This window comes from Lissotriton vulgaris, chromosome 11, assembly GCF_964263255.1.
Source record: "Lissotriton vulgaris chromosome 11, aLisVul1.2, whole genome shotgun sequence".
NCBI lineage: Eukaryota > Metazoa > Chordata > Amphibia > Caudata > Salamandridae > Lissotriton > Lissotriton vulgaris.
In genome coordinates, this window is record NC_141699.1 from 1,015,830,662 (window position 1) to 1,016,119,019 (window position 288,358).

A 288,358-nucleotide genomic window follows, 5' to 3' on the forward strand; every position below is an offset into this window, starting at 1 on the left:
CCCTGGAAGAAAAGGTGAAATGCTAAAGTTTGGGACAATCCTGTCTGTGAATAGGCCCCTTCACACTGAAACTCTACAGTTCACAACGACTGCCAACGTGAAGCTCCGGTGAAGAGCTGCTCTTTGTGCTATAGCGACCAACAGCGATGCCTGTCAATGGGAGAACTGAACTCTGCACTACAGGAATGACAGCCGCCTACTCTTCCTGCTACAGCGACAACCATCCGCAACACTCTCCCAACTCCTTTTGGCCTCCTCCACCACAAACAGATTCCTCATGCCGGACTTTGAGAATTTACCTCTTTCAGTGGGACTAGCCTAGTCCCTGTACCTAAACCATGCTCCATCGCAGCTGGCCTGAACTTGTTACTTTCTCCCAGTCTAGCACAACCAGATGACCTTCAGTGGTGCTTGGTGCTTTTCGGTACTATTTCTAATTCAAACTTTAAAAATTGATAACTCTGGTTTCACGAATTGATTTTTATTATTTTTATGTATTTTTATATATTAAAATAATATCTATTGTTCTAAATTGGTTTTGGATTCTCTCGTGGCGTCTATCCTTTCTTTTACTTTTCAGCACTTCATAACCACTTTTCACTTTGCCTCTAACTTGAGTCTCACTACTCTGTGCCCAGCTACGAGAGAGTTAAGCACAAGTTATTTAGTGCCTTAGATGATTCACCCTGACTAGGATGGTTGATCATTATTTGAGTTAGGTTCCAACCCCTTTGAACTAATACTCACATTTCTTACAATTACCCTCTTTCTGTTAATTTATAAAGGGGTCAGCACATGATAGTGGAGGACAATAATTCCAAACAAAATTGATTAATACATTAAAGGTTGAGATGGAGAAATAAACAAAAGTGAAATAGAATGGTTAGCTTACCAGGAGTCGGTCTGTCTACAGGACAATCTAGCAGTGGTAAAAGGACTGGAACTATAGGTCAATGTGTAGGCAGGTTTTGTAGCTGTTTGTGGTCCTGTTTTATTGTGTGGAGGGCCTGTTTTTAATATTGAGTTTCTTGATATTACGAAGCCTGAGCGCAGTTCCCAGAGTTTCAATCTGTGGCACTCTGCGAAGTGTCAGAAAAACTGACCTGCGCTCTGTGGTGTTACACCAGTGGCGGAGTCTATTAAGTTATGTTACTCCAACTGATTTTTTGTGAGAGGAGTTTGTCCCACGCTCTAAAATCAGTGCGAACGGCACTACGCATCGAGCTAGAGGGCGGTGCTGCTCTCTGCCACTCGAGTAGACATTCTATTCGAGCAGCAGCTTCCTCAACGCAAGTGGCAGACTTCTCAACACGAGTGGTTGCGACCTACCACCACTGCCCTCAATGAGACATCTCACCAGGAGGAGATTTAGAGTGTTATTGTTTCTCACAAGTGCTCACCAATTTACCGTTAGTGAGCTGCTCAAGAGAAAAAACTCTGCTCCATGTCACTTCGCTGAGTTTTCCGGAACTCCGCACAGAGCACGGAGCGCGGAGTGGGCAAAACTAAGCAAAATCCGCTGGTGGAGTGGAACTCTGTCCCCCCCTTAGCACAAGGATTGCATTCAACAAGCACAAATGCATGCAATATCCTGTACCTTGTAAAACGCCTACACAGTGTGCAGTGCTTGATTTGTAAAAGAGCAAGTGCCAGTACCCAAATCTCTTCTTAGAAGCCGTGGCCAGAGCAAGTAAATGTCAGGATGCCGAACACCAGTGCTTTGCAGTCTTGAATCCGCCTCAGGTCTCTTTAATCCACTATCAGACAACCCCTGCCGCTTTATCTTACAGGCTCATGCTTTCTCCCTTTGCTGTAGGTTTCCATCTTTCTTTTTTTCCTCCTTTCCTCTTTGTGTGTTTTTACCTACCTTGATCTCTATGAATGTCCAATGATTAATAATATGTGCCAGTCTACAAATATGAGTTCTAGTGGTCCTCACCAGCAACCACAAACTCAATTATACACTCACAACATGTCTTCACCAGTTCAAAACTGCTCCCCTTTGCAAATACAGGCTAGATTTTTAGCTTCTGATTCGCTGATGAAGCTACTATTATTTTTGGTGGTATGCCTATGTTCTGTCTCAGTTTCAACCTGCCAGGAGCTTCTCATAAAATGGGGGCTCTGAGCAATTGCCCACATTCACCAAGTCTACAAATGTTCAGTATGGGAAACAAACTTTACAACGTAACTTTTACAATGTACTACCATTACAACTAAACTTTTACAACGCAACATCCATTACAATGCATGCCATTACAACGCAACCATTACAAGGCATGACACTACAACGCATACCACTACAACACATGTCATTACACCGCAGTCATTACAACACATACCATTACAATGCATACCATCACAACGCATAGTACCCTTACACTATCCAACACTTACCCTACTGTTGCACTCCCTAGAGTTAGAGTAGTAATTGTAACTCCTACACTATCCAACACTTACCCTACTGTTGCACCCCCCCCTGGAGTTAGAATAGTAATTTTTAACCCTACACTATCCAACACTTACCCTACTGTTGCACCCCCCCTGTAGTTAGAATAGTAATGTTTACCCCTACACTATCCAATACTTACCATACATGCAATGTAATGGTATGCGTTGTAATGGTATGCATTGTAAAGGTAGTATGCGTTGTAATGGAATGCGTTGTACAGGTAGTTTTTAAAAATTCGTTGTAATGGCATGCGTTGTAATGGAATGTGTTGTAATGGATGTTGCGTTGTTAAAAATGCCTTGTAAAGGTATGTGTTGTAAAAGTATGCGTTGTAACGTCATACATTAGTTCAGTATCAGATACTTCTCCTTTGCATGTAAAAGAATGTGTCTGAGCTGGGTCTTTAACTCACTCCTGCTTATCCATAACATGGTGTGGCACATAACAGTGGTGCTTCACATCCACGTAGTCACAAGGCCTATGCGTGCTTTGATCGATAAAAACTCAAAAATATTTTTTACTCAATTTCACAAATATGGCCCATGGCAAAGTACATATAGTTAGGATTTTGCACATTGGATTTTTTTTCTGAAAAGAAAAGCTATCTGTGAAGACCCTATAAGTGACTTGACTCAAAATGATGAGCCTCACTTGCAGAATGTGATGGGGAGCCCCTGTCTTTTCCAATATCTCACTGATAATAATTGATCTTGGGCTGGTGGGGGCTGTAGAGTGCCCCATGGCCTCTACGTTACAATATATTGCGCATCACAGTCCAAGGCCTGGGCACGGCCAGAGAGTATAAATAGAAGATGAAGTGATGGCTTGTGGTCACTCCGCAATACCCCTTTGCAGTACAGTGTGTATGTCTCCTGTTATTTGCTGTCCCCTGATTTATGCAGTGGCCTTGCAAGCTCCTGGGCCAATCCTCACACTGTTGGCGAGGACAGGGAAAACCACGTGTTGTGAGGACTTCTGTGGCTGAAGCAGCACTCAGCTCAGCAACACAAGGGTGCGTACAGCTGCTGTACAGCCCAGCGGCAGGCAGGTGAACAACGAGGTGCACTGGTGGCCTGACAGAAAACAGAGTGGCTTATTATCAAGACAGGAGATAAATTTATCTCCGCTTTATCGGCAGAAAACTGCTGATAAAGCGGCGAAAATGGACTTGATAATATGCCCTATGGAATTCCAATCGAAGCTCATGTTAGATGTCTTCACATCTAACATGGGCTTCGATTGGAATTCCATAGAGCATATTATTAAGCCCATTATCGCCGCTTTATCGGCAGTTTTCTGCCGATAAAGCTGCGATAATTTTATCTCCTGTCTTGTTAATATGCCCCAGAGTGCGTCACCCACAGGCGAGCTCCAAGCCGCGAGAACACACCAGAGCCTACTTGGCGCAGTGTGCCCCTCTCTCCCCGCGATTATCTGAGCAGCAACAGAAAAAAAAGAGGAAAGGGACAGTGAAGACACCTGGGCAGCGCAGCTCTTGATATAGTGAACAGACGTGGCTGGAGACAACAGCAGCACAGTCACCTGGGGACAGCTAAACACACCGCACCCAGAGAGAAGACCGCCTACGCCACAAGGGTGTTCACCCAGCGCCAAGGTCTGTGAAGGCACCTGGCGAAGAAAATAAAAAAACTTCATAATAAAAAAAACACCATTTGGTCAGTCGGAACAGATTTGGGCTCTCTTGGGGGCACGTACACATCAGTGAATAGGCATTGTCCAGTCTATCACCAAGCATAGGCAAGTGCAAACCAAAGGAAAGAAAGTGCTAGACCCAAAAAACTCACTGAAAAGAAGAAGACCTGCACTGGTGACTGCTGGCATGTGAGTGGGTGCCCCAGAAAAGAAAAGGTATGACACAGCAGGACTCCCAGAGCACATTTGGGTCACAGAAAAAAGCATACCTTCCAGCCAGTGAAAGGAAGAACCACACCTAATGCCTATCACATGCAGACCACACACCTATGAGAAGGGCCCTTCCCCAAAGCGATGAGTGTCACATAGGAAGGCATGCTCACACAAACAATGTCTGACCAACCACAGAATACCGCACCACCCACCACTACACGTTGCTTGCGTTATTCTGTCACAGCAATGCCACCATTCAGCCAATTAGTAGATCTCACCACAGCCGCACATGCTGGCGCCAATGTTTTGGGCACCTGCAAAGCTACTTTCGGGCCAGGCATGAAACGGATGGAGCAGTCTAGAGACCCATGATACTCCACGTTGGCGGTGCAGAACTATGGGCCATATGTATCAAGCACATTTGCATTCGTAAACACCAAAATTCGCAGAATTTTGGCGTTTGCGAGTGCGAATTTGCTAAATGGAATGTATCAAAGAAAAGCTGGTGCAAAACAAGGAATCGCAAAATTTGCGATTCCTTATTTTGAAATTGCATTTCAGGAATCGCAATTTTTGCGATTCCTTAAATGCAATGTATGAAGCCAAAAAGAAATGCAAATTGTCCTTAAGGAATCCCAAATTACCACCAAATTCAAGTTGGTGGTAATTTGCGAATTCCTTGAAAAATGCAAATTTTTGCATTTTTCAAAGTGCCATGTGACGCACATACATGCCCTTAGGGCATGTATGTGCGCCACATGTGCAACCATGCTTATTTCAGGGGTGCAACAGGGTGTCCTTTGGACACCCCGGCACCCTTGAAATTATTCTCGATTTGCGATTCTCAAATTGCGAATCGCAAATTGAGAATAACTTCATATTCATTCCTATGGGCCTCCTGGCCCATAGAAATTAATGGGAAATGATTCCTAATTGCGATTCGCAATTTGCTAATCGCAATTAAGGAATACTAAGGATTCCCCAAAAAATTGCGATTTTCTACATACATCCCAATTTGCGATTCTGAAATAGCGATTTCTAAAAAATCGTTATTTCAGAATTGCAAATCTGGATGATGATACATATGGCCCTATATGACCTATTCGATCACCTCCACTGGAGGAGACAACAACTTTGATGCCCCAGTGGCTGCTTTGAACTGCAACTTTGATCACCAGATCAACCCTGACTACAAGAGATTAAAACTGAGGCAGGCCTTGCAAACTGATGACGAATCTGAAGATGTCTTCTATGCATGGCTGGGTATATTGGCAAGCACATGCACAGACGTCAACCAACCGGATGAAATTAGGGCCCAGTCGACCAAGGCTGCCAGTAATCAGTCCTTAGGAACTAATACTGGACAGACAGGCATCTCCCTAGACAACATGCTGATACTGGCAAGATCCCACGAGGCAGCAGACAGAAGGGCTGAGGACATGGAAGCGGCGTTGGCGAGAGGAGTGGCCCTGGGTGGGTGTAACCCGAGATATAAAATTAAAAAAGAGCAAGTCAACACCATCAAGAGATGCGCCACTCGTTCCTGCAGTACACAACACACAAGCAACCAGAAAAACAACGCAGCAGCTGCGGTCTGACACACCAGATGCCAAATGTGTGCCTTCTACAAGGGAAAGTCTGCTTGTAGTGTGAACTCATGAACCATTTCATCAAGGTATGCTGGAGCAGTGGGCAAAGCACAGGTGCTTGACACAGAGGGTGAGGGCATTCAACCCTAAGCCAGCTTTCCCTTGAACTCTTGTACTCTATGCATCGACAAGAACCACAATACGCCCAATGATGATAACAATTACGAAGTATTCCCCATCTTGTTTGCGGAGAGGGAGAGACATTCAAAGCTGCCCCCTCCGATGTGCAGAGTAGACGTCGAAGACACCCTTATGACAGCATTCATAGTCACTGGTGCCTCCATAAACGTAATGAATTCAACCCAATTCTGCAAAATCAAGCCATAACTGAAACTGACACCTATAAATGCCCAGAAATACATGTATGGAGGCACCGAACTGCTACTGCTGAGAGGCGTTGTAGCTGTGATGGTGAGAAATGACAGGATAACAACTCGTCCCCGATTCTATGTGACCAGAAGTGGCATGGCCACTCTTGTTGGTTGGGGCTAGTCTTCTTCGCTCAGCAGGTGCATGAATCACATTCCACAAACATCATCCAAGAATTCCCACAGCAATCTGTAGAGTTGGGGCATCAGAAAGACCTGAAGGTAAAGCTTCATATTGATAAGACTGTGAGAACGGTAGCCCTCAGTCACAGGAGAGTGCTGTTCCACCTGTCCCTCCTAGTGGAGAAGAAGTTAGATCAATGCAAACAGCTGGGAGTGATTGAGAAAGTCACTGGGCCCACCCAGAAGGTCTTGCCTCTACTGACAATCTCCAAGCAACCTGGAGCCATAAGACTAGCAATTGACATCTGGCTCCTGAACAAAGCCATACGCAGGGAACAGCATATCACCCCCACAGCTGATGACATAGCCGCAGACCTCAGTGGGAGCAGCTGGCTTTTTAAGCTAGACCTCAATGCAGGATATCACCAGCTCGAGCTTGACGATCAATCAATCAATCACATTTTTTTAAAGCGCACTACTTACCCGTGGGGATCTCAAGGCGCTGGGGGAAAAAAAGGGGGGGCGCTACTGGTCGAACAGCCAGGTCTTGAGTAGCCTCCGAAAGGTCAACAGATCTTGGGTCTGTCGTAGGCTCAGTGGGAGGGAGTTCTAGGTCTTGGCGGCGAGGTGGGAGAACGATCTGCCGCCGATGGTTGTTCTTTGGATGTGAGGGATGGAGGCGAGGGCGAGGTTGGCGAAACAGAGCTGGTGGTTGGGGATGTAGAATTAGAGTCGTCTGTTGAGTTAGGCTGGGCCGGTCTTGTGGAGTGCCTTGTGTGCGTGGATGAGCAGCATGAAGGAAATCCTCTTGTTGACAGGGAGTCAGTGCAGGTTTCTCAGGTGAGGAGTGATGTGGCTGTGGCGTGGTACATCGAGGATCAGGCGTGCAGAGGCGTTTTTAATGCGTTGCAGTCGTTTGATGAGCTTGGCCAGGGCTCCCGTGTAGAGGGCATTTCCATAGTCGAATCTGCTACTGACGAGGGCCTGGGTGACTGTTCTTCTTGTATCTGTTGGGATCCACATGTAGATCTTGCGGAGCATGGGGAGGGTGTTGAAGCAGGAGGAGGAGACTGCATTGACTTGCTTGGTCATGGAGAGTGTTGAGTCGAGGATGACTCCAAGGTTGCGTGCTTGGTCGGTGGGTGTCGAGCTGCTCCCAGTGCCGTAGGTCACCAGGAGTCGTCCCAGGCTGAAGGGTTGGAGCTGAGGATGAGGACCTCCGTCTTGTCCGTGTTCAGCTTCAGTCGGCTGATCTTCATCCAGTTGGCGACGGACTTCATTCCTTCGTGGAAGTTGGATTTGGCGGTGAGGGGGTCCTTAGTGAGGGAGAGGATCAGTTGAGTGTCGTCATCGTAGGAGATTATGTTGAGGTCGTGCTGTCGGGCGGCTTGAGCGAGCGGGGCCATGTAGATGTTGAACAGTGTCGGGCTGATGGATGATCCCTGGGGTATGCCGCAGATGATGCTATCCAGTATATAACCACCTTCTCAACACATTTGGGTCTTTGCAAATACAGACAGCTAAACTTCAGAATATCGGCAGCTGCAGAGGTGTTTCACAATATCATCCAGGAAACGCTTCTGGGGTGGTCAGAGTGCTAAATATTAGCAATGACATTTTGATATATTTGACACACTAGAAGACCATGATGTGTGGCTGGGGGCGACCCTCAAGAGGTTAGCGGACTGTGGGCTAACCCTCCACAAGCAAAAGTTCTCGTTCTACACCAACTCAATTAAGTTCTCTGGATACAGCTTCTGAAGTGAAGGGCTACAGGTCGACCCGAAGAAAGTTGAAGCCAACAGGAACGCAGCCGTCCCACGAAATGCATTAGAGGTGAGAAGCCTCCTCGGCATGGCCAACTTCTGCGGTCGCTTCATTCCAGGTTTAGCCTCTCTGCCAGAGCCGATGCTGACCTTAACAAAACATGACATTCTATGGAACTGGGATGCCCGAGCTAACCTGGTATATCTGATGAAATAAAGACAGACAAATAACACCCATTCCAGGGGTGGGGGGTTCAATCATACGTACGCAGCCTGAATGTCAAACACCGAAAAGTGACCCCACATGGACCCAGGCCAATGGAAAAGTGGAGCGCTTTGTCCACACTCTGAATAGGGTACTCTGGATCGGAGTGGAACAAGGGGAAGATGCAGAATGCTGCCTACACTGCTTTAAAAGGGCCTACCGGCACACAACACATCTACAAAGATGCGGTCCAAGTACACTCCTGATGCAGAGACACACTTAAGACACATTGCGGCACTTAGCCCTCCACAAAACACGACACAAGTGGAGCCACGCCAGACAGCACCAGCACCTAGAGAGACCGGCCCTCGTATGTCCACGAGTCCAAGGGGCAAGAGTGATATTACATCAATGAGCCAGTAGTCAACTGACTGGAGCAAGAGGTAAGAACTCTGGCCCAAGGATGTATGATAGTATGATAGTACAACGCGATCATTTTGATTGCAGTACTTTACATCGCGGATTTTACAACGCAAGTCGTTGCAACGACTTGCGTTGGAGGGCGCGGATTGAGGATTATTATAATTTTCTATTCTAACACCAGTCCACGTAACTGTGGGGAAGATGTTGGAATAGAAAATGACAATATTCTTTATCCAACAATGCCATCCAGCGCAAGTCGTAGTAACGACTGGCGTTGTAATGGCAGCGTGGTAAAGGTAGTGCTGTGTAAACACTGCGTTGTGACCGACGTTTCCCCTGGAAGGGGCAAAAGGGGGCACATCTTGCGATAACCAACGTGAGGCCTGGCGAAGAGAGAAGGACTTGTGATAAAGACGGAAGTTTGGAAAATTAATCCCCCCATTTGACTTAGATTTGCGAAGAGCTGAGAGAGATATACGAGCTTTCTTCTGCTTCCAAAGGAATTTGGATAAAAGAGAGTCAATGCGACGGAAGTAGAGGGCTGGAATATGTACAGGGAGCATGGAGAGTAAATAGATCAAAATCGGAGCAATCATCATTTTAATCGAATCAAGACGACCCCACCAGGAAAGGTATAGAGGATTCCAGGAAGAGAGAAGCGAATCAATTCTAGAAATGACTGCAGTCATGTTAAGTCGGATAGAAGAGAGGATAGAATTAGAGAAGAGGACGCCAAGATATTTTATTTTCGTACTGTTCCAAGCAAAACCGGTGGAAGCAAAGAAATGCGGAAGGCAGAATTTAGTTATAGGAAGAATCTCTGTCTTATCCGAGTTAATTTTATACCCTGAAGCCTGGGAAAATTTCTCAAATTCATGCAGTAGGGCTGGGACAGAAGTATGTGGATCTGAAATGAATAAAAGGATATCATCCGCATAAGCCGATAATTGAAGTTGATGCTCACCATATGGGAAACCAGAAATGGATGGGTTGTTACGAATAGAAGAAATGAAGGGTTCAAGTGCTAAAATAAAAAGAAGAGGGGAAAGAGGACAGCCCTGACGTACGCCTCGTTTAAGGGTAAAGGGGGAGGTAAGTTGACCATTAACAAGGACCGATGCTTTGGGCATAGAATATATCAAAGAAACGTAGGAAATAAATTTCGGACCAAAGCCATGCCATTTCAGTGAAGCCATCAGAAAGGACCAATCAACTCGATCGAAGGCTTTTTCGGCATCAACCGAGATAGCCGCGAGGGGGATAGAAAGAGAGGAAGCCTTGTTGAGAACATTGAGGAGGAGTCTGGAGTTGTCTGAGGTGAGGCGGCCCTTAACAAAACCACATTGTTCCTTCCCAATAAGATGAGACATAAAAAGATCAAGACGAAGGGTTAATAATTTTGCATAGATTTTATAGTCCACATTGACTAGGGATATTGGTCGATAATTCTTACAGAATTTTGGGTCACGCCCTTCCTTAGGTATGAGGCATATGGTAGCATCCTGAAAGGAGCCTTGAGCCAAACCTGCGGAGCAGAAAGATTGAAAAAGAAAAAGAAGTTTAGGTAAGAGGAGATCAGAGAAGTGTAAGTAAAATTCAACGGGAAAGCCATCAGGCCCCGGGGTCTTGCCCTTTGTTAGAGAAGATAGCGCTGTGGATAATTCAGAGAGGGTAAAATCCGCCTCAATGTCTGAGAAATTAAGTGTAGGAGCGTCTGGTTTAGGCAAGCCCTCAAAATATGATTGTAGGAGATCTGGGGTAGGGGGATTCTCAGGAGAATATAAAGACTCATAGAAGGACTGAAACTGTTGTAAAATGTCTTTATCTGTGTGCAAGAGGACGTTGGAAGGGGAATAGATAGAGTCTATGAGAGTTCTTTCTTTACGTGATTTCAGATAATTAGCAAGCAATTTGCCCGATTTGTTGCGCCCCCCGTAATACCGTGCACTACCTCGAAGGAGAAAGGAGGAAGCCAAATCTGTAGTAAGTTTGTTAAATGCAATTTTAGCTTGAAGAAGTTCAGAAGGTATTTGAGTTGGAGATGAGGTATAAAATTGGTGTTCAAGTGATTTGATATGAGCAAGAGCAACCTTACGCTTTTGGAGAAACTTTTTCTTTTTTTTGGATACAAAATCAATAATAAATCCACGGGCTGTGGCCTTGAAGGAGTCCCAAAGAACATGAGGAGAGATATCAGGGTCAGAGTTAAGTTGGAAGAATTCAGACGTGAAAGAGCGAAAAGAGGAGGAAAAAAGAGGATCTGTAAGTAGAGAAGAGTTAAAACGCCAACGAGAAGATTTAGGAGGTGGAGGAGAAAGATCAAAATCAGTGATAATAGGGGAATGGTTAGAAATGACAATAGGTTGAATAGACGAGGATATAAGATTTTGAGATAAGGAAGAAGAAAGAAAAATATAATCTAAACGTGAAAAAGAGGCATGTGGTGGGGAAAAATCTATAGTGTCTGGGTGGGTGAGCCTCCATGAGTCTACAAGGTGAACCTGTGTGATAGTATCGAGAAACTGTTTATGGGGTTTGTGGGGGGTGAAGCGTACAGAGGATTTGCGGTCTAAAAAGGGGTCAATAATTTGATTACAATCCCCACCTAAAAGGAAGGAATCATCTTTATGTTGGATACATTTTGCAGTAATTACGGGCCAAAAAGAGGAATCAAAACCCGTAGGACCATAAACATTGAACAAAGTAAGTGGGATATTATTAATAAGCAACTTGACTAGAATCCAACGCCCCTCATCATCTTTGTCTTCAAGAAGTACTTTACATTTGTGACGTTTGTGGATTAAAATAGCAACACCATTCTTTTTATGTGAGGCCGGAGAAAACAAAACATTGCCAACCCACAGTCTTTTAAGTTTCAAGGATTCAACATCTGAAAGATGGGTTTCTTGAATGAGAACAATATCAGGATTACAAGAGATGTGGGAGAGTACTTTCTGCCGTTTAATAGGATGATTAAATCCTTTCACATTCCATGAGATAACTTTGAAAATCACAACATAATAAACTGTTCAAAATTGAAAGGTGCAAGAACATACTGTACAAGTAATAAAGCAATCAATAGCATAGTAAAAAATAAGGTAACCGGGGCGTGGCCGACAGCCGAGCATGGCGGCTGCTTGAAACGGGAGCTCCCTGAGGTGTAACGGCCAGTAACACAATCCGCACACATATCCGTCACAGCGCCCGCTTGAAGGAGCGACATCGGCTCCAGAACTCAAGCGGAGTTCATTGATCCGCCCCCGGTGATAATCGAGCGCTGGGAAGTGCTCCGTTCATCGGCGGACTTCTGGGACCTCTACCACCGCGGCAGCACCGTCCTGGCGTGAGTGAGGAATCCGGGCGGAAGTCCGACCTGACCGGCGGTGAGGCGGCGACATCACCCGGCCCCTTCTATACTCCGGTGAAAAAAAAAGTGCTCCGTGGCTCCACGTGGCAAGTGTGAGCCCCTGCAGAAGGGAAGAAGACTACCGCTTGAGGAGCAGGCTGCATGCTCGTTCGAGTGCGGAGTGAACAGCATTGGAGGCGGGGACGTCCCTCTACATCGGTGACGCCATGCTGGTTTGAGCGGAGGGTCAGACGCGCTACTCCCGCTGCGGGGTAAGATAGAGTGCGCTGGGGATCCTGCTGCCCACCCATAGCGCAGTAACTCGGACTCGCTCCCAAAACACCCATAAAGGTGTTCATAAACCCCTGATTTGCAGCGCGCTGAAGCTATCCTGCTGAGACGTCCGTGGTGGGGGCTGCCCTGCTGGGGGAAAAACAACCACAAACGAACAAAAAAAAAAAAAAAAAAAGAGCCGTGACTGTCCGAGTGATTTCTACGCGGGACGCTGCCTGCAGGGTCTTTCCTATCCGGGGACCGCTAGAGACACGATATAGCGGCGCAGCGAGGCATATTCCAATTATAACGAGGGGGCACAAGCTTGACACTGAGACTGGTCTCCTGACAGTTGCAGCCCCCGAGTGTTACTGGGGCCATATGCGTGCCAGATTCAGCCCCTGAAGTCAGTGGGGCTCCTACCGGATCACGTGCGGCCTGGGGACGAGGAGATCACGCGGTCCACCGCCGAATAGCGCCAGAAACACCACGGAAGGAGAGCTGTGCAATCACAAGCGCATCATCATGGCTGGCAAAGGCGCTAAAAACACGGCGACGCAATCGAAGCTTGAAAAATTCGTTTATAATCAACGTGGACAATCTCAGGGGAACGGACGCCAATCCACTGGCGCAGCTCCGGATGTAGAGGGGACCGGAAAGGTAACCCTGGAGGACATAATGAAAACCCTCACTGAGGTTCAAGCGACAGTTGGTACTATTTCCTCCGAAGTTAATCTGCTAAGAGCGGACTTTAAAAAGATGTCAGAGAGGGTGTCGCAAGTGGAGGTGGTCACAAAATCACTCATCGAAGACACGTCGGACTTACAGGTGGCGATGGAACGAGTGGAAAAAATCACGAAGCAACTGCAAGAAAATCTGGATGACCAGGAAGGGCACTCCCGGAGGAACAACGTCCGCATCCTAGGTATTCCGGAGACGGAGGGGAAAGGTGCCATGGATCTATACATTGAGGACCTCATCAAGACCAAGTTACAACCTAAGGGCCTGTCCAACTTTTTCTCTGTTGAAAGGGCACACCGGGTCCCTGGAGGGGCAGCCAAGCCGGGTGCTACACCGCGGCCTGTGCTGGCTAGGCTGTTTAACTTTAGAGATCGTGACGCCATTTTGCAAGCAGCAAGGGTTGCACCGCCTGTAAAAATTCTGAACTCGACACTGGCATTCTTTCCGGACTACACAGCAGAGGTGGCCAGGCGCCGGAAATCCTTCACTGAAGTAAAAAAGTCACTACGTGACAAGGGCCTGCCTTACTCGATGCTGTTCCCCGCAAAATTACGGATTGTAGCCGAGGGAAAAACGTGGTTTTTTGATTCGCCGGAAGTGGCACGAGAATGGCTTGATGGATGGCGACAGGTGGGCCAACCCCAACGCCAACACAGGGACCGCAGGAACCAACGCGACGGAGGGCCGACGGAACATCGGTCTACTAGCCCCACAATCGAAGAAGGAGCTGCAGGACTGGACTCTGATCTCGAAAGGGATCCACTCGATTCAGGTCAGCCTGTGAGGGTCTGATTAATCTTGCTGCATATGAGCAGCCGCTGGGACTCCGAAGCTGGTGGAGCTGAGTAGGGCGGGCATTGGCCGGTGCCTGTAGGGGACTTACCAACCCCACGAGCAAGTAAGATAGATAGGGATGGGTATAAGCACTCTGCCAAGTTGAGGATGCGGGCGGGAATTCGTCCGTGGAGCAGGGGAGCAGGGAGGGGGTGGGGGGGACGAGTTGAAATGTTACAGTTAATTTTGTTAGTCATCACTACTACATTGCGATACACAGCCACGCTGATAACCATCCACTCACGATACACCGGCGCACGCCATTGCCTAAAGGGTACACCACACTGCCGCACCTCAGCCTCATTGAGCATGACTACTGATGGCACAGCAAGAGCGAACTGCACCCACTGAGGGCGCCACTGCGATGGCACCGGTGCCCCCATTAAAACTGCTTACATGGAACGTCAGAGGATTGGGGGATAAAATTAAAAGGGGTTTAGTACTGCAGACCATCAAACGTCATAAGCCTGAGCTGGTCCTGCTTCAGGAAACTCACCTAGTAGGGGCTACGTGCAAGGCTCTAGATAGACGCGGGTATTCCATGGCAGTGCACGCTGAATTCAATACGGGGTCAAGAGGCACTGGGATTCTCCTTAAAAAACACTCCTCCTTTCTAGTGAACAAAAAAAAAGTAGACGACCAGGGCCGCTTCGCGGCGCTATCTGGCCAATGGGAGGGAAAAACCCTCAATGTGGTATCTGTGTACATCCCCCGGGCATTGCACAATACCGCATTGCCGGCACTTGGACAATTTCTCATTGACCTCCCGGAGGGTGATGTGATCATTGGGGGGGACTTCAACGCCATAACGGACCCCTTGCTGGACACCTTTCCCGTGCGAGGCGGCCCGAGGGGGGCGGTTGTGCTTCCTGGCTTCCTGAACGCTCTGGGCCTCACAGATGTCTGGCGCCAGCTGAACCCCGAGGCATCTCAGTACACGCACTACTCCTCCACTCATAACAGCCTCTCACGTATTGATTTCTTCTTCTTTATAGGGGTGGGACTGGGCTCTGTAGATAAGCTGGAAATTTTACCCCGTGGCATATCTGACCACTCCTCCCCTATATCCCTCCATCTTACCACCAGGGAGAAGAAGCGCGCCAGAATATACCCAATATACCCCAACTACCTGCAGATCCCGGGAGTCCGAAAGAAACTCAAACTGGCCACAACACACTACTTTAATGAGAATGTGGGAACGGTCTCTTCGCCGTCGATGCTTTGGGAGGCATACAAGACAGTCCTACGTGGCGCAGCAATAGCGGCGATCACGGGGCACAAAAGAGACTCCAGGAAAGAACTCGCAGACTTAGAATTGGCACTTCATACTGCACACACCGCCCACATGTCAGACCCCACCCCGGAAATCACACATGCACTACATCTCTGACAGCAGCAACACCAGGCCCATCTCACAACGATTACTAAGGGACACTTAGCGAGCACCGCACATAGAATATACGACATGGGAGATAAGGCAGGGAGAATGCTGGCCTGGTTGGACAAGCGGGGCGGTAGTAGCAAAGGGATACAGAGATTGTACGATCATGAGGGCCGACTACAGACACACCCTGACCGCATAGTGCGCACCCTAGCACGCCACTATCAGGAGATATATACCCCAGTGCGAACGGTCACGGAACAGGAAGCACTGGCTTCTCTGGAGCACATTACTATCCCCGTACTTTCACAAGAATCACAGCAGGAACTGGAAAAAGACTTAACAGGGGAGGAAATCCAGTTGGCGATACAGGCGTTACAATCCGGCAAAGCGTTGGGGCCCAATGGGATTCCGGTAGAATGGTACAAGGCAACAGCCACTGTGCTATCCAAACCTCTGTTGGATATGTACACAGAGAGTGTGGAGAAAGCAATGCTCCCGCTCGACCAGCGCACTGCCACGATCGTGGCCATCCCTAAACCAGCCAAGCCACCGACTGAATGCACCTCCTACCGACCCATTTCCTTGCTCAACATAGAGGCGAAGATTTTGGCGAAACTCCTGGCCAGTCGCCTGACCCAGCACCTACACACCCTAATACACCCCGATCAGTCGGGTTTCATGCACACCTACTTTCGACCCCAGCTGTGATTCTATCCCTAGACGCCAAAATGGCGTTCGATCTGGTGGAGTGGGAATACCTGTTCGCTGTACTAACCCGGATGGGCTTCGGCCCAAAATATCTTGCATGGGTGAGATTGCTTTACACATCACCGGTAGCCCAGGTAGTTGCAAATGGTCACATTTCGCCGACTTTCCCACTGGGACGCGGCACTAGACAAGGGTGCCCACTATCGCCCCTTCTCTTTGCGCTGGTGCTTGAACCATTAGCAATCCTGCTCAGAGCAACACCACTGTTTCGAGGCATCACCTGGGAGGAGGGTTGGGAGGATAAGGTCTCCTTATATGCAGACGACATGCTGATATACATGGTCGACCCGGACGAGGGGATCCCTGCCTTATTAGCTCTGTGTGACGGGCATGGCAAGGCGTCAGGGTACACCCTGAACTGGTCCAAGTCAATAATATACGTACTCAAGGGCCCGGACCCGCTGTTACAGGGCGACTGTCCCCTACAGATAGTGACCACCTCCTTTAAATATCTGGGAATTTACATTGCTACTGATGCCACGGAGTTTCATACCAAAAACGTACTGCCGCCCCTGGCGCGCCTACGCGCAGACGTCAAATACTGGGCTACGCTGCCGCTAACCCTGCTTGGACGGGCAGCGCTGTTTAAAATGATGGCTCTCCCGAGGTTTCTGTATGTACTTGAGAATTCCCCGTATTTGGTAAGTCCGCGATACTTTAAACAGATCGCTGCACTACTGTCCAGCCTGTTGTGGAGCAACGGCCCAGCCCGAATAGCACACGATAAATTAGTAAAAAGCTGGTATGAAGGGGGGATTGCATTACCCAATCTCAAATTATATTACTGGGCGTCCCAACTTAAAATAATTAATCACTGGATTCACATCCCACGGGAGGACCCCGCTTACAAGGCGGACTGGTCACAGCTGGGGACAGATGGAATGCTCTCAGTGCTGTATAACTACCCACAAGTTAAGACCCTACTTGGTCCGACGTTCCACACGGCGTCGTTATGGCACACCGCACAGTCTCGGATGGGCTGGAAGGGAAAAATCACCAGGCTAACGCCATTATGGGACACTAGAGCACTAGGCAACTTACGGTCCTGCAAGGGATTCGCACAATGGGATGCAATAGGAATTTCGGTGGTAGGGGACCTTTGGGACAAAGACACAGTAGTTGCATTTACACAACTCCAGCAACAATATGGTATGGGCCCCACTGAAACATTCAGATATGTGCAAATCCGACATGCCCTGTTGAAGGCAATTCCACCTGACTCCACACTCCCGTAATCGTCCCCACTGGAGGACAGATTACTGACAGACTTTATGGAGCAGAAGGCAACCTCTCTCACATAAAAAAAATTGGTAAACAACTTGCCAGACCCCACACAGAAACTGAAAGGGAAATGGGTTGAAGAACTAGGCGACATGGATGATACAGAATGGAATGAGGCGCTGGCATCCCCAATAGAGGTGGGCATATCGGCCAGGTTCAGATTAGTGCAGCTCAAGATTTTACACCGCACTTATTACACAAGGACACTGCTTCATAAAATACAGAGGGCACCACATCCATACTGCCTCAGGGGATGCGGGGAGGAAGGGACTCTGCTGCACACGCTGTGGGATTGCCCCCGAATCCAGGACGTTTGGAAGCAAATTATGCGCACAGTCTCCCAGGCCCTTGAAATGTCGGTCCTGCCTGAACCCCGTAAATGCCTATTGAACATTTGGGACCCTACTGACCTGGACAGGTACGGCCAGCTATGGGTAACGTTGGCTGTGACAGTGGCCAAGCGAGACATTGCACAGAAGTGGGGTGCACCGGACCTACCTACGGTGGCTGGGTGGATCAGAAATATGGATCTCCTAATGATTAAAGAAAGGGCGGTGTACGTGCTACGGGCATGCCCCCGTAAATGGAATAAAGTGTGGGCACCCTGGAACAAGTATAGGGGGGAACCGTGTGATCCCTTACCAGAAGGCGAGGGCTCGGACTCGGAGGAGGACGAGGACTACTAAATGTGGGGTTGCTTGTCGAAATCTGGCGTGTACCAAAGGGGTGTAGGAATGCAAAACTTCTTTAATGTGGTGCTGAAGGTATGCATTGGCTGGCAAATGACTGTACAATGGGCATAATCCGATGATGCGTGATGACACTAGTTGGTTTTATGTTTACATGTTACTGAGACTTGAGTTTATCCAGAAGTACAAGGTATACCATTAAGGAGCTGCTCACGAGGTAACGAATGGGACTGTAATGAGAAGGCGACTTAAACTGTATAAGATATCTGCTCCTAATTGTTACATGTCTAAATTAAGGAAACGAGTGCCATAAGCGAAAACGCAAAGTGTTCTATCCATCTATATCACTGTCCAAAACTAATGGTACACGAATGTGACATAATACAACAATAAATACTCCAAAGGAGACCCACTCTGAAATCCACTGGATCAATGTGGGTAATGATATTGAGGATAGACCCTACGGGTTGGGTGAGATTATACAACTAAACACTTAGGGTGTGTGTGATATGCTAATCATACCTATGTGGTGATGAGGGGGCAACACTAGTTGTTTTTAGTTACCCTCACACACCCTAGTGGTGTCATGCTTCATCATCGGGTCACCTGGACTCCTATAGGTCCAGGTGGGCTCAACCACAGTATTGGGAAGCTCTTATGATATTGAAGGCAGATGGATATAAATAAAATACCTCAGACAGTACCCAGGTATCCCTTTATTCGTGGGTCTGTATGGGTAATTAAAATTAAAGATAAAAAGGGTTTCGTCAGGATTTTTATGGTCCTATGACCCTAGTGAGATGCCAACATGTTTCAGTCCTAAATTGGCCATAAAGGTCCTGGACTTTCTTCAGGGCAAAAGAGGAACCCACTATGTGTGTGGATATTAAAGAGGCGGAATTCCCTACTCTTTACAATGTAGCAAGGGAAGATAGCTTCTCCTCGTATTAACCCCATGGCTGCTAAGGCAATTTCCCTCCTGTGCTGGGAATTGCTATTTTTCATTGTTTTATGACGAGCTGGGCTCGTCATCAGTGTACGAGGAGGCTACACCATGACGAGCCCAGCTCGTCATGAGTGTGGAAGGGGTTAATGTGTAATGCCAGGCCCCATCCAATAAATGTTGGGCGAGGGCTTCTCAGTCAGCGAGAAAATGGGGCTTGTACACTTTAAATGAAGAAGCTCCCTACCGTGAACCGACTCTCTCGCGTCCCGGCTCGTGGCTGCTGGTGCACCACGAGCAGCCACGAGCCGGGACGCGAGAGAGTCGGTACACGGTAGGGAGCTTCTTCATTTAAAGTGTACAAGCCCCATTTTCTCGCTGACTGAGAAGCCCTCGCCCAACATTTATTGGATGGAGCCTGGCATTACACATTAATACGAGGAGAAGCTATCTTCCCTTGCTACATTGTAAAGAGTAGGGAATTCCGCCTCTTTAATATCCACACACATAGTGGGTTCCTCTTTTGCCCTGAAGAAAGTCCAGGACCTTTATGGCCAATTTAGGACTGAAACATGTTGGCATCTCACTAGGGTCATAGGACCATAAAAATCCTGACGAAACCCTTTTTATCTTTAATTTTAATTACCCATACAGACCCACGAATAAAGGGATACCTGGGTACTGTCTGAGGTATTTTATTTATATCCATCTGCCTTCAATATCATAAGAGCTTCCCAATACTGTGGTTGAGCCCACCTGGACCTATAGGAGTCCAGGTGACCCGATGATGAAGCATGACACCACTAGGGTGTGTGAGGGTAACTAAAAACAACTAGTGTTGCCCCCTCATCACCACATAGGTATGATTAGCATATCACACACACCCTAAGTGTTTAGTTGTATAATCTCACCCAACCCGTAGGGTCTATCCTCAATATCATTACCCACATTGATCCAGTGGATTTCAGAGTGGGTCTCCTTTGGAGTATTTATTGTTGTATTATAATTATAAGGGAGGACGTACTCCACATCCCCTCTCATATCCCCCCGGACCTCTGAATTAACTCACAGAGGCCCGTTTTTTGTCTTACACGAATGTGACATACATGTGTATATGTACTTCTTTGTCTTGTTAGCCTGACAATAAAGATTTTTCAAAAATAAGGTAACCAGTAGAATAGTAGAAGGAAGAATAAGGAAAAGTAGGAGAAAAGGGGGAGAAAGGAAAAGGAATAGGAAAAGAGGAAAGGGAAATAGTGGAGAAAAAGGAATAGGCACTGAGAAAGGTAGAAAGGAAAGAAGAGAGAGAACGCATAGAAGACAGTACAAATCCATACGGATGACTGTAGGAAACATACCTGAAGGGAAGGGTACACGAAGGGAAGTGGGGAAGTGGTGATGCGGAACAAGACGGGGAAACTAGGATCAGGAACACAGCCGCGCCGAAACCTCACAGGAGTACAAAGGATAATACATGGTGAAGGGGAAACTGAGACACATCTGTATGGGGAAGGAAAGAGAAAAACAATGAGATCAGGAACGTATTACATATAATCTAAGCAATATGAGAAAGACCTAAGTAAAGCAGAGATCCAATATAATAGAGGTCAATTGAAAAACTGGTCAATGAAGTCAGAGAGCAAAATAACAGCAAATAACAGCAAATACACAAGGAATATAAGAGTGTCTATCAGCCACTAGTAGGAGGTGAGGATTCCATTCCATCGTTGTTATGTAGAAGAAGGAAATTACGGAGTTTGCCAGGTTCTTGAAAAGACCAAGACTTATTCTGATGAGTGACTCTGAAGGTACATGGGTGGAACAAGCCATATCGGGCCCCTAGAGAATGCAGAGATGGTCGTAGAGCCAGGAATTCCTTGCGTCTAGATGCGGTGGCATTAGAAACATCCTGAGATATGTAGATACGTTGACCTTGCCAGGCTAACTGTCTTTTGGCTCTAGCAGCAGAGAGGATGGACAATAGATCTGTGAATTTAAAAAATAGGATGATAACACCACGAGGCTTAGTAGAGGTGGACGAGCGTGCTCCAAGTCTGTGGGCCCTTTGAATGCTGATGGATGTGGACGGAGGCATGTCCAATAACTTCGGAAGGAAGGAGGTAAAAAAGGTGACTGGATCATCCCCCTCAAGAGTTTCCGGTAAACCATAAAGGCGTAGGTTGTTCCTCTTATTACGATTTTCCAAATCCTCTGTGTGTCTTTGCAAAGAGAGGACAGTCTTCTCCAGAGACACAATACGTTGCGTGTTGGAGTGGACCTCGGGAAGTTGATGTTCTATGGAGGAGATTCGAGTGTCCATTACTTCCCACTTGTCCTTCAAAAGTTGCATATCCCTGCTCGTGTCCTCAATGAATGGACGCAACGCACGGATCTCTTCCAGAATCAAGTCCATAGAAGGTGGAGGAGAAGAGTCAGGTGTAGGAGAGTTCTGCTTCAACCTTTTGATAGACGATGCGGAGGGTGAAGACTTATTTGATGATGGATTGCCTGAAGAAGAGCGCTGAGTGGCGGAAGTCGACATCTTGACAGATTGTGAGGAGGCACCCAAGGTGGAAGAACTCACAGGAATCCTCTCAGAGGGATTAAACACAAACTTGGGTTTGCGCAACCGCACCATAGATGAGATTGAGTCAAGGGGAACACACCTGGCAAAGGAATGTATATAGAAACTCCGTAAAGTGAACAATAGGGACTTCACTCCACCTGAGTATCAATAACAAAGGCGCTGATACATCGAAAGCAGTGAAATGTTCATCTAGAGTGAGCCATACAGAGCCTCAAGTGGGTTAGCATACAGCAAGTCAATTGAAGATAATGTTTACTATAACAGCATCAAAGGCGCGGGTACCTCCATTTGGTGTGAGTGACTGGTATCAAATGACAAGAAACACAGGATGATATACTGCATAGGATCAGGCCGAATGCCTAGCCAGCTGTATTTGTAGACAATCTAGGCCAAAGTTCAAGTATAAAATCCAAGAAAGTATCGAGCAAAAGGCATGAATCCCTCAGAGAAAAGAACGTGCGCCTGCCACAGCAACCAATAACGCATGGATAGTCATATAACACTGACCTCAGGACATGTCGCAGCTAAGTATCTGTGTGAAGCAGGAGGTCACAGCCACATTAGTAAGGAGGCGTGTGGCAGGTGGAGATAATTCGCCAAAAAGAGGAACCGCGACTTTTAAATCAGCCACGGTAATCCTAAAATGGCGGCTGCAACACCTCGAGGTGAAAGACGCGCCTGAACACAACGAGGGCGGCGAGAGCCATGAAATAACCCCCAACGCTCACCTCCAAGAGCTGTCGGTGTAATGCAGGCACCGAAATGAGGAAAGTCGTCTCAGAAAGCGGAAGGGCAGAAGTTCGTCAGAGGAGCCGCTGACGCTGAGGCATTGCACAAAATCTCGGATCTCGGCATCTCATTCCCGGTCTCCGACTTCAAAACCTCAGGGAAGGTCCGAAAAAGGCACCAAAAGGTACAAACTGCTCACAACATGTTCCGGTTGAGAAATCCGGTGAGTTGCGACAGAAATAGCCCACTTCACCGCCGGGAAGACAGAAGGAGGTGATACGGCACGGAGGAGCTCTTCACCTAGCCTTCCATCTTGCGCGGCACCCAAGCCACGCCTGCTCTCCCCCGATTTAAGCGGCATTGTTGTCACATTCTGTGCTGGACCTCACAGGGGCTCCCTGACGACTGCCCCTCCCACCCCCAATCCGCAGGTGCTCCAGAGGCCTAATTTACACCCCTGCGTCACATTGTAGTCAACCGACAGAGAACAAAAAGTAAGCCACAGATAGTAAGAGCGGCCTTTGTGATTGATACCACTAATTCCATACTTTCTTACAAGAGGCGCATTCTGAACTTGAAAAGGGTTGTTTATTGGTCATATTTAATGTATATTGTTGGATTGGTGGTGACATGAAAACTGCGCGTGTCGCCGTGCCTGCGCAAACATCGGCAGATTTGTCTGTCAAAGTGTCTTACGTGACAAAAAAAACAGGTATTACCATTTATGCACGTTTCGTGAGATTGCAGTGTCGCAGCAAATAACTGGCCGTGCCCAGTTTTAAATCGCTAAAGAAAATATGTTGCAATCTGTTTACAAGATAGAAATGGTAGGAAGCATGACACTTCTGAAACCCGTAACTCGCAGGCAGCGTCTTCGTAAAACCACTACCCTTCGAACAGATGTCAGATACTAAGGATGTCCGCCTCCAGATCATATTCCTGCTGCCAAGTCTCGCGAGCCTCTCGTCAGAAACTGTTGCTATTAATGTCCGTACGCTCCAATTTACACGCGGAAAGAGCCGGGTACGCGCCCCATCTGCAGAAATAAAGCAAGTTGACAGTTTAAAAGTGCACATTACTATACTGGGTAAGTGCGAATCTTTTTTTTCCCTTCGTTTCCCCTCTGTAGATTATACGTGTAAATTACGTGGCCGAGAATGCTTGTTTGTTTCATCAGGACTCGGTAATAGTGGTTTTCGGACACTTGCCGCTCGTCACAAATGACCCACAGAGAAAAGAAGAGAAACGTGTTTTCTGAAAGAGGTTATTTCCAGGGAGCACGGGAACACGAGCTGTTTTTATTAGAATGTGGACAAGGAAAAATATTGTAATTAGTAATGATCATAATAATACGTTCTTTTACATAGCGCTTGGCACCGCACGTCTGACACTAAACGCTGTAATGAGGGGATCTGTTCTGTAAAAAAAGACTCTGATGCAACTGTTTTGAGGGTTTCTGCCGTTTAATTCATCGATGCACCCTTAGTAAAAAAAAAAAAAAAACGTTATTGTAGTGTGACCCTTCCACAAACACAGATTTGATTATCTGGGAACTGAATTAACGGCATATTCAATCGTTTACTCTCTTATTATTGTAATTAGCACATGGTCTGCTATAGATCTAAATATCCACAAGGAAATTGTTCTCCAGTATTTTGATAGTCACGTGAAATATGGATTTTAACTGTGCACTCGCCTCTGCACGTGCACCCGGCTGTCATATATAGGTCAGGAGAAAGTGTAATGAAAATACGTGGTGCCTTTTTAAACCTGCTATAAAAGCGAAACACTAGACGTGTGACAGGTATTCAAATATTTAAATAATGTATGACACGCATAGAGGCATTGATAAAAAGCACCTGCAAACGCACAAAAAAATGTCTACGAATATAAGACTGTTTATAATTAATACAGTTTTGCCTTTTAATAGTAGCGCTTCATTATGATAATTCCATGCACGTCAGACTGCACCTACTGCATAGCCGGAGAAAAGATGTCATCTTTAGAGATAGCGGTGGTCCCCAAGGGGGTAACTGTGACACGCTGTGGCGTACACCGGCTCGCGCCTTACCCTGCGAATTCACTCTGCTCTCTGGGTTTTCCCTCTCAGGGAACTTGGAGAATTAGGTACTGTGGCGCAGTCACTCAGCTGTACCAACAGAGACATCGGCGCTGCTTCTGGGGAGAGCGAAACGCTGCTTGTTAACAAAGAATTGTCTGTGCTCAGTGACAGAATATTGTTTACTACTGAGCAGCACCAGCACAACCCTTGATAAATATATTTAGCAGCAACAAGCTAGAAGCTACGAGAAAAAAACACTGCTTTTGTTGAACTGCATTTGGAATGAGCCCCACCATGCAGCTGTGCACGTTCGTGGATATGCCAAGATGCCTTAAATACGGAATAGAGATCACAATTACATCTGCTGACTATTACAGTCAAGACGCCATTTTATTGTGGAGAAATCGGGATGTTCGCCATAAGCCTGTACATATTTTTATTGACAAATTTAAAATGACGTCATCATGGGCATTTCAATGAGTGTTCTGGCTAGACTTAGACCACTCGGATGGCCCGGGTAGACCCCTTAAAGTGGCACACGGCGGTTAATTATGTAACAATATCCCAAAATCCCTAGCCAACAAAATAAAAAATATTCTAGAAATCGGATTGTAGGATTTAATAGTAAAACAGGACTGGTAATACCCTTGTTTTCACTAAATAGCCACTTTAAAGGTTCATCAAGACTACAAAAACCACATTTGGGATTTCACAATGTGTCGCAATTAATAATCACCAAATACTGAAAACTTATGAAAACTACTTTTTATTGCTATCGGGCTTTATATAGAAAAAGGCTCATTAGTCAAGGAAGATAAAGTAACCTAAAATATACTTCAAAGATGGACAATATTTTTGAGACAGTGAAGACATACCTTAAATACAAATACAAAATAAATAGAACTAAAAGAGCCACTCTTTATGGTATGTTTGTGTAAACATATAGTGACAATGATACACAACAGGTATTGGCAATGCCAGTAGGTCTGACTTTAAAGGAATATTATATGGTAATTGAAGCTTTTCAAGTATATATGATGGGAATGGATATGCATTTTTGTGGAAGCAAAGAACTGTAGAATAATATTGGTGTAGGTTAAAAGGTCAGGTCACATTTGCACTGCCAACCCAGACCTAAAGATCCATGTAGGTTATTGACTGCCCCCGCATCTGTGCTGCTGCCAGAGAACCCCTCCCCCCATCATAAATCATATAGTTATTAAGACACTTTAATAGCATTACAATGTAAGGTGTGCGCCCCTGAAAGTTCAAGCCCAATCAGCTTGATTAATAAACAAAATGATTACAGCTGTGTGGAGGGAAAACACTTTTTTTAGTGAAAGCGCACAACTTTTGCCCGGTCAAGGCACATAGTCCTGGCTCCCAACATATGGCAGATTTAAAGTCCCGCTCATATAAAGCATCAATACATAATCATATAAAAAACAGCTAAAACATTGAAAATCATTCCCATGGTCCTTAGCATGTGACAATTAATTCACAATCCATTATCAGATAGAGAATGCAAACAACCTTACAGAGCATACATATTTATCATCATTAAATTTTCAAGGCTGCAATCTTTGTTCAATCCCTGGGCAACGATACAGCCTGCAATCTTATATTCTGGTCTTTTTCCTTTTATTCATATAAAGTGCAACTGTGCATCCATCTTAGATCACAAGCCTTTCTACCTGTATGCTACCCTGGCCAAATCAATGGCTTCCCATATCAGTTCTGAGATACATTTACTACCTTTGATCAGTGCTTTAAATGGGACGGTACTGTCCAGTACGGAGTACCTGCACTTTTTAATTTTGAGAAGGAGAGTACTGGCACTTCTAAAAACAAAATGCTATACTTTTAATTGGAGAGTACCAGCACTTCTCAGAAACAAGCAGGTACTTAGGTGCAGAATACACGCACTTCTATATTTCCATTTCAGGCACTGCCTTTGATATTAATGGCATTTCTAGTTAATTCTACAGTAGTTTAAATAATCTGCAAAAGGATTAGAAGAAAAAGCAACTCTTTCAACTAATCATTACAAACGTAGTGTGCCTTGAAAGTTCATGCCTTTCTTTTTCTGAGCAAACCGAACTGCAAGGAAAAACATCTTAGACTGGAAACTATAATGGGGTGAGCAAAAGAAGGATGGATTTAACCCAGGTCTCTTGACTGGGGGTGAATGTTTGATTTGCTCTGAATTCCGTCCATCATCTGTGTGGCTTTTGCTTTATTTTTTTAAGCAAACCCAACTGCAAGCAAAAACATCTTACACTGAAAACTATGCACAGGAAAATGTCAGTTTTGAGGTTCCTTAGTGTTTCTTGGTATTTCCCAAATCCTAAAATTGATCCATTTCCTTCTAGGGTTTGTGTAGGTAGGGCAAAAGACTAAGTGAGCCTGATTTTCTTTGGAATGTAAATTAAACAAATTACAGTTTATATCCATCAAGTCACTATTGTCAATTATCCACCTCGATGTATACTCCTAATTTGAAGAGTGTCATAGCGCAACTTCAAATTTAGTGCTACAAGAGTGTACAAGGAGTCCTAGTAGCGAGACACAGTAACAATCATATTAACTTATTTTCACCCCAAATAAGCTTATGCACATTATTAAATCCCCATAACTCGGCTTCATATAGAACAGCCAGCTGCTTGGACCATACTCCTATAAACCTCAATTGCTGGAGAAATTGCCCTTGATATAGTGGCTTTGTGCTTTTTCAGTATAGCCATGGAGCTATGTGCTCCGGAAGTTGCACTTTTATGTATATGTGGTGCCCAAGAGAGTTTAGAATCAAGCTTTATACCTAAATATTCCAATCTGGGTATCACTCAAGCTTTTGTTGATGTGGTTTGATTGCCATATATTTTGCTTTAGTAATGTTTATTTTGAGGCCCTTCTGTTGCAATGGATTTTGACTTTGTTGTGCAAGGACTGCAAACCCTACACGGTCTGTGACATCAAAAACATGTCACCTGCAATAAGTAATGCAGGGACAAAGACCCCATTGAGCTTCGATGAATTGTGCCTACACTTTTTTAGGTAGCCAAAATCATCATTAATATAGAGGGAGAATATGGTGAGTGCCAGCACACACCCCTGTCTCACTCCTCTGTTGATGGGTATAGGATCAGTAAGCTTGCTCTGAGGGACTCACCGGACTGTTGGATAATTATCTTATCATAGTTTCATTATATATAAAAAAAGAGATGCTCTGGGCCTCCTAGATTCCCTAGGACCACCCACAAGGAGCTCCTTTGGACCAGATCAAAGGCTGCCCTAAGATCTGCAAATATGATGTATAATTGACCCCCTTTCAACTTTACATAATTTCATAATATACATTAGAACCTGAACACGTGGTCTATTGTACAGACCCGAGATCTAATTCCAGCTTTAAAAGGTGATAAGATCTTATTATCTTCTATCCAACCACTGAGTTTGTTTAAAACCTCCAGTGTTTATACTTTTTGCAAAGTATCTTTCAAACGAATAGATCTGTAATTGACTGGATCTTACCTATTCCTTTTTTTAAAGATGGATACTATTTCCGCACATTTTTAGGTTTCTGGAACAGGACTTCCAGAAGCAACTGAATTGCATAATGGATTGCCATCCGGACCCATACAGATTGATCATGCCTCAAAAGATCATCTGGGATCCTATCTGAAACCAGGACTTTGCCAAATTTCAAAGAAGTATAGCGGTTACTGTCTTTTTAACGAAAAATAATGAGACTGATATCATACAACACTGTTTAGTTGACTATTCAGTAGTGTCTGTGTTACCAATAAGGAAAGTTGTTCATAAGCAGAGCCCAAAGAGTAGAGATTAGTAAAAGGGCACACCCAAATTTTAGGATCTAGAAGACAGTAGGGGACACATGTACAATGGAAGTGGTGGAGTGAGGCGTTAGCCTTCCTTCCTTAATGCCTCACTTCGCCACTTCAGAAACGCAGGACTGCACCAAATTTACAAGAATATGGTGAAGCCCTGTGCTTCCCCCTGCACTAGCACTACACTTTAAAGCCTAGCGGCAACACAGGTATTCTTGCACCATAGTGCAAGAGTGTCTACGTGCAGGGGAAGATTGTTTATATGCAGGAAGGTACCCCATTCTGCACATAAACAATCTTTAAATGACGCTTTGTAACTTCTATGGGTCCTTCTTAATGCAGCACAGACAGAAGTTGCAAAACAGCATTTAAAAAAAGGGGGGACTTTCCTGTACATAAACAATCATTGACCTTTGCTGTTTTCATGTGTGCTACACAATACAGTACACTTCTACCCTACTGGTCTATGTAAAAATTATGATGTACATTCTGCCACCCTATTCTAACATACTAGGAAAAAATAGGGGTTATGCCCAAATTAACCTCATATACATGAGCATGTTACATCAAAAGATGTGTATAGGGATCACTGACATAATATCGACAGACAAAATTTCGACCTACAAAAATATCAAGTTAAAAATATAGAATGTCAGAATATCGACTGCCTATCTACAAACAGGTAAGTCAAAAATATCGACTCCAAAATATCGATTGTAAAAAATATAGACTGTCAAAATATCGAATTTTTTAAATGTCTTAAAATTAATTAAAAATTAATATAATAATAACTATAATTAATTTAAACATACTTAAAACAATTAAATTAATCTAACATTAATAAATAATTATTGTAACTTTAAAATACCCTAAAAAATACTTTTATACATATATATATATATATATATATACATATATATATATATATATATATACACATATTATTAACAAAACATATACAATATTTTTACCGTAGGACAGCGTGAGGTTTAAATTTAATATAACCACTCCAGTGAGCGCAACAGTAGGAAAAACATTGGATAGCGTAGAGATAAAAATTACTATTCCAACTCCAAAGAGCGCAATAGTAGGGAAAACATTGGATAGCGTAGGGGTAAAAATTACTATTCCCACTCCAAAGAGTGCAACAGTAGGGAAAGGGTTGGATAGCATAAGGGTAAAAATTACTATTCCCACTCCAGTGAGTGCAACAGTAGGGAAAGCGTTACACACCGTAGGCGTAAAAATTACTATTCCCACTCCAGTGAGTGCAACAGAAGGGAAAACGTTGGATAGCGTAGGGGTTAAAATTACTATTCCAACTCCAGAGAGTGCAACAGTAGGGAAAGCGTTGGATAGTGGGAGAGTAAAAATTACTATTCCCACTCCAGAGAGCGCAACAGTAGAGAAAGCGTTGGATAGCGTAGGGGTAAACATTTCTATTCCCACTCCAGAGAGTGCAACAGTAGGGAAAGCGTTGGATAGTGGGAGGGTAAAAATTACTATTCCCACTCCAGTGAGTGCAACAGTAGAGAAAACGTTGGATAGCGTAAGGGTAAAAATTACTATTCCCACTCCAGTGAGTGCAACAGTAGGGAAAGCGTTGGATAGCGTAGGGGTAAAAATTACTATTCCCCCTCCAGTGAGCGCAACAGTAGGGAAAACGTTGGATAGCGTGGGGGTTGGGAGAGTAAAAATTAATATTCCCACTCCAGAGAGCACAACAGTAGGGAAAGCGTTGGATAGCATAGAGGAAAAAAATACTATTCCCACTCCAGAGAGTGCAACAGTAAGGAAAGCGTTGGATAGTGGGAGGGTAAACATTACTATTCCCACTCCAGTGAGTGCAACAGTAGGGAAAGCGTTGGATAGCGTAGGGGTAAAAATTACTATTCAAACTCTAGTGAGTGCAACTGTAGGGAAAACGTTGGATAGCGTAGGGGTAAAAATGACTATTCCCACTCCAGTGAGTGCAACAGTAGGGAAAACGTTTGATAGCGTAGGGGTAAAAATTATTATTCCAACTCCAGAGAGTGCAACAGTAGGGAAAGCGTTAGATAGTGGGAGGTTAAAAATTACTATTCCCACTCCAGAGAGTGCAACAGTAGGGAAATCGTTGGATAGTGGGAGGGTAAAAACTCACTATTCCCACTCCAGAGAGTGCAACAGTAGGGAAAGCGTTGGATAGTGTAGGGGAAAAAATTACTATTCCCACTTTAGTGAGTGCAACAGTAGGGAAAGTAAATACTTCATATATATTTGAAAATAAATTAAATATTAATACCAACAATTACCTAAAATTAATTCCCAATTCAAGATATTATAATATTTATTCAAATTAAAACAATAAAATTAATTTAATTCCTAAAAAATAATTACCTATTGTTACAACATATTTACAAATAACAATAAATTATTAACACATTTAAACATGATTAACTATTAATTCAAATTAAAAACCAATTTATATATTAGCACATTTAATTAATTATAATTAAATGACTTCCTACCAAATTCCCCTATAAACCCACAACCCACTACAAAAATTAAATACATAAAATTAACACAATTATCAATTAATCAATTAATATAAATTACTTACCAATTAAAACTAAATAATTACCAATTACAAATCAAATTGGAATTAAATCTAAATAAATACCAATAAAAAAAATATATTAAAATATTTATAATTAAATTACTTCCCACCCTATTACCCTATAAACCCACAACCCACTCCAGAAAATAAATGAATACAATTAACATAATTATCAATTATTAAAAATGAATTACCAATTATGCTTTAATTAATTTCCAATCACTAACTAATTAACAATTAATTGTACATAAATACCAATAAATTAAAATATTACATTAATTATAATTAAATTACTTCCCACCCTATTCCCCTATAAACCCACAACCCGCTCCAGAAAATAAATAAATAGAATTCACATAATTATCAATTAATCATTTAATAAAAAATGTATTACCAATTATATTTTAATTAATTGCCAATTATTAATTAATTAACAATTAATTGTACATAAACACCAATAATTTAAAATATTTATTAATTATAATTAAATTACTTCCCACCCTATTTCCCTATAAACCCTCAACCCGCTCCAGAAAATAAATAAATAAAATTCACATAATTATCAATTAATCAATTAATAAAAAATTAATTACCAATTATATTTTAATTAATTGCCAATTAATAATTCATTAACACTTAATTGTACAAAAATACCAATAATTTGAAATATGTAATTATAATTAAATTACTTCCCACCCTATTCCCCTATAAACCCACAACCCGCTCCAGAAAATAAATAAAATTCACATATTTATCAATTAATCAATATTAAAAATTATATGCCAATTATATTTTAATTAATTGCCAATTAATAATTAATTAACAATTAATTGTACATAAATTCCAATACATTAAAATATTTAATTAATTATATTTAAATTACTTCCTACCCTATTCCCCTATAAACCCACAACCCGCTCCAGAATTATATTACGCAAAAATTAAATACCATAAATTGACTTAGCTACTTACCTAAAATTCGATATTTTTGTTGTCTATATTCTGTCCCTCGATATTTTTGCTGTCTATATTCTGGCCCTCGATATTTTTGCTGTCTATATTCTGTCCCTCGATATTTCTGTTGTCTATATTCTGTCCATTCGATATTCGGTCCATTCTTTATTTTTGATTCGATTTTATTGTAGTCTTTAATTTTTGTCTTATCGATATTCCGTCTACTCGATATTTACAACTCGATATTTCACTACCTCGATATTTATGTACTCGATATTATGTCTGTATACCAAAATAATATCAACAAAAGATTCTACAACAATGAAATACCCTAATTTGCATTCATCTCTACATATAATACAATATACAATATATACATCACATATACAATATCTACAAAAGCGAATACACAACATATATGCCCTACAAAAACAAAAACAAAGATACAACAATATAACCGTGTGCACTCTTAAATCAAAGTGCTTCACTTCTAGGTAGTCCTAAATAGCGCCAGAGGTGAATCACCTCACAAAAGTTAATTAAGAGGCGCTTATGTTGGAGTATGAACCAATTTGAAGTTTTGAACGGACTCCTTCACAGAATGTTGACGCAGTCGCAGTGGCGTTTAAGCCACTCGTTTCTATGGGCTTCCTCGGGACATAGGGCAAGAATACAGGGTGCAGTTTCACGTACAGATACCCCGCAAATCAGGGACTGCAGACTCATATGGATTCCCCAACTGAGGGTGCCTCCGGCGACTAAAACCCATCTGTTGTGCCCACTTCGTGTTTCCTTCATATTACACGAGGTCGCTTCTGGCTCCAATTAAATCGTGTGTCACTCTTCTCTATCTTACGCTGGGAATCCAGAGTTTTTCTATGGTCTTCTCTTCACACGGGGAGAAAGAGTGCCGCCCTATTCTAACATGGCTGTTATAGTTGAGCACTCTTTTGCGTGCTGGCTGAGATACCAACATTTGTTAGGTGGTATTTCAACCTCTGCCCCACCCTGTAATTGGCAACTTGAACCAGCAACTTGGACCAGCAAAGTGGAACATTATTGAAGAGAGAAATATTTTCTCTTCTGAAAAGAAATTCATAATTGTTTTGGGGACAGAGTTAGGAACAGACTGGTTGTAAAAAGTGGTTGCAACACTCACACTGACTATTTGGGACCAGTCTGTAATGTTGAGATGTGAACCACGTGTGAATAGGTCACACCTCCAAAATCACCAGTCACAGGGGATTGCAGAACAACCCGTCTAATGTATATTATTTAGGCAGGTCACTATTTACAACTCCCCTATGAGTTGCTGGAAACACAGGGATGGCGGCCTACAAGGAGTAGTTGGCCACTGTTCCTGAGTTTACAGTCCAAAGTGGGATTTTGTTTTCCTTAAAAGTAATGGATGGAGCTTAGAAATATAAAGTTTCCTATTAGGGGGAGCTTAGAAATCAGTGCTGGGCTATCACACAATAGTCATACATTTGTATTTAGAAGTAAATTACCCCTTTATGCCCATTTCTATTTTTAATTCAGAACATGTCTATTAACCCATTCTGTAATTTAGAAAAGGCTTTACAGAATTGCAAAGTGGATTTAGTAGACAGCAAAAAGTCTACATTTGCAAACCATGTCATTTTGAAAATTGTTGGGTTTGCAAATGCAAAATGGCTCTCTACATCAGACACCAAGGCCCAGATTCACTTGGTTTAGTGTCGGGTTAGAGCTACTTTTGGTTGGCTAAACCGATGCTAAACCTTTATGAGGATAAACAAACCAACGCTAATTGGTATTAGCATTGGTTAGCACAAAAATGCTTCTTTGCATTACTTTGCGTCAAGGGGTTATTACATGATGGGGGCACATGGGCACTCCATTCAACCACCCATGTTTTTGATGCTAAACCGTATCCAATAACATGAAGAGACTTAACTTAGCACAAAAATGAATGCCGCTGGAAAGCAGGCATTAAAAGGAGAAATGTTTTCAGTTGTCCTTTTATTCCAACTTTGCATGCGTGCTGCACTGAGGAGCATACATACAATGTAGAAAAGCTTTAACATGTCTCAAGCCATAGTATTTTGCACAGGAAGGGTGCCCTTCCTGTACAAAACCTATGGTAGACTCAGGCATGCACCCTGGTATTATGGAGCTAAGGTATGTGCCTGGCGCCTGGCAGCTGAAATCAGCACCCTCCTGCTCTTCCCTTGTCACGCAATGCAGCGCTGATTTTTTGCATGCTGTGCTGAGTTCCGTGACACCTTTCAGAATCTGAGCCTAAGTGATTTATACCCTCCATAAATAAATATTACACTTTAGGATAATATTCAGTTTGATGACAGATGGAATAAGTCATTTTGAAATTCCAATGCTTTCAGAGAAATCTTAAAAACGGTTATTTGCTGATGGCTATTCTCTTTTGCAGGGGTAAAAATGTTCTTTCTGAAGACCCTCCTAACAGGGTAATGGATTGTTAGAAATGGCGTTTCTGGTTGGCTACAGTATGCACCTACTCAGGGAGAACCCAGCACTCTAGTCAGGGTAAGAGAGTTACACATGAGATAACCCCTGCTCATCCCTTTGGCAGTTGGGCAGAGGAGTCAGGCTTATCCCAGAGGCAATGTGTGAAGCGTTTGCCCAACACTCACACACCAATGACACACTAGGCACACAACACAATGAGACTCCACACAAGGTTATATAAAATATCCTTTGTATTAAACAAAACAACAAGGCAATTGTCAGGAAATCACATAAATCATAGATTTACCAGTAGTGCACTAAAGTAAATACTTATAAGTTGCACAAGTCATCAAACATTATGAAAGCACCCCATTACATTCTGCCTGTACATAACATGCAGTCTCTGAACACACTACTTATTATAGTGTTACGGTCAGGCATAAACCTTGCACATAAATTGCTCTGTAAATATGAGCGTTGTCAATCAGGCAAACATAACATCACCTCCAGTGTACTGAACCAGTACGCGTACCTTGCAGATAAATGACTTTGTACAATGCTTATAGCACATAAATTATAACCTGAGGACATAAAACAGCTATAGTTTCTTTACACATACATCACCAGATATCACTATTATTACTGTGACTCTATAGTGTGCAGCTCTCCTGCCCCTCTACAGCGCTTTATGGGGTAATACCACCTGGACCTCTAGGGCACCAGAACTCATGTGTGCATTCTTGGGGGATTACAGCATTATTCCTTGTGCTCCTACCAAAGGCAGAAAATTCCTGATTGGAGTCCCCGTCCCAGGCTCACTCCGTATCAGAGACAATGCTTCCCAAGTGAGTTGCAGCTGCCCACTCTGTGGCGCAGCGGGTGACACAAATGCGACAGGGGGGCGGACACTCTGCTCAGGCTTATAGGGCCAGCCGTGCCCCTGTAATGCCAGTAACACCAGGACAATATTTTACTCATAAACAAAAATGCCCCCCTCAGCCGGGATACCTCACGGGGTCCTCCGCAAACAGAACTCATCAAACATGCAGTGCAGCTACCATCACCTGGTGCTTGTCAGCTCTCAACATCTGAGGATATCGGTGGTGAAAATCTCCTCTGGCCTCAAGCAGTCGTTCCAGCAGCCCGCAGGGTACAGGTCGCATACCTGGTGCAGCTGCCAGATTCAGGCTCCACTTTCCTCAGGGAGCATCCAGCTGTAGTCGGCCTTCACAGATTAGGCAGGGCTGTGATGTGCACTCATCCTCCGGACGCTTCTTTAGCTGGGCCGCATGGTTGTTAGGCAATGCCTGGACTTCTGTGGCATGCGCTTCCCTGGTAACCGTCCGCCCTAGCCTTTCCCAGATCTCTTGTAATACAGCACAGAGGGACTGAGCCTCAAATTCAGGCCCATGGCGGTGCAGCAGGCCGTGCCCATGGTGTTTAGGTTTCCAGGTAGCACACATAGGGTCACAGACTGAGGCGTTTTGCAGCAACACTAAGCCCAAAGAATTTTTTTTTCCTCACCCGGAACTTCCAGTATGCTCAGGAAGTTTCAGTAATCATAAAACAGCACAAACACTTTGTAAAACAAAGTGGAAGCACCAGGGATCTTGAGAAATAGAGCGCACACACCATAACTTTCCCAAATCAAAGGTAAAGCATGCAGAAGGAAGACTTTGAAGTCCTTGAGTCTTCCACAACAGGAGGCCAGTACACACAATCCCTTGGAGATTTACCTACACAAGCAGGATACCACAGCAGGGCAAAAAAAGTCACTATAGACAGAAGAAGCAACAGCAGGCCAACCCACCTTTCACTCAGAAAAGGCAACGCTCCTCACACGGTCAATCGCTCTTCTTCTTGGCAGAATCCTCTTGTTTCTTGAAGTAATCTAATGTCCTGGGGTTTTAGGTCCCATACTTATACCACATTCTGTTATTGTTCTTTTTGCTGTAAGGGTCTCTGAACCCAGTCCAAATCAGCCCTGTCCTCCCTGGTGCAGCATGACCACAGGGGGCGGAAACATCATTGTGAAAAAAGAGACGCAGCCTAATCAGGTCCAAGTGAAACTCCTCCCACCACTCTAAATGCAGACTAGGTCTACTCAGCCATGCGATGAGTCACCCAGGCTATGCAGAGCACACCTAAAGCCCCCTAGTGACTTTCTAGAGTGAATGCACATCCCCGGCTCCTGTAACTCAAACACCAGAAGCTGAAAACACAAACAGCCAGAGGCACACAGAATGGTAGAGCAAGAAAATGCCCACTTTCTAAACGTGGCGTTTTCAAACAGAGAATTTAAGAACTACCTTTACCAAAAGATGACGTAATACATTCTTAGTTCAGAGAGCCTAAATACCATGTTTGCATCTTGTCCCTATGGACAGCTACACATGTAAAATGTTACAGTGCAGCCCCAGCCTTTCAATAGTGAAAAACGAAATACACAATATTTCACTATCAGGACTTGTCACACATAAACCAGTGCATGTCCTACCTTCCACATACACTGCAACCTGCCCATGGGGGTACCTTGGGCGTACCTTAGGGATGCCTTACATGTCATGAAAGGGAAGGTTTGAGCCTGGCATGTGGGTGCACTTCCCATGACAACATGGTAGTCTACAACTGTGTGCGCGGACGCTACAGTGATAGGTCTGAGACACATTTACAGGGCTACTCATGTGGGTGGCACAACCAGAGCAGCATGCCCACTGGTAGCATTTGATTTACAGACCCTGGCACACACTGTATACTTTATTAGGGACTTATCAGTAAACCACATATGCCAATCATGGATAATGAATCATACCAGAATTTATACAAAGTGCTTATGCACTTTTTTCACAGATCAGCAGTGTTAAAGTGCCCAGAACCCTATAGCCAACTAAAACAGGGTCCGAAAAAAAGGAGGCGAAAGGCAAAATGTTTGGGGATAAAGCTATCAAATGGGCCAGCTATAACATGGATACAATTTGAATTTTGTAATATTTTAAATGATTGCAAATAGGACTAAGAAAGTGAAATGTGCGAAAGCATATGCAAGAAACTTGTGACATGGTGATTTGTGGTTTCATTAGCATCAACTTTAATGCAGGTTTTGTTTGAGGGACACTGACAAAAGATTCAATCAATGCATGACGGGTGTTACTTGTTGGATGAGCCACCATTGATTCGAATCAAAACAACAAGACTGAGATATTGATCGTGGATGCCAGTGTCAATCTCTGCCACCTATCACTTTGGCCACAAGAGGTGGGCAAGTACCTGACTCCAGCTACATGTCAAAAACCTTTGGCTTTACATATCACAAGTATTTCTTTCCTTTCACTGTTATCCTTTCTAACCAATGATTGATTTGAGGCAGTTTTCTATAGTCACTGTTTATTGAAAGTGTCTTTCGTGTTATAGAACAGTTAAAAATAGTATTACTCTGCACAGTCATGCTGCTAAAGCACTGCTGCATTTGACATTTAAGTGCAAAGTAGGTAAATTAGATGAATTAGCCAAAATCTTGCCCTCATTGTGAAAAGTCAACCATGCTTCATGGAACCTCATCCTTAGTTGAGTTTTTGAGAAGAGGCATAGAGCACTTTTGAGGGGCTGAACTGACCCTGCACTAATCCTAAACTGATTGCATTCTCCCAATCTCCACTCTGCAACCATTGCTATTTTTTTGCCACAGTCAGTATACCATGCCTTAAGAGCACAACTTCTGCTGTTCGAGTATCTCTACATTTCTCTTTCACCTTGACGCCTCCTGCTCAATAATTCCAGTCCTGTTTCTTTCACTTTAACCAATGCCGGGAGTATTCAGCAATTCTTCAGTCTAATGAAAGCTTAATCATATAATCATTCATTTGATGACCCTTTACTGGGTGGTGTTTCATATCCTGCCAGCACTGCTCAATTACATGGGTGCATTACAACAGGCCTTTAGTTGATGCTTTTTGTAGTTTCACTAGATAACAAAGATGCAGTTCTATAGGACGTTACTATTCAGTGTCCTGGCTAGCAACATCACTGAATTTCAAGTGTGCAGTACAACAATGCTACTATTAGGTGATGTGTTTCAGCTTTTATTCGATCATTCAGTAAGTGAGGTAAGTACTAGAGATTTGTAACTAGAATTATTTTATTATATATTTTATATTTCGGATAAGTATGTGTTAACAAAGAATCTAGGAGGAGGTGTACTAAGACATTTAGTGGGCACAGACCCTGTACTTCACAAAATCACTGGGATTAGGACCGCTGAATTGCTTTTTAATATGTACTACACCCAGTTCGCATTAATGTTAGTGGTAACCAAATTGCAAAATGGGTTTAGAAATTCTTAATGAAGTGCAATTTGAAAAGATGTAGTTAGGGCGCTCCTTATGGATTGTGATTTGAAGTTCAATGTATCAATGGTTTGGTTTGTGCCCACAATTTTGATAAAAACCATAAAAAAGTTAACAATTCCTCAAAAGAAGTATTAACCTATTTTCAAAGTGGAAGGAGTTTCCATTGGCCCTCTTCTTGTGAAACACATTTGTGCTGGAGCTGCACGTGTGCCAAATCTATCTCAAGGGGCATTCCCTCATTTGTGACCATGAAAATGAGGACAAATTTGTGTGTGTGCCCACACCATATTATAAATGTAGGCTCTGATGCAAGGAGACCATGAGTAAGTGCACTGATTGTGTACCACAACGAGGTGGCAGAAAGTCAGTGGCAGCCCCTCACACCAAGGGCTACCCTTGAAGGGAAAAGGTTGTCCCATGGACCTACCAGATGAAAATGTTCTCCACCAGGTTTGACACAAATTTGCTGATGTCCTAGAGGTAGCACTTTAACTGTAAAAGGGCACACTGACCAAGTTTGCTTCTGGTACATCCATTTAAAGTTGGTGCAGACCAGAGTAGTGCACCCTATCCAAAAAAACAGTGAAACCGTTAAACCACTTTAAAAAAAACAGATCTTGGAGCCTCCATTCTCTCCAACCTTTGCCCGATATCGTTATTACCCATCCTTATTAGAATCACAGAAAGACTGGTCAAAAGACAGCTTACTGATTTTCTTGAGAACTCCAGGATATTAAACCCCTACCAATCCGGCTTTCGCCCTAAGCACTCAACTGAATATGCACTACTGGAAACAGTGGATACATTGAAATTAACTCTTGATAAAGGAAAAAATGTGATCCTGATCTTATTAGATTTGTCAGCAACATTTGACACTATTTCACATGACATTCCTTAATACCAAATGAAAAATTGCGGTATATCCTACACGCCTTGGCCTGGTTAAAATCTTTTCTCACCAACCGCAGACAAGCAGTGACTTTAGGATCATTTCTTTCAACTGAACGCCCTATCACTTCAGGTGTTCCACAGGGCTCTTCTCTCAGCCCTCTCTTATTTAATATTTACATGGTCCCACTAAATTCATTAATATCTTCCTTCAGCATTGAAATAACATCATACGCAGGCGACACGTAACTGATCCTTGCTTTAGAAAAAGACTTGAACGAAGCAGAGCTTAACTTTAAGCAATGTCTAACAGATGTCATCCATTGGATGAGACTCAACCATCTCAAATGCAACACTGACAAAACAATATGATAATGCCAATAGGGAAGAATAATTATTTTAAGCCGATCCAATGGTGGCCAAAAGACGCGCCTCCTCCACCCAACACAGTAGAAGTGGCTAAGAACCTGGTGTAAAATGTGATGCCTTTCTTTCATTTCTGCCACAGCACTTGCAGTGGCTGAGATGTGCTTTAACCTCATCAAAACTCTCAAAAAGATTTTTGATTACATTCCCTAATCTACAAAGAGGACAATTGCAGTGTCATTTATGCTGTCTAGATTAGACTACTGCAAATGCCTATTTGCAGAAGTCAATAAAAAAGTACTAAAAAAGCTGCAGGTTATGCAACATACAGCAGCCCGTTTGGTGCTAAAACTGCCCTGTCGGTTATCTGCTTCGCGGGCCCTTAAAGCCCTTACTTTGGCTGCTTAGCCATAAATAATCCTATTTAATGTCATTTTAATAATAATAATAATCCACATTTGTAAAGCGGGAACAATCACCCGTAAGGGTCTCCTGGCACTGGGGGCTGTTGTGAAGATTAAGCAAGCTATTGCCCAGAGTCACATGGTGCTGGGCTAATCTGCCGCCAGCGCTGGGGATCGAACCGTGGTCCCCAGATTTCAGCGTCAGTCGCCCTGGCCGCGGCGCCACACCTCTACCCCTCAGTTATAGAGCCTTTAGAGACTTGGGACCCACATTTCTAAGGACTAGATTTACTCCTTACACCACTGCTAGGACACTTAGATTCTGCGCAGCAAACATTCTTAAACCTTCTGCCTTTAGGTTCAAAAGCAAAGGAGGAAAATTCTTTGCAGCTTTAGGAACCAGAGCATGGAACCTCATGCCTACACAACTATGGCTGATGGAATCAGGAACTCAATTCAGGAAAACCTTGAAGACTTGGATCTTTGGGTCCACTGATGCATTCTGTCTTCCACGCTGCACCAGGATGCTCAATTGGGAGTGTAGGTTGCGCTCTACAAAGATTCAAATCAAATCAAAAGGCCCAAGATTTTGTCTACATTGTTTGACTACCTCTTGGGTTTCTCATAAGCGTAACTATGCTACCTATAGAAAAGTAAATAAGCTGATCCAGAAATTCATTATTTTAGAATAATAGAAAATGTAGGATCATATGGATATAGGCATAGATCCTGAGGCACTGATTCATGAAGGTGTTAATGTGACGCGAGGTAGTATTACAGAGGTAAAACTTTACGGCCTCGTATTTACACAAAACTAAGATTAATGACTCAAAAATCATCGTTTTACATGATTAGGAACGTGCACTTGCATTGACATAGGCATACATTTAGGGGCAAATTGAAAAAGCCTTAATGAAAGGTGAAGTAGAACTATAAAGGCATTACTTCAGATGCTCATAAATACACATAGAAATCGCAAATATTGAAGCATTTATAATTTTGCATGATATAAAATGTTTACTAACATGGATATAGGCATACTCTTGGTAGCCTATTCAAAATGGTATTAATGATACATGAAGTACTACAGGGGTACTGCTTCACATACCTATAAACACGTTTGTAAAAATACAAAGTGAGCACACTACTTTCTGTTTGAACTAATCGTATCTGACAAGTGACTGGGTGCTCCAATTCCATTGCCCTTTCAGGGTTTTGGGGCCAATTCACATAGACATTTAAAAGTACCTGAAGGAATGCTACAAGAGTACTATTTTGCATACTCAAAAATTAGTTTGTGAATAAGCTCCATGAATCTATTTTATTTCAACAAAGCCAGAAACAAATTACCATTTTAGTCTGAGTCCAATAATTTATGACTGCACATTTTCTTTCTTTGTGCTGGGTGTAATATTTTATTATGCTTCAAATTTGCTTTGAGCTACGTTTAGGACATAAACCATGCATTTTCACTTTATGACCACAACACAGAAACACAGGCAAGCAAATATATTCACAGGAGAAGATATTAAATCTAAATATTGTTTAAAACAAATTAAAACAATATACTAAAAGAGAAGTATCACCTTGCATTAGTGATTAATTATTTATTCTGCATATGCAAAGTATCACAATTCGTCTGAATCTCTTCTTGATCATGAGGAAGGGGTGTATTGCTTATACTTTTCAATGCACATGTATTTGGCGAATTGGGAAAATGTAAGTTCCATATAGTAAGTAGAGTATCTTCTTTTTTGCTAAAAATCATGCATTACACAGTGGTGCTGGTTCCTAGTTTCTTCCAGGTTAAGGTTAGGGGTAGGATAAGGGTTATTGTTAGAGGTGGTGTCTAATGTCATCCCTCTAAGACTCCATGGAGAAAGACAATGTCTGCTTATTGCGTATGCATTTATTACACATTCCTTTGCTAAATATAGACACAGGGGCATATTTACAAGTGAATGACGTAGAGGGGCGTTTAGCACAAAATGCTAACTCCACGCTCCCCATTCTGAAAACGCGGAGATGAGCCGTATGTAATGCCTTTTTTTCCTCTAGCGCTGCCACTAAAGTAAGCTGCCTAGCGCCAACGCAGGCACCCTGGTACCATGTGAGAAAGATTGTTTATGTGCAGGAAGGTGTCCCTTCCTGAACATAAACAATCACAAATGGTGATTTGAAACTTCTATGTGTGCTGCATAAAAGTTGCAAATTGTAATTTTTTTTATGATTGTTTATGTGCAGGAAGAGACACCGTCCTGCTCATAAACAATAATTCATGGCGTTTTGCTCTTTCTACGTTTGCTGCACAATGCAGCACACATAGAAACAGCAAAAACGAGGAGCAATAAAGCATTTCTCCTCGTTTCGCCATGTTAAGACCAGGTTTTCCCTGTTCCTAATTTTGGCACTGCTTCCTATTTGCCCACCCTTGTAAATAGGGGCAGCATCAAAATCAATGGGTGTTGTGGTAAAACGCCCACTGCAACACCCATTGACCACCTCTTTCACGCTAAGTATAGCTTTAAAGAGTGACTTATTTAGAAGACGGCTTTAAGCCTTGTTAAGAGGCTTAACGCTGCCTTGTAAATACGTTGCCAGAGGAACATCGTTAAAAGGGATGTTCCTGTGGCGTAGGAGCTTGTAAATATGCCACAAAGTTTGGAAGCTAAAATGTATTTTCCATTCCTCTGTGGTTGTGCCAGCCCTCCATGTGGGTGTCAAAACCTCCCTGCTCCTTCTCCAAAGGAAAAACATTTCACATGTTGTCCATGGATTTTCAGGGATGTCAGAGGTTTTCAAGTGACAACACATAATGAAAGACAGAGCAACATTTTCTGCTCACACCCCCAAGGAAAGGTCCGTGACCATTCACATGCTGTCTCTCCCATCAATAGTTTGCAATTGTAATGATTCAAAATATAAATAAGGCCATCAAGCACATTTTGTGCAATTCATGTTCTTAAAAAACTACTGACCACAATGATATATGCAGAGTAAGGTTCCTCCACTGAGGGAAACTTTCTTTGAATCTTTTTAGTGGTTTGCTGTAGAACACAGCAGATAAATCCCATGGGTCCCATGTGCAAAACTGCATTGCATTGGGCTCCCTATATAGCCCTGGACCAATGTGAGCAAAACTTTTCCGGGTAGGTCTCTAATAAAGTGATACTCAAATTATGGCCCCCCCTGACCTTAACATGCAGGCCCCGGAAGAACAGCAGGTTTGCAAAACACTAATATTCACAAATGTATCAAATAAAGGGCAAGCATGTATTTACAGGCGAACTGAAATGAAAAAAAGAAGCACAGAAGGTGTCCTGCACCACTTAACTTTAGAAACACTTTAATTTTTAAAGACATCTTGCAACAAATGGTAAAAATCCTTTCAAAATTGAAAACAAAACAGCATTTCATTAACATGCATAAACGTTTCACCTTATTACCCCAGATTATAAATTACTGTGATTTTGTTTTTTTAAAGAGACAGTTTTCAAACAGGAATTTAGAAACATTCATGCCTCCGGTCACCCTGCCATGAATGCCAATAGTAAACTAAGAGGCATGCCAATTGTTATGAGCTCCCTCGGTCTATCCTGGATACTATTATAGCTGGGCAACATTATAGTTTATTGAATGAAACCCAAGAAAGCGTTGTTTGCCACACATCCTGAAGTCATGTATCTCGATGTCTTCTTATAAGTGAAAATGAAGAAAAAGGGAGGCAAAGTAAAATTAAAACAAATTCCTAGGATCACACAATTTGGTCAAGTGGGAAAGCCAGGATTGAACCCAGGTGCAATTCAACCACTAGATGTACATGCATCACTTCCCCTTTGTCCTTCTACACCTCCCATGCCCTGACCACCACACTGCTGGCATCAATGCGATCGTCGGTCACACAACAGACTGAACTTTTTGGCTCCTGGGAAAATGTTTGCGAGTACTCATGCTCTAACACAATTCTTGTAGATTTGTTAAATCGGGCTACGTTATTAGCAATGCCAAACATATCCTTTAGAATCCATCATATCAAATCCCCTATGACTACTTCACCAGGTGTTTTAAACACACACTCATACATAAAAATACACACACCTAAACTTGTGCTTGTGTCCGTAGAGAATACATAATACATAACTGTGTGACATGGTCCAATATTGCCATCAAGGGAATCTGGTGACAACATAAATGACAAGGCAGAAGGCCAAAGGGTTTGTAAGTGCCACCACTACTCCAGATGAAAATATAGGACCAAATTACAAATGGGACCCAATGTGTGTTTTTGTGTCACATGTTTCCTGACATTCATTTGTGGAGAAGTGTGGCTCACTGGTTAGAGCAGGCAGACCCTGAAGCAGAGGTCAGACCTGGGACCAGGGTTCAATTCCCGATGTGGCAGGGTCTTGAGCTCAAATGTCCACGGACTTGATAATTCTCGCTTTGGTGCCTGACCTAATCATGGGTTCACACTCTGCAACTCTGGGCATTAAGCTTGCTTAATCTCCACAACAGCCCCCCGTGGCGGGATGCCTGGCTTTCACCTTGGGGATGCCCAGTAGGGGCTATCTCACAGGGAAAAGCCAAGACGGGTTCCCAAGGCAAGCGCTTAGAGACCCCTGGGTGATAAGTGCTATATAAATCCAATATACAATACAATCCAAAACTAATTTCATCTAAGAGCAGACACCAACAGGTACTGATTGGAATGAGAATAGATAGGTTTTGTTCACATTTCTTTAATACATTATCAATAAAATAAGGGGTAACAGTTAAAGTTAGTAGATTTATGTGATTCAGTGGCTGCAGCATATAGTACATATTTATGGATTTACCATACTCGCTGGATAATTTGCACATGATTTGCGTAATTTTAAGATTTTGCCAAAAGTGTTGTCTTGAGCTGAAAATGACACTTCAGGAGAATGTGCTGCATAATTTAAATTTTTGCCACATAATTTTGCTAAACTTTACAAATAGTTTGGCCCTCAATGCCAGATACTACAAACCACTCTGACAATGATAACAATCTGGAGAGTTGTGTGGGGGCTGACATTAAAATGATGTAATCCATGTTTCACAGGAAACCGTTAAATATGTTTTGTATTTCATGGTTCCCTGTCGGCACTGGTTTTCATACTAACGCAATTTATAAGGCACACACACACACACAGACACATACACATGCATATTTATGGCTTTAATACCAATAGTGATCCTTTATTTCACAGCGTTCATGTGCAATACCAAAGGTACTCTAAATCTGATCGTCTGTTTTTCTAGCAGCATACTTACTCATAGGATTATCTTAAATGCCATCCATGCGCAGCTAGGAAAGTGACAAAGCCTTCTGCAATTTTCAACCAAAGTCTTTAAGCACAGCATTAGCGAGGGTGTTATCCATGCTGGGCTGAAAAATGACAAAGGCATTTTACCAGCACAGGGAACAGGATTATGGGTTTAGATTGGTATGGTAGTACCCAAACAAACCTGGAATAAGTAAAAGGAACACCCCTGATACAAGTATTTCAATCTCATTAGAGCTTGTCAGAGAAAGATTCCAATCAAAAGGGGGGAACTATGTAAGTCAAAACAAAAGGCTGACAACAAAATGCCACTTAAATTAAGCAAACCCAGATTAGACAAACCCTGGGCAGTCGTGTATTTTGGTAGCGAGTTACTTCGTCTTACAGAGGGCATTCAAAAGACTAGTTAATAACATAGTAAATTTACACTATTTAAATTATTGTTTATTCATCAGCTTTTGAAGCATAGGATTAGATAAACTTCCATCTAGAACAGTGACACAGCCTTTTGCCATTGTCCAGGCTTTAGGCAGATTATTAGCTACAATGCAATGTATAACAGGCTAAAAAATGACAAAAGTAGTTCCAAATTTTAAGCTCAATATTAGAGCTTTAGAATGATACAGCATTATCCAATTAAACATGAAAACATAAAAACAAATACGGAGACATTGCTTGGCTGTCATTACAGCCTTTGAGAGGAGTTTACCTTTGTCTCAACAAAACAAGGGCTGTATGTGTCAAGAACACATGCTCATGAACTTAGAGTGTTGAATTCATTATGCAGAATCCAGGTTGGTATAGGTACCATTCTCTAGGTGAAAAAGTACTCCTTTTTATAGATCACATTTATAAAAGCAAAAACACTCTAAATTGGCCCATATCTTATTTCTATTTTTCAAACAGTGTTTATGATCATAGGATTAGTTCAGATGCCATCTATGTGGAGCTAAGAAGTGACAAGGATTTTTGTAATTTTTTTGAATATCCTTGAAGCGTATGATTCAGGCGGTGCTGCCCATGCAAAGCCAAAGCATTATAAAGGGTTGAAAAAACAACCGCAAAGGTGCACCACAGAGTAAAAGATAACAAAATGATCAGTGCAGATGATATATAAGCACAATGAATAAATATTTCTCAGAGAGATGTTGTTGATCTTCTTTTAATCTTTATTTTTCAGTTAGCAGTAAAACATATACAGCCTATAATATTATAAAGGGTTGTTACCATTCCAGGCGCAAGATTTTCAATAAACAAATAGCTCAAAGTAAGTCAAAATTACTAAATTACTATTGAAAAACAGAGAAACTAGAAACTATCCCACCAAAACGTTTTCATCAAAGTACCCTTTTGTATTGCTTCTCCCCTTTATGTTGTCTACAGAATTGTCCCTCCAAGGACATACTGACATCCTTATCTGAAGGGTTCTGATTGACTAATGCTCCTGAATCTATAAATATGTTGAGGTACAGATACATTATCCACTGATAATCCAGTATATCAGACTCCACAGCATAAGCAGCTTGACCATCAGTATATGCCCCGTAAGGGTGAAATGCGTGATAGGGTTGTAAAAAACTCCTTTGTGTCTTGGTTGATGGTGATTTGTTCTTTTTCTCCAAGGCTGGGGTCACTTTGAGAAACAATATGTTAACATTTGTTCAGGAGGAGAAATATGGTTAGCACCTCCATGTGTTCTCTGAAGCTTGTTGAATAGTGTGCTGCTGGTTTTTTACTGTTCGCGTAAAACTCTTATGATTCCCAGGAGAACTTGCTCAAACATTTTGAGTGACTTATAGCTTTCCTCTTTCCTTATGGTTAGTTTTGGGTAAGTGTTGATTAATATGATGGATTTTAGGTTTTAATTTATCCTTTAGAGGTCACTGTTTTATGCAATCCCTAAAATATGAATAAACACATGTTTTAAAAAAACATTTATGAATCAAGTGTAAGATATCTATTCTAATAGGTGACAAGAGTATCCTATGCCAGATAGGTAATTAGGTTGTCTTAGAGAAAGTTACCTACTGGGTTTGGTGTTACTAGCCAGAAGTCCATACAATCCACAATTTCCTTGCCAAACACAGTTCCAATGTTCAGTGTTAATACTTTCAGAAATATTTAAGTACTTCTTATTCTCACAAATGTTCTATGCACTACAAAGTTAAATCATGTACAACTGGGCAGTGAACTTGGTCACCATTCTCTCTTGTGGCACTTCACCTGCTGATCCCAGTAATCTTATTTCCACCAAGTGGACTGTTGTTGAGCTTGTTCCCCAGCAATTAATAAGTAAGAGTTAACCAGGCTCCGGTGCAGATACTCGTGCTCCACATGTCGAATGCACGATCAGTGGGCGCATTTTAATGCGTTTTTACCCCTTCTGTGATAGCAGGTAAGAGGTTAGTTTCTGAGTCTCTCATGCGTGATAGGCAAAAATACAGCATCAGTCCGCAGAAGCAAGCAAGAGGCCAGGGCCAGCCCATGTGCCTTCTCACATTTCCACCTAGATTGAGTCCAGTTTTAATCAGCCATCAAGACTCTTCCATGCAGGTTCATGTCTGGCTAATGCAGCCCTGCCTGGCTGGAGAGGTAGACGTAGATTGATGCCAAAGCAGGGATGGGTCCCAAGTAGGCTGATCCAAACAACAGGGCTGTTACAGCACATACACAGCTATGCATGCTATTGTTTAATATGTATTGTACAAAGCAATATTGACCCAAAATATTCCAAAATCGATTTAGTATTACATATTTTGAATATAGAGAAGGACAGTGCATTCACAAATATTTCATAGGTTTTTCTTTGAATATACGTAAGCTACAGAATATTATGTATATAGGTATATATTTATATATTTAGTTGATATTATTTTTAATGCACTTGCATAGGAAACATGTGCTTAACACCTTGGTTGCTTACTCAAGGTTATTCACAATTCATTCTCCTTGGTGAAGGGAGATGGTGAAATGTTGCTATCCCGTTGAGGTGTGGAGAAGAAAGAGAAATGATTCACAAATTCGTTTAAAATAAGTTAAGAGATTCACCAATGCAGGGTTAACAAAAATATTTATGTCACATATGTTTCTAGAGATTACTCTTTTTGTAGTCATATGAATGCCCTCTACAAAAATTTCACCTAACTCTATCTCTGTCAAATGGATAGTGTGGCACTGTAGCAGTGCAGAAGGCAATGTGTGGTTAACACTCCGAGGGAAGTTATTAAATGTATATTTTGTGCCAAGCATTAGCCACTCTTATTTGAGAGTTCATAAAGAGAGACTGCAGATGTTCAATATGTGATCCTTTACCATCCACAGGGAAATGATATTTCATTTTTTTCTGGCTGCTGTGTAATGTCTAGGGGTGTAAATGTGAGAGAGCACTGATCTTGCACTTAATATAATAATGATGATGTAGAGCCGAATAAATGTGTTACTGTAGATTGAATACATTATCAATGTACTAGCCTGGTTATTTTTACAGTCACACAGTGACATACCTAATTTATGATTAAAAGTTGAAAATAATAATTTGAAATAAATGAATGAGTGTGGAAGTAACATTGGTGGGCCTGAGTCACAAAACTGTACAACAAAATGTTGCCATTTGTAGCCAAGTAATAACATTTAGGGCTCGATTCCGATCCGGTAAAAAAATCCACCGTACGATTCGTATTCGTAGCCCTTTCCGTACGAATCGTACCCGTCCGTCCGAGTCGCGTAGTACGATCCGCATTCCGTGAATCCGTCCGAATCGTCGCGATCCGTACGTATTGCAAGGCTGAGACTGTGAACCGTACGACTCGTACACACGCCGTACGACCCAACGAGTACGATCCGGACCGGGGAATCAGGACGCGATTCGTACGGTCCACGTCAGGTAAGGGCGATTCGTACGGAAAAGCGCACGATTACATACACCCCGTACAGCGCGTACCCCCCATGATTGCAGGGGTACGGCACGTACCCCTGCGATCATGGGGTGTACGAGCCGTACCCCCATTGTACGATCGGTTTACGATCGGTGTACGAGCCGTACCCCCATTGTACGATCGGTGTACGAGCCGTACCCCCATTGTACGATCGGTGTACGAGCCGTACCCCATGTACGATTGGTGTACGAGCCGTACCCCCATCGTACATGGGGTACGGCTCGTACACTGATCGTACATGGGGTACGGCTCGTACACCGATCGTACATGGGGTACGGCTCGTACACCGATCGTACACCGATCGTACAATGGGGGTACGGCTCGTACACCGATCGTACAATGGGGGTACGGCTCGTACACCCCATGATCGCAGGGGTACGGTGCGTACCCCTGCGATCATGGGGGATACGCACCGTACTGGGGGGGGGCGTTCCGTACCTGTTTCGGCACAAACTCTGCTTTTACGGCTGTTTTCAGCTCCCGTAGAAAAAGGGTCGTACGGTGCGTACCCAACACGTATCGTACTTGCTGGGTCGTAAAAACCAGCCGCGAACCGTACAGATGTCGCGTACAGCAGGTTCCGAGGGAGAATCGTACGGAGATTAGAGTCGTACGGTGTCTTGTACGACTCGTACGGAGTACGGCTCCTGGTACGAATCGTACTTCGTCGTACGTACGGGGGACGTTGCAGGGTACGATTCGTACGGGAAAAACACTCCGAGCGGCTATTCGGAGCGGTTTTTCCCGAATCGGAATTGACCCCTTAGTTGGAAGCAAATACCCAACTTTTTGGAGTTCTGAAAAGATCCAGTAGCTGTCGTATTCAACCATGACAGTTGTAGTTTTCTAGAAGTAAATACTTTACATTTATATGCGCAGAAACATCACCAGACAAAACAATTCTACATAAGGAATTGAAACCAAAATAACTTCATTTGGTGTGCCACAGGATAAATATTTATTTCAGTATAGAAAAATCTTCTTATATCTACATTACTATAGGAAGGTGTCTCCCCTTCCCAAATTGGAAATACTCTCCTTGACAGGTGTATGTTGGTGTGTTTTCATGGAGCAAAACCCCTGTACATTGGTGCTGAATGCCCGCAAGTTTACTAGTTTGTGAGCGTGTCCCAGTTTATACATGGGGACCAACCCTTCCCTGGTGCATGCACCAGTACACCTTCATTTGTGAATGCAGTAATCACAATATACTGGCACTATTTTAATATACAGGCAGGCACTTTGTGCAAGGAATAGTCTGCCAATCCCCATTTACCTAATCAGGATTGAGAATATTTGTATGGAAAATGAAACTTTTACTCAGCTAATTTCAATTTAGGGGTACAAAAGCATGTATAAATTGTGCCCTATGTATTGGCATTTTATTTCACTGCAATTCTGTTTTAGAATGTTTAAACAGAAGCAGCATTTCAGCCATAATAACCGCTATAAAATGTAAATCTTTATTCCAAATTAGTAGCATGGAAAAAACACCTGAACAGCTTTTGGGAGGACGGGGAGACTTTTTCGAGGTGATACAATGTGGAATGTGCAGGTTGTTAAAAGGTCAGATATGCTCTACTTGGTAAGTGCAAGAGCAGAAATATGAACGAGCTGGTACCAGGGGCGTTATTTGCACTGGTCTGGCCCTACTGTCGTCTACACCAACATGTGTTTTAAGTATTTCTTTACCAACTGCATCCCCACTTTGTTTCTTTGCCTGCTTTCCCTTAGGCGGGTTCAAAATGTGATTAATGGCTGAAGGAGACAAATACACCAAAGAGAAAAATGCAGAATTATGCACAACTATATAGGCTATTGACTGTTTTTCTGTTCTCTGAGACGTCTTTATATATTCTAGTTAAACAAATGATTTCCAGATTATAACCACTAGTCACAAAATCATGACAAGTATTGAATTCAGGAATATTTTACAGCCTAAATGAAGGTTTAAGATTGGACGCAAAGTTCGCAGCACTGGTTACTGAAAGGAGGCAGCAGCTGCCTGAGATTTAACAGTGTTTTCCAAGTGTTTAATGCATTGATTTTGAGGTCCTCGTTACAAGTTAATCGAAACAGTTGAGGTATTTACCTCATGTAATTACCCCAGAGTGAGTATTTACCATGTGTGGTAAAGACCTCTCATTGCGACTGTCTAACTTGCAAATGAGGCATAACACACGGAATCCGAATTTAACACACCTAATTATACATCTTTTGCCTTTTTTCCAGGCCTTTTTTCCCGGATACAAATTGACAGGTTTGGCATGCCAGTGCTGAACAGGGTAGAACTGCCAGGGCGTATTAAATATTACAGAACTTGTAAGATCCCTGTGCAAACGTGTTTTCTTATTGATCGGAATTTAGTCTGCACTTATGATCAGGGAATTAATGGTTGTAATTGTGGTATGTTTTTTGGTACTTGAATTCAATCGTACACATCCTAGCCAAAGGCTTGGGTAAATGTATGTGTAGTAATTCAGTTTATTTACAAATAAATTAATTAAGTTGACTTGCAACATTTTATTTCCCACAAATTACTAATGATCATTATTAGGACAGTGGCTTACACCGTTTTGATCCTCTACAATACATTACTGTTTGAGTATGGTTTGCCTCCCTTTAGCACCATACACATTTAACTTTATTCCATCATAGGAAAAGCAAGTGTCTAAGCTTTATGGGAGGTTGGCAAAAGGCATACATGTATAACAGTATTATATAATCTTGTCATTGAATAAATAATTTCTAACTTGTTTCTAATTTTCATACTGTAAAACAGTACAACAAATAAGTACTTTAAAGAGAGTAAAAAGTACGTTTTTAATTTTGTATTCTTTATATTTTAGTGAAAGCAATGGACTGCGGTGAGAAAAGTCGGTGCATTCGCTGCACTATTTTCATGGCTTTAATATACATTGTTTCTGTAAGTGCCCTGGCTCAGCCCGAAGATGATGAATTGATAGTATCCACCAAGAATGGAAAAATCAAAGGAATGTATATTTCTGTTTTGTCGAAGCCAATAACCGCCTTCTTAGGGATTCCATACGGAGAGCCACCAATGGGTAACCTAAGATTCCGTAAACCCGAGTCCCGGAAGCCGTGGTCTCACATTTGGAATGCTACAGCATATGGCTACTCCTGCTATCAGTACGTTGATCAAACTTTTCCAGGATTTCCCGGATCCGAGATGTGGAATCCAAACACTCTTATAAGTGAAGACTGCCTGTACCTAAATATATGGATACCTTCACCCAAACCTAAAAATGCTAGTGTCATGGTATGGATTTATGGTGGTGGTTTTGAGACTGGGACCGCCTCTTTAGAACTCTATGATGGAAGGTACATGGCACGTATTGAACGCGTTATTGTAGTGTCTGTGAACTATAGACTAGGTGCCCTTGGTTTTCTGTCTTTTCCAGGAAATGCAGAAGCACCTGGAAATGTAGGGTTATTTGACCAAAGATTAGCTCTTCAATGGATACAGGAGAACATAGCAGCATTTGGTGGAAACCCTAAAAGTGTTACTCTCTTTGGAGAAAGTGCGGGTGCAGGTTCTGTCAGCTTTCATGTTCTTTCTCTAAAAAGTCATCACTTTTTCACAAGGGCTATAATGCAAAGCGGCGCTGCAACCGCACCTTGGGCCGCCATTTCCAATGTTGAGGCCCTAAATAGGACATTGACCTTAGCTAATTTACTTGGCTGTGCTCACAGCAATGAGCCAGAGACAATTGCTTGCCTCAGAAATAAAGAAGCACATGAAATAGTTGAAAAGACATTTTCTGTTTTAACCTATACCTCAATCATTGAAATCACATTCCCTCCAACAGTCGATGGAGATTTTCTCACGGACATGCCCGCCATACTGTTAGAAACAGGACAGGGAAAAAAGACACAGATCTTGACTGGCGTCAACAAGGATGAAGGGACATATTTTCTTGTGTACCGGGCCCCCAGCTTCAGCAAAGACAACACAAGTCTGATCAACAAAAAAGAATTCCATGAAATTGTCAACTTCTCGCTTCCCAAAGCAAGTGAACTTGGCGTTGAGTCTGTCATTTTTCAGTACACAGACTATGAGGATGAACACAACCCTGTGAAGAATCGGGATGCCCTCAATGACATTGTGGGGGACTATAATTTTATATGTCCAGTTTTGGACTTCACTAAAAAGTATGCAGAATCCGGGAGCACTGCATTCTTGTATTTTTTTGACCACCAATCCTCCAAACTTGCCTGGCCAAAATGGATGGGTGTAATGCACGGATATGAAATTGAATTTGTGTTTGGACTGCCTACTGTTCGAAGACTCAATTACACAAGGGATGAGGAACTTCTCACCAGAACAATAATGACCTACTGGGCAAACTTCGCAAAGTATGGGTAAGTCTCTGTTGTTGTAGAAAGTGAAATATGTTTCGCAGTTTGAAAAAGCTTCAAGAAAACATTTGATTCATTGCACAACTTACTTGTTCCTTTTATAAGTCTGATAAGCATTTAATAAGAACATTGCCAACCCATAGCTGATAGATTACATGAATGTTGACTGCGATCCTTTGAAACTGAGAATAGAAATACTATTACACCCTTTTTACAAAAAGATAAGAAATACCGCGATATGGCTCAAACACTTCTCGTAATCCTAGAAATCAGAGGGGCAGATTTTCAAGCCCCTTGCGCCTCCTTGCGCCAACATTGTGTCACTTTTTTTGACGCAACGGCCAAATTTATAACGTGACGCATCTAGGGAGATAAGTATCGTTGTAAAGCCCTGTGTCACATTATACCTGCGTCAGGTATAATGTATGCAGGGTGGGCGTTCCCATGCAAAAAGCCATGTAGAACTGACGCAGTGAAATTTACAACTTTTCACTGCGTCACTCTACAATTTTACTGCGTTAAAATCCCTACGTCTGTTCAGACCAGGGATTTTTGTATGGGATACACCTATCTGTTGTAGCACATTGTGGGAGTTGCATCACTTTCATGAGCAACTCCAGCAATGCGTTGCTTTTGTTCCAACAGATGCGTCAGTATTTCTGACGCATCTGTTAATCCTTGCACGATGGAGCACTGTATTGTAAATACAGCGCATCGATGGTGGCTTAAGGACATTTGGCACTGGCGTAAGGAAACCGACACATCTATGCAGATGCGTCTGTTTCTTGTAAATCTGCCCCAGAGTTTTGTGGTAATAACACACATCAGAAAAAATTCCCATGCACATCTCACCAGCAATTGCTGAATACATCTGCAAACAGAAGACTAGTCAAATTTTAAAAAAATATGCAGAATTCGGAGCAGTTAATCTGATTCCAAACAATATCCCTCATTTCAATCAGGAAATGTCAGAACCATACAGTAAGTAGATTTACACTGAGTGAAAAATCGCAAGGTGAAGTAACGCATATTCTATGGCATAAAATGTTGGCATGATATTTGTTGCCAACTCGCCTTTTAGTTATCTTTCATAACTGTGCTTCAACCCAAAAGAGCTCCGGTGCTTGAGACCGAGACAGGGGTGTAGCCCCTTCTCCTTGTGGCACACTCTGGGTGGGAGGAAGGCGCTAAATTCTTTCAAGCAGCCCTGTGAGAGATGCAGCCACAGTTCACTGCGGGCACATTGTGCCCTTTAAAGATGTTAGTGTTCCTCAGCCCTTTGTAAGAACAACATATATAATAGCTGGAACAGCTGTTCTGAGCAAAGTTAACTTACTGTAGTTTCATGTTGCAGGAATGTGGCCCGGGCACGTGTGTGCATGTGTATTTACTTTCCATGAGATATTTGTTTCCATTTCCTTCCTTTGGGGACCCTTCCTTTTATAACTGCGTCTTATAATAGAATGACTGCGCTTTTCTAGGTCTTCCTGTCATCCATAGTTTCCACTAGTTTCCCAGGCGCTGCTGAGATCAGGTTCCAAGTATGTGTACACTACATCCCCAATGCATATTGTGACGTGTGACTGAGCGGCACCGGCTGGGCTCTCGCTGGGTACAGGCATTGCTAGCCACATTTTTTTAAAAACGGTTTTGTTGAAAGTTGTGTAGTTCGGACAAATACACAAGCAACAGACTTTGCTCTTATCAGCTAGAAGGGTGTCAGGAAAAGCACAAAAACACAGGTGACTATCGAGGTGTAGAAAGGCGGTCAAAAGGCAATATGAAAAGGCAATAATTGTGGCAATATGAAAAGGCAATAATTGTTTGCTTTCCCTTAATATACAACTGTTAGAGTGATTATGTCTTTCTTGTATACAAACTGATGGCTATTTAAGAAAAAAGTGCCAGTAAGCAGATGTGCGTATATATATTTGGAAGGCATTGAGCACTGCTGCTATCTCTGCTGCCGCTGACATCAGTGTGTACTGAACCCCCGTGTGTGGTGTCTTCTCTGGGGCAACCTTGGTGATATATATATATATATATATTTTTTTTTTTTGCTGGAGCAAGAAATTCTTCACTAAAGAAGACGCCGCACACCACTTTGAGTTACGCTGGTTTCTTTATTTTCCTGTAGGTTTTCCCAACCTACGCGTTTCGGACTGTTACAAGTCCCTGATCACGGTTTACAAACATTAGTCCTTTGTTTGTGTTGCATATTTATACTGTTTGTTCCACTGAGCAAATTATGATGCATTGTGGGAACAGTGGGCAAACTCATTACTTGCTATTGTTGCTAGCATAATCACTGTGTTGGATTGCCGTTGTTTGGCGCTTTGCACTATTTTAGGATATTGACCCAGGGACCTTGCCTTTGTATAAGCATGTAATTGGCGTTCAGTACGTCAATATCCAAATAACATATAGCGTTATACATTGGATTCATGCTTAGACATTAAAAGTTTCATGTCATGATGTCAATTACGGCTGAGTGCCAGAATTTATTAAATCCTATATATGCATGCGTCAAACTGTACAGCTCCCCTACACTGTGACAATATATATATATCATTTAATCTTTCCATCACATGTCTCATGTTAGTTCACTTCAACATGTCAAAAATTACTATTCTTACATACATCTTTCGTCACTAATTATCATCAGTTGACACAGCAATTGATTTCTGTTTTTATCTCACTATCCAGTAAAGTCAGAGTGGTACGGTTGTTTATAAATGTACATGCATCTCCTCATCCCCGTTCAAACCCATCGGGGTTCTGGTTTTAAACCTAATTATTAATTTGGATTCAAGACGTCTTAGTTTAGTGAGTTGATCACCTCCTCTTTCATTTTCCTTTATCATTGCTATGCCTGCATATTTCACGTCCATCCAAGTTTTACCAGGATGAGTTTTTAAATGTTTGGCAATAGCATAGCTATAATCACAGTTTTGAATAGATCTTATATGTTCCAAAATCCTTTTTTTGACACGACAAGATGTTGAGCCGATATATTTCATTCTGCAGGAACATTGAAGTTGATAAACCACAAATTGTGACTCACATGTTATTTTTTCCTTTATCTCAAATATTCGTCCTTTGGTGTCTTTTAAAGTTTTCAAGTTTTGGCCAATCTTGCAGGCCTTGCAGGATTGGCATTTGGCAAAACCATACTGTCTTTTTTCCAGCCAAGTCACTGGTTTAATTGTTCTGAAGTGACTATTGACCAAGGTGTCCTGTATTGACGGTGCTTTGCGAAAGGTTATCAATGGTCTTTCTCCAATTAAGGTGCCAATTTCAGTGTCTTTTTTCAGCACACTCCAGTATTTGGTCAAGATTTGCCGAATCTTAAAACTTTTCTTGGAGTACGTAAGAATCATTCTTGGTTTATCATCATCTGTTTTTGATTTCATGTTTTTGGGTATGAGGGTTTCAGCTCTCGTTCTCAATCTGGCTCTTTGTTCACCTCTCACAATATCAGAATGTTTGTATCCACGGGCGGTGAAGCGATCTTTGGTTTCTTTGAATTTGTTTTCCATTTCTTCTTCTTCTGAACAGGTGCGTCTCATTTGCAAGAATTCACCATATGGTATACTTTGCTTGAGTGAGGTAGGGTGAAAGCTAGTACCATATAAAACACTGTTTATTGACGTCTTTTTTCTAAAGACTGTTGTCTCAAGTTTATTGTTTTTTATATAGACCTTTTTTTTGGATGTTATATGTAAATATATATATATATATATATATATATAAATATATGTGTATATATATATATATTTATATATATATCTATATATCTATGTCTATATATCTATTATATATATATATATATATATATATATATATATATATATATATATATATATATATATATATATATATATATATAATCACAAAGCAACTCCTCCTTTCTTGAGAAGCAGAGGCCACACGGGGAAATGCGGCAGGAAGTTCTTTATTGGACTGAAGATTGGCATGATTCATTTCGGCCTACTCAGCCTTCGTCGGATGCCTTTGTGTCCAGGTTGCTCTCCCACCCGCATTTTCAAACAGCCTGCACCTTTCCTATTGGCGTTAACATGCTCCACCCAGTTTGCTTACTTGTACACCAATTGCAGCAGATGTGGACTGCAACTCCCAGAGTTCACAATACCAGGTAGGTATTACACCGGTTTTGATTGTAGTGCCTCATTAGACTGGCGAAGTGCAGGAAAAAAAGTCCCGGTTGATGTACAGTCCTGTGGCTTCCTCAAGTCCCCTCGAGTACACTATATATATATATATTCCTCCGTTGATGTTCTATTGCCTGAACATCCAATCCGGCGGCGCGTTCAAACAAACACAGGTCCACTCTTCAGGTCAGTTTCTCTTTTTTATTTTTTGGCATAGATAGTTTGACATTTCACAGTCCTTCTAAATCACTATCAAGACCTACGTGTTTATATATATAAATATATTCCTCAATAACCTGTTCCACAATAGAAAACAAGACCCACACAGCGTGGACATCCCAATGTGTGTCTTTATTTAAATGCAGGTTGCCATACTGAACGCGTTTCGGCCGCAAAACTGGCCTTTTTCAACATGAGGGACATCGTATTCACTGTACTACTTATACCACATTGCTCTCATGTGATTATTGGACATAGAAGATTGCTTCAGATCTTTCTGCCCTTTACCTTCCATTTGATTTGTCAGGGGGCCCCATTACTAAATTTAAATACTATAACATTTAGCATATACATTAAATTCAGTACGAAGCCTGATGGCAATAATAAAGATCGGGGACCTCCGGTAAAATACTTTACACAAGTGTTGGATCCCTTCATTAGACCACAAGGTGCAAAATAACAGAACAGAACGATGCTGATGCATAATGTCAAAAGTGCAACCCCCATTAGATAGTGCACAGTTCCTATGTATATCCACCCTAAAGGAACAACCCCAGTGGAAGGGCAAGTATTTCATCAACAACATGCAGTGCAATGGCAATTAAAATCCATATGCTGGTCACAGTATTTATGTCCTCGATGGTAAACAACAGTTGCAGACATGGGAAGCGGGAACTGAACCGTTGAAAAATCTCATACCCGTAATTTGTTAAAACAATTGTTGATCTGGGGTCTTGTTTAGATCTCACTGTAAAATAGCACTCAGTGCAAAGTCATTTGGGTGCGCCAGATAAATCATATTAACCACGCACTTCCCATGAGCCAAGTCAATGTTCCCTCACATTCACCAATTGTGCATCAGTGTCCAGCGAGTGCCACAGTCAGTTTTCCCTGCTGCATCCCATTCTGCGGCTGTACTTCATCCAGTTCATTTAAACACACGTGTATCTTGGGTTCCCTAAAGCAGTATGAATACTGCCACCCCTCTCCCAAATGTCTGAACTTCTGCTCACCTATGATCTTGGGCGTACTTTGACACTCCGTCTACAGGTCGATCCAAAGGCTAGGGGAGAGCTGTGTTTTATAACTGTATACGGTGTTGAGATAGAATAGTGAGTTGGAAATATCGACTTACAAAAATATTGTGATACAGAAATATTGACAAAAAATACAGTTTATGGACAGAATGCAGAACAATGTCTTACATTCACCCCAGTACAAAGATCTGGGCCTAAATCCATCGTTTTTTTGCACTCCACACCACCCTAGGTCAGACAATGGCTATATGCAAATCAGCCTTGACCCTGTGCCTCATGGGAACAGTCCAGCCCGAACTACCAAGCCATGTCTTTCCTAGACCGGAATCAAGCATCCAAGGACCGGTTTCTGGCTATCAGCCTTCTTCAGCCTGGATAGCTTGACTCCAGTGATGTGGAGAGCCTTGGACTCAAGTCTGAGCATACCCAGCCCACTCGCGGTGAAAATTGCAAAAAACACAGCTGATGGACAGAATGCCGAACAATGTCTTACATTCACCCCAGTACACAGATCTGGGCCTAAATCCATCGTTTTTTTGCACTCCACACCACCCTAGGTCAGACAATGGCTATATGCAAATCAGCCTTGACCCTGTGCCTCATGGGAACAGTCCAGCCCGAACTACCAAGCCATGTCTTTCCTAGACCGGAATCAAGCATCCAAGGACCAGTTTCTAGCTATCAGCCTTCTTCAGCCTGGATGGCTTGACTCCAGTGATGTGGAGAGCCTGGGACTCACGGCTGAGCATACCCAGCCCACTCGGGGTGAAAATTGCAAAAAACACAGTTGATGGACAGAATGCAGAACAATGTCTTACATTCACCCCAGTACAAAGATCTGGGCCTAAATCCATCGTTTTTTTGCACTCCACACCACCCTAGGTCAGACAATGGCTATATGCAAAATATTGACAGCAAGAATATCGTGGCCAAGAATATCAAATTTAAGGTAAGAAACATTGTTTGTAAAAATATAGAAGTCATTAATATTGTTTGAAAAATGTTCTTTTTTAAAAAAAATTATTGAGCAGAAGAAAAAAAGGATAACATCAACACAATTCATCCTATAGTGTCCTTTACATTAAATATAATCATTCTAAATATCAATATACTAGAAACCAGATCATAGCATTTCAAGTAAAGTGCAAGTGCTAAAGTCTCTGAAAAATAACTAAAGTGCAGTAACCCTAATTCATGCTATACAATAGCTCTAAGGAGATATAGTCTGCCCAATAAAACAAAACACAATATCACTAAAGGCACCATAATCAATGAATCCAACATATAATTCATATAGACGTAACTTTCAGTTAGTAAAAGTGATATATAAACATTCCAAATATAGAGTTAGGAAAAAAAAACAATTCCATAGAAGCTAACATACAGATGTTCAAAAGGCATTAAAATCAACCAATATATAACTCCTTGACCTCCAAAAATATTTTACCCTTGGAGATTGCTTTCTATCTGATCTAAATATTTCCAGACTAGACTAAATTTCCTGATAGCTCCCACCCTTTTCGCGTATACTTCTTCAAAGGATCTTAATCGTTTCATTTTATTATACCATATTGAAAAAGGTCAGGACCTTATCTGTTTTCCAGTTCTGGAGGATCAATTAGCGTGCCACCAAAAAAGAAATTAATAAGAACATTCCCTCCCTCTTGATGGAGCCTGGTTTAAGCTCTGTTTTAATATACCAAAGAGAACAACCTCCGGCTCCGGTTGCACATTACTCCTGAGGGCACGAATGAGTTCAGCACACATTTTTATCCAGAACTGACTCAACCTTGAGCATGTGCAGGAAATATGCAGCCAGCCACCCTCCCCATCTGTTGGCAATGAAAACACTTATTTTCAACTTCTGGATAGATTTTATTTAAAACGTATGGGGTATAATAAGCCGCCCATCAGGATAGAAACGCCATCCTTTTAAAGTTAGCTGCTCTTAAGGCCTTACTGCTGTTCAAACAAATAGTTTTCCACTCACTAACTGAAAAACTGGAAGACAGTTCATGCTTTATTTTCTCGGGAAAATTGGAAACAAGAGGGGAATCCCCTTGATTTCGAAAAAAGCTCGGTACCAATTCCCTATGCCTCGCAATTTTGTTTTAAACACTGTAGCAAGGACCGATGATGTACCTATATTTCCTAAAGGTATATATTTATTTATCAATATTCTAACCTGGAGGAAGCTAAAAGAGAGCAATCTGCTCTGCGCATCACATCTAACCTGGACCTCCTCCCAGTTAATGTACCTACCTCCTATTATAAAATGATTCATCTCTTTAAAGCCTTTTGATTCCCAAAATTTAATTTGACTATTCCGAATGTAGAGGCCCAAACCACTGGCCTCCATTAAACTCAGATATGCAAATCCAGAAGAGTGGGCCTTTTGAGAGTACCATTTCTGAAGTCTGTTGGAGAAAGCTTGAAGTATCTTATATCGTATTTTTTTGGAGATTTTGATGTTTTTCAAAAGACCAGCAGCTGAGTTCCAGGCTCATGAACCATTTTTTTAACAAAAAAACTATCAAAAGATCCCCTATTATCAAGCAGCCCGACCACTATTTCCATAAATGCTGCTTCGTAATAGGTACGAATATGGGGGAGTGCCAACCCACCCCAGCTAGTATCCAGTTGAAATATTGATAATTTTAACCTTGGCGCTTTTTTATTCCAAATAAATTGGCGAAATATTTTTTTGCAATTCACTAAAGAAAACTCTGTTTATTTTATTCGGGATATTTGAGAACAAAAAAATTAATAAGGGTAGTATTGACATCTATATTAAAGCAACGTGTCCAACCAAAGTGAGAGGGAGAAGTATCCACTTTTCCAATAGATATTTAATTTTCCTCAATGTTACTTGATAGTTTAACCTGAATAAATCCACATATTGGTTGGAGAAATATATTTCCAAATACAGAATAGGCTGGGTAGAATATGCTTGTAACCTTAACTTGTCCGGGTGAGAATTACAGCAGGCATTGGTCACCAATATATCCGTTTTTTAATGATTTATCTTATATCCTCCAATTGCCTCGAACTCAGCAAACGCCTCCAAAATCCTATCAATATTTTGTTTTTCCGGTTTAAGATAAAGTATAACGTCGTCGGCAAATAGTTTTATTTTAGACATCCCCTCTATTGGAGATTTTATATCTAAATTGTCTCGAATTTTTACTGCCAGAGGTACTATAAAGAAAGTAAATAACACTGGCGACAGGGGGCACCCTTGCTGAGTCCCGCGTTTAATATCTATCATCCCTGGGGATTTTGAATTTATCCTGATCTGAGCTTGGGCTCCTTGATATAAATTCTGGAGCATAGAAATTATTTGCATCAGGAAACCAAATCTTTCAAGGCCCTAAAATAATGCATCCCAATTCACAAGGTCGAATGCCTTCTCAGCATCAACCATCATCACTATTGAGGAGGTTTGGTGGATATTAAAGTAATCAATTTCTTGAGCTAAATAGGTGGTAAATAACACTGGCGACAGGGGGCACCCTTGCTGAGTCCCGCGTTTAATATCTATCATCCCTGGGGATTTTGAATTTATCCTGATCTGCGCTTGGGCTCCTTGATATAAATTCTGGAGCATAGAAATTATTTGCATCGGGAAACCAAATCTTTCAAGGCCCTAAAATAATGCATCCCAATTCACAAGGTCGAATGCCTTCTCGGCATCAACCATCATCACTATTGAGGAGGTTTGGTGGATATTAAAGTAATCAATTGCTTGAGTTAAATAGGTGGTATTTGATGACATTGACCGGCCTGCTATAAAACCAGAGTGGTCTGTGTGGATCGCATATTGTGCTGCAGGGGTGAATCGGTTGGCCCATATTTTCATCAGTTATTTATAATCTGAATTTAAAAGGCTGATTGGCCTATAGGAGTCAACCTCCCTAGGATCCTTGCCTTTTTTAACAAAATTGACTATAGAGGACTCTTTAAAGGTCACTGGAACGTCCCCACCTGCTTTAACATAATTGAATAGCTCGAGCAAAAATGGTAGTAATTCTTCTAAGAAAACCTTATAAAATTCAGTCGGGAGGCCATTGTTTCCACAGGCCTTTCCTCCAGGCATTGAGATCAAAGCCCTAGACAATTCTTCTGCAGAAATAGCGGCCATTAAAGCCTCTTTTTGTCCAACAGAAAGCTAGACCATCAAAATAGCCCCGAATCGCTTGTTTAGCTACCTGATAGTTATTAGCATAAAGATCCTTATAATGATCGACAAAAATCTTTGGAATATAATTTTTTTCAGAGACTATTATCTGCGTCCCTGCCTTCACACTTCATCTGTTATCGCCGCTTCTTGCTTCACTCTAGTAGACTATGCCAAAAGTCTTCCCACCATTTGGCTTTCTTCATAAACTTTCTGCTGGTATGCCTTGAACTACTGATTTCTTCCATTATGAAAAAATCTCTCAATTCCAGCTTAGCCTGGGCTAAATCCTCTCTGGTACAATGCCCCCCCCCACCCCCCCAGAAGAATCGCTCTTCACCAAGACCACATTGACGGCTTCTTGAAGTTCTTTAACTCGATTTTTACAATGTGGCCGTATTGTTTGCAAAACTAGAGATGTTTAAAATATCGATTTTCAAATTAGTGTTCTGTATGTTAGTTTATATTTTAAATGTGTGTGAAGTATGTTTTTTGTGTAGGTGTTTATGTTTTTTAATATATGTGTTACATTTTTCGCAGTTATGAATTTTATTCATAACTACTACAAATGCACTAGAGATGTTTAACATATCGATTTTCAAATTAGTGTTCTGTATGTTAGTTTATATTTTAAATGTGTGTGAAGTATGTTTTTTTGTGTAGGTGTTTATGTTTTTTAATATATGTGTTACATTTTTAGTAGTTATGAATTTTATTTTATTAACATTTTGCATTTTTTAGTTCCATAGCGGGTTGTGGGTTTATAGGGGAATAGGGTGGGAAGTAATTTAATTATAAGAAACTAATGATTATTTTCTATTTAGTTCATTCAGATTTTATAGGGTCAATTGTGGGAAGTAATTAAATTGCAATCAATTATTAGTTGGTTGGTAATTATTATTAAATAATTGATTGAAAATTAAGTATGGTAATAGTCTGTTTGTTTGCATGTGCATGGTGGGGTTTATGGGGTAAATGGTGGGAAGTAATTTATGTTTAATTAACTAATAAAGAGTTGGTAATTAATATTAATTAATTAATTGAAAATTAAATACATAATTTGTGTAATTAATGTTAGTGTGGGTTGCGGGGTTTATAGGGGTAAAGGATGGGAATTAATTTATGTTTAATTAATAAAAAATAGTTGATCATTAATATTAATCAATTACTTTATATTTAATTAGGGTATTTGTTTGTATGTGTTGTGTGTGGGTTTCATTGTTGTAGGGGTAAAGTGTGGGGAGTAAATTAAATTTACTTACTTTATATTTAGTTGTTAAATACTATTAGTTTTTTAATTGAAAATACGTTTTAAGTGTGTAATTTATTTTTTTACAGTTTAATTTTAGCAGTGGGTTGTGGGGATTATAGGGATAATGTGTGGGAAGTTAAATCATTTTTATGAGTATTAATTAATATTATTTCTTTAATTAGTAATTAATTATGATATTTAATGAAGTACATTAAAAAAATTAGATGTGGGTTGTGAATTGTGTTGTGTTATAGGGTAGGAAATAAAAAAGTTAATTTATGTGATAATGTTTTTGTTTCTAAATAATTTCTAATTAAAAATATTAATTTGTTGGGAAATAATTTTTTATTTTATTTAATATATTATTTGTAGGTATTTGTCATATGTATTTAACATTATATTATGTTTTACATTTTTTAATATTACATATATTTGTATTTTAATTCTTAATATAATAATATATATTTTAATTTATTTATTTTTTTTGTTTATTTTTAATATTGATCTGACTTGAATGAGAATTTTAATTGTTAATCCTCTGTAATCCAACACTTTCCCTACTGTTGCACTCACTGGCATGGGATAAGTAATTTTTCCTCCTCAGCTTTCCACATCTTTCCCTACTTTTACAATTATTGGAGTGTAAATAGTACACTTTATCCTGCTACTATCCAACACTTCCCCTACTGTTGCGCTCGCTGGAGTGGGAATAGACATTTTTATCCCTCGGCTATCCAACACCTTCCCTACTGTTGCACTGACTGGTGTGGGAATTGTTATGTTTACCCCTCTTCTATCCAACACATTCCCTACTGTTGCACTCACTGGAGTGGGAATTTACATTTTTACTCCTCCACTATTGAACACTTTCCTTACTGTTGGACTCACTGGAGTGGGAATTGTAATTTTTACCCCTCCTCTATCCAACACTTTGTCTACTGTTGCACACACTGGAGTGGGAATAGTAATTTTTACCCCTCCGCTATCTAACACTTTCCCTACTGTTGCACTCACTGGAGTGGGAATAGTAATTTTTACCCCTCCGCTATACAACACTTTCCCTACTGTTGCACTCACTGGAGTAGGAATAGTAATTTTTACCCCTCTGCTATCTAACACTTTCCTTACTTTTACACTCACTGGAGTGGGAATAGTAATTGTTACCCCTCTGCTATCTAACACTTTCCCTACTGTTGCACTCACTGGAGTGGGAAGACTAATTTTTACCCCTCCGCTATACAACACTTTCCCTACTGTTGCACTCACTGGAGTGGGAATAGTAATTTTTACCCCTCAGCTATCCAACACTTTCCTTACTGTTACACTGCCTTGAGTGGGAATAGTAATTGTTACCCCTCCACTATCCCACACTTTCCCTACTGTTGCACTCACAGGAGTGGGAAATTTAAGTTTGAAGATTTTTAAATGGTTTAATATTTTAATTTATAATAGAATGCTTATTTATTAGAATGTTTTTATTAGATTTTATGTTATTGGTACACACACACCTACATATATATATATATTTATACATTTGAAATTTACAATTATAAAATAAATTAAAATGAATAGTTTATTAAGTATTTTAAAGTAAATATGTATGAATTGTTATGTAGGTGTGTTTAATTTTTTTAAATTATTTTTATTTATTATATTAAATCTACTTTCTTTTTTATATTAATTTTAATATTTATTTTACATACGGATATACGGATATATATTTTGATATTTTGAACAACTATATTTTTACATTCTATATTTTTTTATCAATATTTTTAAGTCTATATTTTTACATTGATATTTTGTCAGTGAACTATATATATATATATATATATATATATATATATATATATATATATATATATATATATATATATATATATATATATAAATATATATATATATATATATATATATAAATATATATATATATATATATATATATATATATATATATATATATATCCCAGCAACTCCCACTCCAAACGGATGAGAGTACGCACAGGAGGCAAAAAGTTTTAAGGCTTTTTATTCCATCAGGCCATCCTCGACCCGGGAAACCAAGAGAGACACGTTTCTGCTGTAGCTGCAGCCTTTGTCAATCTAGTTCACGCCATTTTTAATCAATACATTTATAGTGTCTAAACCATAGACATAGACAAAGTACAACATGATTTAAAAAGACAGTTGTAAAAAGTGAAATACAGATTGCACATTGCGTGTCACAGCATAATGGTGGACTGACTACAATTAACAAATGAATTGAAATAGAAGGCATAATACACTGAAACATTCAACTTGATTATATAAAAGAAGCCCACCAAACTAATATATATAAAATAATAAATAACAAATTAGTTTTTTGTTATGCATATAATTGTAAAATCTGTCATTGCATATTCTTTTAAAAACATGTTATTACTTTATTAGAAAAACAGCAAGAACTATCTCACACTAAACATAAAGTTGTAGTGGCACTGTACCATTTGGAGCATTAAAAAGACTGCATTGGGCAAATGCAGTAGCAGCTGGATGTTCAAGATGCATTAAAACATATTAATATTTCCTTTTGGATTATCAACGACCACACCACCAACATGATTACGATCAATTGATCATGTGTCGGTCAACTTAGATTGGAATTTACTGTGATCGAAGCACAGCACAAGAGGATTTGTTCATCATATACAAAATGAGCTCAAAGTGTGAAAACCTCATTAGGAGACAACATATACACTGACAAACGTGTACATAATATTGTGAATATCATGATTGCATAGCAGGATATCAAAAAAATTACCCAACTCGAGTTTGTTGCACAAATGCCAGCATGAAAAATTGAACGGTCTCCTAGGTTTTCGCCCGATTCGCAGTAAAACGAACCCAATTCAAAACATTTCCTGTGCACGCACTGTTTTGAGACTTGCACTTGAAGAAACAGTCAAATCCAAAGAGTTGATTGAAAGTGGCTTGCTGTCCGAGCTCTTCCCAGATGGCCGAAGCACATCATCACGTCTTGCACAAACTCTCCAGCAACTCCTTAAACAGCACCCAATAAACAAAATTCCCAGGTCGCGGAAGGGCTTATCATTACACTTTCCCTACTGTTGCACTCACTGGAGTGGAAATAGTATTTTTACCCCTTCACTTTCCAACACTTTCCCTACTTTTGCACTCACTGGAGTGGGAATAGTAATTTTTACCCCTCCGCTATCCAACACTTTCCCTACTCTTGCACTTACTGGAGTGGGAATAGTAATTGTTACCCCTCTGTTAACCAATACTATCCCTACTGTTGACACACAGGAGTAGGAAATTTAGGTTTGAAGATTTTTAAATGGTTTAATGTTTTAATTTATAATAGAATATTTTTTTATTAGATTGTATGTTATTGATACATATATATATTTGTACATTTTTATACAGTTTTACAATTATAAAATAAATTAAAATGATTAGTTTAATAATTGGTTTAATGTAAATATATATGAATTATTATGTATGTGTGTTTAACTTTTTTTAATTACGTTTATTTATTATATTAAATCTACTTTCTTTTTTATAAATCATATTATTATTTATTTTATATTAGATATAAAATTTGATATTTTGTACAACTATATTTTTTACATCAATATTTTTTTCTCGATATTTGTACTTACCTGTTTAAGTATGGGGAGTTAATATTTTTGCATTCTATATTTTTTCATCAATATTTTTTACTTCTATATTTTTCACATATATATATATATATATATATATATATATATATATATATATATATATATATATATATATATATATATATATATATATATATATATATATATATATATATATATACGCTCCAACTCGCTTGCAAAGTGCTTCGTGCACACAGCGGGTACGCAGACAGCAGAGAAGAAAACGCCAGAGCCGGTCTTTGAATCGTAGTGCATTTATTATGTGCAAATTCGGTGCATGTCGTCAGACACGTTTCGGGCACGTCCGTGCCCTTGCTCACTGATGCTGAGTTGTTACAAACACTGAATATTTAAGGTTACGGGTGCTCTGCTAATTTCGCACCACCTCGTAATTAGTGCATGGCAATAGACATATATATATACATATATATATATCTGCTGTTCAGCATGGTTAATAGTAGTGCAATGGAGAGTAGAGTGGCATAGAGTGGAGTAGCTTTCAGTGGTGTGGCATAGATTAGCGTAGAGTGGAATGGAGTGGCGTAGTGTGGAGTGACAGAGTGGAGTGGCATAGAGTGGAGTGACGTTGGGTAAAGTGACATGGAGTAGAGTGGAGTAGCGTAGAGTGGAGGGGCATCTGATAATGACAAAAAGACCAAGGGCAGAAAAAATATTTGAATTGAAACAGGAATAAAACTTCACTTATGACTAGTGTTGTCCTACTACATTGTGACATTAGCTAAAAAATCTAAAGTAAAAGATAACTGGACAAAACAATTAGGCTTAGTATAGCCAATTAGGTATATTACAGTGTGGGGGAAGAGGGTTAACACCTAATTTGGCAGATGTGACATTCATTTGCAATATGGCCTCCACTGCTCACATCAGGTTTCCCAACCTTATTGACCACTGCCCCACAGATGCAATAATATTAAAACCTTTAAATAACCCTCTCCTTTTAACAGATCATTTGTAAAACCTGCAATGTATAGGCCGTAAAGTAACCACGCATATAAGGGCTTGAACTTTAAACAACTCAGCCATCATTGTTTAATCAAAGTGTATTATAAAATAGGGTCTTATCATATTGTACATTTAGATATATTGTTTTAAAGTAGCAATGGTTTTTAGTAACTACGCAATAAAGGTTATCTACCTATCTATGTCTCAATTGATGTGACAGAGGTATCCTATAGTATCCATATCTTAACCTGAAGTGCTATTCCTCTGTTGATTGTTGTCACAGTAATCTCAAAAAGTACTGTGCACATATCCCATCAATGAGACATCCACCTATCTCTCATATAGCACTCTATATAGGGGGATATTCTCAAGAACTGGCGATAATTATCGGCAACCTAGGTTAACGCAATTTTACATAACGCTGTCTATCGCGGGAAACTACCGCAGTTTTAACAGTGTATTCTCAACACGCCGGCAACAGGCGATAGTTTCCCGATAACACGTCAAATGTCCGTGTTAAAATTACCTGGACGCCGATGGAAAAGTAAACCCGAAAGTGAAAAAAGTTGCGAAGGGCACAACAGCGATAAAACCATCAGTGATTAGCAGCGCAAGTCTTGCTATTCCCACGTGGGGCGGGAAAAACCACCATGAAAGCTTGCAAAAAAAAACTACTGAGAAGCACTATGAAGGAAGCTGGAACAGCTACAGAGACCAACCAGAACCCCACAAACCCCCCTGGAGGACCAGCCAGGGACCTCGGGGAAGGAGAAGGGCAAGGAGAAGAAAAAGTGGAACCCGTGATTCAGTCTGCAGGAAAACAAGATCCTGATTACAGAGGTGATAGAACACCACCAACAACTGTTCATCACCTCCATTGTGTCATTGGCAACAAAAAATGCAATATGGCAGTCCATCTTGGCCAAGGTGAATGCAGTCGGAGTGAAGAGAAGGGCAGTGGACAACTGCAAGAAGCGGAATGATGTGAAGCTCAAAACCAAGCTGAAACTCGCTAACAACCGGAAAGCTGCAATGCAACCTGGAGGTGGGAGTCTAGCGCCACAGCAGGAGCTGGATGAGATGGAGAAAATGGTGTCCACAGTCATCAGCGGGGAGACGGTGGCAGGAGTTGGGGGACCGGACGCTGCTCAACATGACCTGACCCAACAGCAACAGGGTGAGAAACGATCAGGGACTGGGGGGATGGGGGGAAATGGACACAATGGCACACATGCACAATTAAGTATAGCGCAGTGCACACCCACAATGACTCTGGATCATGTCCCTGATCTCCTTAGCATACTGCAGCACACATAGAAACAGCAAGTAGGCCTCCGTCGACAATGTGACCAGAGGGGGCCCTCCCCACACATCACTAATCTCACAACAAACCCATGCACATGTGCTGAACCCAGCAAAGCTGAGGATCCATGAGCCACACTAAGAATGCAAGTGACACTGCATGACGATTAGCATTGCTGTAGTCTAATTATCAGCGACATGGTGCACGCCACAACACTGAGATGGCAGAGTGTGGACCACATCTGTAAAGCAGCAGCTCACTCCCTGAATCAACCCCTGACGTCAACAAGACATCTGCGGACAAACCATGCCCAAGAGTCCCAACTCTCACCAAGAGCCCAATTTATCCAAGTCTGCAACATCTCAGCACTGTATGAGCATAGAAGTGAAAGGTACACCGCCTGAAAGGGATAAGGGCTAGCAAAATCAGACCTGCAGGTGCGACTCTCCCACAATGCAGCACACACACGCATAAGATTCAGAGCACATCAACATTGCCAACAATGTGGTACGAACTGCAACACTTTCACAACAGAACAGAGGACACAACTGCTGCCGCTTGTGTGTAGAAACTAGCCAATCACATTTGGCAAAGCAGGAAAGTGTGAGATGATAATGTACAAGTTCAACCTCACATCCCTGATGGTGTAAAAATTTCCACTGTCCCGCATCAAATAGACATCTCCTCCCAAACTGTCACAATGTACATTGTCATGCAGTCTGTTTGTAAATTAGTCAATTGCGTGAACATACATAGAACACACTGTTAAACTGCATCTCCTATTTACGTTGCAGAGGGAGAACCAACACCTCTTGCAGCGCAGACCGTACATCTCTTCAACGATGATGAAAAGGACCTCCTTGCCATCAACACCAACGCCCTCCAACAGCTCATGGACACCCTCAGCACCCCACCCCCAGGAGCATGGCAGCCCAGCTGCATCGAGGAGACCCAACCTCCTGCACAAACTACACAGCAGGAAGCACCCACCACCACGGCTGTCTCCCAGGACCCCCACGACCAACACATGGCGTTCCAACGCTGTGTGTTAGAGGGCCAGAAGGAGATGGCTGATCAGGTGTAGCCCTGCTCCCTGATATGTCAGTGCCACACAGTGCGGCAGACATTCCACCTGCGGCCCCTGATGTGTCAGTGCCACACAGTGCTGCAGACAAAACACCACCACCCACATGTGAGGCACATCACACAACAGAGGACGATGATGTGGATGATTCTGTCTTTGTGGTAAGAAAGAAGCAGTAGCATTCCTCCACACCATATGCCCTGTTTCAGCTTGGTTCTGACCTCTGCATCATGCCCTGGAATAACACCTTCCACTGTTCCCGGATACACTCTGCGACGCTCACCTTGGCCCTCGACATGGACTACCATATTTGGTTTGGTTACCAATGACACAGCAATCAGACTGTGGACTGAACTCTTCCTCTTCCGATGAACTTGTCAATCCCTAAAGGAGTCAGGCTGGCCCTCCACGGGGCAACAATGTAAAGTGGGGTTTGCATGGCCATTTACTGTTCCAGCTTCAACACTCCACCAAATGTGATTAGTTACCAAATTCTAATTCACACAGATGTGTCATGTCTATGATCTTGCAAGTATGCAATGGAGGCTAGGCCTTTGGCTTAAGCAGCAGCAATGAAGATATACACACAACAGTTGGCATGTATCAGCCAAGACCCTGAGTGGTCTTGCACTCCTTTATTTATCCATTCGGCCCTCCAGGTGCATGCTACATTGCAACAATGCCGATTAAGGTCCGGGTGGCGCCAACACTACAACAGAGACACATGCCATAGTTATTTTTGTGGCCAGTCCAGAACTGAACCACACCCACTGCTCCGGGCCATTTCTTCACATGCCTACGCGAGGGCCCTGGTGGCACTGGGATGTTGTGTGCTTCGGAGTATGTCTCCAGACATTCCATCCAGGCTTTCCAGCAGCCAGCCTGGGACAGGGGTGGCCTCATGACTGTGAAGGGCTCCAGTGGCGTTACCGTGGCTGCTGGAGGTGGACTTATGGGGCAGCCCCACGGGATGACCCTTGTGGTGCACAGAGGTAGTGGCACCTGATACACTGCATCCGAGATGGGCCAACCGCCACGTGGCGATGACTTGCGGTGCACTGAGGTAGGCTCACCTGAACAGCTGAGTGGGTGTGCATCCTGGGCTGATGCAGGAGGCCTTGAGGGCCAGACTGGATTTGATTTGTGTGAGACCTACTGGACCCAGTGTAGGCCAAAGGGAGCAGTCTGCAAACACAGTACTCCGCGGTGCGGCGCGCTGCACTGTGGGCCTGTTGCACGGAAGCCAGCGATCAGCTGAGAGAGCTGCCAAGCGGGCCTTGGGCTTGAAGATTGCACCGTTACGTGGTGGGCCCTCTTGGAGACAGACCCGTGGCGGCATGTGGGCAATGAAGCTTGGGTGCGCTGGGGTGGCCAATCACTGGGCTGGGGTGCTGGCGCATAGGATCACACAGGCACTACCGGTCACAGTGGCGGCATTGTGGCACGGTGAGTAGCGCCGCCTTGGCAGACACACCCCTGGAGGCGATGACAAGATGTGCGCCGGATGGCGTGTGATGTAGCCACCTCTTCGCTGGTGTGGATTTGTCCATTGAAGGTGGTCAGCAACGTGTGTGTAGGCCCATTGTCAGGATATGGCGGACACAGAGACACACGCAGTAGTTACTTTGGTGGCCATCCTGGAAGTGAACCATGCCCAGAGCCCTGGGCTATTTATTCACACTCCTACGCTGAACTGGCGTACGCCAGCCCAGCCCACTACGCTTACGCTTACAGGGGGGGCGACATAGCTACATGTCCAAGATGTTCTCCACTGCCTGAGGAAACATGGTTGCGTCCACTGTCCACAACACTACAAACACCAGCAGTATATGTCCACATGGACATGTCTGTGCTCTGCATACTCAAGACTGTCCAGCACATCACCGTCACACTTGGCATTCTGTACATTCTTATTCATGGGTCACTTGCCTCCTTCACACATTCTTGTTTCCCACCTCTCCCCACATTCTGAAACTGTGTGGCAGAGGGGCTATGCCTTTGTGGATGGTTTGTCTACATGTCTGGCCCCTGTTACCATAGTTACTTGTGTTGTCATGTCTGGTAGGTGAGCATGTTGTTTGGCATGTTGTATGTGATTTTGTTACATGTGTATTCTCACTGTTGTGAGTTGTATGATGTGGAATTGAGTTGTGTGGTGTGTTCCATTGGTACTTGCCAACAAGCAGTCCATTTCCATAGGTGCCATCCTGAAAAGCGCTGGTTGATGATGGACTGTCGGAAAATGTAGGAATCATGCACACTCCCTGGGAAGTTGGTGACGACATTGGTGAACAGTCCCCGGTGGTCCTCTATTGCCTGCACATTGATGAAATGTGTGTGCTTTGTGTGCAGTGTTGGCAGGGGACACAAGTAGGACATGTGTGCAGCCATTAGGCCCCAACACGTTCGGGAAGCCAGCTATGGCGTAGAAGCCTTGCTTGGTCTCCAGCTGTTCCTGCGCAGTGTGGGGGAAGTGAAGGTGCTGGGGTATCAAGCTGATGATGGCATCCAAGACCGGTATGAGGAACTTTGATAGGGCTGTCTGTGAGACTCGTTGATTTGAAGGTACCAGAGGCCAACAAGTGGAGCACAGCCAGCAGCTTTGTCTGCGGAGGGATGTTGGTTGTCTGCTGTGTTGGTACCGTTAGCCTATGGGCAATGTCGGATGCAGAGGATGGTGTCCTTTTGAGCCAGTGGTTGGCAATTACATCCTCTGGCATTAAGTCTCTGAGGCTGGTGCGTTTTCAGAAGGTCTGCTGTCTTGTTCTGCCTCTGTTGTAGTCTGGTAGGGGTGGTCCTGGGGGTGGGGGTGGGCCTGTGGGTGGTGGCAGTGCGTGTTGTGGCCCTCTTGGGTCTCCAAGCTGCATGATTACTCGCTCCATATGGCATCTGTTGGTCTTCAGATGTGGCTCTGGGCTGGGCTCCCTTTATACTGCAGGTTTTCATCTGACTTTAGACCAGAAAAGCAGGTCTTAAGTCCCGGTTGCTAATGTTCCTTATCGCCGATCTGGCTGGTCGATGAAAATATTGCGAAGTGGTGTTAACGTGAGTTTTTGGACGGGAACGCCTACTCTGCATATGATTAGCGTTCGTTGTCACTGTCAGTCTTGGCGAAGGTTTCAGCGACCGCTATCACAGGTAAACTGACAATGTCGGCTGTTAGCGCAGGCTTGCGAATAGGGCGATAAATTTATTGCCACTTCAGTGGCAGAAAAATGCAGCTAAATCGGCGATGAGTCCTTGAGAATTTGCCCCTATATTGTTTTCTAACATGCATAAACCCCAGTACTGAGCCATCTACAAAGTTCTCACAATGCAACAAGATCCTGACTTACATCTTGCACTAATATTGCAGCACTAATGCATCCCTAAAGCTCTTACAATAGGCACTTCAATCTTTGCAACATGCACTAGTATATCACAGGATGCAAAATGCTACTAGATAAAATCCCAAGACTGGCTAAAGGAGTCATAGATGACCCAGGGCAACAACACTTAATCCCTTCAGCCCGGCGCGAATTTTCGTGCTGTGCTGAAGGTTCAAAAAAATGGCGTGGCCGTGACGGAACGGTTCCGTCATAAGCACAGCCCAACCGGCGATCATGACGGATCCGCTCCGTCATGAGCGTCGAAGAGGTTTATTAACTTGGTTCATCACCTTATAGTAGGGAGTTGAATAGAGTAAATGTTTCTTGTAAGATAGTTCAGGATATTAAAACGTATCTTTCAGTGATTTGCTTACTGCACAGATTGACAGTGTAAATTAAATGAGGCTGCAGATTTCCCATTTCCCTTTTGTTGGAGGGAAAATGAATACCTTTCAGTTAGGTAGTAACTTGCATTAATTATTAAGCCCTAAGAAAAAATGTATTTATGTTATGTGCCACATACACAAACTAATTGCACAAAATAGGACAAATTGTGTTGGTCAAATACAATGAGAATAATGTGACTGAGTTGAAGGAACTGCAGTGTGGTCTAATTTACTCCACCCCTTTTTCTGTAGTTACAAAAATAGTCCACAGGGACATTCAGAGATTCTAAATACTACAACTGCATTAGCCTCCATTATAAACCCCTATTCATTTAAAAACCTTTGAACACTTTATTTGAATATATACCTCTCCAACGTGAGATGCCTTGTGGACAGATGTTAGTGCAACAGCAGCATTGTAAATGCAATTAACGTAATCATTATTATGCTCACTTAAAGCTGTCACAATTTCAAAGCTGCTGACGACTCACGGTAAGAGTTTGACAGAAAGTGCGTAACTACCAGAGGAATCAGAACTACCAATTCTCCAGGTTATTTTGTATTCCTTAGTGTGCCCTCAAAATCCAACTCCTAATGCTCCAGATTTTTCACCTCCAGCAGCTATTGGTCGCCTGGTATTGGTAAGTTCAAGGGTGGAAAAACCCAGTCTTATTTCTGGGCTGTATGCAATGAAGGCCCAGAAAAAAGACTGGGTTTGCGACCCGTTTGCGCATGCAAAATGTGAAAGGGCTATGTACAATTCCTAAATAGCGAGTTGCAATTTATTTGCAACTGGCTACTTAGGAATTGTGAGGCGCTATTTTGCACACCGTACATCTGGCCCTTCTCCATGAGTGAGTCTCATTAATTGAGTTTTCACTTACTGTAGCCTTTTGTAAAATGGTTTTGAGGGTTAAAAAGTTGTTCTCGCCTTTTAAAATAAGGTCAGCTTCTACACAGCTGGGGTAAGATTCTCTGTGCTGGCCACTTGGGTTCACACATACACAAGTGTGGGCACTGATGCGCATGCTGAACAAGTTGGACTGCTATCTATTTTATCTATTTCATCCTAGTATCTGCATAGGGAGCTTGTCACTGATGGAGCCTTAATACATTGATTATAGATGTAATTGTGCATTCAAAAATAAATATCCTCATTTATTTTTCACAATAGTGTGCCTGTAGTGCTTTACTACAATCACACTGTAGGTGATATCTGCACCAATACAGTTTGCATTGGTTCATGCGAGAGAAATGTTTATCATGTGCTTCTCCAGGATCACTATGATCCTGAGTGCTCTCAGAGCATGGATAGGCCCCAGGGACCCCATGCCTCAGGCCACAACTTTACAAAAGGTGAGGGGGCCGTGTAGCTCTCCTACCAGAGCCATTTTATGTCCCTATGGATCAGCTATGGTGTCCATTGGTCCTTATCCCCATGTACACCATCTATTTTCAGAGCTCGGGCCAGAAAAGTGTAATGAGCTCTCACCCAGTGGGAGCACAAAGCAGCTCCTGCCAGGTGGGAGATCAAAACTTTTTCCATACCCGGACTCTTGAGCAGGGAAATACTCTGAATTGCTCCCCTGATGGGAACAAAAGACAGCTCTTCCAGCTAGCTGGGAGCAATGTTGACTCCCACTGAACTAGGGATGGGTGCAAGCAGGGGAGCCGGGTGGGCTGCAAGGGCCCTGAGCCTCACTCTGCAGCCCCCAATAAGGGACCTGCTATGGGATGGCCCCGGTGAGCACCGGGGAACTTCATGTAAGAAAAAAAGTATGATGATGCTGTCTCCTACAGGAGCAGGTAGCTGGAGGGGCCAGGGGCAATAGGAAACAAAAAAAAGTGAATAATAAATGAGTGGCTCATTTATTTTCATTGCTCCTACCAAAGAGTGGCCCATAATCCCCTATGGCATATTGAAATAACATCAATTTTAAATAGTGGTGGCCCTAGAAGAGGCATGGGCACCACCAAACATTGTTGGAGGACATCAAGCATTGTGTTATAGGAGCAGCTCTAGTTGCTTTTCACCCCATGGCAATACATGTTAAGCCAGTACATATTCTATGATTTTAAATCTGTTCGTGACTGTGTACTTTTTCTCCCTAGGTATTAACCCTAGTAGGCAGGACTCTGGATTATTCATAAATTGCCTTTCAGTTATATCCACAATTGTAGACACTACTGTGCTCCAGTGCTCCTATCTGTGCGCATTCCAACCCCAGGTGGTACATTTTCTTCATTGAATTTGTGTCTTAGGCATGCGCTGATTGCTCCAGCATATATTCTTCCACACACTATGTTGTACTAGGGGCGTAAGGGGAATATTATGAGCCTTATTTATGAGGACATGCGACAGCTTTGCGCTTCCTTTGCTTTCTTTTTATGATGCATCGGTGGCGTCAAACATGCCCCCTGTTGCACCCTATTTACAAAGTGACGCATCTAAGCAGCTGCGTCTCTTTGTAAACCCCTGCACTACTTTATACCTGCGTCAGGTATAATGTATGCAGGGGGTGTTCCCACGCATGTTCGCCTCATAGAAGTGACTCTGTAAAATCTATAAGACTTCACTGCTTCCGTCACAACTCCAGCAATGCATTGTTTTTGCGCCAACAGATACGTTAGTAAAACTGACATATCTGTCATTCCTTGCAACATGATGCGTCATACAGTAAATATGACACATCCATCATGTTGCAAGGCGGGCGCGATGAAAAGAAATGCATCACTGTGTTTACGCAGCGATACTTCACTTTTCATAAATGAGGCCCTATGGATTTAGTGTTTAAGGGCTGCTGGTGTGCAGCCTCTTGTTTCCCATACAGGGGGGTCCAGGCTACATTTTCTGGACCCCCTGTATGAGAAACCTCAATGGAGTGTGGTCCGAATTCACTAAGTGGATTGGGTCTATCCTCCACTTACCTTCAGACTTAGAAGTAATTTCAAGAAAAAATGTCTGAGAAGGTAAAGTTCCACGGGGCAAGGTAGCTACTGGTGTCTGAGGAGAAGGTGTCACCATCAAGGTGCAGCTGGACAAAATTGTGGTGAAGATGCCTTTTGTTCAGACTTGGTCTCTTTTTTGGAAGTTGAAAATCTTCAGCAGGGCAAAGCTTCAGGCTGTAGATGAAGAAGGTCCAATGAAGCTGGATGCCCCCTAGCGTAGTGGTAGCTGCCGCAAAGTCAGGCCAACCTGTGATGCACCCTGGGTTGATCAACAAGCAGGTAGGTCCTGATCTCCTTGCAGATCTAAGAGCACTTTATAGTCCAAAAGATTCTAAGACCTACGGTTTGGATGTGAGCTATCTGGGCACCTTTAGCAAAACCTCCAAGGATCCAGGACAGGGGAAGCATCGCTTGGGCAATATGGACCTTTGCAAGCCGGGTCCATGTGCAGGTTGCAGATGGGTGGAGCCTTTTCTGTATCTGAGGATGAGATTAGTAGGCCGGCAAATTAGCCCTTGGAGTCACTTCTGGAAGTCCTCGGTTCAAGAAGAGTAGGACTCAAGCAGCTGGTCCAACCTCTGGGGCTCAGAGGAGACTTCAGGCAGCAGAGTAGTCATTCTTGGTGCAACAAAGCAGTACTTTTGAAGTACACAGCCAGCCACAGTATCAGGCAGTCCTATGAGAGTCCATCCATAGGTCCAGCACTGAGATGAAGAGTGGGTCTGAGGGACCCATACTAGGGTTTGACTGAGCAGAGCTTTTTTGTGCTTGTGAAATCTTTTGTATTAAGTATAAATCTTAAAAGGTACTTACAAAATGCCCATACTTTTCATTGGTTTGTGAGCCTGCCACTTACTTCTCTTCCGCTACTATTGGCTGTAGCATACTATTTCCTGTTAATCATTAAGTGTTTCTTTTATCAGTGTCCCATGGCCCAAGTGCTCTTTTCATCCGCTTTTGTGGAACTTTTGTTTATATGTTCTGCAGAGTTTTGCTCTGCCTTTTTCTCATTCACCTAAGCCAATGTCTCTAGTGCAGCAGAGAAGTATCAAAGTATCACTCACTTTTAACACACCCACTACTAATACAATGTGGGGCATATTATCAAGGGTGGCGATAGGGAATTTTCGCCGCTTTAGCAGCCGTTTTCGGACGCTAAGCGGTGATAATTCTATCGCCCTATTAGCAGGCTGTCGCTAACAGCAGTTAGCGACAGCTTTTAGGTGATAGCGAGCGGTTTGGGGCCCGCTTTGCCTGTCAGCGATATTTATCGCTAATGACATGCGAAGTGGCCGTACCCAACCTGTTAGCGACTGAAAACAGTCGCTAACATCGCTATCGCCTATTAGCAAGGCAGGCGTAGCGATGGAAATATTTGAGCTAAGCGCGAATATCTCCAAATACTAACACCTGCCCAGACCAGTTCTTAGCCATGTTATCCAATGGAAGGTGGATAACATGGCTAAGAGCATTTCAATGCTAATGCCTGAATATTGCTGTATTCTCAGCGATATTCACGCATTTTGCCGCTGTCGCCGGAACATTTATCGCTTTGGAAGATAAACGTTGCTAATAGCACGTTATCTCAGCGATAAATCCTGGCGATGCTCAGCGATAAAAAAATTGTCGCTAAGCCTACTTAGCGATAAATATCGCTACTTGTTGGTAATATGCCTCTAAGTTCTTCCATTTTAGAATGTAAAACAGGACAAGTATCTTATACTGGCCTGCTCCTGACTACAACTCCCATCAGCCCCTGTGTCTCCTCTTCCTTTGATTAACCCTTTTCATAATTCCTTTGCCGAATGCCTTTAATGCAGTGAAGCTGTATCGCCCACTTTTGCTGCTCCAATTGCAACATTCAATTCATTTTTTTTTTATTTGTTAGTCTATGAAATGAGACTTCAACATTTTACTGGCCCACCCCAGACTAGTACTACAATCAGCCTATATGCTTTCATGTGACTCAGGACTGCTGATCAATCTTTCTGATGGACCCGGAGACTCAATGCTAATGAGCCTTCCTCTTTCCGAAGACAATTTCCCTTACAAGCATGCCCTTGTCAAGAGACATTCTCTTGCTGGACTGACTACGATATTTTTTGGGACGCAAACATGACTGAGCGCACTTCTACTTTTTTAAACAGGGCGTTGATCATTAAAATGTAACTATCAGATGATACGCTATGATCTAGGTAATCCGATACCAATACGACACGGAAGGTGAAGGACGCTATCCATTGGAGTTAGAAATACAAAGGAACAACTTTACAACCATCTGTATAGACTAAATCAATACAGAGGTGCATTGAACATCTAGCCGGCCTGATTAAGACGGACCGACAATACGATTCAGAAAGAGACCAGGACTCCATGCGGAGCTAGGTCTGCAAGAGACTGTCCTACATATATAGACAGCCCTGATGAAGACCCGCCCTTGATGCGTGAAAACACTGCATCGCCCCCCCCAGGGTCAAAACGTCGACGCAATCCCCTTTTTTGGCGTGAACAAACTATTCAAACCCCTGTAGGATCCAAGATTGAATTGATGTACCTACAGGAATATTGTATATATATATAGTTGTCTATTCCAAAAAGTATATGAAGTAACACATTTTACTTGTTGTTTTTAGTGTGTATTAGGCTTTAGCACAAAGTTTTCGTGCTATATATGTTTTAAATATTTGTTAGGGACAGCGATTGAAGTAATTTGTTTTCACATGTGAAAGTTTATGAGTAAAAATTTGCTTTCATTTTTTACTTTGTGGTCAGTGTGTTTGTTTGTGAATGTATTAGTACACCTGTCTTGATATCCTGGTTAGGAACGAGAATTGCAAAAGGAAACATTGAAATACTAAAGCAGTGTGTATTTCTGTCCGACAGAACCGTTATTATTTTATCTATGATCTAGGTAATCGGCAGAGACTGACTTTTGAAGAAGTAGGTTGGGGGTCTATGCGTACATGGCTTTCTGACAAAGGAGGGCTTACAACTAGAATGTGAAGCCTCCGCAGAGGCGGCTGGAGGGGGCACAACACATCTAGGCATGAATGGTATTCACCCGCCTGTATTTACTCCTCATGCCCCTTAATATATTATGGCCCAAGTTTGGGTTATTGGACTTTTGGGGAGGGCTTAGCCGGCATGATGGCGCGACTCAGGGAAGAGTGAAGGACCATCAAGCCTTCACCTTCAGGCTTGATAAACTGTATAGACACAAGAACAAGTGTATCACTCTTGGTGTAATTAGAGGCAAGTGTGAACATGCCACCAAGCAGCCATTGTGTTGACATCCACCGGTTATCTTTGTAGATATGTTTTTTTTTTTCTTGTTGATGGCCTATGATGAACGAAGGTCTGCCGTGAGAGCTCACGTGGACCCCCGATGCCTCTGCAGAGCCTGGCATGCATCCTTCTTGTTATCCTCCAGCCTCCGGAGAGGATCACTTCCAGACAGGATTAGGTTACCCCAGAGGAAGGAATTTGCCCTTCTCTGCCTTATGACCCTTCTAGCCCTCTGGTGTGTGATACTCATTTGAGCAGACTTTCTCTCTTGCAAGGCATCATTAATCATTCTGCCAATGTTATTTACCTCGTTCTGGGCATTTAAGGTTCAAGGAACTGTCTCCCCATTTAAAAAAAAGGGGTTAATTGGGAGTTCCACTGACAGGGGAGGAGATATGTCTGGGTTCATTTTAACAGTGAAGCTGTTTGTGGTTATCCAATACCTTGCTCGTGATCAATTTTGCATTGAAGCAAACATTAGTTTTGAGGCTATATTCAGCTGCTAACTTCTAAAGTTATTCGCTAATATTCATTAGTCTCTAAAATGGGCACCACCTATGTGTGCACCAGGTGTAAACATAACTTTTGCATGGTATATTTTTATATTCCTAATCACACCAGGTCTAAATGACTACCTTAGAGTTCTATTTAGCGCTTCGATTCAATAAGGGGAACCTAGTACTTCTGCATGCATTCATTTCTTGAAAGATGAGGCTTGTTGTCTGGTTCTATGATGCACTATTTAGGATGAATTGCTGTTTGTTATGATCAGGCAAGTGGAATTATGCATCAGGGAAAATTAAATTATCTGGCATTGTTAACTAAATTATGCTAGAACACGAGGCTAACTGTGCCGTGTAATGCATTACATTTCGAAGCAGTGCTTCTCCATTTTGCCATTCTTATTCGTTAACACTGTTTGGGCAGAGGTTTCACCTTATTAATATGTTTAACACCTACCTGCAGCAGTCAGCATCTGCCTATTTGCAACAAAAGGCCTGCCCTTGCAAGGCAAAACACGTGGTCGTGTTTTTAGTGATTTTTGATCCATTTGACCTAGAAACATTTACTTTAGACCACGCACGCAACCTGGGCTTCATCCTGGACTCCTCCCTCTCCATGACCAGACAAGTCAACGCCGTCTCCTCGTCGTGCTTCAACATCCTGCGCATGCTACGGAAGATCTTCCGGTGGATCCCCACCGAGACCAGGAAGACGGTCACCCAGGCCCTCGTCACCAGCCGACTGGACTACGGCAACGCCCTCAACGCCGGAACCACCGCCAAGCTCCAGAAGAGACTCCAGCGGATCCAGAACACCTCAGCCAGACTCATCCTCGACATCCCACAACACAGCCACATCTCCGGACATCTGAGAAACCTGCATTGGCTCCCCGTCAACAAAAGAATCACCCTCCGTCTCCTCACCCACGCACACAAAGCCCTACACGATCAAGGCCCGAGCTACCTCAACAACCGCCTCAACTTCTACGCTCCCAAGCGCCATCTCCGATCAGCCAGTCACGCCCTCGCCGCCGTCCCCCGTATCCGAAGAACGACAACAGGAGGAAGGTCCTTCTCCTACCTGGCCGCCAATACCTGGAACTCCCTCCCGAACAACCTGCGCCTGACCCAAGACCACCTCTCCTTCAGGAAGAAGCTCAAGACCTGGCTGTTCGAGCAGTAGCAGCACCCCCCCCCCCCCAAGCGCCTTGAGACCCTCCGGGTAAGTAGTGCGCTCTACAAATGTCTTGATTGATTGATTGATTAGTTTGGTAAAATTTGCAAATTATGCAAATGATGAATTATGTGGCCACTGCAGCAAGTCAGTAATTATGTGAAAATAATACAGTGGCAGAATCCCATAATCCCTGTGACCCTGGTTATAATACAGACATGGTTTGTTTTGTTTTCAGATAATTTTTGTAATGACTACATTTTAAACTTAACCAAAGACACAAAGTAGCTCAGTGGATTGAGCGCCTGATTCAAAGATTTCTGTGCAACATTTAAATCACTGGTTTGAATGCCCTTCAGCCTTGCATGTTTTAAAGTTGTTTTAAACTAAGCACCAATATGCCTGATAAAAAGAGCACCAATCCATTAAGGGGAAATATACATTTTTAGAATGTGTAGTACTCTGTGGGTGTGTGTGCACGTGCGTGCGTGCGTGCGTGTGCGTGCGTGCATGTGTGTATGTGTTTATATATAAATATATATATATATATAAATATAAATATATATATATATATATATATATATATATATATATATATATATATATATATATATATATATATATATATTCAGTTACTTGAGCAGAGGATTAGTTGCCGGGATCCATATCCCATGGTCAGGTGGCGTGTTGCGCTCGGCCAATCCCACCGCCGAGTAATGACAATGTCCAAGAAAAACTGCTTTGATAAGCAAAAACACGCACTCGGAAAGGTGCAGCTAGTAAAGGTTTATTCACGAGGTAACGCTACGCGTTTCAGCACAAGGGTGCCTTGATCACACGTTAAAATATATATATATACACATCACTCCATTCTGTGACCTCTAGGATATCTCCACATACAGATAGGGACCACTGTAGGCGCTTCAGAATTGATTTATTGCTTTGTCGCCATTACGAGTTTAGATGTATGATTCAAATATTCTAAAATATACCATCTATAGCTATTGTTATTGCATGGATAGCAATGGTTTAAAACCCACTATCCAATGGAATGCTATTATCAATAGTTGCTACACAGGAATTGCACAATACCAGTTAATTACGACTTCTACGTAACAGAGAGGAAGTCTCAAAATGCGGTATTGGGTTTTGCCTGCACAGCGCTTGCGTAGTGCTTGTATAATGTGAATCTGCCCAACTTGTATCTTTGCATTTAAATTTATGTGTCCCTTACCTCCTCGTGCCATTGCACTTAAGGTCTGGGGCTTGCTGCCCATCTTCTAAGCTTTCTCTTTGGTGTCGTGCATGCTGTTTATCTGCTTTGTGACCCCGTTTATCTGCTGTCGATTTCTTTCTGTACCGCCTAAGTTTCACTGTAAGTCATCAATCCTAGAACCTAAAGGAAGAATCTACAGGAACCTTTTGTGAAGGCAGAAACTTAAAAAAAAATGATGTTGCCCTTATCTTTGTAATGGTGTAGTATATGGCTGGGCCAATCTCTGCTCCGTGACGTCTGTGATTTTTCTCAATGACTTTCAAGTTCTCACTTCTCAGCACGGCAGTTGACAGAAAGTTGGAGGGACTAGGGGGCATATTACCAAGGAGGGCGATAGGTGAATATCGCTGCGTTAGCGGCCGTTTTCGGCCGCTAAGCGGCGATAATTCTATCGCCCTATTAACAAGCTGTCGCTAACAGCAGTTAGTGACAGCTTGTAGGCGATAGCGAGCGGTTTGGTGCCCGCTTTGCATGTCAGCGATATTTATCGCTAATGACATGCAAAGTGGGCGTACCCAACCCGTTAGCGACTGTCAGTCGCTAACATCGCTATCGCCTATTAGCAAGGCAGGCGTAGCGATGGAAATATTTGCGCTAAGCGCGAATATCTCCAAATACTAGCACCTGCCCAGACCAGTTCTTAGCCATGTTATCCAATGGGAGGTGGATAACATGACTAAGAGAATTTTGTCGCTAAGGCGTGAATATCTCTGTATTCTCAGCTATAAAAACCGGTGTTGCGGGGCAATAAAAATATTGCCACTAACCCTACTTAGTGATAAATATCGCGATTTGGTGGTAATATGCCCCTAGGTCTGTCTCCATTCCGATTCTCTTCCCTTCTCACTCACTCACACTCTGGGTCCCCTCTCTCTTACCCCGAATGTCCCACCTTTCATATCTCCCTTTCTCCACATCACTGTCCCAGACTCTTGCTATGCATATTTTGTTAGCTGTCTCTCCTTTGCTCCTCTCAGTCTCTTCTGCTTTCTTATTCGCATTCAGTTTTCTTTCTCGGCCCCCCTGGCTGTCTCTCTCTCTCTCTCTCTCTCTCTCTCTCTCATTTGATTCTCTGTCTCTTTTTTGCTTAGAACCTGCCCCAGCTCTTTCTCTCCTGTCTGCCTCTTAATCTCATACTCTGTCCGTTGTTACTTCTCCCTCCCCACTACCCCTCTGCATACTTGTTTTGCTCTCCCGATCAATACTTCGAAACCCACCCTCACAATGGTGAGACACCGTGGTCAGGCTGCTGACCTCTCAGGCTGCAAAGAGTTAGTCTTTAGATGGAAAATGGCCTAGGATCACCCCGGACCTTCACGAGCTCAGGAGGGTGAGATCTGTGCGTGCCCATTGATTTGTGTATATTGCCACGTTGTAAATGTGCTTAATTTAGTAGGAAGAATCATAACCAGTTTTACGAACAGTGCAGCAAAGCTGCAAGTCTGTGCCAGTAAGTGCTCTACAAGTAGCCAACTATTATATACAATAATTGATTTTATTTGCCCTGTAAAATCTGTTCTTCTGCATAGAGCACTGCAATGCCCACATTGGTGCCTCCTCAATTAAGCAAAGTGCTGTCATATACCAACAAATATGTTTACAATGTGCCACTAGAGAAGGGCTTCATCACCCAGCATGGTGCTGTTGCACCTGCCCCAGTAATAACCTGCACAGAAAATTAATAAGTGACTCAAAGCTGCCAGAGCACAATTTTCGGGTCCCATGTTTTTAGGAAACAATCTGATGCATCCTGGCTTTTGTGGTCTTGGATATTTTACCCTGAACGAATTGAACTACCTCAACAGAAGGCAAGGTCGTCTAAATGAACATCCTAGGACTAGAACATGATGTCCCATTCTTCATGGAGTCATCTGGTGTTCTTACTACAGGAGTTGGTAATGTCAATCAGCTGGCCGCATCGTATCCGACTCAAATCTATTTAGGACTGGCCTTTGAGACAGCATTCTAGACTATTGTGTATTAAAAGAAGTTAGACATAATATACATATACAAAGGTGCTTTGGTCTGTTGGTTTATCATTCATATTTTGCTTCCACTCACCACAGCAAACAACATAGGAAACAGGTTAGCCGACTTTACCCTTTGCACCAACTAACTTTGATCAGCTACAAAAAGCTTGAGCTCATTGCTAACATGCCCTTAAACACTGTTCCTTTCTCTTCAGTGACAAAGCTCTTTCAAACATTAATTTAGATTTTTTTTCATATTTCTTTAATATTATTATTATTTTTCCTGTACTTCAGATATCTAGTTAGATGGCATTCTATTTTCTATCTCCTTTTTAGGTTTCGGCTACAGCACACATGTGCTGTCAGTGAAAAACAAAATGTCCTTACAAAAAAAATCCTAAAGAGGGCTTAAAGCTTGCCCATTACTTACTTTAACTCACAGATGGTTGGCTCTCATGTCAGTCTTGTTTCCTTTCTTCCCATTGCTCAGCTGCTCCTCCTGGCATCCAGCTTCATCCTGGGCTTTGGAGTCTTTGGGTCTTCTTCCATGCTGAGTAGCATGGACCAAATACTGTTTCCTGTGGCTAGTGTCCTTCCACTTTTTTAAAAAAAACTTACAAGTATACACTCAGAGTGCATGCTCTGTAGTTTATTTGCTTCATTCCCACCCTCCTCCCACTCCAGAAATCCCTTTCCCCATTTCTCCCACCATTGATTTCACCAACCTTGCCTTTCTCCCAGTCTTTGATGTGTTAGGTACCCCAAACCCTCTGTACTGATTTTTAAAAATGTTGCACAGCAGCCCTGGATACTGTCAACATAGCTAAACATGTAAAAAAAAGTGCTATGATGTGGTCAACCCTGGCTGTGTCATAGTACTTTTTATCTTTTACTTCCAGCTGTCTGGCACAGCTGCTCAACTACTGTGCAACACATAAAAAAAGGTAATGAGACAGAATATCGAGGCCAAAAAATTTGACCTACAGAAATATCGAGTTGAAAATATCGTGTTGTGGAAATATCAAGTGCAAGAATATTGTTGTCAAGAATATCAATTTGTAGGTAAGTAATATCAAATTTAAAAATAAAGAAGTAATTAACATCATTTGTAAAAATATAGGGCCCCATTACGATGCCTGTCACCGTAACGGAAAATGGGACCGACCCCTAGAGGTGCGGCAGTCCTGCAAGGCCAATTAGGATGCACCCGCCACACTGGCGGGCGCATTCTGGACTTTAATATTGCGGCAGGCAGTGCTGACAGCAGCTCCCGCCATACACAACGTGACAGGCACTGTGCCGTGCATGCCACCTTGTGTATGACAATGCTATGATACCCCCACAAGTGCAGCCCCCCACCCCAGCACTTGCGTGGGGGCCCATAATGGGCCCCCAATGAATTCCCCCAGGGCCTTCACTGCCAGGCAACCTAATATGGATGGCGATGTCTTCCAGTCACCGCCACCATATATTGCCCGAGTTCCGCCCGGCCAGCAATCGTGACGATTGCCGACCGGCGGAAATGCGGCGGACGGACTTTCCGTCTACCGCCATACCCCCCGCCATGGTAATATGGGGTGGGTAAATGGCGGGGGACGGATCACCACCTCCAGTCGGGTGGTGGCGATCCGCCTGCCACCATAATGGCCCCCATATTTGTTTAAAATATAATTTTTTTATTAGTGTTATGTATTTTAGTATATATTCTAAATGTATGTGATGTATTTTTTTGTATCAATTTTATTTTAATTACATTTTGTGTTTTTGAGTTTTTGAGTTCCGTGGCAGGTTGTCAATTTATAAGGGAATAGGGTTGAAATATATTTCACCTCTTAGGTGCTCATGACAAGACCAGCTCGTCATGAGTCACAATAGAGCTGTGCTTATGATGAGCTGAGCTCGTCATAACGGCTCTGCGCCGCCCACACACGATTGATTCCCCGCCTGTGCGGGCAAATTAATCAGTAGGCAGGGTCGTGATGAGCCCAGCTTGTCATGAGCACAGCTCCATAGTGACTCATGACGAGCTAGGCTCGTCACGAGCACCGCAGCGCCTTGCTCACCCCCCTGCCCCCCTCCCCGTGGGGGAATCAACCCGCATCGAAAGGGTTAATTATAATAAATTAAAGCTTATTTTATTATTTAATATTTATGTAATTGAGATGTAATAGTGTTAATTGTGGAAAGTAATTTATTATTAATTAATTATTAATTGGTTGTCAATTAATATTAATGAATTATTTGTAATTAATTATGGTAATTGTGTAATTTTATTAGGTGCGGGTTGTGGGGTTTATAGGGTAAAAGGTTGGGAAGTAATTTATTTTTGAATAATCAATAAATATTTGTTAATTGATATCAATTAATATATTGAAAATTAAGTTTGGGAACTGTGTAATTAGTTTTAGGTGCTGGTGGTGCAGTTTATAGGGGTAAAGGGTGAGAAGTAGTTTATGTTTAATTAATTATGAATTAGTTCTCAATTAATGTTAATTAATTATTTGAATATTAAATATGGAAATTGTGTAATACATTTTAGGTGTGGATTGTGGGGTTTATACTGGTAATGCGTGTGAAGTAATTTATGTTCAAATAATTATTATTTAGCTGATCATTAATATTAATTGATATTTAATTAGTGTAAGTATTTTTTTTGTGAGTGGGTTTTACCTTCCATGGGGTAAAGGGTGGGGAGTAAATTAATTTGGCTTGCTTTATAATTAGTTGTTAAATACTATTAGTTTTGTAATTAAAAATAGTTTTTAATTGTGTAAATAATTTTTTTACAGCTCAATTTTAGTTTTGGAGGCGGGGATTATAGGGGTAAAGTGTGGGAATTGAAATAATTTTTATGAGTTTCAATATTTTTTTAATTTATAATATTTCTTTAATTGGTAATTCATTATGTTAATTATATAAGTGCATTTATTTACATTTAGATGTGGGTCGTGATTTGTGTGGTGTTGTAGGGTAAGAAATAAAAAACGAATTTTACGTAGTAATGATTTTTTTTGTTCCTAAATATTTTCTAATAAAAAATAAAAAAATTGATAATTATGTTTTAGTTGATTTAGTATAATATGTGTATGTATTTAACATTATAATTTGTTGTAATTTAGTTATATTTTTTAATATTAAATATATATGTATTTTAATTGTTAACATATTTATATCTTTTTTCTTTATTTTGTTTTTTAAATATATATTTTCTATTAACATTTTTGTTTGTTTTTAATTTTGAACTGACTGAAGTGGGAATATTATTACCCTTTGCAATCCAACACTTTCCCTACTGTTGCATTGATTGGAGGGGGAATAGTAGATTTTTTCTTGCCACTAGCCAACATTTTCACTACTGTTGCACTCACTGGAGTGGGAATAGTATTTTTTACCCCTCCGCTACCCAACACTTTCCTTACTGTTGCACTCATTGGAGTGGGAATAGTAGTTTTTACCCCTCTGGTATCCAACACTTACCCAACTGTTACACTTTTTGGAGTGGGAATAGCAAGTTTTAACCCTCCGCTATCCAACACTTTCCCTACTGTTGCACTCAATGGAGTGGGAATAGTAATTTTTACCCCTCCTCTATCCAACACTTTCCCTACTGTTACACTCACTGGAGTGGCAAAAGTAATTTTCACCCCTTTGCTATCCAACACGTTCCCTACTGTGGCACTCATTGGCGAGGGAATAATAATTTTTACCCCTCTGCTATCCAACTCTTTCTCTACTGTTGCACTCATTGGAGTGGGAATAGTAATTTTTACTCCTCCGCTATCCGACACTTTACCTACTGCTGCAATGACTGGAAAGGAAATAGTAAATTTTACCCCTCTGCTTTCAAACTCTTTCTCTTCTGTTGCACTGACTGCAGTGGGAATAGTAATATTTACCCATACGCTATCCAACACTTTCCATACTGTTCCACTCATTGGAGTGGGAATAGAAATGTTTACCCCCTCTGCTATCTAACACTTTCCCTACTGTAGCACTGACTGTAGTGTGAAATTTGTTTACTAGATTTTATGTAATTTATGCATTAATGTCAGTTTACTCGCTGGTTGCCTCATTCTGGGTTACTGATGAGGAACCGCGGGGCTATTGAAAGAATGCCAATAGCCCCGCGGTTTCTCATCAGTAACCCAGAATGAGGCAACCAGCGAGTAAACCGACAATAATGCAATAATAGGCATTGTGTTATTAATTGTTGAACAAAACAATAATGCTGATAATTCTTGTCCTGATGATGATGTCATAATTTAAAAAGGCATCGAAACGTCGTCGACAAAAAACCCCATATGCAATATGATGAATGCTATATTGTTTGATGCAATGGTATGGTTTTGTTTAAGAGATTGAGTCTGTAGCACTGAACAATAGTATACAGACAGATTTTCGCTTTGCCTTTTTGGCCATTTCTTTGTTGTTTTGTCTTAAATGTTGTGGGTCACGGCTGTGCCCACTTGTTATCTTGGTCTTAAAACTCCCTCTATGAACTTGATCATTTAAAATAAAATTCTTGTCCGGCTGGACAAAGAAACATACTACTTATTAGGTGTATGATTATTATTTTTTGCTATTCTGTCCACATATAGGGACCATTGTCTTTTGTAAAGTGATAATTTCCAAATCTATTTATAATTTGACTTGCTCATACAGAAATCAGTAGGCAAATTCACTGACACTGTTGCATTGATTCCCTACACCCCCCAAATTGCCTCCACATTCAAAAACCTGCTGTTCACAATTTTATTTGGAGGTCAGTTTTATATAGCACCATCATCACCAGAAGGAACAGGAATACTTCATATTCCCTGTAGTTACTTCATACAAGCATACAAGCACACAATTAGGTAATCGCCTCTGCATTTTAACCTGCTTTTCACAATTTTATTGTAGGGTCCTTTTTATATAGCGCCAACATCACCCAAAGATACAGGAGCCATTTATATTACAACCAGCTACTGCACAGTGTGTTGTCTTTCTCAAAAAAACAAGTTATAACACTTTTACGGAGATTCTCTACCATATATTGCACAACAGCTCACCAAGCCCTCATATTAACAAGGTTACTGCTGCCTGCTTTGGTAAACTAAAGATGATGAGAAAGATCTTCCCATTTTTGCCGATGGAGGCACGCAGAACAGTCACCCAGGCCTTAATTACCGCCCACCTGGATTATGCCAACAGTCTATACTCTGGGGCCCCTCTATATCAAATTGAACGCCTGCAAGTAGTTCAAAACGCTGCAGCAAGACTGATTGGCAATATCCCGTTCAGACACCCTATTTCAGCGTTTCGCAAAGAGCTCCACTGGCTTCCTATAGCCAGCCGTATTAAGTTTAAAACGCTCATTCTTGCTTTCCGAGCTTTGAACGGAACCGGCCCAGAATATCTAAGAAAGAGATTGAGACTATCCCACTCAGTCAGAGACTTACGCTCTAACAACCTGCGTCTCATGCTTGTGCCAAGATTCCCCCGCACAAGAATGGGGGGCAGAGCCTTTGCTGTCCTTGCTGCCAAACATTGGAACAGCTTACCTATCGACCTCAGATTTGCCCCATCCGAAGCACTGTTCCGTAGACGTCTGAAAACGTGGCTATTTTCATCTACTTAGATTGTTCCTCCTCCTTCTGCTGACAGCCGTAGCGCCGGGACACCCCCGTCGGGGGTAGCCGCGCGCTTTACAAAACTCATAAATAAATAAATAAATAAATAAGCTAAAACGTATAAAAAAAGTATTATTAACCACATAGAAAAAACCTATTGCATTTGCCAAGGAGTGTTATACCTGGTGCCTGCTTTGTAGTGGGCGAAACATCTTGAGGCTTCTCTTCTCAGATGTCTCTGGAATTTGCTGCTCCCTGCCCTGGCACCCTTCTGCCTGCAGCCACAAAAGTTTAGTGCGAAGTTTGTTGTGTAAGAATAAGACACAGCCTATTAAAGTGCAGTGGGGCTGCTCACGGCTCCGCCCTCCCTTCCTGCCTGTCATGGCCCATTCAGACACACCCAGCCCTCGATTGCGTTTTGTCTGGGAGTAATATACAAAGGATACAACTCACACCAGTCATGTGACCCAGGATCATGCTGAAGGTTCCAAATGTTTAGTACAAGAAAATGCCAACTTTATAAGAGTAAAGTATACAAAAAGGTGAAAGATGGATTTCTTTATTGATCTAAGCCACTGGTAATTGATCAGGACTGCCTCTCAATCCATTGTTATTTTGCACACATGTCACCTCGTGTTTGGACCAAGCCACATACAAATCAATCTTGACCCTGCTCCAATCGGAACAGTCTAGTTCGAACTGCCAAGCCAGGTCATCCCTAAACTAGAGCACAAACAACCCAGGACTAGTTTTGCCCTAGCTCATCAGCCACGTACAGCTTAGTTCCATTGACACAATATGCATGGGACTCAAGTCAAGACAAGTCAAAATAAGCTTTATTCGATTTAACAGAATAAATCATAAAAGCACATGATAAAAAAAGCAATCATAAAATAATGCAAATACATAATCACACATGATCTAAAAACATCATATTAATGTGGTATTAAAAAAATACATTTTTTAAAAAGACCATCGCCATAATATACATAGTTTTTCTACATCTGATCACGCCTTTCATGTATTTAGTTAGGGAGCTGGTAAACTCATGTTGTCATAGAAGTTGTATTATAAAAAAGGCTGGGTGAGATTGTCTCAATCCTAGAACCCTCAATATAGGTACTATCCCTCTTTTTCTTAACATAGTATAACATTTACAAATCTGTAACGTGTGCATTGTGGATTGGGTAGAAGTATTGTTGCATAGGCACGGGCATAGAGTTCTGGACCAGTCATTTGTGTCTGGAAAAGTTGTTAACCTATGTAAATTTCCTAATCGTAGTCGGGTCGGAAGCATCCTGTCATACCCCCTTTTACAGTTACAAGATACAGTAACAAACCAGATTGAAGAAGTAAGATTTGGTTTTCCCTAACTGTAGGTTTTACTATCTCAGAGGACAATCTGATTGTTTCCAAAAGCGCTAAACAATCAGTCTTTAGTGATTTTCTTGAGATTACAGTGATGCTGTCGGGTCGTTAAAATATTTAGGATGCCCATGATCTGTCACAAAATTCTTGACGTATTTTATCCATGGAATGTGGAGCACCCTTTAAAGCTTAAAACAGTCATTTAGCACATACCTATTAAAAAAAGCTAAAGTTGTTGACCATATCTTATGCCATAGCAAGATCGGTTGAATCTTAATTTAATCTAAAATATACAGCACCATGAGTTCTGCTTGGCAAATTTGAGTAGCAGTGCTATTCGGGACCACTAGGAAATACCTCAAAAATGTATTCTCAATTGATTGTAGAGGTTGTGGGTCAGCATAGCCCCAGATACCAGCGGCACACATGCCGTTGATACACACTTGGCTTTGTAAATCTTAAATGGCTCTACAATATGCCTTTTGCCCAGTTTTCTAGCGAAGTTGACTAAAGCTGCCGTTGCTTTTGAGAATAGCCATTTTTGATGCAAATATGGCGTGTGACCAGGACCCCTTTTGTTGAAGAGAATCCCCAGGTATAAATATCCGTTGGTAAACTCAACCTTGCTGTTATTGATCATTATGTCTCAGTATTGTACACTATTGTTAACATATTTCATATTGTATGTTTTGTTGATCTTTACTTGAAGGACCAGATTATACATAAAGGTTGAGAAACTGGTGGCAACTCTTTGCAGCCCAACTTGTGTGCGTGACATAGAACAGTGTTGTCTGTGTACAACAACGCTGGAATTGGGCAGTTGTCAATGTATGGGAAGTCCTGCATTTGCTTGTTAAAACTGGGCCTAAGCTATTAATATATAAAGTAAAAAGGAAGGGGGCTAACACGCACCCTTGTCTCACCCACTTTCTAACTGGAAACTTAGCAGTGCCCTCTCCTAGGCCACCATAGTGAACCCTGCCATGTGCATCTTGATATAGTTGCCTAAAAAGATTTATGAGTTGGGTGTCCACGCCCAGGTCCTCTAGTGTGCTCCAGAGTTGATGGTGTGTCACCCAATCAAACGTGGAACTAAGATCTAAAATTGCCAAAAAGAGGTTCTCACTTTTGGCTTGTGTATTTTTCCCCAGATAATATTCAAATTTAGCCCTAGTTCGATAGTGCCAATAACCTCTCCAAAGCCATATTACAATTCCGGTTTTACCCCCGCTTCCTCCGCCCACATCTGCAGTCTGTTCAATAGGATTCAGCCAGCTACTTTCACAAGAGAATCTTATAGTGATATTGGCAATAACATGTGGACTTGTTACGGTCACCCTTTTTAAAAATAGGAACGAATATTGATTCAGACAAGGACGCTGTGAAACCATGGTTGCAGCAAGCTTTCAAAACCGATGTTAATAATGGGGCCCAGAATAAAGGATTAGATTTATAAAGGTCCTCAGGCACCCCATAAGGGCCTGGACCTTTACCTCCTGCACTTGCCTTTATAGCGTGGATAACTTCATCCACAGTAATGTCAACATCTATTGGATAAAAGGAGGATAAATCTGACTCTGTAGCTTGTCTGGTCTTGTCTGTCGGTGTCACTTGGATGTTATCATTGTACATATTTAATAAATGATCCACCCATTGGTCCTCACAATAGTAATCTGAATTGTAGGTAGATCTCTCGGGCTAAAAAAGGTGCATTTACTGCTTCTTGGAGGGCCCGCAATGATTCTTCTCTTAATGCGTCTTTTCGTTCTTTAAGGGCCTTTTTATATGCTTTCCTGTCATTCTTAATTTCAGACTGGTTTCTAGCCGGTTTATGTAAAATTGCTTTTCAAGACATTTTGAGATTTAGAACACTTTATATCAATTCATCCTTGCTTTTTAATGTGCGGTTTTGTATTTTCCACAAATAGATTCCTCTTGGATTCAGAACATATTGCCATGAATGATTTCAAGATATCTCGTTGAGACAGACTGCAAAGTCTGATTTACAATTATTATTAAGTGTCTTTGTAAATTCTGTTGAAGCCAGTCTTGCCCACCTGAGTGAATATCTTTAGTTTTATGTAAAACAATATACTTAACATGGTGTTCATATAGGCTCTTTATATTTAACAAACTACGAGAAAAATCAAAAGTAACACTTGTGGGAAAATGGTCGCATGGGACTCATGTCTGGGCATACACCTCCCACTTTGGGTGACACACTACAATATACAAAAAAGTGGGTTCCCAACTGATCTCTCTGATTTGCATATAGCTGGGTCCAAACTGAGGTGTCATATGGCCTAAGTATGAGTCTGGCGGGTCGAAGACCACCAGACTCACGGGGGCACAGCCGTGTAGGTCGAGCCAACTCCACACCAGCCAATTCCAACATTGGGGGTCGAACCATCATTGCACCACCGCAACTGCCCTGGAACTGCCATTCCGTGGTGGTGGCGTTGCATTCAGGGGCTCAGTAGTATGCTGGTGGTGCCGCTGCAGCACTATCATGCATATTACGAGTTTCAAGACCGCTGGCAGAGTCATGGAGGGCTTTCCTCCATACAAAGGCTGGTGCTCCTGAAACAAATGGCTCCGTACAAGGGCCCCTGTTGCCTATGTGCATGGGGATGCATTCAGGGGAGCACAATATGTGCCCCCTGTGTGCATGCACCCCAGTTCCTGCACAGCATGGATTTACAGTTCAAGCCTTGCAGGAATTGTTTTTGGTGTTCCCTTTGTGGTACCTAATTTCAGAGGCACCACCGTGGGACCACCAAAAAAAGCCTGCAAGATACAGGGAAACTCATAATTTGGTGGGCGGTGCCCACACGGGTTTGGCTGTGCAGGAAAATGGCCGCCGGCATGGCAGCTCGCTCCCGCACCACCAAACTCGCAATCGGCCCCAAATTGGGCTAAATGACAATGGACTGAGATGCAGTCCCAAATAATTACCAGCAGGTGAAATTATTTCAAGAATTGCTTGTATACTTTAACTTTCTAAAAGTGACATTTTCAGAATTGAGACTTAAAATCAAACTTTACCATCTAAGATTATTTTAAATAGCAACTCCTTAGATACCAAATATGACATTTCTACTTGCATCAAATCAAAATTATCACTTATTAATTGTAATAAGGTAACAAAAATGAAATGTGAGTTTTTCAATGCCAGGACATGTAAAACTTAAACATACATGTCCAATTTGTTAATTACAAAGCTCCCTGTCCTATGAGCTGTCTAGGCCCTACTTTAGAGGTGACTTATATGCAATATGCAATATAAAGGTGTGTACGAAAGTCATCATTTTTGCCGTGATCATCCCTATTCTTTTTTAAGGATGCTGGTGGTTACTGACTCTGAAAGTGCCCAGGGCCCTGCTCACCAAGTCTAGGGCTAGTGCGCTGTTCTCTAAAGGTATATGGTAAATAGTATAATTAGAATTGGCAAAGGCAACCTACCTGTGCGTCCCTAGTATACGGTAGGGCATGTATATTTAGTGACCCCAATGGACTTAATGCACTTAATTGTGAACTGATGTGATGTCTGATTTTCTTTTAAAGGCAAGCCTACCTTGCAGGCTGGTTTTAATATAAAACTATGTCCAAATTGAACTTTGGATTTAATAGTACTTCCAACCCCCAAAACTATCTTTTTATATCATATAAGTCACCCCTAAGGTCTGCCCTTGGTGCCCCAAGGGCAGTGTACATTGTTACAAAAAGAACAATATAACATGTGTCTTATGCCCTTGTAGGGAAAAAGCGCCAAAGCTGTTTTTCCCTATTGTAGTGCTGCTGGCTCAATAGTCTAACATGGGAAGGCTTTATTAAACACATTAAAGTCTATTTTTACTTGGGGGCTAGCTAGCAAACCATTCAAAGTATCAAAATAATGGTTAAAAAAATCCAAAACATGACAAGGTTGGATGTATTATAACTATTACAGGAGAGGTGTTTTAGAACTTACTGTCCTGAAGTTACCCAAACCAGCCCTGTAGCAGCATCTTTCGATTGGTCTGCTTTGAAAGCCTGAGTCAAGCTCCTTCCTGAGTAGGTGTGAAGAGGTTAGGGCTGAAACAGTACAACCATTTAATGGAAGGAGATTTGCTTCCTGGAGAAGCCAGGTAGAAGAAGGTGGTAGTATTTCAATGGCAGGAGAACAGATGTCACAGGGTCCAGGCCAGCCCCCACTACATTGATTCCCAGCCAGAAGAAATATCCTAATTAAATTTGGAGAGTGGCTGGAACGTGAGTGTAGTGAGACATTAGCCACACCTTTGGTTTGGGTTTCGCAGACATACACACCAGGGAGAGATTTTTTCCACTTTGATGTTTGTGAAATCAGTGCATTCTGGGCCAAAAATATGCCACACTTCACAGGAGGTGGTCATAACAGAGGGAGGCAACTTCACCCCTAATGCTTGTGGTATACCCCCTCTTGAGTGCCCAGAATGAAGGATATATATGTGAGAGCTGCAGGAGTTCCTCAGAATACTGCGCGGAACGAAAGAAGAAGAATATCTGCCCTGTTGGACCATTGGACTGCACCACAAAAGGCATGCACTGAAAAAGACTGCACCTGCTGCACTCTCAAGGCTTCATAAAGAAAGGACTGTGCCTGACTCAGGGGAAAAGGAATAGACTTCCTGATCAGCAATAGGTACAACAGACCTGGAAAAAGTATGTATGTATGTATGTATTGCGACTTATATAGCGCACGTATCACCCGAAGGCATCAAGGCGCTTGCCTTGGGAACCCGTCCTGGCTTTTTCCCTGTGAGATAACCCCTACTGGGCATCCCCAAGGTGAAAGCCAGGCATCCCGCAGCGGGTGGACCGCCATAGTGGAGATTAAGCAAGCTATTGCCTAGAGTTGCAGCGTGGGACCCCATGATTAGAGTAGGCACCAAGGCGAGAATTATCGAGTCCGTGGACATTTTTGGGCTCAGGACCCTGCCGCGTCGGTAATTGAACCCTGGTCCCGGGCCAGACCTCTGCATCAGGGTCTGCCGCTCTAATCAGTGAGCCACACTCCTCCACTGCAAGTCACCTGCAAGTAGAAAGAAGGGATCACCTCACCCCCGAAAGTGGGTTTTTCATGGACTGTGTAGGTGCATTCTGAAAAATTAAGTCTTACCCTCAGTGAAGCAATCAAGAGCCTCTGAACACTTGGTTGGTGCTACTGGACACTTCTCTTCCCAAAGGGACCAGCAAGGAACATGATCTGAAAGTCTGGATGCTTTCTACAAATTTTTGCTGAAAAGCTTTAGGAGGAGACTGCCTCAATATAGAGAGTCAAGCTGCTTCTGTCGACTCATGCATTGGCCTCACCGTGGTGGATTGTCTCATTGAAAGTTCTGGAGCTCCTCACCTTCAATATCTAGGACAAAGACTTCCAAAGATTCACTGTGGCATTGCGCAGCAGCAGGAGGCCATTGTCAACTCAATCTTCAAATCTGAGAAGCCGGAGGACCCGCCAACGAACCCTTCAATGAGAGAAAAGCTCAAAGAAAAAGACCTTGGGGCTCTTTAGTATGGAGGGCGAACTTTGTCTGCCCGCCATAGCCCCAGGAAATGGGACCACCCGCAATGCATGCAGCGGTCCCACAACTACAATTAGGATGCGCCCGCCACACTGGCAGGTACTTCCCGCATTTTTTACATTGCCCAAATGCCTAAAATGCAAGTTGTGCTTTTCAATGCACAACGTGACAGGCACTGCACTGTGCCTGCCACGGTGTACATTGAAATGCATGGGGGTACCATAGGTACCCCCCCATGTGCACCCCCCAGAATCCCTGGGGGCCCGCTACGGGCCCCCAATGTTGAAGACCGTATGCCTTTCCGTGGCGGCGTTACCGCCATGGAAAGACAAAAGCCTACGTGTATCTTAATATGGATGGCGGTGTCTACCAGACACGGACACCATATTAACCGCTTTTCCGCCCGGTCAACTCATCGACCCGGCGGAAACTGGCAGACGGTCTTTCTGTCGGCTGGGTCCCCCGGACATATTATTATGGCGGGGGAATTAGTATGCGGGCGGAAGGAAATGTTAGGCGGATTGTCACCGCCATGCAGGCGGTGGCAATCCGTTCGACATACTAATGGGCCCCTAAGTCTGAAGGTAAACTTTTGCACGGGACCTAGCAGTCCTCCTAACCGACCCCAGCTCTATTGCAGTAGGTTGAAAACTTTAACTTTGTCCCGGTCCAGCGTGACCAGATGTCTACGAATAGTACTTTAAGCTTTTTCGCACTTGAATGCAGAGTTTTTAATTTCATCCTTAAAGATTTATATCTCCAGTTCCTTACATTGCATTTCTGTCATTTTGGTGTAATTTTAAAGAACAAAACATTCTGTTCATTTATAAATTGGTGGATTTTTATTTTGTTGTGTCTTTAAATTAATCACTGTTTTAGAAATATTAATTGCTTTACACATACCTGTCTCCTAAGTTAAGCCTGACTGCTCATTTACCAAAGCCAAGAGATGAGCACGGGTTACATTATTGAAACTTGTCTGGACCTATTAGTGATTGGGGTGTTATTACTAGCTGAAGATGAATACCCCCACATACTAATAAGTCACTTTCCTACAGAGAGTTTTAGGATTTGCAAGAGATTCATTCTGCCAATTCAAATTGGTAGTTTATACTGCATACAGTCTGCGTTAACAAACCTGCAACATGATTAAGATGCTAGTTAAGTGGGTGCCACAATAGGTGCGGCAGGCCTACAAGTAGCATGTACTTTACAAACCCTGGGTATATGGCATACCACTTTACTAGGGTATACCAAGTAAATTAAATATGCGTATCAGGTGTAAGCCAATTTTACCATGTTTTAAGTAGTAAGTACAAGCACTTTATTACTGGTTAGAATCCTAAGGCAAACAAAAATTAATTGAGAAATATAGGAGGGTTGAGGGCAAAAAGATTGGGGAACATCACCCTAAGGCTGACAGGTATAGCAGATATCATTATCATGTGCTTTATGCTGTGTTACTGAATACTGAGTCTCATGCCCAAAGCACCTCACCAGAGTAAGCCTTGGACTGCTTTGCCTCACTACCTTGAGAGTCAAATCCATAGGAGGGATACTTGGCTTATAGTTAAGGGCTTCAAATTACATAGGCTCCTAGAGGAAAAGGCCCCTGTTGTTACAGTTGGATTGTTGTCTCCCCTGTATCCCTCTGATCTTTATACCTGACAAGTGACTTAATATTTGGGCCTTTGATAAGAAGACCATTTCAGATGCACTTTTTTTATTAAGTCATCCGTACCCTTAGTATTTGCAAAACATGTGGATAGCATTAAAATGGAATCATAATTTTGCCTCCACCTACCGTTAAGTTTTTAAGAGCCGGATAAATCAAGGCTTTTTGCGTCGCAAAACGGGCTGGTTTGCAAAAAGGCCTTTTGCAATGTAGTATCTTTTTGCATTCGCTATATAGGTAATTGCAACTTTTAGTAGTTACCTAAATTGCAAATGCATTTAGGGAATCGCGCAATGCATGTAGCATTCGCTAAGTGTGACTTTGCATTTAGGAATCTCAAATAGCCATCAACTTCAAGTTGATGGTAATTTGCGAATCCTTTGAAAAATGCACAAAAGTGCATTTTTCAAAGTGCCATGTGGTTCACGCACAGGCCGTTAGGGCATATGTGTGTGCCACATGTGCACACTTACCTTTTTTTGGGGGTGCATCAGGGGTGCCTTAGGCCCCCTAGCAACCTTGGATTTGCATTCGCAAATTGGGATTACCAATTTGGTAATACCAAATTGAGAATGCATTTTTATTCATTCCTATGGGCCTATAGGTCCATTGGAATGAATGAGAATGCATTCACTATTAGCTATTAGCTAATGTTAAGAAATCGCGAATGTTAAGGAATCTCAAAATATTTAGCAATTCCTAAATACATTGCATTTTGCGATTCCAAAATAGAAAATCTGTAAAATTCGCTATTTCAGAATCGCTAAATGCTTTCTTGATACATCTGGCCCTGAGTCCCAAAATAGTCATATTTAATGCTTCTTATCCTATGCTAATAATTATCTAAAAATAAGCAGATGATCAGCATAAATAACAGATGATTCACATTTAAATGCCTATATCTGAATTATTTAGCATCACTTATGAGTATTTATTTAATTTCAGCTGTGGTTAAGAGAAATAAATCTGTAAATTAAGCCATTGTAGATGTAATACAATCATTTGCTTATTTTCCAGCTAACAGACATGTTCATACTTCTACTTCAATTTGTAAGCCCAAAATGAGGTCCCATTTTGTCGCCTATTTCTAGTGGACCACTGTACAGCTAAAACCATCATCATTGATACGTAGAAGTTTGAGGTTTGTTAATGTAATTTCAAATCTGTTGAATGGTGATGCAAAATAATGTATATCCAATTATTTAACAAACCCTTGTTAAGCCAATAGGACTGCCCTTGTTTTCGCCAAAGCATGACTTGCCAACACAAAGACTATTTTTTACCAATAAAGCATTTTAGAGTCATTCAAGGACCAATGCTTATGTGTGCACACACAATGACAACCCTCTTTTAATACTTTTTAAATAATGTAAGATTGTTTAATATTACAAGATGACAGAAAGGTGTTGAAAGTGTGTCAGCAACATTCAAAGTGTAAAGAATGATACAGCATTTTCAAAACAGGCCAAGATGGCTTCCCTTATGCCTACATGTGTCCAGTGCTTTGTATTTGTTTTGATAATATAATCTCTATCAAATGATCAATCCATTGTTTTCTAACAACAATAAATATTGGTAAGGGAATATAGAGAATGTGATTCAGGCTGTGTGGCAAGACAGAAGAGCATGCAATAAACCTCAAGAGGCAGCAGAGAGTTGTTAGGGCAACCAGGAAGGTGACAACATGCCTTATATCAACTGTGGTCAAAATGTGAGGTATTCATTTGAGAAGGCATGCCTTTAACAACCCAATAAAGATGCTATGGTCACATCAGTTCTTAGAGAATTTCTGCTCAACCCGTTTTCTGTGGCACAAGTCGAAAGCAATAACCCTAAGAAATGCAAAAAGATTTAGTAAGAAAAATTCCCAAGCCAATTGAGCAATTTATAAAAATAAAGAGAAACATGACTTTATGAACTACAAAAAAACAGACATGATCAAAATCAAATGTAGCAACCAGATATAAGGAGTCTTAAAGTTTTAAAGAAAAACACCAAGTTCCAATCAGAAGTTGCACTTCAATGATGTCTGCGATGTAGACACCATTTCAGGCTGGACACAATGGAGTGGGAATCTAGTAGGTCAAGTGGGTCACATTAGTCAAAGTTTGTACTTTCTGCAAAACCTGTTTTGAGTTGCTTGTGTTCCTATTTAGGGAGGACCTGACCTGGCCTTTTGGCGGGACTGTTCCTACTGGCGTATGATCAAGACTGATTTGCAGACGTTGCATTTGAACTGTGGTGGCATGAGGTGCAAAATAACAATGGATTGTTATGCAGCATGACCAATTACCATTCATCACTTTTTGTATATTCCAGTCCAACCATAGATCTTTTTTAAGTTCTCAGAATTCTCCAGAGGGGCATTGTTGGAACTCCTAGCCAGAGAGGGCTCCACAAGGCCCAGGACCTATGCAGAAAAAACATTGTGTGCTGCATTGGAACAATGACTAAATACTTCATTTAGAGTTTGGTGAATGTGGGGCATCCATATATTTAGAAATCTATTATGCTGCTTCAAAGGATGCATTGGAGAGGTTTGATTACAGAAACAGTTATGTTTTACTCAAATGTTATGAAAAAACAGAAATATATAATATTGAACACTGAAGATACATTTAGAACTAGGATATGTTTGAGTCTACTTTTTTAATGAGATCATTGAAATTTTATATTAAAAGGGATAGGCCCAGAGGAGCCCATGCAGCAGTATGCAGAGGGAAAACAACCCAAATGCCTTGGGGAGTGGCATAACAGATTCATAACCTTTGCATCTGAGGACAGTGGTTTCTTCTCCACCTCACACTCGACGTTTTCAGAGTTCCCAAAAATACATATCACATTTGGTTATAAATAGGAGTGCATGCTTGGAAATTGATTCTTTCATTCACATCTATAAAAGTGGCAGATGTCCCTTCAAAACTTTTAGAATGAATAGACATGTATGCACAATAAAAGGACAGACAGCCCATCTGGGGCCATACTACACATATAGTGCATTTTCTTTGATTGTACCTGGCCCACCTTTTTTAAATGTGCACCCGGTGCAATCGAGGAAAATGCACAGTATTAGGGTGAATGAACTGCCCCCGGGGCAGCCGCAAACTCGCACTGTCCCCAGGGCAGCGCATACAGGTGAAAAAAGGAGTGGCTGCATTAATCCCGTTCTTTGTTTACACTGCGCAGGTAGGTGCAGTGAGTGACTGCACCTGCCTGCAAGGCCCCTCTCCAGGTGGAGGCGGGCCCCATGATTCCTTATCCCATCTCCCGTCTCTCTGTCGGGTACGGAGATGACATGCTTGTATTCCGGAGCTATTTGGGACAAATATAATGTTAAATACCCGGCTTCGGTGTCGGATGGAGCACTGCTCCTGCGGGTGTCATTGAGGACTGTTGAAGGTGCTAAATAATGCAAATTTACCTCCGCAACCCCGCTGCCTGCAGTGAGGAGGAGAATCAAAACGGTGGATGCCTTGAAATACCAATAATCCCGACAGGAAGGCACTGAGTCAAACTGATTTCCCTCCTATGCACCTGGTTTAGGAGGATTTCTGTGGTCTGAACTTTTGTCAAGGTACAATTGCCTCTATTGCCATGCAAAAGGATTGTTTGCTTTACGGGGATCACTAATTAAAGTGGCCTGACCCTAAGATGGCCGCCTGAAGTGTACGGGAAACGTTGTGCCTGCTCCTGTGGAGCTGTGGTGCTAACAACTGGCGATTAATACAACTACCGTTATGAAAGCTGTATGTGCAAGTTTTAAGGAATTTTCCCATGAATCAGAACTCATCAACATGACGATCTTTATCAGAGAGGACCTGACCTTAAGATGGCGCCTGTGATTTACTTGTAGGCAAAATCGACAATACAGCGGTCTGTAATTGCTGCAACACACAGTTAATTTTAACCCCTCATTGTCACACCAAGTTGAGGGGCACTTTCTTAAAATATCAGTCAGTTAACAGCTTGTCCTGTATTGTGCTAGTGCCCCTCACAACTTTATTGGATGTCAGCTTCCCTCTTTTTAGATGCATTAATCCAGGCATCTGTGAGTCACCCAAACTTCTAGGAGATAGCACTGTCGCTAGGGGACCTTTTTCCTTTGACTTGGGGGCAAGATGGAGGACGATGCGAACGGCGCTTCCCAGAAACACCTGGACTGATGTCTGTATCTCATTTGGCGATGCAGCGTGGGCAACGAAATTCGTTTTATGTATTTTTTTCAGTACTTACCTGTAATGGTCCATATCCCGCATTTTACAACCCCCCACCCTGACCCTCCCCCGCCTGGCGTCATAACGCCCTGCACGGGCCATGCCTGCATGTTTCTAGGCTCTACACCTCTCCAATATGGTCTCCTGGAGTCAGGATTCCAACTTTTTTGTGTCCCATAAGCAGGTAATAGGATTCCAGCTGCTTGACACTTGGACAGTGGTTCTTGTTCCTTGTATGCTAGAAGAAGTAGGGAGTCCTTGGGGGTTCTTTCATGCAACAGCCAAGCAGAGTCTTCTACCTAAAAGATAGCTGTTTCCAAGTGCAGAAATGTTCACTGGGTGGTGGTGGAGAGGTGCTAGTGTTATCCTGTGCACTTGTTAGAGATTAGAAAATTCCCTTCATCCAATCCTGGTTACTTTCTCACAAAACCTCCACCTTCTTGTTTTAGCACTTCTTCTCTCAATCTACTGCAAATGGTCTCTGATTTCCTCATCAAAGATGGCACCAGTCGTATTCTTTTTGCTGGAGCCTTATCTCACTCTCTTCCTACTTGTTTACGGAGATGAGGTGTACTACCCTCTATCATCTCTAGAACTGGTTTTCCTTCTTGCTGGATACCAGAGCTGGAAACAAAACATTCCACTCCCAAAAATATGCAAAGTAGCATGCTCTCTTCCTCTGCTTCCATCTCTCAGTTTTGCCAGCTGTTCCTGATCCTCTCCCACATGGCTAATCCTTGATAAGTGGCTACTGTTACCATACGACCGGCCTGGCGGGGGCTATCGGCCCGCAATCCGTGCAGGAATGACCACCTGCCATATTAATATGGCTGGGGGATCCGCGGCGGACGGAAAGACCTTCCGCTGCTTTTCCGCCCTGGTCGCCTTGCGACAGGGCGGAAATGGGTTCTATATGGTGGCAGTGTCTATCAGACACCGCCAGACATATTAGAATGGGCATTTTCCAATGGCATGCGGAGTCTGCTTTGTGGGCCCATTGCGGGCCCCCAGGGACTCTGGGGGTTGAACATGGGGGGTACCTATGATACCCCCCAGCAGTGCCATGTCCACATGGCAGGCACTGCGCGGTGCCTGCCATGTTGTGCATGGAAGTGCTTCCTGGCATTGTGGAGGGCGGTGCTGAGTGCACTGCCCGCCCCAATGTCACGAATGCTGGATGCGCCTGCCAATTTGGCGGGCGCATCCTAATTGCAGGCACGGGATCCCCACCCTTATGGCGGGCGGTCACTATATACGATGGGATGGTGGGCGGACAAATTCCGCCCATCATCCTAATGGGTCCCAAAGGGTGCATTCTCTGTGCAATTTATCATCGCATTGAGGAAAGTTAAATAGGAAAATTAGGTAAAACCATTTTCACTGGATATGTTATAAAGGGAAAGGACGTGTTCCATGACACTGTTTAGCAAAGCCATAGTGCACAGAGGGCGTGGGTCAACAAAACCAGATAGTTAAAGTGGGGGGAGGAGTGGACAAAAACATTTCATTTTCAACACCTGACCAAATTGAAATATATAGCTTAAATGACAGGTAGTATGGGTAGAAAAGTAAGCTGGAAAATTTTAGAGGACCAGAAAAAAATAATAAATTAATGCCAAAACATTATTTACTGTAAGAAGGATCAGAACATTCTGTCACTTTTTCAAATAACAAATAAAGGATGATGTCAGCACTAAAGTTGATAAAACATAGATACATTTTAAAAACGTAATTAAACCCTTCAAAATGTATGTGCAAAAAGTAACATATATGTATGTCAGAATATAGATACCATGCGACATTTAGAGAACAGGAGTATATCAGAACAAAGAACTGCTACTGGTCAAACAGAAATAGTAAAACAAACAAGAGTATATTAAGGAAAGTAAAAAATAATACATCACTTCAAATTATTCACAAAGTAACAACAAAACTCACATTGGCCAGTAGCAACATCAAATTATTATTAAACCTCAAGGACCAAGTTAAGGTTGGGACCTGGGAGAGTGAAAGACTTTCACACTTGCTTTAAGCAATTATGGGTTCCTTTGAATAACAAAGAAATTCCATACCTTTTTTCAGCACTTTCTATAATATTCATTGCTGGGGGTCGAAATTATCACATGCACAAGGCACAATGGACATTCTCTCTGCCCACGCAGACACACATGGATAGAGAGGCAGAGAGGACCTTAAGGGATTTGTGCCATCCAGGGGGTACTGCAATCAACTGTCCTAGCGCTTGGACGCCTCCGGGCAGCAATTCACGCTCTATAAATTCACATCCTATCCTATCCTATCCTATCCTAATGTCTGTGGAGGTCTTTAAGAGAGAGCAAACAAAGGATTTGATGTAAATTTGACTTTCTTTGAACTTGGCATTTGCAAGATGTGTGGAATATTTGAAAGAGGGTAATAGATCGATATATTTGCCATGTAAATGAATCAATATCTAAAACAATGAGATTGAAGCAAAATAAGAAATCAACATGACATCTTGTAACGAGGGTAACTCTGTAGGGATCTTATCTATGAAGCTTCTTACTGGTACTTCACATGAAAATCTTTAGGGCATATTTATGAGAGGGTTGCATCTTGTTTACACTATGCAACTTGATACAAGTGTGACACAAACCTCTATGTCAGATTTTTGAAGCCATGCAAAGGCACTTTACGTGCCTTTGAATTGCTTTAAAAATCTGGAGTAATACAACACAGTGCAAATCGCTGCATTGTGTTACTTTGCCATGAAAAAGTATTCCATGGGCATTGCATGTATGTTCCCATACAACTTCCATGGATTTTGATGCATGCCCAGATTTACAATAACTTGGAGATTCACCAAAATGTTACACCTTCCCAGAGGAGCGTAACAAGGAGAAATAGCTCTATTTCTCCTTGTTTCGCACATAAAAAGAGGAACATGCCTCCCAGATTGTTTCTGTGCAGAATGGTGCAAGGGTGCCTGCGTTGGCGCTAGGCTGCCAAAAGGTCAACAGTGCAAGGGAAAGGAGAGAAATGCGCTGTATTGCCTTAATTATGGCACATTCCTACCCTTTGTCTGTCACAAGCTCAAGAATAAATGAGCCCCAGTTCCCTTAAGTTTTTAATTTCCCAATGTTTCTTGAAAAGTGACTCTTGAACTAGGGATGTATCTGTGTTCATATATTTCTGGCAACAACGTATTGTCCTATTTGTGCTGTATGACCCAATGTTGTTCCAACCATTATGATAACTCCTATACATGTATAATTAATGACAGCTCTTATGGTATTACATAAGACCTGTCCGTACACATCATCGATGACATCACATATCACACCACCAACAATATTAATGAAATATTAAACATCATTGCAAGATACATACCGTTTAATTGTCGAGTTTCAAAAATCATCACTAGAACACATTCATGTAAAAATGAAAAGTAATTTGCTATTTAATGCTAATTAATCAGAGTGGGAAAACTATCAAATTAGCAAATCGAAAAGAAGGCTTACCCTGGTGTTGGTCTTCTGGTCACGAAGTACATTGTTGTTACCTAGGTATGGACAGCTTTCTCTACTGTTCGAATCACAAAACATTTAGGACTTACCTCTGAAGCTTATCATATCATCAAATAAAGTTTATGTTTTTGGAAGATCTGAGACGACTCTAATAACAAAAAATACCTCTTCAGTTCGGCTGAGACTCTTAACATCCAAGAAAGCATAGTCTAAAAGTGAATTGCATTAATGTATTAATGATTTACAAAGAAAAGCAATTACTTTATAAATCTAATTATTTATGGGCCCTTGTCTTTTAAGCAAAAGAAGACTGCATCCATGGTTAACATTATTAGGATTAATGTTGTAACTACAACTGTTTACCTATGTTTGTTTTCCATGTATGTGGATTACTTCAAAGATGGACAGTTGCTAGTGAACATGGTCCATGTTTCTTTGACTTATTTTTATTCAAATGGAGTCACAAACTCTTGCCAAAATGTTTTTGCTGAAAATAAGATATAATGGACAGAGGATCTAAGTTCAAAGACTTTGATGGACCTGTGTTGTTATAAAGGTAAAAGAAATTGCTGTCTCCTGGAAATATCTGTGTTTTCTAGACTTAAAAACAAATACATTGAAGCCTGGTGCTTAGGTGCATATTCTTGGTGGCCTGTGCCAGATGCCCCTATTTGATTGACATTTGTGGCAAAACATGGTTTTTATAGTACACACAAACAAAGGCCAGTGCACTGCAAACCTGGAGGATAAACATTTGTTTGAACAAAGTTTTTGGGCATCAAGGGGCATATTATCAAGAACAGTGTTAAAACTATCGCTGGTTTAGCGGCAGAAAACTGCAGCTAAAGCAGTGATAATAGGCTTGATGATATGCCCTGGAGAATTCCAATAGAAGCCCATGTTCACACCAGAACATGGACTTCAATTGGAATTCTCAAGGGCATATTATCAAGCTCATTATCGCCGCTTTAGCAGCAGTTTTCTGACGCTAAACCAGCGATAATTTTTAACGCTGTTCTTGATAATATGCCCCTAGATTTCTTGTGGGACATACATAGTACTGCTGGTAGACAGAGGAGTAGCTTTGTATGGCACAAGGTCTAGATGGCTTTACAATGTCGATGGAGTTGGGTTCTTCAAGGTGCAGTTTGTTGCTGGTGTAATTACAGTGTCTAATATTAGGTGGCTATCCCCCTGAGTGGTGAAATGGTAAGTGTGTCAAAGGAATAGCTGGGCTTCTAATGTGGGTAGGGAATCCACAGTGGAAAGAAGGTAAAGTCCGAAGGAGCATTTCATGGGTAAGGGCAATTCAGTTAATCCCGGTGAATTGGACACTTTAAGGTGTGCATTATGATGCTAAACCTGGGTGGGCTCATCGGGGTGCCCAGTGTAGCCAAGGTTATCAGAAGGCTGAAAGGGCTCAAACACCAAGGGCCGGCACAGGTAAACGTGGTGGGGAGGGTGGGGCGGGACAGGGCACGACAGGGGGTAAGCCAACAGACGACGGAATAGGTATAATTTATTTATTTAATTATACCTATTCTGTCGTATGTCGACTCCCCCCTCCCAATGCCCCGCCCCACCCGACAGCCCCACCACGTTTACTTGTGCCGGCTGCCGCTGTCTAACAGTGGTGTAGACGTATGGTCTGCCATAGAGAGCTGAAGGCATAAAGGAACTGAATGCAAGATTGGGACACATGGGTCCTGAATGGAAAATGTGGCATGAGCAGCTACTGAAGTTTGGGAATCGTGCCAAAATGACCGTGAAATTCTTATTGTATCCCTCAATTGCACACCTTAGGAAGTTACACATTTGGCCATTTTTAACTTAAATTGAGTTCTCATTTCTTTAAGGTTCGCCAATATTTTCTTCATAAGTGTGTGAAAGATATGCCAATTGTTCCTACATTTAGAGACAAAATCCACAGATTGTATTAAGTGAGGTTTCACAGCAAGAGTCTGTTTGATTAAGAAAACTTAAGACAGAATACCTGATCACACTTTCTAGAAAGTCTAACAGTACATTAAAATAAACAGCCAGTTAGTGGAAAAGTAGTGCAGCATGATGGATATGCAGGAAATAGAGGTGACTTGTTTCTAAATAAGTGCCCCTTAATAATATGTTGCTGTGAAAGGTGATTTGCAAAGCAGCAGCTTGAGAGGGTGGGTTTTAGCTACCATGGCAACAGCTGATAGCAGTGAATTTCTTACAAAAGAGGGTCCAAGTTTGGAAAACTGCAAAAGCGTTTAGTTGAAAAGGAAACACTGTTGCCTAAAAAAGTGAGACACACCTCTGCAGGGTTGTCAAAATCACATTTACAAACCATGGTAAATGCACCAAGGGACTGATTTAGAGTTTGTCCTCAGCATGGAACTGGCTAACAGATGTAAGATTTATACAGGGTCTCATTTGGACCTTTCTATTCTTATGAACTTAATTTCTGCTCGAAATTTCGAAAAGTTTATGGTAAATAAATATTTTTTTTACTACAGGATCGGTTATGTGTTCCATGCACTGATCACAGTGAATATAGTTATGTATACAGTGCCTTCATTTTTGCGTGTTAGTTGGGCCTGGGGCTCATGGGTAGCCTGAACTATGTATTGTGCTATGTCTTGCCCTGAAAACCCCAGTGACCTCAACCAAACAGGAAATATGTGAATGGGACCATGATATTGCCAGCTGCATTTAGAAACTTTTTGGTAAACTAGTGCTAATATGCTGTTGGTATTTAATTACACATAGATGATTATATGCATCGTAAAATATAGCTACTTTTGTTACAACTCTTTAGGGAATACAGTGTGTAATTATCTGTGTTTGCTGTGTTTTTACCTACAGCAACTTACTTTCAGTGAGTGAGTTGTGAAAACTCTTATTTACAGGCAACATATAGCGTCATTGGTAGTGATTGCATTGACAGTGACACACTTCTTTTGCTCATTCGGTATCAGTATTACATTGATCAAGTCATAAAACTACCTCTGATGGATTATATAACACCTTGTTATAAGGAAGTCATAGCTGTATTGGGGTCATCTAACAGAATTAAAACAAATATAAAAAATTGTTCATGAATGTCCTAAGACCAATAGTATAAGATGAATCTAAAAATAAGGCCTGATTTACAAAGCTATTTGCACATTTAGGCGCCAATTACGATCTTGGTCGGAAAGTCTCCAATCTTAGGTTGGAGGCTTTCCAACCAAGATCGTCGATTTCAAAATCAATAGACTCATTACAATGGAGGCTGTCAGTTTTTAAACTAGCTGGACATTCCGGCTGGTTTCCGATGGACTCAAGGAGCCCATCTGCCTGTCGGACCCGGCACGTTATCCATATGGATGGAGTTTTACACCATCTGGATTACGATGTCGATTTCCGTCAGAGTTTCCATGCGGGGCTTTCCGACATAGAAACCCTGTCAGAAAGAGACTTTGGGGGCCAAAGCAGGGCCCCCATCACTCTGTGGCCTCCAGTTGGGTGTCAGGGGGCCCCTATGGCGCACCCCCTGTTGATCCCTGCACTGTGTGGCAAGCACCCTGAGGTGCCTGTCACGCGGTGAACACAAACTCCCTTTTCTGTATGGGAGCTTGTGCTGCAGCTGGTTTCCAACACCATAATTAAGAGGTACGGATTGCCGACCTGAGGTCGGTCAGACCCATATCCGCGACTGTGTTGGACGGACTTGCGTCCACCCAACATCGTATGAAGTCCCTTACTCTAATTTGTAATGGTGTAAACCACTTTTTTAAATTCCCAAAAGTTGCACTTGTGATTGCTTTATTTTTACAGCTTATTGTGAGTACATGTCTTCCTGTAGGTGAGGCATGGACATTTCATAGTATGGAAGGCACATGGGCTTAATGAAGATCCACAACCCTATAGATTGTGAGTACTCACAAACAATTGTTAGGTCCTTTTCATGCTGTAAGTGCTGGATATGTCCCCCTCTCAGCTCTAGGAGAACTTTTTGACCAGAGTGGGAAGTGTATGGCAGCTCCCTTTCCCCAAAAAATGGTGGGGGCATAGAGGAATGAGTTTCTCCTTAGGAACACTACTTTTCCTTAGTAAAAGTTGTAGCACGAACATTTGCATCTGATCTGCTTGGATTCTAAAGCAGAACAGAAGAAATTCATAAAAGTATTTCAGGATTGAACTCAGAAGCCTGTGACAGGCTATCATTTCTATATATAACCTGGAAGGTTTAGATAATTCCAAACAGTTGTATATCTGCCTCCAAGTATTGTAGTAATAAACCTTAAGGAGCAGATTTACTCCAAATGTTTATTAATAATGGTTTCTGTCTCTTACAAATTATTTACGTTTTTGAATGTCCATGTCAAGCTTGAAACCTACCTGGACCATTCCATTGCAACGTTTGAACACATCTGTCACGCTAGGCAGACAAAATATAGATTTTTAAATATCGACATACAAAAATGTCGATGTTTAAATATCGAAGGGACAGAATATATAAGGTAAGTAAAATCGATATTTTTAATATCGATGGGACAGAATTTTGAAGGTAAATAATATCGATTTTGTTAATATCGATGTTAGTAATATCGATGTTACTAATATCGATGTTTGTAATATCAATGTTACTAATATCGATTTGTATATGGTTTTTATGTATATTATTATGTATTTATTATGTATTTTTTTTATGTAATTTATTTAAATTTAGTTTTTTAGCACCGTAGAGGGTTGTGGGTTTATAGAGGAATAGGGTGGGAAGTAATTTAATTATACAAATGTAATTATTACTTTTTAGGAATTATAAATTAATTTTATATAATTGGTAATTAATTTTTATTAATTGGTAATTAATTTAAATTAATTGATTAATTGGTAATAATGTTCTGTAGCGGGTTGTGGGTTTATAGGGGAATAGGGTGGGAAGCAATTTAATTATACTAAATTATTTATACATTTTTATTAATTATAAATCATTTTTAATTATTTGGGAATTATTTTGTATTAATTGGTAATTAATTTAAATTCATTGATTAATTGATAATTATGTTCTGTAGTTGGTTATGGGTTTATAGGGGAATAGGGTGGGACGTAATTTAAATGTAATTAAGTAATAATTTATTTTAATTATTTGTTTTGTTAATGATATCATTGCTAATTAATTATTAATTAGTAATTAATTTGTATTACTTGATTATTAATAATTATGTTCTGTAGCAGGTTATGAGTTTATAGGGGAGAAGGGTGGGAAGTAATTTAAATTAAATTAAGTAATAATTTATTTTAATTAATTGTTTTTGTTAATTATATTATTGGTGATTAGTTATTAATTGGTAATTAATTATTATTAATTGGTATTTATTATTAATTTATTTTACTCAATTATTCATTGGTAATTATGTTTTTAATAATTATGTATTGCTATCTGTAAATAGTTTAGAAATATTTAATAATAATTTTTTTAAATATTTTAAAACATTAATTTATTTATAAGTATGGTATTTTTAACTTCTACGCTATCCAACACTTTTCCTACTGTTCCACTCTTTGGAATGGGAATAGTAATTTTTACCCCTATGCTATCCAGCACTTTCCCTACTGTTGCATTTTCTGGAGTGGGAATAGTAATTTTTACCCCTACGCTGTCCAACACTTTACCTACTGTTGCATCTCTGGAATGGGAATAGTAATTTTTACCCCTACGCTATCCAACACTTTCCCTACTGTTGCACTCTCTGGAGTTGTAATAGGAATGTTTACCCCTAGGCTATCCAACACTTTCCTTACTATTGCACTCTCTGGAGTGGGAATAGTAATTTTTACCCCTACGCTATCCAACACTTTCCCTACTGTTGCACTCTCTGGAGTGGGAATAGTAATTTTTACCCCTAGGCTATCCAGCACTTTCCCTACTGCTGCACTCTCTGGAGTTGAAATAGTAATTATTACCCCTACGCTATCCAACACTTTTCATACTGTTGCACTCTCTGGAGTGGGAATAGTAATTATTACCCGTACGCTATCCAACACTTTCCCTACTGTTGCACTCTTTGCAGTGAGAATAGTCATTTTTACCCCTAAGCTATCCGACACTTTCCCTACTGTTACACTGCTTGGAGTTGGAATAATAATTTTTACCCCTACGCTATCCAACACTTTCCCTACTGAAGCACTCTTTGGAGTGGGAATAGTAATTTTTACCCCTACGCTATCCAAGACTTTCCCTACTGTTGCATTCTTTGGAGTAGGAATAGTAATTTGTACCTCTACGCTATCCAACATTTTACTTACTGTTGTTTGTTTTGGAGTTATAATAGTATTTTATTCCCTCTGTTATTCAATATATTTTGTATAGTTTAGCTAATGTAGGGCCCGATTCACAGAACTAACTTAAGACAAAATCCAAAACTTACTACTTTTGGTATTCACAGAAGTTAGGATTTTGTCTTAAGACAAACATAAGACAGACTTAAGACAGACTTAAGACAAAATCCTAACTTAAGTCTGTCTTAAGTCTGTCTTAAGTTTGTCTTAAGACAAACTTAAGACAAAATCCTAACTTGTGTGAATACCAAAAGTAGTAAGTTTAGGATGTTTCTCTTAAGTTAGTTCTGTGAAGCAGGCCCGTAGTATATAATTAATTAAAAAAATATTAAAAGTAAATTTAATTTGTTTAAATTGTTTTGCATCATTATTTAATTTTTATTTATGTTAATATTTTATGTGTATGGTTTAATTTGTAATTTATAATACTTTTAATCGTTTATATTTTATTAAAATAAATATTAAAAATGAATATTAAGGGGCTGATTCCGATTCGGTAAAATCCCTTACAAATAGTCGTACGGAGCATATTTCCTGTACGAATCGTACCCAAAGCAGATCTCCGCATGAATCGTACGAAAGACCATATGACTTAAAAATCTGTATGAAACGCATTAGGAACACGCAGTACGCGACGTCCGTACGGATCGAAGCAGCATTTTCCGACCCAGCAAGTACAATTTGTCTCGTCAACATTTCGTATGACTCTTTTTCTACATGAGCTCAAAACGTCTGTAAAAGCAGATTTCGACTCGAACCCCGTACGAAACAAACCCCCCCCCCCCCCGGGGTACGGTGCGTACACCCCATGATTGCAGAGGCACGGTGCGTAGCTGTACGGTGCGTACACCCCATGATAGCAGGGGTCCTGTGCTTAGGGATATGGTGCATACACCCCATGATTGCAGGGGTATGGTGCTTAGGGGTACGGTGCGTACATTCCATGTTTGCAGGGGTACGGTGCGTATGTGATTGTGTGGCTCTCCGTACGAATCGCTAATACGTGACGTTTTCCGTACGAATCGCATTCTCATTTCCCGGTCCGGATCGTACTTGTCGGGTACAGCATGTTTACAATTTGTACAGTTCACTGTGAGGGTCCGTGTCGTACAGATTTTCCCTTGCTTTTTGTACGGTTTGCAATGATTCAGTCGTATATTTTTCAAACGAATCGTACTAAGCGATTCGGACGGCATTGTACGAGTCGTATGGAAAGGGCTACGGATTCGATTCGGTCGTACGATTGGTTTACCGAATTGGATTCAGCCCAGTAAGTATATATATATTATGGCCAATGCCTCCACGCGCAGCGTCCACGCGCTACGGACACGCCGAAGGTGCGCCAAAGGTAAGCCCGTCTACGCCCGTCCGCGCCTGGACCGCGCCCAGCGCCAGACCCCCTGCCCCTCGCGCTGCCCAGCCCCCCCGCGTTACCTACGATGCCGCCACCCTCCTAGCCCTTAACCCCGGTTGCGCCCCCAACTGCGTCCAAGCCGCTCCTGGACGCACCCATGGACCGTTCTCCTGCTTCTCCTGCAAATTTAGCGGCACCGACAACATCTCCGCTACGACCACAACACAGATTCCCGACCCCAACCACCTAGAATGCATCCTTCTCAACACCCGCTCGGTCCACAGGCACGCCATTGACCTTTGGAACCTACTAGACACCATCTCTCCTGACGTCGCCTTCCTAACGGAAACATGGATGAACGCTTCCTCCGCCCCTGACATCGCCATCGCTATCCCTGATGACTATAAGATCACACGCAAGGACCGCACCGACCATACAGGAGGTGGAATCGCTATCGTCCATAAGAAAACAATCCGCATCTCAACCAGCTCTGATGCCAACCTCGCCAACTCCGAACACCTTCACTTCCAGATCCACATCGACCCCACGACCACACTCAGAGGCACCCTCCTCTACAGACCACCAGGACCACGCGCAAAATTCAGTGAAGACATCACGGACTTCATCACCCCACACGCGCTCCCCTCCAAAGACTACATCCTTCTGGGAGACCTCAACTTCCACCTTGAAAAGAACAACGACCGCAACACCGCCACCCTCTTGGACAACCTCGCCAACCTCGGACTTAAACAACTGGTCACTTCCCCCACCCACATCGCAGGTCACACTCTCGACCCCATCTTCACCTCCAGCAACCATGTCTCCTTCAGCCACACTACGGATCTCCTCTGGACTGACCACAGCTGCGTTCACTTCACCTACAACAAGCCGAAACCCATCATCCACCTCCAACCAACTCTACAAAGAAACTGGAACAAAATCACCACAGAGCAGATCTCCACATCGCTCCTTCAAACCTCCCCAGCCCTCTCTTCTAACGCCAACGAAGCCGCCTCCAACCTCACCCTTTGGTTATCCAACACCGCCGACACCTTAGCACCACTGAAAAAACGTCAACACAAACTTGGCATCAAGAAGGCCTCATGGTTCAACGACGACCTCAAGAAGTCCAAGAAACTGTGCCGCTCCCTTGAAAAGGCCTGGAAAAAAGACCCATCCACCAGCAACAAGGACGCCTTCAAAAGCGCCATCCGTACTCACCACCAACTGATCCGAAAAGCCAAGAAAACAGCATTCAAAGATCGACTTGACAACAACGCCCACAACAGCAAGGAACTTTTCAACATCGTCAAGGAACCCCTCGGCCAACTCCAACGACATCACCCCCTCTCAAACCCTCTGCGATTCCCTAGCCTCTTTTTTCCACAACAAGATTGCTGACATCCACAACAGCTTTGACAACCAACCCGGAAGCCAACCCACCCTACCATCAGCTGACCATCTTCCCCCCGTTAATACCCTTAACGCCTGGAACCCAATCTCCACTGAGGACACCATCCGCCTGATGAATTCCATCCACTCTGGATCCCCCACAGACCCATGCCCTCACCACATCTTCAACAAAGCAGACTCCATCATAGCTCCGCACCTCCGAGACGTCATCAACTGCTCCTTCAACTCCGCTACCTTCCCAGAAGACTGGAAACACGCTGAACTCACCGCCCTTCTGAAAAAACCAACAGCAGACCCCACCGAACTCAAAAACTACCGCCCCATCTCGCTTCTTCCATTCCCGGCCAAAGTCATCGAGAAAGCTGTCAACAACCAGCTCGCCGCCTTCCTCGAAGCCAACAAATCACTCGACCCCTCACAATCTGGCTTCCGAGCCAAACACAGCACTGAGACCGCCCTCATCGCAGCAACAGACGACATTCGAACTCTACTGGACAATGGAGACACAGTCGCCCTCATCCTCCTCGACCTCTCTGCAGCCTTCGACACAGTCTGCCACAGCACCCTATTACAACGCCTCAGAAACATCGGAATCCAAGGAAAGGCACTGGAATGGATCACCTCGTTCCTCACCGGAAGAACCCAGAGAGTCCGCCTCCCACCATTCAAGTCCGAGGCCTCTGAAATCATCTGCGGCGTACCACAAGGATCCTCACTCAGTCCCACCCTCTTCAACGTATACATGAGCCCCCTCGCGGCCATAGCCCGCCAACACAACCTCAACATCATCTCTTACGCGGATGACACTCAACTGATCCTATCTCTCACCAAGGACCCCAGCACCGCCAAAACTAACCTACACGAAGGAATGAAAGAAGTCGCCGAATGGATGAAACAAAGCCGTCTGAAACTGAACTCAGACAAAACAGAAGTCCTCATCTTAGGTAAATCCCCCTCTGCATGGGACGACTCCTGGTGGCCGGAAGCCCTCGGAAATGCACCCATCCCGACAGACCACGCACGGAACCTTGGCGTCATCCTGGATTCTTCACTCTCAATGAACAGACAAGTCAGCGCCGTATCCTCTTCCTGCTTTAACATTCTTCGCATGCTCAGAAAAACATTTCGCTGGATCCCCTCCGAAACAAGGAAAACAGTCACCCACGCTCTGGTCACGAGCCGACTGGACTACGGAAACACCCTCTACGCAGGCACCACCGCTAAACTCCAGAAGAAACTACAACGAATCCAAAACGCCTCAGCCAGGCTCATATTAGACATCCCACGCAACGAACACATCTCTGGTCACCTTAAAGACCTCCACTGGCTACCCGTCAATAAGAGGATTACTTTCCGACTGCTTACCCACGCACACAAATCACTCTACGACATCGGACCAGATTGCCTCAACTCTCGACTGTCCTTCTACACCCCCTCCCGCCAACTTCGCTCTTCCAGCCAAGCCTTCGCCACTGTACCTCGCATCAACAAGACCACCATGGGAGGCAGATCCTTCTCATACCTGGCTGCCAAAACATGGAACTCACTCCCCGCTTACCTTCGCCTCACCCAGAATCACCTAGCGTTCAGAAAGCAGCTTAAAACGTGGATATTTGACAAATAATCCTCCTCCCCTTCCTAAGCGCCTTGAAACCCTCTGGGTATGTAGTGCGCTATATAAATGTTTTGACTTGACTTGACTTGACATATTATATTTTACATATTTATTTAATTTTAAAAAACAATATTTTTTTAAAAACAATATTTTTGACATCGCTATTTTTTTTCTCAATATTTTTGTACTTACCTTGTTGTAGATAGGATGTCGATATTCTTGACATCGATATTAATGCTCCTATGTTTTTGTACCTCAATATTATGTCTTTCTATATTTTGTCAGACATTCGTCTGTCCCATCTCTTTCAAAACAGCCTCCTTAAGTCCACCTTTGATACTATCATCACAAAGTCTGTCTCTCACCCACTTTATAGTCCATAGTGGTGTGGGTTGAAGACTAATGAAAGAACAATAGTCCCTAGCAGAGCAGTCAAACATGTAATAATAATAATAGAAAACTATTTGTTCATTCACTTACTCAGTCATGTTTTGTGCAATGACAAAAGCCATAATTACATTTGTTTTTTAGATTCTTTCATAATCATGAAACCCGTTCTCAGTACACATGTGATCACACAGTGAATAAAATAGAAAAAAAACAAAGAAGTGTGTTTGACACAAAAAGATGGCAAAGGAGCAGCCATAAACAATTTGTTTATTTCTCGGTGATGGCTCCCTTACTGCAAACAGATAATTTGTTATGTAATAAGGTATCCTTCTTCCTTTTTTCAGAATCATCTTCTTGTAAGGAGGTCCTGTACACTGCATATACTTAAACCAAAGTTTGAGTGATTAATAATTCTGTTAGGATATAGCCGTATTCCAAATATACAAATAAACATACATAGACTAGCACTCAATATTGTTTTACTTTCCCCACTAGTTTAACGTGCTAAAATTCAAGGGTCTTGCTGCAGTTCTTTACGTTGTGTAGTCGTATAATTTCATGAACTATTCATCCAGTACACCCATTTGGCCTAGTGTTTATTTTTTTAAATACTTTTAAGTTATGTCTCTACTCTTTAAACTATTGTCCTGATGATGACTCAATATTTTATTACTGGTTGAAACACTGTTGCCTCTTTTGGCTATTCAACTGATTTACCATTCATTTTTCTTATAGTGTTAATACTAAGGACTTTGAATACAAAAGACAGCAAATTACATTTTACTGCTGCTACATTTCCATCGTTTTATGTCATACACTTTCTATGTTTTTGTTCTGTGTTATTAAGTTTGTGATTAAATGAACACTGGGCAAGAATCTATAAATATGTTTGAAAATATTATTACGATGAAAGGATATAATAAGAAATTTAACTATGACTATTGTCATTTTGTATCTGTGATTCTTTATTTTTTTATTTTTGATGGAGCCACTAGAGCAGTTAAAGATTGTACACCACATTAATAACTTGATCAGCATAAACAATGATTCAAGCTAAAGAAGGGAGAACAAAGAAATAAGATATTGTGAGATGATTACAAAAATAAAATGAGTAAATCCAAGTTTTACATCATTTCTGTGATTCATTCTATGATAAAATTCTTTTACATCATTGTTGGCATATATTTGCCATCTGAACATTGTTTGGAGTGCTGGATCATATTGTTTTGTTTACACTTCAAACAGCCACACTAATAGCATGAGGTCAGGAAATGCCAGAGGATCACTGTTGTAGGGGAGCAAACTGAGGAAGCTCACTCCATGGACCACAGACCCCAGGGCTCAGTGGACTGCTTCGACAAACAACCCAAAATCATTTTAAAATTCCAGTTTTTGAAAGATGCCAACATAGCCATTTTTGCAAACTCAACCGAAAGTATGAACCTACCAGCCCCTCTAACACCAACCACAGTTTTGCGTACAGGACCATATTTTAACGCCTGACTCCAGGTATGGACGCCGCCACTGATTCCTCTCATGATACAAACTCTCACTCTCAATCCTCACTCTTGGACCATCAATGCAAAATGGTCAAATAAGAAGGGGGATGTCCAGTAAGTAGGGACTCAGAGATGGAGGAGATCAATGATCTAACCTCCAACCCAAACAGCATGGGCAAGGGTTAATTAAGCTCAGTCCCTATGGCTGCAAGCAACTCCAAGGTGAAAAACAGTACAACACTTCAAACCCTATGTCCCCTAGATCTAGCAGTGCTAAATGAATCAATGGTTCTGCTTCCCAGGACTGTCCCAACCAGTTGGGAGAAAAGAACAACTCCGAGGCAACAAGCACTAGTGAAAAAGAAGGTAGTGATGGTTAAACAGATCGCACATCAATTCTAAGAGAAAGAACATTTTTAGAACAGCTTTTCAGTATAGGAGTAACAGTATTGGTGCTCCTCAAGGTAACGGTACAAGAGCACCCCACTACCACGGATGTCACCACACAGAAATTCCAAAGAACTCATGAGTTGAACTTAACAAAACAAATGTACCTCGGCACTCCCCAAAAATTATATCACTATTGTCAATAGTGTGACAGATTTACATTTCATGAACAATGTGGTTGGTCACAGGAAACCAGACCAATCATATGAACTTCTGCAAACTCCTATATCATTTCAAGTGCTAATGTTTCATTAAAATTATAGAAAAGCAATGGTCAATCCCAAATACAAATAAATAGTCTTTTACAAAAAGCTTGATAATACTAGTTGATCCATGGATGTCATGTTCATAAAGCCTCCCTGTTGGCAACCATGGAAACAGACAACACGTGTTTCATTATGATTGTAACTTCTTCAAGATTTATTGTATAAAAAAAATTGTGGATCTGGGAAACAGAACTGGGAGAACATCTAAATTTATGCAAATCTCTGGTGAAGCATGATGGGAAGGCAGAATCAATTTATTCTCTCATATTTAAAATGTAGCCTCTGGAAGTATCCCCAATAGGTGAAAGGTTCCCAAAGCCAATTTGGATTCGATGATGAGTGTGATAAGGTGCAGTAGCGTTCCTGCAATGGTCTCGTCAGTGATAAGAAGAGGCAGGCTATGATAGGCCCCTCTCTAAACGGCATCATAGCCGTATTGCGGCATTGTGTCCCCAGCCAGGCAGAGGGACACAACGCTGCGATACTCATCATCGAATACAAGTGGGAGATACACATAAAATAGAGAATACGCATCTATGGTGGGAGGACTATAGCCAATTTTGTCCTTGTCTAAAATTGGCGTTTCCCCATTGGGGAACCTTTCACCTATTGGGGATACTTCCAGTAGCTACATTTCAATTATGGGAGATTTGCACACATGCGTTGGGTATCTGGATTTATATGCTTTGGATTCATGGAGAGTGTCACGTAAAGACAGATCACAGAATGTTCTATATGGTATGCTCTACAACGTGAACTTTCTCTTTTTTCACTTCATGTTTAAATGAGTTTCATTTCTGTGTTGCCTAAGTATTTTAAGTACCCCCTTTAGTCTTTGCAGATTAAAGAAAATGGAGAAAGATCCAGTTGAAGAAATCTTGTCATGGGGAGAACCTTTGGCTCTTAAACAACTACTAAAGCCACAGAGAAAGGTTTGATGCCTAGAACACAAGATTCAGAAGCACATTTAACACTGTAGTAGTTCAGGTACCTTTTCTCTACATATGATTGATGTCTATTGCACAGAGTGCAGCAGCGCAGAGAGGGTGCAGAAGGGTCAATGGAGTAACACATGCCCGCAGCCCCCATGGTGAGGGGGCCCGCAAACTCCAGTGGGCAACCTCAGCACAGTACTCGGGCCGGAGAGTGTCTGACTGAGTACAGGGCGGGCCCCCTTCACGTACCTTGCAGGGGGGCCCTCTCAAGTTTTTTTACGCCAGTGAGAAGGGTATTATATCTTGGTTGATATGGTTTCATTTCTGTTCTCTTTCTTTTACCAACACAGCACAGCAAGTTATCTTACTGTGTTGCGTTGTATCAAATATAGGTAATTTTTCCCCTTCATTCCTTCATGTCCTAAGTGAAAAAAGTCCTCAGCATCATTTTCTGTATTATGAATATTGTCTTACTGTGGTGCATTGCGTAAAATATTGGTAAATCTGCTCCTTGGTTCCTTCAAGGCCAATGTAAAAAATGTCCTTGCCATCAATTTCTGTTATGCATATTGCCCTCCATAGAGAGAGGTATGCTGTGGTTTGATGGGAAAATGTGCACCATGCAATACAGAACATTTATTTTACAATGTTTTGAAGGCTCAGTAGACATCTTTCATATGAAATGTACAAGAAACTAAATCTACATTTAAACAATCCTAAAGTATGCTTGATGCTATTCAGCATCTCCCTATGTTCTCTGATTTATTTGATTTTATGTCGGCATGTATGTGTGTCAGCAACCAAGTCTTCAGTGGAAAAGCATTGTCTCCTACATTATAGTATTAATACGGACACAATTTATATAACATATTTGACCTGACTTTACTTACGGGTAAATATGTAAATGCCAAAGACGGGAGACTGCATATGGCCTACGTAGATCTAACATCAACGTTTGACTACGCAGGCCATACGAAGCTCTGGGGTATTCTAGCAGCAATGGCTGTCGATCCCCATTAGTAAATTTTCTTTGTGAAATATACTCCAATGCTACTGCCAGAGTGAGATTTGGAGTGGGAGGAGAGTTGACTGCCCCATTTAGGGTCGAGCGGGGAGTCAAACAGGACTGCGTCCTGGCCCCCTTCCTTTTTACTCTCTACAATGTTGGAGGGGTGCCAGGACCTACCACAAATTCAAAATCATCCGATCCCCGCTCTCCTCTACGCGGATGACGCAGTAATTATTATTGCTCGCACCCCCCTGGAACTTCAACGCTCACTAAATAGATCTAACTCATTCATGTCAAATCTAGATTTAAAAATTAACATAAAAAACCTTCACCATGAATTCTGGGTGAAAGCATAGAAAAGGGAGAGACACTTATATAAATAATTCCAGGGTGGGAAACACAACTACCTATTCCTATCTTGGAGTTTTAATAGATGAGAAAGGCTCATGGAGAAAAGCTATAGAGGCCAGAAAATTGCTGTTTTTAAAGTCAACTATGGCTTTAGTAAACTTCACTCAGAGACTAGGAAAAAGACCTCTGGTCGAGAGGATCCTCATCTATCAGGCTAAATGTATTAGCACTGTTATTTATGGAGCAGCGGTATGGGGCTATGTACAGGCTGAATCCCTCAAAAAAATGGAGAACAGTTTTTTGAGGTTCCTCCTCGCTGTTCTCCAGGGTACTTCAACATTCTGCTGCCATCTAGAATTAGGGTTGCCTTATATCACAGACACCATAAAGATGCAGCCAATCCTGCTATGGCATCGCCTTTGGACATCAACCAAGTTAGTTTTCACTCAAAGTCTCCTAAAGGACTGCCTTTTACTTGAAAACATTATACTAAGATCGCTTGACTTCGACATGTTAAGAAGTTTTTATATGACCTGGGCTTAGAGAAATATTATCATACCCCCCCTAATAGCAGAGCTTTCAAGGAAAACGTAAAAAAATCAGTGCTGATCCCATCCAGCGGACCTTCGACTGGCCTCTGAAGCTAATAAAATCTCGGCTCAGCACTCTCTGCTGATCCAATCCTCCCCGGTTATTCAGCCTTACTTAATTTGGAAATTGAGCAGCTATGACAGATTTTTGTTGACCCGGTTTAGTTGCAACATTTTCCATCGATTAGTCACATTTCCAACTGTAAATGACTGGTCAAAGCTGCTATCCCTTTGTCTCTGTGTTGGTGTCTCGCCCCAATCACTTATACACTTGACCCTTTTTTGAAAATTTTATATAGAACCCAGAAAGCGTTGGTTAGCTCCAATCCTAAATATCCTAGGCTTACGCCAATGCCGTCCTGCTTTCATGGTTCTTCAACTCTTGGATTCTGATTTTTTTGCTTTAAAGTTTGCTAAGTTTTTAAAATTCTGTATTCACCAAAAAAGTAACCTATAACCGATGACTGATGCACTTTAAGCCTCTTGTTGTATATATTTTTTTTAATATGAATTCTGAATGTTAAGCTATTTTGGTAAGTTTCCTGGAAATTTCTTCATCTTAATGTAGGTGAAATGCACATTCCACATTTTAATATTTTTTAGCGACGAAAGTGCACAAAGCATTTGTGGAAAACAAAAGAACATTTAAACTATGCTTTTCAGAAAAATATATTCTTTAGTTACTATGCTTGGTAAGAACTATTGTGGTTAAATAATTGGGATTTCGAACAGACATCATCCTTAACTATAATCTTGTCACTGAAGTAGGAGCAGATAAATTGATATGTTCAGCAGCAAAAACAAAAAAAACAAAAAAAACCTATTTTGGTAACCTACTGCGTTTTTAAAAATGTGTGTATTATCTGTGATAAATGTATTTACATGGTATGTGTGTACTTTTATGGTTTTCTCCTAATTGAAACCGAATAAAGTAAATTCTGATCTTCTGATCTGACTTGACTTGACCAGTGCCGGCCCAAGTTTAGAAAGAAAACACACCACAGATGTATAAGGTTACCTTACCAACTCATGTCATTCATGTTGGATATCCATCATTAATTGAGAAAAGCTGCTGCTTAGGAAAATCTCAAATGAAAGAGTTAAACTGTCAGCAAGGCTAGCCCATTGTAAACTAACATTACTGCAAGTGCCAGTGCTGACAACACTTATACAGAATCTGTGTTTTGCCTTCGTGATCACGCAAATGGGTGCCTTGGTCACTGTTTTACTGGATTCAAGCTAGCCTGGCTGACGAGGGGTGACACCCTGAAACAGGTCCAAGGATGCTTGTTTTTGAATGAGGAGAACCTGGCGTGGGAGTTCAGGCTGGACTGTTTCCATGGGGAACAGGGTCTAAACTGATTTGTATATGGTTGGGGCCAAACTGGGGTGGCGTGTTGAATAAAAGAACAAAGGGTTAAACCCAGATATTTTGACTGGGGTTGAGTGGTTGAAACGTTTCAGCACTCCATGCATCATCTTTTTGTGTTTGCTATGTTCGCCTTAAGTGGCCAAGGGTATGTCCAGACGTAAAAAAAAATAATGTAAAACCATATTTGTAAAGCGCAAACTACTCACCCTTACGGGTCTCAAGGCGCTGGGGGCTGTTGTGGAAATTTAGGGGGTCATTACGATGTCGGGCGGATTGCCTCCGCCAGGCTGGCGGTAGCCACCGCCGGCCTGGCGGAGGCAATCCACCCTACATCCACACTAGTTTCCCCCCGCCATATTAGTATGGCGGGGGGGACCTCAGCGGACGGAGAGACTGTCCGCCGCTTTTCCGCCCAGTCGCCTTGCGGCCAGGGCGGAAAAGGAATAATATTGTGACGGTGTCTATCAGACGCCCCTAGCCATTTTATGATGTTTGTAATTAGGTGCCTTTCCGCTGCAGCTATGCCGCCACGGAAAGGCATGCAGTCTTCACTCTGGGGGCCCCCAGCGGGCCCCTGAGTGAAGGAGAGGTGGGGGGTGCACACAGGGGGTACCTGTGGTACCCCCCTTCACTTGCATTTACAAAGTGGCAGGCACCGCGCGGTGCCTGCCACTTAGTAAATGCAAATGCTGAAATGCATTTTTAGCATTGTGGTGGGCGGTGCAGAGAGCACCGCCCGCCACAATGCTAAATATACAGGATGTGCCCACCACTGTGGCGTATACAAAAAGAGGGAGTTAGGCCCTGGGACATGTGGTTAGTTGGACCATATATATATTGGAAAACACGAAAATGTACCAACCACACTTTTTTAAGTGTGGTTGGTACATTTTCGTGTTTTCCACCACTGTGGCGGGCACATCCTAATAATCCCCACGGGACCCCCGCCCTTATGGCGAGCGGTACCTATTACCACGAGGATGGCAGGCGGGCAAAGTCTGCCCGCCATCCTAATGACCCCCTAAGTGAGCTATTGCCCAGAGTCACATGGTGCTGAGCTGAGCTGCCACCGGTGCTGGGGAACGAACCGTGAACCCTGTGCTCCGAAGACAGCTGCCCTGGCTGCTGCACCACACCTCTCCACTTTGCCACTGGATTCAAGCTATAATGGCTGGTCAGAGGGTCTACACCCAACACCAGTCCCAGGATGCTTGTTTCCGGTCCAGGGAGGATCTGGCTTGGCAGTTCAGGCTGGACTGTTTCCATGAGGCACACGGTCAAGACTGATTTGCATATGGCTGGGTCTGAACTGCAGTGGCATGGTGAGCAAAAGAACAGTGGATTTAACTTGTGACTGTGGGTAAGTGTTTGAAAAGTTTCAGCACTCCATACATCATCTTATTGTATTTGCTATGTAATCAATGCAGGTAGCCACATTTGGCATGATGTCAAATGAGAGAAAGCAGCCCTAACACAATTACTTTTCAAAGTTTGTGTTGTGCTGAGTGTGCAGGGATAGTACTCTGTGCTCACACAAGAATGCAGGAGCTGGTGAGTTGCAATTTTCCTGGCAAAATTTTCACTGCTCTTTAAAAGAAACCAGCTAAACATGAATGAAACAAATGAAAGAAGCCCACACTAGCGCTAGCAAAATGCAAGCGTGCATGTGTTCGTACCAAGCTACTTCTTTACTTTCATGTGAACAAGTGTGTGTAAGAAGCTTGACTTGCCGAGAATACAAGCTTACAAAGTCAAGTTTTATGACAGAGAGGCAGTGCAAATCAAATGTACTGTAAAATGTCACTGTGGTTTTTCAGAAGTGAGATATACCATTTCCACCATGGTGTAAGGTAAAAAATACACGGTTTAGCTAGTCTGAGAATGCAACAATATTTATGTATGTGGACAGCAATAAAACGATCTAAATATGCCCTAAAACTCGGGACCGGATGATTGACTTTACAACGCATGCTTTTACCACGCATGCCTTTACAACGCGGTTTTAGCATCTCAAACCTTTACAACGCATAGCGCTTAGAGGTGCTGGATAGTGAAAAGTTTAATTTTCTATTCCAACTCCAGTCCCCGTGGACACTAGGGAAGGTGTGGAATAGAAAATTAAACGTATTCCCTATCCTAGAGCGCCCCCCAGCGCAATGCGTTGTAATGGTTTGCGTTGTAATACCTGCGTTGTAATGGTAGTGCGTTGTAAAGGTTTCGTTGTAAAGGTTGTTCACCCTCGGGACCAGATTCTAAAAACTGTCAGGCAATGCAATAACTGCCAAATATTAGATAAAACAGCACATTATAATTACAAGTTGTAACCCAAATATATACTTTATTTCAAGTAATCAGCATACACTTGTGGTATACCTTTACAGTATTGCGTAAGCAAATGGGTAAAATAATGAAGACATATCACCACCCTAAAGAGTTTTATAATTCTAAATGGTAATGTATGTTTTAATGTGGCTGGGGAATATACATCAAGGAGTCATAAAGATTGTTATGTCCCATTGAAATAGCTTTCACATTGAAATCAATAAAGAACAGTCTCAAGAAAAGTTAGCTACTAACCATATTTTTGCCATCTCTCAAGAAATGTAGACAAACAGGTGGAGCAAGAGAATCTCAGACTAACATGGGGTGGAAGTAATGTGGACGTAGATGACAGAGAAATACATGATCCAGGGAAAACGGGGGACAAACTCAACACAAGGAATAATATAGACAGTAAGTCTGCATAATGAATTGGAGACATCAGCACATTATGGTGCATATTTGCAAGCCCTAGAGCCACCAGAGCATCACTTATTTTGATGCACTGGTGGTGCTCTATGCTAGCTCATATTTACAAGGCATTGCTAGGCCACTTTGCATATTTTTACACTGTCTCGTAAATGTGGCCCTCTGCAAAGCAGTTTCCTGTGGCAAAGGGGTATGCAATGGGGGTTGCTGTGGGCGTTCCCAGCAACACCCATGGCTTTTTGACACTGATACAAGGATCTGTAAATCTGAGGCAGAGCCAAAAAGTATCGGTAGAGGAGACATACTTTTATTTCTCCTCTGTTTTTGCTCTTTCCATGTGTTTTGCTTTCTGCAGTTTAATGATGTTGCCTTGGTTGAGGAGGTTGTCATTTCTTGTTGAGCAGTAAATTGGGTGGAATAGAGGTGTGGTTTGTTCCCATTTTTGTGTTTTTTCACCTGGAGCAGGTATGCTCTTGTCCGTGTATCTTACAGGGGAGTGATTCATTTGTGGACTGCGGGGACTGGAACCAATACATTGAGAATCAAAAGAGGGTGCCTCCAGACCATCAATCAAATTTCTCTTTAAGAGAAGAAACCAAAGTATTGGTTCTTCTGTTGTCTTTGATTTGACCTGTTGTTATTTGACTTTTCATCAAGGGTGTACACTTAGGTATATCAGACTGATGTATATTGTTTTTAGTAATTTTCCATATAATAAATCATTAATCCTCTTTCTTAAATCATAGCATTTTTTCTTTTCTTTTAATTTTTTTTTATAAGGTAACATAGTATTCACTTACAGACATAATGACACGGGACAAGACTTGTGCACAGCAAAAATTACATTACAACACTTCTTGAATACATGCAAAGAATTAATCGGGGACAAGACTTATACAAAGCAAAAATTGCATGACAACACTTCTTAAATACATGTGAAGAATTAATCCAAAAACAAACAACAAAACACATGGAGTTGCATGACTAGTGTCCTACATTATATTATTATTGGGACATTTGCCGTTTCAGTTCTCTTATATGTAGTACAAGACAATGCTACTTGGCCCTATAGTAGTGGGGGTCAGAGCCTGAGTTTAATAACAGGATGAAGTCCTAGATTTCATCTCTCATAGTGCACAGTTTTGAGCGCAGAATGACCCACTTTATGGTAGCTCTTGGCCCCGTTTGTGATTGCCCAACGCGTTTCGGCCTTCAGGTTGGGCCTGTGGTGTATTTCAGGGAAGGTCTTCTTTAGGGCTGTTGACTTTATGGACACTGTGTGGTTGTTAAGAAAAACAGTTAATGTCTGTTGAATGCTTTGTATGTCCTAACTTAAACCGTGGGGTCTGAGTTCCACATGCTTTTGTGACATTATCCGTGGTCATACAGTTGGGCCAGCTGTTTCGTAAATATCTTATTAGGAGTGTCTGACTGGATTCTTGTTGCAAACTCCTGTTTTACCGTGGGGTCCTGCTTGAAGGTTGGACCTGAAATGGGAGGGGTAATTATTCTGTAGGATGTTTAAACGCATGATCTTATGGTTTGTTCTACGCAAAAGAGGGGAGGATCCTACGTTGGTGTATATTTGGCCGAGACCATCCAACTGTTTTTATTTGCAGTCCTGCTGGGAAGTAAAGTACACCATGTCATTTAGTAGGTAGGTAGACTGAGCGGTAGGTGTGGGGGTGAAACGTCATGTACACCTTTAATTATTCTGGCATTGAGTGCACGTACAGGCCCTATTCTTGGCTTGTGGGCTACATGCTGGGAAAAGGACCATGGGTCATGTATACAGTGTGGTTTTTGAAAGACAGTGGAATTTTTGTCATTGGTGGAATGATTACGGTGTCCTTATTGCTGGTGGCGAATTTGTGCTCCAGGGCATGCATTATTTATATGGCAGGTGAAATAAGCCTTCCTGTTGGCTTGGTGATGGGGTGGTGGAATTGCTTTGCTCATGCCATCATATTCCAGGCAGATTGAAAAGAGACCATGGTTCTGCATTGTTCCACTATTAAGGGAAGTGAGGGGCATGCAGTGCAGCTGGTGGGGAGTCTTGACATGCAATTTGGTTTGCCAGTATGTCTGGGTGTTTCACATTTATTGTGGCACAAGATGGCGGCTGTCTGCATGCAAGTGCCTTTTGCCTTTAGACCGGATGCTAACTTGCCTGGTTTGTGTAATCAAAATCAAAGCCTGATTAAAAATGGGGCCATGATTCTGCATTGTTTCACTGTCACACGGAGTGAAGGGCATGCAATGCTTGTGGTGGGGGGTCTTGGCCTGCCATTTGGTTTGCACGTATTACTGGGGCTTCCACATGTTTTGTGGCATGGGGCGGTGGCTGTCTGCATGCATGAACGTCTTACTTTAATTCAGGGCACCGGCTGCCTCCTCGAGGGGTCTGTTCTCACGAAGGTGATTCTGTACACAAGTCAAAAAAGTCAATTCCCTTTGCCCAAAGGGAATTGACTTTTTTGACGTGCTCAGATGGATCACTTCCTTCCTCACCAAAAGAACCCAGAGAATCCACCTCCCACCTTTCACCCCATAGACTAAGGAGATCACTTGTGGTGTCCCCCAGGGCACAGCCCCATGCTCCTAAATGCATATATAACCTGGCTAGCTAGCATCATCAGATACACAGTCTCAGCATAATTTCCTATGCAGATGTCACCCAACTCATTCTCTCGCTCACAGGTGACCCCATCACCACCAGGACCAACTTCCAACGACGCAAGACAAGCCTTGCCAACAGGGTGAAGAACAACAAAGCCCCCAGACATCACCTTGCAGGTGAGTGCAGTCCCACACTGCATCCACCTGCAATTCCTCTTAAAAGTGCACAGCAAAACACAGTGTGGCTGCTTCAAAATTTCTCCATTTTTTCACCTGAATGGGCTGCCCCCAGGGCAGCGCAGCTTCACAGCTGCCCTGGGGAAAGGGTAATCTATATAATCGGGTGCCGGGCTCAAACAGGGAGAGTGTTTCCTATACAAAATAGAGCCCCTGGTGGCCATCAGACCTGTGGCTGCACCCACTCTCGCCGACCATGCCAGAATCCTTATAATCATCATTGACAACAAGCTCATCATGAAATCATAGATTAACGCTGTCTCCTCTCCTGCTTCTTCACTCTTCGCATGCTACATAAGATATTCAAGTGGCTACACCCTACAATTGAGATACACCATGACACAGACCCCCTTCACCAGCCGCCTGGACTATGACAATGCCCTCTTCGCAGGAACTGATGCACACCTCCTACAGAGACTTAAAACCAATAGGAAAGCCACAGCCACACTCATCCTTGGCCTTCCCTGATAAACCTACATCTCTCTCCACCTCAAGCAACTCCACTAGCTCCCAGTACAGAAGAGATGCCAATTCAAGCTACTAACTGATGCATACAAAGCTCTCCTCAACCAAGTACTGAGCTACATTAGCCACCGACTGGTCTTCCGCCAGCCATCGAGAAGACTACGCTCCACCTCCCTTTCACTTGCCCATTCTTCCTGCACCTACGGAAGGAGGAGTGAAGGATGCTGCTTCTCCCACATAACAGCAAAGACCTGGAACAGCCTTCCCACACAACTCTGGACCATCACCTCACTTCCAGAATTCTGAATGGCACCTCAAAACTTGGCTATTCAAATAAGCTTCAGGACCTGCATGCACCTGGATTCCATATTGTGTGATTAGCTATTCTTTATTAATCCTGAGTGAGTGAGTTAGTGAATGAGTAAGACATTTTGTATACAAACCAGGCTTCCAGGGGCAAACAAAATACAAAATAAGGTTATGTGAAATGTCAACAAGTGTTGGCAAATTTTATTTTACTGACAATTTTTATTTCAATCACTCATACACTAAATGGAGTGAGGGACCAGTGAGCTTTACAGTGTTCCCATCCTCCTATCTCTAAATGAGGTTGCATGTCCAGTTTTTTATAGTTAATGTTACATGGCACAACATTGCACCAAAAACCTTAGTCTCGAGGGAAAAATGCAGCAAAGCAACACTCTAAGTTCTCTCGGAGGAAACGTCCCATTCAGGAACGTGTAATATGCTCTGCAAGACTTTGCCAGTTCCACTCAGCACATTGCAATGCCCATCTGCTGCGGCAATGCAAGGGAACAGTGGTTCCCTGGTGTAGCTGGCGGTCCACCACCGGTATGACAATGCAATTCTTATTCTGGCAGATGGTTAAACGCCAATGCTGTGCCACTGCAAGTGCAGCAGTTGGAAGACCCCTGCCCTCGGAATCAGGCCCGAACTTCCAGAAAAGAGTCTTCCTCTATTTCCTCTTCTAGTGACACACACTCCTTAAGGACATGGCAGAGTCTAGTGTAATTTAGCCACTGGTTGACTTCAGCTGGTATCATTTTTTCAATGAAAGAAGTTGACCACTCCGTTGGCGTTTCAGATATCCACCAAGTTAGATAAACCAATTGCATCCTAACCCCGGTAACTCCTGCAGCACCATCACCAGCTGAAGCCTGGAACCCTCCCAGAGCGGTGCTTTGGGAGTCAGTCAGTGCTGCCAGTCCATTTGCTTGGTTAAGGTTTTTAATACATGCACTACTCTCTGCATTGCTGGACAGATTGTAGGTGCCATTTTTCCTCCATACAATGGATTTAAGATGTAAGATGCCATTTCCTCCCATTCCTGCCCTGTCATGTTTATACGCTGGGTCCCCCAGTCCGTGTAAGCCCAGTCATTCAATGTGTATTTGGCAGGGCAATAACCCCCTCATACTTTGATAGTTTGATAACTCATAGAGCTATCTGGGGTGGTCCCCCTTCCCAAAGCAAAGTCTGGATTATTGTGTCTAGCCTGACAAAGAATCGCTCCTGAATCTTGAATGGGCTGGTTTGAAGACTATATAAATATTTTGGGAGTGCCACCATTTTGAGCATTGCTGCTTTACCCAAGAGGGAAATTGGTACAAGAGCCAATGTTTGACTTCCTGTTCTAGGCTTTTGAGTTGGGGTTTGTGGTTGGCCTCATATAATGCATCTGAAGAGTGGTTTATCCAGAGTCCCAAGTATTTGAATTGTGATGTCTCCACCCTTAATGGTAGGGAAAGTGTGCCCTCCGAATGTACAGTACATACTTGGTTAGTCGTAAGGCTGGTGCCTTCCAAATCATCAATATATATCAAAAGTGAATCACCCTCATAACATAATGTCTACTGTGTATTGTTCAATGTAGTCAATCCAGTCCCACAGTGTTACATTCACCACACACAGATTTTCACTTATAACGGTGCAAACTTATCTCCCACGCTGTTCCTTTTTGTTGTAAATGGAACTCTGAGTGATGGGTCTATTCATTTAAACATTTATATAGTATGACCAAGCCAGAAGATAAAATGCTGCTTTACATGAAGTCTCTTGATTAAAGATACATCAAATGAATGAATTGAGCACAGTGCAGACAGAGTGCAGAATTGTCACATTGTATGAAATAACCTTATATGACCAGTGTAGGGAGAATGCAACTTTGAGAAAGAGAAATAGAAAGAGAGGCTCAGAGAGATTACTAAATACATGGATGAAAATGTATGGTTGTGTAGACCCACTCAATCATATGTTGCAAGCCAATGTTTATCCTTCCAGAAATAGCTTGAAAAGTATTCAAACTATCTCTGCTGTCCATAGTATATGATGGTAGAGTATGGGCCAATCATTTCAACTAGTGTACCACATTCTCAGAAATGTTCTCATTTAAAGACCCAACTCCTGAAACAATAAGGCATCCCTGTAGACATTTGATTGGCTTATGAATCTTCAGTAAAAGTTAACATGGTATTGTCTCTGGATGGTTTATAAGCTGAGACCAACTTTTATCCAGTGATGCAGTTTACTTTGAACGATATTTGATTGTTTCTTTATATGATTATTTGTAAGGTTCATTTTGTACTTAATTTTGGTAATTAGGGCCTAATTTTGATATTGGCGGAATGGACTTTTTGACAGAGATCCCATCCGCTGTATTATTATCCTATTATACTCTATGCAGATTGTAATACCGCAGACGGAATGTCTGTTACATTTGCGACAGAATATTCTTTTCACCAAGATCTAAATAAACCGTTAGTCTTTGGGCGTTTTTTATGTAGTCTATATTATTAAGGACTTGGGGCCAGATGTAGGTAGGCTATTACCGGTCGGTAACGGCCGAATTCGGCCGTTACCGACCGGTAATAGACTTTTCCTATGTAGGAGGCTTCTTTACCGATTCAGTAAATAACGAATCAATATTTACAGATTCCGTATTTACCGAATCATCATTTACCGATTCGGTATTTACCGATTCGGTAAATGAGATGTAGGAAGTACTGTAAACAGTGCTTCTGGGCTTTAAGGATTCGTTATTTACCACCAACTATAAGTTGGTGGTAAATAACTAATTCCTATGTAAATGCAAATATGTGCATTTACACCTGTGCCATGTGACAGACATACATGCCCTTAGGGCATGTATGTGTGCCACATGTGCACACAAGCACTAATCAGGTGTGCAGCAGGGTGTCAAAGTGACACCCTGCCACCCTTGACTTTTTTCCAATTTTACCGAATCGGTAATTACGTATTCGGTAATTGACATTCATTCCTATGGGCCTCCAGGCGCATAGGAATGAATGTCAATTACCGAATCCGTAATTACCGATTCAGTAATTACCGATTCAGTAATTTACCGAATATTTACCTTCATAGGATTTACCGAATCGGTAAAATTTGGTATTTTAGAATCAGTAAAACCTATTTACCTACATCTAGCCCTATGTTTCTACATTTATCAGCTGCCTTTGTGTTCACATTCAGGCATATTGTTTTCCATCTCTTATGATATATGTTTAGCTTAATAATGTTTTTTTTGCCCTATTGTTTTGTTACATGTACGTAAATACTTAATTACAACGTTGGAAATTATTTCAATCATGTTTTCAGAGGTAGATTAGGTACAAAGGTACATTTCACCTTTACGCTTCTGCTGTAGTGACCAACATACATATCAATCATTGTGTTATGTGCTGGTATTTTGGCAATAGTGTCTGTAAGTTTAGTGAGTATATCCATTAACTATTGATTTGTTAAATCTTTATTCCTCATGGTCTATTTGGCATTGAATTATTACATTCTTGTGCTCCATAAATATTTTATTCAGTTTTCTTCTAAATTTGTACATGCCAAATTTACTGAGCGCATGCCTACAAGTAATCAAAGCAATGTTTGTTTTATTGATTTCTCAAAGCATCAAAGTCAATCTTAGGTATCAATGACAACAGGGACGTCTTACTATCACACTAGCTATCGCAAAAGTGGATGTGAAAAATAAACTGCTGTGAAACTACCGGGCTAATTTGCTTTAATGCCATTCAGACTCTGCTAATATATTTGATACACACACTTTGGTCTTTGATACAATTGCACCTGAAAAGCATTCACATTTCAATGATGTTTGCTTCATGTATTATTGGTAAAACATATATAATAATTTTCAATACCATTTATATTATAGCCACAGGTAGTGTATTAGATTTAAAAGTTAAAGTGAGCAATCAATTACATGTTTTTATTATTTTGTTGACATTTTTATTAGTTTGCAATTAGGTGACAAACGTGGTAAGAATCACTAACAATGTGAGCCTTCGATGGCCATTGCCTATGCCTTTCTCTTTATAGATTTTATGGATAAAATCAAAGAGTTCAACAAGATAACGAGCACCTTGCCCTTGATAAATGCCTGAAAATATATTTGTGAAACTGCTTCCCATTTTCACAGATTTCTCAAGACCGATATACGGAAGTAGTTGCTATCCATAAAATCCAATTAGGAAAATAGTAAATACTTCAGTAAATATTACGTTTTTGTGAAATAAATGAGCTGATTTCAACTCACAATGGTTCCATTGATTCTGGGATTCAGTCGGTCTATGATGAAGAGGGGGCGGTTTCAGAACAGCTCAACCATAGTTGTTTAGCCGGAGTTATCCTTGCTTCCTGCGTCTAAGATCAAACCCCTGTTAGTTGCTACCACTTCAGGCTCTATGGATGATCCCTCTCCACCTATGGTTCTGCAGTTGGTTCTGGATCTTATGGCTAAGACTATGGAGAAGATCTACTCTGAGGTCCTGGAGACCGCGGTGAACCTACAGGGCTGGAAGGAGGCAGTTATCATCCCTCTGAAGAAGCCTGATGGAGACTCCAGGGATCTGAAAACCTGTGCCCAAACTCTTTGTTGCCTGCCCCTGCAAAGATCGTGGAGAAGCATTTAAACCAGGACCTGGCCAAATCTCTTCTTGATCAAGGACTCCTGATCCCTTCGCTGAAAAGGTTCAGGAAGTATCATAGCACTGAATTGGTGCTTATTGCTACAGTGGATTCTATTTGTAGGCAAGTCGATCAGGGAGATGCAGCTATCCTTGTTTTGCTAGACTTGTAATCCACCCTTGACTCCATATCCCCATCGCTGCTGGTGCAAATGCTGAGGCAGTGCAGGCTGAAAGAGTTGGCCCTTAAGTTGTTGGAGTCCTTCCTGTGTGAACAATCACAGTTAGTTGCAAAGACTTCAGAGCAGCACTCTTTTGGCTATCCTGAGGGGTTCTCCAAGGGTGGTCCCTAAGCCCTACCCTAGTTAACTTGTATGTCTCCCCTCTGGTGAAACTAGTACCATCTTTCAGCTTTCAGGTATCGTCCTATGTGGACGACACCCCGATCATTGTTTCCATCTCGGGTGACTGGGAAGAGGTAGCAGGCAGGTTTAGGACTTGTATGTGGGAGATTAGCAGGTGGACGAGACTGAACTGCCTCAAAATGAATAGGGAGAAAACTGCGATTGTGAGTTTAGGAGTGAACAGCTCAATATGGACTAATCACTGTTGGCCAGAAAATTGTGGTACCTCACACGTTCCAGCAGTGGCGTCCAAAAACCTGGGTATGATTTTTTATAAACCTTGACGTTTGACACCCAGGTCAATAGAACAGTTCTTGTTTTCAATAATGAGAATCTTGAAGAAAATACTGTCTCTTCTTCCGAAAGAGCTCAGTGTGTCAGTGGTCATTGCACCCCTCACCTCCTACTTAGACTACTGTAATGCTCTGTATCTAAACATTAACACACTTTCATTAAAAAAGCCCAAAATCATTTAGAAGGCGACCTCACACTTGGTCCTTGGAGTACGCAAACACTCAAGGAAGGATTGAGATCTCTTCACTGGCTGTTGGTAAAGAATAGGGGGGTATATTACCAACAACTAGCACTATTTATCCCTAAATGGGCTTAGCGAGTAATTTTTTAACGCCAAGCATCGCAGAGATAACGTGCTATTAGCAACGTTTATCTCTAAAGCGATAAAATATCCGGCGTTAGCGGCAAAATGCGTGAATATCGCTACGCCTGCCTTGCTAATAGGCGATAGCGATGTTAGCGACTGCTTTTAGTCGCTAACAGGTTGGGTACTCCCACTTTGCATGTCATTAGCGATAAATATCGCTGATATGCAAAAAGGGCCCCAAACCGCTCGCTATCGCCTACAAGCTGTCGCTAACTGCTGTTAGCGATATCTTGCTAATAGGGCAATAGAATTATCACTGCTTAGCGACCAAAAACGGCCGCTAAAGCGGCGATAATCACATATCGCCCGCCTTGGTAATATGCTCTTGGGTGCCCTTTAAAGCATTTTTCTTGATGTATACAGCTCTCCATTCTCAGGGGTCGAGTTATCTTAGGTTAACCCTGATTTGGTATGTCCCCCGAAGGCCTCTGAGATCAGCTAGACGTTATAAGGTGGTGGTTTCACAATGTAAGAAAGCCGGGTGGTGGGAACATGTTTTAACAGTGTCAGCTGCCAGGGTGTGCAACTCCCTTCCTGAACACATCAGGAGTCTGAAATTGCACGTGTTGTTCCTTCTGCATGTTAAAATGCGGCTTTTTGAAGATTAGACTTCAATTAGGGATATTATTATATATAGAGGTTCTGTCTGCTTCAGGTTGTCACTGCTCACTATACCGCCCGATTCATCAAACAAAATTGCGCTCGCAAAGGGCCAGATTCTCGAGAATCTGGCCCTTTGCGACTGCGATTTTTGCATTTGGGATTCAGCATCCCAAATGCAAAAATAGCAAATTGCGATCTCGCAATTTTGCGAGGAATTACATTTAAGGAATCTCTATTTGAGATTCCTTAAATGCAATTCATCATCCAATTTTTTTTTGCGAATTCGCAATTTCTGGCCGCAATTTACCGCGAGGTCAGACCTCGTGGTAAATTGCGAAAACTCAGAAAAATGCATTTAAATGCATTTTTCTGAGTTGCATGTTACACACACACATGTCATTTGGACATGTGTGTGTGCAACACCTGTGTAAAATTTCATTTCAGGGGTGCTACAGGGTGTCCTTTGGACACCCCTTGCACCCTTCAAATCGCTATCTTATTTGCGATTAGCGAATTACTAATCGCAAATAAGGAATACTCCCCATTCATTCCTATGGGCCTTTTGGCCCATTGGAATGAATGGCGAGTTATTCCTTATTTGCGATTAGCAATTTGCTAATCGCAAATAAGGAATATGTAGGAATCGCATTTCTTTATGCAATTTCTACATGAATCCCGTTTTGCGAGTCCTTAATAGCGATTCGCTATGAATCGCTATTAGGGGCTCGCAAAACGGGAGAATGATGAATCAGGCTGCATGTTCTCTTCTGTTCATAGCTCTTTGATGCCTTCTGTGCTTTAGAAATGTTACAAATATAAATGCAATACAACCAATGTAAGTGTTTTATCATTTCTAAGCTGTGTGTCCTTGCATTAAATGAATATCTTTACTGAAATATTTTGAGTTTAAGCAATTTATATTTGATTTTTAGAAACCCAAACGGACTTCTGAGAGAAGAAGGAAAATGGCCAGTATTCACTGCTGATGAACAACACTATCTAATTTTAAATACAGAAGCACCAAAGACAAGTCAGAAATTGCGAGCAATGCAATGCAAATTCTGGAACACGTTCTATCCCAAAGTCCAAGAAATGACAGGTATAGCTTTTTGCCATAAAATGTTAAGTACTTTGGAGAAGTGCAATATATTATTTTCATTTACCTAATAATATGTACCTTACCATAGCTAAAAATACATATTCTAAGATAGCTACACTCTGTTTTTACCAGTTCATAACATTGCAAAAAATTAAGGGGCTTATTACCAGCAAGAAGCGATATTTATCGCTAGATGGGCTTAGCGACGATTATTTTTATCGCTGAGCATCGCCGGAATTTATCGCTGAAATAACGTGCTATTAGCAACGTTTATCTCCAAAGCGATACATTTTCCGGCGATAGCGGCGAAATGCATGAATATCTCTGAGAATACCGCGATATTCACGTATTAGCGATGAAATGCTCTTAGCCATGTTATCCACCTCCCATTGGATAACATCGCTAAGAACTGGTCTGGGCAGCTGTTAGTATTTGGAGATATTCGCGCTTAGCACGAATATTTCCATCGCTACGCCTGCCTTGCTAATAGGCGATAGCGATGTTAGCGACTGTTTGCAGTCGCTAACAGTTTGGGTACGCCCACTTTGCATGTCATTAGCGATGAATATCGCTAACATGCAAAGCGGCCCCAAACCGCTCGCTATCACCTAAAAGCTGTCGCTAACTGCTGCATATTTTTGAACGAGCATTAGCCTTATAAAGTGTATTGTTCGTATCATTCCGAAATAGTCAGCAAAAACAGGAACTAACCAGCAAATATGGAAGAATATACATGATCCTTGAGTCTTTTTATATGCCACCCTAACTGTTGATTGAATCTGTGAACTATAAGGCAGCTCTCATAAAAGTGGTTTAGAGTGTTGTCCTTGCATAACTCTGAATTGTGGATTCCAAAGTCTGATTAAAGTGTATAGGGCATTCTTGCAGGTAGAATGAGATTACAATATGTAATTTGCAGATTGAGATGATATTATCACTTTGTGTTATTTAATGTTTGAACATATTACACAAAAAGCACCTCTGTTTTTAAGTTTTTGACCTTCCAACACCCTTTGAATTCACAATTTCAACTTTGAAACCAAAATCAAAAGGATTTACAAATAAAGCCTTACGAGCTCCCATTACATGCTAATGCATGCTAACATAGAAAGGTTAAATATCACAATAACTAGTAAATATGAGTTACCTTTATCTATTTCTAAATAAAACCTGGGCATGGATCAAAGATAACACCAGACAATCGCCCACCTGAGCCACTAAGAAACATGAAAGAGAGTGTCTGTAATTACAATTAGTTCTATTCAATCACATCCATAAGAACAGCATGCACATGTTTTGGGAGATAAGGTGGACCTCAATACAGAACAGGTAAATAATCATTGCACAATGCAAATTTATAATGCAGGAAGCATGGTCGGGACTAATTAAAACCCATAATTTTCATTTTCCTAATTTATACCTTCTTCATAAGGTCAAGCACAGTAGATACCACCAGGATAATGCTGCATGTAAGGATGTTATTATGACTGAGGCAACCCAGGATCTTGTGTTTTTGGGGGTGTCCTTATTTCAATAGCCATTTAATTGTTTGTAAATACACCGTCGTACCTTTTTAAGTATTAATTCACATTTATTGTCTTTTGTTTATTGTGTCTGATGATGTCTATGGAAACTCACTTACAAACAAAGTCCATAGTGTGTATTATCTGACAAAATGTGCAAACCCTGAAGATTGAGGTGAATGCATGGAGCATTATGTTAGTCCAGTTAGAGTCAATCAATCAATCAATCAAACAAGCTTTATTCGATTTTAGGTAGTAAAATCATAAAAGCATATACATATAAAAACAGTTCATCTTAAATACATCTATATACATCGGTCTACTTATCACAATAACAGTTTCAAACATTACTTCTCATCATATGGATCAAGCTAACAAACACCCAAATTCAATGGTTATTTACTTTCCTATTTTTCATCACATTCTTTAGAAACCCTGCCATAGAACTGATAAAATAAAAACAATTCAACATCTGCAAATAGATGAAGGCAGGCCGACATTGTCTCCATCCTCCCTTTTTTTAAAATGGCTTTAACCATCTTTGTCTCCCTGTGTGATAATATTTACAGAATAATTCCACATGAATTGTGCTTTGTTGCGAGGCATTATCGCACGGACAGTGGCATACATGTGTGGACCAATTGTTAATGTTTGGATATATGACCGTGTGATGAAGTGTTCCAAATCTGAATCTAGTCAGCAAATATCTTTCGTATCCACTCAATACATGTTGTAGAAAAGGTGCATGTAATTATGATCTGCTGACAACTAATCACAGTTGGTTTGTTCAAGGCGAGGGCTAATCTTTTTTCATCTAAGTGTGCAATGATGATCCCTTTAAAATCTTTGCGTGTAATAGCCTGTAGGGAATTCGGCGTAGAAATATAATCTGGTGGCTGATATCATACATGAAATCTTCCACATATTTTAGCCATGGGATTTTACGGGTATTATCTAGTTTTATGGCATCCCTCATTATTTCATTATTTAAGGTGGCGTTCTCCGTGGTCCAAATTCTGTGCGCATTGAAGAACTGGCTGAGCCTTGATTATGTCAGAGATGTATGTGACTCCCAGCTCAGAATGACAATTAAATACAGGTGCGCTATTTGGGACGCTCAATAGAGACCTCAAAAAGGCATTTTCGGTATGCTGGATTAGAGTCAATTGTGCCTCTGGAAAGGGAATACAATTAGTACCCACCACAGTTATTGCTCAGTAATGTTTGACTTTACCATCAGACAAAGAACAGGATTTCAATTAGTGGGCATGTGGTGTTTGTAGTTCAAATGGGTTCCACCCATTTAGGCCAGAAGGATTTTTCACTTTAGACTATACTTTATTTGGAATTTTAATCTAAGTAAGACTCACTAGCTGAGCCTCTCTCATGGTAAGCTAGACTATACTTTTTTTGGACTTTTAATGTAGGTGAGACTCACTAACTGAGCGTCTCTCATGGCATGCTCATGCTAATTGAACCTACTCCTAACAGACTCCTTTGCAACACCATACACCTATACCCAACCCTCTATCTTATAAACCACCAGTAACCCTTTTCTCGTTCTGCAAAAAAACACACAACCAAACAATCCTTACACTCCACTCCACCACACATACTACCTCTTCCTGCTACCAAATACAGCACAAACACTCACAAGCCCTGTTCATCTCCTCTCACACACCACACACACTCACCTCCTGTGTACATCACCACTCCTTTACTACTCAACTTCTACTCATCAATAGCACTTTACATTCAAATACTTCACAGAAATTCACTCCATCAATATCTCATCTCACTACTCCGCATAAACAAAACATAATGCACACATCAGCACATCAAAACCTCACAAACATACAACTTCATACTATATTCCATCACAAAATAGAAACAAACAACCACTCCCATCCTTATGACTACACAAATAAAACAAAATCCAAAACCATCTTAACCCCAAAATCCTCTGTCTTCACTAACACAAATTCCCCAGCACAACACTCATTTACCCACCACTCATCCATTGCATAATTTAGATTTTTAAAACATGATCCACATTCTCCTCAACCACCACTAAGTAATGTACCTTCTACCTTAAACAGACACAAACAAAATAAACAACATGCCTCTGCCCAACTTTACATCTACATGTCTACATAACAAGGCTACTCTACAAAAACAGTACAGCTCACCATTTCCATCTCAACCACCATCTCCACCACCTAAACCCACAGACCCAACACAATGCCTTCTAAACCTGCAGGACAAAGATGACGAAATAGACAAATAACACTATGGCTATCTTCATACAGTTAATACCAACACTAATAATACACCTGCTACAGGTTCAAAGAGTACTACTCGCTCCTCTAGCAAACAAAGTCACACCACCTCATAACATAATCTCTAGACTGCCTACTAATAAATGCTCGATCTATAAACAAGCACCACATCTAGGACATATTTACTGACACACAACCTAACTTACTCTTAATAATGCATCATAGTACGTAAATGACATGACTCCAGTGTTGATCAAATTGTCACACAGAATCACATTGGCAAAAGAGAGTGTGGAATAGCTGTTATATTCACCAAAAGCTGATAAAATGTCCACACAAGGGTGTGAGGCCCCGTGACAACTTCCTCCTGTAAATTTCGCCTTTTTTACAGACCACCACCTAACAATGAAACAGTCCCAGACACATTTCTAGACACAATTTCAAACCCTATGACATTACACTCCAATCTATGCATCCTTTGTGACCTAACCACATGGTTTGACAATCTGAATATGGCACATACAAGAACTATCATCACTGGCCTAGATACACTGAACCTACATCAGATTGTCCACAAACCCACATACTTTGCTGGACACAGCCTAGATGTAATTCGTGCAAATGCAGAACTAGCTACCTTTTACAGGACAAATCCAGCTTCCTGGTGAGGCTACCATCTGGTAGTTTTCCAACTCAAACACCACAAATCAACATAACCAAGTCCACCATTTATGCATCCACCTATCATTGTGGATACTTAGAAACACAACTAACTTCCAACACAGATCTAGAAACAATAAATTCCATTCAGAAACTTTTTGAATGACTCCGGGAAGTGTTTGATATCCTAATACATCTAAGAACAACAAAACAGGATAAATGCATCTTTGAGGATTGCAGAACTAAAAAGATAAAACAACAAATTGCAAAGCTGCAAACACATCCTGCTCAAAGCAAATAGTAGTTAAGACAAACTTCACCTACGCAAGCTCAACAGAGTATGCAAGTCAACAATCAAAAAGGCTTTAAAAAGATGCTACTCTGACAGAATTCAGAATGCAAAATGTGCAAATAAAGAATGTTATATGCTGCAGCTCGAGAATTTCCCCTCGAGCAGCTGCAAAATCAAGTTGAATGGCTGTGTGCTCTTGCACAATGAATGGCGCCACATGCGTTGATTGTTAGCGCTGCTTGCGTTACTGGCACTTAATTGCAGCACGAGGAGCATATTTTCCACCTATTTCAGAATTCTGCAGAATCTGGATGAAGTAAGAAGAAAGTTTATTATTTCAGTTAATAAAAACCATAACAATACATTTTATAAAATCAAGTACTACAAATGAAGCTCTTAATATTTGTCTGCATTCTGTTTCCCATAATCCTAAAACATTCTGTAACTAGTGCAAATATTTTCTTTTTTTTTTTAAATATAGACGTTTTAGTGTACACAATATACAAGTTAAAAATCGATCAAAAGACATTTGTTGGTCCATGTAAAATATGACTCCCACGGTTCTGGTACTATTCTTTATTGAGTTCGGGAGAACCCTCTGACGCAGGGTCAACCATCCTATTACCCTCTTCTAGACAGGGTACCAGATTATATTTCAACGCTTGAGCATGAGCCAAAAGGAACTTTATTAATAGGCAGTTCAAACGAGTGTCTGTTGGATTTAGGGTTGCCATAATCGCCGATCTACACGTTCTTATTCCTCGATCATTCATGGCCTTTTTTATGAAGATGGCTCGAGCATGGGCTAAATTCGGGCAAACAAGATGTATGAGGTCCTCCTTGCTGTTCCCATATAGTCTACAACATTTGGGACCGTTGTGAACCCAGATTGGTTGGTCCATGATGGAAGGGAATTTTCCCAGTCGTAGCGCCGTTAGCTGTTGTTTTCTATGGACCGGGAATGTGATTGTTAGGTATGGGGCTGCAGTGAGTGTTTTGTATTTGGATATAACCATCGAGGCGTGTTTTCTTGTGCCGAAGGTGGTTTTGTCAGTTAAAAGTGAATGGAATTTTGCCGACTTATTTATGGCTTACTTGAAGGCCGGGTAAGGCAGATTGGTTTCCCAGAGGTTTCTTGTACAGGTGTCTGTTAAGGCCTTCTAAAGGAATTGATTGTATGGGGACTTTGCATCAGTTTTTATTTTGTCCGACAGTGCTTTGTGCAATTCTGAAGCTGCTGTATTCTGTTTCAAGCTATACCAATGCTTGATAGTTGCATACTTCCTTCCCAGTGTTTCAATCTGGATGAGTTTTCCAGTACCTCCGCGAGTTCCGCCCACTCCTAGTCACAATTCATTGAAGATAACTCCATACTTTCTGACTTCCAAACAGGGATAATCCAGGAAGAGGCACATAATCTGTCCTCATGGCCATCTGAGATGACCTTAAATACTATGCCTGGGTGTTGTTCGCGGAGTTTTGCTACCCTGAACTCCGTGAAGTTACCAAAAACTCAGCAAAGTTCCACGAGTGGCGGAGTGCAGTGCGAACTGCAGTTAGTGTTGGTATTCCTGCAGCTCGGATAGAAATTCTACCCAAGCGGCAGCTCGCGCTTGTGAACTTACTGTTCACAATCGTGAACTTACCGTTCGCGATTGCGAGCGGGTTAAAAATTCCACCGCACATCTCGAAACTGAGTTTTCTGCACTCTGCAAGTTTGACGGAGTGCAGAAGTGTGGAAAACTCTGCAAACTCCGTGAACGGAGCAAACTTCACCGTCCAGGCCTATTAAAAACACAGTAGGTTTGAACAGGTACCTGCACTACTTCTCTTGGACCTTTCAGCTGACTTCAACCCAGTTGACCACAAAACTCTAATCTAAAGACTCTTAGAATCCGGCATAGAGGGGACTGCTCTCGGCTGGATAACATTCTACTTTCAAAACAGGACAAATGTTATCCATACTCCCCCTTTTCTCATCCAAATTCTACTTCACAAAAGCAGGGGTCACTCTATCATCTCACCCAGGCTTTCCAACATCTACATGAAGTCAATCAATCAATCAATCGATAGCATAACAATACATGAAAACAAACTTTAAAATACAGTTTACAATCTTTTCAATTGAAAACCAAGATTAAAATACATTTTAAGATCAATGGCATTTTGCCCTTCAAGTAATGACATGATCTTTCCTCTTTGGGAGCCCAAAACACACTCAAGAATCAAATCTGAGACACATCACATTACACCTAACACAAACAGCAAACAATAAAAATCATAAACAAGTGCTTACAAATTATCGCACAGTGCAGTGGAATACTGAAACACTCTAAAATCCTTTGTTATATTCAATATATTGATACAAAGTGCATATGTTCTTAAAGTGCCAGACATGCTTGAGGGCAATATTAGTGCCATCCCATCCCCTGCTCATCCCCTGGGGAGCTTGGCACGAGCAGACAAATTTATCCCAAAGGCAATGTGTAAAGTATGTGTACTCAAAACACAGTGATAACACCACAAATGGACACCACACCGGTTTAGGAAAAATAAAGTATCTTTATCTAAATTCAACAAGACAAAATTGGCAAAAATCCAACATGCATGTAATAAGAATATGACTTTCAAAAGGTTTCAAGCAAGAGGGTCTATAGAAAACTATGGATGCGTGATTTCTCACAAAGTACCTATAGATGCGTCAAAATTCACACGGCTAAACAGCAACAGAGATTGGAAGCGTCCGTTCCTGAGACCATGTGGAAGCGATGCAACAGTTCTGCTTCACGCAGGAGAAGTGATTCATCAAATCTGGTCTGTAGGGGGAAGTGATGCGTCAACTTCAAGATGGTTCTGGTCTGCGGGTGCTGTATCGGGAAAACTTGCCGCACAGGTAGGATGCGTGGAAATCGGGATACATGGCGATTGATGCAGGAGCGTTGAGTGTCACTGTGTCCATTTCTTCAGCCGCGATCCATCGATGCGTCGGTTCTTGCAGTAGTGACAGGTGCTGGCTGCTTCGGTTCTGCAGCGGTGCAGCAATGCTTGGCGGTTCTTTTTGCACAGCGGTGTTGAGTCACAAAAACAGCCGCGAGAAGAGCGATGCATATATTTCTTCAGTTCTTTAGGTTTCCTCCAGCTCCTACCAGCAGGAACAACCTCCAGAGGCCCAAAACTGGAACAGGCACCTCTTGGCAGGTCTGAACTCTAAGCAGAACTGAGAGTTCAGAAGAGCTGAGGTGAAGTCTTTGTGTCCCTGAGACTTCATAACAATAGGCCAGCACACACAGGACCTTGGAGGTGATCTTCAAGCAGGTTCAAAGCAAAGTTCTAATATTTGTCCTTTCCTTGGCAGAAACAGCAACAACAGGCCAACCCCACACAGCACACCGCCAAGTGGCAGTACTCTTCCTCACAGCTCTTCAGCTCTTCTCCTTGGCAAAGGTTCCTCTTGAGTCCAGAAGTGATCTAAAGTTCTGGGGTTTAAGGTCTACTACTTAATACTCTATTTTGTCTTTGTTCTCTCTGTGCAAGGGTCTCAGAGCCCAGTCCAAAACACTTCTGTCCTCACTGGTGCAGTATGACCAATGGGGATGGAGACAGCATTGTGAAAGGAAACAGGCCCTATTCTCCTCCCACTACTCGAAATGCAGCCAAGCCCTTTTAAGCTCAGCTCTGAGTCAACCTGAAAGGGGCAGGCAGACCTCAAGCCCCCCAGTGGCTGTCTACAGTGAATGCACATCCCCATCCCCCATCAATCCAAAACTAGACAGTCAATACACAAACAGGCAGAGGCACACAAAATGGATAAACAAGAACATTCTTAAAAGTGGCATTTAAAACACACATTTTAAAAACCATTTTTACTAAAAGACGTGTTATTAAACTCTGAGTTCAGAGAGCCTACACTTTATTTCTCTGTCTACTTGCAATGCGTTATTTCCCATTATATCCAATGAGACAGATAGCCTTTCAATAGTGGATAACGAAATTGGCAGTATTTCACTATCAGGCCATGTCACACACACTGGTACATTTCCCGCCTTTCACATATACTGCACCCTGCCCATGGGGGTACCTTGGGCCTACCATAGGGGTGTCTTACATGTAAGAAAAGGGATGGCTAGGTCCTGGCAAGAGGGTGCACTTGCCAAGTCAACATGGCAGTTAACAAACTGTGCACAGACACTGTAGTGGTAGGTCTGAGATACCTTTTCAAGACTACTCGTGTGGGTGGCACAATCAGTGATGCAGGGCCACTAGTAGCATTTAATTCGCAGGCCCTGGCTTACTTCAGTGCAATGTACTAGGGACTTACCAGCAAATGAAATATGCCAATCAGGGAGAACCAATTGTAAAAACAATTTACACAGAGAGCACTTGCACTTGGATGTATGACGTTACAACGCATGTTTTTACCACGCATGCTGTTACAACGCAGGTTTTACTACGCATACCATTACAACGCATAGCGCTTTGGGGTGCTGGCTAGTGAATAGGTTAATTTACTATTCCAACTCCATTCCCCGTGGACACTAAGGAAGGTGTTGGATAGTAAATTGAATCTATTCCCTATCCTAGAGCGCCCCCCAGCGCAATGCGTTGTAATGGTTTTCGTTGTAAAACCTGCGTTGTAATAGCACTGCATGGTAAAAGTTGCATTGTAAAGGATGTTTCCCCTTGCACTTTGACACTGATCAGCAATGGCAAAGTGGCCAAGCATCTAAGCCAGCAAAAACTAAATGCAGCACCGCATCAAAAATGCAGGAGGTAGAGGCAAAACGTCTGGGGAAACCACACCAAATATGCCAAGTCTAACACTGGCAATGATCAATTAATTTCAGCTCACATGCTATAACTATTAATATAATGACACACAAGTACTTCTTAAACTGGGAAGCTCCAAAGACATTGGAAGCTTAAAATCTTCAGTTGCCTCAGAGGTGTTGATCAGTGGATGATATGGAGCCGCTTCAAATAGAATGCTTTCAAAACTTAAAAACTTACATGTAGCAATTCAAAAAATGATGACCCACTCTGCACCTCTCCTGACAATCTTGGACCACCTCCTAAAGTATCTAAGGAAGTAAGAAACATTGGAATTACCAAGGACTCCCATTGATCAATGAATGCCCAAATGGACAAGTTAGCAAGATCAAGCATTATTATTAAGAAAACTCTGCGATATATTTTCCCCTTCCTAGGATTTCCATAAAAGGTTCAAGCTACTGTCTCTCTTGTACAGTCTAACCTTGAGTATGCCAATGGTCTCTACCATGGATCATCTTTATTAACTATGAAAAAATGAAAACAAATTCAGAACCCTGCTGCCAGACTACTCTCACATCTAAAGCCACAAGCACACATCAGAGACAGCTCTGGACATGGCAGCAGAGAGACAGAATTATACTAGATGCAGGATGGAAGGCCGCCTTGATTTGATTGGATTTATCAATGGCTTTTGACACTGTGAACCACGAAATACTTTCCAATCATCTAGCAGAACTGGGGTCCAAGACTTTGCCTTCACTTTACCCTCATCATACCTAGTGGATAGAACTTTTTCCCGTCATACTGGGAGCTTTTGCCTTCAAGTCCTTTAATTTGGCTTGTGGGTTACTTCAGGGTTCCTATTTGAGCCCCACACTTTTTAATATATGTGTGGCTTCTCTGGCTCGATCATTTTGGCAGTTTGGCTTTTCGGCTGTCTCATATGCCGAAGACACCCAGGTAGTGGTGTCTGTCTCAAGCAATGTGGAGGAAACAGCTGACCGATTTAATGAGTGTATGATGCAGGTTAATCAATGGATGCAGCTTAACTGCTTGAAACTGAACGGTGACAAAACCAAAGTCATGGAGTTAGAATCAAATGCAGACTTCTGGTCACCTAGATGGTGGCTTGCCAGTCTGGGCTATTGCCCAAGCCCAGTGTCCAAAGTTAAACATCTGGGATTCATATTTGATGACAAACTGGCATTTAACACTCAGATTAACAAGCTTTCCTCCACCATCTGGTACATTTTAAAAATGATCAGAAGAATTCTGCCATTTATTCCCCCTGACACATTAAACACACTAGTTACAGCATTGGCCCTATCCAGATTGGATTATGGCAATGCTCTTTATGCGGGGATCCAAGCCCAGCACTTATTAAAACTGCAGTGTCTGCAGAATGCAGCAGCCAGATTAGTACAGGATATTCCGAGGTTTGAGCCAGTCTCCCACAGATTGAGAGCCCTCCACTGGCTGTCGGTGGACAAAAGGATCATATTTAAATCACTATGTCTGACCTTTAAGGCTCTTCATGGCATAGGACCTCAGTTTCTGAGAACGTACTTGAAATGGTATGTGCTGGCAAGAAGCCTTAGATCAGCCCACACAAAGCTTTTATAAGTACCTAAGTTCAGGCAGGTTCGGTAGGGGGAAAGAAGTTTTCTGTTTCGGACAGCTCAAACCTGGTATCTTCTCCCTATCACGATAAAAAGCAGCACTTCAGTTATGTCTTTAAGGAAAGCTTTAAAAACCTGGCTTTTTGCTTGTTAATTCAGCGTATTTACCATATCAGCAATCATTCTGCTCCACTGACTCCAGCGCCAAGACGCCCCCGGGCATTTGTGCGCTTTACAGATATACCAATCAAATCATCGCCACTGCTTTGAAGGATTACATTGATTACCAGTTGTCAGATGATACCATAAAATGTGTATTTGTAAAGCACACGTTCACCTTTGAGTATCTTGGCGCTGAATAACAGATTCTTATTGTTACCCAGCTCAATAGTACTCATTTTATCAACCTCAGATAGATGAAAGGCTGAGTGGACCTGCTGGGATTTGAACCTGTGACCATGAGGTTGAACACAAGCCCCTTCAATAGACACATTAGTCCACTGAGCCACCTACAAGCTGCTTTGTATCACTCACAAAGTAATATATGGAACATACACTTTTTATAAGGAATAAAGTCACCAAATACATACAACAAAGGAACCACAGCTCACTGACCTCACCTCACATCTGTCTCAGTTTAACCTGACAAAGTATAGAATTAATTACCTCCAAACATAAGAGCCATGGATAACTATCTTATCTTCAGAAGACAGCTCAATAATTGTCTCTCTCCTACATGACCATCACACTCAAAAACAAATGTACAACATATGCCTGTGCATGTAAATATGTGTCATTTGAATATTGGTAGGTATTTAGATATGTGCGTTTCTTTGGACAAATATATATACCATTTATGGTTAAAAAAATGATATATATATATATTTGTGTGTGTGTGTGTGTGTGTGTATGTATATATATATATATATATATATATATATATATATATAGTTTTGTGCATGTCACTGCATAGTTTTTATATGTTATTTTATTAGATGCTTATGAGTCTTTGTTTATTTCATTTATCTATCACAATATGTAAATATGATCATACCAATTGTATCTATAAGTGCCTCACTATTGAAATATTGAGGAGAATATAAAAATGAAATAAATATATGCAAAAAAAATTATAATTATGAAAATACACAAATAAATTAGCTTTTACATACAGCAACACCTGAACGTATGGATTTCTAAACATCTATCATACTAGTGTCAAGTGGTCCATGTAGCCCTTGCCATTTTCCCTATGTTAGCATGATTCCGTGGCAGACTCTCTTCTACTTTGCGCTCATTACTACACAAACATATTTTTGCTTTGTGTCACACTGCAACTTTCACACAGAACATGCTGTTGTTTTTACCTTCTGTTATTTCCTGGGATTTAGTCTGAACATTGCAGACAAGTTCGAACAAAAATGCCCCTTGTTATTCTGTTCTGTTCAGGCCCTAGTACCTAGACAAAACATGCTGATGCAGCTCATGTTTGGGAACATGTACTTTGGTCATATAGGTATAAATGGGTGGATAACAAACACACTTGGAGAGGGAGCATGACTGTACCTGTGATTTAGATCTTCCATCTATAGACTGAGATACGGGATCTGCTTCTAACACCCAGAATACTTCTAATACATAATTATTTTGCTTCTGTAGAAGGGGAGGGAGGTTAGGTTACCCTGTCCTATATAATAACAGCACCTTTTATGATATACGGACTACTTGCATTTCTAACCTTATTTGTGTAAGGCATTTTTCTGCTTGTGGCACGTATATTGCATATATGAGCACGATAGTTAAAATAAATATTTTAAACTTTTTTTGTGTCTCTATCATATCTTATTGTTGACTGGTACGAGAGTGAGAGCGAAACGGTTTGTCCTGCAACAGTGATTCCTTAAGGGTTTGGGAGTGTGGTGCTTCGGGGTGTCTAATCACTTGATCCTTTGTGAGTGAGTAGGAGGGAAAGTGAGAGATTATAGCTACTCATTCACCGGGCTCATGGGCACTCAGCTGCTAGGATGACTCTGTCCCTGCCTACTAAGGTTCCATGATCCCAAGCATAGTTCTGTGACTCTGCAGAGTCCCTGCAACACTTGCACACATGGTACTTTATGCAATGCAACTTTATATCTCTTATTATTTTCCTTATACATATATTCCTTTTCTATGTAGTTATCCATCTATATATGTATTACTTTACTCCTACAGTATAAAGAAAAATGCACAACTCTATGCCTCATCGTATACCTCTATAAATATATACTATACCTCCACTCTCTGACTCACCCCAGACTTCATTCTACTTCTATGAATTCACAGAAAACACTTTCAAGACTCTTCCCTCACCTATCCCTCCTTGACTCACCCCAAACCTCATTTTACTAGTATGAACTCTAAAGCAACACTTCCATGATTCTTCCCTCCTGTATTTGATTCATACCAAACCTAATTTTAGTACTATGATCTGCCTAAGTATAGAAGGGTGGCTCAATGGTGAGAGCGGCAGACCCTGATGCAGAGGTCTAGCTCAGGACCAGAGTTCAATTCCCGCCTTGGTGGGTCTTGTGCTCAATTTCCGTGGACCTGATAAATCTCGCCTTGGTGCCTATTCTAATCATGGGTTCCACTCTGCAACTCTGGGCAATAGCTTGCTTAATCTCCACAATGGCCCCAACAAGGCTAAGATGCCTGGCTTCACCTTGGGGGTGACCAGGAGTGGGCACTTCACAGGGAAAAGCCAGGAAGGGTTCCACAGTGGTATGTGTACAAGCACCTGAGATACCCCTTCGGGGGTCGATTCGGTGCGCTATACAAATACTACTACATTTAATAACCCTTTTTAGACTCTTCTCTCCTCTATCCCTGATATGACTCATCCCATAATTCATCCAACTAATATGAACTCCTAAAAAACTCTGGGCTGGATTCACAAATGTAATGTGAGACAAAATCCTAACTTTATGACTCACAGAAGGCATTTAGGATTACGAAAGTTAGGATTTTGTCTCAGTTAAATTTAAGTTTTGGTCTTAAATGAAACTTAAGACAAACAAGTTTAACTGAGACAAAATCCTAGTCCTAAAGTTAGTATTTTGTCTCAGTTAAACTTCAAGTTTAACTTAAGACCAAAATTTGAAATGAACTGAGACAAAATCCTAACTTTAGTACTCCTAAATGCCTTATGTGAATACTGAAAGTCTTAATGTTACGATTTTGTTTCAGGTTACTTTTGTGAATTGGACCCTCTATTTAGACTCTTTCCTTCTATATCGCTCCTTTATCCTATTCAATCAGACACATGACCACCGTTCAAATAAACAACTTATATTTCCCTATACTAATCCACCACTAATCCTTTGGGTTATGGAATAGTGTGCTACTTGCCTAAAAGCACTTCAATGCCTCATCAGGGGAGTAAGTGCTATACAAATACAAGTACAATATATTGTGTTGTTGCATCTGTTGGAGGTGGGGTGCTATTGTTGGTAAAGGGCCATCTGAGGGTGTAATGTGACATGAGGCTGCCACCAAAGTTATTTCAATCTACCTTTGAGTTTGCATCTATAGTATTTATTAGTGTATTTAGTGGGTGTGTGTGTAACAAAGGTACTTTTTCTTTTCAAAAGAATAAACACTGTCTGGGCAATAATTTATTGATTGTTGTTGTTGCATACCAGCTAATTGGGATTACTGACCTGAACCACTTACCCTGAGTAGGTCTTGACTGCTCTGCTTTGCTATCCTAAGAGAGCAAATTGCTACAAAGGAGTACTTAGTTCCCAGTAAAAAGACAATTGAAGACTTATTACTTGTGAAGGACTCCTATCCTTCACAATTATTAACTTTCTTACAGTGTTGGTCATCAGCTACCTGACTTTGTTAGATTGGAATTTATGATAGAAACACAGATTTCAGCATCCTTGGTTCTTGATGGGGATTTATCAACATGCATTCATAAATGCATTCATGACAACACATTTGTGCTGAGGTGTGCCATTACTGACAAAAATAATCCCTAAAAATGTAAAATATGTCAGCACATTAAGGGGTTGATTCCGATCTCGGTCGGAAGGGCTTCCGAATCGGATTTGGCTTTGCCTAAAAATGATCCGGATTCCTTGTTTCTGTCCCAATTGTTCCAGCTCTGAACAACCAAGAACAGTGCTTGGAAACCCTTAGCACTGCCCGAATAGGTTCTGAAAGGCATTTGGGGAGAGATCGAGCCTTTCTGGAGCCAATGTGTACAGCTCTATGGACTTGGTTTCATAGCGAGCAAGTGCGATGAATGATTCGGACAGTCTTTCTGATTCGGTTTGACCTGAATGAAAAGGCTGCTGGAATCGATCTTTGGGGGCCCATATCAGTCTCCCTCCACCCAGGGCCCTCCAGATCAGGCTGGTGGAGGTACCCAAGGGACCCCCTTTCCAACCATGCACAATGTGGCAGGCACCATGGGGTGCCCTCCACAGGGTGCAAGATTATCCCCAGCCACCCCTTTCTTTAATGGGAGCCTGTGTTGTCGTTCGGAACACAGGCGCCCATTGAAGCCAGTGGTAGCCCGACTGAATCCTATCTTAAACCAGTGGTAGCCCGACTGAATCTTATCTTATCTGGGTGTATACAAAAGCATCGTACTCGTTCAGTCAGACTCCTCCGATTCGAGTCAAACGGAAAGTATTTTGGAAATGAGTCATTCGTGTGCTTTCCGAACTAGATCTGAATTGGGCCCTAAGTATTGACAATTGGCTCGAAGATAGAAGCTGTCAGTGTGCAATGTTAAGAATGGCTTTAAAAGTTAAAGGATCATTTGACAACTTTTCAAACATCTGCTCATCTTTTCTGAAAAATACTTCTGAATAAGCGCATTGCTGTTTCACATACGAATATGGCCAGTATATTGTAATGTTGGTGCTCGGTTTGCGAATGCCTTTTTATCTTTTTCTACCTTAGTGTTTAGTATTATCTCATGCCTTTTTCTGTTGTGTGGGTGTGGTGTGTAGATAGTTGTTTCTGGAATTTGTCTTTTGTTAATTATATTTAAAAGATTAATGGTTTCAGAATACACAAAGTATAACTGGATCTGAACCTAGGAATGTGTGTAAGGCTAACAATGTTAGCCATACATACCTAGTAAAGAAACAACTGATAACTGCCCTTCCAGCTAGGCAGATAGCTTTCCTTAGTGGAAATGATTTTTGGGAATTGAACCCTAGGAGCAGATTCAGCTGCATTACTGTAACTAGTTTTACTAATATGTGGAGTCACTTCATTTACTAAATCTCTTTTCCTCTATCCTGAGTTTCTTATGACAAATATGCTAAAGCCCAGTTTCATATAAAAAAATACAGATAGAGATTTTCAGTGGGAAAAGCTCATATTGAAAGAGATTCATCATGGCAAATTAAAAGATAAGAGTGGTAGTCTCCCAGAGAACGATAAAATAGAGAATTAATTATTGATGCAATACTGAAACTAGCATTAGGTTATATGGAATTATCCTTGCACATTACCATAAAACATTAAAGAATTTGAGGAAGAGCCTAGTAGGTAAAAGTAGAGGCAATTACATGCACCACAGTATTTTGCACAATCTCCTTCTCACCAACAGTCTACTGAACAATTATGAAACAGTACTGAGATAGCACCTGCTGGTTTTCAAAAAGTTAATCAAAGCTAAACGGGTATAGCTGCTGATAAGTGAATGGCAAATCAGGTTTGGTCAAAAGGTGCAAAGTCACCTGTGACCTAAGTCAGTTAGTGAGAAGAACTACAAGCTGCATAAATAAAAACAATGTCCATTGTATTTGTATGAGTGCTAGGAAGGGAAGAAGCCTAAACAGAGTGTATTCTTTCATCAAGGACAGAAAAAAGGGAGCTGGGATAACAAAGAAAATGAAATGCAAGGATGGATAACAGTCTCTTAAGGGTGGCCCATTGTGAAGATGATATTGGTGAGGTAAAGATATTGGTATCCTTCAAGAAGTAGAAGATCAACTTCTTGTTGCTGGGCAGTTAAGTGACTGCAATTAAAGAGATTTGAGATACTACAAAGAAGCACTATTGGTGATTTTTTTCCAATGGCAACCAAAATGATGAAGAATATGTTGGATCTGTACCTGTAATTGGATATGGCTTTATGGGGAAAAAGCAGGTTGCATTCTTTCTTGTAGCATAAGGTCCTCAGGATATGATTAGCTACGCATAGGCCTGAACTGGATAAAACATTTAGGGCTACTTGTATCAAACTGTGCATTTGCAATACCTATCGCAATTTTTAAGAAATCACTATTTAGGAATCCAAAATGCTTACGCATGTAGGAATCACAAAAAAATTGTGATTCCTACATATTCCTTTTTTACGACTCGCAAATTGCGATTCGCAAATAAGGTATTGCTTCCCATTGATTCCTACAGGCCTAGAGGCCCATAGGAATCAATGGGAATTGATTGAGCAATTTGGGAATACCAAATAGGTACTCGCATATTGCACATGCAATTTCAAGGGTGCAGAGGTGCCAAAAGGACACCCTGATGCACCCCTGAAATTGCAATTTAAACACATGTTGCACACACATATGCCCCAAGGACATGTATGTGTGCAACATAGAACTTTGAAAAGTGAACTTTTGTGTATTTTTCATAATTCTCACAAATTACCATCAATTTTGAATTGATGGTAATTTACGTTTCTTAATTGCGAAATCGCTACTTTTTTGGGTTGGTGCATTGCATTTAGGGAAGCTCAATTTGCGATTCCCTAAATGCAATTGCAATTTAAGTAATTGCAATTTGAGCAATTACTTAAATAGCTATTTATGCTTTTGGGATGATGCATCCCAAATGCAAAAATTAAAGTCGCAAAGGGGCAGATACTGCAAATCTGGCCCTTTGCGACCACAATTTACAATGATGCATGTGGCCCCTGGTCCTGGAAGGAGTGATTCCCAAACTGCTAAGTAATCTAATATTGGTTCTCTAAGATTCGAAATAGCATTGAAACCACAAGATTGTGTGTCTGCGCTACAGCTGGAAACACAGCTAAATGAGATAGAAAAGACAATGCAACAGGGAACCTTTGACACTGTTCTCCCTGCACTTCAAGTCCAAGCTCAAGAAAGCTAAGCTCAGTCATGCATTTAATCAAAACTGAACGTATGCTCGGAAGTTCCCCATATGCCACCTGTCAAGGACTAGTGGTGACCTTAGTTTTGTGTCTTGAACCAGGCAACTGCCTCCCTTACTTGAGTTTAATTGGATAGTGGAGGAGATAGTGGTGGAAACGCATTTGCAATAGCAAATCAAAATCCACAGTACTTTGGAATATCAATTCCATTGGGAATATATAAGAAACTGGTTTATTTGGTGAAAGGGGTGAGAGCCTACCTCAAATATTTATCACAATCCTTGTCAGGGTGAACCACAAAAATCACTAAGTAAACCTCAGCTTAAGCCTCTGGTAGCTTGGCACAAAGCACTCAGGCTTAACTTAGAGGTAATCTGTAAACTGTGTATGCAGCACTCAAACAATAATAAAATAAAAACATCCCAAACCAACAAAATGTCACCAAAATGACAAAAATACAATAATCAGAACAAGATGTACGAGATTTGAAATTTCCATTAAAAATATCACCAAGAGGCACAAAGTGCCAAATGCAGGTATCTGATAACGCTTGACTAGGGCAGTCACAAGTTCAACCGACTGACGCATATAGGACTATGGGCCATATGCATGAACACATTTTCCCTTAGACACAGAATGGGCAAAACCCTTTAATGCATCTGGCCCTAAGTTTGTCCTACTGGAAGTTTTACCTTCTGACTTCGCTGTGAGATCTGTGCTGTGTCGCTGTGCGGAGATTTGCGTCACCCTGCTCTGTTTTAATAAAACTTTCAGACGGGAGCTGCACGGCATCAAGTTGCAGATCTCTGCATCGATCAGCTTTGGATCCAATGAAGATTTTAGGTAAGAGCTGCGCAGTGCTGTGGGGCTCGACTTCACTCTGTGTTGTATGTGGTAAAACTTTCAGTTGGAATCTGTGCAGCAAGACTCTGCATCACCCAGCATCACATCTGGTGAAGTGTTTTAGTAGAAGCTACACAACTCTGTGGGGACCTGTGCTGCTCCTTGTCAGATTGGATTGAACGTTCAGTTAGGCTAAGAGAAATGCACTCTGACTCCATTCAAGGTTCCAGGAACTTGAGGACAGCACTTGGGGGTCTGCATTCACTGTTAGCAGAGAGGACCAGGTCAGGACCAGTTGGTACTGGTCAGCCAGAAAGCAGGAAAGGCTTCTGGAAGCATACTGTGCCCCCATAGCTCAAACAGGAGGTAAGCCAACCTGCCCATGGAGTCACTGCTAGAATCCAATGTGCAAGGCATGAAGTTCTAGACTTTTTCTTAAGACAGTCAGCAGTCCTTCTTCTGTATCATCTCACGTCAAGGAGTATTCCAGTTTCATGGTCTGGGGATGCCAATTTTATACCCAGTTCCAGCCTGTGGGTAGGGGACACCCCTTTGTCTAACCCTATAACTGAGCTGGCCATTTATTCCCTTTCCCCTTTGTTTGGCTATAGTCTGTCTAGTAGAACAAAGTTCAGGCAAGCTCAGGTGTGAACTCAGTTTCTCAGTGGCAGATCAGGCATCTATTGAAGTCTGGAAGAGGCTGGGTACAGCCATCAGGCTACCCCTTGAAGCACAGGGAGGGGCTGGGTACAACCCTCGTGCTACCCTTTAAAGCTCAAGAATGGGGCAAGGTACAACCCCAGACCATCCTGCTGAGGACTAAAACACCCTTTTCCAAATCCAAGGCCCCTTTTGTTCATTGCTTGAAGGAATTTATATCACACCACAGGAGAGCCATGAACAGTCAGATGGATTTGGACAGATGCAGACATGCACATTTAGGGGTCTAAATGGAAGACAGGCAGATGGTATCCGCCGGGCCGGTGTAGCAACCGCTGGACCGGCGGCGGACATCAGCCCACGATCGAAACCCTGAAAACCACCGGTCCGATTAGCATTGTGGTCATGTCCGCAATGGTGTGATTTTCCACCTGCAACTTTTCTGCTGGTTGTAGTCCGCCCGCTTGCCTGGCGTGCAGGGCTGGACCTCTACAATTGTGGCAGATCAGGGCCAAGCACCGCCAGCGCAATTATGATGCTGGCAGTAGCCAGCCTTCTGCGGCGGTGGGACCGCCATGGAAAGGCATGCAGAGAATGTCTCCTGGGGTCCATTGTGGACCCCTAATGTGTTGGGGGTAAGGGTGAGCGGGAAATCCGTTACGCCCGCGGATTTTGCGGATTTTTGGGAAATCCGCAATCCGCGAATTTTGCGGATTTCCCGCAAAATCCGCAAAAAAAATCCGCGGACGTAACGGGTTCAAAAGTTGAACCCCCACTCATGGAACTATTTTACAATGGCGCCAGCAAGCTGCCAGCGCCGTTGTAAAATAGTTACAAAGTTAGCTTGCACAGGAACCACTAGATAAAACGAAGCAGGTGCTGCTTTATTTTATCTAAGTGCTTCCTGTGCAAGCTAACTTTGAAACTATTTTACAACGGCGCTGGCAGCTTGCTGACGCCATTGTAAAATAGTTACAGCTCACAGCTCACTCAAGGGACCCCTGCGCCCTTCGGGGCGATTGCATAGTAACACACACATGGTCGCTCGAACTAGTTGATGCTCAAATTCAGTGACTCATTCATTAGCCCAAAAACAATCGTGAGCGTCGTCGAGGCTGGACAGGTGTGCCTTCTTCCCAAATCTACCTTGGAAAATCAGCTGTGATGCTGGATAGGCTTTGCATCCTTGACTTTCACGAGCGCAATACCTGTGTTGTTCCTGTGACCAGGAGCTTCTTTCTCTTCATCTGCTGAACTGATCTTTCTCTGACCTTTTATACACACAAGAGGCACATACCCTACTGGGCACATTGTGTTCGCACGGGTTTCTGCAAGGTCGCGAGCGTTTTGTACAATTTCGCAATTTGCGAAATTGTACAAAACCCTCGCGAACTTGCAGAAACCCGTGCGAATATTAAAAAAAAAAAATCCGCGAGGATTCGCGGATTTTGCGGATTTTGCGGATTTTCGCAATCCGCAAATTTGCAAATCCGCAAATTCGCGGATTGCCAATCCGCAAAATCCGCCCATGCCTAGTTGGGGGGGTGTGGGTGCACTGGGTGTCCCTGTACCAGGTGGCAGGCACTGTGTAGTGCCTGCCAAACAGTGCGGGACATGCAGGACATGCTTTTTTGTACATCGCGGCGGTGCTGCTGGCAGCAGCAACTGCTGCAATGTTAACTGTCAGAATCTCATCACTGTGGTCAGATTTCGACTGTGGAGCACCCTAATTGGACCGGCAGTTTTCCCGCGATTCTAGCGGGTGGTGTTGTCCCGCTACCATGGCTGTCTTAGTTATTTTCCGACCACCATCCTAGACGACCTTTTAGTTTAGGTAGGAAAACTCCAACATTCTAAAAGTAGCATTTTCAAGATAGTAATTTAAAATCTGACTTAACCATTAAAGAGTATTTTGAATCACAATTAAAATGGTGGGAGAAGTATTTCTCTAGCGGTTCCCAATCTGATATTTGCACATATTTAAAGTAAATGGGTAAACCAGTGTCAGTCGATGAAAGGTCAAAAACACCTTTGGAGATTTTTCACTGCCAGAGCTAAATATACATGTCCTACTTTTTCTATGGCATGCACCATGCCTTATGACGATTTAGGGTCTACCTTGGGGATAAGTAATAAAGTACTACATAGTAGTAGTAGTAGTAGTACATAAGTATTAAAAGGAAGGTTTGGGCTTGGCAAAAGGTTTATTTTGTCAGGTCAAAATACCAGTTTTAAAATTGCACTCCCAGGCTGCAACTGAAGACGAGAGGCACGTTTTTACAGTGCTGCGTCAGCGTGTAGCACACTGATTGCCCCAGCTGACTAGTAGCATTTAATATACAGGCCTTGGGTAGGTGTAGTCTCATATACTAGGGAATTGTGAGCAAACTAACTGCACCCTTCAGGTGATTATGCAACCAAATTATGAGAAACAAAGCAAACATCATCTTGCAACTTGCTGAGGCACAGACACATAAGTCTGTGCGGCAGCAAGAAGTCAGACACAAAAAATCTATCTCTTGCTAGTGAAGAGAGGTGTGTGTCTATGCTACAGAAAGGAGCTAGATGCTTATGTGATTTTAGTCTGAGAAAAAATCCATTAACTGCCTTGCTTGCTTCTGCAGCACAGAACTGGGTTACAAAAAAGTCTATACATCACCTAGCTTTTTTTGGTGGCACAAATATACAGCTGCTTCCTCTCTCAATGCTTCTCATGCAGAAAGAAGCAGATATGAGTGGAAGGATTTGTGTGCCTGTACCATGGCAAGGAGCAAGACATTGTTTAGATTTTTTCTTACTGTAATATCTGTACAAAACCTGGCTCCTTACTGGTGCATATAGCTCTTTAATTTCAGAATGTTTCTCATGGATAAAGAATCATTGTGACATTGTGACTCACCGGGAGTCTGGCGGTCCGTGGACCGCCAGACTTGTAATCGAACTCTAAATATTCTAAATTAACTGTTCACACTACAATATAAATAAACTCAGGGAAGATAATGGACACTAAGGGGCCCATTAGGATGGCGGGCGGATTGCCTCCGCCAGGGTAGCGGTGGCCACCGCCACCCTGGCGGAGGCAATCCGCCCGCCATCTTTCCCTGCATTCCCCCCCGCCATATTACGATGGCGGAGGGGACGGCAGTGGTGAGAAAGACCGCCCGCCTCTTTTCCGCCCCGGTCGCATAGCGGCCGGGGCGGAAAAGGGAGAACATGGTGGCGGTGTCTATCAGACACCGCCAGCCATATTAGAATAGGCATTTGACAATGCCTTTCCGTGGCGGCAATGCCGCCACGGAAAGGCATGCGGTGTTCACTCTGGGGGCCCCCTGTGGGCCCCCAGAGTGAAGGCCAAAGGGGGGTGGCACATGGGGGGGTACCTGTGGTACCCCCCTGCCTTTGCATACTCGAAGAGGCAGGCACCGCGCGGTGCCTGCCGCTTCGAATATGCAAATGCGTGCTTCTGTTTTTTAACATTGTGGCGGGCGGAGCAGTGAGCACCGCCCGCCACAATGTTAAATTGAGGAATGCGCCCGCCACTGAGGCGGGCGCATCCTAATGGCAATGTCGGGACCCCCGCCCTTCAGGCGGGCGGTCCCGAGTTCCGCTAGGGTGGCGGGCGGGCAAAGCCCGCCCGCCATCCTAATGTGCCCCTAAATATGCAAACATTACTATTTCCACTCCAATATAACTCAAGTCAGGAAAGGTGCTGGACACTAAGCATAAAACATTTACTATTCCTATTCTAATGTAACCTAATTCAGTGAAGGTGCTGGACACTAAACATACAATTTTTACTTTTCCCGCTCTAATATAACTTAAGTCAAGGAAGGTGCTGGACACTAAACATACAAAAATTACTATTCCCACTCCAATATAAATTAAGTCATGGAAGGGGCTGGATGCTAAACATACAAAATGTACTATTCCCACTTCAATATAACTGAAATCAGGTTAGGTGATGGACACTAAACATACTGAATTTACTATTCCTACTCCAATACAAATGAAACCAGGGAAAATGCTGGACACTAAACATAAAATGTGCTATTCCCACTTCAAAAAAACTTAAATCAAGGAAGGTGCTGAATACTAAGGGGTCTATTACGATGTTGGGCGTTGTATACCCCTGTCCACTGCACCTCCGCCAGGATACGGTAGTTCCTTGGTGCAGCTGGTGCAGCAGTCCGAATGAATACTAAGGGGTCTATTACAATGTCGGGCGATCGCCACCGCCCACATGGCGAAGGGGTCCACCCGACATAATGCCCCGCCTGCCTCCCGTTTACCCCCGCCATATTATGATGGCGGGGGTACCGCGGGGGCCGGGAAGACCGATCGACACTTTTCCACCCCGTCGACCAGTCGACCAGGCGGAAAAGGATTGAATATGGTGGCGGTGTCTGCTAGACACCGCCATCCATATTATACTGGAAGCGAGAAGCAGGCTTGCCGTGACGGCGTTGCCACCATGGAAAGGCATTCGGTTATCACAGTAGGGTGCCTGTTGCGGACACCCAGGATGTTGGAGGGGGCGAGGGGACACATATGGGTACCTATGGTACCCCCTACATGTGCATGCACAATGTTGCAGGCACCGCAAATGCAAGGGTGAAGCCCCAGCATTGTGGCGGGTGGTGCTGTGTGCACCGCTCACCACAATGATGTGGATGGGGGATGCCACTGTCACGGTGGTGGTGGCATCTTAATTGCCGGCGCGGGATCGCCTCAACAGTGGTGGCCGGTCCCAGCAATGCTGGGGTGAGGGGCAGACGTAAGTCCGCCTGCCATCCTAATGGGCCTCTAAGGGTCTGATGACAACATTGGCGTGCTATGTCGACTTTGCGCCGGCACAGCACCAGCAAAGGCACGCATGGTCTGATTATTGGGGTTCATGCACAGAGGGGGGCACATGTGTCCTCCTGTAAACATCCCCAGGGTGGCAGGGGCATGGGGGCCCTGTAAACCTCCCCCCGCTTGTTACCCACCACCAGCCTTTTCATTGCAGGCTTACAGCTATGAAAAGTCTGGGGGTGGAAAACTCATAATATGCTAGCAGACTGCGGCAGTCCCGCCTTGCATATTGTATACCCCTGTCCACTGCACCTCCCCAGGGAACAGCGGATCCTTGGTGCAGCTGGTGCAGCAGTCCGAATGGCTGCCTCATAATATGATGGCCGTGGGACTGCCATGGCTGCACCACTGTGAGTCTTGTGCCAAAGATGGCCAGACTCGTAATTTGGCCCTAAATATGCAGAATATACTATTTCCACTCCAATATAAATTAGCTCAGCAAAAGTGCTGCACACTAATGGAACTTTAACTTGTGCAAATAAAAACAGCATCACTTAAACACAACACTACACACTAATTGAAAACTGTGAAACACTTAATTTTAAAATTACAAAATGTGAATATTTTCACCTAAATATATATTTTTTAAATGTAAATTATTTTGAAGCTAATTTTCTTTATTGTACACATTTAAATATTTCTCCAATATTTCTTTCTTTTTTCTATACATTTCTTGTAATTCATTTAAGTAAATTGAACTCTACATTTTTTTAAAATCTAAATATTTAAAATAGTTGTCATAAATATAAAAAATATTTATATATAAATTATTTCACTATTCAAATATACTTATCTTTTTTAAAATACTTCACAAAATACATGTACTTAAAATTAAAAAATAATATACATTTTTCCAAAAAAACGAAATAATGTATTCATTCAAATAAAACCTAAACTCTAAAAAGAATCTTTTGTGTAAAGAAAGTAAATATAAGCATTTTAAAAACATAATAAATAATAATTTTTTTAAATCATAATCACCAAAATGCAATAAAAATCCTTTGTATAATCTTTCAAAATTCTGATTTATGCATATTTTCAAAACAAAAAAAGATTTTCAAAAGCAAAATTAAATGCATTAAAAACCCCAACTGTTCTTCCCTGCAAACATAACACCCACACACAAATACTACTTATAAATTGTTTGCACATTTTTAAATATATTAAGAAAATATACAATCTTATAAAAATATAAGCATTTTAATTATATTTCCCAACACTTAACAACATAAATTAAACCGCACAACAACCCTAAAAGAATTGGTAAAATTAAATTAAATAATAATAAAAAAGAAATTCTAAGATACCCCCAACCTTTTCCATTATAACAATACACATACTTACTCAAATAATTTTAAAAAATATAAAATAATGTTAAAAAAACATAACATTTGTTTTTTTATTCACTACACCCTACCCTTTTCCTCTATAAATATACATTCGACAACTTATTTTTTTCCCTTTCAAAATGTTTAATTCAATAAAAATAAATTATACATTTCTAAGAATTCCCCTCCATATACCCAACAACTCTACATCCCGTTACAAATTTTTCAACAGTTTGAATATAATTTTAAAATATTTTTTAAATGATGCACTATTTAAAAATACAATCTAATAATTTACCCTTTAACCTGTCATCCCATTACAATTTTTTTTTAATTTTAATTAAAAAAGCAATTCAAACAAAATAACTTAAAATACTCCCCACACTCTTACCCTATAATCCAACATCCTACTCCAAAATTTCAAAACCTCTTTCTAAAATTGTAATACATTTAAAAAAAGTAAAATAATACATATCTTTTAAAGTAATTACACCCCATCATCCCACTCCTACATTTCTTCAAATTATATCCAGTTTGATTGAAAAAATATGTATTTTAAAAAATATTACACACACTTTTAAATTGATCCCCACCCTTATCCCCTATAAACACAATATCCCACTCCTGAATATTTTCACATGTTATCAAGTGTTCATAATAAAAAATGAATAAAAAATAATACACAAATGTTTACTATTTTTTAATTACTCCCACCCTCATCCCCTATAAACTAAACATCCCTCCCCTAAAAATATTGACACAAAAATCATTCTAAGAAGAAATTACTAATATTTAAATGATTTTAACAAAAAAATCAATATTATTTACAATTACATTTTTAGCATTCATATTTTTTATATCAGTGTTTAATATCATATCTAGTTTCAATGTTTTTGACAACATTATTAAAACCACAATATTTTTAGATCATTATATTTTGGACACAAAGGGGCCCATTAGGACCGCCCGCCATAAGGGTGGCGGTCCTGTGGGGGCCATAAGGATGCACCCACCACACTGGCGAGCGCATTCCGCATTTTTAACATTGTGACGAGTGGTGCTGAAAGCAACGCCTGCCGCAATGCTAAAAATGCACATTGTGCACTTCAATGCACAACGTGACAGGCACCGGTCGGTGCCTGTCACTTTGTAAAGTGAAGTGCAGGGGGTAACATAGGTACCCCCCATGTGCACCCCCCACGGATTCCCTGGGGGCACGCAACGGGCCCCCACAAGACATTCCCGCATGCCTTTCCGTGGTGGCGTTGCAGCCACGGAAAAAACATGTCCCTGCCTTCCCCCTAATATGGATGGTGGTGTCTAACAACTTCTTGACCAGGCGGAAAAGCGTCAGACAGTCTTTCCGTCCACCGCGGTCCCCCCCGCCATAGTAATATGGCGGGGGAAAATGGGTGGCGGGCGGGGAAGGATCTTGGGCGGATCGCCACAGGCTGCATATTTTGTCTAAATACCACTTGTGACATGGCCAGTGATATCACTGATGGCATCAGTAATGACATTTCAAATGACATCACTGATGACATTATCCACAATACCACTGACATACCCACTCACACCTCACACCCAACACACCACCATTCCACAACCACATACTCATCCACAGGACCACTCACACACCCACTCATTCCCACACACAACCACTCACTTGCCCATACACCTTCTCAGACAGTGACTCATTCACTGTTACAGTCATTTACACAGCCACTCACTCTTCCATACAGCCACTCACACAACCACTCACTCATCAATATGGTTACTCACACGCCCAGTCAATCACCCATACAGCCTCTCGACAGAGCCACTGACACACCCACACAGTGACTTACGTATCCATTCCCATAGCCATTCAAGCACTCGCATATTTACTCACTTACCCATAATGCTACTCATACAGTCACTCTCCAATACAGCCACTCCCACTCAGTTAATGAACCACCCACTAAAACAGCCAGTTACTCACCCACACAAGCACTCACACAGCCATCTACTCAACCAAACAGTCACTCACACAGCTACTCACACACCAATACAGCTACTTAAACAGCCACTCCCTCACCCATATAGCTACTCACACACCCACTTATTTACCCATACAGCTACTCACACACTCACCTATTCACCCGTACAGCCAACCACACATGCAGTTATACACAGATACACACAGTCACACAGCCACTCACATAATATATGTTAAAAAATGGAATCACTCATTACTATTACACAAAGTATGCTAATTAACTTTTGTAGTACCTCAGTATATATGTTTAATGCTTAGAAACAGTTAGAAAACACTCACAATTATTGGATGATGTCATCAGTGATGTCCTCAGTCATGTTGTTTGACATGTCATCAGTGATGTCACTGACTATGTCAAGAGAGATGAAATATTTAAAGTCATATGAGCGGCCTCCGACCGGCCGAATGGCTCGTTTAGCCTGTCAGAAGCCAGTCAGTCCGACCAGCTGGTTTAAAATCCCACAGCCTTTATCATAATAAGACTGTCGGAATTGAAACCTATGATGTGAGTTGGAATGCCTCCGACCTGTAGGCAGAGGCTCTCTGATTCACATCGTAATGGGCCTCTCAGTGTGTGAGTGAGTCCATGAGTGTCTCAGTGGGTGTATGAGATTCTGAGAAGATATTTAAGTGGGGGGAGAGTGTGAGTGATTCTGTAAGTGGGTGCATGAGGGCCTGACTGTGTCTGTGAGTGGGTGTACATGTCTAAGTTCATCTGTGAGTGGGTGAATGAGTGAATGGGTCTGTGAGTGTCTGTTACCACACTGTACATAAAAACATAGTCAGGATGAAACTTCTATAATTTGCTTTGCAGTTAATGCCAAAAATTTATGTAAAATGACACAAACTTACACAATGGGCCAAATGCATGATCATATTTTCCCATAGACACAGAATGGGCAAAACCCTTTGATGCATCTGGCCCAAAGTTCCTAAAAATGCTGTTCTGCAACCTCACGTCCAAAGCGAGCCATTTTGAAGCGTGTGGTACTCAATACTCCAGATTCTCCAGATTAAGGGGCCTATTAGGATGGCGGACGGACCTGCGTCCGTCCGGCACCCCAGAGGAGGAGGGACCGTCCACAGGGGCAGCGGCGGTCCCTCCGTGCTAATTAGGATGTGACCACCACCCTGGTGGTCACATCCTGTATTTTTAACATTGCGGCGGGTGCTGCTTGAAGCAGCACACACCGCAATGTTAAAAAATGCATGTTTGCCTTTGCATGCACGAAGCTACAGGCACCGCGTGGTGCCTGCTGCTTCGTGCACGCAAAGGCAGGGGGTACCATAGGTACCCCCCATGTGCACCCCCCACCCCCCTTCACCCCTGGGGGCCAGCAACGGGCCCCCGAAGAAAACACCGTATGTCTTTCCATGGCAAAAAGGCCGCCGTGGAAAGGCATAGGAGCAACGCCATCCTAATATGGCTGGCGGTGTCTGAGAGACACCGGCAGCCATGTTAGAGCTTTTCCGCCTCAGTCGAAAGCCGACCGCGGCGGAAAAGCGGCGGACTGAAAAAAGATGCCCCAGCCATTCTATTCTGGCGAGGGTCTTTTCTTAGTCCGCAGCGGATAATCTGCATCCTCCGGGGACGGCGGTGGCTTCCACCGGCCCGGAGGATGCGGATTATCCGCTATCATAATCGGCCCCTAAATCTAACTGACTGTTTCCTTTCCCATCCCACTCCAGTTTGATCATTTTCCTACCAACCAGTCAATGTTTTTTACTTTACTTTAACTTTCTGTCTTGTTTTCTTGCCCACGTGCTATTATTTTTCTTTTTTCTGCCTCTCTACTTTTTTCACCAAGCATGCTCCAGTCATTATAAGGCAGACTCCATTCCAGTTGGGGCTACCCAGGTGTGACACTCTGCAATATTTATGATGGGGAGGAAGACACAGCACTTGTGTTTTACTTGCAATGCCACTTCCCCCTAATGTTGGCAGCAGATGGGAGACATGGCAAGGGTTACAGTTTTGACAAGAGTGCACAATGCTGGGAGTGCGACACTGTATTCACTGCTGCACAACACTACAATGGGGCCGATTCCAATCTGGGTCAGAAGGCACTCCGACCAAGCCGGATCCGTGGTGTTTTCTGACCGATCCGGCCTCCTGCAGCCCGACCGAGCGAGTACGATGCGGCCCTATGCTGTCGGACTCGGTTCGGTCGGACTCCCATAGAAGTAAATGGGAGCTGGTCATATGACGCGTACATGGACTTCCATTGACTGAATGGGTACGTTGCGGACAAGTGCGCCCCCTACAGTGGGTACTCGTCAGTGCCATCCTTACTGTACATTCCTGTGTTGGGGAGACCCATGGGTCTCTCCCTGTGTCTGAGTCGTAAGGCTGTGGGTAACAGGGGGTCCGACGCGGAACCCTAAAGTCCAACTCCGGGAGGTATTGCAAGCCGGATGCTCCGACTCGATCCGGCTGTCCAAATCGAGCATCGTACTACGCCTCCATTGCGCGCCACAGTTTGCTTGTGACCGAGTCGTACGGAGCGATTCAGACCTGGAAACGATTCGGACAGAGATTTTGTGCTTGTTTGCATCGTACTTCGACATCTGGATCCGTGTACGACTTGGACAGAAATTCAGCCTCCGAATCGGATCCACTAATGCCGAACCCGATTTGGTGCCCTTCCGACCGAGATCGGAATCGGCCCCTAATTGGCAGATCGTGCACTGCTGGGATGAGTTGTTTTATCTTTAATACTTCACAGGGGATGTTTCATCGCAGGTGAGTGCAAGTTATATTACTTTTTGTTATCATATCTATGTCCATCTATGTGTGTGTGTGTGGGTGTGTGTATATATATATATATATATATACAATATTGTATCGATGGGTGGCACATTTGACTGTCAACCGTGTAAATATCATAGGACCCCCAAATCCACAAGTCCTGTGATTTTTATTGGCTGGCTGCAGCATGTATATCACAAGTTCTGAGGTATTTCGTGGAAATATCAGGAGTCGAAGTCAAGTCTTGCCCAATATTGGTGGTTGGGGGCACAGATCACCTTGCGTTGCAGAATACTAAATGGTAGTCAGGAATGCATAGATTGATGGGCAAGAAATGGGGAAAAAAGAGTGCACTAACTCTTCTGTCAATACACAGTCTCCAATTTGAAGTGTAAGCTATGCGAATTTGCTGGAATCTGAAGTGTGACAGTTGTGAACATTTATTAGAGTTGAGAAGGGGGTATTTAATTTGTAGTTCATTGTAAGACATTGGACTCTAATAGGTTTAGAGATTATAGGAGGGGGCGTGGTTGAATACTGAACCAGTGGATGTGTTTACCCATTTTTCATGTGCTTAATCTGATAGATACTAAAAATCTGTATCTTTTTTTCTTGTCCCCTTTTAGAATAACCAAAGAAGACCAGGGCTATGGCCAAGTGGACCAAGGGAAGCAAGGAAAAAAACATCACCTCCATCATGCCTGAAGGTGTAATCTTTAATGTAGCAATATTTAATCGTACCTCTATTTTTTATAAAGGATGGATTTCCATGTCTTACTTAGATATAGTTTCCTAGCTTTTCCTAACTTTAAATACCTTCCCCTTTACTTATTTTAGAGTTTGTAAAGTTAACCACCCACACATCCTTGTGTTTACTTTTCCATTCCCCTTTTTCTTACAGTGGCAGTATCTTTTTTCTCATCCCTTATTTAGTTTTCTCTTCTCTCATCCCTTCTTCTCATTCTTTTATTCCTTGCTTTCTTGATCATTTCCTTGCTATTTTCCTCTTTTTTTTAAACTTTTGTTGTGTCGATTCTTTGGCTCTTTGCTACTTAAAATGTTGAAGTAATCCTTTTCAAATTGATATTTTAGTTATCAATAATTTCAAATTCTTTTGGTATCTTATTTGCACATGCAAATGATGTAGTTGGTGGTGATAATTGTAAATAAGTGTCTTTTGTTTTTTTCTCGAGCCTGCCCAGATTGACTTGGTGGAGGAGGAAGACCACGATGACAATGAAGACTCGAAGGACCACGGTCAGGGCTACGTGACGAGGAAGTGACTGATGGGGTGAGTGGTAAGTTAAGTTTCTTTCCTAATGACAACTGTTGTGATTGTTAAGATACTCCTTCCTTGCCTCTAAGCTTTGTTTCAACCTTTCTCAAATTAAGCACCTTTGTTTTACTTATTTCACCAAAAATAGAGCAGTAACAACACAAGTAACAAGTACACAGCATAATACCTGGCTACATCTGCGTACACTGCACACGTTCCTATCCGATCACATTTAGGGTGGTTTTTGGTTCATTACATAGACTTCAAAGTATATCAGACACTGATCTTCTATGCCTTTGTTCCAGGACGACTACAGTTTATTTAGTTTGTTCATCAGCGTCACTACAATAAAGTACATTCTTGCACATGAACATCATGAACTTGTATCAAATGAGTCATTAGTTTATGTGAGTAAATAATTCCTCAAAGGGTCTGTCTCTGGAGAGGGATATCCAAGGGAGAAGTACTGCATATTGTTCTTACTGTTCATTTCAGTATGCAGGATATTTCATTCAAAATTTCTTTGTGAGTTCTTTTTGTCTACCCCAGCATGGTGTAATTTGTCATTTCACAAGCACCAGAAATGTGAAATTTAGGATGTTCAAGGGGATCTTGTTTAACCAGGCCCAGGAGATATGTATGGGAGTCAGACTAAATTAAGAAACAAACCATCTCAGCAGTGAGGTGGCTTCTGACTAATATACCTCAATCTGTGGACATATCAATGCTAAGTGCAAACAATCAGTTGGCAGCTTCATATTTATCCAAACCAAAAGGGAGAAGCGTAGAGGTACTGATAGAATCACCCTCCAGAGTAAGCTTTTATAACCACAGAGATTCTATCAAAAAAGTGAATAGGTGATAATTTTTTATATATATACTTTTTACCGTTTACACCAGGGTGCTAGGCTCTCTCTTACACATGGAAAGATGGGAGCACAATGTGCTTGTTAAAATACCCCTCACACTCTAAAAAACCAAGTAGAGTCATGCTTCATCATAGGGGTCTTCCCGCCCCTATAACGGGACGGGGCGTGCTACGACCAGACGGAATACGCGGGAGCACTAAGATGTGACAGAGGCTATGTGTAGGTGTATAGGAGTCAGTGAAAGTGTAGGGACCTAACACTAGTGAGTGTGTAAAAAAGTGAAAAAATGGAAAAGATTTAAAAATTCCCTGGCTAGTAGAAAAAAACACATTTATTAGCTTCTCCAGCTGGGAACATTAAGAAGGGGTTGTGTGGTAGAGCATTAGCTACTACCTTGTCGACATGTTTCGTAAGCAGTCTCCTACTGCTTACTCATCAGGACCAAAAGAACGGTCCCTACTGTTATTTACTCAGTTTCTAACAGGTAATGCCTACTGTCCTATAAACAACCAACAAAAATAATTTGGATGTTTAGGCCTCAGGGCATGAGTTGGCCCACACGAGGCAGAAAAAATCGACCTAATATGGTCTCTGTAAGAAAAAGGAAGAGAAAAGCCAACATGAATTTTATGCACGGACATTGTTTTCTGGGTGAGAAAGAAAACAAACAAACAAACAGGTTTTTTCTTGTTGGAGACCACACTTTCAATTGTTTAAAAGTGATTCTGCTTTCATACATGAAAATCACATGTAATCATGTGTCTCTTAGTATCATTGCCTTATGTGGGAGACACCAATGGTACCATTTTTTGGGACCTTTATCATAGTTTCACATACACACACACTAACAATCGTGACTCAATGCACTAACAACACACTAACACAAACGGGGAGGGGGACCTCCTTGTAAAAATGTTTCAGAGTTGAGAATACATACTGACATGACATACTTATCTCAGCGGTTATAATGCCCCATGAGGTTTTGCAGGCGAGGGGTGATCTGCGCTGTCCTTACTGAGAGGAACAAAGGTTCATTTCAGGTGTTCGTTTTTAAAAAGAAGCGCAGCGTGATATAAATGCGTTTGTCTACCCCCACGATCTGCGCTGTCTTTACTGAGAGAGACAAAGGTTCATTTCAGGTGTTCGTTTTTGAAAAACAAAGCGCAGCGTGATATAAATGCGTTTGTCTACCCCCATGACCTGTTAATTAAAGACTCGAGGTCAGAGTCTATTACTTACGTCTCTGCTAGCAACAGGAAAACATTGTTCCTACCCCCGTGCACCTCCGAGGATTGCCGGGCTCAAGTGGCTTGATGTTTATAAAAGCCGTTACGCTTCCGAGTTCATTCCGCGCTGGGTGCCGCCCCTTGGTTTTCTGCTAGAGCGTCAACCCTGCAAGATGGCGGGCCATTTTTGGCACATTGGAGGCGCAAAGGATGCGGAAGTCTTTTTTCGGTGTCTATTAAATCGGAACCCCGAAAAACGGTGATATTATAAACCCTTCGGGACATGATTGCATGTAAATTCAAAGTGGTCATGTAATTTAGGATAATTTTAAAGGTTTCTTTTGCTATAAATCGGAACCCCGAAAAACGGTGATATTATAAACCCTTCGGGACATGATTGCATGTAAATTCAAATTGGTCATGTAATTTAGGATAATTTAAAGGTTTCTTTTGCTATAAGTACAGCCTCGTGATGGTTAGTAACAGTGATATGAGAAGGGCCGATTTTTTTTGGGGGGGGGGATGATATTTATTAACACAGTGGATCAGTGTGCATGGTATCTGCGCAAAGTACTTGTAGGATATATGTATAGACTTGTTGCTAGTAAGCTCTCACAGTGGAAATAACTGCTGAGGGAGATGTAAGGGGACTAGCCTACAGTTGGCTCCAGGGTATGTCATCATTCAATCCATGTTTATGTGACTGGACGCGAAAAACCCATCGCTGTTCTTTTTCCAGAAGGAATCTTTCGTTACTTACTAGTTCTATTACTGTCCATTTAATTTCCTCGGGTTTGTGGTTCATTTCGAGGAAATGGTTGGTAAGTTTTGTACTTGTTTTTTTGCATTTGATTGTGCTTTTATGTTCGCCAATCCTTACCTTAATTGCCCTGCTTGTCATGCCAACGTATTCTAGTTGGCATGGGCAGGTAATAAGGTATACAACATTTACGCTGTTGCAATTGCTAAATGCCCTCTGCTCCCACACTGTGCCATTTCTGAAAGTTATTTCTTTACTTTTCTTGGTCAGTCCACAAACCTTGCATCCGCCACATGGGTAGTGACCTTGGACAAAGTTGGGGTTTTTTTGTATGTTGGTGTCAGATTTTGGTCTTGTGTGGACCAGAACGTCCCTCAAGCTCTTTGCTTTCTTATGCGCGAACATGGGTTTTGATATGTCCAACCCCCCACTGTTCAGGATTTTCCAATTTTTGTTTATGATCTTGGTTACTAGGTTTGAGCTGGTGTTATAGGTGGTCACGCAGATCGGACGTTTTTCTTCCTCTGTTGCTGTTTTTTCTTCCAGCAGGCTTTCCCGGCAGTTGTTCCTTGCTCGTGTGTAGGCCTGATTTATGACATGGTCAGGATACATCCGTGCTCTTAATTTCCTTTTTAGGTCACTCGACTGGGTTTTGAAAGTCTCGATCTCAGTGCAGTTTCTGCGTAAACGCAAGAACTGTCCATATGGTAAACTATCCCGCAGATGCTTGGGGTGGAAGCTACTGTACATGTATGAAAGCAGAATCACTTTTAAACAATTGAAAGTGTGGTCTCCAACAAGAAAAAACCTGTTTGTTTGTTTGTTTTCTTTCTCACCCAGAAAACAATGTCCGTGCATAAAATTCATGTTGGCTTTTCTCTTCCTTTTTCTTACAGAGACCATATTAGGTCGATTTTTTCTGCCTCGTGTGGGCCAACTCATGCTCTGAGGCCTAAACATCCAACTTATTTTTGTTGGTTGTTTATAGGACAGTAGGCATTACCTGTTAGAAACTGAGTAAATAACAGTAGGGACCGTTCTTTTGGTCCTGATGAGTAAGCAGTAGGGGACTGCTTACGAAACATGTCGACAAGGTAGTAGCTAATGCTCTACCACACAACCCCTTCTTAATGTTCCCAGCTGGAGAAGCTAATAAATGTGTTTTTTTCTACTAGCCAGGGAATTTTTAAATCTTTTCCATTTTTTCACTTTTTTACACACTCACTAGTGTTAGGTCCCTACACTTTCACTGACTCCTATACACCTACACATAGCCTCTGTCACATCTTAGTGCTCCCGCGTATTCCGTCTGGTCGTAGCACGCCCCGTCCCGTTATAGGGGCGGGAAGACCCCTATGATGAAGCATGACTCTACTTGGTTTTTTAGAGTGTGAGGGGTATTTTAACAAGCACATTGTGCTCCCATCTTTCCATGTGTAAGAGAGAGCCTAGCACCCTGGTGTAAACGGTAAAAAGTATATATATAAAAAATTATCACCTATTCACTTTTTTGATAGAATCTCTGTGGTTATAAAAGCTTCATATTTATGACAGACGGCATCCTCCCTAAGGCTCCTTGGTTTATGCTTGGGTGTGAAAAATGGATGATCTTCAATCCACTATTGTATGGCAGGCCCCCTCTTTGTGCACAACAATGGGCTAGTCAGTTCAGAGCTCCATATATCCCATGCAGTGTGAAGCTATAAAGCCCTTTATTTGTATTGATTTGTTCTGTCATGTAATAAGGCATTTTGTAGATGGGAAAACAAGCGATAATGTTATTGTACTAAACTGTGGTGGTTTCAATTGAAATGTAGGATATGTCACATTCTCAGAAGAAGGAACATCCCCTTCGATTTATGCTATCAAGTTGGAATAAGTTACCCCCCACCCCAAGGAAACTATCTCCAAGGTGGGTCCATTGGAGTTTGGTACATACTGTTAGTGCTTTCTCTTCCATGTGAGAGACAGTTTAGCTTGGTGTAACAGAGGTAGCTTAGGTGAAAAGAGTATATCTGATGTATTCTACTTCATAGCTGTTCCCATTACGCTACATGTTATTGTGGCACGCTCTCCTCTATTCCGCTCTACAGGGTGCTGGGACATGATATGCAGTGAGGTAGGTTGTTCTACGCCCTTCTCAACCGCATAGTGTCTCAGATATGCAGGTGGATAGTACCAGTATATAGTATTTAATACAGGGCCACAAAGATAGTAGAGTTTAAGATCTAGTGCTCTGAACCCTCCTTACTCAAATGGGAGGTTAAGTACTTCCCACCTGAATCAGGATTGTGGGCCTGCTCATGCAAGCTCTATTAGCACTAATAAGAGCATGTTGATGTAGTGACTGCTCAATGGTATTAATGTCTTTTGAAATAAACATAGGAACTTGAGAAGTAAAATAATTTTCATTAATGCTATTCAGTTCACCATCGCAGTCCAGCCTTTAATTTGCTTCTTTGGGTTTGTACCACACTTCTCTAATTCTGCTTATGTATGTTGTCTACATCCTAATTGACTCATATGCCGAGATTCTTGATTAAGCCTGTACACCACGTTCGTGCCTATTCTATGTAGCATTATTAGTAGTAGCAGTGAAGGGGAAAATTGGCAATTTTCCTAGTTCATGTTCATACTTTAGTGGATACCAAACTTTATGTATTCTCCTATATTGGGCAATAATGATTCTCCAGAATGTTTTTAATGTACTGCTATATCATTAGCATGTAGTGAGATAAGTAGGATTTATGAAGATGAGAGCACGGTTATAATAGTGCTTTTGCAATTTAAATGCCAGTGGTTGTAATGCAATGGCAAAGAGATTCAGAATAAGAGGTCATCCTTACCTTGTACCCTGTGCTATTGTTAATGGAGATGTGATACTTGTGCAATTGATCCTGACTACCTGTATGATCAGTGTATTGTAATTGGTTCCAGTCAGTGAATGCCCATGGTAAACCCCTGTGTTTGAGTATGAGGTACATAAAGCTCGACTCCAGTGAACCTTTCCATTGGGAGGACATTTTAAAACCATGTATAGCTCTTCTACAGAGATGGGCTGTGCCAGGAATTCTAAATGGCAATTGTTTACCTAGGCTATGCAAGCTTTGGTGTCATAACAATAGGAATTTCCTCTTACAACGGTAGTAACACTGTTATTGGAGGTCAATGGCTTCTTGATCAAGAGGGCAAGTATCCTACTGGGTCACTCATCCTCAATAAAGGTGTGGGTAGCTCCAGCCTTCCAAGATGTTTTTTTTTCCTCCCAACTATTTTGTTGTGTTCTATTACCTTAGATTGGATTGTGGCTGTTGTGTCAGAGATCTGATTGTTTTGCATTGTAACCCCACTTTCTACATTTCTTGCCCTAATCTGTGCACATGAATATTGTTAGAACATCATTTTGTTTTGCTATGCATTTGCCTCCCAGAACTATTTAACCCCTTCGATGCTCATGACAAGCTCAGCTCGTCATGAGGTACACCTCTCGTGTGCTCATGACGAGCTGAGCTCGTCATGTAAAAGGGGATTCAGCAAATATCAGCACAGGAGGGGGATCAGCTTAGCACCCCAGGTGTTAAAGGCTTCCCATATGGTACTCATACTCTCCACGGAGCCCTCATTATTCTTAAAATATTTTAATCTGTTATTTTTAAGTTCCCTACATAACACCACATCTTTTAAGGTGTATGGTTGCAGTCTGCATGAAAATGGACTTTGACATCTTTTTGACATTCTCAGACCCAAGACTGCAGCGTGATCCATTCGAATTTTTTATTAGTCTTGAATAATGTGTGTCTTGTGGTAACATCCCTAGAAGCCAGATAGTCAGTATGTAAGGTGCTGCCTTATACCCCCCCTTACTATAGTATGCAGTTGGGCAAGTACAGCATTCAGTGTGGTGTTGAAATTTCCCTTCTCCAAAGCAGCACTCGAAGTGAAAACTACATTATTGTGCTTCAGGTTGTTCTAAAAATCTGGGTCATTGACATTTTTTCCTTAAGTGTTCACTATTGCCATCTTTACTCAGTTTGAATGGAATAGGGTGCCTTTTTTATCAGTATGGTCACTCCTCTGAAATAGATTAGGAGAAAAAATGAGAAGATAAAATGATGTGCTGCCCATGTCCTGGCTAAGAAATTCAATAGCATAATGCCCCCAATTATATTAGATGCAGTGCCATGTAAGGCCTTCATTAGACTGTATGAACTGAGTTGTAGTTCTATGTGTAATTAGTATGGCCATGTTAACACATTAAAAAATAGCTTACATCCATCAGATTGTCACACTGGCATATCAATTATACCAGAGCATGCTTGTTTACCTCCCTAGTACTTCACACAACAAATAGGATTCAAATGAAAAATGTGTTCACAGCTACAAGGACACACTTAGGTATTTCTCTGTGTGGTCTACTTTGAAATGAACAACCCTCCTTATCCAGAAGGGGGAGGTGTTTGAAAGGAATTATGATATGCGGGAAGCCAGTTGTATCTAGGAGATTGGAGTGCATTCTGCTGGGAATGACTATTGTTGCTAATGGCCCTCTCTGAATGGTAGCCCCAAACCTTTTGCCTTCCTCTTTTTCTGACCGTCTTTTTGTTAGCTTTAGGACTCTGAGCACTTTATCACTGCTAACCAGTGCTACAATACATGAGCTCTATCGGCTTTAAATCTGGTAACATTGACTCATACCCAAATGACCTATTTAATGTATTTGTAAGTCTCTAATAAAGTGCTGTACCTGTAGGTTCATTGGTAGTAGTGGGCCTACAGCATTGAATATGCCACCCACACAAGTAGCTTTTCAAAATGACTTCAGGTCCGCCACTGCAGGGCCTGTGTATGCAGTTTACTGCCACATCAACTTGGCATTTAATACTCTTTCCCAAGTATTGAACTCTACTTTTATTACATATATGTCACCCCTAAGGTAGGCCTAGGGAGTCCATAGGGCAGGATGCTATGTAAGTAAAAGGTAGGACATGCACTTTAAGGTTTTGCATGCCCTAGTAGTGACAAATACCCACATTTCACTACAGTAAAGCCTACTCATCTAATAGGTTAACATTGGGAATTTCTTCATGCACTTTTAAGGTGTAATTCCTGATTAGGAAGGAGTAACTCTTTCATGGTTTATATCTTTATAACAGTACTGATAAATCCTCTTTACTGGTGACGTTGGATTTACCATTACTATTTTAGAAATGCCACTTTTAGAAAGTAGATATTTCTCTGCTCTTACAGCTCTGTCTGCCAGCAGCCTGTGTCCAATACATGGATGGGGTGAGTGACAACTACAATTGACACTTTATGCATTCCCTCTAGACACCCACAAACACAAGAAGGTTAGGTTTGTCTGAGTACTCATCTGCATTCTGAGGGTTCCTCCTGGGCTGGAAGGGAGGGGGGAGTTCTCACACCTGAATAGGCTGTGACCTGTCCCCACACAAAGTGCTGATTACCCCTCTACTGATATTCTGGAGCCAGGGCTGGGAAGAAAGGACATCTGTGCACCTCAAAGACCCATCTGGGAAGTCACCCCTTTAAAAGACACAGGTGATTATAAGTTCTGGGTCTCTGGCCTCACCAAAGTACTGGGCCTACTACTGGACTTGTGAAGAACTCTGCCAGGAGGAAGTGCTGCTGTGCTGCTACAAGGACTGCCACTCTGCTGGATTGTAGCTCTGGACAAATTTCTCTTCTGCTCTACTCTGCTGTGCCGCCCTGCTGCCTCCTACACTTAGCCCTGCTGAGGAAAAGGACTGGACCCATCTCACTTGAACCCAGATTGCCTCCAAGTGCTTGCTGGCTTGGCCCCTGTTCTGAAGTCTCAGGGCCACATTCCTACAACCCTGCAACAGCATCTGGGCCCTGCCATCTGAGAGTTCTGCCTTGCCAAGTGGTGCTATCCAGTCCTGCGCCTTTGTAAGTGACTTTTCTGTGCAAACCCAGCAGAATCCACACATTGTTGACTTTGCGCAGATCAGAATTGGTGCATCTCCTTCAACACAATTGCTGCTTGATGATATTGCTTCAACGGACTGCACAGCTCAGCAAAGATGGACTGCGTGGCTCAACGATGGCACATCATCTGCATTGATAAGGGGTTTGCTGACGAAGCCTTGTTGACTGTGTGGATTGGAACAGATGCATCTAAGGATTCGTTGATGATGCATCACCTCCTCTGCTACTTGCATCGAGTCGTCGACGTCAAAGCTTCCTCAATCCACGGTCCTTTTTCAGTGGGACCTGTGTGGGTCCTGTAGCCAGCCATTTCTCCATGGTGGTCTACCTGAACTTTGGATTTACCCCTGTCCAGCACAACAAGATATCCCAGGTTGGTGCTTTAAGATTTTGATGCAGTTAGGAAATCTTCGCAATCGAATCGGTTTGGAAATGGTTTCCGACAGACTTGGAATGGGAGAGTCCGCCCAACCGAGTATGATGCAACCGGATGCTTCCAGATACAATTTGTTTGAACTCCCATTGACTTCTATGGGAGCCTATGTTCCTAACCGCATCGTAATCTGGCCCTCAGTCAGGAAGACACATTCCCAATCCAATTCGGAAGGAGCAAATGCTGTTAGGAGGCCTTCCTACCGCATCCTAATCGGGCCCTAGGTGGGAATGCTTTCCTAACCGCATTGGAATCGGGTCCTAAGTAGTTTATTTTGAGATAACCTTTACAAATTCATAACTCTGGTTCTACATATTGTATTTTTGTCATTTTGGTCTTGTTTTACTCATACAAATATAATCTATTTTCCTAGCCCTTTGTGGAGTTTTTGGTGGTGTTTACATTGTGTTACTCTGTGTGTGCATGTGTGTGTGTGTGTGTTGCACAAATACTTTACATATTGTCTATTTAGATAAGCTTGACTGCTCGGTCCCAAGCTACCAAAGGGTGAACACAGGTTATCTTTTAGTGTGTATCCAGCTTACACTGACCAGAATGGTGGTCCCTACATGGACAGGGTTATACCTCTGCCAATTAGAGATCCCATTTCTAAAAGCCATCTTTTGCACTGTATTCCTCCTGGTTTTGCTTTCTGGTGCTCAAATTGTATGGCTAACTATAGGACTCTGCACACTTTACTCTTGCTAACCAGTGGTAAAGTGTTACTGTTCTCCACTCTAAACTTGTTAGAATTGGCATACCCCATTATTGGGAAAATGTATTTACTTGGACCCTTATGCTGACCGCTGTTGAACCTAGTCCCAACTCCCAAGTAATTCCCTCAAAGTCAGAGTCCATTGGCTGGTGTCAAAGTGTACTCCTCCTGTCTGTAAAATTTAATGTTGTGGCACTTAGAAACTCTTTGAAAACTTTTTACCTGGAGAACACATGGAAACTGGGATTAATTTCAAACCTTCAGCCATCAACATTGAATCACCAGTAAGCCTCAGCTCACTCGCTTGCCATGCTGAAAGAGATCGGGCTTCCAAACCTTTTTTTAAGTCCAGCATATAAGGCTTCATCTGGACCTGTGCAGAAAAGCATCTGATTGATGTCAAGTCTTTCCCAGGCTCAGACCTGGAACTTTGCCCATATAGAGCTTTCTGCCTTCATTGTTGACTGCACTGGGACTCTGCTGTTCTGTAACCCACCATTGACAAGGCCTCCCTTGGACTCCGCTTGTGCTTGTCCCTCCCACAGTCTGTTGATGACCACTTTTTCTCCATAATACTTTCTAAGTCAAAAGTTAAACTTTCCAGTGGAATAAAGCTGGCCCCTGTGTCTGACCCATGCTCCATTTTGGACAGCCTTAACTTTAGACTTTGACCCAGTTACCATGACCAGATAAACCACAATTGGGATGTTGTGCTTTTTGGCACTATATTCAGTTTAAAATGTAAAAATTTGCATCTGCACCTCTACTTATTGGATTTTTGTAATTTTGGTGTAATCTTATTTAATAATATATTCTTTATTTTCCTAAATTGATTTGGTATTTTTCTTATGTGGTATTTCCACTTTATTACTGTTTAAGTGCTTCATAAACATTTTGCACGCTGCCTCTTAATCAAGCCTTACTACTTTGTGCCAAGCTACCAGAGGGTTAAGCAACAGTTTATTTAGTGGCTTTTTTAGTTCTCCCTGACAAGGATTGCAGGTATAATTTGAGGTGGGTCCTTGTCCCTCTCAACTAATACCCCAGTGCCTATTGCTTTTTGGGGTATAATATTAATCATTGAGGGAGTAAACCCCCATTTATCATTACATAGCCTGCTATGAATACTAATAATCCATCCTTCCCTAAGGGCTGACTGTGCCCCTATTTATAAAATTATACTCTCCTGTAAGGGGTATATATGCTTAAAGGGAGTAAACCAGGTACATCGATCAGTTGCATCAGAAGTACATCCTGTATTAATGGGCCCCTAGTTTCTTCTTGTTCCGCATCACTGTCATCCATTCGATCAGAGGTCACTCCAGTGTTTAACAAACACTCAGGTTCAATCGCCCCTCCTTCTTCAGAGATGTCATGGCTGCCTGGGGTTGGAGGAGATATGTTGTTTCTGCTGCAAATAAAGTCACAATCTGGTGCCATATAGCATGGAATGCTCTGTCCCAGTTTGTCATAGTTTTTTCTTAAGTGGAAGGTGTACTTGTTGTGCTTCTAGTACAGTAAGTGTAAACTCTAGGAATATGGAAATAGAGTTACCATCATATGTTACCCTTTTCTTCTAACTTGCTTGTCGAAGCTCTGTATCTTTGTCACTGTAATTTAGGAGTCAGGCTATTATATTTGGGTATGCAGGTGCACCTGACGAGGATTGTGGAGCAGGGAGTGATCCTCTTTGGAAAAAAGGGGACCCCTACTACTAATGCAATCACTGCTTGTAGGGAATAATATGAACTCTTTTTTTGCAAGGCAGAAAGTAGTGAGCTATATTAATAAGCCAACAGACCCAAGGACATCATAAAACTAACTACGTTATTTTTTGACATGTAATAACTAATAGAAATAACACTTATTGTTATAGTATAAGTTGATTTTTTTTGCTTTATTTCAATTATTTTCTTCATATATGTTAGACATTTCCTATATATAAATATACATAGTTTGCATTAAAAAGTCTGTGATGAACATATTTCTAATTCAAAGTATATGTGAAGACATACTCTACTACAAATAACAAAAAGGGGAAAAAATAAACAATACAAATAAATGGGGCTAGTGGAGTAAGCAAAGTGGTGGATGGAGACTCTTAAGGAGTGATCCTATCATGGGTGTAATCAAGTTCTCAACATATGTTTCCAGATTATGATTGTTTGTGGACTTAGCCTTAATATCCATTTGAGATATATTATTGACTACATATTGTAGTCTAATGATATAAACATTTCTGCTTCATCTTCAGTCACATGTTTACACCTTGGTATTCTGCCTGCCCTCCAGCATTTGGAGTGTCATTTATTTCCATTTGCATATTGCCTTCTGCCATTTATCTTTAGCGAGTCAGGTCACTTATGGTTAGAATTTCCTATTACTGTGCCAAATTCAGAAGTAGGAATGTTAGATAAGCTGGGGAGTAAGGTAAGTTATAATATCATTGACGTGCAATGTTGATTGTTAGAAAGGTATATGCACCTGTCAGTCGCACATTGCATTACCTCAGAGTCTTATGTACAAGTTGCCAGGGGCTTAGGAATCAAGGGATCATGCATCCACTCATTTAGTTTACTCAGTGGTTCTCAATAAGTCACCTGATAGATGCAGTTCATATATTGCTTCCTTCCAACATTTGAACTTCAAGGCATCAAATTGTTCCCAAAATTATATCAACATGCCGTTTATAGCCACCAAACACCAAAATGTTCTCTCAGGGCCCGATTCACAGAACTAACTTAAGACAAAATCCTAAACTTATTACTTTTGGTATTCACAGAAGTTAGGATTTTGTCTTAAGTTTGTCTTAAGACAGACTTAAGACAGACGTAAGACAAAATCCTAACTTCTGTGAATACCAAAAGTTGTAAGTTTAGGATTTTGTCTTAAGTTAGTTCTGTGAATCGGGCCCTCAGTCAATGGGCAGCATGCCTTTTCCTTTGTTATTCCATAGTAATATGCAAGGCCTGATGCACAAGCAGTTCCACAGGCCTGTGGCTAATCACTTTATATTTTGACCATGTGTCCACCGCTAGGTTCTAAGCAGGGGCTCACCCAGCAAATTCCCCAGAACCTAATTGTTATGGATGCTGTAGTTTTCTGCGGCATGTAGGCTGGTCTACAGTTCTGTAACTGACCTCATTTTTAGGTATACATCCCTACAGCTATTTTATTACTCAGTAGTTCAATATATCCACCTACTTGCTTTCAGATCTGATCCTTTGGAGGCAACACCACTTGTTTTCATAGCCACCACCTGCTCCAGGCCTGCTATCCAACGCATGACCCATGGTCTAGTGATGCCACAAGTGTTCCTGTAGGATCTGTGTCAGTCTCATGTATGAGCCAACAGATCCAGCTCTGTCACTTTCGTGGAAGTGCAGTCCAATCCTGGCCACATGCTCTGCACCCATAGACTCATCACAGCTGCCCAAGTGATGTAGGCTGGCTTCAATTTTCTTTGCCTGTTTACCGGAGCACTTTTCAACTACAGTAGATTCCACACCTGCAAATTCTGCCTATCCGGTCTGCCATAACTATTACATTATGACTGATTTCTCATTCTGACCTTTTTAGCCTCATTTCAGTGCAGCCATTTTTGAGGTTGGCTCTCTGGCCCCTCGTAGTGTGCCAAGAATGTCTTGGGCCCTGGGTAAAAAATGGGAAATAGCCCCTTTGCTTGCTGTTGGAGTGGTATCTATAGCAATTATCAGGATTCAACAGGTGTCTCAGGACTCTTGGCCAGGGTGTCATTGCATTTACTGGCTGCACCAATGGTTGCTAGCCCCTACAGGTGCACAGTTTTTAAGGTAAGCACCTATGTTTTAGTCTCTGCCTACCAGCCGTTTAATTTATTAGGTAGAAGAGCTACGCTACCCAGTGCCCACTAATACCTAAAATCTCATGTCCTATCATGGAATGCACAACATTTCTTCCATCCCTTCTTCCTAAGTTTCTACTTATGTCATCCCTTATGCCAGTCCATTACCCACCTGACCTAGCCTGTCTATAGCCAAACCTAATCCTAGCCCAAGCCTTGGCCCAAAGTCTGCTTTACTTAACACTTAAAATCCACTTGCTCCCTAATGCAGGAGCAATATTTGTTGTACTGGTAAGGAATTAAGACCAGGGTGTGGTGTGGAGTCAGACATTTTATTTGGGAAAGGGAAGAACATGGCCACTGTAAACAGCATTATGTGACAATAGGAGTTTGAAAACCATACATAATTGTTAGCTAAATTGTTTTGCATTAAAAATACAGTACATTCTGCTTCATATTTAATGTGCCACTTTGTCTGTAACCGTATAACTTTGCAGTTTGGTCACTTTTGTTTAAAAGAACACAGGGATAAGAATCATAATTTTTTTAGAAAAGCTCTTTCCATATAAGCAAAAAATATTCAAATAATTATGGGGTGAAAAATAAAATAGTGATGCAGAATCACAAAATGTCATTGGACTTAGACATCCAGCACCATTGTATGGCAGGATCAACACAACCATGTGCTTGCAGTTGCTACAATACATGACTTTTTCTTCTTTTTCAGAACAACATTATGCTCCTGCTGGAGACCAACCCCTGGATCTTTAGGCGGCTGACCCACAGCAAAACTACTGGTGGGAGTTACCCACTAGGCTGCACCAAGTCAAAATTGAGGCATTTGCCTGGCTTATGCCAACTGGTGGTGTGGAGGAAGAGGAGGAAGCAGTAGGATCTTGAACCTCCGAACCAGCTGCAAAATACCACAGTCACTATCGGTAGTGGAGTTGCACCAACCGCAGTACCCCAGCAGCCAGTAACTCTCCTTCCCCTACCACCGCAGAGACCTTCTTCAATGTCATCAAGGGTGTAAAGACTCTGAGAAGGGGATAGGAGGACCATAGGATGTCATCGCAAGAACTTTAAAAAAAAGTCTGGATTGAATAGTGGAGTATTTATACTAGCATGGTGATGGGTCTGTTTCAGGATGTGTGGGTAAGATAGGTGAAGCATTGGGTTGGCCTTGGCATATTGTTTATACAGAAAAAAGGGTCTGTAATAGATGGTGTGGATGGAGTGTGTTGGGGAAAGGGTAGATTCAGTTGGACTTTGTTTAGTGTTAAAGAAAGCACAGTCTTCTACTTTTCAGTAATTTCAGAAGACTTCTGGCATCAGCGTGCAGCATTTCATGAAACAACAGTGATCATTTGAAGCATCTGCTAACAATGATCAGTGACGCTCTTGATAAGATTAATAAATATATTCCTATACACTCTCTATGGAATACATGTGATCATTGCATAGCCAATCAGCTGCAGTCCTGTGCTGATATTTTGTGAAACAAGTATTATTGAAACTGGCACTATGCGCACACTGATCACTTGTTATATTGATCATCATTGGTGGATGTTGAGAAAGGCAGTTTATAACAACATGACAACAACAGATCATTTCCATATTTAAGTATCTATAGTACATTAAGGGTGTGTCACCATACTGACCAAGTATTAGTAAAGACTACATGACCCCATGTCCTTGGTCAAATGCTTGCCTTTCGTAAACAGTCTTTTTGTTAAATCTTAAACCAATTTCCTATTCTTTTTCTCTCCGGAACATTGTTCTAAGGCCAACCTTAGCTTCTGCTCAACCGTGCATAAAGCTATCCTAAGCAAAGCTCCTATTCTGTTACTTGCTCCAACAACATCCTCCATCTTTTGCATGTACCACCGTTCTCTTACTCCAATTTAAAAAATAAAGCAGGACCTCTCATGTGAACATCCATTGATACAGGTATTTTGCATAGTGGGCTAATGACTGACAGTCCCAACATAACCAAACAGAGAACAGGCCAAAGAGTAAATGGGGTTTCTTATTTCAAGCAGAGCATGTATACCAGTGAAAATGATTCAGCCAAATGAAAGAAGCAAGAGTAAGGTTTAGAGGCGGTTGTTCATAGCCAAGTCTACTGTTGAACCTAAGGAGGAATTAATTTTATTTGCAAACAATCAGGGCCCAATATGACTTTTGGTTGTCTGGGGGCAGGAGTCATGTGCTGCCGTGCCCTAGCACTGCAAACAGGCACTGTCGCCCACCTGCCAAATTACAACTTAAAGGTGGTCGGGAAGTGTGTCAGTGCCTCTTTTAAAGTCGGTGGTGCCTTTGAAAATGGAACTGCAATGGGACCACACAACAAGGTGCCTGCACGGCATGGACACAAAAGTCCATGCCGTGCAGGAACTGGTGTGCATGCATACGGGGCGCACAGTGTATATGGAGTAAGAACCTCCATGACACCACTGGCAGAGATGAAACTCGCAATATGCTTGGCAAGACCATGGCAGTGGCTCCAAACATATTGTGGCATCTGACCCCGGCAACACTACCAGGGAATGGCGGTTCCCTGGCAGCATCAGCAGTGCCAGAGCAGTCGAACTTCCCAACTCATAATGGGGTGGCTGGACCATCGGTGTGGCGGTGGCTGGACTGCCACCGCCATGCCCCTGCAAATTGTAATCAGGGCCTCAGTCAATAGATCAAATTTATTTTGTGTTACTAAGTATTAGTTTTACATTTTAGTCGGCCTGGGTAGAACTTGTGGAGTTTCACTCCACAGAATTCCACAGAGTTATAAGATTCCGTGGAATTCCATTAACAAGTGGAAATAGGCACGTCCCATCGCGGTTTAGGTCCAGGAGATCATTACGCACTGAAAATTACCGTGAACAGCATCATGCAGTGTGCCAGAAGGTGCAGCGTGTCAACTTAATTTTGCTGGTGTTCCAGTAGATTTTCTACTCGAGCAGCAGCTTTCTGACCACAAATGGGTGTGATTGCCCACTTTGGAGAAATCTCACTGGGTGCCTTCCTACAAACCAAAAATCCCTTTAGGGGATGGCAAATCTTGCTTGTGCTTGCCAATTTACCATTTTCAAGCAACAAGCATGAACAAACTCTGCCACGCAGTGTAGTTTGGGTGGGAGTCAGTGTCCAAAATTCCACCAGTTCCGCCGGCAGAGCAGAATATATCACCCATCCCTACTTTTTAGTCCAAAATTAAGTGTTCATCCTGATATTCAGTAATTCATCTGGAAGATGATGACTTTCCCACAGTTTGAATGTCCAAATAATCACCCCCCCCCCCATTCACCAATGCGATTTCTGGAAACTGATTAAGATTTTAAATAAAATATTTATTAATTTTGCTCATCATCAGTCTATCCACATTGTGAGGAGAGAGACTGTTCTTTTTAGCCTTGACAGTTGCCTTAGCTGCAGTGAAAACCGTCGCATACAATAAATTAGCAACAGTACATGCTGCCTATTTTATTGTCATCCTGATGGGTTCAGACCACTGTTCCTTTTTACAGTGCCTAGAGATGAATGACTTTTGATTCACATAGAAATTTGCCGGGTAATCTAAGTAGTCTTGAAACATCGTTTCTATTGTCATAGTTGAGATTTGCTGTTCTGAGTTTCCTTTATTCATGTGCTTCATGTAAGTCCTGAAATGGACAAACTTCAACCCAGTGCAGAGGTAGCTTAAAGTGATGCAGGTGGTGTTGCTGCTTTAGTATTAGATGTTTCTTGGAATTGTGATTTTTTTACCAATCACAGCTGCTACTCCCACATATATAACATGCGTCTGGGCTCGGAGCTACCACTGTGCTCTCCAGAAATATGTAGTATCAAAAATATTCATTCAGACATTAATGATTTTACAAATAACAATAAAACTATTAAAATCTGAAATCACCAATGATTATTTAGAAAAATGTATCTATTATCTATTAAGAAATTTGCATTCCACAAACAATAAATACATTCTGAAAATTATCGTTTGGATTGGGAGCAATCAGGAGTTCCAGGAATACTTTGAAATCCTCAAAACAAGTACACCAGGATTGAACTTCACTTATGGAAAGAGTAAAAATAAAGTGGTATTCCTAGATGTAGACATTTATGTAAAAGACACCAGTCTGGAAACAACTTTACATCAAAAAGCTACAGCTACCAATGCAACCCTTGAGGCAACCAGTTTTCACCAGCCATCCTTGATATCAAGCATTTCCTACAGGGAATTCCTATGTCTGCGAAGAATCAGCAGTGAGGAAAAAGAATGGAAAAAACATAGCACAGGTACAATGAAGCGCTTCAAGGGAAGAAAATACAGCAAGGGTATTATAAATCAATGCTGGAATAAGGCCAATGAAAGATCAAGGACAGAAAGTCTAACATCTAAAATTGTTGAAGAAAGTCCTAAAGAGGAACCCATAAGGCTGATTCTAGATTACAGTCAAGAGAGAAATTGTAAACATAATGAAAAGAAACTGGAAAATTCTCCAATTGGACACAACTATAGGAGAAAAAATGGGGCCCCATCCAGTAATAACTTATCGAAGAGCCAGGAATTTAAAAGATCGGATGGTTCATAGCCATTTCAAGAAAAAACACAAAAACCAACATGGTTAAAAACAAAAGGTTTCATAAAATGCCATAACTGCAAAGTGTGTGAAATTGCTAAACCAACAACGGAGGTAGTTATGGCATATAAAAAAGTCTGGCAAATAAAGGATCTAATCGCATGCTAGAGTCAATATGCAATTTATGTCATTGAGTGCCCATGCATGCTAAAACATGTGGGCAGCACAATTTGTGAACTGAAGAAATGCATACTTGAGCATGTTCGTGCCACAAAAAACAAAGACAGAAATAATGCTGTGGCAAAACATATGGAGACCCACCATAATGGAAACTGGAACGTTCTCAAAGTCTATGGGATTGAAACTATACCTGTCAATGTCAGAGGTGGCCACCGAGAGAAAACTTTGCGAAAAAAGGAGTCTCAACACATTTTAAATTTCCGGACTATGATGCCGCTGGGTTAAACCAGACGGAAGAACTTTGCATTCATTTATGAAATCAAAATTTAGCTGCTGTTGTATAAATGTGCTGGGAATCAGAAAAGGATGAAAAGATATGGTGGCCAAACAAGAAAATAAAAAAAAAAAGTAAAATGCCCACTGGAGGGCTTTAAATAGGACATGAAAAATAACGGAGGCAAATAAGAGACAAGAACAGGACAACAATGTATGATAAAACCCACTAAAGGCATAAATACATATAAAATGAATTATTGAAAACGTTATTGTTGTCTCTGATAACAAAAAATACGAAAAATAATGTAATAGCTGGAAAGGTTAAAAATGTTTCCCTGACGTGAGATTATGACAATATTAGCCTTGGGGCAGTGTCAAACAAATTAATGCATATCTCTTTTTTGTTTTGAAAGAAATTTCTGCTCATTTATAATTGTAAATAGTTGTATTGTTTAAAAACTACAAAGACCAGAAATCAATGGGGGAGTTTTTTAACAACAAACAGGAAATGCTGTGATTATAGTTTCCTGTTGGAGTTACCTTAAAAAAAGAAGAAAATCATGTGATTCATTAACCGTGAACAAGGTATACGGGGATACCGGAACGCTTGGATAAATCTGTGCTGGTGTTTTTCAAATGGATTTAAGAATGAATCAACTTTCAAACAGAATACTGCTGGTGTGGCGGCTTATTCGTTTCCCTTGGGAGACTTTGTTGGCATTGTTTGCGGTTTGGTTCACCTGCGTAAGCTACGCACCTTTGAAGCAGTGCCGAGTGAGCCGGGAAAAAGGAACCGCCTTTGTGTAAGATATATATATTTAGAACAATTGACATTGTCTTTCAGTAGGACTAAAAGGATTTAGCACTTTGCACTGAAAAACAAACTTTTTTTTTCAGCGTTGTACTTTGGTGCTGACAAAAATTGAACTGTTTACAAAGCGTAACATGGCTATTTAAATGTAAATATACAATCTTTTTTGATACGTTTTTTACATAGACATAATTAATTGTCATGTATTCATTGTTGTTTAGTATCATTTATATTGTTCCATGTTTTGTCAATATAAGAATTTAAAACAAAATATTAGGATCCTCCTGAAACAGTTATGTGCTTTGAGGAAACTTTTTTAAACAGTTTACAGTCATCTTTTGGTAATTTACCATGTGCAAGCAAACAACGCTGTTAAATTATGCAGTAGTATTTTTTCCTTGTCTTCTAATGAATTAAGATGCACTGTCACTTTAAAAGCCTTGCTCTGTGACGAGCAATTTGTCATGTGATCAAGCCTTCTCGAAGGCGAAACGCGTCATGGCGGCAGCGCTGGCTCTATTTGAATAAACACCACTTGCACCAGCACTTTTTTGGGTCGACTCCTCGTCATTTCTGGGATTAACAGATGCTTTCTGTGTGTTAAGTGACGATCTTCGTGAATATATATATATATATATATATATATATATATATATACACACACACACACACACAGGTATACCAGGCATTTGTAGTCCAATAAATATATCAGTGCAATGCAATAAGTGAAAAGTGCTGGATTGCCGAGTCTAGAGGAATATTCATTTTTGAAAAAGGAATATCCAGTTATGCCAGTTATGAGGAGACCTCCTGGCAGGCCTATAATATCAGCATTCTAAAATACATCTCGATATATAGATTATTTATTTTACAGGACTATGTCAAAGGCCTCCAATCCTACATCCAGGACACTGGGGACTTTTTACACAAGATACAAGGCGTAGAGTGGCAAAATGAGTATGCTATGATGACTCTGGATGTCACATCTTTATATACAATGAATGTGGGTGGAGGTCGCACTCAGTTCAACAATTTATCAAGTTAGTTTGATATGTGTGCTGTGCTGAATTACTGCCTGCTGAACAGTTAAATGAACATGAAATAAGCCTAACACCAATCTAGTGGCTGTAAGGACTTCAGCACGCAACAACTTTGAGAGATGTAGTCATTCTAGAATTGATGACGTATTCCATCTCGAAGTTGAACGGAGATCGTCTGATGAGTTCAGGGCGTCTGGCCATGGTCGTTGTTCGAGCACGCATTTTTTCTATCGGCTAAGGCGACCCCTTAAACATCAGGTTATGTACCTGGCATTTGTCTAATAGATTGCAGGCTACGGTGTAAATAGAAACCACTACAGTATTTCTGTCTGTTCTTTAAGGGACCCCTGGCGAAGGGACCTTGCGTCCCGAAATGCATTGGGCACAAAAATTTGTGGTTTCTATTTTTTGAAATATTTTTACAATGTTATTGTAAAAGTCATGAAGTGTGAAATGTATACCCTGATGTACTTGTTTTAAATCGTTAATTTTGAAAAATGTTAAAAATCATGATGAATATGCATTAATTATTCTAGAATGACTACATCTCTCAAAGTTGTTGCGTACTGAAGTCCTTACAGCCACTAGATTGGTGTTAGGCTTATTTCATGTACATCTTTATATACAAGTATTAGGCACAATGACGACATCCGAGCATTGGGACACTTTCTCAGCACCTGACAAACAAAATTTGTACAGCACAACAAAATGTTGATCAATATGACTTTTCTTTGCCTGGAGAACAATTTATTCATGTTACAGAACCAGGTTTACCAACAACTGCGTGGGGTGCCTATGGGGGACAGCTTCTCTCCCAGCTGCGCCTGTTTACATAAGGGCTGGTGGGAGGAGCTGGTCCTCAGCAAGAAATGTAGCCATGAGGTAAAGGGCCATGTGGTAACCTGGCTTAGGTATATAGATGATATATTTGTAATTTGTAGGGGGACAGAACAAAGTGCTTTGGACTTTGTCTCAAAAATTAATGAGAATGACATTAATCTTAATTTCACAGTCACAATCAGCCCAGAGACGGTCAACTTTCTAGATAACCAAGTTCATATTGTTAATAACAGACTTGAGACATCTTTACACCATAAGGAAACAACAGGGAATTCTGTATTACATGCCACCAGCTCACACTCTTTACATCTGATAGAGAGTATTCCATACAGTTAGATGTTAATATTGAGGAGAAATTGCAGCAATGAGGCAGATCTGGTTGTGAAACCGAATGAAAGTAAAGAGTGATTTCTAGCAAGGGGCTATTCTACCAAAACAGTTGATGAAGCTATAGCAAAATCTAAATCACGTAATAGGTCCGAGCTACTACTTTGAAAAAAGAAAAGATAAGACTAAAGATATAGATATTAAAGTCAGTCAGGGACAGACCTGACCAGACTGATTATAACCTATAATAAACAAGAGAAACAGCTGAGGGGTATCATTAAACGCAACTGGTCAATCATTTCATATGATCCCATCACACAGGCCACCTTCTGCCTAAGACACACACAATTTCTTACAGAAGGGCAGCATCCATGAGTAAAGCTCTGGTAAAGAGCAGTCCAGAAGTCGAGGAAGCAGGGACCTGGCTTTCGGCAAGAAAGGGTTTTTATAAATGTGCTTCTTGTAAAGCTTGTAAATATGGTGTCAACAAAACTACATAATTGACACTATTTAGTGACAGAGTGCAGATAATTAGCAAACATCTCACCTGCAAAACAGACCATGTGATTTATATATTGGAATGCGCATGTGGACTCCAATACATCGGAAGTACCAAATTACATGCTCACAAATGTATACTCCATCACATCAGGGCCCTAACCAACTCAGACCCCACTTACCATGTAGCACACCATTTTAAAGATACCCATAACAGTGACTTGAAATATCTTAAATATTCTTAGTGGATGCTGTCCCTGTACACAACATAGGAGGTAATAGGGAAGCCAAATTTAGGAGATTAGAAACACGTTTCATCTTAGATTTGGACACTAAAACTCTGGGTGGTCTGAGTACTTTCGAAGACTTATATACCTGCCTATAACTGTACTGTATGATAGGAAATGTTCCAGGGCCCATATTAGATCATATTCATGTATTATTGTTATCAATGACTTTTAACATTTGTAGTGATACAGTTTTAGAATGTTACATTTTTTCTAGAAATTGCACTATAGTTTGTTGAAAGATCATTGATGAATGTATTCCAGATTTATCCCAGCAATGTGAATACCTGGTCAAATGAGAGTATATATAATTATGGAGGGTCTGGAGGACTTTCTTCTGCTTCTTGAACTCAAATAAGTACTGTATTGCACTATAGCACATTATTGGTAAAGTTATTTGTTACAAGTTTGAAAAACCACATTTGCACTTTACACTTTAGGCACTTGTTTTGGTTATGTCTACAGATAAAACATTTGTACAGGGTATTTTACCAAAACATATTATAAATTGAACATATCATAGTTATTGCTAGGGGTGGGCAGAATTTGCAAAGTCGCGCTACGCAAAGCTCTGCGCACAGGTAAAAAATCTCAGAGGGCACGCAGAAATTCTGTGAACACGCGGATTTGCTTGTTACGCCCATTCGCGATACTTTTTTCCTGTTCGCAAATCCTGTTTGCATGCTCGGGGTAAATATCTTATGAACACGCATTTTGAAAGCGCGAACAAGCAAAGAATTCAGCGAAGCCACGGATCGCAGAATTTTTGTCAATTCTGCGTTCTCAGCAGAACGCAAAAAAACCCAAATTCTGCAAATTCCGTGAGCCGAATGGAATTTGCCACCCAGTCCTAGTTATTGCATTACATTGATGTATTTAATGACTACAAATGCCTGGGATAGCTGAGAGTTTCATGTATACCACTACATTGTACATGAGTTTTGCATAGTTACCAGCATCTCTAGATGTGAGTCTGTTATCTGTATCTATGATATAGTTTGATTGGAAATCACAGCGTTGACAAGTGATCAAGACCTTGGGTGGCCAATACACATAATGGCAGACAATCCATAATAAACCTATTATTTGTACACATCAGTCGGTGGTCCATGTCCGTTCTGTCCCCAGCGGTATCTGGAAGGTAACAGAGCTTTTGATATTGCTAAGTGGGCAGACTTCCCCGGTTTTACATGGACCCCCTCCCTATATGTTGGCCCTGCAAAAGGCAAGTCAACCTTACAGCAAACGGCTTGCGGCGTCTGTGCCTGCAGCCGCGGACAAATACCGGAAGTAATAATTTTCCTGGCAAAGGAGTATTGCAGTGGACCCCTGACGGCGAAAGGAGCGGTCACCTCTGCGGCGCACAGCGAGATTCGAGTCGGCCAACCCGAGTACGACGTGAGAGCCGGTTTACAGAATTCAAGAGGTACAACTTAAAGGCATACATTTCTGTCAGGTGGGGAGGTGTGCAACGGGCAAGACTGTTTGATTTTATTGCAATTCACAGACTTGCCGGTTTAACATAGAAAAGTTTCGGAACTCCCTGACGCAGGAAATACAATCATCCAGCAGAGCAATATGGGACAATCCTGGAAATTGAGGAAACAGGAACAATCTTAATGGTGGAAGCACAAGTACCTTCAGCTTTACCTGGATGTGGGCAGAATTCCGAGGGGATTAAGAATAATTATAGCCCCAGTTATGAAAATCCCAAACCCCAAATAGTGGCAGAGTGGGCAGAATGCCATCTGGAATCATCAAGAAAACGGGTTCAAATTCTGGTGAAATATGCAGAAACTGATCGAATAGAGTTTAAAAAACGGATTGACGTATTTAATGAAGAAGTTGACAAACTGTGGGCACTCAATCTCTGTCCAAATTGTGTGAAGAGATGTTGGGTAGATTACAAAAGGAAGGGGACAAAATCGAGGTCATAAAACATCAATTTCAACAAGACAAACTTGTCTATAAGAATGGACACATTTTTACGTTCTCACGCCAATATGACTAATTTAGGAATTCCAAATCTAGCAGCTGAAATGACAAGATATCAGAGACAAGGTACAACACAGGTCCACCTGCTGCTACATCAGCATCAGACATAGATTCAGCTTTGGAAAGTGAATCAAAGCCAGAAATAAATTCGGAAAGAGCCAGCCAATTCAAACTAAAATTATTTCTAGCTCCGGAACTTGATTTTTTACATTAGGACAGAAGAGAATCCCTACGCCTGAGAAACAGCAAACCAAGCAGAAGCGCAATAAAAGAAGACGGGACAAGAGAAAAGCAAGTCGAAAAAGTAAAAACCAAGAGAACGATGAGCAGCCGTTGGAAATGCAAGTAATACAAAATCAACAACAGCATGATACAAATACGATAAGCAGTTTTGCACAAGTTGATCTAAATGCTGGTGAAACACAACTTCTGGCATTAGGACAGTCATTCTGCCCGGAATGCAATTTTAATTATGTACAGACCAAAACCGACATCTTTAAATTTATATGCAAACTGAAGCTGAAAGAATACCATCTAGTTCAGAAAACTAATCATGATACCAATATAGAGTATGAAATAATTAAGCATGGGCAAAATTTGAGAATTCGCGTTCCGCAAATTCACGGATTTCCCCGAGAAATCGCAAAAAAATCTGCGAATTCGCAAATTTTCCTGCGAAATCGCAGATTTTTTTGCAATTTGCCCTGGAGTACTTTCTACTGGCTAATCCAGTAAGTGCTACCTCATTGGGTAAATGTATAGTGCTTTTACTACACTGCAGCTGCGTAAAGGGCCAGAAGATGTGTCTCCAGTGACCATGTGTGCGTGTAACACAGGCACAGGCACGCATGGTCACTGGAGACACATTTTCTGGCCCTTTACGCAGCTACAGTGTAGTAAAAGCAGTATGGGGCAGATTTACAAGCTGTTTGCGCCTCTTTTGCGCAGCAGTTGCGTCACTTTTGTGATGCAGTGGCAGCACAAAAGATGCGCCATGGTGCTAGGTATTAGCAACGTGACGCATCTGAGAGATGCGTCACGTTGTAAAGCCCCGAGCCACCAGGAGGCGTTCCGGCGCAAGGGAGGGCGTTCCTGCGCAGGGACGCCTCCTAAAAGTGGCTGAGTGAAATCTACAAGATTTAACTCAGTCACTTTTAGGCCAATGCTGCGTCAAAACCCTGTGCCTGCTTGAAGCAGGCGCAAGGTTTGACGCAGCATTGGGGAGATAGGGCCCCTCAGAGCATTGCTGGAGCTGCGTCGCGCTTGCAACGCAACTCCAGCAATGCGCTGCTTTTACGGCACAGATGCGTGACGCCTCTGTGCCATTTTTGCCACATGGTGCGCTGCATTGTAAATGCGGCGCACCATGGGTGGCGGAGCTGCGACGCACAATAACTGGCACATCCTATTGCAAATCTGCCCCTATACATTTAGCCAATGAGGGAGCACTTACTGATTAGACAGTAGAAAATACTCCAGTTGAGTATAGGTATTGCACAAAAAGGTGGCATCTTCGCGGACAAACACGCAGGGCAGGATTCATTCTGCTCCCTGTTGGACTCATTTTGTGTGCCCTTCTGCCCTCTGTTAGACTCGTTTTTCCTTTGTTTTTCTGCCCTTCTGCCCTCTGTTAGACTCGTTTTTCCCTTGTTTTTTTGCCCTTCTGCCCTCTGTTAGACTCGTTTTTGTGCATTTATGCCCCCTGTTAGACTCGTTTTTTGTGCCCTTCTGCCCTTCGTTAGACTCGTTTTTCCCTTGTTTTTCTGCCCTTCTGTCCTCTGTTAGACTGTTTTTTGTGCCCTTCTGCCCTCTGTCTGACTTGTTTTTGCCTTGTTTTTCTGCCCTTCTGCCCTTTGTTAGACTGCTTTTTGTGCCTTTCTGCCCTCTACATCACCACATCATCACTCAGCGCTACCCCAGCATCACTCAGCTCCACCACATTATCACTCAGCACCACCACATTATCACTCAGCACCACCACAGCACCACTCAGCACCCCCACAGCACCACTCAGCACCACCACAGCATCACTCAGCACCACTACAGCACCACTCAGCACCACCACAGCCCCACTCAGCACCACCACAGCCCCACTCAGCACCACCACAGCACCACTCAGCACCACCACAGCATCACTCAGCACCACTACAGCACGACTCAGCCCCATCCCAGTATCACTCAGCACCACAACAGCACCACTCAGCATCACCACAGCACCACTCAGCGTTACCACAGCATCACTCAGCGCCACCACAGCATCACTCAGCGCCACCACAGCACCACTCAGCACCACCACAGCCCCACTCAGCACCACCACAGCACCACTCAGCACCACCACAGCATCAATCTGCGCAACCATTCAACAACAACTGGTTTCAAATATGTTCTCTCAATGTTTCAAGCTTTATTACAAATGTCACAAAAAGATGTTAATATTTCACTTCTGTTCTTGTATTTTCGTCACAATAAAATACACTAAACATAATCTTCACAAAAGTTATTTACAAAAGTTTAAGCTATTGCCAATATAAATTGAAATCACTTTTATTTAAGTATTAATTATTTAAAAAAATTAAAAGCCATTGTAATTTGTAATATAAATACATCTAAGTCACGTAAATACAAAACATGTTGCATTACAAATGCTAAAGGTGTCACATTTGCGAAAGTTATAACTATTGGCATTGTAAATGACAAAGCTATTAATTTAGCTATTTTGAAAACCAACAAATAAATAAAAAAAATTGTCATTTACAAGACAAATAGCTCAAACTTTCAATCAATCAATCAATCAATCAATCAATCAATCAATCAATCAATCAGAGGACTTGTGTAGCGTGCTACTTACCCTTGAGGGTCTCAAGGCGCTGGGGGGGGGGGTGTTCCAGGTTTTGGCGGCGAGGTGGGAGAAGGATCTGCCGCCGGAGGTAGTATGCTGGATGCGGGGGAGGCTGGCGAGGGCGAGGCTGGCGGAGCAGAGCTGGCAGGAGGGTGTGTGGAAGCTGAGTCTGCTGTTCAGGTAGTTGTGGAGTGCTTTGTGTGCGTGGGTGAGGAGTTTGAAGGTGATCCTCTTTTCAACAGGGAGCCAGTGGAGGTCTCGCAGGTGGGGGGTGATGTGGAGGCGTCGGGGTACGATGACGATCAGTCGGGCGTAGGCGTTTTGGATGCGCTGGAGACGAATCAGGTGTTTGGCTGGGATTCCTACCGTAGCGAGCCGCTTCCTCATGCAGAATAATTGCATGACCTGAAGCTTATCTCAGTGCTCCCGGTCTGTCCTGGAAACACCCCTCGAGGCGCAGACTCCACGGGCGCCATCTTTGAACGGGGCCTGGACAGCGCTCTAGTGGCTGGGCGATTTGGGCCCAACCGCTATAAAATTAAGCCCTCGTCTCGTCCGCGCAGCGGGCGGGTGGGCGCAGTGGGCGTGCCGATGGCGCGCCGGAGGCGCGCCAGAGGCAAGCCCGTCTGGGCCCGTCCGGGCCAGGCCGGGCACAGGGCCACCCACTATGCCCAATTTCCGTAGCCACCGAATTACTCATTCACGTGACTACCTCCTGCAATTCGACACAGCCGCCCCTACCTCCTCCCCATTACCCCCGTCGCTGGGTCAATCCCCACGAAAAAACACTCGCCACTCACCTAACCTTGTTAGCCTTGCTCTACTCAACTGTAGATCTGCTTCTAAACATTCTTTAGAAATTAAACTTCTAATCCAAGACGTTAAACTGGACATACTTTTCCTTACGGAAACTTGGTTGACACCTCACTCCGAGGCTGACATTGTTAACATGCTACCCCATGGTTACCTTATACAACACCAAAACAGACCGAAGGGAAAAGGAGGTGGTATAGCGATTGTTTACCGAAGCACCTTCATATGCAGGCTACAAGAAGGAGGAATCTAAGACTGCGAAAGCGTCCACTTTTCCCTCCAAATAACTCCCAACAAATCCCTTTCGGGTACCCTCGTATACCGACCACCCGGCAATCTAGGAAACTTTGTCGGTTCACTATTAGACTCCACGATCTCCTCCTGCACTTCTACCTCTAATTTTATCCTGCTTGGAGATTTAAACCTCGATTTCGAGGACAGTTCAGACAAAACCGCAAGGGACCTCATTTCTGAACTAAAGGCACTTGACCTACACCTCTTAAATTCAGAGGCAACTCACACCAAGGGTCACCTTCTAGATCCTCTCTTCACCAACCTGTCAAAAATAGAAACACGACCTTCACTCCCGCTGCCATGGTCTGATCATTCCCTCATCCCTTTCACTTGGCAAACCACTCTAAACACTCCCCAAACCTCGTCTTCTAGAGAACAGGATAGAATCTGGTCCAAACTCTCATTTGAGTGTTGGACCCAGGAATTGATAAGCTCTGCCCCTTCAGCAAACCCTGACCCCGTAAAAGCAGACAAAAACTTCACTAGATGGCTCACCTCTATTCTTGATGTAGTCGCTCCCAAGAGAAATATAAAGAAAAAAAGCATGACCTTCAAATCCCCATGGTACTCCCAAGAACTAAGGAACCTTAGAAAAATTTGTAAGATCCAAGAGCGGAAATGGAGGAAAAACTGGGACCCCCTCATTAAAGATGAATATAAAAAAGCAATGAGGACCTACAAATTAGCCCGAAAATCAGCCCAAGCTTCCTTCTTCGAAGAAAAAATTAAAAATTCATCCAGGGAGACTTATAAAATAGTCAAAGAGCTACTCAAAATTCCCAACCCTCCTTCCACTCAGCAACCTACAGTCTCTAGATGCAATCAAATAGCAACCTTTTTTCAGAATAAAATCACTAACATCCTACAAACCCTCCCACCTATACCAGATAACAAACTCCCCTATGAACTGGTACCCTCCAAAACCGGCCCGACTCTAGACAGTTTTCACCAGCTGTCCAACGAAGACTTCTTGAAAACTCTTTCAGGCATGAAAAGCGGTTCACCCACTGACCCAGCCCCCATTCGTATCCTTAAACAAGTCGGACCAACTATCTCACACCTAGCAACAAATCTTATTAATGCTTCTCCTAGCCAAGGAATAGTCCCCCCTAAATGGAAACATGCAATAGTCAAAGCTCTCCAAAAAAAACCAGGCCAGGATCCGTCAGACCTTTCCAACCTGCGCCCAATCTCTCTCTTACCAGGCATGAGTAAGATTGCAGAGAAACTGGTCAACCAGCAACTGTCGGCTTTCCTCGAAACCAACAATCTCCTACGCCCCTCGCAAACAGGTTTTCGTCCAGGGCAGGGGACCGAGACCGCCCTCCTGAAAGTAGTCGAGGAAGCCAGATGCATCTTGGATTCAGGGGGATCGGTTTTACTGATCCTCCTGGATCTAAGCGCTGCATTCGACACGGTGGACCACAAGATCCTGATCCAGCGACTACTCAACCTGGGAGTGAGGGACAAGGCGATCAGTTGGCTTTCATCCTTCCTGAAGGACAGAACCTTCCAGGTCTGTGAAGGGAATATACGATCAGACCTTTTCCACCTCCAGTGTGGGGTTCCACAGGGCTCTTCATTGAGCCCTACACTATTTAACACCTACATGGCCCCCCTGGAGGATGTGGTCACTCCCTTTGGGATCAAAGCCGTCACATACGCTGACGACACCCAAATGGTTGTGTCCTTTTCCCTTGAAGACGAAAAGCTAAAAAACCTCCATGACTGTCTTGAGGGAATCCATGATTGGATGTCTAACTCAAGGCTGAAACTTAATTGCTCCAAAACCGAGCTCATGTTGTTGGGACATCAAATATCACCACTTTCCTCCGCCATGTGGCCTTCATGCCTAGGTCCCCTTCCTCAGCCCAAGATGGAACTCAAAAGTTTAGGCTTCTGGCTAGAACAAGATCTATCTCTGAAAACACAGGCAAAAAAAACAGCCGGTACCTGTGTGGGTTTACTTCGCTCAGCCAGGAAGATTCTCCCACTACTCCCCGCACAATCACAAAAAATGCTTATCCAAGGCCTAATATTATCTAGGTTAGATTATAGCAACGCCCTCTTCCTGGCGGCCCCAGAAGCCACCATTAATGTTCTTCAGAGAACACAAAATGCCGCTGCTCTGATTCTGACAGGAACCCCTCGAAGAGCATCTGCCAAACCAGCCCTAAAGGCACTTCATTGGTTGCCGATCCGAGAAAGGGCCCTATGCACCACCCAAAGAGCCATGCAAAACCTAGGGCCTCCGATGCTGAAGACTATGCTCTTCCCATACAAGCCCAACAGGTCCCTTCGTTCCTCCCAAAGTAACCTGGCCACCGTCCATAAAGTAAAGAAAGCCCACACTGGAGGACGCCGCTTCTCGGTCACAGCTGCAACTCTATGGAACGCCCTGCCAATCCAGCTACGTGCCGAACCCAACCACATGAAATTCCGGAAGCTACTCAAAACTCACCTTTTCCCACAATAAATTTTCCCTTCCCCCTTTTGCCCACCCCCCTCCCCTCAGTTGTATATGCAATCTCAGTGCTGGGACGCTCTCGGGCAGCGTTGCCGTAGTCCAGCCTGCTGCTCACGAGGGCCTGTGTTACCGTTCTTCTTGTCTCGGTCGGGATCCATTTGTAGATTCTGCGGAGTGTGCGGAGGGTGTTGTAGCAGGAGGAGGATACGGCGTTGACCTGTTTGGACATGGAGAGGGTGGAGTCGAGGATGAATCCTAGGTTGCGTGCGTGGTCGGTTGGCGTTGGTGCTGTTCCCAAGGTGGTCGGCCACCAGGAGGCATCCCAGGCTGAGGGGGTGGGTCCGAGGATGAGGACCTCCATCTTGTCCGAGTTTAGTTTCAGACGGCTGCTTCTCATCCACTCGGCGATGGCCTTCATCCCGTCGTGGATGTTGGATTTGGCGGAGTGCGGGTCCTTGGTGAGGGAGAGGATGAGCTGAGTGTCGTCGGCGTAGGTGATGATGGTGAGGTTGTGGTGTTGGGCCACTTGAGCGAGGGGGGCCATGTAGATGTTGAACAGCGTCGGGCTGAGGGAGGAGCCCTGGGGGACGCCGCAGATGATGTCGGTGGCTTCGGATCGAAAGGGCAGGAGGCGGACGCTCTGGGATCTGGTTGAGGGCAGATGTTTCCCCGTTGTCTAGTTGGCGCCTGATGTCGTCTGTGGCTGCGATGAGGGCTGTCTCGGTGCTGTCTCGGTGCTGTGATTTCGTCTGAATCCGGATTGGGACGGGTCCAGGATGTTGTTTTCTTCCAGGAGACGGGTCAGCTGCAGGTTGAAGATTTTCTCGATGACCTTCGCCGGAAACGGGAGCAGGGAGATGGGACGGAAGTTCTTGAGGTCATTGGGGTCCGCCTTGGGTTTCTTGAGGAGGGCGTTGATTTGGGCATGCTTCCAGCTTTCCGGGAATGTCGCATTTTCGAAGGCGTTGTTGATGACCCTCTGTAGTTGGGGTGCGATGGTTGCGCCTGCCTTGTTAAATATGTGGTGTGGGCACGGGTCTGTCGGTGATCCTGAGTGGATGGAGTTCATGACCTTGCGTGTCTCGTCGTCAGAGACGTTGGACCAGGAAGTCAGATGGTTGGTGCTGATGGTGCGCGCGGGAGGGGTGGTGTCTGGTGCAGTTGGGTCAGTCGCGGTGTTGAAGCTGTCATATGAATGTCAGCAATCTGAGTGTCGGCAGCGTGGGAGATGATGTTTAGGTTGTGTTGGCGTGCGATGGATGCGAGGGGCTCATGTAGACGTTGAAGAGGGTGGGGCTGAGCGAAGATCCTTGCGGTACTCCGCAGATGACTTCGGTCTCTGATCTGAAAGGGGGGGAGACGGACTCTTTGGGTTCTTCCGGTGAGGAACGAGATGATCCAGTCCAATGCCTTATGTTGTAATCTGATGTTTCAGAGGCGTTGCACTAGGGTGCGGTGGCATACCGTGTCGAACGCTGTGGAAAGATCCAGGAGGATGAGAGCCACTGTTTCCCCGTTGTCGAGCAGTGTCCGGATGTCGTCTGTAGCTGCGATGAGGGCGGTCTCGGTGCTGTGGTTAGCTCGGAAGCCGGACTGTGAGGGGTCAAGGGAGCCGTTGGACTCAAGCTGGCTGTTGACGGTCTTCTCAATGACTTTGGCGGGGAACGGGAGGAGAGAGATGGGGCGGCGGTTCTTAAGTTTGGTGGGGTCAGCAGAAGGTTTCTTTAGGAGGGCGCTGAGTTTGGCATGCTTCCAGCTTTCCGGGAAGGTAGCGGTGTTGAAGGAGCAGTTGATGATATCTCGGAGTTGGGGGTGCGATGACGGAGTCGGCCTTATTGAAGATGTGGTGGGGGCATGGGTCGGTTGGAGATCCGGATTGGATGGAGTTCATCATGCGGATGGTGTCTTCGGTGCTGATTGGGGTTCAGGCGCAGAGGGTGGTGGTAGGGGGCTTCAGTTCAGAGGTAGGGGGAGAGGACAGGTCGCTGAAGCTGTTATGTATGTCTGCGATCTTGCTGTGGAAGAACGAGGCTAGAGAATCGCATAGATCTTGAGAGGGAGTGATGTCGTTGTTGCCGGCGCTGGGATTGTTGAGCTCGTTGACGATGCTGAAGAGTTCTTTGCTGTTGTGGGCGTTGTTGTCTAGTCGGTTTTTAAATGCTGACTTCTTAGTGGTGCGGATCAGCTGGTGGTGTTTGCGGGTGGCGTTCTTGAAGGCGGTCATGTTGTCTGTGGATGGGTTTTTTTCTCCAGGTTTTCTCGAGGGTGCGGCAGTTCTTTTTGGAGTTCTTGAGGTCGTCGTTGAACCAGGAGGCTCTTTTGCTTCCTGGTTTATTGGGACGGCTTTTCAAGGGTGCTAGTTCGTCAGCGCAGTGGGTTATCCTTTGTGCGAGATTAAAGGCTGCTTGATTTGGGTCCATAGATCTGGCGGGAAGGTATTGGTTCAGTGATGTGTTGAGCTGGTGGAGGGTAATTTTGTTCCAGTTTCTGCGGGCAACCTGTTGCAGGTGGTGGTGGATCGTTGTCTTTCTGAAGCTGAAGTGGACGCAGCTATGGTCTGTCCAGTGGAGTCCTGTGGTGTGATTAAAGGAGATGGTTTGCTGGAGGAGAAGATTGGGTCGAGCGTGTGTCCGGCATAGTGGGTGGGGGTGTTCACCAGCTGTTTGAGTCCGAGATTGGCGAGGTTATCAAGCAGGGTGGTGGTGTTGTTGTTGTTGTTATTCTCCCGGTGAAAGTTGAGGTCACCTAGGAGAATGTAGTCCTCGGAAGGGAGGGCGTGTGGGCTGACAAGGTCAGCAATGTCTTCGCAGAATTGTGTACGGGGTCCTTTTGGTCTGTATATGAGGGTGCCTCTGAGTGTTGTCTTGGGGTCAGTGTGTATCTAGAAGTGGAGGTGTTCGGTGGCTATGAGGGTGTCGTCGGAGCTGGTCGAGATGCGGATGGTGTTCTTGTGGACGATCGGGATACCTCCTCCTGTTTTGCTGATGCAGTCTCTTTGGATGATCTTGTATCCATCCGGGATGGCTATGGCGAAGTCGGTGCTGATGAGGCGTTCACCCAGGTTTCCGTGATAAAGGCGACGTCCGGAGTTGTGGTGTTGAGTAGGTTCCATAGTTCAATGGCGTGTCTGTGGACCGAGCGGGTGTTGAGCAGGATGCACTTCAGGTGGTTGTTGTTGGAGCTCTGTTTGGCGTTTGTGGTTGTAGTGTGGGTCCTGATACAGCAGAACTTGCAGGATTGGCAGGTGAAGGGTCCATGGGTACGGCCTGAGGCAGCTCGGTGGCAGTCGGGGAGTCTGCCGGTGTTGAGGGCAGTGAGGGTTGCGGTGTCGTATGTTCTGCGGGGTGGATGGCCACTGCGGGGGCCAGGAGCTCTGGCGCTGGGCGCGGTCCAGGCGCGGACGGGCGTAGTCGGGCTTACCTTTGGCCTGCCATCGGCGCGCATAGGGTGCGCCAGCTGCGTGTGAACGCTCCGCCACATGGGATGGTTGGGAAGAGGGGTCCCTTGGGTACCCCCATGGGCCCCATTCATATGCCTCTGGGTGAAGTGGACCCGCAACGGGCCACCGAAGGCAGAATCGATTGCTTATGAAGCTGTACGAATCGGGTTCGAAAGACTTGGGCTGTCCGAATACCTTTCTGAACCGATTCGGACTGCCGGGCATCGTAATCAGTCATTGAGAAATGTGTACAAATTGTTCTGAAACAAGGGTTCAGAATCTGATTTCGCAGTTCTGAATCCTATCCGGAGCCTTTCCTAACGACATCGTAATCGGGCCTTTAGTATGATATAGATAATATTATCATTATACTACTATAAATACTTTTAATTATAATATGATAATTATCGTCATCATTACGAATCCACATGTATAGATGTAATCAACAAATTTCCCTTTGAAGGAATCCTTGGCAATGGGTAACTAGACAACTTTAGAAAATAATATAACTATGAGAGAATTAACTATAATGTACTACGCATTTAATAAATTATAATAAACTAATAGTATTCTTTCAATTCAAATTCTTTATTTCGGCTTAAATGCCATAAAAGAACAGTGCATACATTACATTGCATTTCATTGGGTAAAAACATTTCACTTCATATAAAAACATTAATTAAAAGAATACAATTCATGTTGGAAGATAATTGGGGCGGAAGCAATACATTAATAAATCATAGGATGGGCCATCACGTCGATTCCAAGCAAATCAGTTCAGTTACAATTGATGCCCCATTTTTTTCCTTTGATAGAAAATAGAAAGTAAGAATCTACTGACACTAAATGTTATCTGTTGCGATGTGTTTGTAGTTAGGATTCTCAGAGACTGTGAGCATGACCTCAGGCCTAGCAGTAGGCATATTGGTTTGATCCATCTCTTTCTGGCCTGAGCATAGAAAGGGCAGAAAAAGAGGATGTGCTGCTCATTTTCAATCTGGTTATGTTCACACATAGGACAAATTTTGTCCGTTGCTATGGGCGATAAATCACGGTTCCTAGCCCAGCGAGCCAAAGTTGTTTTAATTAAAAGGTTTCCATATCTGAATTTTAAAAATAAGGTTTTGGCAAGTGGGGGCTCTATTTCATTCATAAAGATCTCATAAAGAGGTTCGTCCTTAAAATTTAAGAACTTAGAGACTAGGGTCCCACTAGTTATATTGCTTACAGTCCTGTTGACTAAATAGGTCCAAAAAGCCTTTTTTAAGATTAGTTTAGGGTTGACAGGTAGTTGCTCACGGTTCTCCCAGAAGTGTTTCAGTCCTATATTACTGAACCAAGCCTTAACGTGCCTCAGCCATGGAGTAGCAGTCTGGCTGTCAAGTGCCATGATTTCTTTTAGCCCGTCTCTATAATCTTGGAGTTCAGGGACATGCCATAATCTAACCCACAGCATTAAAGGACGAATCAGGACTTGGTGATCAGTTCTTTTAAAGTTTAGGTCCAGTTCCAAGGGTACTAGTGGGGTGCCTCTCAGGACCCTTACCAAACTTCGCATAAAGTTGTTCTCTAAGACACGGAAAGTCTCCTTGGACCCAGAACCCCATATTTCTGCACCATACAGGACTGATGATTGGACCTTGAATTTAAATAGTTCCATCACTGGGGACACCGCTTTACTGGTGCTCAGGCTTTGCTCCCTGAGGATTGGTTTAGCATTCTGAGCAAAGATTATTGGCTCTCCGAATCAGTCATCGTAATCGCTCGTCCGGAAACAGTGCTTATGAAGCTGTACGAATCGGGTTCAAAAGACTTGGGCTGTCCGAATACCTTTCTGAACCGATTCGGACTGCCGGGCATCGTAATCAGTCATTGGGAAATGTGTACAAATTTTTCTGAAACAAGGGTTCAGAATCTGATTTCGCAGTTCTGAATCCTATCCGGAACCTTTCCTAACGACATCGTAATCGGGCCATTAGTATGATATAGATAATATTATCATTATACTACTATAAATACTTTTAATTATAATATGATAATTATCGTCATCATTACGAATCCACATGTATAGATGTAATCAACAAATTTCCCTTTGAAGGAATCCTTGGCAATGGGTAACTAGACAACTTTAGAAAATAATATAGAGAGAATTAACTATAATGTACTACGCATTTAATAAATTAAAATAAACTAATAGTATTTGATAAGTGCTTGATCTTTCTTCCTAAACTGTTCCATGTTTGTATGGCAAGATAGCTTACTTAAAACATCTCAGAGTCAGCACAGCGTCTTTTATTTTTGTTCATGGATATATGACAATCGCACTGCATTGACATGTTAATTTAAAAACCAAACCGAACATGATCATCCCTACCCACGTCTCTACCAATCACGCTGCCTATCAATGCACCGACCATTGTCACACTTCGCAAGGTTCTGAAGCAATTTAGTTTCAGCGAGACTTGTAGCATCTGTTCAGTTTCAATAGGGTAAAGGGTTCTTCCGCATGTTAAAACCACCTGGGGAATCCACTGTGAAGTGAAAATAAATCACTTCTACCCACCCCGTCAGCTGTCAAACATACATTACAATAAACTGACAGATTGTGTCTGTTGTATGCGTGTATGATAATGGTAACATTTGCATTATTACTGGGAGTCATCGATTCCTATCAAAGGGAGACCACGTACCCCTTTCTGTCATGAGACCTTTCCGATCATTGCCTTGTGAATGTATGTTTCTGTGTTTCCCCGTAGTTCTCTGGTTGGGATGTATGACATTACAACGCATGCTTTTACCACGCATGCTTTTACCACGCATGCTTTTACATCGCAACTTTTACAAGGCATGCCTTTACAACGCATAGTGTTGAGGGGTGCTGCATAGTGAATAGTTTAATTTACTATTCCAACTCCAGTCCCCGTGGATAGTAGGGAAGGTGTTGGATAGTAAATTAAATCTATTACCCATCCTAGAGCGTCCCCCAGCGCAATGCGTTGTAATGGTTTGCGTTGTAAAAGTTGCAATGTAAAGGCACTGCGTGGTAAAAGTTGCGTTGTAAAGGATGTTTCCCCTCTGGTTGAGATCAATTTGAACTCCCCAGCCTCTGTCCACAATGGCCAGTGATTGATTGGTAATTCTTCAATATTTTCGGGTCTGCCCATGTCATTTCATACCACCCTATATATGTGATATTAAATCAATCCTGAGCCGAAAGATTGTATCCCAACCATATAATGCTCATTTTAGGAGAAGGCGCTGTATTTATTTAGCCATATCTTCTATAAAGATTCAAAGAAATACTATTTGTCGATATTATAAAATGTATTATCCCAGTATGATGATTGTGAATTGTTTCCTCTAAAGATTTCTCATCCTACAGCAATGAATCACGCTGAGCCGTCATCCAGTGGCAGCTGACATGGATAATTATCTATTTCTGTTTTTCAAAAACGTTCTCCAAAAATATATATTTCAGTATTTTACTCGTAATTTCGTGGGTGTGCAAATTCAGGGCTGAAAATACATTTTTGTTCAGTGGACGTCATATTTTGTCTAAACAGTGGTAATCAGTGCAGTGTTCATAATTTCTTGCAAATGTAGCGGATTTTGCTGATATTTTGCTTCTGAAAGCGTTTCAGCAAAAATGCAAATATTTTGTGAACGATTTACGATGTAAAAAACAATGTATTGTGTTATACCCTCTTTTTCATTCACCATTTTACCAGTATTTAATAACTGACTGGCCAATGTTAGTTTAGCATCAAATCTCCTTAATGGTAATCGATTTCAATACTTCTTCCATGTACACATTCAGAAGGCTGACAATCATGTTTGAGGAAATGGATTTTAAAAGTTCAATATATGTTTATACTTTTATAATAGTCATTATAAAACATAATAGTATATCCAGATACCATATGAAACTGAAGTGCGTTCTGCTTGTGCTTAAGGGCATGTCTAAGCCAACAATGGAAAATTTGCAAAGAAAAATGTATTTGTAAAGCATAGGGGATACAAACGTATGTCAACACGAGAATAAGAAAATGGTCCAGGCTAGGATGAACATAGGGCATGAGAGGTGTGACAGATTCAAGGCAAAGCACCAAGTAAGCAAGAGGGACAGAGATTTCTACCATGAGGAGAAAAAGGACTTAGGGCCACATGGATCATTGTAAGGTTTTACGATTCCTTATTTGCGATTTTTAGGGAATCGCAAATAAGGAATCGCAAAATGGGATGCATGATTTTATTCGCATAATATTTGCGATTCAGTAAAAATCGCAATTTTAACCAAATCGCAAATATTATGCGAATTCCTAATTGCGATTTCGCAAATCCCATTGATTCCTATGGGCCAAAAGGCCCATAGGAGTCAATGTGAAGGCATTTACAAATTGCGAATTTGAAAATGTGATTCGCAATTTGTTAATGCATTCCAAGGGTGCAGAGGGGGGTCTAAAGGACCCCCCCCCTGCACCCCTGAAATGTATTTTAAAGTGCATGTTTCACACACACATGTCCTAAGGACATGTGTGTCTGTAACATGAAAGTTTAAAAAATGCATTTTTTAGTATTTTCATAACTTTTCGCAAATTACCACGAGGTTCAACCTCGTGGTAATTTGCACCCCCTAATTGCTAATTCGCAATTTGAAAAACAATCATGTATTGCTTTTAAGGAATCACAAATTTGCGATTCCTTAAAAGCAATCGCATTTTTGGAAATCGCTAAAAATAGCGAATTTCACAAAAATGTATGATGCATCCCAAAAACTTATTTCGGAATCGCAAACGGCCGAATTTACCGATTCGCACCGTTTGCACTTCCTAAATAGGTTGATGCATGTGGCCCTTAGAGCACAAAATAGGTAGAGGGAATTAGCAAACCTTCACTCGCCTTGGGAACAACATTACTGAATTTTATGGGTGCACTGAAATGTATTTGCTTTTTACATTTTCTCTATTTATTGCATGTCTTTTTTGAGGTGGCACTGTTCACTGTTGTGGTGGTTTAACTCACTAGAACTGAAACTGATAATCCACAGGAAACAAATAGCCCGCTAGACAAGGTGCATGAACCTACAGAGGGGGATATTCTCAATGAAGTGGAAGAGAGAGGCGTTAGCGTCCTTGGCTTAATGCCTCTCACCACCACTTCGAAAACGCGAGGCTGCACCCTATTCTCAAGAATGTGGTGCAGTCTGGCGTTTCCCCCTGCGATGGGCCTACGTTTCATGACTCAGCATCAACACAGGCTCCCTTGCACCAGATTGCAGATTGTGTCTGTGTGCAGGGGAGGGTTGTTCATGTACAGGAAGATGCCCCTTCCTGCACATGAACATTCCTGAAATACCATTTTGCTTTTTCCATGTGTGCTGCACAAGGCAGCACACATGAAAAAAACAAAAACGAGGAGAAATGAAGCATTACTCCTCGTTTCCCCAACTTAATACCAGGATTTTTCTGGTCTTAAGTTTGGCGCTGCTACCTATTATAGCCAGCCTTGATAATAGGTGGCAGCGTCGATCACAATGGGTGTTGTGGTGGAACGCCCACTGCAACACCCACAGCACGCCCCTTTCACGCTAAATTTAGCATGACGGGGGCCTTATTCTCAAGGCAGGGTTAAGCCACTTAACGTGGCTTAAAGCCACGTTAAGTGGGTTAACGCTGCCTTGAGAATAAGGTGCCGACCCTATCGCCACTGGAACGTTTTTTGACGTTATCATGGCAATAGGGCCCCAGAATGTTTTCATCAGGATTAGCCTTCGGCTCGGGCCTTTAACGATTCAGCTGGCCTTTAATAGCCAGTATAGCCCGCTACGGCGGGCTATAAGGCTATAGTGGACTTTCACACATTCTAATGGCAAGCGATTCCTTAATCTGAATACTCTCCACCATTTCCCTTGGATTTACTACTGCAGAACTGTATGTTTACATTATTTTTTGTTTGTTTAACTATTAAATTACGAACCCACGTCACTTTTCCCAGGCCCCCTCCTCCATCCCCCCCACCCCGAGCCCGCCCCGCCGCCTGCGAGCCATGCCGGCCGCGATTGAAAATCACTTTACGTGTCTCAGAGCGGAACACATAATCATAGAGTGTGTCACTTGGGAAACAGCAGAGTGGTAGATACTGCCTGGAAGTGGACAAGCTTGACTGAAATCTAGGAGCTTTGACTTTCAAGATCAGCCAATAATCTATTTTGGATCGTGTCTCATGAGAAGCATAGTAAAAAAATATGCTTGTGAGTTTACCTGTCTGGCATGCCAGATATCAATAAGGCTATGCGCATCTAGAATTTCTAGGTATACAAAACAGTGATGGATCCTCCACCAGCCCTACAACACTCATTATCACTGCAGATTACACCCTGTCTAAATCTGAAATTTCCTGAAATGCTACTGCTTAATGTTATGTTATGTTATGATGCATTTATAGCGCGCACGGATACTCAGTAGTGTCCCGGCGGGGAGTGCCATCATCAAGAGCAGAAGAAACTAAACATTACTAGGCTTAATTAAAGAGCAGGGTCTTAATTTGCTTCTTAAACAGCCTAGTATCTCGAATGTTACGCAGTTCCAGAGGGAGGGAATTCTAGGCTTCTGCTGCCTTAAAGGATAGGGAGCTGCCCCCCATTCGAGTAAGGCGGAAGCGGGAGACCACTGCCAGACGCTGCGCAGCGGAACGCGGACATATTCGAGGTACATCATGTTGCAGCTTATGTACCAGTTTATGCTTAGAGAAGTTCTAAAAACCTTGGGGCTTATTTACAAGCCCACTGCGTTGCCGGTGCGTCACTTTTAATATGGGGAAAAAGTGACTCACCGGTGACGCAAGGGGCTTGTTAATAACCCCCCTTTTATTTATATAAGATGACCTTTGGCATGAGCTGAGGCTGACATTTTGAGCCTGACATAGGGCTTTTACTGAATGGTGGAAAAAGATTATTCGAGTGCCACTGAAAGTTTGAAAACCTTTTTCAAGTCAGTGAGCTCTGGGGCCATTTCTTGTGTTTTTTTTCCAAACCTTACCAGACTCTTGGCAAACAGACAAAGTCAGAAGGAATATACAAAAATTATGGTTTGACAAGTAACTCATTGATATACTGAACTAGACAGCTGACGGGAAAATTCACCACAGTCATTGAACAAAAGTTCCCTAAAAAGGAGCGTACTCGATATGGTCTATCTATGGAAGTGTACAAAAGTAGGCACCCTTAAAATTGGTGGGCCTCATTTATAAGAAATGACGCATCGCTGCGTGAAAGCATTGATGCGTCACTTCTCAGTGCGCACTCCTTGCATCATGTTGCAAGGAGTTACAGATACATCAGTATTTCTGACGTATCTGTAAGCGCAAAAGTGATGCATTGCTGGAGTGTGTCACAAAAGTGACGCAACTCCAGCAATGCGCCCTTTCACATGGGGGAAGCCCCATGTGAAAGGGCCTGCGTCAGTCTTACGCCAGCTGTGAGGCAGGTGCAAGATTTTGACGCAACGGCGTCCTAAAAATGACGCAGTGAAATCTCATAGATTTCACTGCGTCACTTCTACGACCCTTCCTTGCGTCAATACGCCCCCCTTGCATACATTATACCTGGCGCAGGTATAATGTGGCACAGGGGTTTACAAAGTGACGCATCTACCTAGATGCGTCACTTTGTAAATATGGTGCAACAAGGCGCATTTTTTACGCCACTGGTGCGTCACAAAAAGTGACGCACCGGCGGCCTAAAAGTGACGCACAGCCTCATAAATGAGGCCCGGTGGGTTTACGCTCATGCTGTGGTATATCTTAAGACAGGTATCAATTCGTCCGTTCTGTCGTTTCTGGCACATGAGTAGCTGTGACTTGCGCATGTATTATTCTTTGTTAACTTCTCTCTTGCTCCTGGCTTACTTCTAAAAGTAGGAGTAAGCCAAATGTACTGCAAACGTCAGACCTTCTCATAGGCATCATTTTTTAATTAGGCCCAATATTGTGTGAACGTTATGTTATTTTTGCATTTTTACCACACTTTTAAACACATGACAAATTAGGAGTCACACTTAAAATGTAAGACGGAAGCAATCTTCAGCAAATGTTCGAAACAACTGCATGTGGAGGAAACCCCTCTTTTATTAGCTGATAGGTTAATCATAAATCACAAGGTCACAGATGTTATGAATAAATACAGATTTAGTAAACGCCCTTTTTATCAGACAGGTTAGGGACATCAGGAAAAAGATTCTGAAACCTTGCTAAAAAAGGACAGGGAGGGTGAACTGTGTTCATTTGAAGTCTGTTTCAGTATGTGCTCAGTGGAAGACAGAAAGCTCTCTGAGGCTCTTGCAATGTTTCCATTTAGATTTTACAGTTGTTAACAGCAGATGGAAAGGTCTGTGTTGTGACAGATTTTGAGCTTGTCGAAAAACTAATAAGAAAATTCCAAAACTGAACAGGAATGCCATGCCACTGGGATTGTCACTTACAAAACAATGTTCCACCATGTTTTGGCACCATTCCAAGACGGCCGTGTAATTCGAGAAATTTATTTTCAGCTAGTTCAACGAGGGCTTGGGCTTGACAGCATTTAGACCCGTGCTTTCTCTTTAAAAGGATGCTGAAAGAATCACTTAAAAGAATTCCACTGTGTGGCTGTGAAAAAAAAAACACACAAACGCTCATTACACACAGATACACAAGAAAATAGTAAGATAGATGGATAGATAGACAGACAGACAGACAGACAGACAGACAGACAGAATAGATAGATAGATAGATAGATAGATAGATAGATAGATAGATAGATAGATAGATAGATAGATAGATAGATAGATAGATAGATAGATAGATAGATAGATAGATGGATGGATGGATGGATGGATGGATGGATGGATGGATGGATGGATGGATGGATGGATGGATGGATGGATGGATGGATGGATGGATGGATGGATGGATGGATGGATGGATGGATGGATGGATGGATGGATAGATAGACGGATGGATAGACGGATGGGTGGATGGATGGATTGATTTTCCATTTGAAACATGAAATATAATTCTGACATAAATAGGTGTAGTTTTCCCATGCAACAAATCACAAAATGAACATTTGAGGGAGATTTAAGATTATTTAGCTACCGCCAATCAAGGATCACATAAACGCACAATGCTTGTGGATATGTTTGTAAGCCTCCTAAACCTTGCACCTATTCCCTCCCCCAGCCACTCACTCTTCCCTGCCACCACTGGACACTAGCGTCCCAGGCCAGAGGAAAAGGCCTGGGGCATGCATAAACCCCACCGGAACTCAGACAGTCTCTTACTCCTACTGCCAAAGACCACCCCTTGAAAAAGATGCAGCAATGTGCCACATGTCCTGCTCCCATTTCTCACCTGCTCAGACCAGGTGATAAATGGAAATGCTATTCAAGCTGAAATCTAAACAACCATGATAACTTTTACCCTGAAGAAATGAGACTGCATAGTTATTTCCCATTGTGGTCTGTTTAACTTGTAATTAGGTGGTATAGACTGGAATTACCAGCCAGAACATAATAATGCAGTCCCCTCTTCCCAGTCTACTCATAATCAAGCCTATAGAGTTAGTTAGATATACAGGGCCCGATTCACAGAACTAACTTAAGACAAAATCCTAAACTTACTACCATTTTCGTATTTACAGAAGGCACTTACTCATTTTGGTATTCACAGAAGACACTTACTCATTTCAGTATTTACAGAAGTTAGGAGTCCTAACTTTACTACTACTAAATTGAGAAAAATCCTAATTTTAAGACTTTTGGTATTCACAGAAGGCATTTAGGAGTCCTAAAGTTAGGAGTCCTAACTTTACTATGACTAAATTGAGAAAAATCCTAATTTTAAGACTTTTGGTATTCACAGAAAGCATTTAGGAGTCCTAAAGTTAGGACTCCTAACTTCTGTGAATACCGAAATGAGTAAGGGCCACATGCATCAAGCATTTTTGGAGTCGCAAACGGTGCGATTCCTTAAAATCGGCCGTTTGCGACTCCAAAAATGCTTTTTCAGATGCATCATTATTTTTTAATGAAATTCACTGATTTTGCGACTTTCCAGAATGCGATTGCATTTAAGGAATCACAAATTTGCGATTCCTTAAATGCAATGCATCATTCTGAAATCAAATTGCGAGAACAAGGTTTGGAAGTGCAAATTACCACGAGGTTGAACCTCGTGGTAAATTGCGAAAAATGTTTAAAATGTACTAATTTACATTTTAAACAATGTCATGTTACAGACACACATGTCCTTAGGACATGTGTGTGTGAAACATCCATTTAAAAATACATTTCAGGGGTGCAAGGGGGGGTCCTTTGGACCCCCCCCTGCACCCATGAAATTTTCTAAGTGCCACTCGCAATTTCCATTGATTCCTATGGGCCTTTTGGCCCATAGGAATCAATGGGAATAGCGAATTCGCAATTTTGAAGTCACATAATATTTGCGATTCGGTAAAAATTGCGATTTTTACCGAATCGGAAATATTTTGCACTTTCTATGATGCATCCTGTTTTGCGAATCCATATTTGCGATTCGGTAAAATTCGCAAATCTGGAAACGCAAAACGGGAGTTTGATGCATGTGGCAGTAAGTGCCTTCTGTGAATACCGAAATGAGTAAGTGCCTTCTGTGAATACCAAAATGGTAGTAAGTTTAGGATTTTGTCTTAAGTTAGTTCTGTGAATCGGGCCTAAAGAGAGTAAAAGATGCTGTGGGCTTGCTTGTTGTTTCTATTTTAGATTAAAACATGTTTTATAGTACAACCATGAATAAATAAATAGCATCTTACTATTAATTGGTTGGATATGTCAGTGTGGCAAACAACAGGAGTTACCAGTTGCATCTGGTTTTGCAGATGCATAGGAATACTGTGGCTAATCAAGATACTTCACCCTCAAACAGCTTGACTTTAACAGACTCTTACACTTTGGGCCTCATTACGATGTTGGTCGGAAAGCATTCCGACCGACTCCATGTCTGAATCGTTTCTGACGGACTTGTGTTCGGGCAGTCTGATTCATCGATTACGATGGTTCCGAACACCATTCGGTCGGACTCCCATTGACTTCTATGGGAGCCTCTGTTCTGACTGACAACACAGGCTCCCTTTGAAGAAAGGAGTGGTTTTGGAAAACCTTGCACCATGTGGTGGGCATCCTATGGTTCCTTTCACACTGTGCATGGTTGTAAAGAGAGGTCCCATGAGTACCCCCACAGGCCCCAACCGGAGACCTCCGTGTTAAGGGGGCCCACTACAGGCCCCCAAATTCAGTTACCAACAGGGTTAAACAAACAAAGTCGGAAAGGCTGTTTGAAGCCGATTTCGTAATACGTTGATCGGAAATGCGGTCAATAGAGCTGTACGATTTGGCTCTTACCAACTCAGAGTCTCCGAATGCCAGTCCGAACGGAGTCAGACAGACTGAACAGTTACCTACCATTGTAGTTGGTTGGTCAGAATGTTTCTGAGTCGGTTGGAAATATGGATTCTGACTCAGATTGGGAAAATCTGAATGCCATTTGGAGACTTTCCGACCGACATCATATTGAGGCCCTTAACCGTTAATCGTGGTGTCAGCAGCCCAGTCGCAAATGTGTGGGATCTTTATTCACAATCCATTGCCTTTACAGACATATTTCCTAGAATTAAACCAAAGTATTACATGGGTACTCTTCATCATTTCTAACAAGTTGATTCATAAAACATGAATACCAGCTAAGTTAAATCAGATATTGTTCTTGTTTGCAGTCCAACAAGAGTGAGCGCACAAAGAAGTTATATTCTTTTCATAAGGCCACTATTTAGAGGTGGGTGTGCATATGGTATGTATTGCATATCAAGAAAATTCGATTGCTCCTTTGTAACATAGAGTGTTGTTTGAGATTGACAATTTCCTCCATGTAATCACAGGCATTATTTGCAGTCCACGTCTTTAAACTCACAAATCCTTTATTGCAGCTATTTTCGTTTATTTACTTCACTGGAATAAAACTAGACTAAAAAAGCAAAATGTGTTTGGTTGCAACATTGAAGCAAGGACTCAAAACATCTTCCTTTATGACATTGCGTCAATTGGCCACCCTAGCTTTTTTAGACCACTTACACGAATACAACATATTTTCTTAGGGATAGGATTAATATATATTTGTGAGAAAGGTAATGCTAGCCCTGTCACTGGTTGTGATCTTGTATACTGATATTGACAAAAGCTACTGGAAGGCAATTTATGAAAAGTGAACAGGTCCATTTTCCGGTTGTAATATGCCAATGTTATAAGCCATTTTTGACTGCCACAAAATTATTTAGCAAACTGAACCACTTTTGAAGATATTTAGACATGATTCTATAACTTTGCCATCAGTGAGATAATATATATTGCTATATCTCTATTTCCAGTTCAGACAGACTGGTACTCAAACTCTCCAGGTCAAACATCAAAGATATGAAAGAGAGGATAAACCAAACACATAGGTTCTCATTTAGAGTTGGTTGGATTCATGAACAATTAGGTTTTCATGTGGAATAAATATTTTTACATATCATTAGATATTTCTGTTGAAAACCTAAGAGGCATAGTATTATTCTGTTAAAAATGATACCACATAACATCACAGAAAAGATGTGCCGGGTTGTTTCAGGCAAGTTTTAGTACTTCATCTGTGGCTAAGAACTATGGGCAGCTATCAATGCATTCAGTCCCCTCATTAGCCACACCTACTTCCAAATCCAATTTTTCTGTAAGTTGGGTGAAAGGGAGGAAGGGATGGAAGGAAAGAAGGGGGTTAGAGCAGCCCAGTTCCCCCTTTCCACTTGTAAAACATATGAACAACAAGGATGAGATTGGAAGGGAATGACTAGCATAGTTTCTATTGCTGCCCCTTCTAATGCTCACTTCCTGTTCATTTTGTCGTTTTTATTTTATTGATAAGAGGGCAGGATTGGTAGGTTTGGATCTTTGGTGCTGCAAAAACATTTCCTTTCTCTCACAATGCTTTTCCCCCTATGCGTAGCACCGTTTGAGGAAATAAATGTGTGTCTGTGCTCCATGAAAAAGCCTGATGCTGTTTGATCTTTTTCCCAAAACAAATTAAAGTACCCCATGCGAAATTATCAGGGAGCTAATCTAGAAATGTCAATGAATGTGTGTATCTCAGACTGATTAAAGTCTTCCTTAACGGATGCTGTTCCTGGAGCTCTGAACGAAGATCTGTGATACACACACTGATCATATCCCATAGTGGGGTCTTGAATTCTCTGGATTACTTTCCTTTCAATTTCCCCTGCTTTTTTTCTATGTGGTTTTAAATGGTTCAGTTAGGGGCCAAAATCCTGGCAGTTTTACCATCTCTCTCCTCTTTGCTTGGGACTGATCATTCTTAACAGCACCGTAATACTTTTTGGGGTGCAAACACACAGAATTTCTCACAATGTGCACTAATGAAAAATATAATATTAACTTCTGGTCTTATCAATGCAAAGTAATGCTGCTGCATGTGGCAAATAGAAGTTCAAACATGCACAGACTAATGTTTGCACAGGAGCACATCAAGAGCCCCTAGTCTGGCAGTGTCTTTTTCATCAGAAATGATCTATTCATCTCTTTCTCCATCTCTCTGTGCAACATTCTGTCAAAAACCTGCATCTGTCTCTCTCTACCTATCTTTGCATCTCTACTTCTTACCCCCTGTCTCTACCTTAACTCCTTTCTATATCATTGCTTTCTGAAGCTTAATGCTCTAAATCTATCTCCCCTCCTTGTATCTCCACCCAACCTCCTATGCCTTTCTCACATTTATATCTCTGTTTAACACTCTCCACCATCTATCTATCTCTGTACCTCACCTATTTTTATGTTTGTAGCAATCTCTCTCTATGTACTCTCTCTACTTCACATCTAGCCTCCTTATTTCTCTCTCTACTTCACATCTCTCTCACTACTTCAACTCTCTCTACCTGACCCCTCTCTAACTAACCTCTCAATTTACATCACTGCTAGATATTGGGTCTTTAGTTGGCAGAAGTTTGCACCTTGTCCAAACAGGGACCACAATCCTAGTCAGGGTAAGCTAGATACACACTTATATTAACCTGTGCTCCTCCTCTGGTAGCTTGGCACAGAGAGTCAGGCTAAACTTAATAGGCAATGTGTACACTATTTGTGCACACACACAATAACACAATGAAAATACCGCAAAAAGACTCCACACAGATTTAGGAAAATAGAGAATATTTCTCTGAGTAAATCAAGATGAACATGACAAAAATCTAAGCAGTAGAAGTAGAGATATGAATTGTGAATGAATATGTGCAAAAACAGCGCTTAGAAGTGAAAATTGCTAAAAGGTTACTTTATGTGGCGAGGGAACGGGGCAAATCCAAAGTTCAGGCCGACCATCATGCAGGGTAGAATGGCTACTAGACTCACACAGGTCCCAATCCAATCAATCCAAATCAACCAAACATTTGTAAGGGCACAATGTAAGGGCACAACATACCCACAAGGGTCTCAAGGTGCTGGGGGGGGAGGCTGCTACTGATCGAAGAGCCAGGTCTTGAGTGTTCTCCTGAAGGTCAGCAGGTCTTGGGTCTGGCGTAGGCTCAGCGGTAGGGTGTTCCATTTTTTGGCGGTGAAGTGGGAGAAGGATCTCCCGCCGGTGCTAGTTCTTCGGATGCGCGGAACGGTGGCAAGTGCGAGGTCGGCAGATCGTAGCTGGCGGTTGGGGATGTAGAAGGAGAGTCGACTGTTGAGGTGGGCATGGCTGGTCTTGTGGAGTGCCTTGTGTGCGTTGATGAGGCGCTTGAAGGATATCCTCTTGTTGATGGGGAGCCAGTGCAGGTTTCTCAGGTGGGGGGTGATGTGGCTGTGGCGTGGTATGTTGAGGATCAGTCGTGCCGAAGCGTTTGGGATGCGTTGTAGTTGTTTGATGAGTTTGGTCGGGGCTCCCTCGTAGAGGGCGTTTTCCGTAGTCGAGTCTGCTGCTGACGAGGGCTTGGATGACTGTCTTTCTTGTGTCCGTTGGGATCCATTTGTAGATTTTGCGGAGCATGAGGAGGGTGTCGAAGCATGAGGAGGAGACGGCGTTGACTTGGTTGGTCATTGTGAGCATTGAGTCGAGGATGATTCCCAGGTTGCGTGCGTGGGCTGTCCCTAGTGCTGTCAACCACCAGGAGTCGTCCCAGGCTGAAGGGTTGGAGCCAAGGATGAGGACCTCCATCTTGTTCGCGTTCAGCTTCAGGTGGTTGGCCTCATCCAGTCAGGTGAGGGATAGGATCAGCTGGGTGTCGTCAGCGTAGGAGATCAAGTTGAGGTTGTGCTGTTGGGCGACTTGTGCACACGGGGCCATGTAGATGTTGTACAGTGTCGGGCTGAGGGAGGAGCCCTGGGGCACACCGCAGATGATCTCAGAGGCTTAGGATCGGAATGAGGGGAGGCGGATGCTCTGGGTTCTGCCTGAGAGGAAGGATGTGATCCATTCCAGAACCTTGTTTCAGATCCCTGCGGCATGGAGTCCTGCATGTAGTGTGCGGTAGCAGATGGTGTCGAAGGCAGCCGAGAGGTCTAGGAGGTTGAGTGCTGCAGTCTCACTGTTGTCCAGCAGGGTCCTGATGTCGTCCGTGGTGGCGAAGAGGGCAGTCTCGGTGCTGTGGTTGCTGTGGAACCCTGACTGAGAAGAGTCCGGGATTCTGTTTTCTTCAAGGTATTGGGTTAGCTCTTTGTTGATGATCTTCTCGATGACCTTGGCCCACTGAAACAGTACCTTGGGTGGAGCAAAGCATTGACGCTGAGGGCACGATGTGTTGATCTCTTCCACGCAGCTGAGTCACTCCTGTGTTGTTGTCAAGCTCCACTAAAATAGAGGCAATGTGTCATCGCGAGCTGCGCAGAGTGTCGTCATTGGGCTGTGCAGGTTGTAGAACCACCATCGTTGAACAGCCTCTGCGTTGATGTCTCAGGGTGATGCGTTTGTTCTGACTGTCACAGTGGTAACGATGCAATGCTTTTGTAGGAAATCAGCTGCGGTGCTCACTTCGGAGGCCCAAGACGGGAGGGGGCTCCACAGGCAATTTTAGGACGCACAAACGATAGTCTAGCAGCACAAGCAGGATTGTAGGAAGCCTTTAGTGTCCCTGAGACTTCAGAAAACAGGAGGCAAGCTAACAAGCCCTTCGAGTAACTCTGGGTTCAAGTGAGATGGGTCCAGTCTTTGTCCTCAGCAGGGCAGGGAACAGCAGGCAGCAGGGCAGCTCAGCAAAGCAGGGAAGCAGTTCCTCACAGTCAGTCATACCAAAGTGGCAATCCTTACAGCAAAGCAGTCTTTATTCCTGCAGAGTTCTTCCCAGGTCCAGTAGTGTATTGATGTGGGAGTGTCAGAACCCCAGTACTTATACCCAAGTGTGCCTTTGATTTGAGGGGTGACTTCAAAGCAACTTCTTGAAGTGCACACATCCCCTTTCATCCCAGCCCTGTCTGCCAGACTATCTGAGGTGGGTAATGAGTCCTTTCTGTGGAGATAGAACACAGCCTATTCAGATGTAAGTGTGAGCTTCCTTTCCCCCTTCCTGCCCAGGAAGGCTATCAGAATGGAAATGAATGGAAATTAATGCAGATGAGTACTCTGTCACACCCACCCTTCCTATGTTTGAGCTGTCTAAATGTAATGCCAGAAGTGTAGCTGTTATCCAGCCCAGATGTGCACTGGAGGCAGGCTGCAGACCCACAGAGTAAAGTTAAGAGCAGTGAAATGTCCACTTTTTAAAGTGGCATTTCTAAAATAGTAATGTCAAATTCAACTTTAACTCTAAAGAAGATTTATCATTACCATTCCAAAGATATGAAACATGATTTAGCTACTCCTTTCCAGTCAGGAATTATAGCTTAAAAGTGTTTTAAGAAATTCCAAATTCAGACTTATGAGAGGAGTATGCCTCACAGTCGTGAAACATGAATTTAGCTATTTGTGCAGTACCAGGATATGTAAAACTTAAAAGTGCATGCCCTACCTTTTACTTACACAGCACCCTGCCTTTAGGGATGCCTAGGACCTCCCTTGGAGGTAGTCTATGTGTAATAAAAGCGAAGTTTGAGGCTTGACAAGTTGTTCTAAATGCCTAGTTGAAGTGGCAGTAAACTGCACACAAAGGCCGTTCCTTTCAATGGCAGGCCTGAGACAGGTTTGAAAGGCTACATGAGTGGGTGGGACAATCAGTGCAGGCCCACTAGTACCATTTAGATTACAAGCCCTGGGTATATGGCTGAACATATACCAAAGGCATGTAACTTATAAGTGAACTAAATTTGACAATCAGGTATATACCAATGTCACCATGTTTAGGGAAGAAACCCATGCACTAAAGTGCTCATAGTCCTAAGGCCAACAAAAAAATACAGCAACAAGTGGAGGTAAGCAGGCAAAACGCTAGGGGAAGACCAGCCTAAGCATGACAAGTCTAACATTCACCATTTATTTCCAACATCACTGCTCCATGTGTCCTCTTGCTCTTTTGACAGCATTTCCCTTAGCTGGGCTGCTGACCACTTATTGAGTTTTAGTAAGAAGATATTTGAATTGTGATACTGTTTTGTATTCGTTTGAGGCTGGTGACACGTGTTGATTGAATTGAATAATTTAAGTCCAATGTACTGTTGATTTTAAGGCATTTTTAATTGTTCATATGTCAATGAATTGAAAAATGTGCAATATTTCTGTAAAAATGTATTTCTTTGAAATAAAGAATGTTTATTGATTGAAAAGCCTCTAAAGTTGTTGTACACTGTGGCAAGGATGTCTCTATTATAGGTTAACCCTGGTTTACACTATTACCTATAATATGTGATAAATCCAGTTTAGGACCAGCTGGAAAAAACATTCCAGTGACTCATTTTCTTAATAATTTAAATTCCAATGTAATGTCAGGTCAGATTTTACATTACTGCTTTGGAACTAACACTTTTAGAAAGTTGATATTTTTCTGCCTAAACATTACCATCAATGGGAAGAACTAAAGAGGAAAAAAAGAAGAGAAGGGGTCAAAACCAAAGTGCCCCATTGCCCTATAATCCAATAAACAATCCTAACTGCTGTAAAGCTCCATATAAACTTTTAAATGTAAAGGCCCATGCCCATATACTTTGGGACAGTGTCACATAGGGCATCATTACGATGTCGGTCGGAAAGGCTCTAAACAGCAATCAAATTCTCCAAAACCGTGTCGGAACCTATATTTCCGACCGACCGATTACAATTGAAAAGTAATCGTTCGGTCAGTCCGAATAGGTTCCGACCGGCATTCGGAGACTCCGAGTCGGTTGAAGCAGAATTTTACAGCACTACAGATCGCATTTCTGACTGACTTATAACGATGTCAGATTTGGACAGCCTTTCCAACTTGGTATGTCCGACATGGAACGGCCGTCGGAAACTGAATTTGGGGGCCCGTAGCAGGCCCTCCTTCACCCTGAGGCTTCCGTTTGGGACCTGTGGGGGTACCCAAGCGATGCCCTTTAAAACCATGCAGAGTGTGGCAGGCACCATGGGGTGCCTGTGACAGGGGGCAAGGTTTTTCGCAAGCTCTGCTTTTTTCAACGGGTGCCTGTGCTGCCAGTGGAAAGTCAATGGGATACTTTCCAAACGGTTTTGGGAACCATCATATCTGGTCGGTCAAACTCGCAAAACGTGAGACGGTGGAACCGGTTCTGACAAGGAGTCGGTCGGATTGCTTTCTGACGGACATTGTGCTGAGGCCCTAAGTGTGTGAGTGAAAATAGGCTTGGTGTAAAACCCTAAACACTAGAAACAAATGACTGATTTTGCTGTCAACTGGCTCCGTTTATCATCATCAGCACTTTCCTGTTCGAACAGAAAAACCTACCCAAACTAAAGGTACCTGTGGTAGATAAGTGTAGTGAAATTTAAATGATCTGTAAAAGTAAAGTAATTCTTAGTTCAACTTTCCTGGAAATGGCATAGGACCTGATTTGGAATTAAATGATATTAACAAGTCTGTGATTACAGAGAGAGTGTTAAATCCTATTATGGATGATTATTTCACAGAAGAGAGTCAAATGTCAAAAATAGCTCCACCATAGGTATCACACATATTAACTCAAAATCTAGTTACTGCCCCATTATAATTATGAGATGTGGGACACCATCATAGTATTCCTCCAGGTTTAACCAGAGAATACATTTTTCAGCTGTAGCTTTTTGCTGCTGAAAGCAGACAAAATCCCTAATGGAAACTTTTGTAGAAAATGTGAATTTAATGGAGAGTGAGATTCACAATTACAGATTACTTGGTAATTCCTAATTTCTAAAGAGGCCCTCAGGGTTTCAACAGTAAGTCATAGCAAACTTCTCCTCCTTTTTAGGTACTGCTACCCCAGTATCATTACCTTCAGAGGTGCGAAATGACCACACTAAAATCGGGTCTATCAAGTTAGCCATGTTTCTTCGTCACTCTGTTCATCACTTTCAATTTAATGAATAAAACCAATTTACTTAGGGCCCATTCACGACTTTGGCGGTGCGGCGCCGGGTCCACCGCGCCGCCTCACCACCAAATCTGCAGTCAGATCGCCTACCAAATTAGGAGTTTCCTCCTGTCTGGTGTGCTATTTTTTTACATTCCCATGGAGGTGCCCTGAAAATGGGCACCACAATTGGAACGTCGAAAACAGTTCTTGTACGCAATGGACTGAAAAGTCCATGCCATGCAGAAACTGGGGTGAATGCACACAGGAGAGCACAATAAGCATTCACATGTGGAGGAGCACAGGGGACCCTGCTGGCCCCCCTTGTGTCCTCTCTGCCACTGAGTCAAGGAGGAACCTCCATGACTCCATAGGCGGAGAGGGAACTCGTAATATGCTTGGCGGGACCACGGCGGTCAAGTCAAGCATGTTGCAACCTCCTGACTGCTGGGACACTGCCAGAGAACGCCGGTTACCTGGCGGCGGTGGCGGGGCTATGCTGGTCCGAATGCCCGTTTCCTAATAGGACGGTCTGGAGACCGCTGCGCCTTCATGAGTTTGGCAGTTCGCGGACCACCAGCCTCGTAATCGGGCCCTCACACTTTTGAGAAAACAAGAAGAAAATATGATTAAAAAAGAAGTGCAGATTGAATTTTAGACAGTAGCTTGATGGCGAAACGTCTGTCACAAAAGTCAAATAGGTGTCTTCTTGCACATTTATGCCCTGCTGTCTTACAAATATAGGTTACAAATTAAACTGCCTTGGGGCATAATATTTAACACTACTATTAACCTCTTGCATGTGTCGAACGGCCCCTGGCCGTCCGACGCCACGGTGCGCGTCTGCGTCGGATGTCCGGAAGCAGTTCGAACTGCGCACATGTGGAATTTTGCCGCACTGCGGCAAAATTACGTCCGTGACCACAGGGTTAAAACACTTACTACTTCCACTGCCACTGCTATTTATGCAACTAAATGATGATTTTAACAATAATAACAACAACAACAAGAATAATAATAATAAGTCACCTTCTAATGATAACAATACTGTTCCTTTTATATACTCATCTATATAAATAGAATGTATATTAATATGAACATGAATGCTAAATGTGAGGAAGAAAAATTCTCATTTGTGTAGAGGTACTTTCATTTGCCAGCACCAAAGTACAAACCTTGAGCATACTATGAAGCTGCTTGTGCAGTTTAATCGTACATTGTACCCAAGTGCCATTAATTTTAATTATTGGTTAGAGTGAATCCTCTAATCACTCTTTGCCTTCTATCTGTCAGTTCACCTATGTCACGGGTGGCTGATTCAGGGAGATTGATGATGTTGGTGATAATGGGATGCATTGACTTGTGACTTCAGTTGTCTGACCTTATCACAGAAAAAGTAAACAGAAGACAGATTTTGCATCTGTTTGCTCTCCCGGCTTGTATGCTTCATTCTCCATCTATTTCATTATTTCTCCTAAACATGCTACCATTTCCTTTTTTCTCTGTGCCTTTTTGATAGTTATTCTCGTGATTATCATTTTAGCTTATTTTTTGTGTCTATGCATTCTGAATTGTTTTAAAACAAATACAAGAAAACAAACAGTGCAGTTCACAATGCAGTTCTACTAGAGAGCTGCCAGTAGAAGTATAGTGTTTTTGCAGGACTAATTTGTTATTTTAATACAACAGTTGCATTGCACTATTGTGACTGCTTTAAGTAGTACCGAATTGTATGATTAACACTGTAGTCTTATGTTGATTGTATGTCAGAATATTGATAGCAAAATATCCTTTGACAAAAATATTGCGGTATAAATATTCTTTGCAAAAGCATTGCTTCAATAGATGTAGATTTCAGTTCTTAATTTGAGGCAGTGGCTAGCGGTGGGGGGCACCGGCTGTTATTTTTGTTGATCAGCACTCATTTTTTCCTGTGTCAGAAACTTACTAAGTGCAAGAGAGGGAAAGACACACAGATTGGAAAGACGAAGGAAGAAAAAGCTGGCAAAACTGACACAAATAGAAAGCAGGACCCTGCAAGTGTGAGATAAAAGGGCAGGGACAGTCTGGTAGTGGATTAAAGGCTGCACCAATGCTTCATTGCATTGGCTGCCAGGTTCTGAGCAGAGCTTCGGGCACTAGCACTTTTTCTTTCACAAATTAAGCACTGAAAATGTCTACTATTAACCCAAATGGGGTGATATTTAGGACACAATATTTTTGTTGGACAATGATTTTGCCAGAATATTCTCCTACCATGCCCCCTAGGGTATTACAGATGGATAATAAAACATACATTAAGAAGATTTGCTATTTCTTAAGAGACAATCACAATTGAATGCTTAGTTAATTTAAAAACACTAGGTGCACTTTTTCCAGTTTCTCTATAATTCCTCTGTTTTTTGTGCTAGAATGGTCTCAGCAAATCTGCTATCATGCTATCATGGCAGTACTTCCATTAGAACAACCGTGTAGGCACTACATCCATTAATGTTGCTGCCATTTTATCTGAAGTTAATTGATCAGGACCTCAGTCATAGATGTATCTCCAAAGTATTGCAAAAACACAGGAAATATATATGTCTATAGAGGGCTAAAGCGTCAGGTGCAGGAGCAACGCACACCCTCTGAAAGAATCCTCTTTGATGTGATTTGAACATATTCCAGATCATCTAGCCACAGAGTCCCGATTTTTGAGACCTCATCAAAGTTTCTTCCGCAATAGCACTGAGATTTGTGTGGTATCTTTGGGAGGAGGGGGTGAGAAGAGTAGCAGGAAAGGGGCTGAGGCAGTTCCATCATGAGGACAGTTGGAGCATTGACGCTTAAATTATGGAGGTGGGAGGAGAAGAAGGTTAGAAGGTTGTCTGCCTTGTCTGCTGATTGCACATTGCCTGGTTTGCATGTAGAAGACAAGCAGAGCAGTGCAGTGTACAGGCACACGCTGGACATGTGTGATAAGTGACTTTGAATATTGTCCCAATCACGCATGCTCTGAGTGTCTTAAAGAAGCAGGGATGTATGACGGTGTAACGCGTGATTTTACAATGCGTACCGTTACGACGCAGGGTTTACAACGCAAGTCGTTACAACGACTTGCGTTGGGGGGCGCTGGATAGTGAATAGTTTTATTTACTATTCCAACTCCAGTCCCCGTGGATAGTAGGGAAGGTGTTACATAGTAAATTAACTATTCCCTATCCTAGAGCGCCCTCCAGCGAAAGCCGTTGTAACGACTTTCGTTGTAAAACCTGCGTGGTAATGGTACCGCGTTGTAAAAGTTTCGTGGTAAAGGATGTTCCCCAAGAAGCAGCATTGACGACTTGCAGGCACTGACAGATGCACCCGTTTTTCCCTTGCTCAGGGTGAGTTGTTGGTACACCGAGATAAGGCGTGAGCAAAGCAAGTCTTCCAATACCCTCCTCTACTTTTTGGCTGATTTCTCAGATGTTTAGCCAATGAGAGGAGTAGGTGCTCTTCTGTAGGGAGAGCTATACCCATGTCACTGTGTTTGTTGCTGAAGACCTCGTGTCCACTTATCAATTTCAATGCCTGTAACCATGTCCTTCTCTTGAAGGATAAGTAATTTGAAGTGCAGAGGGAACCCCGGTTGTGTACAACTGTGTGTGTGTGTGTGTGTGTGTGTGTATGTATGTTAGAGGTTTGCAACTTACTGCAAGCTTGTGCCAGATGTCTAAAACAGGCTGAGGTTTTATGAGAGGTAATGAATCGGTGTGGATGGAGATGAGCTGTTTCTCAGCAGCGCAACGGCATCGATGTGTGGATTTTGGCAGCTGCAGCCCTATACACCCTTCCTAAGATCCAGGACTAGATTGAAACCACTTGGCAAGGAAAGACTATCAGTCTAGGTGCTGTAGGCAGATGGGTTGGAAGTCTTTGATGTCCCTGAGACTTCAAACAGGAGGCAAGCCAGCATGCCCTTGGAGACACTTTGGTTCTGGGTAGGAGAAATGCAGGTCCAGTCCTTTTCACTCCCAGGCAAGGAGGGCAACAGGTAGTAAGTCAGCACAGCATACCAGGAGTCCAGCAGAGGGACAGTTCTTTCAGCATCATAGCAGTCCTTTTTCCTGGCAGAGTATGCACAGGTCCAGAGGTGTACTGAGTTAGAGGTGTCAGGGGTCAAGTACTTATAAGCAAATGTGCCTTTGAATTTGAGAAACGTCGAAGAGAGGCCTTAGAAGTGTACAGAGTACCTTCCTTTCTTGCCTTGGCTCCTGGTTCAGGGACAGAGCCTCCCATCCTGCCCAGAATGGCCCATCAGTATATGGATGGCCCATCAGTCACAGCTAAACTTCCTTTGTGTCCTTTGTGTGTCTTTCTAGAAGGAATGCACAACGTTGAGCTTTCTCCCTACCCAGACATGTAAACAAAGACAGACAGAAGGCACTGGATATGTATGGGACTTTTAGACTCTGTCATTTGAAGTGGTAACATCCTTAAACCGCTACACATTGTCATGTTTAGAGATTTAGCACAGCATCCGATGCATGAGTTACCATCTCCACTGTATGACGAACTTGAGAGCTAAAGCATGAGGATCCTCCACGATTTGGTGTGATGCTCACTCCATTGTGACTTGATACCTTTCATGAGTTGTTATACAATTTATTGTTCAAATGAGACCAAATGCTTTGGAATGACAACACATGTAAAGATGTTAGTTAGGCATAGATTCTTCTAGAATGGGACAGAGGATGGATTACCTCAGTGCCGATAACCACTGTCAAGGCGATCCAGTGAGCCAAGTCCCAAATCTCTTTCAAATAATTGCTTAGGGTAAAAATAAAGGATCATCATTAGAGAAGGTGTGTAACATGGGACAAAATTTGGAGTGGAAAAATCATATATAAGGAACAAAGTCTTAAAAGATCTTGACTGCTACTCTGACCAAACCACTTGAACATTAGAACAACATTTGAAACAAGCATGCTCCTAGAAACTTTGCCATATCCACTGTCATAAACTTGGACATTAGAATATGCATGTATTCATTAATGTATGTACATAATTGTTTTGTAAAACTCCTGGAGATGTCTTGCAGCCTCTTCCATACATTTGCAGCTGTCATGTGCCTGATTTTTCCATAGACTCTATATAGGTGATGTGGATGATGCAGGCCATTAATTGGAAGAAATGTTGAGTCCTGCCCCTTCTTGGTTAGTCTGCATTAGCTTTGGTTGGGGCTTGAAATAGTTATGGGCCTAACTGTTTTCATCCCAAGCTTTTTGGAGTTAAATATGGTGAAGGCAAGCAATTAAATGCGCTTTTTATCCATTCAGCCTTCAGTAAATGAACAATTTATTTACCCCAAAACCCGTCCCAAGATGCTGGTTTTTGGTTCAGGGAAGACCTGGCTTTGCACTTCGGGCTGGACTGTGCCTAAGGGGCACAGGGTCAAGTCTGATTTGCATATAGCTGGGTCTGAAATGAGATGGTGAAGTGAGCTAAAAACCAATGATGGATTCAACCCAGATCTGTGACTGGGGGTGAATGTCTCAAAAGTTTCAACGCTTCTTCCGTCATCTCCTTGTGTTTCCTTTGATCACGTAGAGCTAGACATTAAAAACTGACATATCTTTGACAAACACTACAATCTGATGAATGCTCTACACATATTGTAGTGAGCTAAAATACTTGGACAACACTATTACCATTCTTTAGGGTGAACTACTAAAGAAGAATGCAAACAAATGTACATAGAAACGATCTAGAAACCTATGAAAGGGACAGTACTCCACCATCTGTACAATAAGGGCACAGTTTGTGAGCACCTCTAGTTCTCTGGACAGGTCCAGGACCTCCCTCCTGTCAAGAGAGAGGCCTAGGCCTTTGCACACACCCTAGATAGTATGAGACAAAAATTAGCTTGAAAATAGCATACCAGATACTCACAGTAGGGCAGGCAAGGCAGAGGGACATGACTGTACATGATGCTAAAAATGTCCCCAATCTAAAGTCAGTTTTTGCCCATAGAAGCTGCCTATAATCAAGTTTGACGAACTGTGAGAAATCAAGAAAGACCACAATTTGGGACAGATTTATTTTGGATCATAATTGATGGGCTATCATCCTCCCATTTTATGGCTTTAGGTTATGGAGATATATAAATATATGCAATGGCTATAAAAATAAATGTGGCCAAATAACATTTAGAGCAAATGTACTAATAAATTCACATTTACACATGTAGCATTACAATGCATAGACCTTGATGTTACTTGTACTACAATTCAGCAAAAACACCTTGAGGAAAACATTGTTTGCAGCTTCACAGATTGCATGTTACAATGTTTGTACAGTGGAAAACAACTCTCTTAATGGCCAAGGCCTCCTCAGTGTGCTTTTCCCTGATTGCTCAAATTAAATGATTCCATCCTGCTTTTATTAAATACCTTTTTTAAACCAATAACACCTGGAAATGGAGCATCATCTTCTTATAATTCACAATATATCACAATATACCTCAAAAGGTGCTCCTAACCTTTTACCTACATTTACCTTGCCATTGTACTACATATCGGTTTTTGTGCTGACCTTTTACCTAGTTAGGTGCTGCGTACATTTTGTGTGGTTTACCCTGAAAATTGGCCTATTTTATTATGCATGATGATCCTCAGATCACAGCAGGATTACCATATTCTGCATAATAATTGTGTATAAGGTCCATCACTATCGTCATCCTTGGCCGGCATGACACAGCAGGGTAGAATCCCTGAGGGTACCTTTTGGGTATATAAGCACCGTATCTTTGCTGGGGCAGGCAGAGGAGAAAGACTCCCATAGTGACACTCTGACATGAGACGGTAAGGTTCCGGCACACAAACACTCCAGCACGCAGTGGTCTGACATCCCTCTCGGAGTGTCCATCTCGAGACCGAGATGGGGTCCTTCGTTCTCTCACATCAAGTTATGGGATTGGCTTTATCCTAGGGGGATTCTTGGCTACAAGCTAGGTAAACTTAGTTTAGATACATCTAGTTAGGGTTTGCATCGTAGGATTACGCATTATTACTGTCATGTATTTATATGTCTGCATATATCCATTGTTTTAGCACTATGGTAGATTCTACTATCTATTTTCTCTGTTGGTGCTCATAACCATATATATCTGTTTCTGTCTTATGGCTGTTGCAGCGCACATAATTACATTAGAATAACGCTGGTTCAATAAATGCTTATTAAAAACGTTCCCATTGTTTATTCTGTGTATCTTTCTGAGAAAGTGAGCAAGAGTTACTGAGCGAAATAGTACAGTACTGTTTCCAAAATTCCTGAGGGGATAGGTTGTCATGTTTGATAGTTGCCCGAAACTATTCTTTCCTTGGTCAGAGGGGTTCATAGTGGCATCGTATAGAGGCGAACATCTCCGGTAGGGCTGTCTGGAATCAGTCTGGACACCGAGCCCACAGTTTATGTTGTCTGAACGCGCAGATCCTGTATAGATTTATAGAACTACATGACATTGCTGTGTAATGGCCCTTCCAAACACTCATCAATAGTAATGATAAATAGAATATTACACTTGGGGTAACATGTAAGAACTTATTTTGCATTCGCAAACAGGCAGATTGACAGAATTGGCCTGTTTGCGAAAAACAAACAACGTTTTTTCTATGTATAAAACTTTATTTTGTGATTCAGTAACCTGTAGCTGAATCGCAAAGTGGGTTTGTGATAAATACCGAATCGCCGCAGCATGTATGAAAGTTTTATGACTGTGAATGCGGTTGCAAAATATTAGCATTTTACCACCAACTTGCAAATGGGAAGGGGTCCTCAAGTGACCCCTTCCTCTTTGGGAATTGTGGCAAAAAGCAATCATGGACATGGTGGTTGGCAGACCCTAGCAGGCCACCATCTCCATGATTTTCGCGATTCCTATGGGGGTCGTAAATTGCGACTTAAGGTCAATTTGCAAATCCCTAAGAATCGCTATTTGAAACTCTTGGAGTTTTATACATTAAGAATAGCGATTACCTAATAGAGATTCGTAGAACATCGCAATTAGGTAATTGCTGTTCCTAATGTTGATACATGTGGCCCATAGTGCCTCTGCATATATACTGTATATACTTATAGATTTAGCGCTATGCAAATATCCATTAATAAAAGTGTGTGCAAGCGTCCTATGTATATGTTATTTGTGTCCATCCAATGAAAAATACCACACGAAAAGTGAGTAGAATGGCTGTAAGACTGCAGTGCACATGACACGTGCAGTGGCCTCCTCTGAAGCTTGGAATAAAGCACGACTTAATAGGAAACATTTAATCTATTATCAGCATATTTGTCACTATTCGTTTTCTGATTTAGTGTCAACCTCTTACAGAGAATAGAATACTTCTTATTGTTTGGAGTGCTTGGGGCTTTTAAGGATGACCCTGAAGTCCTGAGGCAGACACTTACCAGTTAAATCAAAGTTATGTGCTCAATTCCGAGACAAACAGCAGCCAGCTAAGCAGAACCGAAATCATTAGAATCAATCAATGCAAGTGGCCATTGCAGGTCATAAGCATTCACATTAAGCTATAGAAACTGAACACTTCACCTCTGTGCTTTCAGCTGTACCTTCCGAGTAACACATGCTCTTAAAGCAAAATCTTGAACAAAGTAAATATAAAATGCATAGTGCATATGCACAAATTGAGAAACTCAAAACAAACACTAATGTAAATTCGGTGCACGTGTTTTCTTTTCCAGGAAACCTCGACGAAGCTCAGCAACAGTGGAAAATAGAATTCCACCGCTGGAACAATTACATGATGGACTGGAAAAATCAATTTTATGATTACAGCAGCAAGAAGGAAAACTGTGCAGGTCACTAATTAATAGCTCTAACCTTTCCAGAATGTCCGCATTATTGTTGATTGGGGCAGAGTAAAGGTAGTTATCTGGCATGTCTAATCAAGGACCACACAATGTGCATCAAAAAGGATATTAGGGACATTGCATTGATTCTGAATCTCCTTGGACCTGTGACATATACTGGATACCTACAAGCAGGTACAACACCCTTCCTCTTCGAGGCCTGAGGACTTGCTGTGATTGTGGACTTTACAATGGAACCATGCTTACTCTTTTGTACACTTTGTACACTGAAATGGAAAAGTGTATAACCTTTAGCTAAAAGATCACTACAATTAAAGTGCAACACTAAAAGTAAAACTGTATTTGTCATATTTAGCCTAGTACTTAAAAAGCACACTTAGGACCATAGAGTCCTTTTTCAAAATATTCTAATGAACTATTTATTTCACATGAGCTGTTGGTTCGCTTAACGAGAAGAATGTATTCGGAGATGAAGTAATTTTTTTTATTTCAAATAAAAACCCCTCTGAAGTTAAATGTACATTATTTATTTTTGGATACATATTACATATCACCTTAATCTTAATTCTTAATGAATAAATTGTAGCATGACATATGATAGCATACATATTTTTAAAGAAAATTAATGAACGTTGAAGAATTGTTTTTACATTTTGTAAAGCTGCCCCACATAAAGAAATTAAACAAGCTTTAGCAAAGGCAGTGGGTCTAGCTTTATTATACTAACGCACATGAACAGATGCATTTACAGTTGATATTTGCATGCATTTACCAATGCTGGGAAATAACGCAGCACATAAGGAGTGTTTTCAGTATAGAATGCATATAGGAGAAAACAATGAATGTGATAAACAGCGTGATGATTGAGTGTACTTTCAAATGTAAAATAGCCCCTCGTGCATTCCAACGTGACACTTGCCAGCATATGGAATTGTTTACTGAATATCTAATAGCATGAGGTGAGAGAGATATACTTCTCTGGGCAGGCCCAAAGACCCACTGTATGAATGTTTTAAAGAATTGGTAACAATAGGTGAATTGACAGCTGTTCTGTCAAGGAAAACTGAAAAAAATGCTTTCCCTTAGTTTTTGGGAGGTTTATGAATAATATTTTTAGATTTACCATAACGTATCACAATTCTACCTCACAGCAATCTCTGTTATAGCACATTATGATATTCTAAATTTGTGGCCATTAGCTACGGAGTTCTCGTTTATGCTTCTTTGTTCTCTGAGATTGGATTAGGTTTGATTAAAGAAAATATACACCTTCGGGTTACTTAAATTCCCAGACCAGGAAGAGAAAGTGATTTCTGTTGTTTTCCTTCGATATTTGGAAGCTGAATTTACAAAAAAACAAATGTTTAGCAAGACATAAGCGTTTCAACATTAACAAGTACATTGAACCCTTTATCCCTGGATTAATGGGCGCTTGTTTTATGCAGAGCTTCCTCTAATCTGTTAAACTGCAAACATTGTCAAAGAAAGAAAAATACATGCAGATGAAATCTACCCATTTATGCTGATGTTTAAAAATATATTCTTTCATGTGTTGAATCGGTAACAATAAATGAGGCCTGTGATTTATGTAGAACCCCAAAAATGACTCAACTATGTATTTTTCACTCTTCGAACTGGGTAAATATATTTATAAATTATAGGGAAAAATACGCTATTGGGCTACAGATCATGAACTAATTGTCACAAATTTCAGTGATGTTTCTAAGATAACTCAGAGGGGAAATGCAAATAATGAACAGAAGTTTTTCTTAACTCCTAGTTATACGTCCTTCAATTCCTCTTGCTTAGAACTATAAAGTGCCTAACATTAAACTTAGAGCTGTATCATACAACTGTTATTTAGTCAAATGTGTATTGGACTGATATTGTCTTGAGGAGCATTTAATTAATTCTCAGCATTTTTCACTTCACCATGATTTCATTCATAATACTCACCATGATAATTCAGTGGAATTGATTTGTAACAGAAAATGTACTGATTCCTGAAAAGACGTAGTGGTTGTTTAATTATATTAATCTTTACATTGAAAATTGAAAAACTGATTTTCAAAAAAATAAAACAGCATCCTACACAAACCAGGCAAACACATATATATATGAATGTTTGTGTGATGTACTTTTAGGATCTTAGTGAGTGAAAATAAAGTTTATGATATTGATGATGATATTTGCAGATCTCAACGTTGGGGCTTGTGACATTTCATATTTCAATCAGTAAATATGTGTCAATGAGTGTCTATTACCCTATACTTTGCCAATTGCAACACATCAGTACATTGACTCACCAATATATGCAGAATTGGTTATCTAACTGCAGTTTACAGAAGATATTTATGTATGCCACAAATCAAAATCATTAAGCATATGTCTATGTGCACCATTGAAGCATAGTGGTATCATTGAAAAAGTCTAATGTGAGTAGCTCATGCTTTTCCAGTCATAACTTTACAAGCTGGTATTTGTAGCCATGTGGCCTCCATTATAAAGTCAGGAATACAAGGAAATCCTGGATTGAGTGAGCATTTTTCACATGTACCTGATAAACTTCCAAATATTTTGCTTTAAACATTGACAGATACATAGTGCAGAAGAAGTGTAACACTTATTGATAATAAAAAGAGTTGCTTTGTAATGCAGTCATATTGTTGTGACCTGGCCTAGGACAACACATGGATATCACTTTGGAATGTGGAACACCATTATATTTCTGCCAAGATATCAAATGTAATATCTGACCGATTCAGCTAGCCTTGCCTTTTTGAACAAGAACTTTTACATTAAAAGATGGGTGGGTGATTAGTTTTTTTTTAATAAATACGAATATTTGGTGAAAATGATGTCAAATTATGCACCTTAGGCAATGTGTGTTTGGTTGGTATGGCCATGAAGATTGAATGCAAGGCATACCTCTTAAACATAAGTTCATCCAGAAACCGGAAGATAAAGAGAACATGTCTCCCTACCGCATTTCACTGTAACTGTGAGACTTTTTCAACTCATGCAACTTCCACAGGCAAAAGTTATGCGCAATAGCAAGTCTGTGAAATTTTGCCTGAACATGCCAACATAAATAACAGTTCATGATGATGTGGTTGTGTTATTAAGTGTTTAGCAGATGTTGCTGTTATGGGATCAAAATACACAAAATGCATTTAACAAATTATAAAACAACTATTAAATATTTACAGAAAGATCGTATATTTTAAACATGTGGTTGCTTGCATAAGCACTTTGAATATATATATATATATATATATATATATATATATATATATATATATATAGATATATATATATATATATATATATATGTATGTATCTGCTTTATTTCTTTTAAAATTTCTCTCAAAACACAACATCACTCCATGCCCCAACATTTATATTTATATTTCTTATTATTGAATTAAAAAAGAAGTCCTATATAAAGAATTTAAATCCACATGAATCACAACCAAATTACAATACATATGTAAATATTTAAATGGCTTCTTTCATATTCATCAATTTCACAATCAATATAACCACAATAGTAATAAATAAGTTATCAAAACACAGTGGTATGTACCACCCTGCTCAGTTTGAATATATAACGTATACATTCTAAATAAAGAAATGTATGATTATGTTTGTTTTATAATTTGGTTGAATTTGTTGCAGTATAATTTCTTGCTATTCTAGTCAATCTAATATTTCAAATCTTCTCAGTTCAGGATATTTTTTTCAATAACCTCATGGGATTTGTCATTATTTCATGAGATAAATAATGGAGAAACCATGACTTAATAGCCTTTCTGTCCGCTTTGGAACTAGGAGATATGTGTCCTAACGTAATTTTGTCTAAATCTGTGTGAATGCAATTATCTCCCTGTGCCACCTTTACTCAAAGCACCTGGATTATTAATTTTATAGGAAAATTAGAGGAGCCAGATATAGCTGTTCCCAAGTAAAATGTTCTGTTTTTTTTTTATTATTGATGGTATTTGGGAGCATAGGTGTATAATATACTGGTGTCTCAATTTCATCTATTTCATTTAATTTTTGTGTGAATCCAGAGCATAGGTTAAAAGGAATTAAAACAAATAGGATTAATAGGACACAACGGTTAATACTAAAGTCAACCAATACAGTTTTCAAATGAACAGTGGGAAATAGTATGTAGTGTAAGGTGCTAGGTTCGGCAATTGTTTCAGCAATTACGATTTTCACTGTGACGTCTTCAGAAATAAGGAACTCAGAAGCAGATATAATAACATTGTGTGCTAGCTTTGCATCACAGAATTGATGCAAACCAGTGCAACATGTTATTTAGAATTTACTTTCCAACACAACATTTGTTTTGCTCAGAAAGGGGCCTTTAAGTACATCAAAGCAGTGCTTTTCACTGCTGCACAACAGGTGAAGGTTCCATGGGTGGCACATGGACATTCACATGCATCCATCCATGGGGTTTGACTCAAAGCCCTATCTACAAACAATAGTATACAGAGTTTTACACTAAAAGCTAATGCCTTTTTTGGAGTGAAATTAACTCAGAGAGATGCTTTTATTTCTCAGTGTCCAAATTGGGAAAGTCCTACCATTTATCTAGGCATAGTATTTTGTACTGGGAGAGTACCCTTCGAGTACAAAACCAATGCTAAGTATCACACATTCACCCTTTCACTATGATGTAAAAGTATAATTGTGGTACATGCAGCCTAATTGTGAGCCAGCACTAGGGAGCGAGCAGGATAGTGCCTTATCTTATTAGATAAGGTGCTTTACTACTCTCTCCCACTCATGCAACACAGCACAGTAACTTTGGATGCTACACTGCATGAGGTTTTAGAAAATATATCCCTCTATGTTTTCTCAAAAAGCAAGCATTGTACAAATAGCTATAACAATACTTTGCATATCCTAAGAGAACCCAAGATCTTTATTTTTCACATTAGAATAATGAATTAAACTCATTATTGCAAGACACACTTGCAATACAAATCTTACTAATAAATTAGCACAGGGTTTTTGGCAAAGTACTTGGGATGATCCAGTATCACACATAATAAATATAAAATTCGAATTAGTGATGATGTGGGTTGATAATCCTTTCCAAGTAATTAGGGTTTTGTAGTTGCCTTAAAAACAGTAACCTATTTTATAAAAGAGTGGGAAATGCTTTCCAAAAAAAACTATGAAGAACCCATCATTGTTTAATCTTCTAAAACTAGCAAGGGGGAAAGATTTAATGTTCTTTTATTATGGAAAAACAAAAGTCAACTGTTGAAATATATATGACTTTAGGAAACTGTAAGAAATTGGGTTACTGGTTGGGGAGGCTGCAAACCTGCTCAAAGAGAAACCACAACACTTGTCAGTGTGCTCAACCTGTGCTCAAACCCCCTGGTAGCTTTGCACGGAGCAGTCAGGCTTAAATTAGAGGTAATGTATAAAGTATTTGTGCATCCTTCAAACAGTAAAACAGAGAAAACAAGAAAAAAATGATTCCAGATTAGAAAAATTGAGTATGTTTTAATTAATAAAACAATGGCAAAATTCCAATCAGTAGGGCCAGAGATGTACAGGTTTAAAGATATCAGGGAAAATAGTACTAAAAAGCACAAAGTGTCAACTGTCGATAACTGGTTCCACCAGAACGGGACAAAGACCCAATTCAGGCCAACTGTGATGGAGCGCAAACTGGCTACAAGGAACCAGTTCTTCTCACTCAGGCAAGGGGCCAGCAGGAAGCAGGTTAGCACAGCAAGATAGCAGTTCCTTCAGGGCAGCAGTCCAGCAGTGGGGCAGTACTTTCAGCAGCACATCGGTCATTTTCCTGCCAGAGTATCCTCAGGTCTAGAAGTGTACTGAAGATGTGGTGTCTGAGGTCTAATATTTATACCTGGTGCTCTTCTTCTGGAAGGTGGGTAAAACTTCTAGAAATTCTTTTTGAAGTGCACAGGCTTTCAGCCTCTTCTCCCTCCAGACTAACTACATGCAGTATGCACCCCTTTGTGTGGAAGTAGAACACATCAAATTCAAGTTTAAATAGGGCTGTGCCCAGCTCCATCCTCCCATCCTTCCAGTGATGGCCAATCCAGGCACACCCTACCTCTTTATCGTTTGTGGCTATCTTGAAGATATACACAAAGCCCAGCTGTCAGCTACATCCAGTCAGGTGACCTAAAGAGAAAGGCTACAGGCACTAAATGGCTAAGGCAACTTTTTAAAGTGGCCTTTAAAAAAATGCATTTTAAATTCCGAATTTACCATGAGAGTTGATTTTGAATTACAATTTCAAAGACGCCAAACATGAATTGCTTACCTGCTCCCATTTGACAACTTATTAAATGTAATAAGGTTTATTTTACTATGTCAAAATGGTAGTTTAAAATGGCAAACACAAGGATATGATGGACGGAGCACTGAAACTTTTCAGACACTCATCCCCAGTCACAAATCTGGGTTGAATCCATCATTGTTCTTTAGCTCACTATGTCACCCCTGTTTAGATCCTGCCATATGCAAATCAGTCTTGACCCTGTTCCTCATGGTCAAGCTCGAACTGCCAAGCCAGGTCTTCTCTGGACCGAAAACAAGCATCCTTGGACTGGTTTCAGGGTAACATTCCTCATCAACCAGGCTAGCTTGAATCCAGTGCCAGAGTGAGCAAGAGATCCATGCCTGGGCATACCCTGCCGACTTAGGGCGAACAAAGCAGACACAAGGAAATGATTGATGGAGCCGGTCCAAGGATGCTTGTTTCCGGGAGATGGCAGTAGTCCTTTTATTGGTCCAAGCTAGTGACTGGATAGACCATCAGTCCCAGGATGCACCGCAAAGTGAAAGGGCCCATCAGCCCTTCTAACTCCAGCAATATCCATTCTTTGGTAAAAACTTCTTATCCATTTAAACCATTCTTAATCCACATTAATCCAAAGTTTTGAGCAAGATGAAATAGTAGAATCCATGAGTTTTCATAGTCACTTTTAATGTCATCTTACACATTCCAATGTGCAAAAAACGCAGTAAAGGTTGCTTGAAACATAATTCCTCTGAATGTTAAAGTACTTTTAAAAACCGAATGCATTTCCGGCCAGTCCCTTTGTCAGGGGTGACTAAAACATTAATATAGAAGAAGATTCTATGAGGATACACTTAATTTATTATATCTCCAACAACTATAAACTTGATGCCACAATGGTACCTAAAGCAGATACCAATTGCTTAACATGCCAGTGTAAACAATACATTCTCCCTCCCAACAGATGATATACATATATGACTGCAACTTATCAAATACATTCTGTAAAGTGATTCCCACCCCGTGATAATAAACTCCACTCATGTCAATTGGAACTAACCCTTGTACAACTCCTGACCTTATATGTCTGCTCTCAAAACTTTGTTAATCTTAAGATCATTTTTACTGCATCTTTAAAGATAAACTTGCATCTATTCAACACGACATGTGAATAAACATCAAAAGATGAACAGAAACAGAACGTTGTGAAAAAATAATACAGTCAAACGTGATGAAAACATCATCTGGATGCCAGTGTGCAGCCCCACCAACAACCATCCTAAATACCAAAATGTGCACTTCCCCTTTATATTGCTAACATAATTAATGCCATGTGACCTATGGGCTGCAAAGAAAACAAACGGTGGGGCAGATTTACAAGGAACTGATGCATCTGCATAGATGCGTCGGTTTCCTTGTGTCAGCGCCGAATGTCCTTGCTCCACTATGGATGCGCTGTATTTACAACACAGTGCTCCATGGCGCAAGGATTAACAGATGCATCAGAAATATTGACGCATCTGTTGGCACAAAAGTGACACATTGCTGGAGATGCTCATGAAAGTGACGCAACTCCAGCAATGCGGCACAATAGATGGGTCTGTCCCATTCAAAAAACCCTTCGCCATTCCGAATGCCTGGTCAGAGCAGGCGTAGGAGTTTTGATGCAGTGAAGGCATAGAGTGACGCAGTGAAACCTTGTAGATTTCACTGCGTCAGTCCTACATAGCTTTTTGTGTGGGAACGCCCACCCTGCATACATTATACCTGACGCAGGTATAATGTGATGCAGGACTTTACAACTTGACGCATCTCCCTAGATGCGTCACGTCGTAAATTGGCCACAGTTTTTTATGCCGCCGCTGCATCACAAAAGTGACGCAACTGCAGTGCAAAGGTGTTTCAAGGGGCTTGTAAATCTGCCCCAAAATACTTTAACATTAACATACAATGGTTAAATAAAACCTACGTTATGTGCCAATAAAGGTGACCAAATCTTTAGCCAAAAACGACATATTATTGCATCAGTGTCCCATTTAGTGCATGCCTGAAAATGGTATAATAAACATCAATACTACCATAGATTTACACGCATTAGTAGAAATCCACGAGAGGTACCATTGTTCTTAATCTGTGCTGGATATTTTCATTCACACATGCAATAATGTTAATCTGACAAGATGTTATAAAACTAGATGTTACGTGAAAACATATGTCATTTATCTGTTTCGAACATGGGGTGCAACTGCAGGGCACAGAAATAAGTTTGGGCTTTGCAAATAACAGAACTCACACCCTGACCAGTGTGACAGATTGCAGCTCTAGCAGTTTGAATCTTAGCATGTAGGGCCACATGTAAATGACTTAGCATCCCATACCATTTTTGTTTAATACCTGACTGTAAGTCTTGACTGCTGAAGACTCTTGTCATGCATGGACCGAAATTTGGGTATTGAACTGATAATTTCCTTTGCCATACATCCCAAGCGATGTTGGAGTAGAGAACAGTATATCACATATGATGCTGTAAATGCGAGAAATCAATTCCCTAAATTGGCACTTAGTTTTGAGAGAGGGCATTATTTCAGAAACAAAGTGTATGTCAATGTCCCTAGACCAGAATGTAAGTAGCAGGCCAATTGTACTTCTGGGTTTAAGTTCCTAAAAAGGTTTCCAATTAACCATTCTAGATCAGGTCATCAATAACATTAATCCCTGTACTCCTTTCATTGTAAATCACAACTGCCAACAATGATCTTAGTATTTCCATATAAGGAGGCCAAGGGTGGACGTGCAGTCTATACCAATCTATTTGTGGATTGAGCACAGAATGGGAATAGTGTTGTCTAAAACTCAGTCGGTGTAACATAACAGCTGATCACAATCTTCTTAATATAAGATAAAAGATGTCTCTTGAGCTTTACCCAGGACAATTATTATGGCTGGTCAGTAGCATGCAAGCGATGTGGGCCTATTGATGTTATGAGTAGGAGAATTTCATATGCAGCAAAACCTCCATGTATGGTTGCAATTTGGAAGGCTGGAAACTAGGTCTGATATTACCCCAAATTAAAACTTTTATTATCAGATTAATTTCAAACGGATTGGAGTTTCGGCTTGAAACAATAGCATGTGAAAGACGTAAGTGGATCACAGTGCAATATACATTTTTTTTGCAGTTTGTATCCTGTCTCACTGAGATGCCGGCAGACCAAGCCACCAGGTAAAGTCATCAACTGTGTGTTGCAGTAGAAGTCATATATTACCTAGAGCCATGTCTTTGAAGCTGTTATTATGGGGGATATCTAGATACTTCATCTTCAGTGAGACCCAGTGAAAAGGGTAGCTCACGAACACTGACCTTTCAATTAGTTTGGACAGTGTTAGGGTTTCACTTTTAGTCCAGTTAACTTTGCACCCTGAGATGTAACTAATTCTTCTATCAGCGATATGAGGCTGGGGATAGTTGTTACGGGCAACAATCATAAGTACATCATCAGAACATATGATTTTCTGTGATGCCACAGGTGTTGCTACCCTTCACAGCCATGAATTGTTGTATTTAAACAGCCTGGGACCCTAGCACCAGTTTGAACAGTAGTGTGGATAGTGGATCCCACTGCCATCTACACCTCTAACAGGAAAAGCCTCTGAAAGGAAGTCATTGGAAATTATTTGCACTGTAGGTTGCTGACACAGTGATGATGAAGGTTGCCCCAAGATCTGCCTTCACTAGTTTCATACAGATCTAGTGCCTGATTTATATGGGTGGAGGGGGAACTCTGTCACAGCAGCAACAGACCTCATTTCCTGCCAACATAATGGTCCGCCTGCCCGATTTAAATTCAGCTGGACCATGGTTCGACAACAGCGGGGGCTAGTCCATCTTTGCCCTAGTCACACTCCTCCAACATAATAAGGGCAGTCAGAGCCGTACGTCTGACCACCGAATTTCAACGGCCATCATCGCTAGGAAAATCCTGGTGGTAAGGGGCACTGAAAAGCGCTCAGTGCTCCTCTCGCCTTGAGAAAATACCTCTTTTGGATTTTCTTTTTGAACATAAAACTAAATTGTAAGTTTGATGTACAGCTCCATCATGTTGGTGAAACCCCCTGTCAATCTTACAAATCATTGTCAGGAAATACCATGACAGCGGGCAAGAAGATATTTCAAAACTTGGCAGGGTGAATACATTATTCTGTCGCCCTAGCAGAGGATGGGCCATACCCAAATATTAACCCCTCCCATGCTCATGACGAGCTGAGCTCATCATGAGCCACGGAACTCCGTTGCTCATGACGAGCTCAGATCGCCATGGCCCATGGAACGCTCAGGTGTGGGGAGAATTCCCCTGCTGTGCTGAGCGTTCCACGGGAGCCACTGCACCTGTGACAAGCTCACCTCATCATGAGCACAGAGTGCCCTGTCTGGTGTAGTTGGCATACTAAAAAGTCCAGGGTTTTCTTCAAATCTTTAGTGTTCATAGAATTCCCAGTTTCGTCCATCTATCGTGATCGCCATAGTTGCTGGATTCTGGAGGCCATAATGGATGTCTGATATCTGATGCTGTGTGTGAAGAGATATGTATTTCTTCCTCGTTATTTGTTTCCTGTAAAAATTCTGTGGAAATTAATATGTTATGTCTTGTAAATGAAGGGCCAGTTGATGACATAGCAGATATAGAAATATTTGGTTGCTCTGTCGGATCCTTCCTTGGATGTGCATCTAAAGTATACTCTATTTGTTTCAAGACTTCCAGATTAAACTACACAAATACGACTAAGTATAATTATATTTCTCAGAATCCAGCACACCAGATATCCCAAAGGTGGCCAATTATATCCTGTTCAGATTCACCATCTTTTTATGGAGGATGCACAATTCCTTTTGCAGGTCCAGCATTAGGCAATTGACATTCTGCAGCTGCTAGGCAATGCTCCATTAAGTTGATTATGCCCATGAAGAAGGCTATGGTCACCACCATGATCTTCAACTCTGAACTTTTTTTCTGATTTCCTGCCTTGCATTTTTAGTAAAAAAGGATTAAATAGAGGAGAGTTCTAACTTTGGGGCTGATTAGGATGGCGGACGGACCAGCGTCCGTCCGACACCCCGAGGTGGAGGGACCGTCCGCAGGGGCAGCTGCAGTCCCTCTGTGCGAATTAGGATGTGACCGCCACCCTGGCAGTCACATCCCGTATATTTTAGATTGCGGCGGGTGCTGCTTTAAGCAGCACCCGCCGCAATGTAAAATATGCATGTGTTGCCTTGGCATGCACAACTTGGCAGGTACCGCGTGGTGCCTGCCACCCTGTGCATGCCAAAGCAGGGGGGTACCATAGGTACCCCCCATGTGCACCCCCCACCCCCCAACAACCCTGGGGGCCCACAACGGGCCCTCAAACACAAAGGACCACATGCTTTTCCACGGCGGAAAAGCCGCCGCGGAAAAACATGTTTTCTGCCCCATTGTAATATGGCTGGCGGTGTCTGATAGACACGCCACCATATTAGAGCTTTTCTGCCACGTTCGGAAGGCGACCACGGCGGAAAAGTGGCGGACGGTCTTCCCGTCCGCCGATGACCCCCCAGCCATCCTAATCAGGTGGGGGGTCTTTGATGGCACCGCAGCGGTGAATCCGCATCCTCCGGGCCGGCGGTGGCTTCGCAATCCTAATCGGCACCTAAGTTAGAACTTGAGTTATTGTGTGGCAGCGGTATGCATCATGTCCAAGCAGAAACCAGAGTCCTAGTTAGAGCAAGTTAGAAAGAAAACATAAATTAACCTGTGCTCACCCTCAGGTAGTCTGACACAGAGTAGGCAGGCTTAACTTAAGAGGCAATGTGTAAATGATTTGTACAACACTTCAAATATTAGTACAGTGAAAAACACCACAAAAAGACTCCTCACCTTGTTAAAGAAGTAGATTATGATTTTATAAATAAATCAAGACCAAAACAACAAAAATCTAAAAGGTAAAAACCAAGAAATGCTTTTATAAAGAATAAAGGTGAAAATAGCACATAGAAACAATAAGCGCCTATGGGGGTAATCTGGTTGCGATGGACTGGGACAAAGTCAAGTGATCAGACAGACTGCAATGGAACACAGGCCGGATACAGGATCTACACAGGGCCCAGTGAGCGAAAGTACCTTCATCCTGGTTGCAAGCACGAGATACTGGGTGTAGCTGAGCAATTCATCGGTGTTGATCCCGCAATCGAGGCGATGCGTTTATTTTCTCCATGCAACAATGGCGATGTTCTGGTTCCGAAGATGAAGCACTGGTTCTGAGATGTGTTGGTTCTGAGTGCGATGCACCGGGTTTCACTACACAGTCGAGGGGATGTGATGATAGTCTTTCGTGCAGAGGCAGTGATGCAGTGGTTCCTATTCATGGGTCCTGATTATGATACGCTGGCACCAAGTGCAATGCACTAGTTCTGTTCTCGCAACAGCGTCAATGTGTTCATTCTGTCTCACATAGCAGAAGATGCGTTGGTTCCACTGGAGCAAGCTTCTGTATCCACTACTAATGGACTAGGCACAGGCAAGGAATCTTTGAAGATTAGGAGGCTAGTCACCTAGCCCTTGGAGTCACTATGGGTCAAGTGATGAAGGCCCACTCACAGACAGAAGCAAGCAGCAGGGCATCACACAAGGCAGAGGTCTTCCAAAGCAGCAATCCAGCAGAGTGCCAGTCCTTAGCACAGCAGTTCGTCTTGGCAAGTTGGTTTCAGGTCCAGAAGAATATTGAGTTGGTAGGGTCATAGAGTAGAGTTAGAAGTCCAGTATTAAAACCCAGTTGTGCCTTTGAACTGGGGTGACTTCAAAGAAAGGTCTTTGAAGTGCACAGAGGTCATTTCTTCCTGCTCTGGCTCCAGGCTCCCTACAGGGGGGTACAAGCCCTTTGTATGTAGACAGTGCACAGACTATTTATTTATTTATTTATTGGGCTTCTAAAGCGCGACAGCTACCCAAAAAGGGTTTCCCGGCGCTGAAAGATACTAAACCAATGAGCAGATCATAAAACTCAGAGGAGAGGCAGGAGCAAGTTACTGATTAAAAAGCCATGTTTTTATGGCTCTGCGAAAGTGGATGTAACGAGATTCCAGGCGTAAATTCAGAGGGAGAGAATTCCAAAGCTTGGGGCCCAACAGGGAGACCGATCTTCCCCCGATCCTAGCTCGGCGCACTTTGGGCACACAGAAAAGGCCTTGCGATGAAGATCTCAGGCATCGAGCCGGCGTGTAGGTGTGCACGAGGGCTTGTAAATATCTGAGGGCATTGCCCCATTTGATTCTGTGCATAAGGCTCAGTGTCTTAAATTTGACTCTGTTTTCAATTCTTAGCCAATGGAATGCCTTAAGATGATCGGTCATGCGTTCCCTTCTGTGACACTTGCCCAGTAGTCTTGCAGCGGCATTCTGCACAAGTTGAAGGCGTCTCATGACTGCCTGTGATGACCCCAAGTAGAGGACATTTCCGTAGTCTAAACGGGAGGTGATTAGAGCGTTGACCACAGACTTCTGTGTGCTGTCAGGCAACATCCAGATGATTTTCCTGAGCCACCTCAGAATGGTGAAACAGGTAGATGTTAAGTTAGTGACTTGGGGCTCCATGGTTAGGCCATTAGCGATGATAATGCCCAGATTGCGTACTTGGTGCGACGGAGTGGGTAAGGAACCCATTTCAGAGTTAAACCACGTTCGGGCGTAAGTAAGAAGCTGCGCCCAGCTCCTCCCTCCCTTCCTCCCAGGAAGATGCATGAAGTCACACCCAGGCTTCCTTTTGTGGGACTGTCACCCAGCCCAGCCAGTTATCCGAGTCAGGTAGCAGACACCCAATGGCTAAGAGCAGGTAAATGCCTAACTTTCTAAAAGTAGTATTTTCAGTATAGTAATGACAAATCCCATTTTACCATTACAGAGGATTTATCATTACCATTACATGGCAACTCTACATTCTCTCAATTAGGAATTAGAGCTTATTAAATGTAATAAAGAATCCTCAATTTTAACCTATGAGAGGGGTAGGCCTCTCAGTAGTAAAAAACTAATTTGGGAGTTTTTCACTACCAGAACATCAAAACCTATACGTACATGTCCTCACTTTAAATTGCACTGCACCCTGCCCTTGGGCTGTCCAGGGCCTATCATAGGGGTGACGTATATGTATTAAAAGGGAAGGTTTAGGCCTGGCAAGTGGTTTAACTTGCCAAGGCAGCTTGGCAATTTAAAACTGCATATACAGGCTCTGCAGTGACAGGCCCGAGACATGGTTAAGGGGCTTCTTAAGGGGGTGGCACAATCCGTGCTGCAGGCCCATTTGTAGAATTTAATTTACAGGGCTTGGGCACATGTATTGCACCTTACTAGGGACTTATAAATAAATTAAATATGGCAATTTGGGTATGTGCCAACATCACCATGTTTAGAGGAAAGAGCACATGCACTCTAGCAATGGTTAGCAGTTTTAAAGTGCTCACAATCATAAAGCCAACAAAAAACGCAGTCAGAAAAAGAGGAGGAGGAAGGCAAAATGTTTGAGGTGCCCCTTTAGAGAGAGCCATTTTCCACCAATCATAAACAATTCCATTATGACCACCACCATACCAGAATTAGTCTGGGACTACAGAGTCTTCTCTGGGTTCATAGACAGTGCTTTGCCGAAAAGAAATTGCTTTAGGTTATTTGGGATGAGACAAGGTGGTATTTCAGTAAGTAGAGTTCCGGGGTAAGGAGTGTGATATAGGATCACTCAATTGCTAACACAGAGGGTTCTTGCTCACTCTCCGCAGTTTAGCCACTGGTGAGGCAGAGTGGCACTAAGAGATGATTTAGTGGTTTTGGGGGTGAGGTGTTCTTCACAGAGAATTCACCTAATGTAGGTCCACAACAAATGAAATCAAAGCCCCCCAAACATCATGGTATTGGTAGGTTGGAGAATGGTGTAGGTTGGTGGTTCTATTTGCGTTAGAAAGTCCCCTACAAATATCTGCTCAGAGAGATACCTTGGTAAATGGATGAAGGTATGCCTCATTTGTCCGTGTGATCCCAAGCATAGCACCTACATATATCAATATTCTGTCTCAGGATCCACATGAGAAAAGTTAGATGTGTACCTTGCATTGAATTTAACATTCACTGGTGAGATCAGCATTTTCTCCCTTTCTCTGTTGACTTCAAGGTGGGGCAGGATGAGGAGCCGGTTTATGTTATACCTCTCAGCAATGATCCTATCGCGGGCCCTCTCTGTGCCTCAACATATGTGGTTCAGTCGTGTGAGCTTCTGTCATACCATGCCAATCTCATCAGTCTAGCTCCATCAAGCAACTTCATCCTGCCTTGGGTCAGAAGGAGTGCATGGAACTCTGCAGGCCTCAGTGCCGGACACTGCTTTGCCCTTTTCACCAGATCATGTAAATACAACTGGAGGAGCAGACAATGCTACACTCAATATGGTAACAGCAGTGCCTTGGGGCTGGAACTGTAGGACTATGTCATTCAGAATCTCTGTCATCTGTCATTCAGAGTCTCCTTTTTTTAGGAGCAGCAGTGTATACATGTTCTGAGGAGTTTGAGGGAGCCTCAAGGGGTATTGGCCATCTTGGTTGCAGCCACATCACACCTCTAGTTCATGTATTTTTAAAATTGATCATACTTTGCTGAGCTGATGTTGATGAAATCAATGATTTGAGCTGCCCTAATTGGAAAATGCATTACTCTGCTTCCCAGCTGCCTGGCCAATCTCCACTGGAACAATAGGCCCATCTTCAGAAATTATATTTCTCCTGGCAGAGGAAGGGGGCATGGCATGACATCTCCATAAGCTGCTTACCTGCATTTCACTTTCAAGCAGTTTCATGATGTTTCCAAATGGGACCAAGTAAGGGTAGGGAGTCCTCTGGCCATGTTATTCTGGGACATTTGTAAGAAGAAACAAGACCTGAGTGGGTGAAAATTGTCTCACAGGAGATATGTGTTGTACTTTTGTCTTTGTTCTCAGAATGCTCTTGAAGAGGCTGATCACACAATGAGCCGATCCATGAAAGTGCCAATTAGGGGAACAGGAGGCGTAGCATCACAGAAATGGGTAGGTGACAAACATGCCCTAGAACACTCCAGCTCTGTTTTTAAACCGGGAAGAAGAAGAGGAAGAAGACGAGATGGAAAGGCCAGCATGCTGATAAACCCCTGCCTGGAGCATAGGAACCCATTCTGGGCTTGCAATCCTGGGACCTCTGTGGATTATTCCGAGCTGGTGGAAAAACCTCCCTGGCTTCCTTTAAGAACCATTAGATTGTGGACTTGGTGAGAACATGTAGGAAGGAAGGAAGCTCTCCTTAAGTGCACTAGCACCATTCAAGTGGTTGAAGAACTAGGAGTTTTGACAGTGTTCTGCCTGATGATTCTTCATGTAGTATTACCATGATGACCCAGGTCCGCAGAAAGAATGGTTAGTTCACACCCCAACAACTAAGCTGCTACTAATAGAGGTGCAGCCAACAGTGTCAGAAGCTGTGAGAAGGCTCCAGAAATGCTTTGTAAATTTTCAGGAGCTTGAGCAGCCAAACAAGTGTATCTTATTTGCTGTAGTGCACCAGCAGGAGCCACATGCTCCTAAAAAACATATTTCATTTCGTCCAAAGGGGTCAGATCTATTATTTAAAGAAGAGTTTGCTTATGTGCAATACACCTGTGCTTCAGTGGGTGATTGGAGAATCAGGATATATGAAACAATGTGAAAATCACAAACTGAATTGTTTGTTTTGCCTAGAGAGTCTTTGCCAAGTTGAGTCTTCACATGGGAGAAGAAACACACTCACGCTGATCACGTGTTTGAAATACAAAAATCCCCTAATTAGAGGTGAAATGTCAACAATGTGGTATTAATTTGGGATTAGGAGACCCATACCAACTCATTAGACAGACCCTGGCTAGGTCGCAACATGATTCTGAGAGCAAATCTGCTCAACTCCTGATAGCTATGTTCAAGTGTCAGGCAATTCCCCAGATAAATGTATGTTAAGCTCAAGTTGTTCCAGCAACTTTAATGTAAAAAAAAGCAACAAAAAGTTTGTTTAAACTAATGAAGAAAAATGTATTCAACAAAGGACATAATAATGGTTACATTTAGATAAGGTAAACCAGATATATGGACTTATCATTTTTATGACAAATCAAAACAAAAGCTCATAGGAACAATGGATATTGAATGGACATTTTCAGTCTAGGCACATTAACCAAAATGCCCACTAGAGGCTTCTCTTGCACAAAAAAAACAAAAACAAGGGAAAGTTACTAGCAAACTGTTCTGCCTCACCGAGGCTGGGAGGTCAAGGTCAGTGCTAGTAATCTTCATGTTGATATACCCCACTGCTTGTTGCCTTCCTTAAGTCTTTTGGTTGAGTCCAATCACAGCTCTAAGGGGAAGACAAAAATCTGCCACTGCTTTCTGAAACCACTAAAAGCCCAAGTGTATTATGACGTTTGGAGGCTCACTTCTGGGGTCTCTCCTACTCAATGTTGCACTGAATTTTTCAGGCAGACTGGCACTACCAGAGGGGTCTGCTTGAAAGGGCCATTGTGTGGGCTGTTTTGTGGTCTCTTGGGTCATGATGGGACCAAATAAAACAGTCTACACAGATGCCATTTCAAAGTGACCCTTCTTGTAGTGCCAGACTGCCCAAACAGCTAGTCCAATCCCTGGAGTCCTTATGAGTCCATACAGCTGCAGCTAGGGCTCTGTCAGGGTCCTGTTGTATGTATTGAGCAGGGACTTCTTCAGATCAGGGAACCCTTCCACCTTTTGTAACTCTGAGGCAGCAACAAGAAACTAACCACTTGACATTTGAGAGCAGTTACCTGCCTTGGCTACTGGCAAGAGTCATAAAGATCCAGGGATGTTCCGAGGATGTGATGGTGAGATGACCATATTATCCTGTGAACTAGCCATTCGAAAATTCCCTATACCCATTCCCTACTACTTTATAGATAATCTGCATCCTCCTTTTCGGCATTTTCTCTTTTAGTTTACTTCAAACCTTGCCATTTTCCCTATACAAGATGTCTCCTGAACTTCACCACATGTAGAAGCTCTGTTCTTTCGCCAATCACTTTCCCATGGAGATATTGTGGCTTTAAGGACAGAACTGGATTTTGCTGCTGGTGGGATAAAAGCCGGAACTCTGAAAGGTAGCAGTTTCTTCCAGCTCTTTTTAGCATCTGGAAATCAAGGGAAGAACTTTGAAATCTACCTGTTGTTCAGCTAGCATTTCCTATCCCCGCCGAGATGTCTAATCCCTGCTGAGTGAACATTTGTTGACAAGACCCTTCCCTTCCTGGTCTCAGACGCCAAGCCATTATCCTAGCCAAGGATTTGTACTAGGCCTCTGTCTGGTGTTGGGCTGATGGTGGACAACCAGCAGCTGACATGGTGTAAGAGGTTCCAATTTAATTGTACATCAGGGAGGAACAAGTCATGAAAAAAAGAATAATATCACATGCTCTGGTTGAAAACTCCCAGCACATCAGGGATATTAGCTTTAAATCATGTTGGGGTCTCATTTTTAAAACATTAACATTTTGTCATCCCACCATGACATGACTGGCCACCCTCCACTCTACACACCTTTCATTGATTTCCAGCTGCTCATTTCTGAGTTAGTGAAGTCGGTACTTGTGCAGACAGAGCCATTTTGTTGCAAGCCCACGAAACTCAAAAAAAAGTCACCAGTGCTCAACTGTTTGCAAGATGTGACTAAATAACAACTCTGTCTTTTTCCCTTTTGGAGGCAGTGTCCTAACAGAGCAATGGAACATTGAGGCACTGCTTAAGGCTGCATTTTTGTATATTTACATACATCTCCCTTTAGGGAGTTTAACTATTTCTAGCTTTTGTGTATGTCGGGGTGGGCTTTTGCTGAGTAGCTTGTCTCCTGCTTTGGAAATCATTTCCTTGGGTTAGACATGTTACATGGTGAAGTTACTGATTGCCATCAACACCTACATTTCTGTAAGAATAAGATATTGGCAACTTTTCTACATACACTGAAGTTGTCAGAAAATGATCATAATCGCTTCTAAACTGAAATGATGATCTTGGACCCACAAAACATTTCAAGAAGAAAATTCTACAAATTGTGTGACCCCTTAGCCTATTTAGTGACTCCCCTAACAGTTCATCTAGTACCTCGATTTATAGTTTAAAAAATTATTAAGATACAGAAATATTGAACTAAAAATATCGGGAAATCAAAAATATCTTTGAAAGAAATTTCTAAAGTAAAAATATTGTTTTAATTGGATTATCATTGTATGTAATATCATTTGCAAGTGTTATTTTCCATAGAATTGATTGTAGTTTATTCTATATGTTTATTAATATTTTCATTTGTGTTTTGAGTAAGATAATTTAATTATGAAATTGTTGAAATCTGTGTTTTTAGTTGTATTAATGTATCCAAATAATAAATATTTTTTTAAAAATTGCAGCTGGATATTGGTTTTATAGGAGATAAGGGTGGCAAGATTTTTAAAAAGTGGATCCTTTATGGATCAGTTCTGTTTATTAAGGTTATCCATCCAAGAAGGCAGTATTCATACACAGCTTTCACCTACAACCAATAGGCCAACAGCGTGATGCATATGCAAGCGAACAGAACAACTCAACTTTTCCCCATAAAACACCCCCCTTCAGTCCACTCCTGCATATGTATATACAACAGATCATCTGCTATCTAGCAATCCATCGGGGCTGGTAACAAAGTAGGTCTGGAACTATGCGCCTCATTCTTGGGTGTCAGTAGTCAATTCAGTAGGTGAAGGCGAAGGTGGAATCAAATGTAGAAGCTTAAGATAGTTTGAGCATGTCTACTCATTGAATTCTGTCAAGAGAATATCAATAAAGGAAGCCCACAGTTCTTGCAAGGGACAGCTTTTCCATTGCCAAGATGTACCACAATTTATGCAAACAAGCTGTATACTCGGGGGGGTTTCGGAGCCCTATAGTGAAAGTATAGCCTGCCGAGCAGCGCCCAAGGCCTGGGCCATTTGCTGTCCTCTCAGTGATTCTAGACGGTGTATCAGAGAGACCTAGTATAGTGTATGCAGGGAACCTCAGAAGTTGATTGTTAAACGCTAGATGTCTACCATCAAGTACCTGACCCACAGTACAGGACCAACTTCAAACAGTAGATTTGAAGCATCCTCTGTGTAGAGGTTGACCCTCTGGGCACAGCTTATGGTTCGCTATGAAGCGTTCAAAGTTTGTTCAAATATTTAAACCAATCAAGGTGCACTTTTCAAAGTGTTTATTTGGTCGAAGGTAATTGTTGTCATTAGCTTCAAAGTTAACTTCTTTTCAACATTATTCACATGTTACTTCATGTTCCACGATTTTTATGAGATGTTCCCAATGCATTTCGTGCACAGGGTGCACTTCATCAGGGGAATCTAAACAACAAAGATTATATAATCTCAGTATGAGGATAACTTCCTAATAAGAATGTAGGGAAACATATTTACATCATCCATACAAAATTAAAGCATCAAATAGAAAAACATTCTATCTAACATTGTTATTGAGAAGCGAGATCTTTTCAGAATCAAAGCATAAATAAAGTTTTGCTTAATGGCTAGACAAGATGTTTAAGGGTTCAGATTGTGAACTCCATCACCCATGTGTTGTTATTCTAAAAACCGATCTGACTATTCTTGGTATATAGCATCAAGTTTTGAATGAAGTGATAAACGAAAATAAAGATGCCCATTAGTTCGTGTTCGAGAAAGTTGAAAGAATTGTGCGCCACGATCTATCATTAGTGAAACAAGTGAGACGCGTGCTCGTGCGGAATCTCCTACCTTCTAATCATGCGAATAAAGAGTTGAGTTCTTCCGTGTTCCTGCCGAGTTCAAAATGCGAACCGGCGATTCAAACGATGTGAGTGTGTTTGGAGGTAAAAATAGGACTGGTTGTGGACACGCAGAGTGATCGCCATCTTGGAATGGTGAAAATCGTGCATTACGGAAAGGGTGGAAACAGATAAAGGAAAGAAATGTGATTAAGTGCCATATTGCAGTGAAGGAAATTTGGAAAACGTTAATATATAGAAGAATCTTAAATATATGATGGAAAAGTGAAAGAAAGTGCAAAAAAACATTTTCTAGGTGAATTACCCTGTATTACTGAATCTGGGGAAACCAACGTAGATGAAAATAATAATAATAAACATATGAGAATTTAATGATAAAACCAATAAAAAGGATTAACTGAATAAGGTTATTATACTGTGGTCACGCCTTAAGCCACACTGTCTATTTATCAAGTTATAAGTAGCAAGAGAATTCTACTCGGTCATTGAACCCATGTGGTTTCATTGCATTCAAAAAATATATCCAATGATTTTCTCGTTATAATAATGTTCGATTCATGTCTCTGCCCAGGATTTTAACAATAGCTTCCAATATTGCAAACTTTAGTTGGCTAATATTGTGGTGTCTGTCGTTAAAGTGAGTAGCAACACTGGATCGCAAGTTGTTGGTTCTGATATTGCTCTTATGTTCAGATATTCACACTTTAATTTTCCTGCTCATTGTTCCCACATATATGAGTCCGCATGGACATTTCAGATAGTATATGACATTTTGTGTGTCACAAGTTGCTGTAGTCTTTAGTTTGATCTGAGTCCCTCTCATAGGGTGTGTCATGGTATCATCTCTTATTATATTATTGCAACAACTGCAATTATAGCAAGGTATTGTCCCCTTGTGATAAGGTGTCTCAATGCCTCCAGTGTGTTTTAAAATGTCTTGTATATTTTTACTTCGGGTATACCCAAATGTGGGTTGTTGAGCAATGAATTTTTGGAAATCTGGTTCATTAGTGAGCAGTGGCCAGTGTTTTTTGATGATTTGTTTGTATTGGTAGCTCATAGTCGAAAATTTGGATATTATCACTGTTTTAGATGATTCATCTTTTATTGTTGGTTGTAGAAGATCTTTTCTAGTCTTGGTGATGCATTTTTCTAACGCTTTGTACGGGATTGGTTTACACAGAAGATGCTTCAAATCTTTTGTATGCTCAACACTCTAAGAGGGAGAGAGTGACACCACTGGAGCACGCTCCACCAGCACAAATTGATCACTTAAAAGCCTGTGCGCCGACCAAAGAATTTTGTTCTCCAACTTCAAACAGTGCCAAAGTAGATGCAATAAGGTACCCATTCCTCCACAGTCTCTCCAGCAACCTCCACCCCTCCCTGGACACCACTTCTGGATGTGAACAGTAGTGAGGTATAAAATAAAAGCTATTTTCTAGGTCACTTCTGTGCTAGCCACATTGTTTGCAGTGTGCTTCACTCGATAATATATATATATATATATATATATATTCCCATTCTTTGAGTGTGAGTGACCGGCACCATTCCACCTGCCATCTCTTCTGTCCACACATATTTAGCATGTAAGGGCCCTTTATCAAGCACAGTGTAAATCTCAGTAATGAGGTGCCTGTCGTTGTGTTTAAGAAATATGCCCAACCCATGGGGCTTTAAGGGCCGTTCTGCATGCGATTTAACAGAACGAGTAGGACCCAGTGCTGAAGCTGTAAGTAATGGAGATGGTCAGCCTCTCAAACCCATAATACGCCTTCATGCAGTCAAAAGGGATATTTTTAATTCAATTTAATGTTAAATATTCTAATGATATGAAAATTATTATTGCAAAATTTAAAATGAATGTTGTTACAATAACTTTTAGAAATAATAATTTACAATTAAGTAAAAATGAGCAATTGTAATATATGTAAATATTATTTTATTGCAAATATTACAATACACATTTAAATTATTATATTTTAAATTAAAAATATATAAAAATGACATTTAATAAAGTACATTATTAAATGAAATTGAAGTAAAAAAAAAAAATAAACTATCATTAAAATAATATTAACTTTTTTATGTTGAAAATTATTTTGTCATCGTAAAAAGAATTTGGGGAAAATTGATGCCATATTTTTTTAGTTTTACAATTGTTCATTTCGGATTTTTTACTTTATTTTTATTTTATGGTTCAAAGATTAGGAATGGTAGTAAACATTCAAAAACATACATACATTATTAATAGCTTTAACATATGTTTTATATGTTACTTTCTAAATGTGAATGCATAGGTTTGCAGTTTTTTTTTTTTTTTTTTTTAATCCTCATTAGCCTTTACGCCACCCATGTTCGATAGTTTCCGCCCAGGGCTTTTATCTCATATGCTGGCTATGGACTCAGGTATATGCGGCTCTCCAGCCCGCACTGGGCCACAATCCTCTGTACCGCCCTGTAAAGACAATGGCACAGCCACGCTGGAGGCCGCGGCCCGGTTTCCAACTCCGCCTTCCCGAAGGACGGACCTACTCCACATGCCTGCGAGATAGGCCAAGGCCTTAATCATAGGATGTTTTCATTTATGTCCTGATCTTTTACAATATACCAAGGCGGAGGCCCACTCATTACCCAAAATGTTGCAAAAAAAGTAACCAAAATCTGTGTTTCTTATTCATCCGACCTTTGGAATCTAATGTCGCAAAGTATCTCATGCTTTTTAACCAGTCCATAAGTGTCGGTGTCATAGCTTCTACCCATACTTTACAGATTTCCCTACGAGCTAACAGAACCCCATAAAAAACTAACTTTGCTTTATCATTCATTCTATTATCATGTAAACCGTGTCTCCCGGTAATAATTAATTCAGAGCTTACCTCTATCGTGCAGCCGATTGATTGTGATAGACAGTTGCTTACCGCCTCCCAAAATTCCATGATGTTTAAGCACTCCGCAAACATGTGCAGGTCGTCCACATTTATATTTCCGCATTTTGGGCACTCAACCCGTCCTCCAGCTTTAAACTTCGATAATCTGCGGGGAGTCCAATAGGCTCTATGGATAGTAAACAGAACATTTCGCCTTAAATTTGCAGATTTTACTGTTTTATAAAGTATAGTCATCATTACTTGCCATTGATTTTCTGTAGCGATGTCCGGCAAGCAATCTCCCCATAGCAGTTCCGGCAATGTGAACGGGCCATCTTCCATCTCCACCATTGCCCAGTACCACATCGCAACTTCCTTCTTGAATAATTGTGAAGAAAATATTTTGTCTTCAAAGTCATTCTGGAGACCGATAACAGTGTCCGACTTATTTGCCCAGCTTTGCATCTGCAGATATTTGAATTTAGATAGCCCTTTACCCCACACCTGTGCCCCTTGTGTCCAACCAATCAATATTCCCTCTGGAAATAGGTCTCCCCAAGTTTTTAATCCTGATATTTTCAACGGGACAGCCAATGCATCCTCTGCCCACGACGGTGATCCTGTGTGCCCCAAATAGACGACCTATATCCATAATTACTCAACTTTGCTAGTTTCCTAATTTTATACCAGAGAACTATCATTAAAATAATATTACCTTTTTGATGTTGAAAATTATTTTGTCATCGTAAAAAGAATTTGGGGAAAATTGGTGCCATATTTTTTTAGTTTTACAATTGTTCATTTCGGATTTTTTACTTTATTTTTATTTTATGGTTCATAGATTAGGAATGGTAGTAAACATTCAAAAACATACATACATTATTAATAGCTTTAACATATGTTTTATATGTTACTTTCTAAATGTGAATGCATAGGTTTGCAGTTTTGATTGAAAGTAGAATAAACTTTTTTTTATATATCTTAAATTTTGCGTAAGTATAGAGGAACGATTGTGTATATATAAATTTGAGTTTGTAGCATCTTGCACAAAATGTTTGCAGTAGGAGTAGTCAATTTCACCCGTTTACTTGCAACACCTTCTCTAAATTGGTATAGATTGGAGTTTGAATAGCAAATATCACCCCTATAGTGCCCAACATCTACTCCCAGTTGGCATAAATTGGAGTGGCAATAGTAAATGTCCAACACCTTCCCCAAAATGGTTTAAGCTGTGGTGGGAATAGTAAACGTCACCCTTTTAGTGCCCAACACATTCCCAAATTGGTATATAATGGAGTTGGAATAGTAAATATCACCCCTTTAGTGTCCAACACTTTCTCCAAATTATTTTAGATTGGAGTGGGAATAGTAAATGTTACCCCATAAGGATCCAATACCATCATCCAATTGGGAAAGATTGGAGTGAGAATAGTAAATGTAGCCCCTTTAGTTTCCAACACCTTCCCCAAATCAATATAGATTGGAGGTGGAATAGTAAATATCACCCCCATAGTGTCCACCACTTTCCACAAATTGGGCTTGAATAGAGTGGTAATAGAAAATCTCAACCCTTTAGATTATAACACCTTCCCCCAATCGGAATATATTGGAGTGTGAATAGTAAATGTCACCCCTTTAGTGTAAACCATTTTGGCCAAATGGGTTTGAATTGGAGTTGGAATCATAAATGTCACTCCTATAGTATCCAAAACCTTACCCAATTTAGTACAGCTTTAAATGGGAAGAGTAAATGTCACCCTCTTAGTGTCTAACACTTTCCCCAAATTGTTTTACATTGGAGAGTGAACAGTACTTTTCAATCCTTTGGTGCCCACTACTCAATCAAAAATGGTTCTTGTTGAACTGTTATTATTACATTTAAAAACATTAATGTGAAATCCTGTGTTTCAGTTGTATTTGTACGCATTAGAAATAGTTTGTGCTATGTAATTAGTACTGTTGGTGTTTAAAAATATAATCTAAAAAATAGTTGTATGTTTTACATGTTTAATATTTTTAAACATTTTCATACATTTGTTCAACAATTTTACATTTTTTGCCATTCATTTCTGTGGGGAGAAAGTCCTTTTTTAAAATTTAGCAGACATTTTTCATCCACTACCTTCTAATATGTAGTTGATTTGTGTCATGTTATGTTTATTTTCTGGGATCCAGATCACAGTAAGGTGTTGCTCTCCGTAAGAACAGGTAAGTCCTTTTTTGATGTTTTTTAAGGGTTTTGAGGTTGGAGGGATGTGGAGACAAGTCTAGAGGTAAGTTATAGTGTTGGTTGCAGCTTTTTTGTACATTTGGTTGTGTTAATAGTGGTGTTTTTACTAGCATGTAGTTTGGGTTTGCGTACTCTGTTTTAGTAGTGCATCGGTATGTTATGTTACATTTTGTTATGTTACATATATTAACTAATTATTAATGGCATTATTCAGCTTTGGCGGTCCTACAGCGGATGTTACAATTATTGTCATAGGCATCTGATGTGGGTTTCCTGAAGAGACAATTTTTTCATAAATTAATTCAATTTTTTATGAGAAAGGTATTGCAATATCATTGCATAATGTTTGTGAGGGTGCTTCAACATTCTCACAGGCCTTAGGTTTTATAAATGACTGAAGAATGTTGTATAACACCTTTTGAGCATTACCAGCCAGTATAAGTTGAGAGGAAATATGATTTTTTTCGTGCAATCTTAATGCTACTATGATAATATTGGGTTTTATCACTTTCCTTATGGGTAATACGCCATTTCCTCTCGTATTTCCTACATCGGTTTTTTGTGTATGTAACTGGGGGGAAAAACAGGCAGCTTGCAGGCGTTTAGAATGAATGGGAGAACGTTTCAAAGGTGCAAGGCGGTCAATAGTCCGGGTTAGTGCCAGATTGTAATTGGTTAGAGCTTCTCCTAATTTGTCTGAGGGTTTATTTTGAGGTACTTCTAGAGAAGCCTGAAATTCTCTGGAGAGATCTTTTGCCATTGCCTATGGGTCGTAACATTATCCAAATGTTGTTGACCCCTATGTTCTTCTTGATGGCTCTTAATAGAAAACTCAATAGGAGCATGGTCGGTCCATGTTATTTGTAATGGTGTCTCACACCATATATTGGGGGAGTTAGACAAAATAATATCTAACGTATGACCAGCCGTATGGGTGGGACCTTCATTCTGTTTGTTAAGGCCTAAGAGTGCAAGGTCATTCAGAAAGGCTAGTGACTCAGCATTAGGAGTTACATTCTGGTCTGGAGGGCATTGCTGCAGCAGTCTGAGGTGATAGTCTGTCATGTAGACCACAGTGCATACATGTAACACTGTGCAGGAACTGGGGGTGCAAATCCAGAGGGAACTACATTTGCCCCTGCATGCACCCCCAGGCCCAGGAGCAGCAGGGGGGCCCTGTTAGGGCCCTCTTTGTTGCCTCTCTGCCATCCTTTTCATGGCAGGCTCACTGCCATGAAAAGAGTGGTGGACAGGCAACTCCTAATATGCTTGGCGGTGCCGCAGTGGCACCACCAGCATATTGGTGATCCTGACCACTGTGCAAACACAGTGGGATTCTTGACCCCGGTGGTCCAAGAGGTCCTGTGGTGGTCTGACTGCCACACTCATAATACTGTTGGAGGGCTCGCAGTGTAGCGGTGGTCAAACCAGCAAACAAGATGATGGACTGAATGTTGCACAATGGCACAACATTCACCCCTAGTCACAGATATGGGTTTAATCCATCATTATTTTGCTCACCAAGCCACCCCAGTTAAGACATGGCCATATGCAAATCAGTCTTGACCCTGTGCCTCATGGGAACAGTCCAGCCCGAACTGCCAAGCCATGTCTTCCCTAGACCGGAATCAAGCATCCTAGGACCGGTTTCTGGCTATCAGCCGTCTTCAGCCAGGATAGCTTGACTCCAGTGGCCTAGTGAGCAAGGAATGGTCAGACCACCACCATGGGTTCAGAAGTCCTATGGACCGCCTAATCGTAAAAAGGCCCTAAGTGCAATGTATATGTATTTTTGGGAATGCAATGTGTTTTGTGGGTGGGTTTTCTTTTTTACTTTACAGGTTTTTCTAAACAAGCGTGTCCTCTGGGCATGGGTAGTTACGTTTTTTTAAAGGAAATCCCTTTTGGTTTACAATAAACTAATACTTGTAACTTTTATTTCATTTTCAGTTTCCAGAACTGTTTCTTTTTATAAAAATGTTTTTCTGTTTCTTAAATTGTTTGGATTGCTCCGGGGGATTTCTATTGGATTCATTTCATTTCTGCACTTTTTGGGGCTTATGGGACAATATTTTTCCAATTTTTGTGGATTATTATTTTTTACTGTGGATACAGAAGAAGATCTGCAGCTACTGAACAGTAAGTTATATTTATTCCATTTCTTTTGGGTGGGAAATTTTTATATTTTATTGTGCAAATATTTTGGGATTGTTATTGGAAATGTATAATTAATGTGTTGAATTTATTTTACTTGATGGATACAGTTTGTTCCTTGATAAACAGTATTAGATTAGATTAGAAATTACACATATATATTTCATGGTACATAATGCAATCTAATGCCACTAAAAATGACAAGGTTCTAACAGTCAAGGAGAAAAATAATTTTGGCAAAGACTTTAGAGGCTGGTTACAAGAAAGGCAGAGGCTCTAACATGGGATAGAAAATGCTGTTTTATTAAGAAAGTTCTCAACATTTCAAATTCTGAGCGCGTGTTATAAATCATAAAGGCTACCTAAAAGAAGTGAACGTTGCAGCCTTAAAATGTGTGATCAAAAACCATAAAATGCAATAAAGGACATAAAAGTTGTGAACTGGAGTGAGCATACAAACCACAAAAGAGCATAAAATGGACAAACAATTGTTTGAACATGTTATCACAAGGAGAATGGGGTAACGTTGGGAACCAAGTGCCCTGCTGAAGATTAGCCTCCAGAAAGTGCAAAGTGCTTAATCTGTAATGGGTTCAAACAAATCTTGTTTAGTTTCCAAAATATCATCCCTTGGAACAGGAAGTGTTTTCAAAGTTTTTTTCTATGAACATTTTTTATGGAATACATTTTTGAAAATGGAAGAAACACATGGAGAAGGAAACTGTATTCCTTTAGTCAAAAATTAAATGTGAAACTTGGTGACTCAAAGAGGCATTTATGGGCTTATTACAATGTCGATCAGAGTTGCCACCAACCAACACCGTCACGGTCTTAGGACTGACTGACTGACAGCCGGTCAGCGATTCTGACTGCCTGATTACGATGCAACCGGATGTGACTGAATACTGTTCGGTCAGATACTCACTTTTCTCTATGGTAGCTTGTGTCACGGCCATAAACTAGCTAAAATACAGGCTCTTACAGAGAAATGGTGTGCGTTTAAAACCCTGCACTCTGTGCAGGCACCCTATGTGGCCTGCCACACAGTGCAGGCTTTTACATGGGGGTACCCAGGGTACCTCCTCAACCACCAACCGTAGGCCGGGGAGGCAAGGGCACCCTGCTAGGGGCCCCAAAAGTTACTTTCCGATATCCTTTCTGTGCCAGACAGGTCAGCACAGAAAGGCTGTGGGAAACCAACATCGTAATTTCGATGGTGGAAATATCATCCATCGGGGACTATGGTGCAGTTCTGATTGGCAAGAAGACTCGGAGAGCTGGTCAGAACTGAGTCGGAATGACCAGCTGGTTTACGTTCCGATGGCTGACATCGTAATTGGGCAGTCTGACCACAAACTGACTGCGTCAGTCGGAAAGCCTCTGGCTTTCCAACCAACATCGTTATTGGCCCCATAGTATAGAATCAGTGGGTGTGCTGAAGGATTTATTCATAGATGCATAAGTCCACTGAGCTACTGACCCAGTCATAAGTACATTTCACTGTGTTGCCCCAGTTAGCCGAATTTAGTAGTGAAACTTAAAGGAAGCTGTAAAATGAATACGTCAAGAAAAGCCAACGAAAAGGCAATACCGAAAAGCTATATTTTAGCTTAACAAAATGATTCATCACACAATTCAATCAAATTCTGAACTAAGAATGCAGCACATAAAAGGAGGAATATATATGCCCATGTACAGAGAAGTATATGTAAGTAGAAATGGCATTTACAACATCCAATTCCATTGTTTCTAAAAAAGTGTTAATAATTGAATTGCATGGAAGTGAAACCTCCCTCAGCAGTTATGGTGGTGCTCTACACATAACAGCTCCTTTCTAATTTATACAAAAGAGACAAGGCAGTATTGTGAATGGAAAGAGAGAGAAGACAAAGGCAGTGTTTGTTAGCAAAAGCATAAAGAGAGATGCATTGGAGCCTTCACAGTGGAACTTGCCAAATCGCACATTCATTCGCACATTCATTAGTGGGGGTTTTCCAGTGGGCTGTTAAGTACCTGCTTGTAAATTTAAACAATGGCAGGTAGTGAGCAGTAAAGAAATCTAGACAAAGAACCATATCAGATAATGTGAGAATCCCAGTTGTTTATTTATTACACAGATCTGTATCACATAGAGTGAGTTCTGAGAGTGCTACATTTGAACACAGTCTCTGCAATTTTGGGCTCATTGGTGAAGCATTTTTTTACAACTTTAGACAAAGGGAAATTATTTTTGCTGCTTTTGGTTGGAAATATAGAAACATTTACTGGCATAGATAACTGAAACAGTTGGATATAAAGCAAAATAATTTAAAAAAACATATAACCCCATAGTTAAAACATAGTAGGACACATCTCAACAAAGCAGTCAAACTGGGACAAAACAAAACAGCTGCGGTGTATCTCACTAAAATCACAATAATGCAGCACAAAATCGCAGCAGTACAAAAAACAACAGAAAGCAGCACACAATAAATGCGCACTAATGATTTTACACATTAGCATTTTTAGATCCTGTTTTCCTCTTTTGATGGCAAAAGGCAATTGGGACAAGCACCTTATTAACATAACACTAAAGGGCACAAAACAGCACAGTCTATAAATGTTATGCCCAAGTTACAGTCTCCGCAGCAGTTGTGGACTGGCAATTGAATGCTTATCACTAGAACATTAAGGGCAAGTACTGCTTTTGGCTAGAAATGTAGACTACTTGCTTATATACCTAAAGTAAACAACTGATCCAACACAATAACACATACAGAGCAATGTAACATCACAATTGAAACAGAATAGGACATAACACTACAAAACAATCAAAAGGAAATGCTATTAAAAATCCTCAATACAACAAATCACATCGCACTTATGCAGCTCAAGTACTCTAGATATCATTACTACAAAAGCGAAGTTACATGCAACAAACATTATTGTCATATTGCAGCTTCCGGAATTCTGTTTTCATTATTTGGTGGTAAGATATGTTTTACACCAAGAGCTGCCTTAACTGACCATGGAGGACCTGAAGCAAGTCAAACATGTTTAGTGATCCAACCAAAAGAGTCTGTGACCATCCTTTTTCTACTTTACCGCCTCCAGAACCCTGCTTTCACAATACAGTGGTAAAAATGTATGCAGCATATTTACAAGTCCCTATCGCCACAGGAACGTTTTATGACGTTCCTGTAATGGTAAACCCTTTACCTTATTTACAGGGTTACATTAAGCCACTTAACATGGCTTAACGCCGCCTTGTAAATAAGGCCCCCTTTCATGCTACACTTAGCATGAAAGGGGTGGGCTACAGGTGTTACGGTGGGTGTTCTGCCACAAAACCCATTGATTTTGACGCTGCCCCTATATACAAGGGTGGCATAAATAGGAAGAAGCGCCAAAATTAAGACCAGGGAAAACCTGGTCCTAAAAAGGCAAAACGTAAATGCTCAAATTCGCCTCTGTTTCTATGTGTACTGCATTGTAAAGCACACATAGAAACAGCAAATCGCCATGAATTATTGTTAATATGCTGGAAGCTGTCCCTTCCTAAACATAAACAGTCATAAAAATAACAATTTGCATCTTCTATGTGTGCTTTACAATGCAACATACATGGGAGTTACAAATCGACATAGTTGGTGTAAGCAATTTTTGCTTAGTGCCATGCTTCGCCATTCTGTTGTAAATATGCCCCTTTCTGCTGAGCACTGCCTTAACTTACCAACAAGGACATGAACATGTTTTTGATCCAAACTCATGTCTTAAATTCGAGCATGAAGTGCTAATATCTTTATGTGACATGGTTTGTTCTTTTATTTTAATTGTAGTGCTGCAATTTCATAAGGTTTGCATTTAGAGTGCATTTGCATGATTTCTGAAACGGAAGTTGTGTTCCCTTATCCATACACTTGATTTATATTTGCTTTTACTACGTCTTGCTTGGAAAAATGAATACATAGATAACGTGTGCTGTCCCACTGACAACAGACTTCTGAATGTAGAGGGAGGACCAGGGTCTGAAAGTTTTTTATTCCATCTTACATTTCTCCAGTGTGCTGGAGCCTTGGGAGGTGAGTTTTCCAAGTCCATACACATTTCTGGATCCTCTGTCACTTTCTCCTAATGTCCAAGATTAATTGCAAAAGTCACATGGGCTGAGGGTGGGGGTTGAAGAGGGACTTCAGGGAGAACAAAGATAGAGAGAGACAGAGAGAGAGAGATAGAGAGAGGGAGAGGGAGAGAGACAGAGACAGAGAGAAAGAGGATGGATGAAAGGAACTTCTTCAATTACGAAAACTATTCTTTAAGGTTTTTGCCTCTTTCTATGCTGTACAATGCAGCACCAATGCAAAGTTTGAAAAATACGGAGAAAGGAAAAATAGCTCCCCTTTGTGCTAGCCTCAGGGAGGTGTAGCATTTTGATGCAAAACCCTATGATTCAGTCTAGTGATTTGCATAAAAAACATAGGTCTGCAAGAAAATGCCTAGGGACCACACCCTAGACACAACGTAACACAATGAAGCTCATTGCTAAACGTTGCATTACCTTAGTATAGTAAATTCCAGCATAACACTTTAAGTCAGGTTTGCATTACAAAAGAAACACAAACACAATGCAAAGCATGAGTAAATTTGGGCACTTATTTTGAATTACATTTTTTATACAAATTGTAGTAACACCTTTATGGATGTTTACATTTATTCAATGCAATTAAACTCCATCAGTTTATCATTTGTTATAGAGATAAAAAAGATAAAAAGTATTACACATTCTCTTTGCCATTTTTCATTTCACTAATGATTACCTTAAGCTTTCAAAAACTAAATTCAGCGAAATATACACACCAGACAAAAATGTTGTAATCAATGTGCAGAAATGATGATGACAATCTCAGGAGTGGTCCATGCAGGTAAGAGCGGAGGGGCAGGGTGAGGAGGGGAGGGAGTCAACAGACAACGACGGAAAAGTGGCAACTCGGCGAGTGCAAGGTAAGTGCTTTTCTATTTTTTAATTACATTTTGCATCGTCGTCGTCTTTCGACTCTCTACGCACTCCACCCCAATGCTCTTACCTGCGCGGGCCACTGCTGGACAATCTCCTACCTTGTTTTCGAGTCTAATCAGTAATTTATCCATAACTATATTCATTGGGCCTCATTTATGAGGCAGTGCGTCACGTTTACACCGCCGGTGCGTCACTTTTTGTGATGCACCAGTGGCGTAAAAAATGCGCCTTGTTGCGCCATATTTACAAAGTGACGCATCTACGTAGATGCGTCACTTTGTAAACCCCTGCTCCACAATATACCTGCGCCAGGTATAATGTGTGCAAGGGGGGCGTATTGACGCAAGGAAGGGTCGTAGAAGTGACGCAGTGAAATCTATGAGATTTCACTGCGTCACTTTTAGTACACCGTTGCGTCAAAATCTTGCGCCTGCCTCACAGCAGGCGTAAGACTGACGCAGGCCCTTTCACATGGGGCTTGCCCCATGTGAAAGGACACATTGCTGGAGTTGCGTCACTTTTGTGACACACTCCAGCAATGCGTCACTTTTGCACTTACAGATACGTCTGAAATACTGACGTATCTGTAACTCCTTGCGACATGATGCGTCATACTGTAAATATGACGCATCAGGAATGTCGCAAGGAGTGCGCACTGAGAAGTGACGCATCGCTGCTTTCACGCAGCGATGCGTCATTTCTCATAAATGAGTCCCTTTGTATCAGTGTCCAGCCAATCAGGCTAGACACACAGTTGAATTGCTTTATTAATCATTCCAAATATCATACTTGTAATTGCATTCATATAGCGCTTACTTGGGCTGGCGATTCCATGAAGCGCTTTATGAAAAATCAGTTTGAACAATTTATTAGGAATTAATTTGACCCTCAAACAAATCCACATTCACATCCATTTTATCTCCGCAGAGACAGCAGTATCGACATTTTTGTTTGCTATAACTCTGCCAGGTGTGATGTCAATGGAATCAAAACCGCATAAGTTATAATTTACTGTTCTTTTAGCTGAGTCTACTAGATAACATTGCAGGCTTAATGTTGTATCCATGTCCCAGATGAAATATGCTCTTTTGCGATATTTTTTAAGGTTCCTTTGAAATGACAAGTAGTGGATTATCTCTCTAATGTGCATTTTTAAGACGTGAATTGAATTTGCAGACTTCAATTCTATATTTATTCAATAATGTTCAATGATATTTGTATGCGCTCTAAATACTCCATACAAAAATCTGTTAAAATCTAATATTTCTTTTTATAATCAGTTATTGAGAGACGCAATATTCAGACAGCAGCATTACTTTATAGACAAGGAGACGATGAAAACTTTAAATTCAGCAATCCCAGCTCTAACTTGAGATGACTAGTCGAGCCGCTTTTGAAAGACCAAATATACAGTTTAAACAGATACCGACAAATGTTGAGAATGCTGCACTCGTGATTCGAAAGTCAGAGCCCCATATAAAAGCAAAAGTGCCAACTTCGAGAACTGAGAAGTTATTGTGCTAAGTAGATTTGAATATAGTATTCTAAGGATGTTCTTCATATAGGAGCCTTTAATTTTTAATGCTCGCAGTTGGGCTCTTGATCCTGAATTGCTTTCCTGCCATAACCTCATACCCCGGGTAATTAACCCAGAGTAAATTTTCTTTACCCTGACTTACAGCCAGATTCAACATTGAAAATTGCGCTCGCAAAGGGCCAGAAATCTGGCCCTTGGCGAGAGCAATTTTTGCGAGGAATTGCATTTAAGGAACCTCTATTGAGATTCCTTAAATGCAATTCATTAACCATTTTTTATTTGCGAATTCGCAATTTTTAGCCGCTATTTATCGCGAAGTCTGACTTCGTGGTAAATAGCGAAAACTTAGAAAAGTGCATTTTTCTAAGTTGTATGTTACACACACATGTCCTTTGGACATGTGTGTGCGCAACATCAGTCTACATTTTTATTTCAGGGGTGCTACAGGGTGTCCTTGGGACACCCCTGGCACCCTTGAAATCGCATCCTTATTTGCGATTAGCAATTTGCTAATCGCAAATAAGGAAGCTGTAGGAATCGCAATTTATTTTGCGATTCCTACATGAATCCCGTTTTTTCAAGTCCTTAATAGCGATTCCTTAATAACCGCTATTACGGACTCGCATAACGGGACAATGATGAATCTGGCCGATAGTCTTGAATAATTTCCTCCATTTCTTGTTATGAATATTACTCAACGTCCAGACAGCAAAGGAAAATCCGATTGCGGAACCGAAGCACAAGTACAACACAAACAAACTTAATACAAGCGACTGTTCTTCGCAAATGATTTTGCACATTCTTTTTTGCAGTGAATGCTTCTTCGTGTCCAAAATGAATGGAAGGACACCTTTTGCACTAAAAAGCAAAGCAAAATGACTGAGCAGCATTTCATTTAATTTTGCTCGATTTTTTGCCATTTTGTGTGATTTCCAGAAATGAAGTTACATGAGATTCACATAGGTTTGATAATTATAAATATTCGCCTGGTCCAATTTCTTGGTCCTCAACCTCTAAGTAAAGGTCTTCCTGTGTTTTCAATTTGCAACTACTTTTGTGTTTTTTGTTATGCTGAGTTTCAATTAATTGGAATTGTTAAAGGAATCAATAGCAACCAGTGCCCCATTTAAACCAATAGAAAGGTATCTGTAGTGCTATGAGAATGTGTGCTAGGACCCTTGCAGTTCTGGGCAGACTCAACAGAGGAATTATATAACTTGATGGGTGTTCTTAAGGTGTGATTATTAACGGTTACAGCATAATGAGTGTAGTGTGTGATTGTATGCTGAAGAGTAAAGATGTCTATTACAGAGATCCATGTGTGGTGTACTAATTTGCATTCTCACAGGCTGGGGAGGATGGATGCCCTGAACAAACAAGACTGCTCTGAGAGTTTGTGATTGTACCGCAAACTACTTGTGCACACCACGTGAGCCCCAAGTCGACGCAAAATCCGTCTCAATTTCGCATGTCAAAGCCCAGCTCCAGCCTAGACATTGTTGTTGAAGAATGTGAAGGCCATACAGAGGAGCTCATTTGAAAAGCCTACCAGAACTGCTGGTAAGTCTGAAAGAAGAGATATTGTGGCGCACCATAACACAGAGCCATCACTGATAGAAAAGCAAAATGCTAGAGACAGCCACAACCAGGTATGATGCAAAAAGCTAAAGGCAGCGACAACCAAGTATGAGAGATGAAAGTGTTACTTACTGTCAAGAAAGAAGATGGCACCTTACGTCTTCCGATCGGACTTGATGACCCAAGTACAAGCACATAGCCAGTGCTTGCAGAAGTTGCAGGTACGGGGGGACAGCGAGAGTCATCCGAAAAACATATGCTCCCAATGGAAGAAGAAAAGAGCACAAAATGCGATGTAGCCGTGTGCTTGAATCCACCATTCGACACGACGAAGAAGCAGAATATTGGCACCAGGTGGAGTGCAAAGATCGAGAAGGTGGATGATTTCATAGATGCGCTGGAAGAAGCAGATGATAAGAAAATCATTAAGTACTTAAAGAACCTTGCTGATAATGGAGTGGAAGAAGTCACAAAGAAAATATCACAAGGTGAAGTATCATACTGTCAAATCAAGGAAGCGTTTAAAGCCGAATGCAATCCTATGCTGAATGTCAACTATGAAAGGTACATTTACAATCAAGCATGACAACAAGCTGGTGAAACTATGGATGAATTTGTTGATGCTTATCAAACCTGCAAGTTTAGTGAATTTAATGATGAAGAAGACATATGCTTCAGAGTCATTGATGGCTGTCTTTCAGTGAGGCGCTCAGTTTAGAGAAGTGCTAATGGCTGCAAAGGATGATGAAAGAACATATTTACAAGCTGCTGATATGGGAGCTGATACAGTAAAAGATGAATCAGAGTTGGTCTTGAAAAGCAGGCACAAGGTAGATGCACGCAAGTCAACATCTAGAGAGAGAAAAAGTTATGTTTCCCATGTGGGTTTTCATTTCCCCATAAAGGTAAATATCCAGCTATGCGATAGAAATGCAAAACCTGTTGGAAAGAAAACCAGTTTGTAAAGTTATGCAGAGCGAAAGAGAATCTAAATGCTTTGCAGCTAGAAGAGAAAATGGGTGCCAGAAGGTTCCAGAAGCATTCTCTCCATGCCCAGAAAGCCAAAAAGCTTACAACAAGTAGAAACCAGACAACGTTGATCGGCAGCAAGTTCATGTGACAAAGGTTCTTAAACGTCACTATCAGATGCAAGTGAAGAAGATGGATGTGTGAAGATGTTGTCAACCTGTAGCTTGCAAAGACTGAAAAAAGACAAAGGCAAACCACCAAACAAAACAACTGAATTCATTTGGACACTGCCCCAAGATTAAAATATAGGTCAACGGTTGCCCATAACCTTTATCATAGACAGTGGTGAGTCAATTAACATCATGCCAGTTGAAAAGTTCAACAGCCTATCTCATGTGTCACACCTCAACCTGTCAAACAAAAAGGTATACATTTGGGCTGCTTCTAAACCGTTGCAGAGCCATGGGTCATTCACAGCAACAATGCAACCTAAAGCATTATCAGTGGAGGACCCACTTTACCTGCTTCAAGGAACTTTGTCATGGGCATGCATACTCAGTTTTGCCACTGCTGCTGACATGGGTCTGATAACTCTCACTTACATCCTCCACACTCACCTGAAATTGTGAGACAGTTTCCATCGTTGTTTTATGGCCTAAGAAGGCTCAAGACAATGAAAGTGCAACTTTATATTAATGAAGACATTTTCCCTGTTGTCCAGTGGCAACATTGAGTTGCTTTTCACTTGCTTGAAGCTGTTAAGAAAGAACTTGAACTGTTGAAGCATCACGTTTTAGAGGATTCCACTGATCCAATGTCAAGGATTTCACCCATAGTGGTGGTGCCAAATACGACAGTGGAGGTGCAGTGCACATCTGCGTTGATAAGTGCCAAGCCAACGAAGCAACCAAAGGAGAAAGATACACATAGCAGACATGATCATGCAACGGATCAGTGCCAATTTCTTCTACTGTCTTGACCTGAACAAGGGATACCATCAACTCAAGTTGGAAGAGAACTGTAGGTACATCACTACTTTTTTGACTCATGTTGGTTTGTTCAGATACAAAAGGCTGAGTTTTGGAGTGTCATCAGCTGCAGAAATATTTCAGGATGTTATACGCTAAATTATTCAACCTGTTACGCATGCTTATAATTACAATGATGACATACTGGTATTCGTAGCAACGTAAAAGGAGGATGACAAGGCCATTACACAAGTATGCCAGTTACATGCGGATGAAGGTCTCACTCTGAAAGTGTGAGTTTCACAAGACCAAACAAAAATTCTTTGGGCACATATTCTCTGATGGGGGATTGACTTCTGACCCAGATAAAGTGCAAAGCACTGTCAGCTACTTACCCACCACAAGATGTCACCATGCTGAGATTCTTCTTAGGATTCACGGGACACTGCCTAATCAGATGTAAGTGTCATCTCCTCTTCTTCTTCCTTCCTAGGAAGAGCTAACAGAATGCAGATGAAAGTACTTGAGTTATCTATCACACAAACCCTTCCTGTGTTGTGGCTCTATAGAGGGGATGCACAAAGGGTAGCTGTCACCCACCCCAGATGTGTATTGGAGATAGACTTCAAGACACACATTGAAGTAAGAGCAGAGAAATGCCCACTTTCTAAAAGCTCAAAAAACACAACAAATTGCCAGTAATGCCTTATCATTTACAGACTCTAAGTTGCCTTCATGACCACTGTAATCAATAGTAGTGATCACTATTTATTGTTTCATTCAGATTTTTTTAGCTTTATACAAAATATCATCAAACACAAAACAATAATCAGCATATATCCCAATATTAATTTTCATTATTTTTCCCCCTACAACAAGACTGTCACATTAAAAACATTGGACACAAATATTATCAAAGAAAAAGCAACACACAAAACACAATTCACTAGACAATTGTGTAAGTTCTGAATTTTTTAATTGCCCAACAAGGAGATAATTCATTATTTACACAATACAAATATTTACAAAATACAACTGTTTCTCCTTTATGAAATGGGCAAGGCATTCTAACAACTGAGCAGTGGGAGAACCAGGAGTGTTGATAAATCATTATATACAATCCCTTTCAGCCTGATCTGCAGTGCTCATTTTTGAGTGCTTCTTGGTTGCACAAGTGGTCAACGTGTTTCGAAACCTTGACTTATTTTTTGGCTTCTCCTCAGAAATCAGAACTGTGAAAAAAGAAGAAAAACAAACAATGTACCTACCCACACCTCAATTCTTTTAGGGTTTAGTCCAGAAACACATATCCTGCACTCCACTTTCATTAGATTTACCTTGTGTATATCTGATGATTACATCATGGTACTATAAAGGAATTTTTCCAAAACTCATCAGGTAAATTCACCTGTGAAAACAAACATAGGACTATTTGCTACTACACTTTAATAGCCTAAATTGATATCTCTCCTTCAAACCGTAGTTTCTTGGTAATTTTTCTGTTACTCTGGAACCATTGCCAATCTTCACTGTAACTCAGGTTTTACAATGCAATATTTTAATTATTCCAAGTCCGGGATTGGAGATACCACATTTACACAGCTCTTTTTTCATAAGAAGGCCCTGTTAACTCATAGGCTGATGAGTAATCTGAAACACAGGAAATAGCTTCTGTCCTTGAGAAATGTTAGTATTGTTTTCCCAAATTTTCAATGCCAATATGTTTTTACTTGTTTCTCAAACCTTATGAAACACTTCCTGATTTAGGGCAAAAGATTTCGATCTGTAAACCTTCAAGATCTTCTAAAGATCTGTTTGTAAAGATTTTTGCCTCGCTATTTAATAGTGCTATTGTATGACAGTTTTTTGGGTTGCTTGTGTCTCCTTATTTGTGCATTTGAATGGATGTAAGATCCCTTTCATGATTCTGGGGTCACTCTGAGTTCCAGGGTGGCCGATAATAGAAATGTAAGGGACTGAACCAGAAATTAAAATTGGAGCACCAGATGGTCAAGTACAAATCTTTGACATGGTTATCTTGTCATTTGTAGCTATATTTAGAAGAGACACAACAGGTTTTCATTCTGTGCTAATGGATGTAAAAAATATAATGGCCTAGCATTCTACCCAAACCGTTGCCTCAATGTTATTATCTCCACTTACATTTTCTCTTCTTTCCTACCTTATGACCATTTACCAAACATTTTTTTAATTATGACAACTCAGTCAACCTCTTTGCAAGGAAGGTCTAATAAGCCACCCATAGACCTTCCTTTTAATTTATTCTCAGAACATTGTTCTCAATTCTACATTAAAAGAGATAGCTGTTTTGCCGATATTTTTATAAGATTTTATAGCATCAATCTTTTTGAGATTAGTCAGGTGCAAACTATTCAACCACCCTAATTTCCTCCTGGAAAATTTGATGTGCTTATTTTTATTAAAGGTTTTATACAAATGGTGAACAAATTCAAAGGCACTCAGCACCAAATGTACCCATAGGACAACTATATCTAACTGTTTTCCCTTGTATATCACTATTACAACGTCGCTCCTTCTAACCCTTAAATCCCGTTTTGTCCAGGGTAATAGGATGAGACCTCTAGACAATCTCCCCCTTTCTTGCAACCTTATTGCCAGGAGGTTCCACACTAGGAAATCATGATTTTATTTTATTTTTTGTCAATATTACCTGCAGGCATATTATTAAGTCAATGGGGACTCAGTCAGGGCCTGTAGGTTTGCCCCACACTCTGTTGAATTGCTGCTGTGACTTTATCGGGGGTAAGATTTAAAATCTATAGGCATATAATGTCACAGGTTGCCGGGAACTTCATTGAATCCTATTTGTTTTGTATGTTTCATATGGTGAAGACATGCCAGGGAATTATTTTGGAAGAAGGTATTTTGAATAAAATGAATAGCAATATATAAAATTCCCAGAATCACAAATGTTAATAAATACTCAGTTGAAGATGCCTAGTGATCATGACTGTTCCTCCAGCATAACAACAGTCTAATCAATTTACAATATGGCACTCAACTGTGACATAATGATTGCAATTCTTGTCACAAAAGGGGCATCATTGTGTTTCTGGGAGAACAATTTTTGCCTTGTAATAGCCCTGGAATAACAGCAGTCATTAGTAGAATGTAGTAGGCGTCCGTTGATATTATGGAGACATCTCTTGGCATAATGGTAACTATTCCTGAGATGTTGAAGGCATTTTTAACCATCATGGAGCTCACTTTTTATTGTCCGATCCCCACTGCTCTGATCCCATTTCTCTTTGATCTCTAGTCTCTTCTGCTGTGATATCTGACCCCTTCTTTTTCTATTCTCCTTCTGCCTCCATGTTTATGCTCTATCTCTGTGACATCACTCCTTGTGCTGAAACCTTATCCCTCACCTTGGCTACACTCTGCCTTTTTCCTGAAGTACTTTGCTCTCTTGTCCACACCAGCTTCGGATATCAGGTTGAATACTATTTGGGTCATGAGATGAGAGTCAGGAATGATCAATCCTGATTGAATTATATGGGATGGTGTGGTGTTCCTGATCACTGCTATTATCACATAATTTGACTTAGCAAAGGTTGTGTAATCCAAGGAAAAGTGATCAGGAAAGGGGGAGAAATGGACCAAAGATGCTCTTGGTATGCTACTTCTTATGTGCACCCTGAGCTCCCCCACAGGTACCATGCTGTTCACTGCAGTAAGTGGGGTCATTATATGGGACGCTTGGGAGCTCAGCTGCCCCCTTCTGGATATGGTACTAAAATATCACAGAGTATTGTCTGAAGAATATATTGTGTTCAAAATATCAATTTATTAAGTCCACACCCAATGGGAGGGTGTTTTGAAAGTAATATGTAGGGCACAACCTCATAAAATATTTCTGACTCTTGTATTCTGACATACAGACTCCTGCAGGGGGCTGGATCTCAGACTAAAACAAACACTCCTCTAAGAAAGTAGGACTTAACAACCCACCTGACTGTCAGTGGAGATCTCTATAGAGAAACCTATATAAGATTTTGGCAAGGGGTAGCCAGCAAGGGTAGCACCTGGGGAACAGCGTTTACACCGCAACTTTTACAACGAAGTACCTTTACGACGCAACCATTACAACGCAAGTCATTACAACGACTTGCGCTGGGGGGGGCTCTAGGATAGGGAATAGTTTTAATTTACTATCCAACACCTTCCCTACTATCCACGGGGACTGGAGTTGGAATAGTAAATTAAACTATTCACTAGCCAGCGCCCCCCAACGCAAGTCGTTGTAACGACTTGCGTTGTAAAAGTTGCGTCGTAAAGGCATGCATTGTAAAAGCATGCGTTGTAACGACGTACATCCGTAGCACCTTGCTCCCAGTCGACCTGTTTAGGCAACACTTTGTTACGCAGACCAGGAGGGCACATGGATAGTGAGAGTGAAATGCACCATGGATCCCAAGCAAGGAATCATTTTTGAAGAAGTAGTCTTCAAAAATGCTTGTTCTGAACCCTTGAGCATAATAGTCTGTAATAACTCAGCCCGCTAGCCCTCTCCCTAATTATACTAAGGAAGGGGGAAAATGCAGAAGGGAACCGACAAGATGGAAGGGAGGTTGTGAATGAAAATATTTGGGGGCACTTTTTATTTATCTAATAATACAAATAAATGTTAAAATTATGACAGCACAAAATAAATGCATCTCAGAAAAGTGACAGAACATACATAACCTTTAACATCTTCAAAGGACGCTTAGAAACTGATCCTTACACACATCCAGCATCAGGAGTTAATGCACTGCACTGTCATGGCAACAGAGAAGGCTCAATTTGCAAATGAGCTGTTAATTGAAAAAACAGGAAATCTGCCAATTTCGGAAGATCACAAACACCATTCCTGCATAATGCTTGTATATCATATCTTTATCCAAGTGTGTTATCCATGTACTCAGGAAATAATTTCCATTCAATTTTTAGCTTTATTGTATCAACATTGTTACAAATGGGGTTTCTGGTTGGCTAGCATATGCACATAAGCCAGGCAGAACCCACCACTCTAGTCAGGGTAAGGGAGGTACACACCCAAGATAACCTGTGCTCACACCCTTGGTAGCTCGGCATAGCAGTCAGGTTTATCTCAGAAGCAATGTGTCAAGCGTTTGCGCAACACACACACACCAGTAACACACTACACCCAGCACAAAGAAGGCCTCACACAAGGTTGCATAAAAATATCTCATATATTATATACAAAACACACAGACCAGAATCACATGAATCACTTTCAGTTTTCCACTAGGCAGTTGTCCTAATCATTACAGATGAAACATCACAGGAAATATTGACAGGTTGCAGATGTCATCAAAAACTTCACATGGCATTTACTGCAACAGATCTTGCAAGGATAAAATGGGTTATTTGATCTCCAAATGGAGTAAAATAGTATCTACCCCGTTGCTACTTGAATGCGGTATAGGCGAGGGAAATACTAGGCTGTGCCCCCTATCCTAAAGGTGCCCTGAGAAGAGCATTTCTGCGCTACTCGGGTGGTTAGCGGGCCGCTGGGCCCCATTTCTAACACCCTGCATATATCATGAATGGCTACATTGGGCTTCCTGCATGTATCATGAATAGCTACACTGTGCTCCCTGCATTTATCATGAATGGCTGCACTGAGTTCGACTTCTTGTCAGTTATTGAGCTCTATCTGGTACAGGAGGTTTTAGGTTCTTCTGTCAGCCTTCAAGTACTTCTGTAACTTACATCTAATACATTTAAAGAACAATCAAACTCATTCCAAACTCCAATGGCTTTTTCAATGAAAGTGTTGCTGGGGACAGAATGTGTCTCGCCATGCAGGTTCAAAGTTGTGAAGCTTCTTGTTTGTGTAGACCTTGGGGTACCTCACAAATTTATTGCAAGAAAATTATTGTGGAGAGGTTTCCTGTTTTTCTTTGATGTGGAATTACTGATAATTACGTGATTATGCATGCTGAAGTAGTTTGTGGGAATTAGAACATAAACAATACATTTAAGGGCATATGTACAAGGTAACTGGCAAGATGAGGCATTAGACTTCCTGGCTTAACGCCTCACTCCACCACTTCAGAAACGCAGGTCTGCACCACATTTAGAAGAATGTGATGCAGCCCTGCATTTCCCCCTGTGTTGGCACTACACTTAGCAGCCGAGCGCCAAGGCAAACGCCCTTACCCTATCGTGCATGGAGTCTGCGTTCAGGGAAAGATTGTTTATGTACAGGAAGGTCCCCCTTCCTGCACATAGACAATCTTGAAATCCTGGCCTAACGCCTCACTCCACCACTTCAGAAACGCAGGTCAGCACCATATTTACAAGAATGTGATGCAGCCCTGCATTTCCCCCTGTGCTGGCACTACACTTAGCAGCCTAGCACCCAGGCAAGCACCCTTGCACTATAGTGCAAGGGAGTCTGCGTTCAGGGGAAGACTGTTTATGTACAGGAAGGTCCCTGCACATAGAAAATCTTGAAATGTTGTTTTGTAACTTCTATGTATGCTGCCTAATACAGCACAAAGAAGGTGCAAAACAGCATTTTGTTAAATGATTGTTTATGTCCAGGAAGGGGGACCTTCCTGTACATAAACAATCATTAGCCTTTTGCTATTCACAGCAAAAACTAGAAGAAATGAAACATTTCTCTTCATGGATCCAGGGTAAGACCAGGTTTTCCCGGGTCCTAATTCTTGTGCTGCCTCCTATTTACGCCTCCCTTGTAAATAGGGGGCAGAGTCAGAATCAATGGCTTTTGCGGTGGAATGCCCACAGCAATGCCCATTGCCCTCCTCTTTGACGCTAAGCATAGTGTGAAAGGGGACCTTATTTACAAGGCAGCGTGAAGCTATGTTAAGTGGCTTAATGCTGCCTTGTAAATAAGGCAAAGCCCCTATTGCCACTAGAACATCGTAAAAAGTGACGTTCCCGTGGTGATAGGGACTTGTAAATATGCCCCTTAGTGAGTGTGAGTTGCTGTTCATGCTGCTCCTCATGTTGATATTTCCTTAGTGCTGTTTTCTTAGCAAAAATTGCATCCCTGTGTTTATTTTGGATAAGAGGGGGCATTTAAACATTGTTAAATGCGAGGAGCAAGTTGCGGACAAATCGTACCCAAGAGCACATTTAGCATGTGTGGATGGCTACTCACACTGCTATTTAAGTTCTGTGGAATTTAGCCATAGTTCTTAGAGCAAACTCCATCCTCACTTCAATTTCGGATATGAGAGGACACTTTTGCACTAAGAAAATAGTGCTAAATGCAGAATTTCTCTCCTTGGAAAATTCCACCTAACCTGTGGAATTTGTAGGTAAATCCGCATAATTACGAACATGAGTTAGGTCCACCCCTATAAATGAGTAGAAGTTCAGGCATTTTTGTATTTAGCAAAAACAGAAAACAAATTGTAGAAATTTAGCTTTGGATCCAGGTCAGGTATGTTCTGAGAAAGCTGGAATCCATGAGAGCTGAGGTGATTTTGTTAACCCTGGGTGGTAAACACTGTTCCGTTTGTGGAGTTTGCAGAGTTTTCTGCATTCCACAGAGCACGTGGAGACCTCAAAAACTCTGCTCCGCTGAGTTTTTTTCATTGCTTGTGCTCGTCAGCATCAAGCTGGTGAGCGCGAACATGGAAAGTCCACCTGCCGGTGAGACTGTTCCTCACTCGCGCTCGACAAGGTCTAGTTGGCGAGTGAGGAAATGCGTCCTCCTGGAGAGATTTCTCAATGCGGGTGGTCTGATTTCTCATGGCGAGTGGTCCCGGCAGCGTGTGACCTATTTGCATTGAGAAACCTTCCTTCCGTTCACGGTGAGAAAGCTGCTGCTCTGTGCATGGTGCCATTTGCAATGATTTTACAACCCGGGACAAACACCAGCTGTTTAAATTCATGGCAGGACCCTAACGCACTCTGCCGCTCGTGGAACTCCGCGTAGCACAGTGGAGTTTTTTTGTCACTTCGCGGAATTCCGCATAGCTGAACTCTGTCCAGGCTTTGTTTAGTATGGATGTAAGCCTTTGGCACATTGATGAAAATATACAGTAGCTAAGGATGTCGCTTAATGGGTTTTGGTAAAGGTTGAAGCAGACAGGTATGAAGAGTGAACCTTGGGTAACTCCACATGTCAACTCTGTTTCAGTGTAAGTCAAGTTCCTATCCTACCTACTTTAAAGTTTGGCTAGGTGGTTTTGAAAAGTATGTGAGAGAAGGCTTGATCTTATGTTTGATTGTGTTGCTGTTATCTCAGAACTATATTAATAGCTTGCCACGTTTTGCTTGAGACGGACTGACTGCATTTTCATATCAAGAGATTTGTTGAATTTTATAGGCCAGAAGAGTGAGTGGATTTTGTTTGAAGTTGAGTTGCTTTGTTATGAATTGTACTTGATTTTGCAAACTTTATGACATCCTTTTATTCCCCTCTCACATTTTTTTATCTAAGACAGACGTGATCTGGTCTTGGATTTGCTGCATTTGTTTTTGGTGCTCCTAATAAGCTTTATTTTATCATGTAGTTGGTTGTTATATCATCATTAATGTGTTCTTCCCTTGGTTTTGGTCCATATCATGGGAGCAATAGTATCTGCTAGTGCTAATCATTTTGGTGTAGTGCTCCTTTGAGTTGTTGATGTCCATAGAGAGATCAATAATGTCTCCTTTAGATATTAGGTAAGCTTTAAGAGTTTCTGTTGTGTAATTGCAGTATGGAGGGGCCCATTCATAACTGGTGACTGGTCATACAATGCAGTATTTGGATGTGAGGGTCTAGAACGGTGCCAGTAAGTGATCAGACTTGTCTGTTTGTATGGGGGAACAAATCATGTAATTGTGGATACAAAAATGAACTCCAGTAAATGTATATGTAAGACATTGTGTTACAGGTTGGGGGAGAAATCCTACCCAAGCAGCTACTACATCCATGTCAGAGTGAAGCCACAAACAAACCCCAAACTAACCTGTTCTTATCCCTCTGTTAGCTTGGCACAAAATCAGTCAGGTTTAACTTAGAGGCAAAGTGTAACATATTAATGTAACCCTTCAAAGAGTAAATAAAGTAAAGTTTTAAGTCGAAACCAACTAAATACAACCATTAGAACCAGAGATATGCAATTTTAAAGGTTTACGGTAATACAGCCTGAAAAAGCACAAAGCGACAACTGTGGAATGTGGTTGAACCGGACTGCGACAAAGTCACATTTTCAGACCAACCACAATGGAGCACCGGCCAGCTACAAGAACCCATTAGGCGTGCTGAACAAGAGTGCTTCAAATCCTGTGTCGAAGATGCAATGCGCTGCAGCGATTTCCAGGAGTAGCGAAACTGTATCGAGAAATGCTTCACTCCCCGGCTGGTTCTGAAGAAGTTGCAGGGCTTGCGAAGTGGAGTCCATCCCAGTTCAGGTTCTGAAGTGGGATGGTGCAGTGAGCTAAAAAACGGTGATGGATCAAGCCCTGATCTGTTGACTGGGTAGGAGTGTTCTGCTTAACCCCTTCCATGCTCATGACGAGCTCAGCTCGTCATGAGGCACAGTTGAGCTGTGCTGATGACGAGCTGAGCTCTTCATGAATACATGAGAATTCCGATTTCCAGCACAGGGGAAAAATAACCACAGCAGCGATGTGGTTAATTCAGAGACTCTCCCATCACCACCCCCTTTTCTGAATCGTTTTGTCCACCATAAGCGTGGAAGGGTATGCTCAGATGTGAGTCCCTTGCTCACTGCACCATCAGGATTCAAGCAAGCCGGGCCGAAGACGGCTGTAATGCCAGAAACCGGTCTCCAGAAGCTTGTTTCCTTTCCAGTAAAAGAATTGGCTTGGTAGTTTGGTCTGCCCTGTTCCCATGATGCACTGGGCCAGGGACAGACTAATTTGCGTGTAGCCAGGTTCTGAGCTGGGATGGTGCAGTGAGCTAAAAAACGGTGATGGATCAAGCCCTGATCTGTTGACTGGGTAGGAGTGGTCTGCTTAATTCAGAGACTCTGTCCATCATCACCCCCTTTTCTGAAGCATTATAAATGCATCACACCATGGGTGGCGGAACTGTGGCGCACTGTGGCGCACGTTAACTGGCACATCCCTGGGGATGCGCCAGTTAACATAAATCTGCCCCGTAGTGTCCACCATTTACCAATTGCACATTTGCAGACTAACGTTAATGTTGTCCCAAAGTTATTCTTGTTCCTGTTCAGTGTTATAAAGATGAACGAATCACAAAATAAAACTGGTCTTGTCAGAAACAGTCAAGTCTTAGAAGTGGATATAAGTAAATGGAAACAGAACTGTGATGTTTTCAATGTAGTAATGCTGTAGCCCTACACTCTGCAAGCCTGATTACTAGTTAAAAAACATAGAAATTCACAAAAAAACAAAGGTTACAGGGACGTTAAAATTAGCAAATATAATTTAAAAAACCTTAGAAATTCACTTGAAAAAAACAAAGATTACAGGAACGTTATAGTTAGGCTGAAATTTCACTCATACAAAACCTTAGAAATTCAGCAGTTATAGTTATCTGAGCTAACTATAACTTACTGTTGCAGTTCAAATTGGCACAATCATTGCAATACAGATACGTTGGTCAACTTTAACATGAGATTGACTTTCAATGTCTAGCCTTCGACGGAAGCATGACTGTTAATTCTTCAGCCAGATAGATGTGACCATGAGGGGGAGCTGGATATTAACTGCATACTTGTGAATGATATACTTGTCAGCAATTTGGACTCACTGGGACTTTATGCAAAAGTTGAAAGCTATCGATGAGCGGATGTTAATGTGATGACCTAAAGCCTAGCCAACTCATCCAATAGCTCTCACGCAAGTAAATGTTGTACATATAAGTAGTTTTACCTACTACCAAACTACTCTCATTCCTTATTTAATATACTTCATTCTATTTTAAAGCACTCTGACGCCTCTGGGTAAAGTTTGTGCTATATAAAAACGCAAAAATAAGCAGGAGGAATGAATAAAAACCCAGGTAGTATGATGAAACTGAAAACCACACAGAGAGTCAGAGTGTCAAGCACAGATCATTGACTGATGGTGTGAAAAGGTTCAGAAATTCGGAGCAGGACAAAAAGGCCTAAGCTGCATCCTCTGATCTCAAGGGTATTTATTGCCCCTATGTGACTAGTCACTGCCTTCGAGCTGCAACAGCTGAATTTGTATTGTTATTGTTAGTTATACAAGAGGGCACTGCGCTTGATCTTGTCATGGGGAAGGTGTGCTACAACATTCTTAATTATATTTTCCAGGTACCTTAAGTGTTAGGAGGTCTTGTTTATAGGATCAAGATAGGAATGTTAAACTGGATGTCCGCCAACTCCTTGAAGATTAATCCGGATAAAACCGAGGTGCTGCCTATAACCATCCAGGGCAGCCCTTGGAATGACTGGTTTTGGCCCAAGGAGTTGGGCAGGACGCCGGAACCAGCAACCGCGGTGAAAAGCCTGGGAATCCATATTGACAGCAATCTGTCTATGAAGAAACAGGTGTCTGTGGTGGTAGGCACATGTGTTGGTCTTCTGAGACAGCTTCGCAAGATCTCTCATCTGCTGTCATTTTCTACGCTCAGAAGTGCTGTGTCAGCTATGATCTTGGGACGTTTGGACTACGGCAATGCGCTGTACATAGGGTTGCCTCAGCGACAACTCGCGAGGCTTCAGATAGTAATGAACGATGCAATGAGGCTGATTTTCAAGAAGCCTAGGAAAACACATGCTTCACCTCTCCTGCGTCAGTTACATTGGCTCCCTGTTAGAGAGAGAGCACTGTTTAAAGGATTGTGTATCACACATAAGGCACTCTATGGTAACGCGCCCAGGTACATTAAAACTAGACTATCCAACTACATCCCTGCTAGGGTGCTGCGGTCCTCTGAAGCCACGTTTTTGGTTAATCCATGTTTCCGCCTGTCCACTTTGGGCGGGCGGGCGTTCTCCACTCTGCTTCCTGCAGCATGGAATAAACTACCAACCAATCTCCGTAAGGAGACAAATTTGCTGCCCTTCCGCCTTATGCTAAAAACCATACTCTTTCGGGAAGCGTGGGGTGTGTTGTAAGTTTTCTATTTGCTTTCGGTAGTGCTGGTTTCTTTTTGTGCCAGTGCTTAGAGACCCTGGGGTGATAATGCGCTATATAAATGGAAATAAAATAAAAAAATTAAAATGTTGGGGACCTTGAGACTGTTTATTAAGCTTGGTTTTATATAGTGCTTCGTAGTGGAATTATTCTGTTTCTGATCGCTATAAATATGAATAAAACCATAAAATCTAATGGCTCTACTTTACTTTGCTTAAGAATGTGGTTATATTTATGAACTATATCCTCATTGGACAGACATCCAGGTATAAGTATTGCGTTTAGAAGATTATGATTTTTTTTTTAAACGAAGTGAAAAAACATAAATGAAATATACTGCCTTTAAGAATAAGACATAACACATTAAACTACACTAGGAAAAGCATGCAATACTCCATATACTGTAGTTTTAAATATTACTTTGAATCAAGGGGTTATTTTCTTTTTAATCCGCACTTTCCTAATTATTCAATTAGGAGCAGTCTAGAACACTCATCATTTAGAATGCACATGAGAGTGCTGTTCGACTGCTGGAGTGTTTTACAAGCTTTATGTACTAAACTAAAATGCAAGCAAATATAAAACCTAAAAGGCTTCCATTATCAAACAATTTATTTTCCTGGCAAATAAACACTTAAGCTTATCCACTGCCCCTTCTTAACACTGAATATAAATATGCAGCTATTTAGCCGGCTGCCTTGTAAATACTGAATTTTTTTGCTCTTTACTCAGCCATCGTATAAATAGCAGATCTTATGCACTAAATAGCAGAGCATATGCGCTATTTAGACGGGGATGTATGAGGTTACAATGCATGCTTTCACCACGCATGCCTTTACAACGCGGTTTTTACAACGCATGCCTTTACAACGCATAGTGCTTTGGGGCGCTGGATAGTGAATAGTTAAATTTACTATTCCAACTCCAGTCCCCGTGGATAGTAGGGAAGGTGTGGATAGTAAATTTAACCTATCCTTTTTTCTAGAGCGCCACCCAGAGCAATGCGTTGTAATGGTTTGCGTTGTAAAAGTTGCGTCGTAAAGGCACTGCGTGATAAAAGTTGCGTTGTAAAGGATGTTTCCCTTTAGACGGCAATGAAAATAGTGCAAAAGTCACTATTTTCTCAGCTGCTGGCAAAATAGCTTGATTATGGACTGCGTGGCAGGTAGCCTTGCAAAGGGTAAAGAAATGTCACTGCCCGTCTGTAGGCTAAGTACCAGAGATTATGCACAGTGTGGCCTCTGGGAACGTCATGGCAAAAAAAGGCACTATTATTTCGGCCTCCGGCTACATAGCAGAAATAATACATGGCTTGACCTGCGGCTGTGCAAAAAGAAACAGAACTTCACTATTTACACAACCTCTGGCTAAATGTCACAGATTATGGGTGATTTAGCTGAAGGTCAGGCAAATAGCAAAGAAGTTAGACATAAAGAAACATAGACAGGAAATCATGGAAAAAATGAAGCTAAATAAAAGCTACAAGATTATGAAGAATAGTGGGGCATATTATCAAGGGGGTTTATCTCCACTTTTTTGGCTTTAAAAGCCAAGAAAGCGAAGATAAAATTGTCTCCCTATTACCTAGCTGTCGCTAACACCAGTTAGCGACAGCTAGTAGGAGATAGCGACCATCTTGGGCCCGCTTTGCATGTCAGTGATATTTATCACTAATGACATGCAAAGTGGGCGTGCCAAGATGTTAGCGACTGGAAACAGTCGCTAACATCGCTATCTCCTATAACCAACTTTTGGAGATAATCGTGCTAAGTGCGAATATCTCCAAAAGCTAACACCTGCCCTGAGCAGTTCTTAGCCATGTTATCCAATGGGAGGTGGATAAAATGGCTAAGAGCATTAGCTCGGTAATGCATGAATATCGCTGACTTTTCAGCGATATTCATGCATTGCGGCGATTTTTATCGCATTTGCGATAAACCTTGGTAATAACAAGGTGTATTTGCAGTAAAAATCGCCGCAGCTCAGCTGTAATTTTTTGTCCCTAACCAAGGAATAGCGATAATTATCGCTATTGCTTGGTAATATGCCCCAGTGTCTTTGAAATTTGGTAGACTTTATATGTTGATCCTATTTGTGAGAGAAGATAACAACCATGAGCATATATGCCCTTGGGGGTAGTGTTGTCGTGAAGCCTTAGGCTTATCAGAGAGGAGTGTTCGACATCTACAGCACACACACTGTCTATAAAAGATGCACATGACTCAATGAGGAGATCTAAACAAATTCATTAAAATAACACGTATCTTTCTAAAATATTTGGCACCAAAGTCATTACCATCAGGTAAGTACATTTCAAGATAGAAATATTTATAGATTTTTAAAGTCAACAGTGAACTTTTCAGAGGCAGCAGTGTTATCCAATGGAGGAAAAACAAATACTGCACACAAGTCCTTCACAGCGACTTACACGACTAAACTCCTGGACTTATGGTGAGTATGGGGAAGGTCCAAGGCAGCACCAACAGGTCACCTTAGGCGACACTGGGACGGCCAGGTGCAGAGGTGTAGTGCAGAGTCGAGTTCTCCATTGAAGTCATTAGGGATCGGTCCAATCACAAAGAGTCTGCAGGTGTGGACTTCGGAGGGCCAGTTCGGCTCAACAAACGGGGGGGGGGGGGGGGCTCAGGTCTCACGATGCTCAGGAATGTGGGAACACCATTTGTTCACTCCTCATCGAACTGGGGCGGTCAGGTGCAGAGGTGTCCTAAGGTATCCGATTTCTGTCACCAGAGACACTTGTGGTAACCGACACAAAGAGGATGCAGGCAGCACCAGGAAGTCCACAGCCGGGAAACCCAAAGTGGGCTTTGAGTCTAGAGGATCTGGGGACCACGCTGGC

The 288,358-nt window shown here is 41.8% G+C and overlaps 1 protein-coding gene across 3 annotated transcripts; it reads left to right on the forward strand.

Annotated features, from left to right (window-relative positions):
- Positions 1-23,414: 23,414 nt before the first annotated feature.
- BCHE (butyrylcholinesterase) lies at positions 23,415-237,011 on the forward strand. 3 transcript variants are annotated; one of them, XM_086944334.1, is made up of 4 exons: positions 23,415-23,514; positions 52,451-53,984; positions 139,878-140,044; positions 234,773-237,011. In XM_086944334.1, exons 2-4 carry the CDS (start codon positions 52,459-52,461, stop codon positions 234,895-234,897), a joined length of 1,818 nt encoding a protein of 605 aa, XP_086800460.1. In that variant the 5' UTR covers positions 23,415-23,514; positions 52,451-52,458; the 3' UTR covers positions 234,898-237,011. The 3 variants fall into 3 exon arrangements, with proteins under 3 accessions (XP_086800460.1, XP_086800461.1, XP_086800462.1); XM_086944335.1 differs by lacking the exon at positions 234,773-237,011 and adding an exon at positions 186,585-186,648; XM_086944336.1 differs by lacking the exon at positions 234,773-237,011 and adding an exon at positions 171,415-172,080.
- The last annotated feature ends 51,347 nt before the right edge of the window (positions 237,012-288,358 follow it).

Bases quoted from the DNA above. Each gene is read 5' to 3' on its own strand.
- BCHE (XM_086944334.1), top strand. From the start codon at position 52,459: ATGGACTGCGGTGAGAAAAGTCGGTGCATTCGCTGCACTATTTTCATG. The intron at 53,985-139,877 runs GTAAGTCTCTGT...TTTGATTTTTAG, and splicing joins GCAAACTTCGCAAAGTATGG to AAACCCAAACGGACTTCTGA. The intron at 140,045-234,772 runs GTATAGCTTTTT...TTTCTTTTCCAG, and splicing joins CAAAGTCCAAGAAATGACAG to GAAACCTCGACGAAGCTCAG.